At 42.5% G+C, this 245,676-nt stretch overlaps 5 protein-coding genes, 1 non-coding gene and 2 pseudogenes across 8 annotated transcripts; 4 read left to right on the top strand and 4 right to left on the bottom strand.

Annotated features, from left to right (window-relative positions):
* The first annotated feature begins 5,150 nt into the window (after positions 1 to 5,150).
* On the top strand, positions 5,151 to 92,371 carry prickle2b (prickle homolog 2b). 2 transcript variants are annotated; one of them, XM_076751174.1, is made up of 9 exons: positions 5,151 to 5,358; positions 5,829 to 5,914; positions 79,758 to 79,941; positions 84,687 to 84,800; positions 85,816 to 85,953; positions 87,680 to 87,883; positions 88,403 to 88,589; positions 89,656 to 90,546; positions 90,791 to 92,371. In XM_076751174.1, exons 1-9 carry the CDS (start codon positions 5,317 to 5,319, stop codon positions 91,741 to 91,743), a joined length of 2,799 nt encoding a protein of 932 aa, XP_076607289.1. In that variant the 5' UTR covers positions 5,151 to 5,316; the 3' UTR covers positions 91,744 to 92,371. The 2 variants fall into 2 exon arrangements, with proteins under 2 accessions (XP_076607289.1, XP_076607295.1); XM_076751180.1 differs by lacking the exons at positions 5,151 to 5,358; positions 5,829 to 5,914 and adding an exon at positions 71,840 to 72,329.
* Positions 92,372 to 102,119: 9,748 nt separating this feature from the next.
* On the bottom strand, positions 102,120 to 108,038 carry slc2a9l1 (solute carrier family 2 member 9, like 1). The gene is made up of 12 exons (XM_076740692.1): positions 107,982 to 108,038; positions 106,708 to 106,803; positions 106,411 to 106,571; positions 106,209 to 106,333; positions 106,003 to 106,132; positions 105,617 to 105,765; positions 105,282 to 105,469; positions 105,074 to 105,184; positions 104,426 to 104,527; positions 103,753 to 103,828; positions 103,506 to 103,633; positions 102,120 to 102,305 (listed from the first exon to the last, which is right to left on the bottom strand). Exons 1-12 carry the CDS (start codon positions 108,036 to 108,038, stop codon positions 102,120 to 102,122), a joined length of 1,509 nt encoding a protein of 502 aa, XP_076596807.1.
* Positions 108,039 to 110,406: 2,368 nt separating this feature from the next.
* psmd6 (proteasome 26S subunit, non-ATPase 6) lies at positions 110,407 to 114,496 on the top strand. The gene is made up of 8 exons (XM_076751162.1): positions 110,407 to 110,660; positions 111,046 to 111,251; positions 112,056 to 112,201; positions 112,282 to 112,501; positions 112,731 to 112,839; positions 112,971 to 113,139; positions 114,089 to 114,166; positions 114,263 to 114,496. The coding sequence occupies exons 1-8, from the start codon at positions 110,516 to 110,518 to the stop codon at positions 114,357 to 114,359; spliced, it is 1,170 nt and encodes a 389-aa protein (XP_076607277.1). The 5' UTR covers positions 110,407 to 110,515; the 3' UTR covers positions 114,360 to 114,496.
* Positions 114,497 to 115,767: 1,271 nt separating this feature from the next.
* On the bottom strand, positions 115,768 to 143,870 carry atxn7 (ataxin 7). Its single transcript, XM_076751151.1, has 13 exons — positions 143,710 to 143,870; positions 141,298 to 141,396; positions 137,238 to 137,450; positions 136,975 to 137,043; positions 131,152 to 131,256; positions 126,169 to 126,460; positions 123,036 to 123,364; positions 122,694 to 122,776; positions 120,918 to 121,198; positions 120,543 to 120,732; positions 120,238 to 120,359; positions 118,998 to 120,150; positions 115,768 to 117,747 (listed from the first exon to the last, which is right to left on the bottom strand). Exons 3-13 carry the CDS (start codon positions 137,440 to 137,442, stop codon positions 117,730 to 117,732), a joined length of 2,847 nt encoding a protein of 948 aa, XP_076607266.1. The 5' UTR covers positions 137,443 to 137,450; positions 141,298 to 141,396; positions 143,710 to 143,870; the 3' UTR covers positions 115,768 to 117,729.
* A 1,090-nt stretch (positions 143,871 to 144,960) lies between these two features.
* thoc7 (THO complex 7) lies at positions 144,961 to 147,129 on the top strand. Its single transcript, XM_076748551.1, has 8 exons — positions 144,961 to 145,015; positions 145,269 to 145,392; positions 145,503 to 145,630; positions 145,873 to 145,959; positions 146,283 to 146,340; positions 146,459 to 146,525; positions 146,624 to 146,693; positions 146,954 to 147,129. Exons 1-8 carry the CDS (start codon positions 144,997 to 144,999, stop codon positions 147,013 to 147,015), a joined length of 615 nt encoding a protein of 204 aa, XP_076604666.1. The 5' UTR covers positions 144,961 to 144,996; the 3' UTR covers positions 147,016 to 147,129.
* Positions 147,130 to 149,058: 1,929 nt separating this feature from the next.
* Positions 149,059 to 149,141, top strand: trnal-cag (transfer RNA leucine (anticodon CAG)). Its single transcript has one exon. It is a non-coding gene; the product is annotated as a tRNA-Leu (tRNA).
* Positions 149,142 to 167,487: 18,346 nt separating this feature from the next.
* Positions 167,488 to 176,966, bottom strand: LOC143326698 (BOS complex subunit NOMO3-like; annotated as a pseudogene). The gene is made up of 15 exons (XR_013077700.1): positions 176,874 to 176,966; positions 176,460 to 176,566; positions 174,714 to 174,741; positions 174,486 to 174,584; positions 174,020 to 174,126; positions 173,842 to 173,908; positions 173,074 to 173,163; positions 172,835 to 172,939; positions 172,548 to 172,698; positions 172,235 to 172,412; positions 171,808 to 171,946; positions 171,574 to 171,705; positions 170,614 to 170,887; positions 170,090 to 170,167; positions 167,488 to 169,924 (listed from the first exon to the last, which is right to left on the bottom strand). The product of XR_013077700.1 is annotated as a BOS complex subunit NOMO3-like (transcript).
* Positions 176,967 to 177,702: 736 nt separating this feature from the next.
* On the bottom strand, positions 177,703 to 179,975 carry LOC143326680 (transmembrane channel-like protein 7; annotated as a pseudogene).
* Positions 179,976 to 245,676: the final 65,701 nt, after the last annotated feature.

The raw sequence follows: 245,676 nt of genomic DNA, 5'->3' as shown, positions 1-245,676 counted from the left end.
GTTATGCTGTTTCCCAGTATCCTATAATTGTCAGAAGGGGCTACAGCAGCTACTGTTCAACAACCACACGCTGCAGGTTCACTTTAAAGTTAAGCTTTAGTTGTACAATGTTGTTGGCTTGAGTGCACAAATTTTAAGTACAGAATAAAATGCTACAATGCTTGACTGAAGGGCAGATTGAGTATTGTGTGCCCTGACTAATTTCCACAAGCTCACATGATTTTTTTCATGCTGTTTTGATAATCTCAGGTGAGCCGTAGCAATAGGAGCTAACACATCATCACTGATTCCTCAAACGTCTGTCAGCAGTTTGAGTACACTGCTGTTTGAGAGCGGCTGTAATACAAGGGGGATGAGCACAAGTGTGAAAAGGAAAGAGAGGGAAGGAGGCTCGCAGAGGTAGGAGCTTTCAACAGCTCCAGAGAGCTTGTCTAAACAGAAGAACGTGATTCAAAAGTAGATTAGCAAACATCCCAGGGGTCAGTTTGTAGAAAAACTCCCTCCCTGCCTTTGTCTTTCTTGCTCGCACATGAAAACAGTGAGACATCCCCTCTGTCGGTGTGGATAGATGACTGCAGCTTGTCAGCAGGTTTGCGTTACATCAGATTTTCCTGAAAAAGAGATGACAGACTTACAGGGAAATCTTTCCTAAGCAGATATGGCAAAAAGTAATCCAAAGAGCTCTGCCTCGCCGTTCATCAATAGCTGCATCACTATTGAAAGTTGCTGAATTCCTCCAAGCTGCTGAATGTTGGTTTAACATTACAAAGACGAGTGTCCTCTAGCTGTGATATCTACCCCTCACTCCAGGTTGTCAGCGACATATCTCATCAAAACAGACATTGACACTCATACTTCAAAGTCTCACATGCAAACACTGAAGTTGGAAAAACTGCTTTTCCTTTTTGTGCTCCACACACTTTCAAACTTGGTACCTTTAGATCAATGTAAAAGCAGGATTACAAACTACAAGGATGAATGTAACTGTTTCTCACTGCACTCTGTGTTGTTTGTTTGTCTTCTCATTAATCATTTTTGCATGTATTTACTCTCTTTTAACTGTACTCTTGAAAGAAAATTGAAAATGAGGGCATACCTTCAATGATTTGTCGAGATTTTAAATAATGAATGAATGAATGAATGCTTACTCTATGCACAGGTGAACCAGACCCTGAAGGATATATTCCAGTAATTTCATGTTTCCCATCACAGGAGATAATACAGTATGTCATGGTCAGCGGTGAGGAAATAATGTGATTTATTGTGCAGGTATTGATGCTGACTTTGAGGGTGAGATGGTGCACTGTGTCTACTATGATTGAAACAATGAGTGACAGTCAAGCAGAAAAGGACCTGACTTACTTTGGTTGATTTTTCAAGTTAAAAATCATTAGATGGACCTTTGCACCTTTGATGTCCATTTAATATCCATATGATGTGTGTGGTCGTGTGTTTATGTGAGTGTGTGCAGCTTGTTGAGGACTTGCATCTCTATGGAGAGCTCACAGGGACGTGTTTGACAGCAGCTATCAGCACATGCATGCAGACTGGGCAGGTGGTTGAAAGCAGACACAAAAATCCAATACTCATCATTCTTTATATTTCCATAACTACATTCAGGTGAGTACAGTATGCAGTCTTTCCATGCTAGCCTCACAGACCTTCCCACAAGGATTAGACCGGTGGCCTGAACAGCCACAGCCTTCAGCCTGCACTAGACATTCCCAGCACCTCTGAACGTCATGACCACCACCTCGCAAGCAACTGCCCATTGAAGCCAAATCAGCCCTGACAGACGTCTGCAGGTCTAAAGTTCACTGGCAAGAAATTTGAGATAATGCTAGGTAAAATGCGCGGCATTACAAATCCTGGATCAAGCTTTTATGAAGACTGTGTTCTTCCACAATGACAGCAGCAAAAAATCCCAGTTTCAGCTCACTACACTGCCACTCACTGCACGCCGCTGACTGTAAACCAAAAAAGGAGCTTTTCTTGACTTCTTCTCGCGTTGCTCCTAGGAATAGCATGCAAGCTGGTTTCAATTCTGCCAACAATTTTTAGACTCTTAACTTAAGACTTAATGAGGGGAGTTTCAAAGTTCAGAGTCCCCAGGGTCAGCTCCCCCTACCATCATTATCATCATCATTCCTTGAGGTAATCTAGGATGACTTTGAACTGAGTCTTGGTCGTAAGCCTCAGGCCCACGTGCACACACACAAATAACGTGGATGCACAGATACAGTGCGTGTTTATCCGAGGGTGGAAGGGCTGCATTTGTGTGTGACTACATGTCTGTTTTACATATATGTGAAGATTTGTGCATTTGCCCTCTATCTCTTTCTCTCTGTGTCTCACTGCCATCACTTGACTACAGACTGTTGATGTGTAACAAGAATATTTGTTTTGTTTTTTTCCTTTTATCCACTGGTTCAACTGAGTGTCTCAAGGTTACCGGTTTATCCTTGAGAAACAGGAGAGATCTCACTGTTTCTCTGACTCAGTTCAGTTCAGTGCAGAATCATTTTGTTTTGACGCAGCAACACCTGCACTGCCATGTTTATCTCACTGCAGAAAAGTAAAAGAAAATGAAAGAGCAAAGCGAAATGTTGTGCATGTGGTAGCTTTCCTAATTTTCCCTTCTTTTAAAGTCATTTTTCCTGCAGAAACATCTCATCGTCCCTTCATAAATACATAATTTTGACGTTTGGACTGTTGGTTGGGTAAAACAAGCATTGTGGAGGTGTCACTTTGGGCTCTGGGTCATTGTGACGGCATTTCTCACTAATTTCAGAATTTATACAAATCAAACAATCCATAATGAAAATAATCATTAGTTGCTGTTGTATACAAAAGAATTAAAAACAAGAAAATCATGCTTCAACATGCAGGAGTAATGATAATTACTATTACTACTGCTTGCTCACTGATTACACACCTGAGAGGTCCCTCAGATCATCAAACAAAGGGCTCCTCACACTACCAAGAATACACCTCAAAGCAACTGATGGTGCCTTCAGCTATTATGGTCTCACTCTTTGGAACTCTCTTCCTCATGAAATTCGGTCAGCTCCAACGGTGTCTTCGTTTCAAACCAAACTAAAGACTTTCTTTTTTAAACAAGCTTTTAATTAAGGTTCCCCTGTGAGAGTACTTACAGTTGATTTGCCAAAATGAGACACTGTATCTTGTTTGTCTCCTTTCAAGACGCCTTATTCTAATCTAATCTGTGTTTTTACTGTGTCAGGATCCAGTATTGTATGTGTTTTATTGTGTCCTTTGTGTTCCTGTATCATGTAAAGCACATTGAGTCTACGCCTGGCGTATGAAATGTGCTATATAATATTATTATATTATATAATATATAATATTACTTACTTACTTACTGCATAGAATTGAATAACTGCAGATGTTAAAATTTCAGCTTTTCTGAGCACTTCTGCTCCATATTGGCTTTATAGCAGCTGTTATCAATATTTTCATGTTAACAATCAACCACATGACTACATGGATGGGAAAGTGGTCGCTCATGGTGGTGATCATTATCACTATCACCAGACCCTGTAGTTCCCCTCAGCTCTGTGGAGCTTTATAGCATCTCTCAGCTCACTGTTTTAGTTTTCCAGCCTGCAACTTGACTGCTTTGGTTCACTCTCACTGCTCTCATAGGAGTGTTATTGACCACAGCAGGCAGCTGTTTTCAGCGACAAACTGAGCACAGTGAAACATTTAGCAGCTGAGGAGCCAGACTCCCCTCAAGGAGGCCAAAACAGAGCTAAAAGAGAGAGATTATTGGACTTACATCCACCAGGTGGACACAAACACTACTCCAAAAAATTATGCTGAATGTGAAAGTTGCTGTGTCCATTGGATGCGTAAACAGGCTGCTGTTTGCTGACAAGTTCTCCAACTTATAGTACGTGATAATGCTTCAGGGTTTAGGCTACAGCTTATTTCTGCTGGCTCCAAGTGGCCATAAAATCAGTGAATGCAGGTTTAACATTTGGAAATTGTAAAACACAACTGAAAGCTTTGGAGCAGCTAGTGAATGGATCTTGTGATGAGATTGTTTTGACCATGATTTAATAAGTTGTTGTGCAATGAATTCCACTCGCACACATACCTCAGCATTGCCACCTGTCCATCTGACCCTGATTATTGACTAAAACACATGACTGTGATGTCCTTGTGTAATAGGTGGAAGGTACTATAGAACCACATTTGTTCCTTGCACCCACTCAACACAATTCACTTCACAATCCAACATTAAAGCAGGAGAGTGTCTCAAAGGTCTCGACTGTCTATAGGCAGCTTTTACATCCATGCGAACTTACTGCTACTCCATTTAAAAATAGCAAGAAAAGAAAACAGGTAGCTGGATACCATCCACTGCTGTGCATGGCAACCATCCCACAGCACTGTGCATACCTGAACTTTAGAGAGGCTGACAGAGCTGCATAATGGCTATAGAGCCTATCCTTGAACAGAATGTGCGTCCAGAAATAACATAGTTTAAGCATATCTTAGTGAAGAGTGCCTGAGTCAGAGTGAGTCACACTGAGGCTCTGCTGCTGATGCTCGAAAGCCTTTTCTCTGGTGATAAAGAGCGGGCACTTTCTTGAGAGAGGCAGCGCTGTCAGGCCACCGAGAAGGAAAAAAAAATGCTCCATGGGACACAAGAGTTGAGTAGAGGTTAGAAATTGAACTTTTCTTAACAGATGTGAATTAGTAGATGGTCAGAGACGGAGAGGGAGGAGAATATTAGCATGAATGTTGAACTGTGAGAGGGAAGGAATATTCTGCTATCAAAATGTCAAGGTTGCATTATATTATGTTGTGACTCAGCAGTGGCATCAATGGTCTTGCAACTCATAAAGTCAACAATAGGAAGCTGGTTATGTTAAGAAAAGGTGTTTGAAGGAGAATCCAATCAAAACATTTATTTCCTCCATGATTACAGCCTCTGCTGTTTGCCTTGAGGTGCTGTCAGACTGGACGTCAGAGCCCATCCACACTGTCATTTTCCGCAGCATCACAGCTTTTATCGAAGTGTAATTACAGTTTGTTCCTTTATTTTAAAAGTATTCTCCAGTATTACATTGGTTGTGAGCAAACAGGGAGGAGCTGCCATCCGGAACGGCGCAGCCCCGTTCATTAATGAGGGGGTTTACTAGGAGAGCGCTGCAGCCAGGGCTCGGTGCGTTTGGAGAAGTCGTGAGGGATATTTGAACAAATACGCTCTGACCACCTGGATCCTCTGCGCGTCATTTGTCTCGGTACTACCCGACTGTGCCTTTGCTGTCCTGGGATCAGCCTGTCATGTTCAGTCGCAGCAACAAGAGGAGGGATTCCAGCAGATCGGTAGGTAGGCAAGATAAAGTTCGAGCTTTGGTGGTTTCCATATAGTGCATGTCTCCACTTGCTTTTGCGCCCTAATTAGAAAATACGCATGTCATATATTCTTGTTTGATGTGAAGTTTGTTTTCTGGTTGTGATCTGTCCTGTTGCTACGGGGATCACGTTGCACGCTGGCACAAGTCTCACTATCGACACAGCATGAAACATGATCAAAGATGTGTTTTCTCTAGCTTTTGTTGTTAAATATAGGGCATGAGTTCTGTGGCACACATTCTGCTTACCTGGTGATGAGCCGCACAGTGTGTTGTGGGGCTCTGAAAACCACAGTCACAAGTGTTGTAGGGATACAGCAGGTGAAGTAACTCAAATGAGTCACCAGTTAGACAATGGCACTCTGACATTGCTGTTTGAACGGACAAAACTACAGTAGTGCAAACTGTGACCCATCATCTCCTGTTCCTGTTTGTCCCAAGCTTAACCCTGCCGACGAGCCACAGAGAGGACAGCCCTGTGTCACCTGTGGAGAGCAGTGTCCTGGCTTTGCCCTGCACAAATGGAGGTACCAGCATCACTTCACTGCATGCACCAAAGTCACTCTGGTGCCCACACTGTCAGTGTCCTTTCTGATGTGCAGATAATTCGTTCAAACTACTCTTTTGGTCTGATATCAGCTGAAGCATCCATTAAGGAATCAATACACAATGAGCATTTAAGCCATGAAGTGTTTACTGCCCTGCGATAGTGACATGTGACCGGGCGATTAATCCACCAGCGACTTGGCCTGTTCTTCATTGTGATAAACAGCACAAAAATAACTTCTTCCTCGTGTAGGGTTGCATTCAGGAGGAACCATTTCAGGTCTCTGGTACTTTGAAAAGAATCAGCCACCCATACTCCTGTGAAGAAACCATTGTTCAGCCGTTGCATGCTCTAAGATAATAGTTTTTACTGGACAGACCATTCATGCAGCAGGGAGGATTCAAGCCTGCTGCCTCTGCGGTCACTCTGTCACCAGTATGGGACAACTGGGAAATGCATTTATGCAGTGAAACAAACTGTATATTGTGGAAAAAAAAAAGTGATCCGGCTATTAAGTGCAGGTGGTTTGGGTTAGTGTGTGGACGAGTGTGACTAATGTGCGCAACTCTGTTTTTAGGAATGCAATACAAATAGCATCACGCATGTTCACACTGAACATGGTTAGTTGATCAGTGTCAGCTGGTTCTTGTAGCACTTCAGCAACAGAGACGCTTTATTAGCAGTGCGGACTAAATAGAGATGTTGTGAGTTATATTAGTGTTTCGCTCGTGTTTCAGTTTGTGGAAACAATAAAGCCCAAAGGCACGTTATGTACTGATTACAGATCCTACATTGTAATGGTGCAACACAATAAGCTGCTTGACTTGGAAGATTATTTGGGGAGAAGAGGTCCAAAGTTATAAGCTCAATAAAACTGAGCAGTGTGGAGAAAAAAGAATTCAGTTTAAATTTAATTCAGCTGCACACTTTAATATATCGCACAAGAGAATACAATACATCGCACAAAACTACAGTATTCTGGCAAAAAGAAGTCAACCAGGATGGAGCCAGTTTATTTGAAGTTGACATGGCAGCCATGGATTTGTCAGGCATTTTCTTTCTTAATGGGAACCCACAATGGAAGGGGAGGGTCAGAACCCTAAACACCATCCAGCCTGCGTTGCTGCAAAGTAAACTATTACAGGGGCAACAGTGGGCTCAGGAATGCAGCCTTTAATTGCCCGTCTTTGCAGTCTCACAATAAAAAGTCAACTTTTTCCCCTCCGACAAGCTGGAATAAAGCGCTGTCACTGGACACGGACTTAAAGAGCTGGAGTTTGTGTACAGAGGCAAAAGGCTGTTTTATAGGTCCAGCAAGTCTTTGTTCCCGTGGTGAAAACTTGCCAATTTCACAAAGAATTTCCTGTCTTCTCCTAAAGTAAAAATAAATGTGTGTTCATGCTAATTTAGCAAGGTATGGTAGTAAAAGTGTGTTCTGGAATGTGCTGGACTTTCTGTGACCCTGAGGTTAGAGATAGAGAGGTGGAGGATGCAGGTGTTCACATACTCTTTCCTCTGGTTACATACCAGATGCTGTTTGTCTGTTGCTAAGATGACTGAAGGCAAAGCACCAGTTTCAAATAAATTTGGTTTTCTAATGTAAATATAATGTTATTTTTCAGCATTGTTGTATTCTCCAACTCACATGTACTCTACCAGGCATGATTTATCTGATGTCTTTCAAAGTTGGCAGTTAGTGGTTTGGCTCTAGGGATGGCAGTGTCACTCCATCTCAATCTGTGGTGCAGAGAGAATGGATCCCAATGACTTTTCCTCTGGAGTCACAGATTTACATTTGTGGTTTCGAGTGAAATGTCTCAGTAACTATGGGATGGATTGCCATGAAATTTGGTTTAGACATTCCTGATTTCCCCAGGATGAGTTCTAATAAACTTGATTATGCCTTAACTTTTTATCTAGCGCCATCATCAGGAGAAAAGATGATTGTGTCCAGTACTTGGTTTATGACCTAATAGCCTACCAACTACACTATAAAATAAAAATAAAATTCTCATCAGCCCGAGCTGCACTTTATATTCAGTGATAATCAGCAAATGTTACCATGCTAACACACTAAACTAAGATAGTGAACATGGTAAACATTATACCTGTTAAACGTCAGCATGTTAGCATTGTCACTGTGCGCATGTTGCCATGTTAGTGTTAGCATTTAGCTCAAAGCACCGCTGTATCTGAGTGTGCACATCACAGAGCTTGAAATTCCAGCAATCTAGACAACCATTTACCCACATTCAAATTTCAGCTAGCATGTTGTATGTTAAATGTTGCAGCTGGTAATTTTTAAGAAATTTAAAGAACACCAGCTGCTGTCATACATGAGGGTAAAGCAGTGGTTCCCAGTGTGGCCCCCAACAAATCGGTTTAGTTTTGTCACCTTGTCACAGGTTAAGGCTGCAGTGTGGGCATGAGTCATTAGCAGTTTGACCAAAGTTTACTTTTTCTTTAACTGATGTTTCTCATTTGAAGGGTTTTTGGAGACTTTATAAGATAAAAGTATTTAGTGAGAAAAATGCAAAAATGAAAGAAAATCCTAGAAATAATGGGACCCCTTCATTAATCTTGGACCTCTCGGACTGTCCTGATCCCTGCACAACACTAACATTTGATGAGTGGAGTTCATGTGCATAATCAAGTCTGTAAGTATGTTCTGGCGGGTCGCCAATGCATTTTCATGCCATATTTCCTGTAAAGCAAGCTTTGCATTGACATTGTTTGATTTCTAAAAGGATTATTTTCAGAGCACCACTGTGAATTTTCCTTTTGCATGTAATTCATGTGTATTCATGTGTTGTTTGTCAAGGCATAGCCAGGAGAAGTGAAGTCCTCGACAATACTGTAAATTACAGTGAATAGTGCTAGACTATGCTACACACTCACCACGCCTTTAACGTGTTTGTGTCAGAATCCATTAAAATATTGATACGTTCTCTAAATATTCCATAGGTGCGTATACAGTGCAGGCACTGTTTTTCTCCCTTTTCTTTCTTCCTCTTCCTCTCCTCTTCCGTACTGCCTCTATGTACGATGTTTCCACTAAGCTAAACTCCTGGGGGTGTTTCATCCTGGTCCTTTATAGTAAGTTGACTGAGTGTGTTGAAGCATTTCCCATTTAGAGTCAAGAGAGGAGCGTTGGGCATTTAAAATCACCCAGGCCTACCAAAACATTGCTCTCAAGAATTTGCTGTAGATGTTATTAAACTCAAATACGATGGTTAAATCGAATCGCCCACGTCTGCAAACTTTAAAGAACAAACATTTCTCAGTGATCTAAAAAAAATGTGATTGCAGACACAAGTGGCTGAAATCAGGATTCTCTCATGCTGTGCAGTCTCATTCTGTGTGATGGAAGTTTGCTGCAGAGCTGCTACTTCTTGATAATGACAGAAGCAAGGTCACGGTTCACAAGTCTAGATGGGTGCCCATTGGCTAACAATGTGTGGTCCACCTAGCGTGGAGAGGCATGTTTAAAGGCCTGGCAGAAGATTTGGGACACCGTTCTTCTCTCAGTTTCCCTTGAGACCTCTTGGGATAAGGTGGCGGAAGTTACTGTGGAAAAAGACACCTCTGCTCACCCTGTTGTGGGTAAAAAAAAATGGATAGATGAAAGAGGAGCCTCTGTCACCTGGCTGCTTGTGTGTCAGTGTGCCTGTGTAAACTGAGTGGCCCTCTCTGAGCAGGTTCGGAATAGGAGTAGATTCTCCTTACACAACATGCTCCTTCTGAATTATTAATAGTTGCCTGTGGCTTGATTGATTTTCTTTGTGCTAATGAGACTCATTACCAGGCTTATTAACATGTGCCCTGAGTGTGAATGTGCTACCTGATCGGGCTGATCACATGACCCTCTTCTGCACGGTGCCGATGCATTTTAGAGCTGCGTCTAATGTGCGCTTAAAAGGCTACACTTGACCTGTTGGAAGGTTTAGGTCAGTCCAGACATGAGTCAGACTACAAAGGAGGATTTATGCCATTAGATCTTGCCATTTGCTAGTCCTTCATTTCCTCTAGCCAAGAGCACAGCGTAAATAAAACTTCATTTAAAGCAGCAGGTTTAGTTCAGGTTGCCAGAGCTGACTGCCGCTGGACAGAGCCCGTCCTTGTATGCAGCAGGGCCTTAGCTGAAACTTAAGCTGGCTAAGCGCAGCAGTGAGGGGCCAAAAGAGGAGGAGAAAAGAGGATGGTTGCAGTAGAATAAGAGGGATTGGGGTTGAGTTTTAACCCGGCCCTGAATGGCTTGGTGACGTCTGTCCCCTCGGTAACCCAGTCTGATCTGCATAACACAGGCCGGTCCCGCTATTCACTGTGTTAACAAGATGGCCTGGCAAATAAAACTGTCAGGGCGCCCAGGCATATGAATGGGCTCTGACTATTCTGGCAGAGAAGAAGAAGACTCAGTATGAGGTGAGGGGAAGAGAGAAAAGGAGAAGCCATTGGTGGTCGCTGCTACACAATAGAAGCTCAGCAGATTTATCACTAAAGCTATGTCTGTGTATTTGCATGGAGATGCTAAGCCTCCTCGCTCAGTAGTTTCCAGGGTTGAAAACACTCTCCGCCCCGCTGCTCTCTCTCCCTTCCTGGGCTTGTTTTGGAGCAAAAAGCAGCAGCAACTGTGGTAGCACTCGTGTGGGTCAGGACGCAAATGACTTGTTAAGCTGGGCTTTTTATTGTGTAAATGGTGTTTTGTCTTTGTCATTTAGAGGAGATTTGTTTTGAAGGGGTTAGATTTTGACAGGCCTGCGGGGTCATGTGATGTATGACTGATGTTCACAGATAATGTGAACCTGGAGAGCCGTGGAGCCCTGATATAAATCATAGTGTGACCTTTGGCTTCTCAGACAGTGCTGGGCTGAACTTGTCACTTCCCATCCCTCTTCTTTCACTCTCTTGGTCGTCCTTCTGCTGCTGTTTTCTCTCTTGTTCTCTCTGCCTCCTTCTTCCTGTTTCTTTTCCCCTCATTTCCCCCCCATTCTATCTCATTCAGCCCCCAACTACACTCAGGTAAATACACAAAACACAGTGTTTGATTGGTCTGTACTGGCACAGTCTCATTGAAGATTATGCATGGCGGCCACGGAAACAAAGATGGTCTACGCACGCAGTCGGTTGATATCCTGAGGGGCCTGATGGTCAGCTGCTGAATTCCAGTGAAATCCCGGCATCAAAACGCTGACATGACACCAAAACACATACAGAGGTCACAGCTAGAGAATGCATTCACGGCTGAATTCCTGTAATATTCCTAATTTCCTGTCTCCCTGGGGTTAAGATCGGCTGGGGTTTTAATAACGAGTGCCGGTAAAGAAGCATTTGTTTTTCAGCAAGCATACAGTCCTGAAATACTAAATTAGAAAATTGAGATGTTGTCATTTTGAATGCTCACAATGTTTCACTGCCCTTGGCACGAAAGCACCCTGTGATTCCTCGATATAATTGTATTAGCTACTCTGAATGTATGCTCAAGCATTGATAACAACCCATTTTATTGCTTTTTCTCAGAATACTTCACGCCTCTTCTGTTTGATTTGTTGCGACACAGCGGCATTGTGTCAGATCCTATCAACAGAGAGGAAATGATCCCTCTCATCTGGTTTAGACACAGCTTACAATTATGCACATGACACCTCAGCCAGAGACAAAGAGAGTGTACGAGTGTGTGACTGTGTTTCTGTTCTGTGTGTGTCCTGCGGTGGTTTTAGGTAAGCATATTTGGTGCATGCGTTTTATGTGTTAAAGAAAGATGGATGTGTCATCTCGTGCACCAGGTGGGCTCCTTACGGGTAACAGGAGATCCTGAAAGGTGTTGGGTTGCTCCTGGGCTCTATACTTGTAGTTGCTTTGGTAACTTATCTAACTCCTGTGTTGTTAGTACTGCATGATGTGTTTGACAGCCTGTGCGCTGCAGACAGCAGTGTGTGTATTTTCATTTGTCACTAAAGCTGCATGTGAAACTACAGTAACAAGAATGCAGTGCTGTTGTGCAGTCAGAGCGAGAGCCCATTTCTCCCCTCAGTACCTCAGACAGGCATGTTGACTGCACCCTCACCACTGTGATGCCTCTTTTTTTAGTTCTACTCAAGCTGAGCTATTCAAAGGTCAGTGTGTCAGCCCTGCATTAGAATTATTGCTGTCATTTAGACTGTGGCAGCTCTGTTTGTATTAGCTTGTTGTCTCTCCAGACATCATATTTTCTATCAAATCTTATCATGTTTGTAGATGTCTTGTTTGTAGATTTTCTTTCTACCTATAGCATCAAAGTAACAAACAAACAAACAAACAAACAAACTCTGAGTGAGTAAGATTCTCTCCCAAGCTGTTTAAAGGAATCTCTACTGTTCAGCACTCAGCTGTTTTCCTCTGGGTTGGTGAAGTACCCCAAACTGACCAGCAGGAGGCAAACATATCCAACTTAGGCACACTGAACGCCAATAGCCTCTTTGTTTGCAACAAGGTCAACACTGTTGTTCCAAGCTCAAAACAAGATCAAAACTGAAATTTAATTTGATTTGCCTTGATTTGATTCCATTTTTGGTGGGTGTGGAGTCTTAGGTGGTACAGTCTAGGAAAAAGGGAAATGCCAGGCTCTGTTGGCATAGTAAATCAGTCCATCCTCACTTTTATTTCCTTTTTCCAATGTAGGAATGATAAACCATAATACTGGATTACTACATCATATGACTACTTAGCAGCCAAAAGACAAAAATAAACGTCCACATTATGATCGATATGAAGAGAATCTTAAACTGCACAAAGTGCACTCAGCACTGTTGAATAATGCTGTAATCTAATCAAACCCAACATACTCTTTTCCGTACAGTCTCAATGGAGCTTTATTGTTTTGGACAGCTGTGTAAGTCTGTGTAATATTTTCTAGCAGCTTCTGCAGTAAAGCCAGTAGCTTTACTCTGATCCACATCTCCAATATTTTTCCCTGCTTCTGTTATCAAGGTCATCTCTAACAGGTGCTCATGCATTTGGATTAAGACTGATAGGCATCAGAAAAGTCCTCTTAGTCCCTCACAGAAGATGGTATGCGTGTGTGTTTGGATGTGTGTGTTTTAAGCATAAGTGAGTTTTACTTAATCTCTCCCCTTTACTGACTATCTATGAAATCACTCTTATGTCTCACTCTTAATTCAAACTTGTACTTCATAGAAAAAATGTAAGTGTGTAGGTCAGTATCATCGTTAAATGTTATTTTTCCTGAATGATTAACTGTTTCTGTTCATATCTGTCATTTTGCATGGATGAGAGGTACCCGTGATGATGAAGTAAGTTACTGCTTGTTGAAGAGAGTTCAGTCAGAGCTGGAATAAGTGATGAAGCAGAGACACAAAGCGTACGTACATAATTCCCAGTGTTCTGCAGCAAAACTATTGGGCTAGAAACTCTGTCCTCAGTGAAATGATGAAAAGTAGTGCTGCCTTACAAATTACTCATAATCATAAATGCATCAAAGGATGTAATTGACATTCGGTGTAAGCACTGTTTGTAGCCTTGTATCACTTGTAGCTAGTTTTCACCCTTCTCAAATCAGTCAACCTCTGTAATTCCCCCTGACCTGTGCACTAGCGATGCTAATTCTCCCTGATTTTTGCCCTGGTGCTGATCCGTGCCTTAATGAAGGCTTAGCTTGCTAAGCTGCCTTTGAACTGTCACTGGAAATAAAGGGAGGCAGGCTCAGTAACGTCATATACACAGCAAGTTAGCATTTACTGTGATCAGGCCTACAATTCCAACCCGCCCACCCCGGTAGAGAGTTAATTCATGTCATCCTGACTGTTTCCGTTCGAGTTACTCCATGCACTTTCGCTGGTGGAGTGTTCAGCTTTTGACTTCTTGCTAGCTGATATCATTGCTCTCTAAAGCTTCAGATGAGTTTTGCTCTTTGTGCTTTGAACAAAAGCATATCTACTTGGTGTTGATGTACTCTGCGTTACTTAATGAATTTGGTGCAGCCAATGGTAACACACACCATTGCTTTTCCACCTTCCTATCTCTGTCACTCTCACACACACATAATGACTAAGAAAGTTTTCATTTTATGTTAGAATGCACACACCTGCTCACCTGCTTAATTCTCATTCAGAGTCTGCATTCCCATCCTGTTGTGTAAGCTCCATGGTCTCCCATGGGTTGCACTCAGCTCTCAGCAGTCTTAACAGCTGCACGCTAACTCATGGGGTGCTTGAAAACACTTACTGGATTAGATTTGTCTTGGAATCATTAAAGCCTCTCTCACATCAAACTCTGATTTCCTTATCGGCTAAATGAATAACTGGATTTGGTTTAGCTCTGGACACATGCAGGTGTGTCTCTTCATAGAAGTGATGGTATAAAGTTGGAGGAGATGGATGAAAGACTGCAACTAACAGTTAGTTTAATTATTGATTAAAAAGGTCATGTCTTCAATTTGATTATTTTGAGCAGCAAACTCTCCCAAAAAATAATTTTTATATCATTTACAGTGATAAGCAATGCTAACCCTTAAATTCCACCAGGTGCGTGACACCCATGTTCTGTCCATGACGTGTCTGACAGGGCTGCCATTATAATCAATGTGTGCAACTCCACTGGGAATGTTCTGTCTCTGTATTTTAGAAGCGTCCCAGAAGCAGCTATTTTTGATGGACAGTAAATTTTCAGAATAAAACACCATGTGCAGACCCCTGACCATACATCAACAATAAATGCTAGTAGAACTGAGCAAAAAAAAAAATCATTTAACTGCAAAGCCTGCTTACCCGTTGTAGAAGCACAAATATCAAGGGAAATGACCAGATTTCACTAACTTAACAAAATCAGGCAGGAAAAACGTTAAGGTGCTTCTGAAACACACCAGGTGGGGATTGTAGCTGTGTGGAGGATGGAACAAAAACGTGTTGCAGATGTGATGTTACGGAGATGCACTGTTGTAATCCCGGGGTAAGAGCATGGCAGAGCTTTGAGCATGCATGGTGTGGTACTTTAGTGTGTTAGCATACTGACATTTAGTAATTAGCACTGAACACAATGTACACCTGAAAGTCCAACTATTTCATTAGATAAACAACAAATCAAAATATTGGATAAGCAGACATTTTGACCTGATGATGGTGCTAGAAGAAAGATCAAGGTATCTGCTGAGGCATTTCAGCAAAATCCAAAAAAGTCAAAACCTGCTGGTTGCACAAAAGGAAAAGTTACCAATTGGTAATCATCAACATGTCTAGAATACATCATCTGGGAACCATGAACATCTATACAAAATTTGTGGTCAATGAAGTAGATAGTGAGATATAATTGGAACTTGAGATGTTACAATTTACCCTTGCGGGGGTTATTAAAATCTTAAGCAAATTCTGTGGCCATCAATCCAACCTCATGGTGGTGTTAAGGGACAAATTGGGGAATTACCAAAGTGGTTGTGAGATTCACCATCGGGGAACCATTTAAGCCTGTACAAAACGTCATGGCAATCCATCCAATAGTTCCGATGCTGCTGTCCCTCGAGACGCACTGATAGCATACTGAAAAAAAACGGGACACAACAAATACTTACATTTGAGAAAAAGGAAATCAGCAAATGTGGATTTTTGCTTCATAAATGACTTAAACCTTTCATTTGTTATCAAAATTGTCAGTAATTAATTCTGATGACTAATCTATTAACTAGCAAATTGCTTCAGCAATAGATGGACAGTGCAGGGAAGACAGGATTGATGGAAAAATGAAAGTGTAACCAATGGATAAAATAAGTATTTCTTCTTATTATGTGCTTTCTTCTTACTTGTAGTCTGATTCTGACATGCCCTCTGCATCACCACATCCACCTCAGCTCACTTACCCCTCATCCCAGTGGGCCCCTCTCGCTTTCCTCCCTGCATTTATCCATCCGTGCATCTCCTCATCTATCCAGCGTCAAGGCTGCCAGCATAGTGCAGCAAGGTTTAAGCAGTGCACCACTTCAAAGACCTCTTTGATTATCTCCTCCTCATGTTTTATCCCCCCCCGTTCTCTCTGTCCAGCCACCTGTTCCCATCCGGGGGCTGTGTGAAAGAGAAAACCCTTGATCATACCAACAGTGTGGTTTGAACACACAGTCCTCAATGGATTTCATGTATTTGGAAGACTTCCTCAGTGGTGGGGATTTTGGGAATAGAGTGTTTTATGTCGAAGGTTGTAACAGCCAATAGAGGTCAGCATTGTACAACAGCACAGTAGTGCATTATCCCAGTTGTCATCTTTGTATCATGGACAGATGTATTAAGCTGAGGTATCAAAATGACCAGGAATGAATACTGTAAATTAATGATAACAGATACTACAGTACAACACTGGACAAAGATCATTACTTTGTTTATTAGGGTGACCTCATAAGTTCATTAGATGCTGACAGTTTCTCTTTGATTCCCATTACTTTAATGACTTGGCCTATTTCCATTACAGACCCCAAATCCCAGTGGAGCCCAAAGCCTCATTCGTCCAAACTGCAAAAGAGGAGCTTGATGACTCTGCAGTGTTAAATTATTTGATTGGCTTATTGATTCAGTGAGCGTACTGATTATTGGTTGTCTTAAGTAGCATATAGACCCAAGAGAATTGACTGTTGCTGTCTAATATTGGAGAAAGGGCCCAGACAGCCACTCCATCAAACAGGATGGAGGGGAAAACACACCTCCTGTGTGCTGTACTAATGGACATTTTTGATACCGCGTTTTCAAAAGACCATACGTGTGTGTATTGAATTTTGTTTGCGTGTTTTGCTAAAGTCCAAGTGCTCTTCTTACCTACCTTATTTTTCTTACCTAGTTAAACTGTCAATGTTGACCCTTGTACATTCCTCTTATCCCCTGTCTCTCTCCATCTCTTCTCTCTCTTCCTCCCTCTGTCTGTCTCTGTCTCTGTGTGATTTGTCATCATCTGAGGAGTGGGCGAGGTGTCGTCTTAGTTCTGCTCACAGTTCTGCATGAGTCAAGGCTGAATCTAATAGGTTGGATGAGCTGTGATGCTGTTCCTGCTTCTGCTCAGGTGGTTCACCGACGCTTTTTCTCTGCAGTGTATTTGCTGTTCATCAGCCCATGTGGCTGTGTATACGTGTTTGTGTGTGTGTGTGTGTGTGTGTGTGTGTGTGTGTGTGTTTGTGTGTATTAATAGCAAAGAGGCTCTTAAGTGAAGCTTCATGGATGAGAGAGTAGAATGGCTCTCAGTGCCAAACTGTACAGGTATCTATCAACTGATCTGGGTGCAGAGGGAATGGAGGGGGGCAGGAAGCAGGAGATGAAAAAAGGCTCTGAAGCATGGCCAGCTTCCTCTGATAGAGACCTGAGAGAAGTTACACACTGCTTCACTGAGACATCAGGTCAGCACACACACACACACACACACACACACACACACACACACACACACACACACACACACCATGGAGAAAACATGGAGACTATTGTAATGATTGTGCTTGTGTTGGCTGATGCAGAGGTGTTCATCTGAAACAATTCAGAAACATTTTTGAGATAGATAAATAGGCTACAGTTCTGCCCCTTTATGGATTTTGCTACAGCCCAACAGATTTTGAGGCCATTGCCTATATCACCATTTGAGTTTTAAAAATTGGCTGATGATATATTGCCAGATTTTTAGCTGTAATTGTGGTGTGGTGTTTGGAATGTTGGTCGGTCAGTTGAAATATCTCTTGGATGGATAGTCATGAAATTTTGCACAGATATCCATGCTGCCCATTGGATGGATCCTGATTTGATGATCCCCTGACTTTTGTTGTATTGCCACCACCCAACCAAAGTTTTCTCTTATCCAGTCAAATATCTACTTGAGATGGATTGCCACAGAATTTGGACAGAAATTCATGTTCTCCGAAGGATGAACTGTTGTAACTTTGGTGATCCCTCAACTTTTCTTGTAATGCAAGTCAAGATTTAATTTGTCCAGTACGTTGGTTTATGACAAATTAATAAAAAACAACATCCTCATCAGCCTCAGTGATTTGTGTTTGGTGCTAATTAGCAAATGTTACCATCCTAACATGCTACACTAAGATGTTGATCATGGCAAACATTAGCTTCTAAACATCAGCATGTCAGCTTCTTTACTGGGATGTTTGCATGCCATCATTAGCAATAAGCTCAAAGCAGCACTGTGGATACATACAGCCTCACAGAGCCGCTAGCATTGGTGTCGACTCTGATAAGGATCCCTTAAAATAGTTTTTTAAAAGAGTTGTGACCAAGATATGTGCAGAGAGACATTTTTACAGCTGAAGAATAAACTTCTCAGTGCTGCCTCGTGGGCAAGCTATATTCCTGAACAACCTCAATCATACTTTTGACATTTCTGCAAAGCAATTTCTTACTGCGCTAAGCTATTAGCTGATATGTCAGCTTGGTTGATTTATCAGTCCAGCTCTCTGCATTCCCAGAGTTAACTTTTTAAGACGGTATTTCTGTACTCCTGTACAGTTTAGATTGAAGAGACAGACGGATAGATGGATGGCATAACGTGGCAAAGGCTGAATTCAAACACACGCAACACATTTTCGCCCTGCATGCTGTAGCCAGTTCAGACAGGAGGAAGTGAAGTTGACATGTACTTTTAAGGCCTGCGTGTTGCAAAGAGACAGCGTGGGCACAGACATTGAGTCATTTGGATTAAGATGGATGGAAATAGGAGCCAGTAATGCCGACACCTGACAGCGTTACCTAGCAATCAGATTGAAGCCATCATCACCCTCATTGCACAAAGTGGTGTCTCTGTTGCTTCAGTGTAACAACTTAAAGCTCTGCGCATTTCAATGTTGCACTCATCGTCTCTCTTCTCTTTCTTTCTTTATTACTCACTGGTTCAGGTTTATTTGTGCAGGTTGACTAGTTGCCAAGGCGATAAGTTTGCTGTAGGTTTTCTGGTGCCTTGACAACAGGCCAGACAAGCACTGTAATATCAGTGTGACAATAGGAGCAGAACAAATAAGGATAGACAGTGAACTATAGAAGTCAGAACTAAGGAACAAACAGGCTGGTGTTGCTCACTTGATGTCAGACTTCGCTGAGTGTTGTTTTCTCTCCTTGTGGTCACTCATACTGAGTAGCTAAGGCCTGTAGAGGCAGAGTTGATACCCAGAGAGAGTTCAAATTGTTTTTGAGGTTGGTATTGGTGGGGGTTCAATCAAATGTTTGGAAGTTGCTTCAAAAGCTTTTTGACCCCCACTAAGAGTCCAACTCTGTGGGAAACACTGCACGCTTTTTTTTTTCTGATGAAAAGTATCAAAAGATCAGGATTCAGTTGCTAAACTGAACTTGAGGCTCACTCCCTAACCTGGATTTGATACAGTTATCGAAGTTATTTGACATTATCAGCTCAGAATCGAGCACTCATTTGTTTCCGTGTCTTCACTCGAATGGATGCTCTCATCAGCAGCATAATCTAGTGCTTTGCTAGATTCCAAATTGTTTGAATTTTTGCCAGTGACATTTGATTGACTTCCTTCTGTGAAACATAAAACAGACACACAGACACACAGACACACACACACACACACACACACACAAAAGAATCGAAACCAGACTTTTGTGGAGTGCAATGCTTCGATATATATGTAAAGGAATGTCCCTGATCCATCTTTACCGAGTTGTGCGGCCCCGAGAGTGCTTCAGTTGTGGAGGTATGCCTTCCATTTGTAAAGTTTGACAATCTTGTGAAACCAGAGAGCAGAGTAGCTAACCAGCAAGGTAGCCTTTCATTGTAAACCCCCTCTGTGATGCATTTCTCAACCTGATACTCTTGTAGTTTGGCCAGCAGACAGACTGTAACAATTCTTGAAATTGATGTTGAAAGGGCTCAAATTAGCTTTGACTACAATTATGATACCTAACACTGGAGACATATATGGCCTGGGAAGTTAGAGTTGAAAAAAATAAATAAATGTGCACCTGGAAATGTAATCAGAGTCAGAGCCTGCAGTCTCACCTCTGACTTGGTCCAGTTTATTGGAGGATGATTCACATCAACAGTGTGGCTGTGTCACACGTTGGTCTCAGGGGCTGACGTAAAGCCAGCAATATGTGATCACACTTTCTGTGCTTCAGGCAGTGTTCCAGCCTGCTGCATCAACCTTCCCATTGGTCTTCTGTCACGTAACGGACCCACATTTAAGCCTGTGTTATCCTGTCCAGCCATGACGGTGAATGTGACTTCATAAGTGACAGCATGACTGCATAGTCCAGAGGCGGACAGCAGAATGAGCTGATCTGTTGAATCAAAAGGCTGTTGTATGCATGTCAGAGGTCAGCTTTTAACCAGTAAATCCCCTTTTCTCCTGTCTAATCCTCTACCCATGGGTTTTCCCACACCACAGGGCTCATCTCGGACCAATCAGAGGCCAGACAGACAGGCGTGATGGCTCCCGATGGCTTCCACAAGCCTCAGACAAGATAAACAAGTAGTCTGATGTCCAGCAAAGATCCAACTCATGTTTATACAAGCGTTACAGTAAATTCATCATTTTATTATGTCAGATAATTGATGTTAAACCAAATTTGTGTCCATCTATTGTAGTAAAAGGGGCTGTTGTATTAAAACAACACAACATGTTTTGGAAGATTGACGATGTTAACCATGAGTTGATGTCATCCCTGTGCCCCAGGTAAAACATTCTAGCTATTCGAGCAAGTTTTCTGGTGTGTTTAGAAGGTTAGCACTTGAAGTAACCATGGTACAATAATATGTGAATAATCCAGAGCCTGAATAACAAGATGTTTCTCAGTTCTTCCCATCCTGCCAAGATTGTGTGAATGCAGCATATTCTTAAACATGCACAAGAAAAACATTTTCTGCAGCAATCAGTTTACTGAAATTTTGCTATAAATGTTACACGTGGCTAGATTTTCCAACAGGGACAAAGTGGGCATCTGGTTTGGGGGTTATCTCTAGGAACCCCAAAAACCCCAATTTCACTATGGGTCACGTAATTTTAAGTACAATTTTGTACATGAATGTAGGATTTAAGATGAGCACTGCATTATTATCTAATCTCTGTGTCAAAATAAAAGTTTAAGATAATTAGTTCAAGTTCTTCTCATGTGGCACATCAAGCTAACTGACACACAGAAACCATCAGGTAGTATTCCAGCATGGAGTTGAAAGCAGGGGGGTTAGTAGGGGCCCAGCAACAAGTTTATGCTTCAGGAGCCTCTTACACCTTACACATCATCAGTCTGCATTTGGTCTCACAGAGTTTCAGCAGTCGGGCCAGTAAAGCTGACTGGACTTGCTTAATCAGGCTTGTGATCGGCACTGTGTATTTCTGCATTCTTTAACGGTGAGCTTAGCTTTGCCTCAATTCACCCCCTCTGTAAAATAATGTGGCCTGGGGCCGACACAGTCCACAACACACACACACACACACACACACACACACACACACACACACACACACACACACAGGCTCAACATTTCCCCCACAGCCCGAATTGCTCATTTGGTGTGGAGATCAAAGACTTCAATATTTATAAGTGGTCTTGGGGTGTAATTTGTTTCTCGTTTTATTCTGACGAGACCATTCCCAGTCTTCCCTTTTATTTATCTATATGTTTATTTATTTATCTGTTAAAGCCAAGCTTCTTCCTCCTCATTAGAGCCGCTTTAATGTCCTCGCTGTGCTGAAACTAATTGATATATAATGAACGCTGTGCGAGCACATTTGGAGTGAAATGTAAATTGTTTGCCCGGCAGCTCTGATGATGAAACAGGAGGAAGACAGATTGGATAACCCGCAGTGTATGGAAAGTCCTGAGTCCTGTCATGTGGGACCGTGGAGCTCACACTGCCTGTATATTTTTTATGGCACATTTTAACTCCCATCTGGTTGGCTTATGAGACTCTTGGCTTTGTTTGTTTGTTTATCTTCTAATGTGTTTTAAGGCCGTTTTCATCTTCTCAGCCCTTTATAAGCCGACGTTTGATCCGCATCTGTCACGGCCGCGAGTAATGACGCCCCAGTTGTTTCCTGATCTGGTTTACAGGCAGCGAGCTTGAGCCTCTTGTCTCTGATTGACATGTGAGAGTAACTGTCTTGTAATGACAATGGGGTCAGATAGATAATAGTTGCTATATTGTGTGTGTTTGGGGGATGTGGAGGTAAAGTTTTGCCTCACTCTCCTCCTGTTTTTGCTTTTTTAATTAGCATTGGTGTCAGCACACAGGAGGGATATGGAGTGTGTGTGTGTGTGTGCGTGCATGTGGGAGGTGACAGGTACGGGCTAACATGTGTGACAGCAGGTGCTAAATGCTGGAGACTCTTTGTTTAACTAAGGGATGTCCTGAGGCAGGTGTAGCCCACGCAACACCATGTGCACCTGTGTGTGCGTGTGGCACACATGTCTGGCTGTGCTTGGCGGCATACGCAGAATGGCCTCAGCAGAGTTATAATATTTAATAGCTTGACACCTGAGCCAGAACGCGTGCCTCAGTTTATGTCCCATTGTCAGATGGCGCTTAGCCCAAAAATCCAATCTCATGTTCCAATCTGAAGACAATGCAAGATGGTGTGGACAGCAGTGGGACGTCCAGCGTGTGAGAGTGTGTGTTGCTTAAATGACCTTTTGGATTATCCTGACATGACACACTGACCTTGTTGTTCTCTTAATTGTGACCTTTTATCATAAAGTCTGGAAAAAAAAACTCATTTCCATTAGTCACCGCTCGAGGGTCCTTCCTTTCCCTCTGTGTGTGTGTGTGTGTGTGTGTGTGTGTGTGTGTTTGTGTTGCTTGTTGTGTGTGAACACTCATTCATTCAGAAGACACACACACACACACACACATACACACACACACACACACACACACACACACACACATACACAGATGTCAAACTGATAAAATTTTAATTGAACTGTTTCACTGTTTTTTACCTCTCTGTCTCTGTTTCTCACCAGGTAAGCCTGTCACGTCTTGGTGTGTGTGTGTGTGTGTGTGTGTGTGTGTGTGTGTGAAGGTGGTGTTGAAGGTACTTTCAATGGGGCTGCTCACTGAGTCCCAGCTCCACCTCTGGCCTGTTTGAATTGCAGATGCTCTAACTCAGACAAGCTGTGCTCCAAGTCCCTGAATAATGAATCTCGAGCACAAGGGGAATGGTTGATGGGAGCATGTGTGTGTCTATATCTGCTGTTTGTGGGTTTCTGTTTGTTTCTGTGTGTGTGTGTGTGTGTGTGTGTGTGTGTGTGTGTGTGTGTGTGTGTGTGCGCGCGCACCAGCCTTCTTTAGTATGCCGTGCAGTGTTTGTTATGTTGTTGCTGTGGCTGGTGGTGGGGGCAGAAGATACCGGTTCTCTGCTGATGTTTCTTTTCAAACTCTTGAGTGTGTGACAGTTGATTTATAAGAAAGGTTAGAAAGATTTGATACTTACTGTGATCACAGTAATTTACCATCTATTCATCACTGATTCTCAACAAATGTAATGATTAACAATTACAACTATATAATTTCCTATTCAGTCAGTAAATCCCATGAAAAGACTGAAACAAACAACAAATTCATATACAGATGAGATATCTGCTAGATTATTCCTCTCTGCCAGAGACCTCCATTGTTGTTTAAAGGAGACACACTTATTTTCTTTCTTGCTGGATTTTAGATGAGAAGATTGATACCGCTGTCATACTTCTGTCAGAAGTATGAAGCAAAAAGCAGCAGCCAGTTAGCTTAGCTTAGCACAAAGACTGGAAACCGGTGGAAACAGCCAGCCTGTCCAAAGACAGAGCAGTAAGATTCTAGGATATAATCGCTCCTGAGACAAATAGTCCAGCACATAACCCTCAGTAAAACAACAACCTGCTGATTTTACTACTGCATTTTTGCACAGATTAAACATTGAGATATAATGTGTTCATTTGTGAATTTAGAGTTTTGTTACCTTTGAACAGAGTCAAGCTAGCTGTTTCTGCTGCCTTCCATGTTCTAAGCTAAGCTAACCAGCCATCAATTTTCTCATCTCACTTTCTATAGGAAGCGAACAAGCATGTCCCAAAGTACTGAACCACTCCTTTAAACAGACCAATTAAAAATACTCAATTTGCCTCCATGCTAATAACATGGGTGCTATAGGTTGCTTTGAGTCAATCACACATACGCCATTCTGCTGCTTTAAATATTCACCATGGCACCAAATGTAGCAGAACAGTCCCCAGCAAATTCACTTCACTAGCTTTGGTCTGATGAATGATGATGTGGGACAATAGAAGGGAGAGTGGATGGGTCTGCTTTACACACACACACACACACACACACACACACACACACACACACACACACACACACACACACAGATCAGTTGGTCTTGCCTCACTGCCTGCCTGCCTGATGCAATTGGACTTTGGTTAGTCGACACCTGTGTGCTCCAGCAGGTTATAATGGGGAGAGAGTGATAAAAATACAATGTGTGTGAGAGAGAGAGATTGTGTGTGTGTGTGTGTGTGTGTGTGTGTGTGTGTGTTTTCTTCCAACTGAGAGACCAAGAGGCAGGGGGACACTCTAACGCATGCATACGGCTGCAGATGTAGACATCTAGTCCTGAGAAGTCTCTGTACTAAACTGGAAATTCACCCCAGAAGGGACAGAATCATAATTTCGGTCGACATCAGGCTTCACGAGTCCCTGTGGAAGCGACTGTGATGATAACTGTCTGACAGCTGCGAAGCATCCACAGAGCACTTGGTGGATTTGGCAGAGCTGCCGGAGCGTGAGCGTGCTTGGCCTAAAAAGTTTATAGTCTCAGTTGCACAACGGAGGAGAAACATCAATGCCTACACACGCTCATGTCGAGCATCGCTTGTGTTGTAAGGAGATTCTGACCCTGCTGTTGCCTGGAAGTGTCAGTTTCATAACCGAAATGGTGTTTTTATAATAACTGCCATTACTGCGCTGGCTTGTTCTTTTAGTGCTCAGCTTTATAGTTGCACAATACCTATGAAGCAATTTATTAGAATAGCTGTCACATCAGCTTACTTTCCCAGAAGGCTTTGTGACAGATAAATTCTAATGATCTTCCTTCTGACATCATTTTATGTGGACAGTTTTTAGAGGCCTAAACTATCCAAAATTTCAACAATGACAGGCAGTAATTCAAGAGACATTAGGAAAAAAATAAACATTGTCATCTTGTGATGTATCAGATTTTCTATTGAACCTTTGGGGGTTTCCGCATCCAGTTTGTGAACCATCAAGCAGGGAGTGATAACATGTGTGAGTGTAAGGACAATCCAGCCATTGCGGCTATTATAAGTTCTTTTAGTGAGCTAAAGTGTGACATCATGCATGGGCGTTGTAGGTGAAACTGAACAATATTAGAAAATATAATGTAGGAGAAGTAACAATGACTTCATAACTCTGTAATACAACAGTGTTTGTGTGTGTTTCTGTTGTGTTTAAGTAAAAGTTGACTGAGTTGCATTAATCCTCTGGCTGCCATCTGTTGTTTGACCTCCCCCTTATCACACAACCAGCCTCCACTGGTCTTTTGTGTGTGTGTGTCCATGCCCAATGATGTGATGTTTGTTTGTGTGTGCAGACCATGGCTGTCAGTCAGCCATCATGGAACAGACGAGGGAGGCCGGGGGTGTCATTAGCAAAGCCCAGCATAGGCCTTGTTTAGGGTTAATAGGGTCGTGCTCCTGCCAAATGTGCACATGTGGGACTTATTTCAGTCCAGAGGTTAGCCTGGCAGAGGGGGGCGGCTAGTTTTGGGGTTCACTTGCTAAGTGGGCATCCGTCATGATCATATTTCAGAGTGCTTTCATTCATTGATTCAGGGCAAGTATCTAAGCCATTACAATTCAGGAAGCTGATTGAAATTCAGCCCATGAACCTGAAAAACCAGTGTGAGGGAATAATGAACAATCGACTTTGAGAGATGAATCGCTCGTCCGGGCTGCACCCAAGTTTACTGAATGGAAAAGCAACTCTTTAAGATTTTTGGCTTTGTTTGCTGTTTGGCCAGGTGTTGATTGAGCCTCATAACACTTTTGTGTTCCACTGACTTCCACTAAAACAAAGGTGGGGAAATCCTCATCTGTCTGTATAGAATTTGTCTCTTTGTTCTGTACTGGAATCAAAACTTGGTGAACTTTGGTGCATTTGGGGAATGCAGCAGTCTTGGCCGACAACAGGAGTCTGTAATCCTCACACCATTTGCTGCTTGTTATTTTTATTGTTATTTGTAGGTCTACTGTATGACTTTTGATAACACACAAACCAAAGAGGAACTGCTGCAGGAAACTGAGATTGTGCAACATTTTGGGAAATATGTTTATGCTTTCTTGCATGTCTGTATACAAAATATGAAGCTATCACCAGTAGCCACTTAGCATAGTTATCATGAAGACTCAAAAACTGGGAAACAGCTAGTGTGGCTTGCTCCAAAAGTAGTAAAATCAACCCATGAGCACCTCTACAGCTCACACATTAACATATTATATCATATTTGCAAAAACAAAGCTTTGGTGTTTATGGGGGGATATGTCACAATTTCATGGCTGGGTACAACTACTTCCTGGAATCATGTTGTCAATTTGAGACTTTCAGACAACCAGCGAAGACTCCAAGAATTCATGGGGACCAGAGAGCGGTATCAATCTTCTCATCTAACCGTCAGCAACAAAGTGAAGACATGTGTTTCTGCTACTCCTTTAAAGGAGAAACCCGACTAAATGAGTGGAGAAACAGTGAATGCAAATTCTTCCATAGAAGGCACAAGGGGCCATGAAAGAGTAGGAAGATGATGTGAATCATATGCTGTGGTCTTGACTTTCAGTGGATCTCAACCTGGTTGGACACCTATGGAGGATTTTGGAGCGACATGATGCCCTTTCTAACACCATCATCAGAACACCAAATGGTGCTCGTCCCTCCAGGGGAGTTCAGAGACTCTATTCCAAGAATCTCTGAGGCTGCTCTCTTACTACAACACTCAAATGTTGTGTTTTGTTCAGGACAGACACTGCAGTTTATTTGGGCTTTATATGTAGTTTATTTTGACAAAAAGAAAGCTCTGGTGGGGTCTGATCTGCGGCCAGTAACAGACACTAAACCATACAAACACCTCTGGCCAGTGGGCACACAACTCGAAAGCACTCGTTTCTGTGTTCTGGCTTTCAGCATGATTTTGACTTTAGGCAGTTTGCCCAGAACTTGCAGTGTTTAATCACAGTGCTGTGAGTGGGCAAGCTAGCCTGACTACTAGAGTCCATAGTTGGTAACATTTTTATATCGTCTCATGGTCAATGTGCGTATTTAGAGCAATGAGCCCCCTCAGTCCAGTCAGTGGCTAATCAGAGTCATTCATCTGAAAAGCCCTCGCAGAGTTCAGTCAGAGTCTGTAGGTGCTCAGCTTTTACAGTATGTAGATTGAGGTCAGTAGTCTTAATGAGGCATGTTTATTCTCTCCCCTGTCATCACGCTGAATGTGATTTCTTCAGTTCAAGCCACCGTCTTTTCACACCCACTCCGCTACTGCTGCTGTTCACTCTTTTTCCACTCTTGCGTCACTGCTGCTTGTTCTTCAACTGTTCTCAGTGATATTTCTGAAGGTCTTTGTGGCATGAGTCATCCCATTTCGCTGCAATTTTGTCCTGAAATAGGTTTGAATTGCGACAGCATCAACTTATTCCTTCTGGGAGACAGTTTTTAAGCTCCTTAATGGAATAAGGTTGAGGCAGAGTTGTGGTAGTCTGGAGGCGTCCATAATATGAGATCCTGTCCTGCGCTGCTGTGTGGGATGTGTACTGTTTGCTGTTGACAGCTTTGCTTTCACACGTTCTTGTTTTTTTAACGTTTTAAACACTTTCAAGGAGAGGACGTGGCTGCTGTAGAACTCATGAAATACCTGTAGAAGAAGACAGCCAAACACCACTTTTTCACGCTTTGTTTTGAACACATTTCACTTCAAGGCACAATATGTAATTTCTGCGGCCAATCATCCCTCAGTCAGAACAATAATGACACCGTGAAGTGGGATTATGGGAGTTGTGAATGAAAATCTATCTGATGAGCATTATTGGAAACATTTGGGATAATATCAGTATACAGCTCAGAATACATCACATAGGTCTCGTCATTTTCAAACATTTTAATGCAGAAACGTTAGATATAACTTTAACAAGTTTCAAAGATGGAGGTGAAAGTAAAGACATGTTCTTTTCCATTTTCAGAACACTATGCAGAACATCCGGCCTTGACACAATAGCATTACAGTCCTGGCAGGTATGGACAGTCCTGCTCTGCAGTGTTCAAATCCCACAGCTGCACAGGCATCCAAGGCCAGTCCTGCTCAACACACCAGTGATTTGTGTGGTGTCTAATTTGTTGTCCATATGGGGCATACGCACACAAGCATTGGCTAATACTCCATACACACTGACTCACACACACAGAGACTTGGCAAAACCCTCCTGACCTTTATTCTGTCTTTGTTCTGCAAATATAGCTTCAAACATAAACTGGGCCACATGCACTCTACATCTGCCTGTTAGAGTGCAGTTTCTAAAGAAAGGTGCAGGTTGGCTGTCCCCATCAACTAGAATTAATCTGTTAGATTGGATTTAATGAGCCAAATGGGATTCATCTGGCACTCGCGTCTGGCTGTAGCTCTGCACAGCGTACATTTTCCTGGTTTAAGTAGGGAACAGGGAGGGCCTGAGATGTAGGTGGGAAACAAAACAGGGTTTCTGTGGATGCCTGCTCACAGTGTGTTGGCTTTATTAGAGCGTCACCTCCGATTAAGCCACCTCAGAGGAGCGCTGGATTGTCTGGCCAGACCACCTCACAGGGGTGGGGCTTTGATGTAGAGGAAATGAGGCTTGACTGGGAGACACCAGAGAGGAGAGGACTGGATGAGTTTGAGAAGAGGCAGAGGCAGAGGCAGGGCGTCTCGCCATGCTAAACTTTAGAGAGTTGCAGCTTCCCACGAGAAAGGAGAGAGAATGAGATGGTGAGGAAAAGTGTGTCTGTGTGTCGGGGCATCTGCCGGGTTTCCAGGTGGTGTAAATTGGCTGCTAAGAGATGCTGACCTGTTGCACCACCACCACCACCACCAGAAGGAATGATTATTCGTCCACACAGCAACACTTTGAAGTCTCTCTTCCTCTGTCTTCCTCCATCTTTTTTCTCTTGATCTCCCGTTTTCACTTTCGCATTGATTTACATCTTCATGTTTCCGCCCTTTGTAGTGCAAAAGACAACTTCACTTTAATTCCAGCTAATGAGTGCTGAATTTTAGAAAGGGATATTTTTTTGGGATGAGGCAACCTTTTTCAGGTGGAAATTTGCAATGCAAGTGGTGTGGATAGTATCATTTGGAAAAATAGGGCAGCAAGGCACAGTTAGAAGATTATTTTTGGTTTGAAGAAGCTCCTCTACAATAACAGTGCGCAGAAAGAGGAGAAGTTTGAGACTTGGCAAAGATGATACCAATTAGAAAGTTATTGTAGTCTGACTTTACAATGAGCACACGATCAAAGGACTGTAAAGTGAAGAGCGAGGAGCCATGGCAGCAGAGACTTTGTGAATGATGATTTAGGGGGAGAGTGAGATAATGCTAAACTAAAGAAGTGTAAGATGAAACTTGTGAAGTCACTTTGCTGCAGTTTTTAAACTTTCAGCGTAGAATAACACAGTGTGTAATTAATAACTTTAAGTCTGTTCCTTTTAGGTGTGCGAGTTCCAAGATCCTGATAAATACCTGGAGCCGTATTCACAAAGTGCCTTTACTATTAGGAGTCCGGCAAGATGGCAACAAATGTCCATAGCAGAGTTTCCTCTTCAGCAACTTTTACTGAAGGACTGAGAGAACTCCTAGGCCAAGAGAAAGGGCGAGGTTTACCCTGTTGTTATGGATGACATCGTGTGTCTGAATCAGTTTGCTCGTCTACAGTGATTGATCAACATGTGATTGATCAACATGTGACCAATCTTTGTCAATTTATTAGAATATTCATCGATACACAACATTATGGAAAAAGAATTAGAGCAGATTAGATAATTTGATTAGATTAAAGAATTTAATTAAAAAAGAGATGTAAAACTAAATAAAAAATTCAGTTAATTAAGTATTTAATTGAAAGTTGTATTGAAAAAATGATTTTAATTTGACTAAATTGAATTATTAATTAGGATACATTTGATTTAATTTAGATACATTTTAAACTATGAAATTACATTTTGTTATTTAGTAATTTAATTTAAATAAAAGATGCGTTATACCATGAAAAGGGCTTAAATCAAGCATTTGTTGGAAAAGGATCATTTCTCTGCTTTCCTTCATTTAGTAACGATGTAAATTTAGTAGCTTTCTTTTTTCAACTTGATCAATAAATGTAAAAAAAATAATTAGTAGATTAATCGATAAAGAAAACACTCATTTGCAGGCCTAATACAATTACTGCGCCCCTCTCCTCGCTGTTGTAATATGCAGCTTCTCATGAGATCTAATCAAGCACCCAATTACTAGCAGTGCCTCAAATCAAGAAATTAATTGAAGCTTCACTACTTCACTCACAGAAAAAAAAAAATATATATATTCTTCAGCTCAGCAAAGTAAAGTTTGTGTCTGCTGGCTTGTAGTGGTTCAGACTGAAGTTCATTCCAGTGCTCATGCAGGCTTTTCCATGGCTTGATGCAGCTCTCATTTCATTTTTGTAAGTGCCCCCAGTGTATTTTATTACATCTGAAGTAACAACAACAAAAAAAAACAACATTGATGGCCGTTATTTCCATCAGCAGATTTTCATATGTTCCATTCTTTTGAGGTTTCCCAGTCTGCCTTGTTTAATAAACTATGCCGTCCAATATACAGCCAACACAAAGCAGTGTGCAGCATGGCAGCACTCCAAATGACTAGTGGGTCTTTCTGGCCATTTGTATTTTCTCTGCGTCCGAGCTCGGCTGGGGCCGGGCCGATAGTTGACAGCAGATGATCCCTTCTATAATGAGATTTTTTTTTTTCCTCCCTCCTCTGTCTCGCTTCATGGCACCACAAGGGAATCATCTTAGGCAGATAGAAGCCATGAACCATGAACAAAAAGAGCCTGGACACAGATAGGACACCAGCACAGACACAGACAGGGAGGGAGGATGAGAGGGGAGGAGAGGAAGATGAAAGGAGGGATGGAGGAGAGAAAGTGAGAAATTATGGTCATTTTCATACACTGGCAGATGCCTAACTCTGCTCTCAGCTAAGTAGTTGTTATTCAAAGTCCTGATGCTCGTTTCAGATGTGAATATCGACGTGCAGTGATACACTCTGCAGATGGCTGTTTATGAGTGTTGTTGTGTTAGATGTCACACTGAGTGAGACAATATATTTTTCATGATATTCCAGTATATAGATGTGCACGATAACGGCTCGTGACTGTACATAATTGACGTGTTTTGTTTCAGCACTTTTTAATAAAAAAGTGTAATACATGTACGTTTCAGCTCCGTGGGTTGTCAAGGTGATGTTCAGAATTCATCCGCAGGATCTTAGATTTATAACACATGTCACGCGCCCATCCATCCATTATTCATCCAGCATATCAGATTCGGTCTAGAACTTATGTAGTTGGACCATATTTACCTTCATCCCACCATCCATTAACTGCTGTTCAGGTTGATGGAAGGCTAGAGCCAATCACAGCAAGCGTTAGGTAGAGATTCAGGCAGACTGACAGGAACAGATGAACACATTCACACTTAGAGGTAAGTGTAGATTAGATACTACTCACTGAACATTTCTTTTGACTGCAGGAGGAAATGGAAGCATCTGCATAGCTGCTATACACACTGAAATTTGATTCAACCTTACTCTGCTAAAGTGGATCATTGCTGGTCTTTCTTGCTCTGCATCCTTGAGATATTTTAAGCTATTCTATTTTTATATTAATTTTTTTTTTTTTTATCTTATTTTGTGTGGCAGGAGTGACCCTCTTACCCACGCTAGCAGCATGGCTCTTATGGATGGCAGTGTCACTTATTTGGTCAGGTCACCTCTTTGGTCCAGACTCAAATATCTCAGCAGCTATGAGATGGACTGCCACGGAATGTTGTCCAGACATTCTTGATCCTCAGACAATGTACCTTAATGACTTCCATGAGCCCCTGAGGTTTGATTTATCATCAGGTCAAATGTTACATTTGTGCAACATGTATGACCAAATATCAGCAAACATGTTAATCCAATATGATGAACATGTTACACATTATACCGGCTTAACATCAGCATTTTAGCGTTGTTATTGTGAGCATGAGCATGCTGACGTTAGCATTTATTTCAAAGGACCACTGTGCTACAGCCTCACAGTGTTGCTATGGCTGTAGGCCTACTCTGTAGACTCTTACTCTTTGTATGTATATTTGACACAATGCACATATACACTTTAAATTTTCACTGAATATTTCCCATTTCATCTCCGACTACATCACATGCTTGAATATGATCTTGAATTTGGATTTCATGTCTTTTCCACTTTAACGGAGTGGAAGAATCAATCTAATTAGAAACTAATTACCCTGAATTCAAGTTAACACCAGATGTATAGGGGTTATTTATCTGTCCCGTTAATCTACCCATCTATCTAACCACCATTGAGCCATACAGCCAACCAACCCCCTCCACTGTGACAGATGACTTCTGCTCAGCACCAACATATCATAATTAGCCCATCTGACAGCCTTTCTGGTGTCTTTTAGTCAGAAAGAAAAGCACAATGGGAAGTCTCTTAATGGAAAAGTGCGTAAATTCACTGTAAATTACTTCATTTATTGTTTACCAGAGAAAGTCTGCACACATTGGTGAGATGGGAAGATGGAAAGGCATAGTAGGCAGGGGTAAGAAGAAGATAATTTACAGGTAGTTGGGAAGCTGCATAATTGTGTGTTAACAACAACCTCAACCATTGTCACAGTCCCACTGTGTGTGTTTGTGTGTGTGCTTGCATTATAGCTTGTGGGGTCTGACTTCTGCCTCTCAAAAGCCTCCCTGATCATTCCTTTGTTCCTCCTCCTTTCCTCCCCTCTCCCCTGTCCCTCCCTTCCTCTCTCTCTCTCTCTCGTGTAGCGTGGCTTCCTCGGAGAGAGGTTGATATATGACATCTGTTTGAGTAGAATTGGATTGTGGACATCCCTAGTGGCACATGGAAATGCATCTCCGGTATTTTCTTCATGCGTTGTGCATCTGGATTGAGGGATGGGGCTGTAAAGAGGGAGGAAGGAGTAGGCTTGGGTTAAAAAAGAAACAACTAAAACTCACTCATTCACCACTGGAATGGCTCCCTGAACTACCAGCAATCCCAGCCAGAGACAGAAGGAGAGAACGGAGAGAAGGAGGAAAGCAGAGAAATGTGGAAACAGAGAGTGTGAGAGAATCACTCCTTGAGAAATGGAGGGAAAGTGAGGCTATAAAGAAAGAGGAAGGCCCAACATCAAGCCTTGTTAAACTGACAAGCAGCTGCCAGAAAGCTCATTGCCTTCTTTCCATCTGAGTGATAGACCGTCTTAAACTCTTGTCTACCTCCAGTATCCACTTTGACTCTGTTTCCTGTCTAAATGTACATCCCCTGATAAAGCAGAGGAATTAGGCACTTTAGCAGCTTTCTGTTAAAGCCGCTAAAGAGAAGGGATTTCCTTTGTCGCAGTGAAGTTATTGACCCCCTTTTACTCGCAGTCTTCTGTTAAATGTTAAGTCAGAACACAGAGGATGTTCAGACCATATGCCTTGAAAGCCTTACTGATGGGACAAGTGGCTTGGCTTCCTCACAGAGAGGCTGATATACGACATCTGTTGAACTGGAACTGGATCATGCGCATAAGGGGAATTCAAGGAAGAAGAACATTAGCTACAGCTCGGGGAATTTCTCTGTTTTTCTGTGCAGTAATGTGTTTCACCGCCCCCTAATAAAGGATAATTCCATTTTATTGCAACTTGGATCTTAATTTCGTAGTTTCGGTCATAATTTTCTCTCAGTTATGACAACAGTGTCAGCATTTAAGTAACTCTAAGTAAGCAGTGTGTGTAGGTCAAAGCTGAACCAGCAGGTCCGTTAACTTTCAGTTTCTATTGTAATTTTACTATTTTCCATTTGCAAACCACATAAATTTAGCTAACATGAAGATTTGCTTTTCTTGCCCCTTCTGACTTCTTTTTATTGATGCCAAATTTTCAGATCTCAGCATTTAACGCACAGAGTATAATTCTGTTATTATTAAGAATAATTGCAAAACTTTGGCACAGTGCCAGGATTTCAATTTTGGGTGGGCCACAGATACTTTGGGTGGGCCTCTGAATTACAAAAGTTAACACTGTTTCCAACTGATAGTCTCACTTAAACAAAAAAGACTGGTATCGTGCTGTGGAGGGCGACTAGTACGTCTAGCTGATTATGACATGTTCAAAATCTTTTTAAAAAACATTTTCAATGCCGTAGCTTATTATTTCACCGCCACAGTTTGTATTAATTACAAGTGGCACACGCAGCTTATCTCCTTATCTATATTTTCGCTATGGATCAAGTAAATCAATACATCAATTCATTATGAAAACAGACATTTTATTGCCTGTCGATTCATTTTTGTTTGATCTGACTGGATTACTCTTTAAATTGATTGCAAGGAGAGGGAGAAACAGAGCGATCAGAGTACTGGGTGACCTACAAGGACTTTTAGCTGCACTGTTCATGACCTTAACTGTCTGTGAAGGTAATCTGAAGACAGTCAAGTCAGGCAGGAGTATTTAGCTCCACCTCCCGTATTGTTTGCATTCTCTAGAAGTTCTAGTTTCGATGGGAAATGCATTTGCGAATATATAAAAAAACCAATCATATGATTTCCTAAATACACCACTTCTACATAGTTGGAAAATGACGTGTTACTGTATTCAACATAAAACAGAGGGCGAAAGCCTGACTAAAAACGCACAAAATATCCTTGAACTACAGGTGAATGCTGATTTTAATTATCAAAAATAAATGTTAAGAAAATTCTCCAAGTCATTTAGGGTGGGCCAGTTGTACGAGTGGGTGGACCCAGGCCCGTCAGGCCCACCCCTAACACCGCGCCTGCTTCAGTTGAGGCTGAATATTTCACTACATTAAGCCTGTAAACCAACAGTTGGAATGCTGCAGCTACCAGCATCTAAACAAAATCTGCAAATTGGAGCAGTGATTATTGCAGGAATCAGTGACCCCTTCCAATTTTCCACTGAGTAGAGATACACATGATGGTCCACTTAACACATCTTGTACAACACATGTGAAGTCTCTTCTGGATTAAAATGAAATGAGTGGCTTAGAGGCAAACTTTGAGCATGGACGACGGGTGTTTGTGTGCAGACCCGCTGTGTTCAAATTATGGAGTGATGGGCTGTTATCGGGTGCCATCTCATTTTCCATTTAATTTCCACAATTTAAATCCTCCCGTGCCCCCCAATGCTCATCCTTAAACAGTGTCTGCATTATGCATGGACCAGAAAGTGTATCATTGTAGATATGCAATATGCATGAGCCCTTGTGCTTTGACTCGTCTCCCCATCCCCTCACTCCTTCCCCCCCAAAGGAAGGAATCGTTTTGTGTTGTCTGATTGTGTTAGGATCAATGAATCGCTCTTGTGGGTGTGTGCGTGCGTGCCTGTCTGGGTGGTTATGTGTAGTACTTTCTTCAAATGGCAACGGAAATGAAAATAGAACGATAGGTCTGCAAAGTGGATGTTGGTGACAGAGAGAAGTACAGGATGAAAGAGTGGAAAGAAAATGGATTTGGACCTAAAGGTCGGTGTAGGATTGAAAGAAGGACGAAGGAACCGAAGAGCAAAGAGTGAAGTAAGAGAGAGAGGGCGAGAGAGACAAGGGCAACGGATCATCAGACAGAAGGAGACTCTTCTGTGGACTGTCAATAGAAGCAATATCCACTGATTGATTGTGTCACTGTGGCACACAGAGCCGATCCCTGGAGACCCTGTGTATGTTTTTGTGTGTGGTGGGCTTGGGTGGGGGTGCTCAGGGCCTCAGCTGTTGTCAGAACAGGGGGCCACGCGCCTGTTTTGGACACACTCCAGCAATCCCATATTGTGAAGCCACAGTCACCACAAAGGGAGCGCCTCCATTTTGTGGGAATTTTTTGTTCCTCCACCCTGTTCTCAATTTACGATTGTATTTGTTTCGGCGCACGAGAGAGCGAGGTGATGGCTTTTTAATGAGACTGGAGAGCAAAGCATGTGTTGTGTGTATGGTGAGAGGTTTAGCTTTGGAGAGTTATGCTTGGAACCGGTTATTGAGGGAGGTTTCCACCAGTTTTTCTCCCTCTGAGTTTGAGGTGGGAGAGGACTCGTTGTTAGGATTTGCATGGCATGAGGCTTTCAGCCACAGTTCATCAATGTGGCTGCGGTGATAAACAAAGGCAGCATCTCGCCCACGCAGACCCACAGCTGTGCACACACACACATACACGATTAACCAGACACTGATGAACACACACTGTACACAGATGACACAAGTACAACCCTTTAATTGAGAAATTTGGAAAGAAAAATCTGTTTAGAAATTTGTGGCTAGATCATAAATTACAGCTTGAGCGAGAGATGCCTACGTCACTCAGGGATAATTCAGAAAGTGGTGACTGTGTGTTGCACACTCGCACAAATATGACCCCACACACAGATAATCCAAACAGGTCAGGGTTCACTCAGGTCATGGCCTAATCAGACGTGGCTGGGTTAGTGTGTGTCTGATTTCATGATACCCTCTTTGTCCCTGATGAGACTGTGTGTTTAATTCCTAACTTGAAAAGCTACTGCAGATGGACTGTCTGCAATCACAGCCAGCGGGCGATTACTCAGCTGAGTGTGTGTGCACCTATGTGAGAGTGTATGTGTGGGAGACTTTCTGTGTGTGTGTGTGTGTGTGTGTGTGTGTGTGTGTGTGTGTGTGTGTGTGTGTCTCTGTCAGACTCCCGCTGAGGAGTGGTGATGTGATGACCCTGACTGGAATCTGATTCAGTTGGCAACTGACTTTTTAGACATTTTGCGGACTTGTCAAAAAACAACAAAAATACAATGGAAATCAAACATAAAAATGAAAATGAAATTTAAAAAGAAATCATAAAACCAATATTAAAGTATTTTTTTCTGTATCTGATTGGAAGTATATTATTTGGAAAATATTAATATAATATGTTTTAAGAGGGTGATTTTCTACAAATAGAGAATCTGAGGTGGAGTTGCAGTTCTCACCAAACCTTATGGAAGGGAATTCTGTAGGTTGTGGAATATGTGCAGTACTCGCTGGTTTCAGGATGGGAAGTAAGAATACATTAAAGAATAATAAATGATGAAGACATTATCCACAGAATAACTCAACTAAGTTAGTATCTCATCAATTAGTTCAAATTTGAGTGGAAACAAACCATTGATGTGTCACCAGCAAACATCAAGGGAGCAGCTATTCTGGACACATTTAGTAAATCATTTATATAAACAAGAAAGAATAGAAGACCAAGAATGGACCCCTGAGGCACACCACATTGTAGTAGTGCTTTGTGAGAATGACAAGCATCCTGTCTCTGCAGCATTTGTGCTTTCAATGAGACAACAAGAAAAGGACCCTGTAATGATGGAAACAGGACAATGCAAGCTTCTGTAAGGGTTTGAGCCTTGGCCAGAGGTATAACGTGGTTTTAGAGATAGAGATCTTAAAGTCGTAGCTCACAATGTCCCAAATATCATCTTTGGTGATCTTTGCAGTGGCGCTTTTCTTTTGCACTAATCAGTCCTGTCCTGTGTCGTGACCCTTTATCCTTGTGTACCAGGGAAGCAGTAACTGTGTTGTAATTAGTAGACTGAGTGTTTAAGTCTCAATCAGCATAACTTTACATTTATTCATATAAAAAGGTGACAGATAACTACTTGTTTCCTCTTTTTAAATTGTACTGTATATTTAACTGTATTTCTTGTTGCATCCCCCTACACCTGTATCAAACATAACAAACTGAAATCCATTTTCATTAATTCCTCATTATAAAATCTGCACACAAGCTATTTACTTTCACCTCTCACACTCTTTATGCCTCATCCACATTAAAAAAAAGTTATTATAACATGCTCATTGTCTTTCACATTAAGCAGTCAGCTGGTGTTTGCTGTATTTGAATGTGCTCTCTCCCTGTTCGGTTTGATTGACAGCACTGACAGCCACTGTGTACAGGTTATTTGCTGCTGTGTACTCTGGAGGTGGAAGGGACAGTTAATAATGACACAGTGACTAACTGCGGAGACTACGGAAGTGCGTGTGGGAGTATGTGTGTGTGTGTTTGTGTGAATGTCCTGTGAATAAATGTGTGTGTCCTCTCTTCCCCAGAGATTTGAGATCTATTGAGGGAATGAGAGGGGAGCAGACTGAAAGACGAGACAGAAGGAGAGAAGAAGGGATTAAAAGATACAGAGGAAACAAGAGCCCTTATGAACTTAATGACTTGATCTTCTGCTGCCTTGAGCTCATTCCCCTGTAAACTGGAGGGGTGTGTGCGTGTGTGTGCGTGTGTGTGTTTGTGTGTGTGCAGTGATGCCTCTTCACTGTAAGCAGGAATTTTAATGGGCTTTACTTGTGCAAGTGAAACAGCTGGCCATTGTGAAATCCAAGCCTTCGTATAAGTGGAAGGATTGGCCCTCTGGAGCTCACTGAGCAGTTGTGAAGGACTCTGTGTTTTTGTGTGTGTGTGCACGTGTGTGTGTGTGTGTGTGTGTGTGTGTGTGTGTGTGTGTGTGTGTGTGTGTGAAATGGTGATTGACTGTTGACTGTTATTGTCAAAGTGGCAGACAGTTTCTCATCTCTTTTGCCCGTGCGTCTCTCCTTCCTTCCTTCCTTTAGTTTCCTCTCTTTTCCACTCCTCTCCCCTCCATTCCGCCTCTCCGTCCACGTGAAGCACAAACGGATCGGAAACAGCTGTGAAAATTATTCCAGCTAGTAAGGCCCAATCTTGGCTTCTCAGTTAGTTGCGGTGCGATGCCTCAGACTTTTTTGTTTTTCATAAAAAAACCAACCTGCCTCAAAAATCCCCTCAAAGTGTGCAGTGTTGCTTTTACTTTGCTCCTTTTGTGTGTCTGCAGGGTTACCCATATGAACTGGATACCGCAGGTTCAGCCAAAAGGCTGACTGCCAGGCCAGAGAGAAGAGAAGAACGGGTGCAAGCTCCTTCTTCTCATCCCTCTCTATTTCAGTCCTCTGCCGGCCACACACTCCATTTATTCTCCTCGCTCCCTCCTCACTCTTCTTTGTTTTTGTTCTCCTTCGAACAAACAGTTCAGTCTATCTCTCCTTCTTCTTCTCTTCCTCCTTTTTTTATCCTCCTCCATCATTTTTTTCTCTTTCCATGTCGTTCTTGGCTTAAGCTCAGCTTGTGGTCCTCGGCCTCGACACCCCTCACATCAGCCATCACACTGTCCGAAGGAGAAATGCAGCCAAGCTAATAAGCTGAGGGAGCTGACAGCCAGAAACCGTGAGATGATGAGTTCACTGGAGAGCTGTGTGGACATCCTGGGTCATAAGACAAATTCCAGGCCCTTTCGTGGCTGCATGTGATAAGCATGGCCTTGGAGAGTGTCTAGACGACGCGCACACGCAGGCTTCATTGATTTCATGAAGCAGAGATTTCAGAAGGAAGCCTGGATTTAAATGTTTTCGTTATTGCAATGTTGCCTTTATCTTTTCATCCAAAGAGAATCCATTTCTATTTGAGGATTTGAGGGAAGGGAGCGGTTTGTCTTACAACATGGACCGTCAGTCTGATCCTGATCATTCTCTATTCTGTAATCAGCCAGAGCCCATTCTCAGCGTCACACAATGACTTCACTGACAAAGCTGCATCTCAAAGACTTACTCACTGTGCGCAGCCCGTTCTTTGTTGCTCGGTAAGACTGCCAAAGGAAGCTGTGTTTACACAGGTAGGCATGGCAACTGATGATTTTGTCCCTCTTTTACTCATTTCTCTACATTTGCACAGATTCCATCAAATCAATGCTCTAACCAGCGTCTGGCTGTTCAGGAAAATTTCGTTTTTAAAAACAAATCCCTGAAGAGCCAGATGTATATTTACAGTATATATTTTTTACACTGTTCAGAAAAGTGCGACATATATAAGGTTTGTTATTATTGTTATTATTATAGCTACGCTTAATTTTTCTGCTCTGAAAGCTGTATCATCTTTAATGTGTCTTCATGGTATGCAGCACGTTATGTCATAATGGTGATGTCTGACTCTTTACACCGGCATACAATCACTAAAACAATAATTTAAGAGCCATAATAGTTCTCATTAGATTTTGGAGCAACTTGCAGCACATATGTCTACATATATTTTTGCTAATAAATGACCTCCAGCAACATTACCATTCATTTGGAGTCATGTTTGTGTCTGTCTGATGAACGTAAATCCAATATTCAGTCTTCTTTTAACTCTTTTTTTGTCTTCACTAACTCCTGATGCAAATATCTGGCTAATATTTTGCTGCTAAAGATATACTGTGTGTGGCATGGTTACATACACGGATTTTCTAATTAATGACTCCACTGTCACTTAAAGTGCGAATTAGCAATATATATATATTTAAATATATTAATATGTGACTTAAATGTAGTCACAGCAGTGTCTCATACTGTGATTTACATGCACATACATACAAATGAATGCAAATATAAACTTGATGTGTAAGCTCAGAATCAGCTGTCTGCTGCTGTGCTTTAATGGCGCTTCCTCCAAACAGTCAGCTTGTATTCTTGCAGTGTTTTTGTCCGCTCTCTGTTTGCCTCTGGCCCTCTCTTCCCTGGGACTGTGGGATTGATTGATAACTTCATTTGTTCCTGAAGGGAAGAAGGGGATGAATACATGACTTATCCTTTCTGTGGTGCGATGGGGGGGCGAGGGGGCGTTTGTTTTTTTCTTTCTTCCCTCTTCCTGGACACACCTCGGGCCCTCTTCACGCACGCCTTGTTTTTAACAGTGACAAATGATCTAATTTTTTGAAAAGCATTAGGTCGGTCATTAGGAGGGTGAGGTGTGAGGGCTTTTTTGTCGCAAGAGAGCTCTTGCATGTCGGTGAGGTGGTGCCTTTTTTCCTGGTCATTTCTGCTATTTTCTACAGTACAAATGGGACCAATTGTGCCTGGCACAGCGGGGTGATTCTCAGTATATTTGGGGCGTGATGCTAAGCTTTTGTACCAGATTTGAGTGATGTGGACTGTAGCAGTTCAGTTTCCATAGTAGCAGGAGGGGAAATATGAGATGTTGTGGCTTGTTGCCTGTGACTGATTTAATTTACATGAATGTTGTGAGACGCTGTGTTTCATTTAGGCTGGCGACTGGCATTGTGTAAGCATCCTTTTCTTCTCTTTTTGTTTTTCCTGGTATGTGCCTCGCTTCATTTGTGTGTGCTTGTGTCTGCACTTGTGAAATGCAAATGCTGTGTGGATACCTGTGCATATCCTCAGTAGACACAACACAGGTCTTTGTTGTCAGGTGTGGAGAGGAGCCTCCCCTCTTGGCTGCTGCCCTGCTTGTTCTCCAGAAATCCCTCAAGATTTACAGCTGTGGGTCTGGCTATCCCACACTCCCGAGAACAGTAGGTGCACAGTGTGAGCGCCACAGAAGAAGTGATGACATTCTGCCCACATCACAGTCTCTGACAGTGCCAGAAACCTCAACCTCGGAGATAGATCACTCTTTCCTGTGCTCACTCCCTCTCTCACCGTTTCTCTTCCTGTATTTATTTGACATATGACTGGCAGGGAGGGATGGGGGAAACCTTCCTTCAGAGTCGGCCATTTTGGGCTATGGTTAGTTTAGGATTTGGCATCCGGAGAGCCATCACAAGGTCACAGTCAGCTTGGGCTGATTTAAGTTATCCGCTGCTCACTGAATGTACATCAGTCCAAGTTTTACAGAGGCAAGCTTTTGGAAAGTGCTCTAGCAGATGTTTCCATAGACTGCTGTCCCTGTGGATTTACAGGAGGGAGAGTAGACTGATTGACTGCTGAAGAGGGAACATTACACTAGTACTTTCTATAAATGTAAATATCTGTGATTATACAGTTCAAGACACCTAATTTGCATTCAGATTTAATCCAGTGTAACAGTTTTTGCTCACACACACAGCATACTTTGAGTGTAATATTCATGCCTTCAGGCTCAAATACTGAGCTGCTGTGAAGAAAAGACAGGATGCAGCATCAATCACTGTCTCGCACAATGCTAAGACTTCCAAAGTCTGCTGGATCCATGCATTCAAGTGTTACCACATAAATTAGGAAAGTGAGGAAGTTACCCAGACTAATTTTATAGTCTGTTAATGCAATAATATATTAAAGTTAAATTAATCCTTATGGTTTCTCCTCTGTATTTATTTTTTCTGTATTTAGCTTGAGAAAAAAGTAGGGGGAAAAAAATGACTCTTGGTTTCCCAAAGCCAAAGCTGATGCTAGCCAACAATCCTAAAGCCAAACATTGTCTGTTTACTGTCACATGAGACTGAGAAAAACAGCAAATTCTCATATTTGAGAGGCTACAACAAGAGACTGTTGGCTGTCAGTCAATTAATCAGCTAACTGTTGCAACTCTAATCCAGCTGAGGCAAGATTTACCAGAGCTTTCAACCGGATCACGTGGTCTTCATAATGATGGAGTTTTCTCAGTTGTTACTGAGATGGATCTATTGATATCCAGGCTGTGGGATGGCTGTGACTGAAATACTGGGTGTACGTACAACTCTGTCTCCTTCAAATTACCTTTATATACAACTAATTTGTAGTCACATTTACGTTGTGGTGACAAACATAATCGCTGCCTGGATTGTGTTCAGAGACTAGATGTCTTTGAGTGACTGAAACACTAGACTTTACATACCATGCTGGAGCCACATGGAGCTGGTCCAGGTGGATGGCAGGCGTGCAAAGTACAGGACGTGACACCAGAATCCAGCGTTCATGTACAGACTGTTTTCAGATTTAGACAACAGAAACACATTGATTAAGGTTAGGGAAACATTAGGATTTTGGTTAGATTTTGATAAAAAGAAGCCCTGCTGACTTACTGTATTAAACAGACCATAATCATTCCCTAAGTGCTGCCAGTGTCTAAACACAACCATAACATTTTTCCAACTTGCCAGGTACGTTAATTAACAACATTTCCTCATTATGTTAATAGAAGACGTCATTTGGTCAGCGTTATGTTTCCCTCAAAGTGTGTTTGCTGTTGCTGATTAGCTGAGGATAAATGTAATTTCTTGGAGATAAGGCCATGGTGTGTTCCAGCTGAAGGCTCAAGAAAATACACGTGGACCTGAGTCAGGATCGCTCTATCAACTGCTATTTCCGAGGCTAAGAATGAACTTTAATGCTTTTCAGCCAGCACAGACCAGAAGTCAGTAAAGGCTAATGGATGAAATCACAACAGCTACTGAGCTCACATTTCGACAGACTCACCTTGATGACAACTAAACAGACTCAATGATGAGGACCCTGTTAAAAGCTCAGGAAAAAGCTAATAAGTGGATTTTGAGTTGGGATTGTTTTATCCAATGAAATCTCTTCTCTTGCTGTGCATATCATCACATCACAGAACTCCCACAGCTCACTTTCAAGTCTTGGATGTCAGAGCTCCCTGCTGCTCGATCTGAACCTGTTGCATCTCTTGGGCTTTCTTGCAATCTAAAGAAATGTGATATGTAAGAATTTCTTCAATGTTTGCACCAGAATTGTGGTGTAATGTTTGTGAAAGTTTTGCTTGGTCCGAAAGTTCCTGTTCCCACATGATGTCAGAGCAGACAACAGCCAGAACATTTATGGGTTAAGTGCATGTGGGGAAGGGGCTAAGGAAAAACGCTGACTGCTGTTTGCAGGCTGTGGGAGGGGTTAATGTTGTGGACTGTTTGCCCTCTCAGCAACCAGCTTGGTGGTCACTCCTGATTGCGTTCATCTGTTGAAAAACTCTGTCGTTCTCTTGCTTCCTCTTGATCTTTTCCTCACCCTGCACTCGCCCATCTGCATGCGGGACCGCTCTTCTCCTCCTCATCACCTCAGCTCAAGGCAATCATTTCTTTTCCCTCTCCTCTCTCGCACTCGCTCATCTGAGAGAGATGAAAACAGATTTTTTCAATTAGGGGGAGCCGTTGAAAGTGTTCGGTTCAGGCTGCCGCACTGCTGCTGCTCTCTCTCTGCCCCCTCTGAGATCCTCCTGTCGTTTAGTGGGTCCCCTCCCACCCACCCCCCAGCCCCTCCAAACCTCATTCCCAGCACAAGCCAGGGGGGAACCGGGAAGTGGTGAGTAACTTTTAAACATTTTCATCCTTTTCATTCAGCTGCTGATTTGTTCAAGCCGGCTTCTGAGGTGCTGATTGGTGGAGAAGAGTTGTCTTTGGCAGGGAGTCAAGACTTGTCCCCTGGGTGGTGTAAATTCAGCATTTTGACACCTTTGTTCTGGATATTTAATCCCCTCAGTGATTGGTTAGTTTTCTTAAGGACACTGTTGACTTATCTTGATGATTTAGACATCATGGAATGTTTTAATTTGGGAAGGCATGCATACGGTGGTGCGTGTGTCTTTTTATGTCTGGCTGCGTCTGTGCGTGAGTGTAATTTTAAGCCACTGTGCAGAGTGCAAACCTGTCTCTCTGATTTTCACAGTGAATTACGACTGACTAGTGACATCTGAGTAAAAGCGTCACTTGAATCTTGTCTTTCCGTTCCCTCGGGTGCTGTTTTGTTGGGCTGCCAACGTAGTTGTCAGGAGTGGGTGGCATTATCTTTAGACAAGGGGAAAAAAGATGGAAGTGAGAAAATATGTGTCAGGGGAGAAAGAAGGGGGAAGAGAAATGGCTAAAGGTGTAGTGATGGGTTGAGATAGAGGGAGAGGGGAATAAAAAGCAAGTGAATGGCAGAAAGGAGAAGAGGAAAAGGCAGTTGAGAGGCAGTGCCTTGTCATCTCAGCTGTTGTGATTTAAGTAGGCTGACAGCACACAAATCTTCCAGCATCTCACAGCTGTGCGACATGCCTTCCCCTTTTTATTTTTAACCCTGACACTTACGTATATTAGGCTACTGGGTCCAGGCAGCGTCCAGACTATTGTCTCCCAAGCTCTGTATGTGTTTGGGTCTGCATGTGCCAGGGGGGTTGTGCTTGGCTCTGTGTCTTTGTGTGACTGCATCAGCGCATGCCTACATATGTCAGTGCCACCAGTTTCGCTGCCAGACCGGTCAAGGGCTCCTTTCCCAAAAGCCTCCGGTGTGTTCTGCCTCAAGTCATGTCAAATGTGACAAGTTTAAGAACAGTTTACATGTGTGCGGTCCAGCGCTGGCTCAACAGTATTTATTGACCGTGTGAGTGTGTCCGGAGATTGCCAGAGTGCATTCCACATGGACATGCTGCCAGCTCTGTTGATGGCACCCTTGTGTGAGAGTCTGGTAACAAACAGGGGGAGGGAAAAAAAAGATGGATTTAGAACACAGCGAGTCCTGCAGTTTCCTGCTCTTCCTGAGCCCCATGCAGCTCGCACTCTGCACCTGGGCTGCGATCACCCACCCACAGCAACTACACCTACAAAAAAAAAAAAAGGCCTCTGCGATGACTGATTTAAAGAAGTTGCTAGGAAACATGCTGTGTATTTTTGTGTGCGTGGAGGGAAATCATGTCATCAGTGGAATTAGCAGATAAAATGGATTTGTGAACAGTTGTGGAAAGACCTGCCCTCTCATCCTGTTACCGCTTCCTTCCAGACCTCAAGACAAACATCCCTCACTTAAAAGTTTCTCAGGCTAAAAAGGAAGACAAAAAAATCTGCTGAGCTTGCTAAAGCAGGAGGAAGATGAACGTTTGGAGTCGGGGGGAGGGGGGCAGAGGGATGAATGAATTAGATTCTGCAAGTGGATCTTTAGTTGCCCCTCAGGCGCAGCGTGTAGCAATTGATTTGGTAAGCGAGTGGTCGCTTCAGCCACCCACAACCCCCCCCCATCCTTCCTCCTGCTGCCAGACCTACTGCCTGCGTTTGTGTGTGTCAACCAATCGATGCCAAGGAGCTGGCTCACAGCGGTGCATCATCTCAGAGCTGCATTGATCAGTCCCATTGATTTCAATCCTAATTATGTTTTCACCATCTGAATCTCTAAAAAGGCCTGTGATTGTCATTCACGTTCTGCTGTTGCTCCACTATCAATCACCATTGCACCATTATTTCTTTCCCGTTGTGCCATCATTTCTTGAATCATGCCTCCTCTCTTTTGATCAGTATCAAATGTATTAAATGACAGAGTGCGGGATCTGTTATTATGAAGATTCAACTTAATAACACTTCACATTTTAGCTGTGAATTTTCACCTCCCACAATATTCTTCACATATTCAGAATGAGACGTCATCTCCTGGCAGTGTGGTGTTCCAGCCTGAATGCAAGGACCATTTTAAATAACAAGAGTAAGAATCCACGGCTATGCTAGAGCACATCTGAGGCTGTTGGGATTGTCATTCGTTTTGAATTTAGTGATAATAAAATGAATAAATTAAACATTTAATGTGACAATGGCTCTAGATAAAAAGTTATGGGATCATCAAAGATATTACAATTCATCCTGATGGGGACATGAATGTCAGCACCAAATTTCATGCCGTTGTCGAGACATTTTACTCCAACTGCAAATTTCAACCTTATTATGGCACTAGACCTTAAGTCAGGGATCACTACAGTCAGTGGGATACATCGTCTGAAAGTTAACCATGAGTGTCTGGAAAAAATGTTGTTCCAGTGAAGTGAAAAATTTATCGTGCTAGTGATGCTTTAGAAGAAGTAGGAGCATCACCAGAATCAGCTGGATTCATCCATTGTCTGGACCAAAGTTGTGGACCGAGCCACCTATGGGCCGAACGGTAAACTGACATTGCCATCCCTGGAGCCATGTCGTTAGCATCATTAAAATTGGATTTCAATCATCAAGCTTTTGTTCTTGAAACATTTGGACTGTAATGTGAGAGCAGACAATATTGCAGTGATTGTAAGATTATGGGTAAATTTGGAAGATGACTTTGGAAAGAAAAAACAGAGTCCTCTTGTGTAGATTTTCCTCATATTGCTTTCTGTTTTCTATCTGAGGATCGTGGGATAGTACAGAATCTGTACTTCATCTCCATCCAGTGCCAGACAACATCAGTCTTGGGACATTTAGACAGAAGTAGGCTCTCAAGCCATCGGTCTGAGGGATCAGACAGGATGAAACCTGAATGAAATAACAGAGAAACTGGGTAATTGGGTTGTGTCACAGTTATGATAGACTCCATGGGGGTGCTTAAACTGAAACAAAAGCTCTTTCAGCCCCTCTGAAGTCACTGAATGACATCTGAAGGTCATTTCTAATAAAGAAAATAATATATCAGCACCGGCCTAATTTGAATTAACAACAGATTGCAATTATAGTCCTTTGTGTACTTAGACATTTTTATCAGACTGGCCTGTTCTCAAAATACACACACACACACACACACACACACACACACACACACACAGTGAGAGAGAGAGAGAGAGAGAGAGAGAGAGCGCTCTGGAGACTACCAAAGGTGCAAAGCGTAGCCAGAAAAAGCAAGCTGCCACTCAACTCTGCCAAGCTTGGCCACTGATAAGGTCGACCACGGGGAGATGTCTGCGCTCAGGACCTGTCCGTCAAACAGAAGAGCCTGCTTCCCCCACCTCTTCACAAGAGAGTGATGGGAGTGATTAGGGGGGAGGAGTGTGAGAGAGAGAGATGGAGAAGCAGGGAGACAGATATAGAGTGGCTTGGGAATAAGAGGATTCAGGCAGATGAGATGGAAGAGGGTCAGAGAGAGAAAAATGGACCAGGACGGAATCCATGAAACCATAAAAGATTGGTAAAATGAGGAAGAAGTGGGAAAAAAAGAAGGAAAAGAGAGGTGGGGGTGTCAAAAGGAATGTGAGCCTCTTGCCGTGTGGCAGCCAAACCGCCCATCTTAAACAACACTCTTTACTGTAGCGACATGTCAAAATGATGTCAGTTAAGCCAGCCAGAACAGCATTCTCCATTTCCCTCCATTTCAACCACAACGTCACCCGCTGTTCTCATTTTCTTGCTGTTTACTGCCTAAAACCTCGATTAGGTTACAGAGATTAACTCAATTACCATAAAAATCTCATGGAAGTCAAGTCATTGTCATGCTGAGACTCGACGCAACAACAGCACTTTGTTCAGGGTTCACAATGGAAGACATTTTTTGTAAACACCACCCGGATTCAGGCATGTAAAAAAAAAAGGCCTAATAGCAGCAATTTGTGAGGGGTTGCAGGCTGGATGTGTCATAGAGAGGTGACTGGGTGAGGAGCTGAAGCTGAACTTTTTCGGTCTGACCTTTTCTGATGACTTCGGAGGAAATGAGTTTTCGCCTATGTCGTATTTTCAACAGCGGATGACCGCGTCACTCTGAGTCATTTGTATCCTTGATAACACAAACACAAAGAGAGAAATATGTTCGGACTCGCTCTGTCTTTTTTCATTTTCTTTCCTCGTTCCTTTTCTCTCCCACGTAGAGTCATCAGTGATCAAAGAGGCCCCAGATGTTGTCCTTCACCTATCTCCTTTCACCATCTCTTGACATTGTTGTGAAAGTGGCTCTGAGTAGCGTTCGTTTAGATGAGGGCTTGCACATTACACAGGAGGAGATGGATTGGAGTTTCATGGGATGCGGAGCGGCCTTACATCAATTGCGGGGGTTAATAAGGAGATGAGGCACACAGCTGAGCCGCGGCATTAGCAACGAGCTAATTTGATTTTGTTCCACACTTTGCTTGTGTTTCCGTCATGTTTGGTCAAGAACACAGAGCCCTGTAACAGCGCGACACACCACCTCTGTCTGTGGAAAAAGTTTCATGGTGGAAAAATTTGGCAGTGGAAATTCTTTGTTTTTGATCCATCTGCTGCATGCACCACACAAAACAGAGCTATTTTTGGTTTCACAGCGAGCACAGGAAGTGCCAGCTCTCACACAGTTCATTAAAGTCCTGATGGAGGATAATTATGAACTGCATTACAGCAAGATCAATTCTTCTTTTCATGCTCTTAGCTAAGTCTTTGCATTTCCTCCATGTTTGCCATTTCTCTGACCGTTTGTTCTTCTTTTACTGTGCGTGGTTCTCGCCTGGAAGGTCTAGTAAAGCATCTTCATTATTCAGTCTGTTATGAGGGCAGCTTCCCCGCACTGACCTCAGCCAGTGAGCTCAGGGTCATGTGTTAATGTTTCAGTGTCATATGTCTTCTGCTCAGGTCACTCTGAGCTAGTTCCAGAGGTATGACTGCTATGTGGGATAAGCATAGAGTGGAAACGGCTGGAGAGGGGCGCTTTACAGCTATCACTGTCAGCTTGATCAGTGTCATAGATGGCAAGACCAAGGTAGGAAGAGGCACTTCAGGTGGTCTGAAGAGTGTTTAGATTCTTTAGATTCTGACATTAGATTTTTTGTGATTAACTTCTTTGAGGTCCGCATGACCAGACGTCAACGAAAAGATAATTAAAGGTGAAATCCAAGCAGCGTACGTGACAGTGATACTATTTACGGTCACAACGTGGGCATGCGAGCTGGTATAGCTGGTTAGCTGCTGTGTTGCCTGGGAACTTTTCCTCTGTCTCTATGGTGACGTGCAGAGAAATCAGACTCGTCTCTGCTCTCCTTTTATCCTTGTTTATAATGCCAAGTTGCCATAAATACAGGACTTGAGGGAGCACTTATGGTAATACACCCAGTTTGTGGGGCAACAAAGGCTTTAATTAGGCTGAATGCCAACCATATGGGACAGCAGGTAGGCTTCCCACTCGTGTGGTCCAAACACATATACACATGCACAGATTCAGAGGGTTAGGAAAAGTACTGTAAAGAGCCAAGCACCAGATTCTCTGCTGTAGGCTTCTCTTTGTGTTTTCTTTGCCATGAAAAAGATTTAGGCCTCTCCAGGTGATAATATATGAAAGGCAAACAACTACCTCTTAAAGGAATAGCTCAATTTTATGGGAAATAGGCCCATTAGCGTTTCTTTCTACAACAGGTATGTGAAGCTACACACCGAAGCCAATTAGCCTAGCTTAGCATCATTACTGAAGGCAGAGGGAACTGGCTCACCTGGCTCTTCCAAAAGGTAACAAACACCTCTAAATCTCACTCATTAGCACATTGTATCTCATTGTTTGATCCATACACAAACGGAAGTATAGTAACAACAATTTGGGGTTTCAGAGGAAGTGGTGTAACTATTTCTCGACGAACAACAGTTTATTCATGCATCCAGTTCTTCTGTGCAGCATCTTTTCTGTGGCTCGCCGCTCTGGGAAGTCGCTTTGCTCGCCAAGAAACACTTTAACAGCAGGAGCAACTTCCTGTACAACCACAAATTGTCATTTTAGCCAACTAGAGCAGACTGTTGCTCAAAGCATAGAGACTGGTTAGCAATATGACACATTAATACAGCAGGTTTAGCTTAATAGTATTATAAACATTGTTGTGTTTATTGGCACAGACTGGGTCATCAAACTTCGGAGCTGATGTTGCTCAACAAGCATTTTTGTTAACTGATACTTATGTTTGTTCACTGCTGGTGAGGAGGTGTATAATTCAGGGAGCTTGGATACAAATAGAATTAGCCCTGCTATCATTTCTATCTTAGTGGTTTCTGTGGTTGCCGTGGTTACATTGCATGCAATGGCGCCAAGTACAACAAAGTTCAAATATCAAACAGCTCTGAACAGAAACCACTTGTTGTCTTAGCGAGGCTAATCACCTCCTGGCTCTAACTCTTAATGTACTTAATGTGCAGGAAAAACCTAAAACCCTTGCAAATAAAGTGCGTTTCTCAAAATATCAAACTATTTCTTTAACACCATCTCTTTACATTGTTGTGGTGATGCTCCAAATCTCCCCATACTGACATACATGCCCAGTGAAAGCAGGTGAGAGAGCAGCGGATGCCAAAACTTCACTAATTCAGCAGATTAGGCAGCAGTTGTAGGAGGCGAAGCAGGAGGATTAACAGGAGCGAAAAATGAGTCGAATTTATAAGGAGAAGCACAGAAAAGTGAGTTAATGGAAGCCTGGGAGGATGGGTCAAGACAAAGGGACACTGAGGATTAGACAGAGTTAATTAAAAAAAGAGAAATGGAGGTAAAGTGAGACAGAGGAAACACTGGAGCGGAGAGGGAAGCATCTGACCAGAGGAAAGAAGAGTAACAACCAGAGGTGCGCTGAGGGAGGGAGATGAGGGCAAAGAGGTAGAGGAGATGCTGAGTTGTAAGCAGAGAGCGAGGGACGAGGTTGGGGGGGGAGGGGGGGGGTAGAGCCATGCCAAGCTGTCCCAGGGGTGATGAATGAGGCCATAATGAAGTATCTGTGCTCCTCTGCCTCCGCCGCTGGCTGGAGAATAACCGCAGCCTTGGCAGGGCTGCAAGACCCGCTCAATCATGCCAAGGAGAACACACACACACACACACACACACACACACACACACACACACACACACACACACACATACACACACAGTGAAGTCTAGATGGTCCACGCACACAAAGGAGTTTATGACAAGCTCCTGCACTGCAAAGCACACACAAAGCATATTTACACACAGTAACTTATGACAGACGATATGTCTCTTCCTACCACCCACCATATCCCCAACACACACACACACACACACACACACACTAATGCACGCATTTTTACCTTCATCCTGTTTCTGTCTCTCCACTCAGACCAAGACCAAGGGTGGCAGGAGTGTGGAGTGTGGGTTTTGTAAAACAACCTATTGTTCAGTATGACAGGCTGGTAATACACAAGACACTGTGGTTCTCCACAGACACACACACACACACACACATACACACACACACACACACACACACACACACAGTGACTGATGGATGTCGAGACAAATGGTAAATTCCTCCTCTGCAGTAAACAAGTCGTGCTGTCCTGCGGTTTCCGCTGCTGTCACCAGTACACCGGAATGCCAGCCTGCCAGTTTGTCACTGACACACCAACAGGACATCTTCAGTGTGCAAACAAGACAATGGATAACAGTACATGTGTCTCCCCTCCCCCACGTGCATATGCCCATGCATTTATCTACGTGCTCATTGTGTTCAACACCAAGCACATCAGCAAAGACTCACCGTGAACATCTCCCTGTTTGTGGTGTATTTCAGCCACAAATATCTGCATGTAGGTTAATGAAAATAAAGTGTAGATGTGCTTCAGAGCAATCTGAAAGCAATCGTTTCTACCAGTGTTTCTGCCTGTTTTTGCCTATCTCCTTGATTGTGCAACACCCGCATCTAAATGTCGACAGATGAAGCCTCTCATTCACCCCTAAAACGTAACCATAACACACACCTTTGTGGAGAAAACAAACTTCTGTTGAACTAAACTGTTGATGCAGTCTGGTGTTCTTCATCTGTGATCTGATCAGTTTCTGTAAGTGTCTGTGGTGGATGTATGTGCTGATTTGTACAATTGTGTGTGCAATTATTAATAGATGCAGTTTTTCTTTTGTGCCGGGCTGAGTCCTGTGAGTTGGTATCTGCAGTAAAAAGTGAATCTCTGCTCCCCTCCATGGATAGTGTTGCAAGGGGGAAGCTTTGAATTAGGAGGCAGCAGCACTGGATGTACAGTATAGCCTGAACTTTGCTGACAAGCTGTTTTTTACTGATCCCTCCCAAAAGACTGGAGCTGGGAGAGCAAGAGGGAGAACTGTGGTGGAAAGTAGGACAGGGACGATGGATCTCTCTCTTACTCTCCTCTCTTTGTATGAATATCCACAGTATCTCTCTCTACGTTTTTCTGTCTATCCATGTGCGTGTTTTTTTCATGAGCTTCTGTATGCAGCATGGACAGCGTATGTTGAAGTGTTGCATAAAGTTCTTATGTCTCCAAACATATCTGGGTCAACAGTGTGAATACCTGACAGTAACAGTCAGGTGTGTTGGATGCTGGATCGTGTTGGGATGGCAACCTGCCTAATGTGTCCTACATGTGGCCCATAAACATTTACCCTGTGAGGGTCATGCCAGGTTTCAGCCAGCCAGTTATTGTTTAATACAATCAGGAGTGTGTACGTGCATGTCTGGACAATATGCTGGATCTGACTAAAAATGAAATTATGAAATTTGCACGTATCAACCAGCATGTAGCTGGCAGTGCAAGAAAATTATTTCGAAATTCATGTAGCCTAGAAATTGTGTTTTCTTAATCAGGGTATGGGATCGAGAGAGCACAGGCAGATTTCTTGCCTCTGTATATCTCTAACTAGTTCCCTCGATTGTATTAGAATGCGATGGCAAATGTCCAATTATGACTTAAGTTTGCTTCGCACCTCTTGTGGAAATATGACTGATGTTCAATTTAAGTTCAACATTTATTATTCTTTTGAACTCTTTTTTGGTCTCCACCAGCTCCTGGTGGAACTAGCTGGCTGCTAAATGCTCCCCTAGCTAGTTAGCTAGTAGCTAACTTTGTCTGCTGTCTGGTGCAGGGCAAGCTTGGCTTATCATGTTCAGGGTGGTGTAGGTCAGTGGAGTGGTGCTGGTGTGTACGTATGTGTGTGCGCACGCGTGTGTGCGTGTGTGTGTGCGTGTACTTTGGCTCAGCTTCATACAGACAGACAGCCTGTAGATTGGTCCTTTTCCAAGTCATCTTTCCAGCAAACCAGCCTACATATTGCTCTCTGTAACTTGCTTCTCCGCCACTGCTGCGAGCTGTTCTTTTCTCTGTTACATATCTTCACCTTCAGGATTTTTGCCTTCTTTCTTTCTTGCCGGCTTTGTTTCTGTCTCTGTGTAATTTGGCCACTAACGGTTTAGAGATCAGTTCCCTGCAGTCTGTGATCTGTGTCTCCTCCTGCTGTGTTTTTGCAAAATCTATACAGAAAGGAATTCCGCAAAGCAACCCCCCCACCCACCCACCCACACACACACACACACACACACACACACACACACACACATAAACATAGCATGCGCTGTTGTCACAGTGAATTGTTGAGGTTTTGTCATGTCTCTTTTGCAAGGAGAGTTTGCATGTTGGGTTGTGTTTGATTTGTAAAGAGAGATAAACATCAGCAGTGATCAAATACAAAGGAATGTAGAGCAGAGAACAGGGTGAAGAGAGGAAATGATCAGGTTTAGTGGAAAAGTCTGTGTATGTGTGTGTGTGTTTGTGTGTGTGCATGTGTGTTTTAACAGTAATACTGTGTCTGTAACCTCCTGTGAGATTACAGAGAGTTCTGACTTCAAATTGTGTTTTAATGGAATGTAACAGAGAGACATGGTAAGTCACATTCCTTATTGCTCACAGAATCTGGCCACCAGTCTAGTGTTATTAGTTTATCTGTGACACACAAATGCAACACTATCGCTTCCTTTCCATTTCCTTTTTCAGTTTCTGTCCCTTATTAAGAATTCCCAGTCAGACTCCCAAATGGCAAAATCTGAGAAATCAGTCTGGAAGCCTACTTAATAATGAGTGAATAGTGCTGCCACTGTTGTTTTGGAGGACAGACTTTTCCTATGTGTATATTTGTGTGTGTGTGTGTGTGTGTGTGTGTGTGTGTGTGTGTGTGTGTGTGTGTGTGTGTGTGTGTGTGTGTGTGTGTGTGTGTGCGTAACCCCAGCGGAGCGTGTAACATTAATGAGAGGGCCGGAGACAGGCCTTATCACCAGCTTTCCAGTCCTGGCCAGACCTTAATTAGCTCATAAATGCTTAGTGCAGACCTTGCTGCGATACTGCAGGGCCATGCAAGTCACACTTCACACACACACACACACACACACACACACACAGCAGACAATGGACGTGAATGCTGATAGACAAAAAGATGTCCAAAAAAAAAAATTCATGAGCTCACCAGCATGTAGAGGGTGATATTTGGATGACTTTTAAACCAAATGTGTGTGTGGTTGGGGGGTGGTGGGGGTGTGGGGGTGGGTGGGTGCACATGTGTGTGTTTATTTAACGGCACTATATATGAAGTAGCTTCCTGCAGCCTAGTCTGCCAGTGAGCTGTAGCCCTACACATTACATTTTTAGCCCCCTTATTTCGTCTCACACATTAGATTTTCTTTTTTTTCTTCAGAAAAGGCAGATTTTCAGACCACCCCTGAATGTTCCCACAGTCTCTAACAGAGACCATGCTGCAGATAAGATAGGCCAGTCCTTGCTTCGGAAGGTTCTTATCTTCATACGCCCACTGCTGTGTGACAAAACTGTCTGATTTCCTTTTAAAATAAAACTCATAATGTTTGCCTTTCTATCAGCTCTGTCCCTTTCCTCCTCGTTCTCTGTCTGCATTTTCTTACAGTTCCTTCATAGTTGTACTGCTGTCCTTCACACAGACAGACACACACACACACACACACACACCTACACATGCACACAAGAATGCTGGTGACATCAAGGTGTAAAAGCAGTCACTACAGTTAACCCCCAGCCCCAACCAAGATCCCCGCTGTCTGCCTCAGGTCAATGTTAGTTACTGAAGAAAGTTGTTTTTGCTGTCCTCCTCTGCCCATCCATCCCTCCATCCCTCCATCCATCCATCCATCCATCCATCCATCCATCCATCCATCCATCCATCCACCCCAACCAAGAGGAGACCTTTGCCCTGAAGCATACACACTGTCAGAAAACTCAGAACCGTCTGTCTGCCTTTGCATCGTAAAACAGCACATAAAGTTAGAGGAGATTTGGGGGGTGGGTGGATCCTTTGAAGCTGGACATTGACCTCCAACTTGTTGCTCTCTGACAACCCTCTTCCTCTATATTCATACACACACTTCCACAACATCCCACTCCCACAAAACACCCCAGAAGCAGACACTTCCTGGATGCACTTTCTGTGTTTGACTGGCCCAGAGAAAGATGGATCTATGTGTGCGGTTATGAGAAACAGTCCTCGTGTTTTCAACTTATTTTTACTTTGCAGCCTGCTGTTGCTGCAGGCAATAGGGGCATCATGGAGATATGTGTTTGAGATTTATTTTTTTGGTCATTAAAACGATCCCTTGTGGCCTTGGTTCTGATGTAATCAGAGCAGACCGCACCCCCCACACAGCGCAGCATGTGGCTGAAGACCCCCATCTACAAGCATACAGAGATAATAGAGAACAGATTCAGGCTATTAATTAATCTGTATAATACAGTTAGATGCTCTGGTATGTGGCACACTGAGTTCCTCCCCTCCTCCAGACACACACAGAAAAATACAATTGTGAATACTCAGTTCCCTTGTTCCTCATTGAATCTGTCAGTTATCTGTCCCCAAGTCACTGGAGGAATATTGCAGTGGGCTGCGTGGCTCCAACAGAGAAAATTGATGTTATAAGGAACAAACACGACACACTGCTTGAACCCCCTGCAGGACTCCCACAGAACACGGCTTTCATGTTTGGCTTGGAGTCGATATATTGGAAGTACACTTGTCGCTTCTCTGATTGGAGCCGCTGGAGTGTTTTGTGACAGAAAGGCTTTCTCCATTTGCCAGCGATTATGTTCTACCTCCCTGTTTCTTCAGCTCTACTTGTGTACAGACATGTGTTTATCTGTGCGTGTGTGTGTGTGTGCATGTATGCTGCTGTGTGGAAGGCGGGTGGTCTTTGGTAATGAAAGATGTTGAGGTGGAGCCGCAGGGATGTGAATCCTCACTTCTCGGCCCTGTCCTGTATTTATCTCCACTGCGCTCTCTGTCTCTCTTCCTTTGCAATTATCACAGAGCCACTCACAAGCACACTAAAGCCATTTCTCTCACGTGCACCTGCAGGCACGAACATACACTCCACTGGCGTCTTTCTCTCCTCCGAGCATCTTATTGAACCTGAATCTGTCACATTCCACACTAAACAAAGATGCAGCCACCTGGAGCTTTTTTAGATCAGCCTCACGCTTCAAAGTCAAAAACAAGAAGCAGAACCAACGTTATTGCCAGCCGATACCCGCTGTGACAACACATTCTTCACTGCAGCCTGGGGGAGCTTTGTCCTTCAGCACCACCGCTTTGCATCCTTCCTATTAATTGTTTGAATTCAGGACATGCCATACTTTGCTTATGTATCTTCCGATGCCAGATTTGATGTCTGCCTCGATATGACACATTAGCGACCACCTGCTTCCCGGCTTAATTGTTCACAATCTGTGCAATGACAGAGTCCAATTCTGGATGCTGCATCGCTGTCACTCTAAAAATATCCTTTTATTTCACAAAGTAATCCTGGCCTTTAGCCTGCTGTTCTCTACACTTTGTTTCCGTGTTGTTGTTTTTCCAGCCCACCTCAGGTAAGGGAAACATGCCAGTACAGTGCAGTTCAGATGTGTGTATATGCTGAGTGGCAGACAAATGTACTGCAGCACAGTTCCTTTAAAGAGGACTGCTGACATACAGGAGCAGATATGACTTGCTCAAACAAATAACATACTCACCTCTTCATTTATGTAATTGTCTTCTTACAGATATTTGTCACCACCATGCAGGTGACTGAAGGCTGCACACTTGCTGCAAAACTTTGTTGTTGTTGTTGTTGTTGTTGTTGTTGTTGTTTTGCCAGAATTGGGAATTTCTTTCATTTAAAAAAATAGGCGGCTGAATACTGTATGTATTATTTTATTAAGCTAATGTTTTTTCATCAATATGCCTGCCTAGCTAGAATTATTATAAATACCATATTATTCATGACCTTCTCTTGGTTACACTGTCGTCCAGCACAACTGCAGAGCAACTGAACTTCAGGCCAGCATTCCTAGTCTCGCATTCTAGCTTCAAGACTCGTGTTTTGCAGTACTTTTAATCATCCTTTGTGCTGTGAAAACATCAGATTTATACACAGTCAAAGACGTGAAAAGTGTGTGATCACGGGTTTCCTGTGTTCCGCTATGGTCAATGATGTGCAACTGATTATTTTTTACATCGAAGCTTAAGGGACAGCCCTCGTCATTTTGCTGGGTTGCCATGTATTTTGTTTCCCTCAGTGTGAATTGTACGAAAGCAATGAAACTGACCTCACAATGGCTATACACAATTGTAATCAGTCACGTAATGCTTTAAATTCTGTCAATAGAGGCTTGTTAGTCCAATGGTGACAGGAACAGGGTAGGGACAAATCCTGCCTTTGTCATCACCATGATGTCATCATCCTCCTCCCATAGCTATGCTTGTGTCATACAGGACCAGATCATGTGTGAGTCACTTGAACACACAGACACAACCACACACCGTAATTACCATCAGAAACCATCAGAGCCAGCATCTGATTGAAGCTGCAGGTTTTTATTGCACTTGTGACGGCCTCTTTATCATAATTTTCACATTTGAGTGCGTCATATGAAGCTATTGCTTGCTGGTTTCTTTCATTACAGCAGATGTATGACATCATGTGCTGGCGGTTGCACTGTGACAAAGTGGTTCGAGGTGAAAGAGCTCAAGGACAGAACCTTTAATATTTCACCTTGATGAGGACGACAGTCCTATTTAGCTCCGGTTCTGCATCAGTGCCTGCCTGCTCCCTCGTATTCTCCTTTACGTAAACCCAGCCCACATAAATCCAAGTCAAAAGGGGGAGAAGTGGCAGGCATTTAAATAAATAGATTATATTTGTTTAGGGCAGAGCACAACTGCTTTAAATTTACATCCAACTCCTATTTTTGTCAGATATATGGCACGGTTAGGGCATATGTATGTATATATATATATGCACACGAACACACACATATATATATATATCTATACATACATACACACACACACACACACACACGTTCCCTGGTTGTGTCCCTGACCCTTGAGGTTTGGCTGAACAGTAGACCATGGTGGAGCTCTAAGTGGGTGCAGGCAGACCAGATGTGGTTGTCTAACCCCACAGACCTAACGAGCGGCTGCTTGGCCAGTAGCCGGCTGCTCAGCACTCTGCACAGAAAGCCAGTGGACATGGTAGTGGGCCACCAGTCGGGTGCTGACTCTAAACAGAGGCTGACTGAGGTTTTGCTCTGAGGTTTAGACTGGGGCTGGGCAGGCCATCTTAAAGCTTCATGTTAGCTAGGTTTATTAAAGCCATGTCCTCATGTCTTTGTTGGTTTCTGTGCTGCCTATTAGGATTTAATGTGGCTATGGGTCAGTGGTAGAGTCTGGCAGCATTGGATTCATACTGTTTGTGCTGATTATTAACAGTATTAAGTCGTAATGTACTCCATGATGTTTGACAGTGCAGTGGTACAGCAATCAATCATTGATGCAGTTTTATTCCAAAATATCTCACTGGATTCTCACATTGACATCATTTTACTATACGACCCTTTTTTTGTCTGAGGTGTATTTCTTACTTTTATTCATCACAGATGAAAAGTAACAACAGAAACAACCAATTGGAAACATTCCTATTACTTTACTTTATTCACTAAGAAAAACTGAACTTCAGATTTTCATGGTCACTCAGCAAAAGGAACCTTTCAAAAGTTTGAGGAGGCTTAAATGTAAGAGTGGGTACAATTTTGATGGCGTAATGGAAAAGTAATATCATATCACTGTAGTATTACAAGAAAGGAATTCTATTCTCTACATACACAATAAGTAATATAAACTGTAAAATTCTTTTTCTTTAAAAAATAGTTTGACGTTTTGGGAAATACAGTTATACGTTTTCTAGCCGTGGATTGGCTGAGACTTGTGTTGATTGTAAAATATGAATCCTGAGCTTGGAGAAGGTTAGCTTGGTTTAATACAATCAGGGGGACAGTCAGCCTGCCTGTCCATGTGCTGGTAGGTGGAGTTTTTTTAACTTCACACAGAGCTGCTTCTGGTTTTTGCACTAAGCTAAGCTAAGCTCACATCATGTCATCTTCACCGTATAGGTGGTATCAATCTCCTCTAACTCTTCTCAGAAAGTGAATACGCACATTTCCCAGAAGGTCAAGCTCTTCCTTTAAATGCCCAACACTAGAGTTATTAACTGTCAGTGTTACCTTTCAGCACCCTCAACTCTCATTGTCCTCCCGTTGAAGGTCACTGCAGTACCAAGTCAGCCAGGACTCCTCAAGTTGACGATCAGAGTTTGCAAGTCTACACAGGATCTTAAAAGTTTACCCAGCCTGGCGACCAGGAGGGTGACAAATTTCACCCCTTTGCTCTAAAACAGTCATTCTCAGCTGAGAATTCTGGGAGTGAGAAGAGCCTGGCATTGAAAAGAGCTGCATTGACTTTTATTCTTAGTTTTGCAGTTTTTTCAATTCTCTCCACTCCATCTGACTTTCTCCGTTCTCAAACCTCTGTTTTCTTTATCCAGCTTCCCCTTCTCCCCTCCTCCATCACCCCTCAGTCATTCTCTGTCAGCTCCTCTCACAAAAACTTTGCTTACCACGCTGAAGTCACAACAGACCAAACCATGAACAACGGGAATAAACTCCCATCAACAGATTACAGACTCGAGCGTGGCTTCGTTTCCAGAAATATGTAATACATTGCACATGGGTGCTAAATGTGTCCCAGATGCGAGGGGTTCATGTGTTGTTCAGGCTGTGCTGTCTGCACCCCAAGATCTGTGCTATGTCATCAAAAAATTGTGCTCTCTCATATCCGTTTCCCTACATGGGAGACATTTTTATAACCTATTGTTTATGCCTACACATCTATCTATTCATTTTCCAATTAAAATGCGGGGAAGCTTGGGATTATTCTCGCTTAGACTTGCTGACTCATCCAGTGTATTGATCAGATATTGTTTGAGAGAAGCCTGTCCCAAAAGGATCCGCTGTAATACTCTACCTTACTTTTTTATGTGTAATCAATAGAGTTCACGATGCATGGCGAAGCAGTGCTCTGATCTGTGGCCTTTGGAGAATCGGATGGACGAGCAGGGTCAGCCACAGCAGTTCAATGCAAAATAGCTCATGATCAATAGGGATCATGTGGCAGGTTTTCTCTCGGTCTCTGTGTTATGTCGGCTTTGAGGCTGGAAGCTCACTATTGGCCATATTGACTGAGGACTGAGGATTGACTGTTTAATACCAGGTCACACCAGGAAGCTGCAGAGCAAAGTTCTGCGTGTAGGGACTACTCACAAGACTAGTAGGTGAACTACACTGGAGCTAATGAGCTAACATAGTAGGCAGTGTCACTATGTAATGCACGATATTCACTAACCGCCATTTTATTTGAGCATCTGAATTCTGTGCATCTAAATGTAGGCACTAAGCAGTGCCCTCAAAACACAGCCAACGTCTCTCAGAGCTAGCTAGCTTGGCAACTTTCATTTGATTGCTAATAGGACAATAAAAGACTATTCAAGAGGTGCATTGTACCACAAGCTCCCATCTCATAAACATCTTCAAACCATGCTTCTTTTGCAGAGCAGTTCATATTTCGGCAAAGGAAGGCAAATAAAAGTGGAGGAACGCAGATAAAGAGCTGTGGTAGCTTATTCTGTCTTGGACTCTCTGGCTCTCTGTTACCTCAAAGATAAGCATTGTTAAGGTGGTTTGTTATTGGTCAATGGTGTGGAAGTTCACCAAAGCTGAACTCAAACATTTGCACTTCACTCCCACAGGTGAATCCACTGTTTGCAGCCAGTCCATTGAGATAGATTTTTCCATGTTTGCTGGTGTGACCAGCTGTTAACTGATGACCACAAGCAACTGATTGGACTACCGTGAATGTCTCGAAATTCTGCCTGTTTATTGGCTGATACTATCGCAGTAGCCTTGCAACAGAGTGTATGATGGATCTGACCAGCAATCTGTCAAAACAGTATTCTTCTCATATACCACTGAAAGGTGTATATACAATGAGGGGGTAAACCAGCAAATAGACAATCCATAGGTCAAATCCAGAGAATGCATGATTGTATTGGCATGTAGCTTGGCTGCAGATGGATGAGCTTGGTGATACCATGTGCTCTCCCACCCTGTCACATTTTTTTTTCTTCCTCATTGTGTTTCCCTCTTGAGCTTTGTCTCCCAAGCCCTCCTACTTTTCACACTCCCTTTTATGTTTCCCTCTCTCGCTCGGTCTATCACCCATTGATGTTGCTTTTATGATCTGTTTTTATGATCTCTCTCTCTCCCTCTCTGTCTTTCTCTCTCTGCTAACCTCTTGGTATGCTGCAGGGAAGGAATAGCAGACTGACTGTGATTCATTCTGACGCCAGCATCAGTCTTGTGGCTGGCACAGTCTTGGCATGCAGATACACACACGCTGACACACACACACACACACACACACAAAGCAGCCTTTCCTGTCCAGAGTTTACTGTACTGGCTGTTGCGCTGCCCCAGATACCACATACTTGAGCTGCAATGCTGTGATGTGATTAGACACGGAGGATATCGACTTTGCCTTTTCACAGATTAGTGTGTCACTCTGCCCATAGCTGATGGGTTTGCATGAATTTTAGAGAAAGCAGTAGCTTGTAAAGACACCGATATGATTGTTTGCATGGCTTTGTGTGTGAGGGAATGCGTCGTACGTGTGCTTTTTGGTGCAGGAGTGCCCAGTGCGTGACTGCGCAGCATCATGTGTTTGCGCCGTCTCTCTGTTTCTGTCTGGTTAAAATGAGTGTTTATGTGGAGACATGTGGAGCCCAGCAACAGAGGCGAGAAGAATGATACACAGTGATTAGCTGTTCCACGCTTCAGGGAGCAGCCGCAAAGTTTTTTTTTTCTCTTTTTGTCCATAAAAAAGCTTCAAGTCAGTGATTTACAGGTTATTTGCTGATCATTCTTGCTCATGTGTGAATATTCCTCAGGGAACTGATCCTGATGATCACTTATTTATCATCCTTTTTAACTCAAACCAGGCTCTGGCTGTGCCTTTTCTTCCTGTCTCCTGTGGTCTTCTACATGTTCATGCCTCACACAAGTTGGAATCCGATTAAAAAAAAATCGATGTTGTATCATCTGTATAGTCAGTTTGATCACAAGAATGAATGGCGTGTTTATGGCCAGTGACGCCTGTGATGCTAATTCAGAGCCACCCACACATAAACGGAGCTGAAAGAGCAGCAGCTTGTCTCCACCAATAGGTAAAGTCTTTCAGCACATTCAATGAGATAACCCAGTTCTGTATGCACACATGTTGGTATGTTTGTGTATGTAGTGTGTTCTTATTTCATGTGTGTGCGTGTCTCCTCAGTGTGTGTCCTTGTTCCTGTGTCTGAATACTTGGCAGCCTTTCATATTCCTCGTTGCTCTCCCGGTCAGTCTGTGCCTTTTGAACAGTGCCTTCATTGATGCTCAGGTCTTCCTTTCCTGTGCTCTTACAGTTTTAACCAATCCCACACTAACCTGACTGTTCCCCAGGTTGTGTGTGTGTATGTGTGTGTGTGTGTGTCACCGTAGAGTTCCATGTATACAAAATAAGCATACAATTGCATGCATTCTTGCTCACATATGTGCGTGTGTGTGTGTGTGTGTGTGTGTGTGTGTGTGTGTGTGAGCACCAGGCTGTGATGTCATATGTGTGGGTCAGTAGAAGGACATGATTGTGTCTGGAGCTCGACGGGGGGTGTCAGTGGTCTGTTTTCAGCTTACTTGTTGCCTCAATGGTGCAGCACAGAGGCCCGTCTGTGGCCTGGAGAACCTGAGGAGCGCCAGGAGCCCACGGGGCAAATGAATACGCTGTGAAAAGTGTGTTAAGAGAGGTGTGAAAGAAATCGGAGGGCGAGACACTGGGTTTTGTGTAGGACCGTTTCCTCCCCCTCGCCTCTGCAGTACACATGCTCTCTCTTTCTTTCTCTCCCTCTCTCTCTCTCACACACACACACTTACAGTTTTCCTTTCACACACACCTTACACGGAGGTTCACAGTTCAAATAAACAGCGGCTCAAGCAGTGGGCCGGTCTGGTGTAAACAGCAGCGGGCCGGGGTGATTTAGTTTCTCTCAGGGCACCGCTCTCTCTCACTGCTTCCTAATGGGCCGTGCCTTAAATGGGGTTACGTAGGGGAGCGGCAGTAAGTGGGGAACAAAGTGGGTGAAGAAAAAGCTAGTGACAGACAGAGACTTCAATGTGACTACCTTGCAAGCAGTTATCTAGACCTGATATTCACACATTCAAAAGCCCACAGCGCATTTTAAAAGGCATGAGAAGCGATGGATTGGAGGTCTGTCTGTGCTCTGAGATGTGTTCACACTGAAAGTTTGACCTCAGTTTGGTAAAAGTTGTTTAATGGGATCTGTCTGTGAGTGGATCGCTCAGTATGACTCATTCCTCCTCCCATTCCTTCTCCACAGTCTTGTCTGTCCTTGCTGCCTACAGTCTCAGCTTTCGGCAGCTATCAGTCAATAATGCCTCGGGTTCACTGTCTCTATAGGCCCGTGATGAAGCGCATCGCGAGGTTGTCACGTTCTGGAAATTGCAATTTCTCCTCCAATCCATACCCTGCACAGGCCTCTGAGACCCTGCAGGGAGAGGGTTGTGGTAGCCTTATTGACATGGACATGGTGTGTTGTGTGTGTTCGTGAGATCTGCTCACCATCAGTCCCCCTTTGTTAGGGTAAACACTGTAACAAGATAAAATAGGGGGGAATTAAATTGCCTGAACTGACAGAGAGGAATCAGTTCAAGATGAAATGCTGCTATTGGATCAAAAGCGACCTTTGGAGAATCTCTGTAGGATTTCAGAATATGTTCTTTGGTGTTTTACTAGTCTATCATCTTAAGGGACTCCGTTTAATCTCCTTATTTCTTCTTTCAGATTCATCTGTTCATTATTTAGACTTCCAAATGACCTCATCCAGAAATTTTCTCGTACTTTGTTTCTCCAATACACTGCTGTGTATAAACAGGATAAAATGTATATCTAGGGAAACGTTCTGCACTGGATTATTGGGGTGAGATGGGAGAATTTCAACAGGGAGAGAAGACTGTTCCCTTCCACCTGCCTGTTTCCACATGCCGCTGATGGGTTCGTATGTGATTTAGCATTTATTGAATATTGAGTATTTAGCGTTACAGAGAAATACTTAAGATCTGAGAGGCAGTTTTCAGGGATAATCAGTATTTTTGAACCAACAAAACATTAAAAATGTTTAGACAAAATGCATACTTTATATTTCTATATTTTCCTATGTCATCACAGTTACTGTATCCACACCCTCAACACCACTTGTGCTGATTCATTGAACAGACTGTGTGTCTGAGTGCGGCTATGCCTGTGTCTGTGATCATAGATGAGTCTGAATGTGCACTGATGTGAACCAAATCATCCTTCCCGTTTAAGATGCTAATTAAATGCTATTCACGGAAAGACTAAATGCTTTGAACAATGCCACAATGCCAGTGCTGCTCCTCCCTTCGCAAACACGCTGCTACTTGTAGGCAGTCTTTAGGTACAGTATAAATACTGCAAATTAAACCTGAAGGTGTATTCATAAGTGACTATTATGACTCATGTCCGAGTATTTTTGTTGTTGTCATTAATTATTTTACCCAAAGCCACACGGATAAACACAGACTGGGGACACAGACGTTCCGGTTAGTGTCTCTCTTTTTTCCATCCAGTTGAATTGGGTTGATAACAAATTGCAAACCAAACTCATGCTGTAGTTTTGCCTGAGCACAGTGCCCTGTTCATGTACCTTTTTCTAGTTCGTTCCAGAGTGGATGACTGCCCTCAGGCCAAACTCTGCTTGATGGACTGATCCCCTTTGTTGCTGCTCTACCCACAAGGCCTCTGAAGCTAAATATTTAAACGTGGCAGAGCAGAGTGTTGGGGTTTATTTAACTAAAAGTTTAAGCTTAAACCATTACTGGAGAGCTCTGGAGAATGCGGAGTTCAAACGCCTCCTTGTCATGAAATGTTTTTGCAAATTAAAACTATGTTTGGATCACCAGGGCAAAGACTTTTTGCACTCTCTTCATTCTTCACCTTCTGTCACTCTTCCATTCCGTGCTTTTCTGCTCTGCACTGACAGAACCTCTGTTTACTTTTTGTTTATTTTTATCACATATTACCTCTAGATTTAAAATTCATGGAAGTACTGGAAACCGGCTGAGCCTCAGGCCCACTCCAGAGGCTTACCGGCCAAGTACACATTCAACATGTGTTTACTTTTGTTGCACTTTCCCACCCCAACTGGATGTATTGGTTTGACCTTGCTTCTTTATAAAGAACAGTGCATACAAACCCTCCAACTACACATAAAGGCTTTTGTGCTGGCTTGGCCTTATGCAGCCTTCTGAAAATAAGTGGTAAGATCATATATCAAGACTGCGGCGGCACTCCCACAACTGTGGTCCAACTAATGAGTATGCTAATATCCATTATTAATGATGGAACATCTGGTCAGTCGGCATGTGATTCTGGCCACGGGCGAGGGCTGCAAGGTGATTTGTTTCGGCAAGAACACCAGAAATATAAGTCAGAAGAGGTTTAGTTGAGGGAGCAATGTAGTGAATGAAACAAAAACCCACACAAGAGAGATAGAGAGAGTCAGCAGATCTGTACTGACACCCACACCACTCATCTGGGTCATGATGACAAGGTGAGGAAGAGGAACATCAGTGGAGGTTGAATGAGAGAGTTGAGTCAGAGAAATGGCTGCAGGGTGCTGAATGTGGGAGGTTCATAGGTGGGTGGTTCATTCATGGAGCCGCACGATCGTTCCTGCATCAGAGCTGTGGTGGGAGAGTAATGAGAGATTCTTGTGCATGACTTTACAACATTTTTGTGAAGGAGATAACTTTCCAGCACAGATGGGAAGGTTGAGCACTCAGTGAGCTAAAACTCCTCTCCCAGACGTCTCTCTATTTCTAAGGCACGGACACAGAAATAATAATAATAATAATAACGTCAAAACTCATTTTTCATTCTCTCTTGTTTGCCATTCCTCAGATCCCACTGCGTCCACTACAGTATTTCTTTACTTCCTACGACTGTTCCTCCTCCTTCCTTATTTTCAAACCAGAGCATGACCTAGTTATGTTTTGAATCAGAATCCACATGTAGAGTATGGCTGAGAAAAGCTCATTGAAAAACCGCTGTTGTTGGGCACAGCACGCTGGAAATTGAGCTGTGCAGTGCTGGAGAGTGCTGTCTACTTTGGAGATGGATAGTCTAATGGAGAGATGAAGGTGGAGGGCTTGGAGTGTGTTTTTCCCTCTGTGCTGAAGAGCCCTTGTGTAAGTGGGCCAGGAGGGGCAAAAAATAGCTCCAGTCCCCTTGAGGTGTCACTCCACAAGGTCACCTCCTTGCCCTGGGCCTTGAAGCGTGAAACTAAGTGTCCGTACTCTTTATCCCCCCCTCTTCTTTTTCTTTCTCTCTGTCTCTCTCTGTTTTCCCCTCCATGGCTTAATGGCTTACCCAGACCTCTGTTATTGCATGGCCTCTGCAGCAAGAGTTGAGTTTGTGTGCTAACGAACCCCCAAGCTAATTACAGTTTCAGCCAAGATGGCTACTCTCCTCATTTCCTCGCCATTTCCCTCCCTTTGAACAAATACAATTTCACCCCTCAACCCAGGCAGAATTAATCCAGTTAATGTTCAACATGGGGTGAATAATGGCCACTTATCTGCTGGGGAACATGGGTACAGAGGGTCTCTTGGGTGGAGGACCAATAGTGAGCCCCTGATCTTGATGTCACACTAAATCTGCTTTCTGGGCAGAATAGTTGGCCAAAGTGCTGCTAGTTCAGGGTAAGAGGGAGGACAGTGTGTTTTCAGAATGACTGCTCTCACTGAATGTCAGCATTGTTCACCAACACAGTGACCAGAGCTGGGTTGGGAAACCTGTGAACCTTTAGTGTAACTGGCAGCCATTTCCTCTTCCTTGCAACTGGATACAAGTGCTCACATGAATCATTGCACCCTTAATGTAGCGGAACAGCAGTTATTCAACAGTAGGTAAGCAAACAAACTTACCAGGATAATCTGCAGTGGTTGACAACAACTTCTCACATCATCTCACAGGTTCAGATATTGTTAAGGAATATTTATAGCTGTGAATTAAGGGGTTACACAGTACAAGCTTGGTAGCCACACTGTACAGGCGATGTACATCCCTTCAGAAATGTAAGAGCAGGACCGTAGAGATACTGTGTGAAAACCACAAGAACCATCAGCGGTCAGCTTGTGTTTTCTCCTACAAGTTTCCAATGTGAAGATTGTTGAAAGTGAAAACAACATTGGAAGTCGAACAAAAGCCTCGGTCATCTCCCCCTCACAGTAACACACATCTAACAAAGTCATTACACTGCAAATCTGCTCAGCACGGTCGCTGCTCTGTATCAGCAAATGAATGAATGTAAACACCACTACAACACTCTGCAGTAACAGCAGATGATGAAATAGAAGTTTCCTCATGCATAGCCCACCTTCAGTGTGAACGCAGTTGCTTTGGGGAATATAATTAAAGCATGTTATGGTCTGATGACATGTGATATACCTGTCTAGTGTCATTATATAAGAACCTACACCCTAGATATCCACAGCAGGACTTCCGTTGAGCCTCTGCATCAACCATGAATCCAGTTCAGAAAGGCACTGTTGGCATTGTTATTCCTCAACTTGTTAACAATGTGTTATGTGTTTCTGGAGACCCAGTCTCGATCCATGTTTACACTTGGTACTTCTGATTTCTTTGAGATCCAGGAACTCTAGTTGCAATTTTACAATTAATTTTCATATTTTTTCTCCAGTCAAACCACAAAACATTCCTGCTTACTACCCTTCTCGTTGCTGAGGACAGGTTTATGATTGCCTCAGTTCCACACCAGTTGGTTTGAGAGGCTACAACACAGTGAAGTATCCAGTTGGGGATCAAATTCTGGTCGGCTTAAATGCTTTGTGTTGTTAGAAATTAATTTCTTTAACAAACCTACTGCAGCAGTGAGAAGAAAAGCTACAAGCTGGTTCACTCCTTCCCTCCCAACATGTCTGAGCTATCAGCTGTTGGGGTGAGTCCCAGCTGCCTCGAGTGTTGACTCCAGAGTGATAGCCATCAGCATTTGCCACATGAAAGGAGAGGAGACTGGTGTTCCTAAAAAAGCAGATGAGAAATAAAGATGAGGAGGCCATGTTGGGATTTTGGCTGCATTTCAAATGAAGATAAAGGCATTGATTTATCAGGAGTGTTTTCCTGACCATGTCAGACAGTATATATTGTAAATCAGTTCCTTCCCTGGTAGGACGTGAATAATGTTCTTGTGGGATAAGATCCTTTGAGGCAATACAACTTTCTTGCATACTTCCTTGTAGATAGGGCTCCCAGCCGCGGGGGAACATGTATTTATGATATCGCTCATCCTGTGCTTTGATAGAGACAAAAGCCTCAATATGCTTATGCATGCTTTGGAAGGGAGTAAACCTGTTTGGCTCACTGTCTAAAATTATCATCTCCGTGCATGCCAGGAGTCCATGCAATGCTATCTGTGGTATGTCCCCCAAGCTGGCCTCTATGCTTTTATTCAGTCCTCTCGTGGCATTTAAAACAGCTCATGGCAGGTCGGCGAACGGTTTACTGGGGAAAAGGGAATGAGTTATTGGGGAAAATGGCTGGCCCCAAACCAGTTTACCCATTCTGTGGTCACTCCGAGCAGAGGACACTGTCACTTAGGGCTCCTTGTAAAATCTTGTGGATAGGCCATAAGTACAGCCTAAGCTGTAATTGATATTCTTGTGTTTGTAAAAGGGCCGCGATTATATGTTCTAATGTATGAAACCAGGACATAGTGAGAGTCACTCCGCCACGTGTGACAGGAGAATCCAGGACAGAAAGACGGCTTTCATTAAACAGAAAAGCAGAGTTTTAGTCTGAGTGCAGGGCAGCCAGAGGAACAGTTCCTGAAAGGAGAAAAGTGACTGCGGCACTGTCCTCAGAAACAGCGCAGGTCATTCAGAGCTGCCGCCTGTTTTCAGCAGCAAAATTCTTCTTGGTTATTTCAAAGCAAGCTTTTTTAAATTTTCCTTTCTGCATTTCTTCTTGTTATTTTTTTATTATTTTTTTTTAACTTGTGTTTGGCCCGCAGACAGCAGTAGGGCACTTTGGGAAAAATATACACAAATCTTGATTTAATTACTCTCTAACCCACTTCCATGCTATTCTTCCTCCAAGTTGCCTTTTGAAATCTTCCACAAATCTGTTAAGCTTTGATTGCCAGAAATCTTCTGGGCGTTTTTCCTTTTTCTTGACACATTTTGCGTTACACAAATAAGCAAATGAGGAGGCGCAGTGGGATATTGTTTAACACTCCTACCACTCATTGTAGGAACAAGAGAAGAGAGATAGCATTGTCGAGTTTATTGCCATGTGAGTGCTTGAGAGATTAAGAAGGAACCAAAATAGCTGTGATGGTGGCAATCTGTTGGGGAACAATGGTGCTGTTAATGTTGTGGCTGAAGCTGATCTAAATAAGTCCATGTGTTCATCCAATAAATCAGTCCCCTGCTTTAAATTCCTTGTGGTTGACTGTATTTTGGTTAGTTTTGATAATCATATCAAAGTGGGACTCACAATTAAGAAAGCACACTGTATTTAAACAGTGCTTTTCATAGCAGAAGTGACACAAGTGACTACTAACCAGAGCATTTTCTACATGTAATAACATAATAATAAGTAATATGTGGTACCAAATGTATATATGATAGTAATATAATTATAGTCTTCTCTGTCCTCTGTTAATTAATCTGTGGCAAATAAGTCAGCCTAAAATAGCAAAGGACACAGTCGGTGCACATGAGTTTTAAGATCCTATGAAAGTGGCTTTACATTTGTTTTTGATTGAGTGGATTTTCAATGGTCTGTAAGACTTTCAAGCTTTCTTTTGTTAATGTACACTTCTTATGTTAAACAGCAGTGTTTTGTTTACAGGGGCTCACCTCCCCACTTCCCCCTGCAGGTCAGCAACTTGCAGGTCCTCTCTCTGCTCCCTCTCTCTCTGTCTCTTTTCTCATCCCAGGCCAGTTGATTCAGGAAAGTGGTTTCATTCACATGCAAATCCTGCCATGAACACCACTCATTCAGGCTGCTAATTACACCAATGTTGGGACGCTGACTTGCTGACATCACACCGCCATATTAGCATGGAGGGAGGAGAGAGAAGTGTGTGTGTGTGTGTGTGTGTGTGTAGCGAGAGAGAGGGCGTGTGTGTGTGTGTGTGTGTGTGTGTGTGTGTGTGTGTGTGTGTGTGTGTGTGAGAGAGAGAGAGAGAGAGGGCGTGTGTGTGTGTGTGTGTGTGTGTGTGTGTGTGTGTGTGTGTGTGTGTGTGCGCGCGCGCGCGTCTGTCAAGTCATCCAAAGAGGGCTCATCAGACAGGAAGTTAGCGACTTTGCCTTGAAACAAAAGCTTTGAAACATGATTTGATTTTCACTTTGTACAGAAGTTGATAGAAGCCTGTGGTGTCTGGAAGTTCAGAACATCTCCCTCCTGTGTCATCTATGAAGTTTTTTCTTATTTTTGTATAAATGTATAACATCTATAAAGGATGTTGCCAGGTTTTCATGCATCAGTAAGATATTCAATAGAAGATGATTAATTTTAAAAAAAACAATAAAACTTGAGGTCCATTTAATAGCTTTTCTCATCATCGTCTCATGGTCTTCCTTCATGGTCTGTCTAGCTGTTTCCTCAAATTTCAAAAAAACAAAACAAAAAAATCTTACCCAAATTATTTATACATGACTAACGTTACAAAACCTAAATGCTTACGTGGGTGTATGAGGTGGAAAATAAAATCGCAATGTATAGATTTCGTAGATGAAATTATAAAACAAACTAATATATTCACCTAAACTTTTGACAGTGGTGCGTTTATTTTGAAAGTGCAAACCGGAAGTGTGGGTGTTATTTATTGCACTTGACATCGGTTCAGGATTAAAGCGCTGCCTTTCAGTGAGTGGGTTAGCAGCGAGCGGAGCAGCTCAAGCGCTCCGTGCATGTACGCACCGAAAGTCCGCTCGGATCGTCACTCTGGCTCGACGGCAGTAACTCCGCGTCAAAGGGAGATTCCTGTTTTATTCGTTTGGATTCCACGGTGTTTCGGCGGAGTCTGCGCCCTCCTTTGGATCTGTAAAGTGGGATCTGATTTCACGCACTTTTAAGTTGTCTCCCCGTCTTCGCTCTCTCGTTTGCCGAACTCCTGAGTGTGTCCGCGGAGGGCAGGGGGCTGACAAAAGGCTTTTAAACGGAGGGGGTTCATGTAGCAGAGGGGCGCAGGCAGCGCACGCAGCGGGTGAGAGTGGGCTGTTTCCGTGGCAAAGCTGCGTTGCTGGAGTTGTGTGACAAATTCTGCAATGAGCAAGACGCATTTTAACACCCGCACCAGCACAACCAGCGCCGAGGTCGGGGCTATGGCTTCCATCCGCCGCAGTTTGTAAGAAGGTAAGCAGCTGATGATGTTTATTTTGTGTTTGGAGCCGATATGTGGCGCAACCGATCACCAAGGATGGGACTTTCAATACGTAACGGAATTGAGATGTGTCTAAGAAATGATGATCGTTTCTGACTTTACCCTGGTTGTTCTCTCATGTGTGCGTTAAGTAGTCGCAGGACTAAAATAACAGAACACTGTTTAGTTTGAAGTCAGTGGGCCTTTTAACTAAGTTTTCGCATTCTTCAAGGTTCTCCAAGTAGGCTCAAATCGTATCTTTACGCATTCGTGAATTAGACCGGGCTGTTTTTTGTTTTTTTTTTTTGGAGAAACCATCAACATCCAGAGTTGCTGGACTCGCACTGTCGCGCTCTCCCTCTCCAGACGTGTTCTCACCGGTTTCTATCCCCCTCCCCACCCCCTGGAGCGCACTGGTCAAGCTACTGTGCGCTCTCCAGCCACACTGTCTTTGTTGTGCAGCCTCTGTACCATATGGATTGTTGGTTGCTTGGTAAATAACCAGATCAAAAGGGCATCAGTGAGATATTCAATCATTTCCACTTCGGATCGACTCTTTCAGTGATGTCTCTCCAGTCAAGTGTTATATTGTTGTCCCCTTTTGAGTCTCCCACGTCAAAAGACTGTATTTATTTCCTGGAGTTTGGTGCAAAGTGCGTTAGAAACAAGTGGCATAATCACAGCTCCGTGGCAGTTGTTTTGAGGGAAACATTTTAGACTCAATGCAGACTAATTGACCCATTTAGATGGCAACTTTTTAGCAGTGTGAAGGGTCACTGGATTAGCACATGAATGGACTGACGGGGAGTCATGAATAATGTGGCTTGAGCAGCTGGCCGAAGTGTCACCGGCTCCTCAGCACCGAGAGCAGTCCAAACATTAACTGAAGTGACAGGAGCCTGAACGGCAGATCAGCATTATTTCAGACGTAGGTAACTGTCCTTTCCCACTGACACACCAAAAGAAAAGTCATAATATTCCAGTAAAAAATCCGAGAAGGGCTGATGGACATTTCCCCTTAAATGTATCATAACATGTAGACTAAAGCCTTTTCATTTTTGTTGTTGATTAACAGATTTGCTAACGACCTGGCACTGTTACCAGTGTCTTAGCCTGGTCTGAAGTCTGTACTGAGGCTGTCCAGGAAGCCAGTCTCTCCCATGACTCTGTGTGTCCCCCATCCCATTTCATGCAACGAGTCAACACTGAATAAATAAGTTATGCGATGCAGTCTCGAGTATGCCGTGGCCGCAGATGACAAGTGTCTCAGTCGGATGTTACATACATATCTCTCTCTCCTTTTTGCTTATCGCCTCCCACACAAGTCCTGTACCATTGATTCTTGGAGAGAGAGAGAGAGAGAGAGAGAGAGAGAGAGAGAGAGAATATGAGACATTTTGACACTCTTGGCATACTCTTGGAGGTTACCTTCCTGGAGCAGGAAGAAAAGGGCCCAGTCTTTTACAAATCTAACTTAAAGGATCAAATCATATCAAAGGAGCAGGGCCTGAGATATGCCAGCTTTTTGAGATAATATGGACCAAGCTCCATAAAAACACTAACTCCTACATATCCCATAATGCAACTCAAGAGCATCTACGATTAAACCCACAGCTCCAGTTTGTAACCCAGGCTCTCTGTTGAAAAGTATGTTTCCAGCCCAGTCCAAGTCAACCCTGATGACATCATCAGGCGCTTTCAGGGTTTAATTTTTCAAACTTCGGAAATTTTTGCCCAGAGCCACACAGTACTATTTGGTGGAGTGTCATGGGAGCTGTCTTTGATGAATGCTCACATGAAATATTTGTATTTTGATAGACATGCAAATATGTGTATATGTTACTGTCCATTCCAGTAGAAGAAAGTCATCATCAGGCTGAGGCTAGTGGACCAGAGTCTAGTGTGAGAGAGGGCAGGACTTTGCTTCTATAATTTGTTATGACAGGTGGATGCAGGCCTAATCTCAGTCCTGGGGAACATGCTGCATCTGGTTCTTACTAATTGGCCACTAATGGAAAACGTCTTTGTCGAGCCTGATTCTTGTCGGGAACACCTCCAGTCATGTTTAACTGTGATTAACTCCTAATGGCTCTGAAGTCAACATGCAGCCGTGTGAAGGTACAAAGTCTTTGTTTGCTTGTATGTTGGTAATTTGTGAAAGTGGGGCTTTTTGTGAAAGCCCCTAAAAATTACAACAATGGCTTCAAAACGCGGAACGGAAATGTTGTGTTTGCCAAACAAAAGGCCGTTACAGAGAAAGGAGCCTGTCCTCCTCTTCCTCCTCTTCTTCCAGAGAAAATAAAAGCAGAGGCAGGGAAAAAGAAGGCAAGACTTGGCTGCAGTGTGTGCACCCAGCTGTTCTCTCCTCTGCGCTGTCCTCTCTTGTCATTCAACCTTTGCTTTTGTGCAGAGCTTCCATTCAAAGATGGGATTTTAATCTGACCATCTAGAGTGATGCCATGGAAAAGCTGCAGTGGTTTTGGGAGCTGCTCAGGAATGAGAGTGGAATGAGACTTCAAACTCTCCAAGGCTATACTCCCTCGACTGGCTCTTGGATACAGTTGAGTCAGATGGTTTTCTAAAGCTTGAGCTGAATAGTCTCCTTACGTTATCCCCTACCCTGGAGTCAGGGTTACAACCCTAGCCCTGCTTTTTGCCTTGCAAAGATCATTTCTGAGTCAACTTTAGCTTTGCTTTGAAGCACATTTAGTCAGTTGGTAAATTTGATCAGTGTTTTAATACCACTTCTTTTCGGACAATCTTGAGACCTTCCTTGCTCTTGTGGCAGTGACCTAGACCAACAGAACCAAGTGTATGTAGCTGTCAGAGGGGCCTATCAGACCTTGGTTATGTATTAACGCCATCTGGTACCTATGGTTACTGGTCTAATCTAGAGGAGCAGGGTATTGATAATTAACCCAAAATGGTGAATCATTGCCCGCTGACATTGTGGCCCAGGGATTACTATTCAACAACATACCCCCCAGGTCTTGAACAAATGTCAGACCCCGACTGACCAATGATACAGCAGCATTTACATCTCCCAGACGATGAAAGGCCCGTCACATTTACAGAACAAGCCTTTTAACTTCCCTTTCTTTACCTCTGAGTCATTTATGAGGCGTCAGTGATGTACTCAACTTGTATTACCAAAGTCCCCAAATCTCTCCTAATTGAAATCATGTATATTACGAGGGGAAGCTCAGGGATTAAGTTTCAGCAAAGGGAAATCCCGGGCATGTGCATGAAGCATGTTGTAAATCACGACTATAGAAGGGGAGGGAAGGAGCAACGGGCTCCTGTAGGCCTTCAGTATCTCTGCCAGCACTGCGGAGCGATCAGATGTTTGCACAGTGAATCACGGAGGAGGATCACCCTCACACATCTGGACTGAGAGAGTGGGTCAAAGAGGTGCCTTTCTCCAAAGTTCACAGGCTTCTGTGGCTCCACATTGAACTCCACAGAGACGGTATAGGCAGAGTGTGGGACATTTCAGTGCGTCCTCTCAGGAGGAATGTGGTGTGAAGTGCTTTCCCTCAGCTCCAACTATTTGTGCACTCTTATCTCCAAGCGTCTCCCCCAGGGCAGAAATAACTGCTAACCACCTGGCAGCATGACAGAAGAATGGAAGGTGTCCATACGTGCTTAAGCCGTTTGGTCTTCACTTTGCGATGCCCTTGCCTTTCACTTTCTATCATCATCCTCGCTATGAGTGTGTGTTCCTGTAGATGGACAGATTTTTTTGCATGTGTCAACCAGTTAGTCGATGTTGTGATGATGGTGAAGGTGCCATAATGAGGCAAGCTGCGTCGCCCTTGGCTATAGTGCCTTTGGGACAGGGATTTGCCAAACACCCGTCTGCCAATCTGTCTGCTCGACAACAACTTGATGACTTTGTCTCCTTGAGCTGCATCACAACTCTGTTTATCATACCCATCGATATTCATGACACTGATATCTGGCCACTTGCTTTGTTAATATTTATGGAGTCAGTTTGTAAAGCCTTTGGCTTCCCCTACACGTGACAGCAGACGCTGCAGAGGTCTGCCTCTCTGCTCAGGGCGCTGTTGAAAGCTGGAGCTGACAGTAATAGGCTGTTAGGCTCCTGGCGGATGGCGGGGAGTCTCAAGTGGTGACAGAGAATTTGTTCAGTGTTAGACCTTTATATTTGTATGCTTTCTTTTTAAGGATTACATGTCACATGACCAGTTGTGGCATGTCAGCGGGATGTTTTACTGAGAAAGCTACATGCAGATTCAAAGTATGTCCGGTGTCTGTTCTATCATCAAAATCCATCATTGCTAAGCCAGATAGACTGAAGTGCTTTGTTAACCAAGACTCAACACTTGGACAAGAAGTGCTCCTTTGAGCCAGAGACAAGGTGAGACTTGGCCAGTTCTCCACATGGTGCTGTGTATGCTCCAAGCACTTAACGCTAACGGATCCTCGGCCAGCCAAGCTGTCAGTCTGTCAAACAGTGTCCTGAGTGTCCTTAAGCTCCTCCATAGGGCTGTCTGTCAGACATGCAGGCGACCGTCTGGGAAGGTAATGGGATTGTCTCCAGGGTTCTAAATTAACACCCGCCAACCCGCCAAATGCGGGTTAAAATTCATATTGGCGGGTGTAAATAAAAACTTACTAGCCAATTTGGCCGGTAATGCATTAGGCAATCATGTCAGTCAGAGCCGCTCTACAGTTCTTGGTCATTTGTCTCCCGGACAGTCCGTCCTACATTTCCCATGAACACGGTCGTAATGCTACGTGATGACGTACAAGACGCCCATTGGCTGTGCGCAGGCACACTACAGTCTGTAGTGCAACCGGCGCGAGAAACCACGGAAACACAAAGAAGAAGAAGAAGAATGAACGGCGGCGTGTAATAGGAGACTGAGCTAGCTAAAAGTAAAAAGTAAAGTTAAACTAAATGCGTGGTTGGGACAGACGTCTGGGGGGAGAAGAGGAAGGAGGCAGGGGATGAGAATGTCGACAAAGCGTGCGAAACGAAGAAAAGAAAGTTTAACGCTAAATGGCTGACAGGTCGTGAATGACTTGTGTTTGATCACGAAAATGCCGTCATGTTTTGTAACGATTGCCGCATGTACACGAAAGAAAAAAACAAGACGAATAATTTTGTGGTGGGGACTAATAATTTTAAAGTCGAGGCAGTAAAGGACCATGAGTGCCCGAAGTCATCAGGAGAGCCTAAGGAGTCTGCAATACTGACTGCTGCACTATTTGTGTTTTCTAGTTGTACATACATATATCAATTTATTACCAATGCAATTTTTTTGCAAGTGTTTAAGTCATGGCTGTTACTTATATATATTATTAAAGAAGGAAAGCAAAAACACTTTAAGTTGAAAGGAAAAATACATTTTATTAGGAATGTAATGATACTAAATACTTACTGGAAAAATGTCTTTTATAAAATAATAAATCTGACAGCATTTTTTATTTGTATAAATTAAATGTTTGCACTTTCTGTGTATATTTTGTTTCATGTGTTGTACTTTCTGTGCATTTTTCAAAAATGATCAAATGCATTCAGTGGCACTCATAATCTCTCTTATTTTCACCGGGAAAAAATTTGGCTAGTGGAAATTCTGATTGGCTGGTAACTTTAGAAGGTCACCAGCCACATTGGCTGGTGATCAAAAAAGTTAATTTAGAACCCTGATTGTCTCCCTGGTTTGGCCGCCTGAGGGGCAGCAAGGGTTATGGGATGCAGCCTTCTGGCCACACAGAGTTTCTTCTTCATGCAGGGACTTGGAGCTGTCAAGGACAGGGACTTTGTGTGCATTGTCGTCTCCCTTTGGATCCAAGTGCATATATGTCAAAGGTGGCCTATATTTTTGTTTAAACGTCCAATATTGTGTTCATTTTCAGGATCATGCTTTTATTTTGGGTGTCTGCTAGAATAGGTTTACATGTTTTAAAGTTCAAATTATTTTTCCTCATTCTGATCATGGCTGCAGTACCTCTATTCACCCTCTATCTGAAACGCTCCGTTTTAGTGAGTGTCTCTTTAAGGCCCCCTTCTCAACAAGCCCAGCCTCCTCTGATTGGTCAGCTCTCACAGGCCTGAGGAGGCACCACGCATCGTGTTTTCGCATCAGCTCTGCTGATGTTTTAGCGACCACAGCCACGCTGGGGGTGTGGCTGAGGCCAGTGACATAATTATGACATCACAACGATATAGAATACCTGATGGCTTGTTGAAAGGCATAGTTTCTGAATGTGGGCTGCGTGTATTTCTCAGAGCGTTTTCATGCTTTCACCTTGTTTATGTAGCACCTACACTTGCTTTATTTTCAAAAAAGATATTTAAATTTCACTTTTTACAGTATGAGAGCTTTAAATCTGTTCACTCAGGTATAAACTTACATCCTGCTCCATGTCACACTTGTTCTGTCATTTTTACGGGGAGTAATTTGTGGCTGTTAATCCCAATATTTTGTAAGACAACAGCGTTTGAGTCTGTGAAGCATAACAGCTCTCTTTATTTCTCTCTGGACACTACTTGAGATGAAAGAGCAGCCAGCAGGAGGAGTGTCAGCATCAAACACTCCCAACCATCTTTTTTGTGGAAACTCACACATGGATACTTTCAATTTTACAGCTGGGTGGGTCTGCTTGACTGCGTGACAGTGGAACACTGTCCTGGCTAAGCATCTGATAATGTTTCACGCTAACCTTGCACATAGGGACGTGTGTTTGTGCAGCACTGCTGTCCATCACTCTCATTGGCTGCACTCTGCTAATTTCAATACCCGGTTTGTGATTGTGTCGTTGTGACCGGTACCCCAGAGGATTGTTGAACGCTGTTGTGGTGGCACCCACATTTTACTGTGAGAGCTGCGGTGGGAAGCCTTGACCTTTGTACCGTGTCAACTTCACATCCTTCATGGGTAGAAGGTCTGCAAACATGACCAGGCTCCATGAGGGTTTGAGCAAAAGTCAACACTTTCACAGAATATTTCAGGAGCTTTACTACAAGCAACTAGGATGGATGACAGATTTTATTTTTTTACAGGTTGTCTGAGGTTACCTTTGGAAAAAAAAAAGCAATTTGGGTTATTTTTATTTTCTGTGATTAATGGCTGGCTTCAGAGGCCCAAACAGCAACCTCAGTATGACGTCTTGTTTCTGCTGAAACCCTATAGCCCCAAATGTAGTTCTCTATACATCATGATTTATTAAACTGAGTAGTTGTGTTCACCCTAATGGTGGTGTATTCTGAGTTAAAACGTACAGAGCTTATTTTCAAACCACAAATCAAACTTTTCAACAGCATAATTGAGAAGATCATTTGACTGCTGCTTTCATTTCTGATCTGACTCTCTTGTTCCATTAAATCTTTACCACAGACGTGCAGTCTACATTCATCGGCTTGACAGATGTTCTTTGTCTTGTGTGTGCAGGAAGATCTGTGTGCACTGTAAGTGTCGTCGTGAGGAGCATGCAGTGACAGCCATGCCTGTAGAGATGGAGAAGACGGTCACAAAGCTGATGTACGACTTTCAGAGGAACTCTACCTCAGACGACGACTCAGGCTGTGCCCTGGAGGAGTACGCCTGGGTACCACCAGGACTCAAACCTGAGCAGGTATTAGCATCTGACACTCATCGGGCCACATAGCATTCACCCTGGACAGAACCACTGAGTAGATCTGTAAAACTGTGCAGTTTTGTTACTCATCTCCCATTGTAGACACCACATTGTGATGCTTGGGCCTCATCCACTGTGGTGTGAGTAAATCTGAAGATGCAGTTTGCGTCCACACCAGAAACACTGACTGTCCACAATGAAATGCCACAACTGTCAAAAAATGGTTCAGTTTAATCATTTGAGCCCACAGCTTTCTGCTCTTCTCTGACAGCATCTTTCCTCTATTCTCACAGTATTGTTTGTTGTCCAGAAGCAGACGTTAAGAATAGAGTGCTTTGGCGTGTCAGGACTCTTAAAAATAGATCAAATGATGATGAGAGTCCTGGGATGATGTTACCATCACACTCAAAAAGCTCACCATACACACTACAATGTGAGATTTCAGATTTATACACTTGGGGAAATGTTTTCAAAAAAAAATACCTGCCAGTATGGTGTGAACCTAATAAAAGTTCCCAGAACCACACAGTTAGCGTTGCAGAAAATAAGCATGGGGTGTAACTGTTCAGTTATATCTCACTCACTATATGATAGCTCACCAGTTATGCTGACAGCTGCTTCTGTAGGCTAATGGATAACAAGGATTGTGTGGCTCCAGCAGTCAAATTAATCTCCCATTCATTCCGCCTGCAAACATGTTAACAGTAGCTTCCACCGCCCTCCCGACGACTTAGCTAAGCCGGCATAATACACGAAGGCATTAAAAGGTTCCATGCATGTTGAAGGAAATCCTCTTCTACAGTACTCATTGAAGCCTAGGTGTGCACATGAGGGAGAGTTTGCCGTTTTATAGGACAATAGAACCGTTTATGGGAGCTGGTTTCATTTTGTTGATGAACTGAGAGCAATGAACTGGTCAATACAGTGTTGGCACAGCCCCCTGTTTTCACCCCTGAGGACTGAGCACAGCTATTTTTCATCCCCCTCCAGGGTCACCCATCTAACCCCGAAGTCAATTAGGTTCTCGTCTAGTGGTGATATGACCTTAGGAACAGTCAGGCCATAATGGAAACAGGACTGCGCTGTATTGCACAAGCACAATATTAAACAACAGAAAAATAACTGTGGCTTGTTTTTTTGTGTCACCAGTTTTTGGATTTAGTGGAACAATTGTGACAATTAAGAGCACTTGTAGGACCCTAGATGAAGAGTGTCCACAACTATAATAATTCTTTTTTCCTAAACTCACGTCCAAGTCATTCAAGCTGTGGAAACATGTTGTGCGACCTCTCGCAGAGGAGCGGAAGTACACCCGATGTGGGGCTTTTCAACACCCGGCCTTCCTCAGTGCAAGGTAAAGATAGAGTGAGAATAGAGGGAGATGGTAAACACAGCTAATCTCCAGGATCTGAACGGTGGGTTTAGGTTTCTCCCGTAGGGAGGCAGTGCTGTGTGTGAGTGGGCTAAAGTCACCACCCTGTAACAAGAGACTTGGACTGTGTATTCAGTCAGCTATATCTCAGGATTATGAGGGATAACTCAGCTCTTAGTTAGGACTTTTCAACTCCTCTGTCTTTGTATTTCTCTCAACAATTGGTGAAATACAGCCCCGGTGAAGGAATATGAATTTTCATCACCAAACAGAGCCATTACTGAGTGTTGGAGATGTTACTGAGCTGCAGTGTGAAGGAGGACCTTCCAGTATCCTCTCTCCCACTGTCTCTTCTTGCTCTCTTCTCTCCATCCTTCTCAAATAAATTCTTGAATGTTGCCAAGTTACAGCTTGTCAAGGCCAAGTATGTTACTCAGCAGTGGCCTGAAACTGGTCTTTTCATTTTTTTTTTTTTTTTTTTTGCCATCATGTAGCAAGAGCTGCAGGCTAATGTGCAGACTCTGCTCAGCATCTACAGGGATCTGATTTTAATTTGCAGTCATATATGAAATATGCTGTTTCAGACCACTGTTTGAATAGAAATTAGGGTTATTCATGCAGCTCTGATGTGGATAAATTAGCTTTCAAAAAACAAAGAACTAGTCTGAAAGGGACCTGAGGCTAATTTGACCTGTTCCAAAATGGACCTGAGGACAATCAGACCAGGACCTGTTTGAGTTCAAGGACTATGAAAACTGTCAGCCCTTGAGCTGAATCCAGCCAGCAGCTGTGAATGAGAGATAAGTGATAAATCCATAAAAAGAGATTGTGAGATACACCAGGTTGTTGGATGTTGGACGTGAACGTTTGTAGAGACATTCATGGTCCTCAGAGGATGATTCTTCTAACGTCGCCATGAGGTTGTTTGATGCTAATTAGCATCAATTGCCATGCTAACACATCATACTAAGATGGTGCCAATGGGAAACATTATATCTGCTGAACACCTTCACGATTACGATGTAACTGTGAGCATGTTAGCGTGCTAATGTGAGCACACAGTTTGAGGCAAACACAAACTCACAGAGCCGCTAGCTTGGCTGTGGGCTCTTAGTCTCGTTAAAATGGCAGCTGCATTTTAATACATTCGGAATAGCTTATATTCCGTGCTTAATTAACCCAGCTCGGGCCTTTTAACATTCAGCCGCATTGGATGTGTTCCCACAGCTGTGCTGACTGCAGTGTTGGGCCATGGGCACTCGGACATCTCAGCAAAGACGTGAGAAGAACAGGACAGAGAACGAAAACACAGCCATTAAATCTGCTCACTTTGCTATGAAAACACCATCCTTCCCATCATGTTTGGCTGTAACTAGCAGTGTTTTCCCAACAATATAATATCTGTGTCCACTAACCACTGTAAAGTGGCTTGTTGAGAGAATGTCAGGAGTGGTGCCTGGTGGTGTCTTTGCCTCTGGCTGTCTGGCCATTAACAGCAATAGAAACCAGCTGTGTGAAGTGATCACTCTTGTCACTCAGTTGCAAAGTCCTGCCATTTGCTTTAGCTTTTAAAAACAATCCTTCCAGTACAGTTCGAAATTCCGCCCTGTCTTTAGTTTCATCTGCTTTCGATTACAGTTATTATCACAAGCTGCTCCTCCTGGCCCTCACTGCAACTGTGTCCATTCTCTGAACGTGTGTGTGTGTCTGTGTCTGTCTTTAGATCTTTTCCTGGGGGCAATGTGCCTTTCACCTCCAGATTGTAACCCTGTTGTTGTTGGAAGCATGTTTTGTAATTTATCATTAGGGGTGTGTATGTGTGCGTGCGTGCATGTGTGTGTGCGTGCGTGCATCTGGCAGCGTGTGCGTATAGGCGCTGTGTGATTTATCAGTGCTTGACCACAGTCAGTCTTTCATGGACTATCCTGAGATCCCCCCCCGGTGTCCTGAGCCGTGCTGCTGGACACGGATCCTGCGTCCCTCGCCAACACGGGTGGAAGCCAACAAAAGCAGAGCAGAAGGAATTAGGTTACACTTACAACAAGAGGCTCCTGCTATAAATTCATCCCAACAGCAAACATGCTCGTCTAAGGCGTTAAGGAAGTTCTTTTGATACAGATTGTGACACCACAACTTCAGGGCAGTTCAACTTCAGGATATGAGAGTTTTACAAAGCGATTTTCATTTAGGTCTCTGTTTACTGATGCGTGTCTGCGTTATTCATGTTAATCTGTTTTTGTGTGACAGACTCTGTGTTATTGCCAAGGACAAAGCTGATGGCTCCTAGTCAGTAGATCCATTCAGTAGACAAATGTGTCATTAGGATTGACCTAGTCAGCAGGTATCGATCATGCTGCCTGTCTTTACATTCCACGTCTTCGTGATGTGCTCTGCGGTATTGTTTTTGCTTCACTGTGCCTTGTTCCTTCTTTCGCTCTTTCCTCATCCATCTAACATGTTCATTTTGTCTTTATTTCCCTCCGTCCTCAAATCTCTGTTTAAACCCTGCGGCTTTCGTGGTTTGCTCCCCCTCCGGTCACATTCATATACATCTGCCTGACCTCTATTATACCCCGGCCCCCTGTTACAGTGTAATAAAAAAGACCACAATAAATAACACAGAGATGACACTCATTGTCTGCTGCTGCAGTGAAAAGAATGTCCAAGCAATTTGGAATGGCCAGATTAGCATTATTCCTGCTGTGGCACACATATCTGTATGCACACACACTGTTACATGCAAGTGTTAATCACTTGCTTGTGTGTGTGTGAGTGTGTGTGCGTGCATGCATGTGTGAATGTGTGCACATTTGACAGGGCAGTAATACATTCCCACGTCAATGTGCAAAGATGGAGAGGTGAGGTTCCATTAAGTCTCTGCTGGTGGGCCATAAATCAAAGTGATTTTAAGTGTGTGTGTGTGTGTGTGTGTGTGTGTGTGTGTGTGTGTGTGTGTGTGTGTGTGTGTGTGTGTGTGTGTGTTGGTCACTCTCAGTTGTAGATCCTGTTCATTTTGTCTTTGGACCGTGTACCTTTTATTGCTGAAATGATTCATCCACAATGTTTTAATAGTAGTTTAATCACTTTGGGTAATTAATCAAATAAAGAGGATTTGTAGTGTATTATAAACTGTATCCATTTAGGTGTAACTATTGTACAGGCAGAATAAGCAAATGGAGAGTATGGGAGCTCTTGATGGACATTTTTCCTTGTTTGGTGACATTTTATTGATAAAACAATGAACTGATCATAAAAGTATGATGGGCCGCAACCCAAGTGTATTTTTAGTTTGTTAACTACCTGACATGTAGCGGGTATGTTGTTACTCTTCATCACTCTCATCCTCTTTGTGTCTCTGTGTCTCGATCAGGTTCATCAGTACTACAGCTCCCTGCCTGAGGACAAGGTGCCCTATGTGAACAGCCCAGGAGAGAAATACCGCATCAAACAGCTGCTCCATCAGCTCCCGCCCCACGACAATGAGGTGAGAGACCAAACTGACCCCCTCCCCCTCCACCTATCTCCATCTATCTCTCACTCCCTTCCCTCCTTCAGGGCAATGTGGAGATAAAAGGGGATAAGGGAGGACACAGACACAGGAAGAAATGGAGTCTGTCCTCTTAATAGGTGGAAATGAGAAAGTGAGGTGTTGATATGTCTACTTGCCTATTTAAGTTTTTACATCAGTAAATCATTACCACAATGAATCTGGAGGTATTCGTATGATTATCAGCAACAAGCTGTAACATCGTATAAGAGGACTGGCACCCTGTAGCGCCTCTACACTAGCCTGATAATCAGCTGGCATCATTTTTTGGTGTAACGCCATGTTCGTTTCTGCCAATTTCTGCTTATGAGATGTCTTATTTTATTTTGTAGGGAAGACATCATAGAAGTTGCAGCAGTGCTTGCAAAGATCAGTTAATGTAATGGTTTTGGGCACATTTTTGTTTTTTGCAGCTATTTTTCATGAATGGAACTGGGATCTAGCTAGCTATGTAGCTAGGTCCTGCGTACAAAATTGGTTCTCCAACTGGAGAAACAGCTGTCAATGAGCCCAGATGTATTTGAATTGATGTGAACAGTGACTGATGAGCTATGTTTAAGATGTCTTTTACTGAAATCATTGGTTTTATTTTCCAGGAAGTTTGATGGATTGTTTCTTCTTGTCCTTCTATCCTGCAGCACAGATAGAGCTTATCTCAGTTTCTTGGAATGGAAAATGATGGAAATAATGAAATACTGATAGAAAAATGACTTTCAGCACATTCATCCTCCTCCGTAAAGCCACTGAGGAAAACCCCCGGCTGAAATAACATCTTTCCATTTGCGACAGAGAGCACAGTCTTAATCAGCAGATGCTAACACAGACAGTCCTATAGACTTGAGATAAATGTTGCTCACAATGCGTCATTATGGCAACAGTGCTGAGGTTTGATATATTGATTTAAAAAAAGATCTAACTTTATACATGTATGTTGGTGTGTGTGTGTGTCTAGGTACGCTACTGCAACAGTCTGGATGATGAGGAGAAGCGAGAACTGAAGCTCTTCAGTAACCAACGGAAACGGGAGAACCTGGGCCGCGGCAATGTCCGACCATTTCCTGTGACGATGACGGGGGCAATCTGCGAACAGGTAGCTGACAGGAAACACCAAAAAAACAGCATTTTTCTATCATTTCCTTGGAAGTCGAGAGATATGAGGAGGTCAAAGATGGTCTGAAAGTGGTCCATCATTTCATTTCTAAATGCCATGTCTGCATGGCATCTCGTGACAAGAGTGAATTAAGTGTGACAGGATCAAAGGTGCGTCGCGTAGCCAGCGGAATGAAAGCAGCGAGTTGTGTGACAGACATATTGAACAGGCTGCTGGCATTTCAGGTCTTTGTTATGATGTACGAGAGGTGCTTTACGTTGACACATAAAGGGCAGAGACGCAATAGAAGTCTGCTTTTATAACAGCCTTGTGACCTTGTCAATCTCACCTCAAAGCCTTGCTCTGAAGAAGATCTTGAGGTGGCGTGCATGTGTGTTTGTGTTGTGTCTCATTTTCCCTGCCATAGCAGCTGTCACACTCAATCAGTGTTTGTTTGTCTTTCAACAGCCTTACATTATACCTCAGGGAACCAAGTTACAGTTAAAGCAGCTTTCCTGAAAACACACCCCATGTCACATCAAATATTCAATGGATTGTCTCCGTGTATTGTTACAGTAGCCTTATGGGACTACAGAGTGCAGTAGCGAGTGTTCTTTTAACAGCAAACTAGCGCACTTCAGCATCCGCTAGCCATTTGCTACCGAGCGTACAACAAGCAAAATGGAGCGACTCTCTGTTGTGTTGGTGCCTCAGGTGTATCGCTGCTTTACAGCTTGTGTTTTCCTGCGTAACACCGGCACATGAGGGAGCAGATTGTTGGGAGAGTGTGTATTGATTGAATTCCCCACCCCCCCCTTTGGCCTCCTTGCAGCAGTCGGCTTTGTGCCAGTTAGATAACCTGATTGGAACTCCCTCTGTCTCCATCATCCCACCCCTCTAAATCTAGTTTTCCTACCCGACCTTTCCCCCTGTCTCCTTAGCGCTCCCTCTCGTTTATCTTTGCGGCTTCTCCACCTTTACACCTCCACGCCAATCTCACTCTCCTTTTTATCCTCCCACACATCACTCAGTTTTTATGTCTCCCCTTTGACCCTGCGATGTCCTTCTGTAGTCATTCAGCTTTATCTGTGTGTCTGCGTTTGCCCTCCCTGGCCACACACGCCTTCATTCTGTCAGTTTAGCCCAGTTTTCATGCAAAATTGTGTTAAAGACATCTGATACACTGAATCACTGTCAGCACCGACACTGAGCTTATTAAAGATCCCATGAAATGAGCACTTGAACTTCTTGGAAAACCACTCAAGATTTTCACTGGTGATCTCCTATAGAGATGAAACCATTCATTTATATGGTCATTGGTTGCTGGTGTTATCTTCTTCTGTACTATTAGGTGTGACTAAAAGGTCCAACCAATTAGGTCTTCACAGATTTTCCAGCAGTCGTGCCATTCTGCCCTTTCTTTGAAATCACGCTGCTTGTCTCCATAAGTGGTAACCCATTGGTGTAATCCTTCAGTGTCTTATGTCCTGCCCCAACAACCCGAGTTAATTCATATTAAAGAAGTAATGATAGCATGCAGTGTTTAAAGATGGCGCCCCATCCATCCATTCTGATTAACATTCCTCACAGGGTGACCCGCATGCTAAAAGGTTTTGTAAAGTTCCTCAGTCTCTTGTTGCTCGTGTGATTTGGAAGAAAATAATTTAATGATCCAGCTCTTCATAGCCTCAATAAATCATTTTCTTCTTCCTCCACCTCTTTTTAGTGCGGAGGCCAGATAAACGGTGGAGACATTGCTGTATTTGCATCACGGGCAGGTCACAGTGTGTGCTGGCATCCAGCCTGCTTCGTGTGCAGCATGTGCAACGAGCTCCTGGTGGACCTCATCTACTTCTACCAGGATGGGAAGATCTACTGTGGCCGGCACCACGCCGAGAGGCTGAAGCCACGCTGCACCGCCTGTGATGAGGTAGGTGCCTGTCACATCTCACAAACACATGCCTGCACATGGATGATCATGTGTTAAGACGCACATGTAACATACTGATCTCACATTTGCAACAAAATCTCATATGATGGTCACAGGCTTCCCAACACACACTGTCACAGTTGAACACATGCAAGGGCTTTTCCAGCCTAATGGGGTCAGCTCTCAATATCCTGATCTCCCAGCTATTAGCACCGACTTACTCTTTCTGCAAATGGGCACAAGGACAATGTTCGTACCCCAGTGTTTTAGCAGCGGCGTAATTAAAAGCAAATACACCAGCTCGATTTCACCAGGTCCCCACACACATTAGCCTCCTACACATCAGTGACAAAGAGGATGATCTAAGAATACTAAGAAAGAGAAAGTGGTGTGTGTGCAGGGAGAGGGGAGGGCGAGACGAGCCTTTGTCCTGTCATTCAGCACACAGTAATAACCCAACTGAGGTTTTACCTCCGAGGACCTGATAAATGATACTCTTTCTTATCTCTTTTTTCTTAGATCATCCTTGCGGATGAGTGCACTGAGGCAGAGGGTCGTCACTGGCACATGAAGCACTTCTGCTGTTTTGAGTGCGAGACTGTGCTGGGGGGCCAACGCTACATCATGAAGGAGGGACGGCCCTACTGCTGCTCCTGCTTCGAGTCCCTCTACGCCGAGTACTGCGACTCCTGCGGGGAACATATTGGTACGCTGCACCACCATCCGGCATCGCTTTTAATTCAAATAGCATTAATCACCAGCAGGTCATGCAAAGAAGCCCTTACAGAAAAAAATATAATAATGCTGGATATGTGGAGGAAAGTTTAGTTTTTTTCAAGAAAGGTGAAAGAGTGACCTCATTTTTTCATAGCAAGTAACAGAGGAGAAAAGAGCTACAGTAGAAGATGTGTGGCCTGGTTTTTAGCAGTTTGTCACTGAATGATGTCATCCATGGTCATGCATTGAGGCAAGGGCACATAGCAGAGGGCCACTGAGGCCTCAGTTTACAGAGCACAGGATTATGTACAGTATATGTCATGCAGCGTGAAACCAACCTGGAGCAAAGGCATGACTGTATGTGTCTGTTTTTATCACAGCATTAAGTGTCAGTTAAATACACATTTTACATCCCACACACTGTAGTGTCACCAACTGAAAGGAAACTAGGGTATTTTCCAGCAGGGAACCTTCATATTAGCGGCTCTTGGCCCCACGCCACCTTTTTTTAAAACTCTGTGTGTGTGGTTGTGTGTGTGTGTGTGTGTGTGTGTGTGTGTGTGTGTGTGTGTGTGTGTATCCTCCAACAGGACGCCCAGGTGTGATCTTGGCACATGCCTCTCAACAAATTTGCTCTGTAATTATTTGTCAGACAGGATATAGAAAAATATTTGGCCAAAAAAAACACAACTGATTATAAATTGAAACCATCAGAAAACACGCTAGAACCAGATGGCAGCCATTAGCAAATAGCTGGTTTTCTTTCCCCTGCAACAACTGCAAGCATACGCAAAATGCAGTGTGTTTATACAATGCTGGGCAAGTTCCATAATGAGTGTTTCCCCCACAAGCTGTTCAGTTACAGCCTCCAGCTCTGTTTTCTCACTCAACAAGCAACTATGTAACATGCTACTATTTTCACATTAAACAGCATTTTTAATAAAGACGATAAGAGTTTTAATTTCTGGCTCTTTGATAAAAACATGGTGCTCTGTAGTTTCTAGTCATTTTACATTAACCCTGTGGATTCATTTGTTTTTTTATCTTTCCTGCAGGCATTGACCAAGGCCAGATGACATATGATGGGCAGCACTGGCATGCCACAGAAGGCTGCTTTTGTTGTGCCCGCTGTAAACGCTCTCTGCTGGGTCGGCCTTTCCTTCCCAAGCAGGGACAAATCTTCTGCTCACGGTCATGCAGTCTTGGGGAGGAGCCCAATGGATCAGACTCCTCTGATTCAGCCTTCCAAAGCGCTCGTTCCACCAGAGAGTCCAGACGCAGCTCCAAGACAGGAAAGAGTGGTGGAGGAGGGGGTGGAATGCAGACCGAGAGATTTTCAGGGGAGGTGGACCCACTGTCTTTACAAATGGATCTTCTGAGTCTCTCCAGCCAAATGCCCAGTTTGACTCGTGAGCCACCTACCTGGCAGAGCCAAGAGCAAGCAGGTGACGGCTATAATTATGATCCCCAGTCAGAACCAACTGTCAATCCCACCCCGCTCCAGCTCCTCAGCCAGTGCAATGTCAGGACTGCCTATAACCCCACCTGCTCTGGACAGAACAATCAACAGCAGGATCACAGGATCAAGGAGAATGGAGGTTTGAAGAGACCACCCATCTCGGCTATGAAGGGCCACTCACTCAATGAGACGTGGTTCCAGCAGCCAGCTCCAGAGGAGTACTATCCACCCAAACTAAGGAGCCAGAAGAGCTTCACAGAGGTGTCCCATTGTTCTCAGCACCACAGCGGCTTCTCCTCTGACAAGCGTTCAATCAGTTTGCACGGCTTTCAGAGAGACAGGGACAGAGATGTGGGGCCTCCAGCAGCAAACCAGGTGGCAAGAAGCAGAAACCCCATCAATGCACTTAACTTCCCTGAGCAACTGACCCCTCTAGAGCAGACCCCAAGAGGATCCATGGAGTCCCTGGCCCTCTCCAATGCTACAGGTGGGTATTGTAGTAGTCATTAGACCTCTGCTTGGCCTAGTTGCAGTTTTGGCCCTTGTTAATATGGCTAAGGGAGGTTGTGTGTTTTTACTGCAATAGTTCTAGTATTTTTGGCAGTATACATCACAACTTGATGCTCATGTAATCCAAAATTCAGCCTGACAAAAGTACCTGCTAAAATTGAATGGGTTGACAATCAATTAAAGGCAAAGTTAACATTGAATTCAACTCTATTTCCCTCCAGGCCACTCAGCAGAGGGAGGAGGAAAGCGTCAGGAGCACCTTTCTCGTTTCTCCATGCCGGACCTCAGCAAAGACTCTGGAATGAACGTGTCAGAGAAAAGTAATATGGGCACCCTCAATTCCTCAGTGCAGTTTCGTAGCACTGAGTCTGTTCACAGCCTCACGGCCAGTCAGCCCTACATGGAAATGGATCCTCCCAGGTCCTCCCAGTATCAAGTGCAGTACCTCAACCCTCCTGGCATGGGTGTGGGCATGGGTATGACTCATTTACCACCTGGCTTCACCTTCCAGGAGGAGGATAGGGTGAGTTTGGTGAGCAGCGCCAACGCTGCCCGCCTTCCACCCATTAGTGAGCGTAGGATGGGTGGCGTCAGTGGAGGGGGTGGAAGGGGAGCAAGCATCCGGATAGATGCTCCAGAGGAGACTCCTCAAAGGCGCCGGCATCACCACCACCGCTCCCGGAGATCCCGTCGGTCTCGTTCAGAAAACGCTCTCAACTTGGTGGCAGAGCGGAGGGTGAGACCTCAAGAAAGACCACAGCTGCGTGTCCATGAGGACTATGACCGCTTCCCTCCACCAAGGAGCGCCAGGGACCAGTTCGGAATAGGAGGAGGAGGGGGAAGGTACCAGCCCCAACTCTTCAGGCAGTGCCCCAGGACCACATCAGACCTGACTCTTCAGAACCCCGGCGCTAGCCGACGCACCGGCTTGAACCAATACTCCTGGGATGATTATGATGACGATGACTGGTGTTCAACCTGCTCGTCGTCCTCCGAATCAGAGGATGAAGGTTACTTTCTGGGTGAGCCAATCCCCAGACCCATCCAGCTGCGCTACCTCAGCAACCAGGAGCTTGTCCATAAGTACAACAACACAGGTATGGGAGGACCCAACCGCAGCGGGCAGCTACACACCCGCAAACGCAGAAAAAGCAAGAACTGCATAATCTCTTAACATCTTGACACTTGGCACAGTAAAAGCTTGTGTACACTAACATCCTCCATCTGGAACAATAAATAAATAAAACTCAGTCCATTTATTCAGTATTGTTGGGTGTTGAATATCATGTAATTGAAAGTCAGTGATGAATTACAGTCAGTAAACAGTGAAAAAGCAACAGTGTTTGCATGTTTGTTCATTTTAATGTTTCGGACTATCTCCTGAGTATTAAGGCTAACAGTTACATGTGCAGTTCTATCAAGTCACAACATTTATCAAAAGCTGATGTGCAATTTCTTCGTAACTTCATTTCCATGCAGCAAACACGTGTACAAGATAGTCGGTTTGGTACAGTTTAGCTTTTTCATGCAATGTGATTTAGATATAGGATATACTGTACTATTGTATTCAGTTCATAGTATGTACATAGATAAATGAATTAATAATTTCACTTAAGTTAAGGAAGTCTGTGTAAATATGGTTGTAAATGGGGCCTCACATATTTTTATATTTTGTATGGATAGAATCATTTATGTATTAAATATCTATAATGTAGAGATAGAAAATGGCAAAAACAACTTATGCATGTTTTATTTGGCTGACCTGGTCCTGCATTTGGAATAAAGGAGTATTTCAGTGAGTATTTTGATTGACAGCTGGTGTTTCTCTCCAGAGAATGGCAACATGTGTGCACAAGTGTTGCATAACAGTGACTTTTTGCCTACCAGTCACCTTCTCCATCTGTTTAATGCATAAATGAATGACAGTGTGGGGAAGAGGTTGATTAAAGAGTCACCCTCCACTGGATTGACCGTAATGGGTGCCGTCACATTCAAACACACAGAGCTCCATTGTCCTGGAAACAGATGCCACTGAAGTTCTGGTTTATTGCATCAGCCTATACAAGTTTGAAACTGCTGACAAAGGTCTGGAGATTTAATTACTGAAATCTGGTGATGCTTTGTCTAAGTATTTTTTCACCCATGCTAACAGTGTGGCAGTGTTAGTTTGTGGGTCCACCACTTCAGTCCAGACTGATAAATCTCAACAACTACTTGATGAATTGCTATGAAATTTGTGAGTGGCTTGAGTGTGAGTGGAGTTCCCCTCCTTTTTTATTTTAGTGTCATCATCATGTCACATATTTAGTTTGTCCAACACTATTATATGACCAAATACATGCAAAACCATTGACATTCCCATCAGCCTTAGCTGTACTTTTAGAGCTAATTGGCAAATGTTAGCATGCTAACAAGCTGAAATCAGATATTGAATATTTATGGTAACCATTACACCAGCTAATTGCCTGCATGTTAGCATCATCATTGTGAGCATGCCATGCTGACATTAGCATTTATAGCTCCAAACACTGCTGTTCCCAAATACAACCTCAGTTAGCAGCTAGCATGGTTGTAGCCTTTTGGTCTTGTCTACTTGTAAGAAACAAATCCAGGTTGAGCTCTATTGTTTAAATATTGGCATGAACAGACAGTATAACAGGTTGTATCTGTAAGTGTTAAGCAGTGTCATACTGTAAATTGGATTGCCTCTGACGTCCATGTGGTCTGGGGATTACTGCCGCTAGCCCCCATAATCCACGCACAAACACACATATGTTTGGAACAAGGTGTGTGAACGCCAATCTCTTGATTAGAGGCGATGAAGCACTAATGCTGTTGACATGCTTGGCACATTAGTGCGTTTACTTCACCTAACCTCAGCTTCTAAGGCGTGTGCTTCAGCTTTCATGTTTACTCTGGGACACTCTGGGATAACTCCCAGACGGGGTGGAAAGGACTCCTCATTTAGTCAGGCATGATATGACAAAACCAGCTGCAAAAACATGTGAAATACATTATGTCAGACTGCTGATGGCCCGGTTCATAGATGTTGACTTTGCCCTGGTTTTAGCAAGTCTTCAAACTATGGCTGCGGACTGTTAGTCACATCGGCTGTAAGTTTGGATGAATATCACTGCAATCATTGTCTCCAAGTGTGATGAGACGTAGAACAAACACAGACTTCTGTCTTTAGTCATATGGATATTATTGTCCCTGACACATGAGCTTTCTTGACATGATCATTAACTTAGCTCAAATTGGTTTGTTTCTTTATTAGTCTCTTGCCAGGACTTTATCCAATTCTGGTGTGTCTCCATGTGTTTAATTAAAACCTGATGGAAGACATACAGTGAGGGGTGGCACAGATTGTGGCCATATGCTTCGCAGGCCGTGCCATATTCAAGGTAGCGGATGGTGGGGAGATAATCCTCAAGTTGCGTGGATGCATCCAGTTGTGACGGTCATGTTGTCAGCCAAGCTGTGACTGCCAGTAAATGAGATCCACCAGTGGTTAGGTAGTTTTACTGCAAAACAGTTTACAGTCTAACGACACTGTTGAAATATTGTTGGCAGTTTTATTTTTTTCTGATCATATGATCATCACTGATGACAAAGCTGCTTCTGTGTTCAATTCCAAAGTCCCAAATGAGTGACATGTTTCTTTCTGACATGAGTGAATCCACCATTTGAGGAGTGTGACACCCAGTCTGACTGAATGAATGTGTAATTCACTGCCAGTATTATCGGTTTGGATTCCCCTATTTGAACAACATTTTCCAGAGCTTGCAACATTCATTTTTACCTGCTCATCTTGTTTTAAGATGAAATCTATTATATATTAATCAAGTACAATAGTCAGAAAATAGCACAGCAATCAGAACATTTAACATCTGGCACTAACATATTTTGGAATGAGTTCAAGTCTCAGCCTTATTCCTGCTTTTACCGTCTCTATGTTTTATTGTTCTTTAGCTCTTTGCCAGTCGAAAAGTATGCTTACAGTGTCCTTAATTTAAACCGACAATTGCATGAAAGGTTTGTATAAAACTTATGAAACAGTGTATTTTCATGAAAAATAGGGGAGCTGTCTAAAATCTAAATGTGTACATTTTAATCACAGGTATTAATTACCCCTAAAATAACTACTGAGCAGCAGAACTGAGGCCTAATTAGAGAATCAATGCAACATTCTGAGCAGAATAAAACAACTTGCATGGAAATTGGTGTTATTTAGTGCAGGTTCATGTTAAGTAAGTTTGAGAATTTCAAGAAAAGTAGCTGTCAGATTAGACTGTCAGCATTTCTCAGGGTTAATTCAGGATCCAGCAAAGTAAAAACTCTCAATTAGGTTTTGAGGCGTAAAATGGTCACAGCACATCCAGTCACATAACTACCATCAAGACGAAGTTTTCATGTGAACACACTGTGCTGTAGATTGTTGTATCACATAAACCAGCTGAGGAATTTAAGATTTTTTTTTTTTTTTAAACTCTGACCATAATCACCCATTGAATGACATTTACTGCACTCTGGTGCACGCTTTATTAAAGCCTGACAGCAGACAGTGTCAGGAGAGTCAACAGGCATCCTTTCATTAACGATGAGATACGTGTCTGCACTGGAGAAACAACGAGCAAATCAGGTGACAGAGTGAAAACAGACAGGTCCTTAAATGGCCTGGAATGCATATAAAACATTAGAACATGGGGACAAAAATGATGATCTGCCTTTCTATCTGCTCAGCAAACTCCCTTTAATCTGGCTTAAATAGATTGGCATTTTGTTTAAGTGTGTGATTTAGCCATCAAAGTGTTGTAAAATCAGACATCTGTGACATAATCAGACAGAATTTCATTAAAAACACTGAAAAAAGAATCATAGCTTTACTGTTTTGTGAAGTTCAACAGCCTTTATCATAAATATTGTATATTAAGGGTTAGGGTCAAAAAATAAACTAAAAGCTCCATTCATTCATAAACCTACAAAGCGGACTACTCGTGTGTACAACTTGTGTATTGAAGTCCACTTCAGTTTGAAAATGTACTACTTAATTAAGAGCCACATATATGCTGGCGCTTGTATATATGAGTGTGCATGTGTGTGCGTGTGTGTGTGTGTGTGTGTGTTAAGGCCCAGATGTACAGCTGTCATGAGTTGAAGCTGTTTGAGTTGTTTTGGGAGACTCTTAAAGCCATAATTACCGGTCCTTAAGAGCAGAACGGCTGCAAATTACAGCTGCGCTCTGAGCAAACTAAAATAGCCTGATTCAATTATTTACAAATGAAGAATGCCAATGGTGTGTTATCGCACACACAACCATCTTACTTTCATGGGCATGCAAGTACGCACAAACTCTCCCACCACACGCATACACACTCTGGGCTGGTGAGGAGGAGATGCGTGACAGGACTGACCGAGGTCTTACCAGCAGTCTCCCCTCCTTCAGCCTCCTCATGTGTGTTCAATTACCACAGCAAGACTGCACCAGAACAATGCCAGGAGGCGCACAAATACAGTCATCACAGTATCCTACAATCTGACATTTAGAGAGTTCTTCAAGGTGACATGTAGCATGGAGTCTTTGTCTCTTCCCCAGAGTGTGAAATCCCCATAGTCCAACACTACATCCGGATATGTCTGGGATAATTTGCTCTATACGGCCCATAATCCACATGACAGGCAGCAGGGAACTTCCCTCCCTGATAGCCCACTCACAGGATCCCCTCTGTGTCATGATTTAGTCTCACTGTCATGTCTGAGAGGCTCACTTCTCCTGAGGTGGATGTGTTAATATTGTGTGACAGTAACCCTGCCGTCCATCTGCTACTTCTCTTCTCTTCTCTTCTCTTCTCTTCTCTTCTCTTCTCTTCTCTCTTGCTTTCTTAACTTCCTACTTTCTTACTGCAAACCACCACACCCAAAATATAATCAGCTCCAACAACTTCCCTGCTGTTTACATTCAAGCAACTCCCCATTGCCTGCAAAAAAAAGAGAGGATATTGAATGATAGTTAAGTAGTCAAGCACTGTTTTAGACTTGTAGACTCTTACTAAACCCACTAATCCCAAAATGCTTTCTCACCCACTTAAGCATGACCTTTGCCCTTCCACTTGCCTCAGTTATGACCGGTCAACACTTTGTATCCGACTCAGCTTCACTACTTAAACTAATTTTTTTTTTCCGTAGACTTGACCTCAGGTTTTTGCAAAGTTTTAAAAAATAAATTAAACACTGTAAATAATCATCACACACACTCTGCACCGTTAATTAGAGCTCAGAAGTCTCTATGGGGTTCCTCATTAGGCCTGATTGTTGTCTTCCAGCCACAGTGAGAGAAAATAATGACTCATTTCCACTGTGTGCTCAGTTTGACACGTGGCACGGCAGAGTGCTGCCAGGTTCGGGTTAATCCACAGCTCCAACGGCCCGAGGGGCACCTCGCCATAATGGGGAATGGCATGCTGGGTACCTCGATGTTTCGCTGCCAGAGGGCCGTCTGGTTCGTGATATCAGCCCGTTCCACCCCTCCTCACTGTGACTCATTAACAAGCTCAGGTCTCAGGAGGGGTCCCATCTGTGTGCCACCTGTACGAAATCACCACCGAGCAACATTTAATGCAAGACACCATTCGTTTCAACGTTTCCCTCATGCGTATCAGTTCAGTGACTGTTGTGTCTGTTCACGTCTTTCCTGCCTTTTCTTCTTTCTTTTTCTCTGCCCCTACCTCTCTCTGTCTCTGTCCGTCCGCTTGGCAGAGCTGATGGATGGACTGATTAGTCCTCCAGTCGTAAATGAGGCAGAGAGGATCTTTGATGTTGACTTTACAGCAACACATTTTTCCAAGACTTTCCAAGACCTACAAATAATAATTAGACTGTGATTTATATAACGGCAAATGGGCCTTTTTGCCGTAAACTATGTTTAGTTTTAATAGATTGCATGTGTTTGAGGAAAGTTGTTATGAAATTTAATTTTATGAAAATGTTGGTTTGATGGTTATTGAGCAAACATTTCATTCAATAAAACAAAGGTGTTTAAGTTATAAACCTTAAGACCTTCATGACATCAAACCTCATTTTTGATGCGTTCTGTGGCTCCAGTTTTCTCAGCAATGCCCAAAAACAGCACTTGAATTCTTTAATGGACTCACTATATGACTGTCTTCTTGAGTCTTTTTTATTAAAATGTGTCAAGATGAATCATGTCATCTCATGGCATCTTTGGCTGCACTGTTAACAGATCACTTTTCTTCTGTTACAGTGTAGCTGCTCAGATGTGTTTGCTGTCCTCAGCAGCTGATACATGAGTTTTGGACTATTAGAACCTGACACACGCTGTAATGTTTGTATTATAATTTAGCTACCTCCTGTTACATCTGGTAACGAGTCTTGTTCCCATGCCAGCACCCATTTTGCCGGACATGGGGTCAGCTTTTATCAGACTGTGGGTGGGTTTTTGCCACAATCAAGCCATTTGAGGAAGGAGAAGGGGAGACCACACACAAAAGTTGTAGCTAAAACGGTTTATTTGAACTAACTAAAAGAGAAAAGAGAGAACCTCAATTAAACAAAACTGAACAATAGAGTAGAGTGAACAAAACCCAAATGTAACCAAACCCAAACAAATAGTGGAAGCCAGTGTAGAGAGAGAAAAGCCCCTTTCAGACATGGAATCTGAAACATTCTTGGCTTCATCCAAACATTGGACCTAACAGGCAGTCAGACCAGGTGAAGGGAATTCTACCTGACGATCTGACTCCACCCTCCAGACTCCTGCGAGGTAACACCATGGAGGGGAGTCATGTCCACAGAGGCTCCGACTAAAGAGGCGGTTGCCCACATATTGTGATGTACATATGGTAGTAAGAAAATGGCCCTTTTGGCTGAATATAAGGTGTCTAATGTGTTAGCTCTTTAATGGTTTACAGTGAGGACCCCCACACAGTAACAATGCCATGTTCACAGAACATTGAAATGCTTTTTACACATAACTTCAAGACAAGGTTTCATTGGCACAGACACATTGAGCTCCTTCAGCGAGACCACAGACTAGTGTCAGTGTGACCTCCTAATTCCCCTGACATCTGCTACTCATCTTCTCCCACTTAGACAAAGTAGATAATCTTCAGAGACAATGGACAGTGTAATCAAGTGGAATTCTGTGCATCCTGTGCACTAACTTGACATTCTTTCATTTGATAATCATATTCACATGGCTTACACAGAACAGCATGTGTAGGCCTGTTCACCGGGGAAATCAGCACAGTTATTGCATGTCCAGAAACCATCCAAGTATACCGATGTACAACTTGAGACTTATGAAACGGTGAGTCATTTAATCTGTAATGCATCCAACTGTGTTCGCTCTTCTCTGATTTGTAGCGCTGCTTGTGAGCTCAGTGTTGCCAGGCGGAGAGACAGAAGAATAATGGCCCTCATTTCACCTTTTCTTTTCTATGCATGGGTTCACCACTGGAGGAGGATTTTACTTTCTGCTGGAGTCTCAGTGGAAGCTATAAAAGGCCTAAAAAGACCATTAGGCACTATAAAAATGCTGCTCCTAAAGCAGAGCAGAGTCTTCTGCTGTCAGTGTCTTGTGTTTTGCCATCATGCAAAAGTTAAAATAATATGAAGACAAATGTTAAGGGATGGTATTGAATATCTTTTGCAAATGTGTAGGGTACTAACATATTCTTAGGCAGAGGTAAAAATGCTGATGAATAAACCTTAGAGGTACTGCATTTAACATGTATCCAAAGGTCTTGAAGTCTGCTGAGTCATATGTGGCTACAGTGCAATTTCCATATATAGTGGCAGATTGAAAGAGATTGCTTTAGTAATAAAAAAAAAAACCAAAACACAAAAGGTGCTCAATCTGATGCAATATTGGATGGAAAGACACCAAGTTCACATTCTGTAACACAAGCAGGCTACACATTTTAAGTTGGAACATGAAAAATGTTCAAAGTTAAATTATACTGTTATACTATAAAACCAAATACAACTGGTGTTTCTCCACCTTCATATCAGAGTGAAATGAGATAACAGCACCTGTCAGCCATGACGCTGAATTTAAATTCTTTTGCCTTTGTTGCTATGGGCTACAGTTAGTGGTTTTGTGCTAAGGTGCACACTGTGGAGGCTTGACCATATCTCGTGCATGTCTGCAGAGGATTAACATCGCCATCTGTTGATAGATCACAGCCATTACAGCAGTAAAGCCACTAGACCCACACACACACACACACATTATTAGCACCATGCCTTGCTAAATCCTTATTCGGTGCGTTTCTCAAAAATGATAATTACGTCCATGTGATTATCTTTGGGCTTGTTTTAAATTCGGACCAGAGTCACTTTGTTTTTAACTTTTCTGCGTATCATCTGTGCCATTATTTTTGCATCTCTCCACCAGCTGGATACAGAGGTCTGCAAGAGTGAACCATTCATGATGGTTTCAAGAGCAATAAAATGCATCACTGATCAGTGTGACACTTTCAGGGGTTTTACTGCTACAGCCTTACTCACTCTGGTATGACCGTTAGGTTATTGTGGCTAATGTTTGCAAGTGTTGGCAAACTTTAGGTAAATATTACGAGACAACACACATAACTAAATCAGTTGGCTGCCTCTATGACTCTTCTCCCCGTGTGCCACTGTTAAAGTACTTAAGCATGTTAGCTACACTCTAAATAGTTATAGTTAAGCTTTAAGCACAATGGTCACCAGTAACCACTGTTCAGCAAAAGTTACAGAGTCTCATTAAAAGGATATAAGTTGAATTTCAGCGTGATGGTGATTAACACCAAGGTTGCTAACATGTCTCCAAAAAAAACAGCCACCACCTCAGTGTGACCTCAATCAACTGGCCGTGAGAGAGACAAAGGAAGAGAAAAGACACAATGTTGTGGGACAGTTTCCATTTATTTCACTCCCTGCAGTGGTCAAAGAACAGACAGAAGAGCCCAGAGGGAGCAGTGAATGATTTATTGCTGGGAGCTGAAGGAAGCAAACTACTGACCTCTTAGTGACAAACACATTGCAGCTGCAGGTGCAGTTTAACCAGGTATGGGTAAGCTACCTGACGGCACAGTTCCAGTGATCTAAACTGGTTGCTCTCTTTTTGCAGGTGTAAATACGAATTACAGAAATATCAATACTGTTGAGTACAATTACTTCCATTTAACTGAGTAGACTCTGTGCTATTTTTTTCACTTTCAAGTATAGTTAAGTGTACTCAAGTCGTCTTTTAGTTCCACTTGAGTAATACTTAAATATACTTGAAGTGTGAATAGTATGCTAAATTGGCATTATTTTGACACTAAGTTTACAGAAGTACACCAGTGAAAATCAGGATTCACACACTTGCTGTACAATTGTGTTGAATCACCAATGTGTTGAAAATATACTTAAATATACTTAAAATGAAGCAAAATTAAACACAGGACTTGAAAGGGACTTTACATGTACACTTTATTACTATTAAAAGTATTTGTCATTTAGTACACTTTTTAAAATTACAGTCAAGTACAATTTATAAAATTATACGAGGAGCCTTTGTTCTTTCTGTGACTTAGATCATATGGAGCAGGACAAATTAGCAAAGAATGAACACTGGACACCTGTGATGGACCCCAGCAGCTCAGAGACATGCAGGTAAGGTATGAACAGTCATGAGGACACAATTCACACAATATATTAACCAAACAATTTAACCCTTTCATCAATATTTTTATTCAAATGTGGGTGGGAAAGGTAAATCTAGCTTCCTGTTACATCATGGAACTAAACTGATGCCTAATTCTTAATCTCTTGAGTCAACATTGCAATGAAAACAAAAGCATTTTCCATCACACTGAATACTAGGCTGTAAGACTTGAGTGGTTTTTCCTGAATGGATATAAAACATCTTGTAACGACAACCCTTTTTTTTCTGTACACTCTTACATGTTGAGGACAGACAGTAGAGTTCTGACCTTCCTGTAAAGGAAAATCAAAGTCCTCTTTTGTCAGCCCTGTGACATCAGAGGCATGTGTTACAGAACTCAAGTAAGCCATTTCAATCTGAAAGGGTGCTGAAGTATCGCGTTTCAGCACATGACATGTGACATGAGTGTAATGAGTGTAAAAGTATAGCTGCTTATTTTCCAAGTCATTTGCTGTTTTAGGTGTTAAAGTTGGTGTTAGCAAATGTGGGGTGTCTCCAAAATCTCACAGAAAAAATCAAAGTGACAGAAATAACAGAATAACGTGGTCTTGATATCAAAAGTGACATCTGTCTATGAACAATGATAAGCAAGAAAATACTACAGTTCATTAGTGTTTACAGGTTTGTCTCAGTAATTTAGCTCCAGTTCTTCTTCCACTGAAAGCCTTCTGTTTCCCCTCCTGTAATATATAGTGTTTATTGACTATTGCCTTTGCAGTTGATTAAAATACTTCAGAAAGCATAAATATTGTCCTTTTAGCCACACATTATTCCTCTAGTAGCTAGTTTATTCCACTAGCTAGTGTGAAGCAACAATCTGTAGCAACTCTGTCTGGACTGCCTTAAAACTTGGTCTCCATTCTCTCTTCCTCTGAGAAGGATTTTCCACAGATAGTGATGGCTTCAAACTCCTTAGAGATCTCCAGCAGGGTCTTCCCTTTAGTCTCAGGCAGGACGAAGAAGGTATAAAGACAACCCAGCAGGCACACACAGGCAAACAGCACAAAGCTGTATGAGTCCAGGGCATTCTGAGACGGAGGAGAAGGAGGACAGAGCATCAGAATGAGCTTCATGTGTTCATGTTTCATGAAAGCGCTGAGATGGTGTTTGTCTTTCGCCACAATATGACACATAAATAATGTTTCCAATGATATTTAAATACCTACTGCATACTACTTTCTATCACATAAGCGATCGTCATTGCATCATTTTTTTTTAAGGAGGATACCCCAGGGGAACACGGAGAAAACATGCAAACTCCAAAGAGGAAAAAAGGTGTGGAGTTTGCATGTTCTCTCCGTAAAAAAAAAAAAAAAAAAAACCCCACTAAAAACATGCAAGAAGATCACCACCTGACCAATGGTGACAAAGGAAACTGGGTCCCCGGGCGCCGGTTGGATGGCAGCCCACCGCTCCTGGTCTGCAGCGGAGGAAGGATGACCAAGATGGGTTAAATGCGGAGGACAAATTTCACTGATTGCATGGCGTGTTCACATGTATGTTGTCTGACAAATAAAGGGGATTGTCCCTCTGACTCTTCTTCTTCTTCTTCATATTCAACTCGCTACCTCAGGCTGTGGCCAACAGTACGCATGGCCTATTATTTGATCATGAGCATCTTTATATTAATTTGGGGATAATGACGTTGCTGGATAGCTAACTAGTCTTGTTGTTAAACATACAGTTAATTTTTATATATTGAGTGTTGACTGTATGCAGTGTCATGGACTCTGGATCTTGCTAGCATTCTGACTCATAGCTGAGTCAACGAATGATCTGAGCGGACAACAGATTCCTCCCATTGCCAAGTCGTATCTAAGGTTTGTCCTATTTACTGGAACCCTCAACAACATTTCCATTACATATGAACCTTTTGAAATGGAAATGATTGCTCCAGGTATTAGTCATACCCTCATGTGGTTCCAGGAAAGTCATAGCTTGTGAAAAACTTCAGATTTTGATTGCAAATGTAATTAATAGTTTTTTTTTTTCCTTTGGCAAGTGACCATAATACTGTTAAAGGAGTCTATTATCAGGAATGAATGGACTCCGCTGAGGCAACCATCAGATGTTCTGGTCTACTCATCCATTATTTCCTGATAATGGACATTAGCCCTTGCATAATCCGTACTGTTAATAAAATTCATGTTTGTCTTCAAAAGAAAGTTTTCTGCTACTTTTGCAGAGTAAACTTTAGCATGTTGCTTTTTCATGTTTGTTGTACTCACAATAAGGAATGGAAAGGTTAGGCCCATTACTGCGAACATCAACCAGCGAAGGAACCCCACGAGGACAGATGCTGCCAGTCGATTGGACTGGATGAAGACCTCACTGTTGAGAGTAGGTAAAGCTCCCCCTGATGACACGGGGGAGTCAGTTCATCGTCTTTATATAAAAACACCTTTTCTATGGTGCAGTGTGTAATAGGCTGAATTTCTTTTTTCTCTCCACCACTCAGGTGAGTGAAGCACATACCAGGTCCTCCACAGAAGAGGATGATGAAGAGGATGATCAAACAAGTGGTCATGTATGGAGCCCAGTCACTGGAATTCTGCATGAAGACAGCTGTGCTTATGAATGGATTCTGCTGTATAGACTATTTTTAGTGCAATTACTTAATTTCTTCCTTTGTTCTTTGTTCAAAGCTAATACACATTTTGTCTAGTATTTTTTCATATTTATGTTAATGACATTAAAGGGTCCATTCACTCAAATTCCAAAACCACATTTTCTGACCCACCCTGAGTGTCAAGCCATGCGGACAGTTTTGGTTTTATCTGCTCTGGTTTTGAGATACCTATCTCATCTGTGGTGTTCACAGGGACTATTACTTTAACAATTTGCACTGTGGATTATCAAGAGGTACATTGTTTGTGGGAAGAAATATTGCTTTTGAGTTTGCCATGAGCACCTCAAACAAAATCTCCATTCACTTGCATTGTACTTGGGTAGAGTAAGAAACCTCTGAGACAGATGTCTAAAACCTGTACAAAAAAACCCAAAACTCACCGTTTGAAAGTACTAGGGGCACAGAAACATAGGAAAATATGCTCTCTTTGTAATATGGGTGACCTAACCCCCTTTAAAATAAATATCTCACCTCACAAATGCCTTTATCTGTGTCAGTATTCAAAGGTAACAGGTTTACCTTCAGGTTGAGTGTGACAGTGATCAACACCCAGCAGACAGACATGAGACCATAAGACCCCCAGAACAGTGGCCTCCTCCCTATACGATCAATCAGCAGTCCCTGAGAGAGAAAGAAGTCAAAAACAATGGTAGAATTTAAAAAATATGCCATATTTGCTGCAGCCTCAGACACCACAGGTGGATGCTGGGATGGACATGAGGTTTTTGAAATGCTATATGAACAGCATGTTACTGCAGTAACCACTAGAAGGTACACCAGAGAACTCGGACCATGGAGAATTTAGGAATTTGCATGAAGTAAACACTCAACACAGCGACATTTGAGGTGACCATTTTGTTAATTCTGAAATCACGGCAGAAGAAGGCGACAGCGGCGAATGGCAAGTGTGTTTCTCTCATTCTGCCAATGTGACAAATTTACCACAACACACACAATAAGCCAGTCAGTTCAGCAGAGCGGCTTGCTGTCACCCTCCCTGCAGGCATCTGCTACCATCCCCATACTGCCCCTACTGTTCATATACGGATTGCATCTTGCATGTGTCTTGCATTAATTTCTGAGGACATGCTCAGTGGATCAGTAGAGGTGATGGCCTGTACATTGACTGCAGTGTAGAAGAGACACTAAAGAGAGGCAGTTACTCACAGAGGAGATGTAGGTGAGGATTTCAGTTATCCCAAGACCAAGAGTGACATAGCGGATCTTGTCTTCTGGTATACCTGTCGCCAGGAAGATGTCAAAAGTGAAGGTACTGATCTGGGAAGGAGAGAAGCATTGGTTTGATTCTGACAGGCTCTAATCTTCATTGTTTGGATGCTAAAACAAGCAAGAAATAAGGCGTTTCCATCCTCACAACAGACATGCCCGACAGCTGGTTGGAAATGTAGGCGATGCACATGGTCACAAGCTGCCAGCGGATAGTCTTGTCCCTCAGGAGCTGCAGAGTGCCTGTTGGTGGAGCTGCCTCAAAGGCCGCCTGCTCAGCCAACATCTCCTCCATCTCCTCTTTGTATTCACCTTGACCCCACAGACTCTGGAGAGCTGGGATGAGAAGGACCAGAGACAAAGACACAAGACTCTGAGAAATACACTGCAGAGTGATAAAAATCCAACAGAATCTGTGCTGGACCACAACCTACACTGTCACAGGTACTCCACAACATACACAATATGAGGAAGTATACCAACCTTTTTTGCAAGCCTTGGCATCACCTTTCTCTATGAATAAGTATCGGGGAGCCTCAGGAAGAAAAGGCAAGACTATAATCTGAAGCACTGCGAAAAACACAGGGACACAGAGGACAATGTTCCACAGCTCCTCACGACCAAGGATCTCACTGAAAAAAAAAAAAAGAAATCTTTATTTACACTTCCTAATGTTGAGTTGAAGCTCTTTTTGCGAAATTGTCAAATCTTAAAAAAACCTCCTCTAACTCGCCTGCCTGCCTTGAGCCAAATCACCTTTTTGTAAAAATGAAAGACTTGTCATTAATATTTTGTATGCTCAGTGTACACTGACCTTATCTTCTGAAGTAATCAAAACAACTGTTGTCTCCTCATATATAAGTACATACCTCAGTCCAAAAAACTGTCCTGACAGTTTGCCCAGTGATGCGAAGATCGCAAAACTCAGGGTCACTATGCCTCTTAGCTTCCTGGGTGAAATCTCCGCCAGGTAGATTAAATGGGTGCTCATAGCCAAGCCTGCAGGCCACGAGACGATGTTAACCAGCCAGGTAAAAAACAACGTGCATTATGCCTGTTGCAGAATACGGCTTACCTGCCGAGCAACCGAACAGGAACCTTGCCACAATGATCATTTCATATGATTCGGCACTTTTACTTGTCAGCACGATCCCTGCTGCAGCAATGACAATAAAGCTGTGGCAGATCATCATCTTTTTTCTGATGAAAGAACACAAATCACTTCAAGTCTCTTTAGGCTCTTGGATTCAATGCTGCATGAACTCTCTCTCACTCACCTTCCCAGCAAGACTGAGACAAATCTGACACTGATGGTACCAAATAGTCCCCCGACAGCATATGAGGAAACAATAAGGGACCAGATCATCGTGATCGTCTGTGCTGGTGGAAGCTCTTCATATCTGTTGTACCAGCTGCTGTTGATGAAGCGCTGTATATACTGCAGAGAAAATGCAACATCATCAAAAATGATGGTCCTTTTTCTTTTTTCACATTTAAACAGACAACCGCACTCTCACTCAGCCTCTACCAGTGAGTTTGAAGAGGGAAAGAGGATGGAAGGTGATGCATCTCACCGGTGAGGGAGAGCTCAGTTCAGAAAGGTGGTAACCACACTGAAAGCTTCCGCCAAGTCCCAAAATAATGATGAGAAGCAGAACGTTTCCGCGGGTCTACAAGGCAGAGCGACAAACAGAAATAGGAGTCAGGGGTGGTTAGACACAGAGAGATCTAACAGAAGTCTTTTTAACCTCCTTCATTCCTCTAACTGTATGGTCTTTTTGGTTTGAAGATGCCACATGTTGGAAAAAGCTCTGCAGAGCCACTCAAAGACACTAACAATACTTCTGGATATTAGGCTCTTTTTAAGATATGCAACCTCAGCTGTGTATTTTAATGATTCATGTGCAGAGCCAAATCTGTTAGAGTAACATAAGCTGTATACCAGATCAGAGTAACCTCCAGCAAATATAGCGGAAGACCATTACAATAACAATCAAGATAAGACTTTATTAATCCCACACAGGGGGAATGTAGTCGTTACAGCCAGCGCGCTGTCATAAAGAGGTCAAAATAAAAAAGTGTACACAGAATAGGAAAACAGCTATGCATATGTACACTCGTACAGGTTATAAAAATAGTTAATGCTAAATGTTGTATTGCACTTTAGAAATACTAGAACTTTGTATATGCACAGTCCCATTCCTCCCGTTCTTCTTTGGCTGATGCTGAAACACCGGTTCATGCGATTGTCTCATCTAATGAAACAGACTTTCCTTTGGCTCGCCTAAATCAACTATTAGCAAACTACAACTTACGTACAAAATACTACTGCTAGAATACTAACCCAAACTAGAAAATTTGATCATATGTGTCAAATATTGTTTGTTATGCTTTGTATATAGTTTATCTCATTTCTTTACATCTTTGTGTTACTGAAACTCAAACTAAATTTGATCTTTATAAGATTCGTCAGCTCTTTATGTGATGAGTGTTTTTTTTTTTTTTTTTTTTTATTGAATGACAGGTTAAAACTATAACTTAGAAACTGGCAACATAGAATGACTCAGCTGAAATCAGACTCTGAGCTCTGACCAACTCGAAAACAACCTGCTTGCCTAAAGCTACATTGTTATTGTGTTATTCTTCCATTTTCCCTGTTGGTAAAAGTTTGTTGGAGCTAAACAATAACATAGATTTACACAGGAAAAATAACAACGTTTATATATTTAAATAATATGTTAACATATATTTCTTACTCAATCAACTGTGAACATTTATATATATATACATACATACAAATTCAACGTCTCCTATTAAACAAATTGAGCAGAACTCAGTAAAAGCCTACCAGCTGTTGCAGCAAAGTCTCCATTCTGTGCAGACTGACATGGACCTTACATTGCATGTGCCCAGATGGCTCTACTGAAGTACTTAAGTATTTCAGGTTGCTTATCATTAACTTTTCAGACTTCGTGGCTAGAAATACAGTAACCAAACATCATCCCATGACAGACAATGACTTCATCTGTCTGAGTAACTCGTCTGCCTGCTGGAGGGGGCAGATGTTACTGTGCTATCCATCTGATCAGTCTGGTTGTAGTTTTAGACTATGATAATGGGTTGTGCAGGGTTACAAAAAAAAAAAACAAAACAAAACACATTACACGCATTCACACAGCTACCTTTAGAAATGTACAACTGAAACTAGTTTATAGGTCTGTGGCTGCTTTTATCTGATAAAAGTCATGATTTGGGTAAAATGTAATTGAAAATGCAATAATCCAACAAGCATTTTCATTTTCACATACTCATATGGGTGTTTGATGACCAGACATTGTATTCTCTCTCAATATCTAAGAAAGACCAAGACACAGGTGTAGTATGTAGAGCATTACCATGGTAACCATGTTCCTGGGCACTTGGCTAATTTCAGACCCGTTAGAGCCAACAGTAAAACCCAGGCCTGTCAACCCTCCCATTTATCCCGGGATTCTCCCCTTCTTACCCCTCTCTCCAGCTGTCCTCCTTTTTAAATATTTGCCGTAAATCTCCCGTAGTTTTAACTTTACTTAACTTTACAGAACTTTACTCCCAGCTGTAAATCCCAGTGGTCCCCCCAGTGAACAGCAGCACAGAGGGCAAGCAGAAGTGGCACAAACCAAGAACTTTGGCAAATCTGAGAAAAATGTAACAGTGATTCAGATGCTACAGGTACACACACATCATGTCACATGCACTCTTCATCCCATCATCTCTTTATTTAACTCACCTGTACCTGGGTCACCTGTTTCCGAATGTGAAAACCCCTGCTAAAGGCAAAGTGTACTGCTTCACTGGAGTATGAACTACGACTAGTTTTTGTGTTAAATATTGGCTAGTTTGTTATGACTACTCACTTGTGTTGACTGGGTAAATCAAAGCCATTTTACCATAACCTGCAGCTTTGGTAAACTTAATTGTACTCATTTTGTTAAAGTATTAAAGATCACTGAACGTGAAAAACCTATTTGTCTTGATCAGGGTGTTAGTCTTTTACAAATAACAACTTTGCTTTATTAATCTGTATCTCATTGCGCTGAATAACTACAGTGAATTAAGAAACACCCGACAAACTGCCCAACATTCACTGTCTGTTGACATTAAGTGTAATACGTCAATAGACATCACAGGCACCTTTGCAAGAGGGTCGACAAAAAAAGACAAGGTCTGTTGCCTTATCACTTTGATCACATCACTGTGCCTGTGCAAGTGTTGCATCAGTGCATCTCCCTCCACCACTGCAGCCCTGTAATGAGTATCTGACCTTGCACCTGTCAGTACTACACATGCTGTTGCTTTAACTCCAGTTTGTCATTTTCCATTTGTGTGGGTAGCCAACATAGATCTTTTAGGAAATTTGAGTTCAACAAGACAAAACTGGGGATTCTCTGATAACCTCATCTGGAGATGAGCCAAGCCATGACACATCAGGGTGGATTGCAAACCTGCAAGGAAAGTAGCCGACCCTCTTGGTCTATCCCTCCTAGTTGCACCCTCAATGCCCACTAGTTCCACCTTGCATGTGGCAGTTCTGGTACTAAAACAGTTGTGAAATCCTTGTAAATTTCTAGCACTTTGAGACAGATCCAGCAACTCTCCACTGACGCCTTGGCATAGTGTGCCAGGCCATCAGGATGCTGAACTCCCAGCAATTCTGTTAATGTCCTGTAGCAGCACTGACAATAAAGTTGACTTGATTCGACTAATTAGCCAAAAAGTGAGGTTATTTGTCTTTCAAATTTCATTCCAGAGAGTTATATTTTAAAGATAATATTTCACCCAATCCTCTTTAGCAGTTGAAATACTTGAGGGTAAAAAAATAAAAGGGCCAATAAACCCATAAAGTTCAGTTTCACACTTGCCAAAAAAGTGATTGCAGCTCCTGCCTTGTGGTCTTGATAGTTATATTTGACAGGTTATAGAAAGTTTTTGACGGGTGATCACTTTTTGGAGGAACAAATCTCAAGAAGCAGACAGGGCCGGGCTGTTAAAACGTCATGGATGTTTTGAAGGCCCACCGATGGCTGGTGGCTCACGGAGGTTTGTCTCGGTGCTCCTGCTGGCCTGTGCGACACTGTGCTGTGTGCTATTCTGCAGTATGGAATGGGGAACCAGGTGTTGCTCACACCAATGTCCAGCAGGGGGCAGTAAATAATAACTGGCCTCAGTGTCAGGCTGTCCTCCGCTCTTGACTCCCCTCGTTGACTGACGCTCCACCGGAAGCAACACTGTTCAGTGTTTTCCGTAGTCATCGTTGACTAGCTGGTAACGGAGAGTAGTGGACTCTGTCTGCACAAAGAAAGCCTTCAGTTTGTGTGTTTGCTGCTGTATTTAGGACTAAAAATGCCGTTAGAGAATCTAGAGGAAGAGGGTCTGCCCAAGAACCCCGATCTGAGGATAGCACAACTGAAGTTTCTGCTCACGATGGACGGTCATCGCCAGGATGCTAAAGTGAAGACTGAGCTCATGGACGCTATCAAAGCTAACAGTGAGTTAGCATATCACCGTACTATGTGACATGAACCCTTAATAGTCTGATCGTTATGTACGTCAATGTACGCACACACACATTTGATTGAGCGGATACTTGTCTCATAACTGCAGATAAATGTAAAAACGTATTCTACGTGAACATAACGACCATCACGTCGGAATTAGCATGCTGGCTAACTATTAGCAAACGTCAGTTGGCAAGTCAACAGGGAATCAGATGAAGGGTTGTTTGAGTTAAGTGTATTTTTATGTTCTTTACTTAACGTTTTCCTCGAGTGGAATGTAGGGGCACAAAATAAAGAGGCTCAAAATAAACGTAAAACCTGTCTGGATCGTAAATATAAGACGTGTTACACAAACTTGGTTTCTCTCTGCTTCAGATATGGCGCCGTATTATGAAGGTCTGTGCAAGGACCTGAAGTGGCAGCTGGACGCGGACCTGCTGAGTAAAATGAAGAAGGCCAACGAGGAGGAGCTGAAGCGCCTGGATGATGTACTGGAGGATGCGGAGAAGAACCTGGGAGAGAGCGAGATACGAGACGCCATGATGGCCAAGGCTGAATATCTGATCAGAATTGGAGACAAGGTAGCTCAATGTCCTGAACGGTGTGACAAGTAAAACGGGTCACTTGTGGGTGTTTTTGTTGAGCCAATGTGGTAAATGTTTTCCATCTATCACTGTTTCATTGCAGTACCTGGGGAAATAGAAACAGGCACGTGGCAGATCTCTACATATATGCAACTTCTATCATCAGCTGCACTATCTGTAAAAATGTGTTCCTGAAGCAGTGATCACAGTGATCTTAGAAAGGGAAGACGTGACGCCATTAAAACCCATTTGCAAATCCAGGCTGAACTCTGTGGCCATATTGATAGAAGTGATCCGCGGTGCTTCCCATTTAGCAGAGAATCATCTGTTAACCTGCACATGTAAGGTCATTCAGTTTCAAGACAAACTCATGTCAGGTGTCTCCTTTGCACAAGCACATTCCTGCTTTTGTTCACAACACATACTGTGATCCACTGAAAGCTGCTCACTTCAGATGTTGGTGAAGTCACTTTTCAGAGTGCGTGTTTGTTTAATGTTGGTGTTTGAACCAGTTAATATCACCAACACTTGATCACGCTTATGCTTTGTATAGAAAATATCACTCACTGATGTCTTTCTTACTCAGCAACACTGTTTTGTATCTGAGCCAAAATCCTAAGCGCTACTGAAGCGCTCTCCAGCATGTTGACTTTTAGTCTCGATTCCACATGATGTCAGCTTCTCAGTATTCAGGATGTCAGATCATCTACAGTGGCTGCTACATCCCTCCTAAAACGGCTCTTTTCCCTTTATGTTTTTGAATGGCAGCGGATTCATTGACATTGTCTTGTACGTCCACAGGAGGGCGCTCTGACAGCCTTCAGGAAGACCTATGACAAGACAGTGGCTCTGGGTCACAGACTAGACATCGTCTTCTACCTGCTGAGGATCGGCCTCTTCTACATGGACAGCGACCTCATCACACGCAACTCGGAGAAAGCGAAGAGGTAAAGGCTCCGACTTCCTCATTCTGAAACGTTTCCCACACTTCCAGTACTCATCTACCTATGCATGTCCGTCCCCACAGCCTCATTGAGGAGGGGGGAGACTGGGACAGGAGGAATCGTCTGAAGGTCTACCAGGGCCTGTACTGTGTGGCCATCAGGGACTTCAAACAAGCTGCTGAGCTCTTCCTCGACACAGTCTCTACCTTCACCTCCTACGAGCTCATGGACTACAAGACCTTTGTCACCTACACCGTCTACGTCTGCATGATCGCCCTCAAACGGCCTGACCTCCGTGAAAAGGTAGGCGACAGAGTGTGTGTACTCATGAAAGCCTGTTGGGGAAGTTTGTCTGTGTGTCTTTTTTTATAAGAGTGTAAGCAGTGAAAAGGTGATGAGTTCGACTGACTGCTTCATTTCTATATGCAGTATGTAAACTAGATGTGTGAAATGGCTTCACCCAGGTTATGGGCAGGGACACGTATGTGTGTAAGTTGGCACTATGGCTGTAATGAAATGTGTTCCTCTTCAGGTAATAAAGGGAGCAGAGATCTTGGAGGTGCTCCACAGTTTGCCGTCTGTCCGCCAGTATCTGTTCTCCCTGTACGAGTGCCGTTACTCTGTCTTCTTCCAGTCTCTGGGTGAGAAAGCCTGGTCTTTATTTTGCCATTTATCCCTGCAAACTCATAAAGTTCCCTCTGTGTTCCTTGCTACTGTATTTTGCCTGTTAGACCACATTGTGGCACTTCAATAATGACTCTTTGTGCCACAGCCATGGTGGAGCAGGAGATGAAGAAGGACTGGCTCTTTGCGCCACACTACCGCTACTATGTGAGGGAGATGAGGATCCAGGCCTACAGCCAGCTGCTAGAGTCCTACCGCTCCCTCACCCTGGGCTACATGGCTGAGGCCTTTGGCGTCAGCACGGAGTTCATTGACCAGTGAGTGCCTGTACACCCCGTTCATATGCCACATCCTCTGGAGACATAAAAGAAAATTAATCTTGTGCACCAGCTGAGCCTTAATGTGACCACACAAGTCCTCGCTGTAGTTCTCTCTAGTGTTCTCTGGATTTTAGAGCCGGGTGGCATTTGAGTGCTCACTTCTGTCAGATAAGCTTTAGTGATGCATTTTTAGATGCATGATGGATCAGCGTTTTTTCATCCTTTTTCAAGCATCCGGTTGAAAACTCACATCTGGAGTTACAGGCCCAAATTCTATGGAAGGACAGACGAAACAACACAGACACAATAAACTGAGAACAAATGACCTGAATCCTGTTCCCAGTAAGCTTTACATGTGCAGTCCTTTATCCATCAGTGGGCATTAGTGTTGAGTCACCATGAAATAGCCTTTAATTAAGGCTTTCTGGGAACATTAAAGGAATATTTCAACGTTTTGGGAAATTGTATAGATGAGAGGATTGATACCTCTCGTCTGGAAAATAAGGAGCTACCGCCGCCGGCCAGTTTGTACGGTGGTTCTTACCGTCATCGAGAGTTACTGCACCAGGCCGAGAACTAGTCAAGCCCTTATCCCTACACATCTGCAACATGTTTTTGTAGAGATGAAGCAAAAAAGATAGAACCTGCTATTTGGTGAGCTTTGTTACCTTTAAATAGAGCCTGGGCAGTTTACCTTGTTACTATTCTTTATGCTAAGCTAATCAGCTGCTGGCTGTAGCTCAACGTTCACCCAACAGACACAAGCGGTATCAATCATCTCATCTAACTCTTGGCAGGAAACAATATAAACGCATTTCCCAAAACTATTCCTTTAACTGTAGGTATTCCTTTTTTCCACACCATGCTGAGGTTAAGGTTTTAGGGAAGCGTCACGTTGTCGCTGGTTTCTGTTCTGGCTAACTGAACCAAATCTCTCCTTCCTCAGGGAACTGTCCCGATTCATTGCTGCTGGCCGCCTCCACTGTAAAATTGATAAAGTGAATGAGATTGTGGAAACCAATAGGTAATGTCACTTTTCTTGAAACCTCAATACTTCAGAGATATTCCAGTAACCGAAGGCAGAACTCTCAATCTTTTCTTTTCCTGATCTTCTTTACAGACCCGATAGCAAAAACTGGCAGTACCAGGAAACCATAAAGAAGGGTGACTTGCTGCTCAACAGAGTCCAGAAGTTGTCCAGAGTGATCAACATGTAACTGCAGAGGCCATATTTTTTTTTTTTCTCATGACAGCATAGGGGGACTTGCTCCTTCTGACTGGTATATCCAAACCTGTAGTTTGTCTGACAAAGTGACTCTTATATTGTGTATATAATAAAATTTGTTTAACTGTTGGAATTACAAGGCTTTTTTTTTTCGTTCTTTTAGGAAAGAGACAGAGACATCATTTCATATAAATAGCAGTATAAATTATTTTATTTACAGAAACTTGTTACAAAACAAATATACTATACAATCTTTTTTCTTTAAATATTAATTCTAACCTATGTTTTGTTCATGAATTACATAGCAGCCAATACATAAGTCCAGCTGAAAATGATTTTGATAATGTATACAAAAAATCTATACACGCTTTTACATAGTATGAATGGTGGATTTATTTTTTCCTCCCAAACACGAGCTGTATTCTCTCTCACTTTCACATTCCAAGTCTATGGTGCTAATAAAAAAAAACATCCTCGCGGTGTTTCCGTCTTCTGGGAAACAATGCCAAGATGTCAGTCGAGTTTGAGGGTAAACAAAACACTTGATTGAAGGTTTTTACGTACAAATCCCAGTAAACCAGAGGGGGCTTAAGCCGCACAGGCTGAGGCCAACACAAAATCTCAACGTCTTGTCTGGAAAACTTGGATAAACCTCCCCCCTCCCCAAAGAAAAACACACAATACTAAAGTGTTTCATAATGGGCAGCTGACATGCTCAGGTTTTACCACATTTAGGGTTCATAGGCAGATTTAAAAGCAAACTCCTAAACACTTCGAACATTCAAGTAAGGTAAAACAACCTAAAGAATACTGTCCTCAAACAGTCAGGGTGAAACAAATTCAGGCACTTTCTTAATTTGATATTTCTTTTAAAAGCTGCAAACTACTACTTTAAAAGCTGTGATTCAAATTACTTGTTTGGCAACGATAATGCAAGCAGTTGGACTGTTTGAAGTGTTCCTCTTCCTTGCAGTGATTGCTTACGTCCCTTCAGCCTTTTATAAAAAAGAGTTTCAATCATGAAATGTGTTTAAGGTCTAAAAGCGCGTGACTGAAGAGTCCGTGGAAACTGGTGAGACAACGGGCACAGCTTCAAGCCTGCAGGACAGTTCAAAATCACAGGCTAATGGGGTCACGTAGTAACTTTTGTTGTAGTTGTGTTGATTCATAGGCAACATAAAATGTCTTGTAAAAGCACATGTGATTGAGACCTTGAAAAGTGAATAAAGGTATCCTCTGTCAGACAGACACATGCTACAGTGGCAACACTTCATCTTTGTTCCTTAAAGGTTCTCAGTACATGATTCACGAGATGCTTCAGCTTCTACATATAGGCGTATTGCATTATATAGACTTGGCAGTGAACCACTCTAGCTTTTCATCTTTTTTTTTTTATTTTTACTAAATAAATAATGACTTTTTTTTTTTTTTGAAAATTGTACCAAAAATTCAGCGTGTACGAAAAATGCCTGTGCAAAAATACATATTTCACTATGTACAATTTCTTAACAAAATATGTATTCTCAAATAGGGATACTTCAATACTTGTTTGATACATAGGCTACAAGAAAAAAGCTAAATTAAGAATCTTTCTTTAAAAAAATGTCTCTCCTACTTTTCCACACTATCTGACATCAGTGGAGGTTCCATAAATCAACAGGTGTTGCCAAAAGTTTGAATATGTCCCCTGAAGCCATCTCAATGAATCTCGCACCATAAAACCCACTCGAGACTACTCAAAATAAGCAAATCTCCCAACGAGATGGGCAACTATTGCCTGATTTAAGACTCCACTTTGACAAAGGAACAGAGTATAATGCCTGGCTATCCGTTGTACTGTGACAAATCTCTCGACACACACTGATGTAGTGTTACGGCGAGGCATTGAATCTTGAACACCCAGAGCTTGGGTAGTGGTTACACTTTGGAGGGACAATCAAACCCACAGAAGACAGGTGACGTGCATAAAGTTTGCTCCAGTTAAGACGTACCATACCTGATTCCCTATGTAGGAAAAATAAACATTACAATTCACATCTGCCCACGACAGCTGTTGATTTCACACAGCCGTATGGGTAAAAAGTAGGTAAGATGTGGCAATAATACGGTTTGCACAGATTTTCTTCATATCCACACAGGCAATGCACCATCACCGCTTCATGAGCAAGACTGCCTACCTTTTAGTTAACAAAAAAAAAAAAAAGTAGTTGGCAAAGCTGACAGCAGCTTTTGGCTAGCTTTGTGGACAAGTAAGCAGTGCCTGTGGAGAAAGTAGTTATTTAGTGCTGTTCACAGTTGGGGGTAGGTCTACTGTGGCGATCATTTTGCACAATGAAAAGATTCAGAAAATTAACAGGTGTCCTCAACAACAAGCTATCTCTGTGACAAAAGATTCAATCGAATGGGCACATCAGGCGTCCTTTTCACATTTGAAAGCATAACTGTCTCCACCAGGTCTACAAAGACTCTTTGTAGTTCAGTGTAAAAAGCTCATAAGAAATCATAAAAAGGTAACACTTGCATAATTATTCTGGATAATAAAAGAACTGACCAGATCGTCTCTAGGGCTCCTCTCAGGCTACGGCGCGCAACCCGAGGTTACTCAACGTGTCGCCAGAGAGAGTCAGACTAATGGAAAGTGAAACAACAAGGTGATTGTGTGTTGTTTAAGGTGTTGCAAGTAACAGTTTGCTGCTCCTCCTGCTCTCCTTCCAAGGCTTCTGAGATCAGGCGCTGGGGGTGTAATTAAGTTGGAAATTCCAGTAGTCCAGCAGAATCTGACATGAGAAAAATACTCGTGCACGCACGCACATTCACGCACTCATTCTAACAAACAAGGAAGAGATCAGCTTGTTGTCTCCCCAGTTGCTCAGCGTCATGACGGCTTGTCGCTGCAGCCCTTAACCTGAACCCAATGAGCTCTGAACCGCAGCTCAAGGGACCCATGGCTGTTGCTATTGTTCCAACCAGACAGGAAGACCTCTCAGAATACTGGGACAACACTTGCATGGGGGGTCCTTGGCTCGCTCACTGGACCCCTGGCACTCCATGCTATTCTCATACAGTGCCACCCCCCCCACCCCCATTTACACACACACACACAAATGCGTGCAAGCACACACTCCCACCCACCCACACACACGCACACGCCCACACACACACATGGCTTTGGGAGAAATAGTAAGGACCACATTGACTTCACTGGGCAGTCCAGATCATCTCCACCCTGAGGATTGTGGGAAGCTGAGAGTAATGTGGGTTTGATTTTAGAAGGCCTCGTGCAGCCCAGAGCAGCATGCAGACCGCTCCGGACTATTCCCCGTCCGCCTGCCGGTTCCATACACAGAAGCCGGACACCACTGTCAGGGACGAGCCTTTGGCTGGAGTAGAGGGACAGAAAAAAAAAGAGAGAGAGAGTTAAGTAATCTGTCTGGAGACTCGTTCTGGTGTTACTTCACTGTCTCACAAGTTATCCTGGGAGAAAAATCTTGACCTCATTCAATGAAGGTGTAAAAAAAAAAAAAAAAATCAAAAAACGTGTTCTGTTTGCTATCAGGCTAGACTGCTTCAGGGTAAACGTGAAGCTCAAACAGTGTAAAGTTTAGCTCCATCAGTTTTTTCAATTCATTCAGCTGACACGCTGTATCCATGTAAAAGCTAAAAGCTATAATTCCTATTTAATTTCCCCTCTTATAGAGAGCCAAAGTGAAAAGCCACAACCACGGAAGTGAGAGAACCTCATTTAAAATCCCACTGACATTTGTAACCACCCTGAGCCTCAGAACAGAGCCTCTCAGCAGTAAGCAATGTGGCTCGCCTCATATATTTAGATGCGGACAGAAGTTTTTTTTTTTTTTTTTAAAACAATCAATCTTGTTTAGTACTTATGGTTTTAAGTGACCTCTGACAAACACCGTTTCCCATAAGCCCTACGTCACAGCTCAACTTGAAGTGGTGAGTTGAGGGGTCATACCAGACTCAGACATGTCTGTAATATCTGTGGTACAGAGACCACTTTCAAGACAATGGAGAAGACGGCTTTAACAAATTGACTTCAGGAGAGTTTGGGTGAATTTTATGCATATGAATGAAGCGAACAATGACACAAGTAATCTTGAATGTTAGCTTTTTTCTTGATATATTTAATCATTTGAATGACACATGCACCTGTAATCTGGGCCTAGATGATTCGGCCTCTTTGGAGCCATTTCTCTTCCCACATACACACGTTCAGTTTGTGATTAAGTGACTGAAACGTTTCTTAAAACCTCTTTTCATTGTCTTTGTCTTTTCAATGTCTTTGACATTTCACAGTGGAAAAATACCAGGTGTAAACAACAAAATGAATGTCAACTGAATTCCATTAACTGCTTCAGTTCCAGGTTTGGCTTTTTGTCCAAATACAAACACAGTTTTAGGTCACACACTGTTATCTCCTTTGAGTACATGAGGGGACTTTGTCCAATGGTGGACGTGACCAAAATAGTACTGGTGCTAATCTTGCTAACAGGATTTTTTGCGTGTTTACACATAAATGTACAATTTTTCCCCACTTTTCTTGGGGAACACAAGTGTCAGAATGCGCTAAAGGCCACTGCTACAAAATCCAACACATCCCTCCGCTGCTCACCTGATGTAAATGGGAGTTGTTTGGTAGCCCTGGTGTCCCTGGAATGCTCCGCCCATGCTTCCCATGGATGTTGTTGATGGCAGGTGACTTGGCCACTTTGGGTCTACCTGGTCCTGGTCCCCCTCCTCCTCCGAGCCCCCCTACCCCACCTCCACTATTAATGCTGCTGGAGGCAGGAGAACTTTTGCGCTTCTTGCCCTCCAGGCGCCCGTCTGAGGAGTGGTGGCTGAAGCTGGTGTGGTGGTCGGATGAAGACTGGTGGTGGACAAAGGGCCCCAGGGAAAGGGTGGAGTCACTGCTGTTCATCATCACACTCATGCGCTTGATGGACTCTGCAGGGCTGCCCGAGGGAGGACCTCGTGCTGGCGGCCCTGAGGAGCCGCCTGCTGAACCTCCAGAAGGCTCGGCCTTGAGGCTAAGTGAGTTGGTCCGCACAGTGGGGCCACAGTTGAGCCCCACGCTGTGGACTCCACTGTGGGAGGAGGACAATGACGATGAGGATGAAGGACCTAATGAGCCGTGGTGGTAGGTGCTCCCTGAGCTGCCGACATTTGCACAGTTCTTCTTGAAAGAGGAGGAGGAGGAAGAGTAGTTGGCATTAGAAGAGGATGATTCAGAGGGGCCGTGGGATGAAGAAAGGATAGAGCTGTTCTTCCTCTTCTTCCCCAAGCCTAAGCTAGTGCTGCTACTGTTACTATTGGCTCCAATGCTGCCCCCACCAGTTGAGTTGGGGATGACAGGTGTGGAGGAGCCAGAGGAGATCTCCTTGGGCCTGAAGGACGATGACGACTTGGTAGTGCTGCTGCTGGAGGAACGGGACTTAAGCGCCCGGCCTGAGGCTAGGGAAGGAGCTGAAGAAGAAGAGGATGAGGACGAGTGGGCTGAAGGCATCTGCGGCGACGAAGACACTTGTCGGGCCTGCGTAATGCCGTAGGCCGGGTGCTCAGCCCCGCCCTGTGGGGAGCTGCGGGCATTTAAGGTGGTCCCATAGGAGAGCACGGACTTGCCCTCATAGGATTGGCTATAAGGAGTCTGGGGCAAGGTGGCAGGGGGGCCCAGAAAGCCTGAAGAAGGAGTGCTACCATGGGAATTTGTGCTTGTCCTATGGGTAGGTGCAACAGAGGAGGAGTTCTCCAAGGCCAAGGGGATTTTCCTGCAACAAGAATATCACTCATTAGCTATGACTATTAATAAGTCAAGCATGCTCACCATCAATAAAATCCAAGCTAGACAGACTTACTTCCACATCTGAGAGTTGACGTGCTTGTCCATCATTGTGGTAAGGGCACATCGCACTCTATCCCATCGCCGGTCAAAGGAGTAACAGCCTCTCCCAAACAGTCGACTTCCAAATGTACAGTACTGGGAAAAGATACGGGGCACTGATTACCATTTTGGTACTGTAAAAGCAGGCACATTCATCATAAATTTTGAACTCTGAAATTCTGAAACAAATAAAGGATTTAGTTTAGTTTAGCTACAGTAACAATAAAGAACGTTCAGTCTCTGACTGATCAAAGACCAGCGACATTGGAGCGCACTTACAGCTGCCGGTCGAGGGTGATAACCTGAATAGTGACAGTCCAGCTTGTCAGTGTTGTCCTCCCGCTCCTCATTCTCTCCCTCGTCACTGGAGGGTCGGGAAAACCCATCGGGGGTTGTTTGGGGATGGTGTGGTGACTCGTGGACTCCTGCTGGGTCTCCGGGGGTACCACCTCCATGACTGCTGTTTAGTCTGATGGACAGATAGAGTGGCTGGTAATTATCAGAAAAACTATTTAAAGAGCCATACAAAAAGTGTCAAATGCTAAATTGTAACTCTGTTTGTTTCACCTCTCAGTGATGAAGGCTAGTTTGTCTGGTGTTGCTCCGCATAACACATACACACAAGACAAAACTAAAAATTGGAGCGGGACATACCGTGGAAGACCAGGGCTGTGAAATTTGGGCTTGCCGAGTGGCAAAGGCTTCGAGGCGTCTGGGGCAGGGCCGTTGCCATGAGCGACCTGGTGGGCGTCATGGGCAGCAGCGAGGTGGGAGGAGGGGTGTGGGTCCCTGAGAGAGGGGTTTTGCTGGGAATGGGGTTGGTGGAGTTCTCTCTCCCTCTCCCGCTCCCTTGCTCTGTTCTTGTGCTCTGCCAGCAGCGTGTCAAAGCGCTTCCTCCGCCCTGGCACCGCCCTCCGCTGGCTTAAGGAATGTGTCTGGTGGGACATTGGAAAGGTCAGAGGTCAGAAATGTTATCTATTTGCTTGGGTTTATGTGTGACTTTGCTGAAAATCAACACAACAATCTTAAAAATATTTAAAGAATAAGTCTGGTGACATTGTACATGTTTATTATTGTCACCAAATTCCAAGCACGACAGCAACTTGATGACTTGAGCTTACTGAAGAACACTGTCTCAATCTACAGCTCATCCCTGTGTGCCACAGAGCTCCAACGCTTCCCAAAAACTTCATAGAACACAGATAATGTAGTTTATTTAGTCTTAATCTGTCTTGCTGGCAGAAACTACCAAACCTGCAGCGGAAAAAGTCACAGACAAGTAAATAATTGACTTCTCTTTGAGTAACATTTCTTAAAAACTGCAGAGATGTTTTAGCAAATGATTTAGTCAGAACAGACGCTAAAATTTATTCTTATAATGAAATCAATATGCAGATGCTTGGTGTATGTTTTGCCTTGTGTAATTATTTGGCCAAAATTGTAACCACCAAATAGAAAAAAATCCAGTTTATGATGGCGCCCCCTACATTAGTGTTCTCCATGGGCTGTGAATATTTGCTTCTGACTCAAAAAAATTGATAGTGGTAATTTGTGTGTGGGTGGGCACTGAAAAGCAAGAAGTTCTTAGCCATTGCTTAGAGCCATCGGTGATGTGAGCCCTCAGATTCCTCCACACATTACTCTATACTTGGTAACATATGAAGTGATGAGGTTACCATCAGTTGCAGTGATTACTGATCAGTCTGGTCATCACCACAACTGAATCAGTGAAAGTGAAACAGTTAAAACCAGCTGGAAGCCTTCTTTCTATAATGCAGGGTAACAACACTGAGCCGGGAGCTGCGGCTGTGCAGGAGCTGCTGATGACTCAGCAGGTGTTGAAATGAAAGAAAACCAAAATCTAGTGGAAACCATTTCTAACATTAACCAGCTAGGCTAACTGATTTCCATTTTCAGAGTGAGCAATAGTAAACGTAGCTAGCTAGCCTCCATGTTCTGAGAGGAATGCACAATTAACAGCATCACGGTTTTTCCCATATGTTGAACATTGTAAAGAGGCTGATTAAACTGCTAATGGTACATAAACAAAACTAAAACAGGGGGGAAAACCTCTGTATGAAAGTTTGCAGGCAGTATTGTGCAGTCAGTACCACATCACAAAAGTTGACAGCACGAGTCCAACAAATGCTGACTCTCAAATGTCAGTCAGCCCCTGCTCTGGGAAACACCCACGACACTAGCTTGCTTCCACAAGTATGTCCAAAAACTGTCTTATCCTCTTTTCAAAATGGAAAAATATACAACAGCTGCAGCATCCCATAGTTTTTAGTTTGTCACACAAACAGGGAGGAAAATTAGAAATAAATAATTCCACATCAAGGATTTGGTCCTTTAATGGGATCTGTGTGGAACACTGCCAGCTTAACAACTTGAATGATACAGTTTAAACAATGCAGATACACTGGTTACCTTGCATGTTAGGGATCTTGTGCATGGTTTCCGAGCTGTCATATCCACAACGCCACAGTGGATATCTGGATTGAACTCGCGTTCTGAAGGCACAGGAGAGGAGTGAGGGAGAGGAAGACTGTTATTTACATGCATTGTGACAAATTACCTGCCCTGTTAGCTTTAAGTTGTGTTATGTAAAATATTAGCCTCAGATGACAGAATATGTTTGGATGTTTGAGACAGCATCAAAACACTGTAGGTCATACTCTAAACTGAATTCATGAATCAGAGCTGACAATACAAAATATTGAGAGCACAAAACCGAACAGTAGTTTCCCTCCATTCCTGCCTCCAACTGACCTGTCACTTTCTTGTTAAGGTGGCGTCTGCTACTGGCACTGCTGCTGCTGTCCTGCTTCTTGTCCGAGAGGACTGAGAGATGGCCCTTGCCGTTGGGAATCTGACCCGGGGCCAGTAATGGGGGCTTTGGTATGGAGGGACAGTTAAGGCCTGGTTTAAGGGCTGATGAAGAGGAGGAGGAGGTGGTGATGGTGGTAGTGTTGGAGCTCACAGTGGTGCTAGAGGAGGATGTAGAGGAGGATGAGGTGGTGGCGGGGGCAGATGGGGCCTGCACCAGCTTAGCTGACGAGTCCAGATGCATCTTCTCCACCTTGACAGCCGGGGTGAGGCTGGAAGAGAAGGTTACAGAGATGAAGAGGGCAGCAAGGAGGAAGCTGAGAGTTAGAAACACGGAGCCAGTGAGAAACGCATGGTAAGAGACAGATGTGTACGTATGGATGGGGCTGGGAGGACAAAACATAAATCTAATATGATCCATCATTCATCAAAGTTAAAAGAAACAAAAACAAAATACAAAATACACGACTGTTCTCAGACAGTTCCTGAACACAAATCCTGGTTGAAATAGAGATTTTGATAATGAATGAACACACACTGCACATACAGCTCGTCTCTTTCATTTAGACTGCAGCTTGTTCAATGACTAGACGAGCCAGAGTTGAGGAAATATGATTAAAAGAGAACTGAAATCAGAACAGGACTCTATGAGGTGATGTGAACACTAGCTTTAAGAGCTGGGAGCATTCAGTATATGTAAACGATACTTGTACTGTCTGTGATTATACCATTTTGTTCACTACTAACTGGCTAATCCAGCAAATTTAAAAAAAAAAAGATACTTCATCACCTAAATGGCCTAATACAACCAGATAAAGGTATAGCAATCTTAGTAGAAACAGAAGCAAAACCTCTACTGGTAGAAAAACTTCTGACTGATGAATACTGTGTTTTAAATTGTGACAGTTTTGTATAAACTGATGTACAGGTCTGTATTTGTGGTCTCCACAAGATATGATCGTACCAAGGATGATCCCAAAATCAAGTCATTTCTACATTATGCAAATTAGGTAAAAAGCCAACTTCTCAGTAAACTGGCCCGGTTTTATACTGAAACACATGACAAATTTAGGGCGCGTTTTTAAGATATAACATTAGTGTTAATCTTAGCTATTATTCATCAATATTCAAGTCTATGTATGACATTTACAGTTAGAGCATTGCTATACTTGATTGATAACAGCCAGACATAGTTGGACAGTTACTGTAACAATTACACACTGCTGGTGTCACATCTGATAATGTTTTCTTATGAGACTGAAGACCCCTGATAATACTACTGAGAGCTCTGCCCTGTAGCTCTGAATCGTGGAACTTTTAAAAGGGATGAGCGTAAAATGATAATATAATGTGTTTAAAAGTTCATATTGGAGATTAAGACAAATCTGTTCACCAGCAGTCTGTTGTTCTCTCTCCCTGCTGCCAACTACAATGGATGGGAGTCAATCACACATCAGCATTCAGCAGATAACTATTAAATATTAAACATCTGGGGTCTGGACTGGGGCTAAAAACTTAAATGAGGTACCCCTACCCTAGACCTGGGCATTTCACAGCCCACGGGCCACATCTGGCCCTTGGGGCATCCCTGTCCGGCCCCCGTGAGGTCAATCGTAAATTAGAACATAAATGAAAAAGTATTTACGCCGTGCACACAATACAACTGTGTTGCTTTTACTTTGAAAAGCGAAACTTTTTGTTTTTTTGTTTTTTAAATTGACGTAAAGACGCACATGCATGGGTATACTGCTACAAGTGATGCTGGCCAGCTAGCCCCCAAAATGTCAGCTGACGCCAAACAAAGAAAACTTGATACCGAATGTCGCATTTTCAACAAGACATGGAGGCTAAATATTTCTGTACAGAAGTGAAAGTTAAAGCCGTGAGCTCAGTTTGTGGTACACGGGTCGCTGTGTTCAAGGATTACAGTTTGAATCGCCACTACAACCAAACATGAGGCGAAATACAAGAAGCTGTCTGATCCAGAGCGCGCGAGGGAGTCGGATGCTTTGCTAGCTAAGCTGCAAAATCAACAAGGACTTTTTACTAAACTTTGCTCATCCGGAGATGCAGCAGTCAAGGCAAGTTATGTCATACCCCACAAAATGGCTGGAAAAAGTGAACTGTTTTTTGAAGAGAACGCAGACATTCAGCCAGATTTCAATGCACTTGTTCAAGTCCAAGACAGACTGGATTTTTCCACTGAACAAGTAAAAGTGAAAAACATTAAAAGCACATTTTGCTTTTTGTATAAAGTTGATCAGCTGCTGATCTTTAACACACTGCAAAATACCTTTTCAGTATTTGGGAAAATTAACATGTTAACAACAAAATGAAACACTGATGTAATGATTGTTTTTGTTTTTACTCTTCATTACTTCTATAGGAGTATTTTCCTATTTGACCAACACCACAATTTCTTATATTTATAGAAACATTTACAGAATATCCTTTTACTTCTGATTACCAGTAGCAGCTAATCGAAATATATAATTTACTGCTTTTTAAAACGGGAAAAAATTAATATTGAGCAGAATTAAGTTCAAGTTATTGTTGGTTCGGCCCTCAAACACAGCTCAGGTTTCTCATGCGGCCCCTTGTAAAAATGAATCACCCACTCCTGCCCTACCCGGTCACTGAGATGACTAACTTGCTACTCAACTTATGAACAGTAAAAGGACACAGCCCACTCCTTATTTTTTTTCAAATGGCAAAAATGATACCAAGTGGTATTTCTTCTTCCACAAAACCATCTTTAGGCGAGTGTAAACAGACACCAGAGAGCATGTTAACCAGGCAACAGCCAAGATTTCTTTTTTGTTGCTAGGCCAACTCACCGAATTAGCATTAATTAACTACAGCTGAATAAATTCACAGAGAGCAGTTATCATTACAGCCAATGAAATCAACAGTCCCTGACTTTAACTTACATTTGTTACATTTCACTTTTTTAAACCGCCACTTTGATATAAAAGTCCTTAACTGCTCAGCCCTCGTCTTGATATATACTGTATATCGGCAGAGTGCACAATCTTTGCAACACACAACACTGCAAATATCACACAGTGACACTTACATCTTGTCCGGCTGGATCACCCTGAAGGGTGGAAAGGGGGGTCGTCGTTGAATGCCTGGCAGCTTCTCTTTGGCTGGTTTGAGGAGTTTGGGATTGGAGGAGGAGGACGTCGAAGAGGAGGATAAGCCGGATCCAGCGGTGGAAGGACGACCGAGGATGCCTCCACTTGCCACTCCAGCTATAGACCCCGAGCCCAGCCCGGGCCCAAGTCCGCTGCCGCTGCTCCGGTTCCTGCCCGACACTGGAAAGGGCGAGGTTGAGGCTGGCTTGCTGGCCGAACTGTGTCTTCTCTCTGGGGTGACAGTATAAACCAGGCTGGCATCAAAACATTATAGTTAACTCAATAAGATGATCACAATTAAGCACGGCAAAGCTTTGATTAAACGCTATAACAGACTAGCCTATGTGGGTAAACGTGGCAATAATTGGGCCATGAGTCAGGAGCAAAGGCAAGACACATGTGGGCGGCTGGAGCTCAGGATGTAGAACGGTCATCTGCCAATCAGGAGGTCGATCCCTGGCCTCAGCAGTCCACACGCCAAAGTATCCTTGGGCAAGATACTGAACCCCTAAACTGCCCCCAATGCTGCGCCATCGGCGTTGGATAAAAGTGTCTGCCAAATCTAACTAACATGGGAACATACAAATCTTCCTCTGACAGTGGTGAGGAGGTTACCTCGACAACAAATAAGCAGCATTTGTGATTCATGCCAACTCAGCCTAAAATAGAACTGGCCAACAGGTCAAGAGCTTCATTTCCTGCCTGAGCTTCTTAGAACAGCGACAGTGCAAACTGATAAAAGGCAGTATGACAGCAGAAAAGGTTAGGAGGAGTTGTGGAAGGAAAGACAAAAATAGATGAAAGACAAAAAAAAAAAAGTTCACAAAGCGCTTGTATCCAAAACTAAATAGCTTCTCCTCTGAGGAAAATTTAAGTGCGCCATGGTTTCCAAACATCATCACACGCTGGTCTCTTACGTGTGCTCCCACAATAAGCACTAAAGGGTCTGAGTTTTCAAAGGAGGCTCTCATCACTTGCTATTTTTAGTGACAGCATACAACAATGAAACAGCAAACTCAAAATAATTTCATTGACATTTCCACTGCTGTTCCACAGCATATACCCATTTCATTACAACAAAGACTCATTTCAGAGAGTCTAGAGTTAATCATTTGCCAAAGAAGAAAGTATCAAAAGAATAAAGGCATATTTTTAAAGCAAGTTTTCTGCAACTCAGGCAGAAGCTCCCTGATACATACACTGGAACACAGGTGTGGGCCTGGTTAGCTCCCCTTTAACTGGGCTAACGCCGTGGTGTAGCTGGGAACTGGGCTGTAGGCCAAAGCTCAGTCTCAGCTGGTGATCTGCAAACAAGCTTGTTGCTGCAGAAACAGTGGAGGAGATACTGACACACATGCACGCACAGGGCTGCCACTCCCTCAGCCTCCAACACACACAAAAACACACACCTTCAAGATGTACAGCTTTCTTCCAATTTCCCTTTTAAGGAAGAAGAAAAAAAAAGCTTTTAAGAGTGCCCTCTTCTCACCTAAGGGTCTCTCTCCCTCTACACACCCATTCACGCCACCCTCCCGATATCTTCCCTCCCTCTCCTGAGCAGCCTTTCTTTCCCCCCTTTCCTCCCTCCTTCCCCTGCTGTCTTATCCTGTCCCAGTCACAGTCAACAGCACACCCTGCACACAAACTCATACCAGGCAACCCCAGCGTGACACTGACAACACTAACACTCAGAAAAGAGAGCCAACACCAGCGGCAGTGGAAGAGGAATAAAAGAGGAGAGTCAAGAAGGTGGGGTGGGTGGGGCAGACAACAGACACAAGGAATAGGAGGAGTCCTAATATCCTATTTCACACTGTCAAACAGTTGGCTCAGTGCTAAGGGGAATCCCTGACTGTGGGAGTGAGAGAAAAAAAACAACGAACAAGCGCGATGGCCTTACTACCATCTCCACAAGCTCCATGTTCAAGCCGGAGCTTGGCCCCTGTACAGTAGCTGTATAACAATAATCACCTTGTTCTTTTACTAAAACTAATAAATACACTATGCTCAGTCTTCCTTGCTATCTGGGCTCAAGGCGAATCATCCAAATATGTGTATTTGTGTGTTTGCTCAGCCGAGGCAGTGCATGAAAGTCTTTGTTCGACAGGTTCATAAATGGATGCATAAAACGGCAGGCGAGCTTACAGCTTCCCGTTCTGCGGTGAGTGTCACCCCTGCTGGGACAAGCCTCAGCCGAGAAGCACAAACACCTAACGGGAGACAGATGGGCTCAAAGAGGCACGCTAAAATCATATTGAGATCATCTCGATGGTGCCGAGATCAGTGCCTTCGCCTGTGTTAACGCCACATGGGGTCTTCCTGTAATGACATCAGAGGGAGGAAGCCGGGAGGAAAAATCACAGCAAGAGCTCTCTACTCTGTGTGACCACATATAGTAGCACAGCCACAGAATTTCACTTAGATTTGGACTTTTCTGGCATGGAGCTGAAATGATTATTCAATCAACAGAAAATGAAGCGGCAATGACTAATAATCTATTAATTAAGTCATTAAAAATGCCAAACTGATTCTCTGGTTCCAGCTTCTCAAATGTAAAGAACTGCAACTTTTTCCGTTTTATTTCTCTGTTTTATATCACAATAAATGGAAAATCTTTGGGTTTTAAACTGCTAGTGAGACAAAACAATACATCTGAAGACATCACATCAAGCTATGGGAAACTATGATCAGCATTTTCTGCTATTTCCTGACAATGACACCACTAAAGGATTAAGCGATGCATCAAAAACATTATCGTCAGATTCATCGATGATGAAAACAATCATTAGTGTCAGCCCTATTCAGCCCTTACAACTCTCACTTGAATGGAAGTAAAAGGAGGCACCATTAGCTGCTCATTAAGCAATCTGTATAAATTAGTCAAAACAAGAATTCAGTAGCATGTGATGGTGAACAATTAGTTATTCTATGTGCATCAATCTGATGCGTGAAGTCAGAATCAGTGGCGATGGTGACCTTACTGAGAAGACTGGGTATCGGCCAAATGTGACAGATCCACAACATAATTCCATCACCAGTGTCAATATTAGATTTAGTGTTTCCACTGTCATTTACATGCATTCAATTATGGCGGGCTGCTGGCTAAATCTTAGTGCCACATCGATCTCTGGACCACAACATCGCAAGGTATCAGATTGTTACTCTGCATTGTCAGATACTGCATGTTTAAAATCTGGCACCTGGTCGCTGTGTTTTTACGCACACCCTGAGTGCTGGTATTGGCTGGGAGCTACACATTGTCCCGAAACATCCCAAGCACCACACAGTAAGAAAATATGGGCAGAGGGCAAAGTCGCTGGAGGCGCAGACACCGCACACACTTCTCGCGGGTCATAAGTGGTGACTGAGAGGGATTACTTTGGATGAGTCTGTATCTCTTTTTTTAAGGAAATTCTCCTCATTCTGCTTTTCCGCATCAGAATATTACAGACATTGTGCTCACATAACAGAATGACTCATCAATACATGTTTGAAGGAACAGCTATAACCAGCCTGAAACCACTGTTCACTTTGGATACTTGTGGTCCATGTATCAGATTATGCACAGTACCACCATGTTAAAGCCGTACCATGGCCACAGGCTGGGATGTTGTCGGTACTGTTTTACCTCATAGACTCTGTAATTCCCTCCAGTGTTTGTCTAGTTATCATTCAAAATCCTCAGACAGGTATAACAACTCAACTAGATGCTGCAGTTCATAAGCAAGAGTCTGGTCTAGACAGGCTTGTATCAGTCTATAATGTTTAACAGCGTGGGAGGAGGCCGTCCTTTCACTGTCGTTGACACAGTAGCAAAGGCAGTTCCTCTCAGAGCCATGTGCTGTTATACCTCCCTCTTGTGGCTCCTTTAACAACTGTGACTGCTGTCACGCCTCATGGGGAACGCACACCACTGAAAAAGAATTCAGTGACTACAACTCAATACACATTTAGGACAAAAAAGACCCAAGTTATAAGAAGAAATTTCAGATTCCGAGAGTGAAGGATGGGACAAAAACTGATGCTACTAAGTCTGTATTGGCCATCAGATTTCCACAGAGGCCCCGTGAACCAACTTTTAACAATTCCTGGCACCTTAAATTGACTTGACTTACAAAGACTAATATAAAATTTGACTTTAAACAGCCCTGCACGACAGGATATGGTAGGTGTCACTCTAACAGACAGCCTTCTTTACCATTTCAAGGAAATGAGTTCGGGAGTGAACAGACAGCTTATTTCTTTCAGCAATTGAGGGTGTTTGTGAACTCGCCGTGAACACTGTCAAGTTTAACGAGATCCACGGTGATGCAGTGTCACTATTTTCACAGATCTATAATTCATCCATTTACTTAAGCACTCTAGTCAGAGATCCAGCTTAACTACCAAGCAGTGAAAATCCGTGCTCTGAAAAAAAACACACACACACACATCCCTCAAGTGTTAACAGAACCAGAAATCTGATACGAACGTGTTAAAAAAAGTCCATTACTGCGAAGACCCAAAGAGCCACATCAAATATTAACAGGGGAATTGTAAACACACACAGTGAGTTAAATAAATAAATAAATCAAAGTCTGTGGCGTCCCTTCTCAGGTTACCGTGCGGACAAGAAAAAGTGGTGGGGGAATACAAAGGCGGAGGGAGAAGTAATACCACAGAGTGTTCAAGTGTTAAGCTTCAGCACCAGCCTTGAAGTGGTATATGGTTCCTGTTGGTGAAAACTAATTTGTGACTTCCTTCTTCACTAATCTACCGTCTCACCTTTCTTCTTGTGAGGGGTTATTTATAAAATTCAGAAACTCATGAAACTAACTGCATGGTCTTAGTGTGAAAGATCAGTCAGAATACATGCATGCACACTGGCGTATATGTGTGTGTGTGTGTGTGTGTGTGTTTGTGTGCATGAGCATAACACTTACCGTAGTGTGCTTGGAAGGCTTGGGGCTTGACTACCTGACCGCAGTGGCTGCACATCACCAGGTAGAAGTCGTCCTGTGCGGGACACTGGCCAAATATGGGCATGTCTGTACACAGGGGAAGAATCAACCACACAGGGCACAAGTCAAGGGAGTGAAATGAAACAGGCCTGCGTTCACCTGCTGCCCCTGTTAGCAGTGCACTGTGAATCTACAGCAAAATATCCATCATTTGTTTGCTGTCACAACAACAGTGATAGCCTTTTTTGTGCACAGCACCAAGAGGGAAATTTGGTCATGTACCTGAGTAAAATTCAGACATCATTGCATTGCAAAACACGTAACCATATTAAGAATATTAAAAATCTGAGGAGTTCACTCAAGGCAATCTGATGAGCACTGTTTGCACATGCTAACACTGATCTCTCCCAGGTACCGGTCCCCATTCATCATAGAGAACACGTCCTACTAATAAGAGGCAGGAAAAGGGCAAAGCTGGCAATCCAGAGGCAACCTGCTGTCAAAGAATTAACGTCTCTCCAAGATCTAAAAAAAACACAGTACATACAAGATCTATGAGCGTGGATGATCTGTGACTTTAAATCAGGTTAGACCTCTCACCATGAAATAATGTTCAGTATGGCTTTCCCCTCATGTTTCCTGTGTTGTTCTTCTACTGGATAACTTAATTCAATGATTGAAAGGATTTATTTTAGAGCTGCAACACTGCTTAAAAGAAAAATAACCTGCAACATTTGGTAATTGATTAACCTTTGTAGTGAAAAATAAAGTGTTCTCTGGTTTCAGCTTCTCACTTGTGAAGATTTGCTGCTTTTCTCACTTTATGTGATAGTAAACTGAATATCTTTGGGTTTTTGGACTGCTGGTCAGACTAAACAAGCAATTTGAGGTCAGCAGCTTCAGCTTCAGAAATTGAGGTGGACATTTTTTAAAAACCTTTTCTGACATTTTATCGACACAATGATAAACTGATTGAGGGCAAAATTAAGAAAACACATGAACTGACAGTGAAAATAATCAATTAGCAGGCCTACAATCAAAACAGTGTGTTGCTGGATTTCTTGACAGTCTGTCAAGTTTGAGACGTGGCATGTCACAGTGAGATGTACAGAAATGTTTAAAATTCCTAACATTAAAATATTCCAATCGAGTAATGCTGGTCACGTTCTCATGAGTCAGGATTGATCTGAAACCTCCTCCTCTAAAGCCAGCTCATGCTTAACACAAGAAGACGTTGTGGAGTAATGGAGTAAATTTATAGCAGTACAGTGCCTCTATCGAGGGTTAACTGAAACGTAGAAAAAAGAAGAAACGGCTGATTTCAGTGGTTCTTTTTTTCCCCTCTGGTCAATGTACATGTTCCTGCAGTGCCACTAATGCAGCGCAACGTTCAGGTGCACAATCATAAAAAACACCAGAAGCATGAACGCCAAGGTACGCGAGCACAGCACGGTCTGCAGCTCCAGCATCTCTAGCCACCAAATAGCATGAACCAAGCCTCACGCTTCATAAGCCACTCTGAGGCAAATCAGAGGGAAGTGCCGCTCCTCACCAGAATGTGATCAAAATTTACCCTGGCGCAGAAAACCAGAACCCACCTAATTAAGGAGGCTAATTAAGAGATTGCCTGGGGCGTTATGATGAGATGAGCAGAGGATAGCATACAAGAGGAGAGAGCTGGAGCCCCTCTCCAATATGTACTCCACCAGGGCCGTCAAGGGTTCTCCAAACATCACCGGCTGAGTCTGCAAAGGATGAGGGCCATTAAGCAAAGACCCTATAAAAAGGGCCTACCTGGCCGGTTCCCTCTCAGAGAGGTCAGTGGCAGTTTTGTGTGGATGAATTGACAGGCCTGATGCTACTTAGTGTGTGTCAATTGTCTGAAACCACTCTCCTAAGTGTCTCCTTCAACAGCAGTGGAGCGAAAAGACGCGCTTTCACAGTGGCTGAGGTCTGCCTCAGAGAAAAGGCAAATGTCTTCACTTAATGGACAAAGGCGTGTAAATTATATAGAACTTGCTAGTTGGGTAGCACGCTGCTGATGTGCACAAGCAAGGGTCTGACTACTCTGCAACGATGACAAGTGCTAAAATGGGATGTGGAGGGTAGTACTCACTGGTTGCCACTTGGAGGAGCGTAAGCCATTAAAGCAGTGGTTGGAAGCTGGCCTGGAAGTTCTGGGTAACCTTTCGGTTCTGCAATGTCTGTTTTCATCCAGTTCTCTCTATGAGCCAGTCTCCTGTACCACTAGCAAACTGAAGTTATAATGAGAGAGCACACGTGTTTGCTAAATCAATAACTTCCCATGCATTCTCCATTAAAACTCCACTTTCTCTCGGATCCTTTATTGAAACAGGCTAACCACATTTCCTTGCTGGATCAATAGCAAGGTCAAACGGGACTCATTCCCAAACTGCTGCTGTTGTTCACTCGGAGCGTTCTCCAAACGGGTTGTTCAACTATAAAAGCAGCTCTGCTAGATCGCCTTGCCACCCTGCATTCAACGCTTTGGCACCAACTGAACTGTACAGCTAAAATGGCCCGACTTGAAATGTGGTCTAACACCACTGTGTCTGCCCTGTTCTCAATCTCCATTTTCTTCTTGTGCGAACAGGAGATGAAAAGGATAGAGAGAGAGAAGGAGAGAGAGAAAGGAAGTCACGGTGGAGGAGAACGAAGAGACAGAGCAACCGAGCAAAGCCAAGAAAGGAGCGCGACAGAGGAAAAAAACACGGCGAGAAAGAGAGCAGAGAAGCGGGCCGAGGCCTCAGCGAGACAAAGAGAGTGTGAGCAGAGGACCTGCACTGGAGGAGGAGGAAGAGAGCCTATGAGCACGAGACAGAGGAAGAGAATGAGAGTCCAGTTAATTTCAGCATCCTCATCCGTGGCAGTGATGAATGATCTAGGTGGAATAGTAGCAGCTCTGGCTGCCTCTGAGCAGCACACACGCTGGCTGAATCTGACCTGTGGCTGACACTGGCTCTACATTTCCCAGCTTCCCGAACTGTGACAGTGCCACACTAAAATCTATAAAAAGCCAGACAGATGATGAGTGAATACATCAGTCATTAATTGCCATACATTTTTACAATGTGTTAATCATCTATGAGCGCTACAATGGCGTTTACACCACAGGAGGAATCTGGTCATGAGTCATGGCGGAAAGGTGTAGTCATCCACTTGTAATACCTCTACTAGACACACACACACAGAATAACATTCTGGTATGAACACACACTTCTGCCACGAGCAGCATGTGTTGATCAGCCCCATGACACAAACAACAGTCACTGACAGACGCTGCGATATGACGGAGACGTGTTTCAACCCAGTTTCATGTCAAATGACCTCACAGCCTTGAATTTTCAAAGATCATTTTGTCTCTCTGTCTTCTTCTGAAAATGCTTTTCTTGACCTGGAGATAGGATAATCTCTTTGTTTTTCTAACGGCCTTTCGTCCTCACAAAGCAGACAACAGTCCTGTAGGTCAGCCACCACCCCAATGCGTGCAGTATAATGTACCCTACAGCATTTGCATGAAATCGGAAAGCTCTATTTTTCTTGTCATCGGGAGCTTCATTTGCCTGTGACATTGTGCAATGGTCTTAGGGTATGCACACAGGCCACATTGTTGACCAATGCAAATTCAACATCAGATAAGTGCCCTGTGAAGTAGCCTGCAATTAACCCTTTCCCTCACAGCAACATGTGGAGGGGGAAAAAAAAAGAAACCAAAGCTGGACACACACTGATGACATCAGAAGTGCACACCAAAATCGTGTGACTGAAGTGAAATGTGCCATCTTTCCTGATGATGACTCCTCATTGAAGACAGATGCCCTGTTCTATACAAAATACAGAAATCACTTCTTCCAACAAACGCCTGCCTCCACAATGTTGGACGGACCAGTGTCCAAAGGTGTTCTATATCAGGAGTCACATAAGTCTGTCAAATTCTGGGACAATTATTCACACCACAGTGATCGCTTTGTTGTTGGCTATGCAATTAATGATGATGTTGAGGGTCTGAATATGATCCTGGTGGTTTTTGCTTAATTAGTGCCATTTTTCTCTGCCAAATCATACCCACAGACAGAATTTCAGAACAGAAAACAACAGAGAATACATTTATTTTCACTATGCACTCATCGCTACAATACACCTAACAGAAAAGGACACATCTTGATCTTGGTGTCCTGGTAGCTGCGAATGAACGTACTGTAACAGCAAGGTCACATTTGACATGCCCTGCTTATGTGTCCTTGGGCAAGAAATAAACAAATCTTTTCTTAAGTGTTTGAGAGTAGCTTTGATTGTGTTGCAGAAATGCATAAAATGCAAAATAAACATAGCGTTTCTGTGAATATGACCTTTCAAGAGGGTTGTCAAATTGACTACTTGAGACAGTGCACAATATTGGTGATGCATGAAACCTTTAAACAAGCTAGACTTCAAACTACGATCACTGCATAGCTGTGGTTGAAAGCTGACTCATCATTCATTCATTTAATTCTGGCTTAAATAAACAGGTTAGTCTTCAACTCTCCGTGTCAACTTGCTCATTCTGCTGTCAGTCTTACAGCCTGGTGAGGCCGGATAGCCCACGACTGCGGATTCGTAATTAAACAAGATGCCATTTACTTGTAACAATTTACCTATGTGGTGAGGCTCATTCTAAATCCAGGCCTGCCAGCAGGACAAATCAGCTAGCGCTAATCGAGGTGTTTCCAAAAATAAAATTCAAGTACAAACTGCTCTGAAACATCACTCCGTGGCTCAGAAGCCAGATGATGTGTGCCTCTGACACTGTGGGTTTTATCACGCTTTTATCAGATGATGTTTCTCTTTATTCTGTCATGACTGAACCGTTCTCTGTTAGTGCCTATTACAGAATGATTAAACATCAGCCTTGAAAAACACAATTAGGAAAACCTACGAGATGTTTAGCGAGAAAAGTCGCAGGAACACAATCATCCAATCATCTGGTTATCGCAGCAGTCGGGTTGTTATTTGTAATCCACAGTGATGGCAGACTTTCAGAATTTACATGTCAGGCCTGAATAAATCAGAAATGCATATGACATGCTGGTTGGCGGGAAAGCACTAAAAAGTTATCTTACATTTAGCATTTCCATCAGTTTCAATGAAATGAAATATTTATTTAAATGTGTGGTGCCAAAAACATTCGTGTTGGTCATATTTGTGTGTGTGTGACACAGAAGCAAGCTCCACTGCAACCTCAGATCATTTGAATAACTATGACTAAGAAGGGACTTTTAGAAAAAGTCCCAACTGATGTTTGAACACCATCATTTTCCTTTGGGGTTCTCGTTCTGAGAAATCACAAGTTTTTACTAAAATTGTGGCTACCTTAACATTCCTAAGGCAAAACACCTTGTTGTTGTCTTAAGATGTAAGTGTTGACAAGAAATATGGTGAAAGGTTTTATATGTAAAATGGCAGAAATGTGGCTGTTGAACAATAAAATCCAATAAATGCACCCTCCAAGCAGAATATGACATTGTTATTACTATGTTTGGGCCTATACCCAACTACAGCGAGTCTAAGTTGTTCACCGTTAAGTTATTTTAGGGGCATATGCAAATGTTAACTACCACACACATGTTTAACTTATTATATCCGGTTGTCCTGTAAATTCCTAATGCGCATGATTTACAGTAGCTTTACATTCTGGCCGAACGACGGGTGTAAAGTGTTTGAATCCATGTGTGTGTGAGTGTGTGTGTGCAAACCTCCAGAACCAAAATACACCTTTGGCCCTAGTGAGAAAAAAAACACACTCACCTTCTCTGCACAAACGCATGGCTTCTCGATTTTTCCCGAAGTCTTTGAAACTTTCCTCCGATTCAGCACCTGAAAATGAGGCGATCCGACACACAGACAAATAAATAGTTGCACTTGCTTGCCTGCCCGTGCTGTTGCTACCAGTAGCGTTTCTTCATATTCCACCAAAAACTGCATGCAATCGGCCAAAAAAAGGACAGGACTGGCAACTGTCGCGCTCCACCTCGCCTCGTCGCGCACATTCGGGACGCTGGGGAACTCACCGTCGTTGCCGTGGAGTTTGGCGGCGTCGACCCAGTTGCTCCAAGGCTGCCCCAGCATTATTTCTGGACTAGGCAATGATCGCCGCTCCGCAACCGTCGCCATTGCTGTGGAGCCTTCTCCCCGCTGGATCTGCTGCTGCTTCAGCTGCTGCCTGGCTGCTCGGCGCTGCTCCCCCCTGACGTCATCCTCGGCCCTTTCCGACATTCTTTCCGCTACAATGTAACAACACAAGAGTCAGCGTTGGTCGCGCTCGGGATAGGAGGACTTTTTCACTGATTGACACGGGCAAGCGCGTGTTGTTTCACGGCACCCGCCCCTCAAAAAAAAAAAAAAAAAAAAAAAAAAAAGTGTGTGTGGCCACTTGACAAGCAACAAGTACAAAGCTTATACAACATACGACAAACAGCGACTTGACTGGCAGTTTATCTGAAGGTTTGTGGGTAGTTTATGGCTTTTTTTTTTTTTTTTTTTTTTTTAACATGTAATGCTCATCTACTTGGCTTGGTGGTTAATTAAACCTTGCTTATTAACATACAATACATAAGCTCAGGTTCACTCTGGTTACACTGCATGAGTAGGAGTATTATTATTATTATTATTATTATTATACATGATATATAGTGTTACATACTATATAGCTGTGAAAGTTCACTGTCCGTTTCAATATCCAATCAATTACTGACAGGATGAGGCACATTTGTGATATTGGACTATAGACAAATTAAATAACTGACTCCATTGTATGTGTTGGTCAATAAATAAGGACTTGACTCTGAGATTTTCCTCAATATATTTACAGTGTAAGCCTACTAAGCCGTCATGCATACACAATTTCTGAATTAACAAATAAATATTCAATTTTTTGCTTACTTTCCATGCAAAAAAAAAAAGCATTTAAATCTAAAACATATGAGCCACGAGAAGATGCAACCATAGGCACATCAAAATGACAGAAGTACAAAAAAAAAAACTGTGTGTGTCTTGAGTCACAGGAGATGTAACCAAAACACTGTTGGAAAAGTGTTCATAACAACATTTTTAAGATTTACTGATCATTACGTAGAACTGTGGTACCACAGTGTGTATTATGCTTTGTTTGTTGTGGATATTAACTTCAATGTAGGCTCTCACACACGAGTCAAGGAGCAACATATTTACAAATAAGTCGATCTGGTCTTCATTGATGGTGGATCAGTGGCTGTTATTGTAAATTGTATAGCTCACATTACTGGTAATTCAACAAACTGTCTACAACAGGATGATGTAACACTTGTGAGACTTAGGACTGGCTCGAATAGATTCCCCTGTGGTTGCTAAACCTTTTAGATGTGTATAGACTGTTATCCACGGCCAACTTTCACTTTCAAAATGAAATGTCTGTGATCGACTCCAGTGGTGCACATATTCAACTGACAAGCAAGAAGAGAAGAAATGGAAGCTCTTTATGTTGTCTTGCTACAGAGAACGTTTGGTGAATTCTTGTAAACAGACAAAGAAATACACTGGCTGACTGACATACAAATGGTGTAAACATTTCTTGATGCTGTCTATCCTATCTTATATGACTAATGTAGTGATTGCTTCTAGGTAACATTTTTTTTCCATCACAAATAAACATTTTTTAAGACAGTTTGACAGAAAACAAGGACAGTTTAAGAAGCCTTCTGTGCTCAAATGGAGGGTATCTGAAAAAACTCAATAGCAAAAAATGTTGAATGCATTGCCATTTGCCAAGTATCCTGAGGAGCTCTGAGCAAAAATGACCTCAGCCCTCTTGCTCGTTTTAAGTGTACAGTTCAGAAACTTGGCTTTGTCTTTAGACCAACACTAAATTTAGAAATACAAATTAGGAAGCTTGTCCTGAGGATGCTGCCAGTGTCTCAAAGAAAAAACTTATGTTTTATGTCCTTCTAGTCTTTGTTCATTGTACATACATACACTTCACGAATTGATCTATTGTATCAAAGTGTTCCAAAAGATATGATCATCTTTGACATCACTCATAGGTGATGTCAAAGGATAGCGCCAAAGCTTGGATTGGCGTCATTTACTGGGGGCAATAAGTCTAAAACTGGCACCCAGGGTTGAACCTGACAAGAATGCAGTACATCACATTCAGGTTCCCTGGTTGGTCCAAGACACTTCGCTATTTTAATATTATATATGGATATCTACATCATGATGTTAGACGCTGTTGCTGTAGTTTGAGGGTGACAACACATGAAAAATTATATAGATGGACTTTCCTGCCTTGTTATTTTAGTTAGTTGTAGTTGTATGTGTCAACACACACAACCCCCACAGGAGTTTGAAATGGCTAAATCAGTGGTATACACAACAGTGCAACATATCAATTATTTGGCAAATGGGCCAAACAGAGGCAGAGTTCCCACAATAACACAAAACACTCAGTGTTTTTCAAGAGGCACGCAGAGCAAATCTTTTTTCACTATAATGTGTAACTTGCACATTTAATTAGAATTTAATTAAAGCTAGCTGTGCCTTTCTTCATTACCAGTTCATTAATAACCTACACTAGCAAATCATTTACATTATGACATATTGATCCCTTAATATTTGTTCATCTTGAGAAGCAGTGACTTTTGGTCTGGAATGGGAAAGAAGTGCAGTCATTTTTTAAAAGGCATCACAAATTTTGAGTATTTAATAGATAGAAAGCACAGGTTTTCCTCTATAGCCCCTTTTAATTATGCACTGTTACCAGCTGGTATTTTGTTTGAAAAGAAATTTGTTATTTTTCTACAAAAATCCCTTTTTTCATAGCTCAAGTATGATTAAACATGAAATTACCTGTAAAGTCAAACACAAGTGTGTGACTTTTTAACACATGGCATTTCTGTGTGCAGTGTACAAACCAATCTCTAGAAACTGAACATGACAGACTGATAACGAGCAGAAGAATCTTATAATAACGAATAGGAGAGTCTTATAATGACATACTGCCTATGTGAACCTTATAGTGCTGGACATTTGCTGAGGTGTTTGTGTTATATTGGATGACATAGCCTTAAAAAGTCAATATATGTAACCCAGTATAGCACCAGTGCAAACTAAATCCTCAATTGCTGCAGCCTCAATAAGCAACACCTCCTGTTTTTTACTTACCTAAATTAGCAGAAATAGTATTTATTGCAGAACTACACTGCAAACGTCACGTCAGTGTCACACACAGACGTGTGTGTGCGTGCATAGTGAGTGTGTGGTTGAGAGAGAGAGAGAGAGAGAGAGAGAGAGAGAGAGAGACTGGCTGCACTCGGGGCAGACAGATGATGGTGACTGGAAAACAGGTACAGGCTAGCAGTGAGTAAATGCACAGTGTAGGTTCCAGTTTGGCCATGAATAAACACTGTAACTCCTCAATAACCAAGAAGTTCCTGTGTCCTCTCAGCTGCTGGGCAAAAGTGAAGGGAGAGTCTGTGGAATTACAAACCGGAGCACTACGCTCCATCTAGGTTGCAAAATGTAGATGTATATATACACATATGCATATATCTCAGTCTCACATATCCCTACATTTTTTGTCAAATAAATAGACCTGAAGCATAAATAAATGCTTTAGATCGTAGTTACGCCCAGGAAATGCAGCTGAGACGTGTGCCTGCACAGAGCTGGAGCAGACAGGTGCATAGATGAAAATGACAGCGACTCTTCTGCGTGAGATGTTCAAGTGAGAAACACATCTGATACATTTGTAGCCTAAAAACAGAATAAGAGGGAGAGGATTTTTCTTTTTGCTAAATACTAACTACCTTTTCCAGGCAAAACATGTTTACAATAACTTCAAGAAAATATGAAGTAAGTTAACAGAAAACATCACAGGTAAACCTGGGAACCAATACAAGAGTCTGTGTGGAAAATTACAGGGTTGTGTGCTCACTGAAAAGTAATTACTATAAAAGTGCTGTACTGAACTCTGTGTCTCTAAGTAAATCACAGCTGTAACCATCTGCAAGCACTGTACAACTACTTATGATTATTTTGCAGTTGGAGAATACAGTAACTATCAATAGAGTGTAATGAGCAGCTGTGAGATCTTACCTTGGCAAAATAAGAAAAAAGGAATTTATTTTTAACTCAATCAGCCGATCCTCATCAGTTTGGGTGATCGCTGGCTGCCACGCACACTGGAGAGGAAGTCTGGAGACACCCACAAGCCCATGCACACATAGACAAATATTGAGAGAAGACAAGTCAGTAGCAGGTTCTTGCTGTTTCTTGAAAGAGTTAATCAGTGAATATGGAATCATAAGACTATATCTGGAGGGTAACACTGTCATGGAGTTCTCCACTATGATGCAGAAATCCAATCCATTAAGCACCATCCCTAAACAGCCTCTCCAGCCCCACAGTAATCCCTGTTAAAGACTGAGATCATACCAGGCTATCGTTGTTTTTGTTTTCTTAACTGATGCATACACTTATATTCATAGAGGTAGAATATGACTTTTAACAAAACACAAAAGCATAAATGATAACTGCTGTGTATGAGTTACAACAACTTAAGATTTTTTTACATTTTCAAAACAAATCAAAAAGGTATTTGTCAAAAGTTTTTGCTGTTGCCAATTAAAACACAGGCACAAATGAACCAACTTTAAACTCAGCTGCATTTCTTAAATGTAAGGTAGGAAAGATTTTTCATGTGTGAGCACAACCAACCAGCTACAGACAGCACACACTTTGACTGAAAGCTCAGGTGTAACTAATAACATTAAAGGTGGCTCTGTTCCATGCAGGTGTGCCAGTAAGCTATGAGAGTGAGCCAGCCCAATATCAAGGCCCTGGCAGCGGCAAAGCTAAGATGAATGTAGCCATTAATCATGGCTTTCACTACCTAAGGTGCTGTGCTTCTGAGTAAGGCATTTTTTTTATGTAAATACGTAATAAGCAAGATAATGATATATTATGGCATACAAAAACTGCAACTGTGTATCAGTGTATCTTGCTTCAGCCAGTGCACCTTTGCTCTCAGTGAAGTTTGAGAAGTGTAGATCAAAATCAGGTGGAAGGTCTGACATTTCCTCTACTTCCACTAACAAGTAATCATGCTTAATCAACCACTTCCACAAATTCTTTTCAGGTCCACCTCTACCTTTCTCATTGGTCAAATATCCCGCTCAGTCATTGCTCTTTCTGACTACCATGAGGTTACATTATGTAGCCAAATGGTAACTAACAGACCTATGTGATAGTAGACATGCATAAAAATGGCTACAGTTGCCAAAATTTTCACAAAACACTGATATGAACATCGTCAAACACCCTTGGAGCCAAAACTGTTAACTATAATACAATAGCTACTCTCATTTGGAAACATTTGTTGCTGACAAAAACATGTAACCATCCAAATACTTACAAACAGCATGACCCACATGAGAGTAAGCCACAAGATCAAGATTTGATCACTTTACAACCAGAAGCCAATAACAAAAAAGAAAAATATGCATGGCCTTCTGGCATATTCTCTCTTTTAATTATAAAAGAAGGGTGATATTGTTGTAAGCAGTGTCACAATATTATGAACTGTTAAAATACTTTTACAATCTTAATATACTATTACATAATATGGCACATATATGCAAAAAACACATCAAATAATCGAGTGACATTTAATGTGATGACCTCTGGTCTGCTGTTCACTGATTAAATCAAACAAAATGCCTGGAGAAACTGCCTGCAATGAGGAATGGACGACAGAATTTTGTACAGCATGAACATGAGGTGATGATATATCAGGATATGATTCTACTGAAAGTCAAAGAACGGTCATACTGAACTGTCACCCAGCCCCTACACATGTCTGCATGCACTGACTATAACTAGGATTTCAGAATGAATGTACTGTACACACTGTAAAAATGTTCCTCCCAACAGTCTGCTATCTTGTTGAATTTAAACGTGTCTGTACTCGAAGCTTAGGCTGAATTAAATCGTGGTTTACCCTCTTGGAAGACAGTATGTCAAAGGTCATGACTGGCAAAAGATGACATTTTCTTCAGAAACGAAGCACTTGTCATTGACAAGTGAGTTCACAACATAACAGGACAACTCAGTTAGCTAGCTAGCAGCAGCTAGCAGAGACCATCCACAGCCAGCAGTTTGGCGTTAGTTGGCTGTCGGTGCTCGTGCCTCTACTGTTTACACACTAACGTACATAAACATTTCTTTCTCTTTTTCAAAAAGTACAAAAGACAAAGTAAATGTTAATCTGAAATACGATATGCGAAAGACATGATGCCTATCCGGAGTTATGTTATGAATACAGGCTCCATCCAGTGTGGGGCTGTGACTGGTACAACCGTTACTAGAGAGCAGTGGCGGCTCCATTAGCCTGCTAGCTGAAGCTTGTAGCCAGCCATGACTAGCGTTAGCGAGGAAGCTGGCAGGAGCCTGACAGCACAGCAGAAGTCATTAGCAGTCGTCACAGATCGACAACAACTTCACTCTTACCAAGGCTCTGGATGCCGTAGACGTAAACTTGACACCAGGCAGATGTATATCAACTGGATGCACTGGGCGAAGGAGACAGAAGACGGTGGGAAAGAGCGAGTGCAGTGCTCAGCCTCTGTGGAGGTCTTCACCTGGTGCTTCCATGTCTGTTTACCAGACTGCATTCTGGGACAGAGACGTCACTGCGCCAGGACGCACGCACACTGATGAGTTAAAGCAGCTTCTCCATCATCGATGGCATAAACCTTGGGAAATTAGTGATGACCACTGTATTACAAACAAGTTCAAGGAGGTGTCACAGAAATAAATATACAGATTATTTCCTGTGAAAGGTGTACTTGAAAGATTTTAAATTGATGTAGGTTATAAGTGAGATTTTGTGGCCTTCTCAGGGGTTACTTGTTGTAAAAATGCAGTCAGGATTTAAAACATTTGAACTGATTGTCATGCAAAATCACTGGCATTGTAAACAGTTGATTATGTTCTCACGGCTTCAGGTTTTGCCTTTTATGTTGTTCTTTTAACGGCTGAAAAATTGGCATTCCTTTTTTTCTACAGAGATTGTGCAAATTTCTGTAAAGTAAAACAAATCCAGAAACACCTTAAAATAACCAATAACAGTACTCTCATTATGTGGAACAACACAAGTTTAATTTGAAAGATACTCACGTTAAGATTAGATAAGATTTTTATTATTATTATTATTATTATTATTATTATTATTATTATTATTATTATTATTATTATTTTATCTCTGCCTTTTGTCTCTGCCGTTTGTTATGAAGCTTTGGGCTATCTTTTAAAATAGACAATATCCCTATTTTTGACTGGCAGAATACATAAATAAATGGGTAAATACCATAACCACCACAAACCGAATAGGACAAATTTGACACACTTACTCATTAATAACACTGTACTATATTTTACGTTCTTTTCAAAGTATTAAACAAAAATGCACACAACATTAAACATTGCTTCATGTCTCTGTTGCTATTATTTTGATGAATAACCTATGTTAAATGTTTCATCTGTGCCTTGTTATCCACGTGTATGTCCTTTACCTTTCTTTTCTTGTGCCTCTGAATCTTCTAGTGAGTAATATATTCAGTTGTTACTGTCGCATACAAATTTTAACTGAGAAACGCATCTTGAATAAAGCTTTTAAAAAAAACTCAAACCGTGCTCGTTGCTGTTGCCAATCACCGTCGACTGTCTTCGGAGGCGGGACGAACTGCTTTGTTCACTTCCTGTTGTTCAATAAAGTTTATCCAGCTATCTACAGACATGGGCGCTGTTACAGATGGTAAGTAACTTTTAAATTAATTGATTTCAACTTTATGGTAAAATCTACGGGTAGAAATGTGTGCTGCAGCTCTTAACGTATCCATATGTACCAGTCATGCTGCCCAAAACGAACCATTTTTTCACGTAGCAGCAGCTCGCTTTCAAAATAGCTAATATACAGTAGCCAGCTAGCTAGCAAACAGTTAGCTCAGCGGTAATTTATCTCCTGTATCTGAAAGGGTGTTTGATTTCCGCTTTCGCCACTGTTCTAGATGAAGTTATTCGGAAGCGTCTTCTTATTGACGGGGATGGAGCCGGTGATGACCGCCGAATCAATGTACTTTTGAAGAGTTTCACCAAATGGTGCAACTCGCCTCAGGGGACCCCAGAGGAAGGGTAAGGGACTTCAGTCGACCCCAGCCATAGACTTTGCCACCAAGAGTTTCCATGCAAGTGTCGTGAAGAACTTGCTTTGAGACATAAACCGTCTTGTGATTTGTTTTCAGGTTCACGCAGTATCAGAGGATGTTGGGCACACTCGCCCAGTGTGAATTCTCCATGGGGAAGACGTTGATGGTTTATGACATGAACCTACGGGAAATGGAGAATTATGAGAAGATCTACACTAATATAGGTAGGAAACTTTCTGGGATTTCTGACACTGACCTTGAAAATTTACAACCCCAACCCCTGGCAGATAAGTTGTTGACAACCCATCGTCTGTCTGTTCTTATACACAACAGAAATACTAATGTTTTTACATTTCATGCTTAATGTGTGGTGACTAGAAGAACTGGACCACCAGAGTCACCAAGAAACGGTGGATGTTTTTGTTTGTTACGAAAGTGTTAAAGTAACCTTAACTCCACGTTGCAGAACAAAACATCACGTCTGCACACGAGAAGATAGCGGAATGCAAAAAAGAAATTCAGAGGGCAAAGAGAATACGAAAAAATCGCCAAGGTAAGAATATTTTCAGTGCCTCAGATCAATTTAGGCAGTTGTTCACAGGAGAATATATGTCTTCTGTTTTTCTATGTAAACTAAGAAAGACCAATGGCAATATTGGAGGTGGAGTCCCACCATTTTGAAGTAAAACCAATACCACGTTGTTATTAACTAACCAATTGATTGATTAATCAAAGAAAATATTAATCAGTACATGACATAATCTTAAATTAGGGCCAATATTTGTTGTCAAACTAATGTAAAAACATTTGTGGTCAGTTTTATCTCATCTGAATTTCTGCTTTTGTCACATTTCCATATTTTTTCTTTCCCTCCAGAGTATGATGCTTTAGCAAAGGTTATCCAGCAACACCCAGACCGACATGAAACACTAAAGTAAGTCATTCTCATGTGTTTCAGTGGCTATTAAGTGCTTCTGCTACATGTCCAAGAGCGGTTTTGGCTTTCACGATAATCAGATGTTGTGCTTAATTTTTAACTTCATTACTTACAGACAGTTGGAGGCGCTTGATAAAGAACTCCAGCAACTGTCACACATCAAGGAGAATGTTGATGCTAAGGTACACATACAATTATCTCTTCTATTCTAATCTGTAATATCTTCACTCATTCATACGTATGTTTGTTTTTTCCTAACTGTCCATTTTGTCCCATGCAGTTGGAGTTAAGGAAGAAGCAGTTCCACGTGCTGCTCAGTACCATACAGGAGCTACAGCAGACGCTTGAGAGTGAGTAAACATTTTGGGGTGCCATTTTTGGCAGTGTTTGTGTTTTTCAATGTTCATGAATGAATGAATGAAGGCTTTATTTCAAACATGTAAAAGCAATACAAAACAGCAGAATCAATTCAATACAGAATTCTTTATTCTCAGCAGCTGTTGATCTGTACATTGTTTAAAAAAAAAACCCAATGTTAATCTATTTAACCTGGAAAGTTTAGAAAAACTGGACATACGTATGCCTTGCAAATCATTTTTATCTTTCCTAGATGATGAAAAATCAGACAATGATGACAACAATCAGGGGAGCCCTTCAGAGAATGGCGAATGAACGTGTGGAGATCCTGATTGAACTAAATTAAGTGAACCACTTTTAAATCTTTGGAGGTTTTTTGTCTAAGAATACCTTTTGTATGTATTTTTGAATAAAGCTGACTTCTCCGCATCTGTCTTGTTCATTTTATATGCCAAACTAGATGATTTTTTATATGCCTATCTTTCCATTGATATCAAATTCTGTTTACCTCACCTTATTTGGAAGAATTAACAGGTTTCCAGGCTGACAAGGATTTGATAGTGGGAATGCACTGTACATAAGAGAGATACATTAGACTGATATAAATAGTTAAGATTCGATTGTATTCACTGATTGAAAAGCATTGGCTAATCTGAAAAAATATTTTCATCATGAGGGATTACTGGACTGAAAGTTGGGATTGAGTCAACTTTGTGTTCACATCACTGATGGAACCCTCTTGTTGCTGAGGTTGAAAGACCACATTTGCTTGTTGATGAAATGTAAAAAGTTATGTTTATGTAGTTGGTTAGAATATATGTAGCACATTAATGCAATCATTTGTAATTAATGATTACATTATAAGTACTGTGTTTGGCTGTCGAGATGGATAGCCTTTTCACTATTTCCTCTGTAAATCCACAAGGTGGAGCAAAAGTGCACAATTTCCATTACGGTAGATTGATTGAAGATCAATACGGATAAAGTCTTATGAGGAGGCGTTAATGGAACCCACCTCTGCCATCAGCCCTTTTCAGTGGAGCAATACCTGCAGTGGTGATGAGCATCAGCCTCTGTCTGACATGAAGTTACATACATGGTACCTGTGCATCTGTCACACATATGTACCCATAAAATCGTATATAAGACAAGAGGATACTAAATTCTTGGCGGGCTTGTTGACACAATCTGGTGCAAAGAAAGTCCACGAAAGGGCAGGAAACACCATCGTACAAGTCAGAGTATTTACTGTGGGGGTTAATGGTATACTGAGAAAATCCCACACATACAGGTAATCAGGTCAAATTTGATAGTGACACACAGTGAGATTATCAAATATCCAAGCTTCTTCTGGACACAAGGCTGCTTTTCATCCCAGTGCTGAATTCCTTTTAGCATTAAGGGAAGTTGCACTGAGATTTGAAGTCGGATGGTTGGATTCAAAGTCCGAAGTGCTAAACATCACAAGATGGAACCACCACACAGATTAGGCAGACAGCTGTGGAACAGTCTCATGTGATATCACGGTGGTCTGTCAGCGCTAGGTGCTTTGTCTTTCACAAAACTAAGATCATTTATATAAACAGTATTTAAGGGACATCGATTCCGACACAAACCAGACATAGCTAGCTAATGCTGGGTTCACAAACAGGAAAAGCAGTAACTACAAAGGATTCATAACTAAGAAATATGGCAGTTGTACACTGTGGGAAAACCACCTACCTTCATCTGATGTTGTCAGAGTCTGGAATCACTGATGTGAGTGACTTCTTATTTGCAAACAGCTGCTTCTGCTTACTGCTTTTCTTGTCTGTGAACGCAGCATTAGACAGCTGTTTTGGGTTTGCGTGTGCTCACCTGAGGCCACTCGGTCATGATGTTTTCCAGTTCAGGTTCTAATCAAGGCTTGGACTTAAAACTGCTGGGAAGATCAGAAATCACCTCCCACTTAAAATTGTCTGCCTTTGACCCCCCTGCACTATAAATCCGAAACACCAGATGACACTAAATGATATTTATTTAAGACACCACATATTTTATCCTCACAAAATATTTTGACTTTAGTCAACTGTTTCTATGTGGCAACGTTTTAAAAAAGACGACATGATACAGTGGTTCCATGGTGGAGGTTAATCGTTAGCACTCTTGACACAAAATCCAGCGATCCGAGAATCTCAATGGGACCTGATTTTGAGGGAGATGAAACAATACCTAACAATATTATTATACGGGCTTTCTAGCTATAGAAAAATTGCGAGTGAGAATCAACAATCAGGCAGCATTCAAAGCTGAAGCTCCAGAATAAGAAATTATATTATTATTAATTATAATATTTATTATGGTCTCATTTTCATAGAAGTCAGGATGGCCGAGCGGTCTAAGGCGCTGCGTTCAGGTCGCAGTCTCCCCTGGAGGCGTGGGTTCGAATTCCACTTCTGACAGAGATTATTTTCCTACCCTCTCAAGGCTACATTAAGATGTGGTAGTAACAAACGGCAACCCCAATCTAACAAGAAGTAAAGCATACCACCCTACGCTGCTGTCACGCAAACATTACAAAACTGTAGAAAAATCAGTAAATTAAAGCAAATGCAAGAATTTTGTTTGGCTCGGATTGCCTGTTGACACAATTTTTACTAGGAAATTCCACTAGAGGGCAGGAAAGACTGATGTCAAAGTCCATTTAATGTGAGGCCTGCTGAGTTGAAGGTATGCTGAATTTACCCCCTAACAACAGCCAAAGCCCTGAAAGCCTGACTTGTATGCCTCCGCCAAGCAAACAACTTACTACAAACAACTAGATGACATTACTGTATTGGCTGAAGGCCTTCAGCTGCAGCGCTACACTTTTATAAGCATCTGGAACACAGTATAATATATTAAAACACCATAAATGACTACATTTATTCGTAATTTTGCAACACAAGGATTCACAGGAATATCCTCCTCAGAAGGAGGAATTAGAAAAAACAGATGGTGAACCTAAAGATGCTGGTCCCCAAAAACATGCAACTGCCTGATCAGGGCAGCATGGATTGGCTGTACTTTAAATTTAATGTATTTCTACTGGATTGTGGCTACAGACAAACAGTTTTTTAATTTCATTCTGTTTGATTGACAGATGTCTGAGAGTTAATGTCATGTCCCTTTTTTTTTGTTTTTCTTTTTTGTATTTGCACTGAAGTTTTATATTTGTTGTTAATAGATGTTTTTATCTTGATAACATTTGCGATTCTGTTTCAGATGTTGTTCAGAGAATGTTCACCTACAGGTTATGACAGTGGACGCACTCTGTATTTTGAAAGTAAATGATCAGTCATGCAGTGCAATGCAGTTGATGATGGAAAGGTGGCTAAGAGCCGGGAGGAGTTGAGTTTGGTCTCTGTTTCCTCCACACTGACCAAGAAGGCCATAGATGGTGGGGTGATGAAACAATGGGATTTGCCTTTGAAGAAAGCTCTTGCAAATTGTGTCTTTTCTGAATTGCTGCACATCTTCATTTTTTATTCTGCATCTCTGGAAAGTTACTGTTGCAGTGAACACTGGGTAATGTAGGAAGGCTGGGGAAAAAAACTTTTTTTTCTTGGCTTGGATTTGGATATACAAATTGTTTTTCACTTTTTTTACACTGTGAGAGAGGGCATTGGGCCTTGGCAGAATAAATGCTGTACATCCAAACATCCAGTAGATGGTAGTAAAGCTGAACAGTGACAAAAAGCTAGATAAAGATACAATGACTTCATACCACAATCCACATTCACAGGTACCAGTAATCCTCTGGAGTAGCCAACACATGGAGCTGCTCAACCTTCATACAGAAAGCAGTCCAGGACCAGTACAATTGATATCATGCAACGAATTACACTCTTATTCACATCCAAATGTTAAATTCTCATTGTTTTGGAAATATATCCAGACATATATAGTGGCTGCTCTTGCAGATTTGCATGTCATAGAAGAGTGGACTATTGGTCTTAGCAGAGGTCGGCCCTGCTTCTTAGGTTGAGTTGTATTTTGTTATGGGTCAGCAATTAATGCTATTAGTACTCTTGCAAAACTGTTGAGGAAGCAGCCACACTTGTGTTAGGATCAGTTGTTCACTTTTCTAAATGCTGCTTCAACACCAGTAACAGAAGACGCACAGCACTGCTGTTCTGCTGCTCTCATCCTCGCAGCAATTTAACAGACAAAATATCACTCTGTCAGTGTTCAGTCTGCTTTGAGGCACAAAATGACTTTGAATATTGTGTTGCTCAAGAGACAGCTTTTTGTGTGCCCAGTGGAAGTGTAAAAGCTTCAGAACTGTTGTGTTAACTTCATGTTCAGATTTGTCTTAGCAACACAGTGTTTGTGCCTCTCTAAAGGATGCACCTACATAGAATATTCTTCCTTCATCAGGCATCCTTCACGTTTGTGTCCACATCAATAAATCAGATGAGTTGGTTTAATGAGCAAATAACTACTGCTTTTTAGCAACAATTGTGTTTTTACTACAAACTTCAAATGTAAATCAGTAAAAAAAAAAAAAACAACTAAAAATAGGTCTGAAAATAGGTCTTATTTTCATTATCAATCACTCTGCTGATTTTGTTTATTATTAATCAATTCTTTACTCTGTGAAACTTAAAAAAATGTCAATTTCTTGGGTTTGACCAAAAACTCAAAAATATTCCATTTTCAACGATAACGGGAAATGGTAAATGGACTGTATTTGCATAGCGCTTCTGACAATTACTCAAAGCGCTTTTACAAGTCTGCATTCACCCATTCACACACGCTCATTATGAGCATATCCATTCACACACACTCACACACTGATGGCACAGCATCGGGGGCAATTTTGGGTTCAGCATCTTGCTCAAGGATACTTCGACATGTAGGCTGCTGAGGCCAGAGCTCGAACCCCCAACCTTCTCATAGCTGGACGACTTCTATAACCTCCTGAGCTGTACAAAGAAAAATAGCAAGTCATCTCATTAAGATGCTTCAATCAGAGAGTGTTTTTCATTTTTTTAAGGATTTTTGCTTAACTGAAATGTAATCAATTATCAATATTATATATATAATATAATTCTTGAATTTCCCCTCGCGGGACAAATTAAGGAATATTGATCTTGATCTTGATCTTGATATAGATGCCAATTATTTTTCTGTCAATCGACTCGTCATTTTAGCTCTAACTAAAACTGATGTCAACACCAACTCAAATTATGTGTCATGCAATATGAGTGTAAAGGGTGATGCTACCTTTGCAAGCCTTTTCCCTCAGTCTTTGTAACACATTGAAGCAGCAGTAATGATTATGTAACCAGGGCTATTGAGCCATTAATTGAAACCAGTCTCTCCTTGTGTCTTGTAGGTACCTGGTGGGTGGCTACCTGTCTTCAGAGGCTGTTGGGAACATGTTTAATAAGGCTGCCCTGGAAACTACAAACTAGCTGTTCACCAACAGCACTGTGGTGCTGTTTTCAATGTTGAGATTCAGTTACGAATGAAATGCTTGGTTTTCATGAGTTAACACCACAATTAAATGTTACAATTTGAAGAGGTGACGACAATTATTGAATAGTTGCTGATGCTGTGATTAACTGATGTAAAAAGTTCATTTGACAATCCCAAACATTCTAAAACTGGTCACATTTGATTGGTAAGCTGCTATTCATCTGGAAGAACAATACTGTCAACTTACCTGTTGTCCTTTTATCTGCTGCGAGATGCGGTCCCTGAGGTGTAACAGCCATCCCACATTATTGCATGTAAAGGAGCCCATACAATTGCTAATGTCACTTCTTATCTGCTGGAGTAGGCAACCAAGGGACCAAAAACACTGATTTAATACAGGTTGAAACGGGCTGTGTGATCTCAGCAATCAACCTGTGTGATGTTTGTGTGTTTGTCAAACTCTCCTAATGTTATCCCTAAGTCCTGGACATGAAAAAGAAGGGCACAGAGCAGAGATCAGCCCTGGTTCATCTCCATGTCGCAGGGGGGCATAGTTCCCTCACCCTAAGCGCCCAGCCTTAGCTCACCTGAGTTGGACTTATTTGATGAAAGTGTACATTTTATCATCCTGGAGGTTGAAGTGTGCAGTATTTTGTTTGTCTTGTTTAGTGTTGAGTTTGTTGCCAGTCTTATTTGGGTAAGTGATCTCTTTCAATTATGGCTGAAGTTTCCTAATAATTTAATTCACTTGCTTTCAGATACACTGAATGTTGTGGACATTTCTGCAGTTGTGTTTTCTTGCTGAGTGAAAGAAAATTGTGTTTCTGTGACTGAATGCTGAAACTACAAATAGAAATTAAAGCATTTTTTATACTCTCGCTCAGTTGCACTCTCACTCTTTCCTGCCTTGAATAAAATCAAGTGTCAAAGATCAGTCTCAGGATTTGCATGTGAAACGTTTTGATGCAACTGATGAACAGTTGCAGTGTTTAACACCCCCTAACAGTAACTGTGCAACTTTATCACATTAGAAACCAAACTTACTTAAACTGTAAACATATTTAAACACTGGAAATCATGTCATGTGAGAGCCAACTGATAATTGGTACTATCATCTGATAACCTAAACAACAGAAATGGATGACTAACATGTGATATGGACTTCTGCATGTAGTTATTTCAGTTAAAGTGTGTCTTAAAACATCACCAACATGCCCATATATAAACTGAAAGAGTTATTGATTTTTGTAATCATTCCTCCAGTCCTTACTAGCAAAGAGGAGATCCTTTTCTAAAGGGATTCAAATGTACGTGATGGGGATGGGCCAACATTTGCAGCCCAGTTCTATGAAAAAATACATTCTGAAACACAGCTGAGGTGGAAATGGAGCCTCAAATGGCTGAATTTGTCAAATTTGCCAGTGGGTGTTCTTAGTGTGGAATTTGTATTTCATCTGATAGTGTTTTCTTCATGAGCTGTGACAAAGCCTTCACCCGAACTTTGAAACTGGTATTTACACAGAACAGAAAATTAAAACCAGCCCATTCCTTGTATGTCCACACATACTAGATGAATGATAAGTATGGGTTGGGGAAGGGATCTGTTCAGGCAGTACAGTCAGCAATGGTTACAGTCAACAGTAATGTTTTCAGCATACCATGTGGACATTATGAGCATGGTTGTAAGGTGGACTTGAAAAAATGTGAACCAATCCTTTAATGTACTGAAACTTCTCAGGAAATATTAAACTTTGATAGATTTGTTTGTCTTTACGTTGCTGCCGCAGAGGAGTTTAATATTGTTTTGATTGTTGCTATGGAAATTAAGAAAATAAATAATAACCACGCTGAGCAGTGACGTCATCTGCGACGAACAATTCACATTTATGGAACGTAGAACATAGTGACGTTCAAAGGACTGGAACACTGGCTTTGATCGCTAGCCCATAAAAGGGTTGTCTTCGAGGGTTTAACGGATTCACTTTTAGGTTTTGGTGGATTCACGGGAACCGACCGACGCCGCAATTTCAGTCGACCGCCGGACGAGAGATAGGCGTCACCCGCACCCATGGAGGAGGAATTTAAAACAACGACGAAGTTAATTTATGGGATATGTTCCTGCCAATCATCCAAAATACTAAGCTACGAGAAACTACAAGATAAGTTAGGACAAACTTTGCCACAAAGGAGATCTGTGCTGAACTGATTTGGTCTGCTTGTTTTGATCAGCGATTGGGCGCAGACACTTTTTTTTACGCTTTTTTCTTTTCTTTTTCTTTTTTTTTTTTTTTTTTTTTTTTACGTTTTTTACGACGTCATGTATGGCAAGCCGTTCCTGCCAGAAATACGCCACATTCAGTCACGTTTCAACTTCATTACGGCGTAAAAAACGGCCTTTTTTCAGGTTTTACGCCGTTTTTTTACACCGTAATGCGCAAAAAGAACGCCGCTTTTTACGCCGTAATGAAGTCCTCCAAGCATTCTCAGTTACAATGGATTTCACCCTAAAAACTTCCCCCTTCGTCCTGTTTCCCTCAATGAATGCTCTTCCCACCTTAGTGATAAAAGGCCATAAAGACAATTTAACAATTTTTTACAATTTAGGCTGCTGTAATCGGCTGGCGACCGGTTCAGGTGTACCCCGCCTCTCGCCCATTGCTAGCTGGGATAGGCTCCAGCCCCCTTAGTGATAAAAGGCCATAAAGACAATTTAACAATTTTTTACAATTTAGGCTGCTGTAATCGGCTGGCGACCGGTTCAGGTGTACCCCGCCTCTCGCCCATTGCTAGCTGGGATAGGCTCCAGCCCCCTTAGTGATAAAAGGCCATAAAGACAATTTTACAATTTTTTACAATTTAGACTGCTGCAATCGGCTGGCGACCGGTTCAGGTGTACCCCGCCTCTCGCCCATTGCTAGCTGGGATAGGCTCCAGCCCCCCGCAACCCCGAAAGGGATATGCGGGTATAGAAGATGAATGAATGAATGAATGAAAGCTTCTCAGTTACAATGGATTGCACCCTAAAAACTTCCCCCTTCGTCCTCTTTCCCTCATTGAATGCTCTTCTCACCTTAGTGATAAAAGGCCATAAAGACAATTTTACAATTTTTTACAATTTAGGCTGCTGTAATCGGCTGGCGACCGGTTCAGGTGTACCCCGCCTCTCGCCCATTGCTAGCTGGGATAGGCTCCAGCCCCCTTAGTGATAAAAGGCCATAAAGACAATTTAACAATTTTTTACAATTTAGGCTGCTGTAATCGGCTGGCGACCGGTTCAGGTGTACCCCGCCTCTCGCCCATTGCTAGCTGGGATAGGCTCCAGCCCCCTTAGTGATAAAAGGCCATAAAGACAATTTAACAATTTTTTACAATTTAGACTGCTGCAATCGGCTGGCGACCGGTTCAGGTGTACCCCGCCTCTCGCCCATTGCTAGCTGGGATAGGCTCCAGCCCCCCGCAACCCCGAAAGGGATATGCGGGTATAGAAGATGATTGAATGAATGAATGAAAGCTTCTCAGTTACAATGGATTGCACCCTAAAAACTTCCCCCTTCGTCCTCTTTCCCTCATTGAATGCTCTTCTCACCTTAGTGATAAAAGGCCATAAAGACAATTTAACAATTTTTTACAATTTAGGCTGCTGTAATCGGCTGGCGACCGGTTCAGGTGTACCCCGCCTCTCGCCCATTGCTAGCTGGGATAGGCTCCAGCCCCCTTAGTGATAAAAGGCCATAAAGACAATTTAACAATTTTTTACAATTTAGGCTGCTGTAATCGGCTGGCGACCGGTTCAGGTGTACCCCGCCTCTCGCCCATTGCTAGCTGGGATAGGCTCCAGCCCCCTTAGTGATAAAAGGCCATAAAGACAATTTAACAATTTTTTACAATTTAGGCTGCTGTAATCGGCTGGCGACCGGTTCAGGTGTACCCCGCCTCTCGCCCATTGCTAGCTGGGATAGGCTCCAGCCCCCTTAGTGATAAAAGGCCATAAAGACAATTTAACAATTTTTTACAATTTAGACTGCTGCAATCAGCTGGCGACCGGTTCAGGTGTACCCCGCCTCTCGCCCATTGCTAGCTGGGATAGGCTCCAGCCCCCCGCAACCCCGAAAGGGATATGCGGGTATAGAAGATGAATGAATGAATGAATGAAAACTTCTCAGTTACAATGGATTGCACCCTAAAAACTTCCCCCTTCGTCCTCTTTCCCTCATTGAATGCTCTTCTCACCTTAGTGATAAAAGGCCATAAAGACAATTTAACAATTTTTGACAATTTAGGCTGCTGTAATCGGCTGGCGACCGGTTCAGGTGTACCCCGCCTCTCGCCCATTGCTAGCTGGGATAGGCTCCAGCCCCCTTAGTGATAAAAGGCCATAAAGACAATTTAACAATTTTTTACAATTTAGGCTGCTGTAATCGGCTGGCGACCGGTTCAGGTGTACCCCGCCTCTCGCCCATTGCTAGCTGGGATAGGCTCCAGCCCCCTTAGTGATAACAGGCCATAAAGACAATTTAACAATTTTTTACAATTTAGGCTGCTGTAATCGGCTGGCGACCGGTTCAGGTGTACCCCGCCTCTCGCCCATTGCTAGCTGGGATAGGCTCCAGCCCCCTTAGTGATAAAAGGCCATAAAGACAATTTAACAATTTTTTACAATTTAGACTGCTGCAATCGGCTGGCGACCGGTTCAGGTGTACCCCGCCTCTCGCCCATTGCTAGCTGGGATAGGCTCCAGCCCCCCGCAACCCCGAAAGGGATATGCGGGTATAGAAGATGAATGAATGAATGAATGAAAGCTTCTCAGTTACAATGGATTGCACCCTAAAAACTTCCCCCTTCGTCCTCTTTCCCTCATTGAATGCTCTTCTCACCTTAGTGATAAAAGGCCATAAAGACAATTTTACAATTTTTTACAATTTAGGCTGCTGTAATCGGCTGGCGACCGGTTCAGGTGTATGCTAGCTGGGATAGGCTCCAGCCCCCTTAGTGATAAAAGGCCATAAAGACAATTTAACAATTTTTTACAATTTAGGCTGCTGTAATCGGCTGGCGACCGGTTCAGGTGTACCCCGCCTCTCGCCCATTGCTAGCTGGGATAGGCTCCAGCCCCCTTAGTGATAAAAGGCCATAAAGACAATTTAACAATTTTTTACAATTTAGGCTGCTGTAATCGGCTGGCGACCGGTTCAGGTGTACCCCGCCTCTCGCCCATTGCTAGCTGGGATAGGCTCCAGCCCCCTTAGTGATAAAAGGCCATAAAGACAATTTTACAATTTTTTACAATTTAGACTGCTGCAATCGGCTGGCGACCGGTTCAGGTGTACCCCGCCTCTCGCCCATTGCTAGCTGGGTTAGGCTCCAGCCCCCCGCAACCCCGAAAGGGATATGCGGGTATAGAAGATGAATGAATGAATGAATGAAAGCTTCTCAGTTACAATGGATTGCACCCTAAAAACTTCCCCCTTCGTCCTCTTTCCCTCATTGAATGCTCTTCTCACCTTAGTGATAAAAGGCCATAAAGACAATTTAACAATTTTTGACAATTTAGGCTGCTGTAATCGGCTGGCGACCGGTTCAGGTGTACCCCGCCTCTCGCCCATTGCTAGCTGGGATAGGCTCCAGCCCCCTTAGTGATAAAAGGCCATAAAGACAATTTAACAATTTTTTACAATTTAGGCTGCTGTAATCGGCTGGCGACCGGTTCAGGTGTACCCCGCCTCTCGCCCATTGCTAGCTGGGATAGGCTCCAGCCCCCTTAGTGATAACAGGCCATAAAGACAATTTAACAATTTTTTACAATTTAGGCTGCTGTAATCGGCTGGCGACCGGTTCAGGTGTACCCCGCCTCTCGCCCATTGCTAGCTGGGATAGGCTCCAGCCCCCTTAGTGATAAAAGGCCATAAAGACAATTTAACAATTTTTTACAATTTAGACTGCTGCAATCGGCTGGCGACCGGTTCAGGTGTACCCCGCCTCTCGCCCATTGCTAGCTGGGATAGGCTCCAGCCCCCCGCAACCCCGAAAGGGATATGCGGGTATAGAAGATGAATGAATGAATGAATGAAAGCTTCTCAGTTACAATGGATTGCACCCTAAAAACTTCCCCCTTCGTCCTCTTTCCCTCATTGAATGCTCTTCTCACCTTAGTGATAAAAGGCCATAAAGACAATTTTACAATTTTTTACAATTTAGGCTGCTGTAATCGGCTGGCGACCGGTTCAGGTGTATGCTAGCTGGGATAGGCTCCAGCCCCCTTAGTGATAAAAGGCCATAAAGACAATTTAACAATTTTTTACAATTTAGGCTGCTGTAATCGGCTGGCGACCGGTTCAGGTGTACCCCGCCTCTCGCCCATTGCTAGCTGGGATAGGCTCCAGCCCCCTTAGTGATAAAAGGCCATAAAGACAATTTAACAATTTTTTACAATTTAGGCTGCTGTAATCGGCTGGCGACCGGTTCAGGTGTACCCCGCCTCTCGCCCATTGCTAGCTGGGATAGGCTCCAGCCCCCTTAGTGATAAAAGGCCATAAAGACAATTTTACAATTTTTTACAATTTAGACTGCTGCAATCGGCTGGCGACCGGTTCAGGTGTACCCCGCCTCTCGCCCATTGCTAGCTGGGTTAGGCTCCAGCCCCCCGCAACCCCGAAAGGGATATGCGGGTATAGAAGATGAATGAATGAATGAATGAAAGCTTCTCAGTTACAATGGATTGCACCCTAAAAACTTCCCCCTTCGTCCTCTTTCCCTCATTGAATGCTCTTCTCACCTTAGTGATAAAAGGCCATAAAGACAATTTTACAATTTTTTACAATTTAGGCTGCTGTAATCGGCTGGCGACCGGTTCAGGTGTACCCCGCCTCTCGCCCATTGCTAGCTGGGATAGGCTCCAGCCCCCTTAGTGATAAAAGGCCATAAAGACAATTTAACAATTTTTTACAATTTAGGCTGCTGTAATCGGCTGGCGACCGGTTCAGGTGTACCCCGCCTCTCGCCCATTGCTAGCTGGGATAGGCTCCAGCCCCCTTAGTGATAAAAGGCCATAAAGACAATTTAACAATTTTTTACAATTTAGGCTGCTGTAATCGGCTGGCGACCGGTTCAGGTGTACCCCGCCTCTCGCCCATTGCTAGCTGGGATAGGCTCCAGCCCCCTTAGTGATAAAAGGCCATAAAGACAATTTAACAATTTTTTACAATTTAGACTGCTGCAATCGGCTGGCGACCGGTTCAGGTGTACCCCGCCTCTCGCCCATTGCTAGCTGGGATAGGCTCCAGCCCCCCGCAACCCCGAAAGGGATATGCGGGTATAGAAGATGAATGAATGAATGAATGAAAACTTCTCAGTTACAATGGATTGCACCCTAAAAACTTCCCCCTTCGTCCTCTTTCCCTCATTGAATGCTCTTCTCACCTTAGTGATAAAAGGCCATAAAGACAATTTAACAATTTTTGACAATTTAGGCTGCTGTAATCGGCTGGCGACCGGTTCAGGTGTACCCCGCCTCTCGCCCATTGCTAGCTGGGATAGGCTCCAGCCCCCTTAGTGATAAAAGGCCATAAAGACAATTTAACAATTTTTTACAATTTAGGCTGCTGTAATCGGCTGGCGACCGGTTCAGGTGTACCCCGCCTCTCGCCCATTGCTAGCTGGGATAGGCTCCAGCCCCCTTAGTGATAACAGGCCATAAAGACAATTTAACAATTTTTTACAATTTAGGCTGCTGTAATCGGCTGGCGACCGGTTCAGGTGTACCCCGCCTCTCGCCCATTGCTAGCTGGGATAGGCTCCAGCCCCCTTAGTGATAAAAGGCCATAAAGACAATTTAACAATTTTTTACAATTTAGACTGCTGCAATCGGCTGGCGACCGGTTCAGGTGTACCCCGCCTCTCGCCCATTGCTAGCTGGGATAGGCTCCAGCCCCCCGCAACCCCGAAAGGGATATGCGGGTATAGAAGATGAATGAATGAATGAATGAAAGCTTCTCAGTTACAATGGATTGCACCCTAAAAACTTCCCCCTTCGTCCTCTTTCCCTCATTGAATGCTCTTCTCACCTTAGTGATAAAAGGCCATAAAGACAATTTTACAATTTTTTACAATTTAGGCTGCTGTAATCGGCTGGCGACCGGTTCAGGTGTATGCTAGCTGGGATAGGCTCCAGCCCCCTTAGTGATAAAAGGCCATAAAGACAATTTAACAATTTTTTACAATTTAGGCTGCTGTAATCGGCTGGCGACCGGTTCAGGTGTACCCCGCCTCTCGCCCATTGCTAGCTGGGATAGGCTCCAGCCCCCTTAGTGATAAAAGGCCATAAAGACAATTTAACAATTTTTTACAATTTAGGCTGCTGTAATCGGCTGGCGACCGGTTCAGGTGTACCCCGCCTCTCGCCCATTGCTAGCTGGGATAGGCTCCAGCCCCCTTAGTGATAAAAGGCCATAAAGACAATTTTACAATTTTTTACAATTTAGACTGCTGCAATCGGCTGGCGACCGGTTCAGGTGTACCCCGCCTCTCGCCCATTGCTAGCTGGGTTAGGCTCCAGCCCCCCGCAACCCCGAAAGGGATATGCGGGTATAGAAGATGAATGAATGAATGAATGAAAGCTTCTCAGTTACAATGGATTGCACCCTAAAAACTTCCCCCTTCGTCCTCTTTCCCTCATTGAATGCTCTTCTCACCTTAGTGATAAAAGGCCATAAAGACAATTTTACAATTTTTTACAATTTAGGCTGCTGTAATCGGCTGGCGACCGGTTCAGGTGTACCCCGCCTCTCGCCCATTGCTAGCTGGGATAGGCTCCAGCCCCCTTAGTGATAAAAGGCCATAAAGACAATTTAACAATTTTTTACAATTTAGGCTGCTGTAATCGGCTGGCGACCGGTTCAGGTGTACCCCGCCTCTCGCCCATTGCTAGCTGGGATAGGCTCCAGCCCCCTTAGTGATAAAAGGCCATAAAGACAATTTAACAATTTTTTACAATTTAGGCTGCTGTAATCGGCTGGCGACCGGTTCAGGTGTACCCCGCCTCTCGCCCATTGCTAGCTGGGATAGGCTCCAGCCCCCTTAGTGATAAAAGGCCATAAAGACAATTTAACAATTTTTTACAATTTAGACTGCTGCAATCGGCTGGCGACCGGTTCAGGTGTACCCCGCCTCTCGCCCATTGCTAGCTGGGATAGGCTCCAGCCCCCCGCAACCCCGAAAGGGATATGCGGGTATAGAAGATGAATGAATGAATGAATGAAAACTTCTCAGTTACAATGGATTGCACCCTAAAAACTTCCCCCTTCGTCCTCTTTCCCTCATTGAATGCTCTTCTCACCTTAGTGATAAAAGGCCATAAAGACAATTTAACAATTTTTGACAATTTAGGCTGCTGTAATCGGCTGGCGACCGGTTCAGGTGTACCCCGCCTCTCGCCCATTGCTAGCTGGGATAGGCTCCAGCCCCCTTAGTGATAAAAGGCCATAAAGACAATTTAACAATTTTTTACAATTTAGGCTGCTGTAATCGGCTGGCGACCGGTTCAGGTGTACCCCGCCTCTCGCCCATTGCTAGCTGGGATAGGCTCCAGCCCCCTTAGTGATAACAGGCCATAAAGACAATTTAACAATTTTTTACAATTTAGGCTGCTGTAATCGGCTGGCGACCGGTTCAGGTGTACCCCGCCTCTCGCCCATTGCTAGCTGGGATAGGCTCCAGCCCCCTTAGTGATAAAAGGCCATAAAGACAATTTAACAATTTTTTACAATTTAGACTGCTGCAATCGGCTGGCGACCGGTTCAGGTGTACCCCGCCTCTCGCCCATTGCTAGCTGGGATAGGCTCCAGCCCCCCGCAACCCCGAAAGGGATATGCGGGTATAGAAGATGAATGAATGAATGAATGAAAGCTTCTCAGTTACAATGGATTGCACCCTAAAAACTTCCCCCTTCGTCCTCTTTCCCTCATTGAATGCTCTTCTCACCTTAGTGATAAAAGGCCATAAAGACAATTTTACAATTTTTTACAATTTAGGCTGCTGTAATCGGCTGGCGACCGGTTCAGGTGTATGCTAGCTGGGATAGGCTCCAGCCCCCTTAGTGATAAAAGGCCATAAAGACAATTTAACAATTTTTTACAATTTAGGCTGCTGTAATCGGCTGGCGACCGGTTCAGGTGTACCCCGCCTCTCGCCCATTGCTAGCTGGGATAGGCTCCAGCCCCCTTAGTGATAAAAGGCCATAAAGACAATTTAACAATTTTTTACAATTTAGGCTGCTGTAATCGGCTGGCGACCGGTTCAGGTGTACCCCGCCTCTCGCCCATTGCTAGCTGGGATAGGCTCCAGCCCCCTTAGTGATAAAAGGCCATAAAGACAATTTTACAATTTTTTACAATTTAGACTGCTGCAATCGGCTGGCGACCGGTTCAGGTGTACCCCGCCTCTCGCCCATTGCTAGCTGGGTTAGGCTCCAGCCCCCCGCAACCCCGAAAGGGATATGCGGGTATAGAAGATGAATGAATGAATGAATGAAAGCTTCTCAGTTACAATGGATTGCACCCTAAAAACTTCCCCCTTCGTCCTCTTTCCCTCATTGAATGCTCTTCTCACCTTAGTGATAAAAGGCCATAAAGACAATTTAACAATTTTTGACAATTTAGGCTGCTGTAATCGGCTGGCGACCGGTTCAGGTGTACCCCGCCTCTCGCCCATTGCTAGCTGGGATAGGCTCCAGCCCCCTTAGTGATAAAAGGCCATAAAGACAATTTAACAATTTTTTACAATTTAGGCTGCTGTAATCGGCTGGCGACCGGTTCAGGTGTACCCCGCCTCTCGCCCATTGCTAGCTGGGATAGGCTCCAGCCCCCTTAGTGATAACAGGCCATAAAGACAATTTAACAATTTTTTACAATTTAGGCTGCTGTAATCGGCTGGCGACCGGTTCAGGTGTACCCCGCCTCTCGCCCATTGCTAGCTGGGATAGGCTCCAGCCCCCTTAGTGATAAAAGGCCATAAAGACAATTTAACAATTTTTTACAATTTAGACTGCTGCAATCGGCTGGCGACCGGTTCAGGTGTACCCCGCCTCTCGCCCATTGCTAGCTGGGATAGGCTCCAGCCCCCCGCAACCCCGAAAGGGATATGCGGGTATAGAAGATGAATGAATGAATGAATGAAAGCTTCTCAGTTACAATGGATTGCACCCTAAAAACTTCCCCCTTCGTCCTCTTTCCCTCATTGAATGCTCTTCTCACCTTAGTGATAAAAGGCCATAAAGACAATTTTACAATTTTTTACAATTTAGGCTGCTGTAATCGGCTGGCGACCGGTTCAGGTGTATGCTAGCTGGGATAGGCTCCAGCCCCCTTAGTGATAAAAGGCCATAAAGACAATTTAACAATTTTTTACAATTTAGGCTGCTGTAATCGGCTGGCGACCGGTTCAGGTGTACCCCGCCTCTCGCCCATTGCTAGCTGGGATAGGCTCCAGCCCCCTTAGTGATAAAAGGCCATAAAGACAATTTAACAATTTTTTACAATTTAGGCTGCTGTAATCGGCTGGCGACCGGTTCAGGTGTACCCCGCCTCTCGCCCATTGCTAGCTGGGATAGGCTCCAGCCCCCTTAGTGATAAAAGGCCATAAAGACAATTTTACAATTTTTTACAATTTAGACTGCTGCAATCGGCTGGCGACCGGTTCAGGTGTACCCCGCCTCTCGCCCATTGCTAGCTGGGTTAGGCTCCAGCCCCCCGCAACCCCGAAAGGGATATGCGGGTATAGAAGATGAATGAATGAATGAATGAAAGCTTCTCAGTTACAATGGATTGCACCCTAAAAACTTCCCCCTTCGTCCTCTTTCCCTCATTGAATGCTCTTCTCACCTTAGTGATAAAAGGCCATAAAGACAATTTTACAATTTTTTACAATTTAGGCTGCTGTAATCGGCTGGCGACCGGTTCAGGTGTACCCCGCCTCTCGCCCATTGCTAGCTGGGATAGGCTCCAGCCCCCTTAGTGATAAAAGGCCATAAAGACAATTTAACAATTTTTTACAATTTAGGCTGCTGTAATCGGCTGGCGACCGGTTCAGGTGTACCCCGCCTCTCGCCCATTGCTAGCTGGGATAGGCTCCAGCCCCCTTAGTGATAAAAGGCCATAAAGACAATTTAACAATTTTTTACAATTTAGGCTGCTGTAATCGGCTGGCGACCGGTTCAGGTGTACCCCGCCTCTCGCCCATTGCTAGCTGGGATAGGCTCCAGCCCCCTTAGTGATAAAAGGCCATAAAGACAATTTAACAATTTTTTACAATTTAGACTGCTGCAATCGGCTGGCGACCGGTTCAGGTGTACCCCGCCTCTCGCCCATTGCTAGCTGGGATAGGCTCCAGCCCCCCGCAACCCCGAAAGGGATATGCGGGTATAGAAGATGAATGAATGAATGAATGAAAGCTTCTCAGTTACAATGGATTGCACCCTAAAAACTTCCCCCTTCGTCCTCTTTCCCTCATTGAATGCTCTTCTCACCTTAGTGATAAAAGGCCATAAAGACAATTTTACAATTTTTTACAATTTAGGCTGCTGTAATCGGCTGGCGACCGGTTCAGGTGTACCCCGCCTCTCGCCCATTGCTAGCTGGGATAGGCTCCAGCCCCCTTAGTGATAAAAGGCCATAAAGACAATTTAACAATTTTTTACAATTTAGGCTGCTGTAATCGGCTGGCGACCGGTTCAGGTGTACCCCGCCTCTCGCCCATTGCTAGCTGGGATAGGCTCCAGCCCCCTTAGTGATAAAAGGCCATAAAGACAATTTAACAATTTTTTACAATTTAGGCTGCTGTAATCGGCTGGCGACCGGTTCAGGTGTACCCCGCCTCTCGCCCATTGCTAGCTGGGATAGGCTCCAGCCCCCTTAGTGATAAAAGGCCATAAAGACAATTTAACAATTTTTTACAATTTAGGCTGCTGTAATCGGCTGGCGACCGGTTCAGGTGTACCCCGCCTCTCGCCCATTGCTAGCTGGGATAGGCTCCAGCCCCCTTAGTGATAAAAGGCCATAAAGACAATTTAACAATTTTTTACAATTTAGGCTGCTGTAATCGGCTGGCGACCGGTTCAGGTGTACCCCGCCTCTTGCCCATTGCTAGCTGGGATAGGCTCCAGCCCCCCGCAACCCCGAAAGGGATATGCGGGTATAGAAGATGAATGAATGAATGAATGAAAGCTTCTCAGTTACAATGGATTGCACCCTAAAAACTTCCCCCTTCGTCCTCTTTCCCTCATTGAATGCTCTTCTCACCTTAGTGATAAAAGGCCATAAAGACAATTTTACAATTTTTTACAATTTAGGCTGCTGTAATCGGCTGGCGACCGGTTCAGGTGTACCCCGCCTCTCGCCCATTGCTAGCTGGGATAGGCTCCAGCCCCCTTAGTGATAAAAGGCCATAAAGACAATTTAACAATTTTTTACAATTTAGGCTGCTGTAATCGGCTGGCGACCGGTTCAGGTGTACCCCGCCTCTCGCCCATTGCTAGCTGGGATAGGCTCCAGCCCCCTTAGTGATAAAAGGCCATAAAGACAATTTTACAATTTTTTACAATTTAGGCTGCTGTAATCGGCTGGCGACCGGTTCAGGTGTACCCCGCCTCTCGCCCATTGCTAGCTGGGATAGGCTCCAGCCCCCTTAGTGATAAAAGGCCATAAAGACAATTTTACAATTTTTTACAATTTAGACTGCTGCAATCGGCTGGCGACCGGTTCAGGTGTACCCCGCCTCTCGCCCATTGCTAGCTGGGATAGGCTCCAGCCCCCCGCAACCCCGAAAGGGATATGCGGGTATAGAAGATGAATGAATGAATGAATGAAAACTTCTCAGTTACAATGGATTGCACCCTAAAAACTTCCCCCTTCGTCCTGTTTCCCTCATTGAATGCTCTTCTCACCTTAGTGATAAAAGGCCATAAAGACAATTTAACAATTTTTGACAATTTAGGCTGCTGTAATCGGCTGGCGACCGGTTCAGGTGTACCCCGCCTCTCGCCCATTGCTAGCTGGGATAGGCTCCAGCCCCCTTAGTGATAAAAGGCCATAAAGACAATTTTACAATTTTTTACAATTTAGGCTGCTGTAATCGGCTGGCGACCGGTTCAGGTGTACCCCGCCTCTCGCCCATTGCTAGCTGGGATAGGCTCCAGCCCCCTTAGTGATAAAAGGCCATAAAGACAATTTTACAATTTTTTACAATTTAGGCTGCTGCAATCGGCTGGCGACCGGTTCAGGTGTACCCCACCTCTCGCCCATTGCTAGCTGGGATAGGCTCCAGCCCCCCGCAACCCCGAAAGGGATACGCGGGTATAGAAGATGAATGAAAAAACTTCCCCCTTCGTCCTGTTTCCCTCATTGAATGATCTAGCAGTTTCGAAGTAGCTCGATTATTTTGTTTTAAAGTTGTATGTAAGTAGGAGAGTGTTGTAAACCCGAGTGAAGGGCAAATATATTATGAATCCAGTTGACCGTGGTGGGGAATCGATTTTAATGATTTTTTTTCTGTGTTCTAGAGGAGGCAATTGATGAAGAGAGCTTTGGCTACCTTGATCTTCCAACCATCACCACCTTGATTCCCTGAATAGGCGATATTCTCCGGTTAGGCCAGGACACCCAGTTTCTCCTGTAGATAATTCCTGCAATTGTTTTTAGATAGTTTTAATGTTTTTTGTTCTGAAAAGATTGTCACTTTTCTTTTTATACAATTACAGAAAGTTTGTAAATTAAAATATTTTTGTATTCTGTATATTTTAAATTTGATAATTATTCTTAAAAAAATGTTTCAAAATAGTTTTGAAAGTTTGTTACTTAAAATATTTTGTATTCTGTGAATTTTGAATTTTAATAAATATTTTTCTTAATTTTTTGTGTCAGAATATGTTTAATCAATAAATAATGACCATAGCAATATTATATAATTATAATCAAATATTAATAATTTGAAATTAGCAACCCAACTGATTGAGTAGAAAGAACCCAACAGTATAGTCAAATTGAGCCTATGGTTGGGTTATATGAACAACCCAACTGGGTTATATAAACAACCCAACTGTTGGTTTAAGGAAACCAATCCAACTTGTTGGGTCAAAATAACCCAGCATGTGTTCTGTCCAATATTTAACCAGTGTTGGGTTAAAAAATAACCCATATTGGGTTGTTTTTAACCCAACATTTTTAAGTGTGAAACAAACTAGGATTACACAAATTCATCATCTGATTCACTATAAGGGTTTCCTGGTGTCCATTCTGATGTAGAGTGAAAATCTGGTCCATCATTATTACTTGGCTAAAAGGGTATTTTAACATACAGTGACTTTCTTCCTCCTCCAACTACCCATTTATCCATTTATATATCAGGGCTTGCATACAAGTAAGCGCACACGTACAGAAGAATAGCATAATACCAAAAACAATGAAGACAGGAGTAAATACATGAATGACCATGGTACCCCAGGGGCCAAAGTGATCCGTTAACCATTTGTTGAAACTAAAACCCGCTCTTCTTTTCCTCCTGATCAACTGCTCTATTTTGGTTGTTTTAGTGTCATCTTCTTCTGGGGTCTCCTGACCCTGCGTTGGTGGCATGCCAATGCCACTTCTCCCCTCTGTGTCTTATAATAGTTCATCGCCATCCTCTCTGGAGTTCAGCTGGTTGTAAGAACAGCTATCATTTTGCTGCTCAGCTGGAAAGCAGTTGGACTATGCTAGTTGTGATGATCAACCACATGATGGAAACTGCAATCAGGATCCTTCACCTGGAACATTGCTTGTTGCACAACATTGCTTGTTGCACAAATTAAACATTTTTTACAAAAAATTTCAGCAAATGTTGCAAATCCTGGTGCATGCCATAGTCTATTTACAATATCCATCATCCCCCCTTTTGATAAATGGTCAGGACCAAGTATCAATTTTGTTAAGAAAGGGAAGATGGATTTTGGGAGAACTGGGAGGCCTTTAGAGTCCAACCAGACTCCAGTTGGGAGTTCATGACACCCTTTTCTGGTCCATAATGCCTTTTCTCCATTATCAGCTCCTGTTTGAAGCAGAGAGACATCATTCAAAGAAAAGAACATGTTGGACAGACAGGGGCATTTGCAAAATAGGGGAGACAGGTGAGAGAGCAGCCGCTTTTGCAGCAGTATCTGCTGCTGCATTACCCTGTGACACAGGGTCAATAGACCCTGTGTGAGCTTGACATTTGCATACTGCTACTGAGGCTGGTAGAAGTAATGCAGACAGGAGGTTAATAATGAGACTTCTATGGGCAGTTGGTTTGCCTGTAGAAGTAAAGAAACCACGATTTTTCCACAAAGCATGGAAATTGTGACAGACATTAAACACATATTGAGAATCTGTGTAGACTGTGATGGTTTGTCCTTTTCCTAGAATAAAAGCATGGGTTAGTGCAAACAACTCTGCTGCTTGAGCAGATAGATTATTAGGTAATCTGGCACTTTCAATGATATTATGTTCCGTACATATAGCAGAAGAAACACAAGGGGAACGACTAGAGGGGTTTCTCATGGCAGAACCATCTACAAAGAAAACACAGTCAGGGTTAGACAAGGGTGACTCAAACAACGCATCACGTGGTTTTGACACAATGTCAACAACCTCTAAACAAGAATGAGGTTATCCATCTTCAATTGTAGAAAGCAGAGTGGATGGGTTAAGGACAGTACAGCGTTTTAAGGTCACATGCAACATTGTTAGTAAAACGTTTTGCCAGTGCAATAGTCTTGCTGGTGTTAGGTGAGCAGTTTTTGCTTGAAGAATGAGGGAGTGAACAGCATGTGGAACATGCACAATTAGACACACATAGCAGCAATGTCAGCTGTGGCCATAACTGCTTCAGTAGCGGCTGCTACAGCCCTTAGACACACTATCATAGCCCTTTCTGTTGTGGAAAGTGTTTTGAGTGATAACTCAAAATAACTCTTCTTCTCCCTCTGCCTCTCTGGTAAGACCACTAACATCTTGGGCATAGTCTTTTGTGGATCAGGTAGCTTCATGTGCATGTGTCTCCCCACCCATTGGTCGTGGCTGGGGGTTGGGAAACATCATCATAGGCATCTAGGGGAACGCCTCCTTTGTCCCCTTGACTTCGCAACCAGTAGCCAAAAGATGCTGCTGTAGACAGAGACTTCTTGGGAGAATTAAGGTTAGATTGCTGTTTTTTTGGAGTCAAAAAGAGAGCAGACAGGTCAGGGTACAATGCTTTTTCTTTCTCCTCCTCTTCAGAGTCTTCCTGGTGGCTTTTAGCTGCAGGGGTGGCCCTTGCTGAGAAGTTGTCACTTGGGGAGGAGGGGCTGCAGGCATGGAGACAGCGTATGGAGGAGGCAAAGCCATTTCCCTATTTCTTGCCCTACATTTTTTTCTCCTTTCCTTCACACATACTCTCTTCTTTCATTTCTTGTTTAACATCACCACTTCATGTCACTTCATATTCCACTTAAACTACTTAATCAGTGAGAGTAGTAAATGTGTGCAAAGAGCTATAATTTTAAGACACTAAGTGTCGGCTAAATAGTAATATATAATAATAGCAGACGTTAAAGTGGCTGGTGATTACTGAGATGTAACTGGGATGTATGTAAGTGAGGCTGGTCACATGTACCTTGAAGGTGACACCAGCCAGAGCGAACGCCTTGAAATCTCCCTGAGTTCCCTCCACTGGACTCAGGACAAAGTCTTCTTTACTGGCACTGATGTCGTGCTGCTGGTCGCTGTGGAGGAGACTCACACTGACAGAGAGAGAGCAGCAAAAGGTGGTCAGGACTGCACATCTCCAGGGTGCAATAGCTTTAGCTTGATGTTGCAAGGAATGAAAGACTTAAGGAGTAGCTATAACAAAGAAGCAAACAGATAAAGAAGTGTTGATAGATGACAGTGTGTGTGAAGGAACTTACCTCCAGTGAAAGTGGCCTCTACCTCAGGAGGGTAGAACAGCAGTTCCTTACAGGAGGGTGTCACTGTAATCTTCTCTCCTGACAATAAAGTTGCAAAGTGAAAGGAGTTATTTGGGGTTCCGGTGTGCTGGGGGTAAAAGTCTTGTTCATTTTCTCCACAGATGAACTTCAGGTGACTCACAGCTGGATACTCTCCTAGTTAAATCCTCAGTACAAAAGATGAGCGAAAATATCTAGCTCTTTGATGAAAAGCCAAAAAGTTACATGCCCGTGGACATAAAACTTTAACAGAGAAGTTTACTTCAACTCCACAGGGGGCCTTTCATTCAGAAACGTCCAATCAGGAGCTTAACATTCTGCTATGTGTGCAGATTAAGTGGAAGTTAAAGAACACACTTCTCAAAAAACTGCTAAATTTGATTTTGAATTTTCAACATGCTACAGTTTCGTTTCAGCCCTAATGGGCACTGCTAAGAGCACAGAGCATGAAGTGAAAAATGCAGTGGACATGCAGTGGCACCAACTTGGTTCAGTAGGAGATCTCATAGTGGAAGGGGCCTGTTCTCTTGGATGGGAGAGCTGTCATCCCGTGGTCCGCCTTCCTCCTCAGCAGCGCGGTGCTCTCGTTCCTGACAGCACAACTGAATCTCTTGCAGCTGCTGCTCTTGCCTCTGCTCCTCCAGGCTCCACAGGGGGCCCAGCATCAGTGCCTGAACTCCACCCCCAAGACGTCGGAGTCCAGAACTTCCACTTCTACTGACTTATGCTTCCAGCACCAGTCCTCGCGAGAAATGCTCACTGACATGTGCAAAGATTGAGAAGAACAAATCATGAATAAACAGACTAAAAGCAACAGAGACAGAAATGTGAGCATTTGCACTGACAAGGCTTAAATGTGTCCCCCCAGCCAAGGTCAGGCATTCACACAGAAGACCTTCTAATTATCTCATCCATGAACAAATGCCTAAGAAAGTCATCTACTCGCATTGCTTGGGCCTGGGAACACTACAAGCTGAGTAAACACGCCTCAAAGACACTGTGTGTGCAGACTGCTCGCAGGCACACAAAACAGATTGTGTGTATTGAACAGTGAGTGAGATGGATGCAGCACCAGAAGGTAGAGGAACACTGGCTGAATAATGTGTGCTTCCTGAAAGCTGCTCACACCAATTATGATCCAAATCTGGTAATTACTAATTGATTTCCCCCACAATCGTTAGAGAGTAATTAGTGAGGTCTTTGAATAGAAATGTACACAGAATGGAGGAATCTGTTTATATACGATGGTTAGCTTGAGGTCGCCCGGTCAAAACTTGCATGCTGACTGCATTTGTTATCCTCTTAAAATAACTTTATCAAATAACAACCACCGAGTTCTAATTTGCAGCAGCTCAAAATTGACCACAAATGAATGAAAGAATAAATATCACAACTATCATTAGTACTATAATTATGAATGTAAGCTGTTGATGGTGAACCCTGACCTTTGTACTTCCCAGGTAAAACACTGTCAAAGGAGAAGCTGAGGGTGTCACTGTTGTCAGACAGCGCCATCGCCCTCCTCTCTCCCTGTCGACTCACTGGCTGCAGGGTTACTGACAGGTCATCATAAGAAGCTGGAGGCCAACCAGAGGACACTAGGTCAGTTTATGTGGAAATATGCACAAAGATGGAATGTTTCTGTGGGTTGAAGCCGTCTTGAAGTGTGTGTTACCTACACAATAGACTTTTTTCAGAGACAGAAACCATGAACTGGGTGAAAAGTACGTCTGTGAGGGGACGGTCCACAAGGGAGACCTCCAGGGCCTGAGGCTGCAGAGCCAGGCTTGCTTTCACCTCAGCCTCGGGGAGAGACACCTGGACACGTGAAGTACAACCAAAGTCATCTTGTAGAAAGCCAAGTTTTTAAACATACAACTATATAAGCACCAAAATCAGTTACATCTATGAAAACACATCTCAAAGCTGGCTGGTATAACATTATTGACTTATTTTTTGAATACTCTTATATGTTATGGTTTCAACAGACAAATATTGGAAATGTGAGAACAGTTGAAGGGAACCTTCATGTGCATTTAATTAGTGAGCCTGTGGGCAAACTACTATAATTCTAGTTAAATGGGTGAATGTGAATGTTAGACCAACCTGCACACTGTAATCTCCAGGTTTGGCCTGAAAGCAGAAGGCCCCCTGTGGATCAGATTCGATGGTCTTGCTGGAGGCCTTGCCTTGGTCCTGGTGTGTCAGAGTGACCTTGTAGCGGCCCTGCTGCTTCATGCCCTCAGGCAGGCGACTGATGGAGATCTGGCCACAGACACTGAACCTGTGTGGGGCCGACATGAGAACTCAGATCAAGCTGGTCAGCAGTGTGGTAATATGGAAAGCCAAGCTGAAGCTCAATATATCTCATTCATTTCAAAGCATGTATTATGTGAAAATGTATGTGAGCCGGATGAACCCTGCTGTGACGATGTCAGGGAGCTGGGGCGTGTTGGGGGCGATCTTCACTGTGATTGGCTCAAAGAACATGAGCTCCTTGTTGACACGGATGGTGTAGGTACCAGCCGTCATGTTCTCCAACCAGAAAGAACCATCCTCCTTGCTGATGACTGCGAGGGCAGAATAGCAAAGCAGGTGTGAGCATGTGTAAAGGCTTGAGAAGCACAAATGCAGAAATTGAGCATTCACACATTTGTTTGGTTGTTGGCACTGCAACTAAAGCGTGGAGTCCTCTGCTCTGGTTACCTTTGATCTGGTTGTTGAGAGACACTGAGGCATCAGGGACACCCTCCCCACCAACGCTGTTGAGAACTCGCCCGTCACAGAGAAGCCCATGACACAGAAGATGGGCTGCATGCAAAACAACAGGAACAGCATTACATGTCAAAATGTGGCATCATGCATGAAATGTATTCACATTTATAAGATAAACACAACATGTTCAAACTAATACTGAAAAACTGTGGTATGATTTGATGCTTTACCTCCCGTTTCAAACTATTGTGTTCTACCTTGAAATTCATCCTGCAGGGAGCGACGTCAAATGTGATCCTTTCTCCCCTGTAGAAAGGCACCTGAAGTGAAGGACGTCACAAACGCAGAATGAGAGGCAGAAATAATTAGATTTACTTTTTCAATGCACTGTGCGGGTTAAAGTTACAATGTCATGACATCAAACCCTATATAGTAGTTTTTAGAGGAAGTGGCGGAGTCACTCCAGCCTGGGATGGGTAAACTGAGGTGGTACTCTATAGGAAGATGGCAAAGGTCACCACACAAGCCGTGCTGAGGGCTGGACATCGTTTGTTCCAAACCAGCTAACCTGACAGGGAACCTCACCAGCTGAGCAAGTGGGTGAATCATTTTCTACACTCAGGTGATACCAAACTCCAAAGTGATACCAAACTCCAAATTTTTTTTGCCTGTTTGCCTTTCAGGACTTCCATACCTCCATTCTTACATAGATGCATACAGATGCAATACAGAGTTCATCCATGTTTTCCAGAATATGTTCCCAATATGGTCCCAAAAGCGACTTAAACTTTCTGTGTGTCACCTGGTGGATTTGTTTTTCAATTAATGAAACTTTGCTGGCTTATCACTCCACAGCTCCACTCCACTTCCAAGAAGAAGAACACCTGAACCCAAACCCTCCGTCAAAAAAGCCATGGGTGACATCACATCTGCCTCACTCATGTTTCTGTGTAGTCTGTGCTGAGGACATGGACCAATGGAAACTGAAGTGAACCTACCAACCTGCTCCAATGTCCAGCAGCCGTGATGTCATAACTTCCAGGGAGTACCTTTAAAAAGGTATACCTGGAGAAAAAAAAGGAAAACAACTTAAGACATGTTTAAATGATGTTTAAACACGTTTAATGCAGAGATGCTGGTGTAAAACTTCCAGCCTGAAACACACGAGCGGCTTACTTTCTCCCAGGCTGTGTGACGACGCTCTGGAGTTTCTCTTCTGTTCCCACTCGGCTGAGTTTGACTTCCACTCCAGCTGAACCCAGGAGATGGCCTTTACTCAGAACCTGAACAATGCAGAGTACATTACATAACCAGAGAGATATTTCAGAACATGAATTAATCCCGAGGCTGACACTCTTCCAAGAACACGCTCACAGAGGGCTGGATAATGCAGATGGTTTTTCTGGTCTTTTGTGCACAAATAAGAACTGGAAAGTCATCTGCGCACACACACACACACACACACACACACACACACACACACACAAAGCACTGATGTGTGAGGAACTGAACCTCATTGTACAGTTGAGCTCTAAAACCTTCTGATGTCATTCAGAATGTAACCTTTAACCCAATTTTAGATGCAGATAAGCTGTTAAGGTCTTCATGACAAAACAATTTGCTTTAAATCCTTCATTCTCACCGTTCCTGAGACTGAAAAGCCAGTGAAAACAAAGTTGATGTCTTCTTCTTTTGTACAGATGTCACTCACTCCATCCACATGGAGGTTGACACTGGTTGGCTTTAACGAGAGTTAAAAAAAAAGAAGAAGAAAAAAGTCAGATCAAAAGAAGCAGAAGCCAGTACAATAATGCAAACAATCTCTAATGCTGTCTTTGCATTTCCTGGACAAGCTGTCACACAATCTTACCAAAGCTCCAGCCAAGAGGAGGCTCGATCTTCAAAACAAAGTCTCCCTGAGCAAAAGAGACAAATACACAGATTACAATCGACATCAGTGAATTAACGGCTTAAAAGTATTGACAGGAGTGAGTCTGATACCTTGTCGTAGAGTGGGATCATGAAGAAGCCATTGACCGGAGCACAATCCATTTGATGTTTCAAGGAACCTTGTTTGGTGTACAGTTTAATCTGTGCATGAAGTAAGGCAGAAACTAGTCATTGTGTGTATTTTTAAGTGCTAAACATGGGCTGAGTCTCCTGATGATTAAACACTGAGCTGAATGGCAAATTGGCTGAGTCGTGTGTTTCAGCTGTCATCACCAAACAGACCACTCTATCTGGGCTTTAGTTCAATTAACCAGTTAGCCAAAAGGTTAAGACCCTGGAGCCTGTGAATGAGCAGGATCAGGACTGACGGTGAGCACTTCATCTGCTCCTCGTCAACAGGTTTTAGGTTTAAGAGACAGAGGTTACGACAAACAAATAAAGACACGCTCATGTGAGCTCACATATGGGTTTTCAGTCAACCCTGACTGCACTCTCATCTTGATCAGAGAGTAACTGATCTCAACGTCGGATTTCACAAATCCCCCGCATGCCACCACTGTGTCATCAGAGGATACGGTCAAGAACTGAGAATAGGTGATACACATTAACACCCTAAGAGCTCCCATGTCTGCCCGATGGTAATGCTCAACATCTTGCCTAACTGAGCTCTCGCTGAGCCGAACAACAGCACGCTGCCTCCGCTTCCGTACCAGCTGAGCTGCTGTCATCCAGCGAGCAAAGCGTGGGGAGCAGCGACCCCTGCTGGGCCGGAGGAGGTACGGCTTGATGTCAGTGACCGTTTTGAGGTCAAAACAGAAAAGAAAACCAAAATAAAAAAAAAGACTGCACAAAACAAAGAGTATTTGACACGATATTTATTCACCGTGTTAAGTTTAATACTAAAGGCAACCACCACAGTCATATAAAAGGCCTCATAATAAAGCAGAACAGCAGTTCCTCTCAGTATCTGACTGAAACATTAGTACAAACATACCCACCATCCAAAACTTTGAATAAGAATTAAGTAAATATCTTACATCAAAGATTTATGCAAATAACTTACTTAGAGGGGCACAGCACAGTGCTGCTTACTTTCCTTCGCTCGCTTTTTGAGTGTAGGATTGTTGCAATATTCAGAAGCTTTGTTTTGATACAGAACATTGGTTCTCAGAGGGATTGTTGGTGAAATCTAATTTCAGTTTGCATATTTCAAGACATATTATAGGATACAGTGCGCTATCCACACATATGGATTATGTGTTTTTCAACAATTGCACTTAAGAAACTTATAAACACTGGAAATCCACACACCCTCCTGGAAAAATAAATGTATTGTGTGTGTGTGTGTGTTTTGTTCTGTTTCCCTGTCTTGTTTTGGTCACTGATGCAGGAAGTGTATATGATGTAGACTGTATCTACTGAGATACTGGGAAATGAAATCTTAAAATAAAAAATGGAGTCACAGCAATGTTAAAAAGAGAAGAGGGTACCAGTTTAGTGTTTTGAAATGTATTAGTTCTTTGCATTATTATGCAACCTCAGAGTCATTAATTATGATAAACAGCAGATGTAAAAACACCTAAGATGAACACACTGTAAATGTAAAAGTTATTAAAGTAAGAAAACTGTAGTGTTAATACATTTAAAGTGCATCAAATTCAGAGACCTGCTTCTGCTGCTGTGTGGCTGGGATATGGACACCGAGGACTTGACAGCTGAGAGCTTCTGGGCCTGGCACAGCTTCTGGATCAGGAAACGCTTGTCATAGCCTTCCTGGGGAACAAAATAACACATGATGATGATCAAGCATGGTCATTGTATCACTTGGAAAAGAGATAGAAAAGAATAAAAGGTGAAATAAATGAAATGGAGACATGAATTTCTGAGTGACCCTACCATGACTAGCTGCTCCCTTAGCTGGTTAATAACTCTCTTGTGCCATCACATGAAACATGATCAAACTACAGGGGAGAAATGAAAATGTTTCAAATTACAACTAGAGGGAGACAGAGCACTTGTGTCACCAACAGTGAAAACATCATTTTTGCAATGATGATCAATGCTGGACAGAAACACGCACCACGTAACGACAAAAAAAGGAGACAGCAAAGACTTCCCATGACAGAGCGTAGAGGAGAGTCTGGACTTGACTGGGCGGCTGGGATACTGTCATTGGTAGCACCTCCCAGGAGGTGTTGTAATTAACAAATGGTCCCAGGCCTGGGAACTGTTTATTCTGTGCAACAAGGGATGTATGAATGAGTGTATATGGCAAGAGAAACATGGAGGCAGCAGCAATGAGCGATCAGTGCAAAGGACAGAAAAGACAAATATCCTGTCTCCATTTATGTTCAACAATAAAACTTGGGCTCTGATGTCAATTCAACAGTCAGGGTTCGATTAAAGCTGCAGAGGAGCAGATATGATATCACTTAATAGACTGAATCAACAGAGCATTACTCACTGTGCCACGCTAACAGTGATAGGCAGACAGGCCAGAGCCAGGCCTATCAGCAGCACCACCAGGAAGAAGAAGTTGGAGCTGGAGGCCCGGAACAGATGTGTGGCTGGAGCAGCTGTTTACCAATGAGACCTATCAACACGCAGCAGTGAGGTAACATGGGAAACCCTTCCTCTAATTTCGACCCATGTACATATGCCCACACATATATGTAAATACCTTTTTGATATAGAAGATAAAGAAGTATTTAATAGTGCAGGTGGCAGAGTAGTCCTCATAATTAATGATGTGGGGGGGGCAATTGTTGGCCAGCGTGATAACAATTGACGGTAAATACTCTTAGATGATGATCCATGATGAAATTCTCCTTCTAGTCGTGACAAGCTGTTACTCAGATAGAAGAGTAACCAGAAAAGACCTTCAAAGGACATCGTTATCATTTCTTTACCTACAGCCCTACAGAGTGAGCGCAGAAGGTGAGCGAGTAGAGCAAATGCAAACTCTTGTTTTCTTCCAGAGAGCATTAAACGATAAGTGCAAGGACTCATTCTGCCAGACAGCAGATCTGTGATTTGCTCGTGAAAGGTGACCAGACCGTGATGGGCGCTGCTTGGATACACACTGCACACACTTCCTGTGGGGAAAGACAGGAAAGTATAAGCTTCAGAACATTTCATGCTCAGTTGGACAAAACAAGCGAGCGTCCTCTCACCATCATTCTGTTTATAGGTGACACTTCCTGAGGTGTTGGGGGCAACGATGATGGGCAACATGACAAAGCTGAACATGAGCAGAAAGATGATAAAGTTCAGCAGCGCTTGGTAAACTTCCTCAGCGGAAATCAATAAACATCTCTGCGGCTGAGGATTTAGTTTTCACCTCTCACCCTCTATCAGGTGAATGTCTCCCCTCCACAGCTTCAGGGAGCTCAGCCACTCTTGACCATCATCCCTCAGCCTCCTCAGATACCTGCGGGTGCTTCACCTCAACTGGCTCCAACTGCTGAGCTCTCGAGCCTTCTCCAGGCGCTGCGTACTGACAAGTCAAATACACCAATTGCTGTGAACACACATAATATCATACCTTTTACATAGTGAACAGAAAACATAAATTAAACATTGGACATTTTGTACCCCATCTGTTTAACTTTTCTTTTCAAGAGGCTGGTAAGGATACGATAATGATGTCAATCCTACTTGTCTCTGTGTTTCTCAGCCATGCACTTGGCCAGCTCCTGGATGGGTCTCTGCTCCATCTGACCCTTCTGTTTCTCCTCCTGTTTGCTGATGGTGCTCGGACCCCATTTGCCACTGCTGGAGGAGCCGAGTCGACTTCTAGAGCTGCTTCTTCGCTTGGTGGCACCGGTTGACGACTTCCTGCGGTACACCAGGGACTGGTAGCTGGGGAGCTGGTCCAGCAGGGGGTTACTGGTGACTTTGCCGATCAGCGAAGAAGACTTTCAAAAAGATGGATTAATATGTTTGGTAAACTGGGACAGAAAGCCATTACTGTTTAATACAATACCAGCTTTTCAACTCCAACAGTTGCAAGATGGTTAAAACTCAAAATGTAGTAATCTTAACCTGTGGAGAATGAAATTGTTCTGTGACAGAGAACTGAGAACGACTAGAAAATTCATAGTTTTGAAATCTTTCCCCATCCACTATAAGTGTCATTGTTTGGTTGGATGCCTTGAAAAGACACTTTATCATTTTCTTGGCCTGTCATAAAATTCATACAAGTTTCCCAATAAAACACAGCTATGAATACAAACATAGTCACACATGTTTGGGTTGATGAGGTAGTTTGCCTATTCATTATTTCATGAGTCAATCTGAGAGGGAGTGAATGCATCTGTTAGCCAGTAATGAATGCTGGGTAACCTGACTGTCAGCTCGATCAAACACTGGATTGGATTTCTCTACTGTAGAAAGAGGAAGAAACTTCACAGCATGTAAAAGGCGAAGGGTCTGCTGTAAACTGATGGGAGCATGTGGATCCTGGACTGGACGGGATCTATTTGAGATCAGTTTCATTTCCTTCACTTTTTCCAGCCTTTCCAGTATCACTAGAAACCCTGGGTATGGGGATGGTTTATTTATGATTTACTAGTTTGACAGCCATCATCATGTCAGACTTTCAGAAAATGTCTAACCAAGAAGCAGAGCCAGCGGAAAAAAAAAAATAAAATGCCAACAGCAGAGTTTTGACACGGTAAAGACAAGGCTCACAAGTTTTGAACTGAGTTCAGAGTGAGATTTTGGCGGCGGGGGTGGGGGTTGGGGTGGGGACGGGGTCTGAAATGATAAATGACACATACATTCATACAAATAAAAATATTTGTTCAATTCAGCATTTCTTATTACAGGTGTGTGTGTGTGTGTGTGTGTGTGTGTGTGTGTGTGTGTGCTGTAACCTGCCCTTTCCTCTGCCTGTTCCACAGTTATAAAAAAGAAAAAAAAACTTGGTGGGTGTTATCCTGGTAATTTCTCTGTGTGAGAAATACAAGGTGTGGCGTGTGAGTGTGTGAACGAGTTGAGCTTTGTGACAACATTCTTGGGAACGTTGGACTGAGTATGATTGCATGTGACAATAAAGAGTGTTCTTCCTCTCTGGTCCACCCCTCTGCTCACCTGGAATGAGGATGCCATGTCCTGTGTCCAGGACTGTAACGAGAAGATCGGTGTTGCAGTTACCAAGGTTGGCGTGGTGATGGATCATGCCTTACTGGCTAATGGCACCAGTGGCCAGTAATATTCCATCCCCCTCTTTTGACAAGGTTAAAGTGAGCCTCATCAATACAAACATAAACGTGCTGAATTACAGCAGCAACCAAGACTCTCTGGCACAGACATGTCAATATGAGAATACATACATGCATGCAGTACTGATATGGCAGTAAATTCACAATATGATACTTGCACATTATTTGTAATGCTGTTCTTTAACCCCCTGAGTTTCACTCAAATGGCACACTATACATCTGTTTCATCTGGATTTGGTTGTGCTGTAGAACAGAGTCCAAAAGCTGTAGAAAAGCCCATCTGGTGGACGTTTTTTGTCTACTGTGGTTCTGGATTTCTTCTAGTGTAATGGTATTATGTGCCTCTACCACCATGTTTACAGTAGCGGTCTCAACAGGCCTTGGCCAACAATCACAGAGTAACATAGACCTACTGACACGTGTCTGGCTGCAGGATACTACAGTAGACATACCTAAAGAGCATTAGCATCATGTAGATAGTCGGTAACTTACCAGTTCTGAATGTAAGCTGCAAACATGCAGCAGCTCAGGTTGGGCTGAACTCTCTGCCAAGCCTCCTCCATACTCTTGTTGAACACATGGTCTACCAATGTGGTCATGATCTCATCTGAGACAACTGTCCTTCCTCATCCTCATCCTCCTCTTACTCTCATTCCTTTACCTCCATTTTCCTCCAAAACAGGAGAGCTCATCCGGAGCCTTAAGTAGTGCTAAAGCTCTGATTTCTAAGAGAACAGTAAAGCAAATATTGTTGACACCTTGGTCAGTAAAACTTGCCGTTGTGATTGCTGTTGCTTTCCAAAGGAACACAGGAGGTTTGAATTGTGAATGGTAAGCTGAATGTAAAGAGCTGTGTGTAGTGTTAAAAAGTGTGTAGGCACTTGTGACAAACTGCACAGCTGTCTACTGCTCTCAGCCAGCTCTGACCACAAGATGTCACTCTTGTCTAATAGTCCAGTTATACTCATTAGAGTGTGCATGATTTTGCATCAACACATATTTTGGGTATGTTGCACTGGACATTGAGCTGATGAGTGTATATGGTTGAGATGGTACATTTGAATTCAGGACAGAAGTTCAACAGACCTTCCAATGACTTGTTCCTCTTGAAGTCTTTCGTGTCATTAAGCTTGATCCCCTTACACCTGTTTGTTCGACAAAAAGTGACCATCCAAACGTTCCCTAAGTGTTTGTATTTTATTTATATTATTTTAACTTTTGATTTAGAACAGTTGACTGATGCTAATGCTAATGCTTTTCAGACTACACACACACATACTATACAGAGTCCCCTCAGGGCACCTCTTCAGTGCATAAATCAGCTACGTCAGGAGTGAGCCTGAGACCAGCAGAGGGGTGGTCCAGAAGACATTTATCACCTCAGAAACAAAAACATCATTATGAAGGGACAGAGTCATTAAACACTCAAACATATGAAATGAGGAAATCTTCCTCTCAGACCAAACTACCCGACAACATTGTTCGTCTCTGGCGTTGTTGTGAACTTGCGTCTGAATGTGTGCATGTGTGCCCTCTGGCACTGCTACGCCACAGAGATTTATCACGGGGCATACCAACGGTTTACCTGGATTTATCCTTCAACTACAGGAGAGCACTCTCCCTTGAAATAATATCCTGCCAAGAACAACTTCTGCTGAATGCTGCAGACAACAGCCAGACCTGCTGCTCCATATGCACTGCAGCATAAAGGAAAAACACACATATAGGAAGCTTGGCAGTCAACAATCTAACTTTTTTCTGTGCTTTACTACTCTCTGTTAGCATTTAATATAACATACCAGTTATTCGGCCCAAACCGTGGTCATGAAATCTTTTACAATTACTGTCATAAACCCCCAGAGTTCAAAAGTGAGGTAGAAAATCCGAAAGATGTGATTTGTCTCATGTAGCACACAGTCATTAAAAAAACCCCAGACAAACTTGGTAGTTAGGAAGGCATCATGGCTGTCAGCACAGCCTGCCACCCGGAGAAAATCCAAGGTGAAAGACGTCACAGCACTGACCACGCTGTTTGACTGACAAGCGATTTCTGGGAACAGCGAAGCACAAACAGCCACAGTAATGACTGAACCATACTTACCAACCAGTCACAGGAAAAAGGTGGTGCAGGTGCAACGAGCGCCTGCTCAAAGTTACAGTTGTGGACAAAAAATATACTTAGTTATCTTAGTAGAGATATTATGAGTTTAAAGCTCAAAGAGTCAGCTCATCTGCTTCATCAGGACTGTGTGGGTGTAGACTGATCAGATTTGACACTGATCTGGCAGCACAAGCAAACAACCCACCAACTGTCATCACATATTCATTCAAATATTGCTAAATTTCAATTGGTGCATGGAAATATGTGACATCACCTTTTTCCAATTTCCAATCACAAACAGAGCAGAGACTGCATGATCATGTAGAAACCCATCACTCATTAATAAGCTGACGGGGGAATAGATTTCCAACGCCTTTAACAACTTTTCACAAGATTCTTAGGAAACAAATTACTGAATACAAAAATGTAATTGTTTAAAATGTCTTTTTTGTTCAGAAAAAGATCTTGATTATTCATGACCTTTACATGTTAGGTCAAAGGTGACCATAATATTGGTCTGAAAATGAGATCAATGTTTACAGTTCAAATGCTAATTCTCTTTGAAATAAGACTGGCTAAAATGGGAGTTTCTTTCAAGCTTGTCTCATCCTCTGTTCATCTTTTTTTTTGACTTCTGCTTGCTGTGTTCCCTGTACACAGCGATTAACTTGTTGAGTACAATATTATTATTAAAGACAGGAATAATGGCCAAAACTAGAAAAATAAGATTTAAATTTTAATGAACCAGAATTGTTCTTTAATTTGGCCAACATGTCTTGTACTTTGTGCGATGTATAACTGACCTGGGCCATATATCCCACAAGAATCTTAAGGCTCAGATCATCTTAATCGCATTGTAAAAGCCCCTTTACACTGTGTGGCAGTCGGAGATGAAAGACAGTCATGAGAGAAAAGTGTAAAAAGACAAGTGCACCAACGGCCGATTCAGAGCTTAGCTGACTAAAAACAACCAATCAGAACATGATGTGAAGTGAAGCAGAATGCAACATTGGCGTGAATTAACCAACATGACAATGGCCAAGAAGATAGCTGAGAGGTTTTTGGCTGCCAGTGGCGACCTATTACTCTTTTCTCTTTTAAAGGTCGCCATCAGAAGCCAGATGTTGAGCAGAGGGAAGGAGTCGCAGACAGAGGAAGAAAAGAGATGAAAAGGTTAAGAAGTAAGGGAAGAGAAGATGGACAGATGGTTAAAGTTTTATAGAGTGGCAGAGAGGTCTGGGGAGGGGAGGGATGAGGTGTGGAGAGACGGGCCAAGGAGACGGCAGCGGCACAAGTGTGTGTTAGGAGCCTTGTTCTTCTAAATTAAACTCTCTCTCCAGGGGGAAGCGCAGCTCTGACTGCTCTTTCACACCAGCGGCCCTGAACACACAAACTCACCACAACCTCCTAACCCTGCTCGCCAGTCCACTGCCAAAAAACACACACACATACACAGTACGCACACACGTAAGCGCGGTGTGTACAAATCCCCATAGACATGCACATAAGCATACACACAAAGTCTTTCAGGACTAAAAATAAACGACCATGGTGACTGTGCCTAAAATAACTGGACACACAAACACATGCATAAACATATACTCACTGTACACACACACACACACACGCACACAAAAGCCTTTACGATTGTACACACACTCGGACACGAACATGCGAACACACTCTCTTGCTCTCTTCACACCTGAACCCCAATAGACCTGCAGCCGCCAAAGCAAACAGCAAGCGGCAACCAGCAAAAAAAAAAAAAAAAAAAAAAAAGAGATATTGACAGGATATGACCTGACAAGCAGGGGTCAGTGTGAGTGATGCAGCACACACATATGCACACACATACACAAAGGCATCATGGCATACACACTCTGAACCCTGTCAGCCTATATTTGAGGTTTCATTTTGAAAGTCAGGAAAGGTTTTCAGATTTTCTGCCTTCTTAACACCACTCTGCTTGTCTCTGCTATAGTTACATGTCGCTGCCTGGTACTATGGTCCCCATGGATGAGTGTCTTGTTCATGGGCACCACAATGGTATCTACTGAGATGTGTGGTGAGGGGATGGAAGAAACCACATTCTGAAACTTAATGAAAAACAGTAAAATAAAGAGGATGTGGCTGCTATTGAGAGCAAACACCCCAACAAGTGTTCAATGAACAGTGACATGTAGAGAGTTTAAGGCAAGTCACAAGTCCCGGTGATCAACCACAAGTAAAGTCCTTGAGGCCTACACCAAGTCATGCCACAAGTCTGTCAGAGCAAGTCTCATGTCATGTCTTGAGGTCAAGGCCAAATAAAGTCTCAAGTCTGTCGGAGGCAATTTCAAGTCTCACATCCTGGATGCCAAATCCAAGTAAACACCTTGATGTTAAGACCAAATCAAGTGTATCAGAACAAGTCTTAGGTCCCTGATATCAAGTCCAAGTAAACTGCTTGAAGTCTTGTCCAAATTAAGTCTCAAGTCTGTCTGAGTAAATCTCAAGTCGTGTCGTAAATCCTTGTAGGCAAGTCCAAGTAAACTCTTTGAGGTCTAGCCTCAAGTCTGTTAGATTCAATCTCTGGTCAAGTCTGAAGTCCTTGACTTTAAGTCAAATATGAATTCTGTCAGATCAAATCCAGTCAAGTCTCAAGTCCTTGAGGTCAAGTCCAAGTCTCTTTGTAAGAAAATTATAAGTCAGTCTTTCAGACCGACAGTAAATACTGTGATTTGAACATTTTCATTTCATAGACCTTCCTGTGTAAAGGCTGAATTCAGTATTCAAGAACCTGGCTGGCACTGTCTTACCTTTCTTTGCTCCGGGATTTCACAAGACTTTGAGGATTGAACTCTGAAGTCAGCTAATTATCACTGCAGTCAAGGCCAAGTCAAGTCTCAAGTCCTCAGTTTTGCAAGTTAAGTCGAGTACGTGTCCGAGTTTCAACTTTCAACTCCACAACTCAGGCCAAGTCATCAGGCATCAACAGTGTGACATTCTTCAGTATATTGATTTGAAAACTGCTTGAAATGATATGAGAAAGATTTCAGCATTGAGTGAAGTGGTGAGCATGCAGGTGTTAATGATGATTCGGAGGTTGCTGGCAATTTCCTGTGAAACAGAAGCAGTGCTGTGGTGCATTGCATGATCCACCTCCACCTTCTCAGAGACAACAGCGACTCCTTGCTAGCATTCAGGGGAAGTCCTAATGTCTACCAAATCCAAAAACATCTGTATTCAACAACCGACAGCAGCCCGCCCTCCTCCCAGAATCAGGATCCTCTTGGAGTCTGAGGGACTTTAGACCTTAATCTCCTGTCTCCTCTTCCAGTGTCTCATATAGCAAAACAGACTCCCTCTGGGATGTGTTGTGTTGTAAGTGCTCTGATGTGCATGTACACATGTTGTATAGAAATTGGTGTCTCCTTTGAGAGGTAAAAAGATACTGAATAACAGGCAGTATACTGCATGTTACCCTGTGGACCTCTGGTCTTAATGTCAGTGTCTTCTTAAAGTGGATTTGACAAGACAAATTCATGTTCTAGTGTCCATCACAAACCTTATACACTCATTTGTTTTACATGTTTACAGTAGGTGAGTGGAGAGCAGTAATACAGTGAAGTGAATGACTGCATGTACATACTGAAATGCTTCTATCACCGAGGTAAAATCATGTAATTAATTCTTCTTGTATATTTTGAAGTAAATAATCCACAAGCTTTTACTCTTTTCTGCAAACACTGTTGGGTAAAAAATAATAATAACTTTATATATAATTGCATCCATTTTCTCTAGGGCAATTATTTTCATCATTGATTGCAATTACTTTACAATGAATCACATAATCGAGGTCAGTCGTTTTCACAGATGTGAACCAGGTAGACAGAATGATCAGGCAGCCAAACAGAAATGGACAGCAATGAGGAGCTAAAGCAGAGCAGGTGTGCAGGCAGGTGACTGAGTCAGGTGATGAGTAGGCATGTTTGGCATGACAGGGACTGAAGGGACAGCATTATGGTACACACACATTCATGGACAGACCAGGGAGAGATAGAACCATATATAGATCAGAAGACAGAAAAAGACAGACAGACAGACAGACAGACAGACAGACAGACACAGAAGAGCAAGGAAATGGATGTTGACAAGGTGTCTCCATAGCTCTTGCTGTGTGACATATGCCATCAACAGAATAAACGCTTAAAGTATGGACAAACTGAGCACTGGTGTCTCTACTTCTATCTATAAATTTTAGTCCCACTAAATATCCGCTAACTGTGAATAAATAGATGTTTATAAGCATACAAGTATGAAGTTTAAACACATTGATTTTATCAGCAAAACGTACTTTAAGTATTAGAAGTAAAAATACTCAATCAGCGGAAACACGGCCTCTGTGACTTCATCAACTCAATCAGCCACCACAACAACTCTATTTATCAACTTGTAAATATGTGTGTAAAAAAAGGCTGTGAGGTGCTGAGTCTGTCTGGGTAAGTCAGTCAGTTCAAAATGAAACCTGTGTAAGTCTCCTGTACACTCATTATGCTCTCTGCATCTCCTTTCACTCCACCCACAGCTGCTGAGCGAACGCTCCTACGGACCAACTTGTTCAGCATAACTGCCCTGTGTTTCCCACACACAGTTACAAATGTCCTTCTAATTGCCATCACTCAGCTCGTACAGCCCCCCTCTTCCCCCTATCACCCCCTTCACCCTCACACCTCAGCGGTGAATAGAGGGGTGAGAGTCGGGGACAGGAAGGAGTGCGGAGGAGTGAGAGGGGTGAGGTTGAAGAAGGTGATGGTTCGTGCCATAGGACAGAGGGGAACAGTGTATCCTTTAAGTCCATGTGAGAGAGACAGCGGGGTCAGTGTGTTTGGCCTGGCCGGGTCTCCTCCATCTCTCTCTCACTCACTTTCTCGCTCTCTGTCCCAGGAGCTGCTTCTCATTAAGCTTGTTTGTTTTGGCCGGCACACAGTGGCACTTAGCAGCAACACGCTCGCCCACATGTGCGTGTGCAGACACACATGCATCACAGACACACACACATACACAGTTTTGTTTGTTTTGGCAGCGGCCAGGTGCCACTTAGTAGAGCCTTTAAACGCCAGCGATCAGCCGAACACACCATGGTGTTTGCCTTCGCCCTTTCAATCGTGCACATCGCCTAACCAAGCTGAAGCGTGGTGAATTTCAACACGTGACCAGGAAAGAATATTTTACCCATTCTCACCCCAGCAACCACAGGTGTTACTGACATTAATCGTTCCATGTAATTTTGAAATAATTTGAGATGAATTTTTTGTTTTTGAGTCACTACTGTAAGACCTTCTATGAACAGTATTTGTGGTTTGTCAGATGAAACATCAAAAACTTTTCATTCCAGCACAATTATACTGATGGATGTATTAGTAGCTCTGTTTGTAAAATTATGCTAAAATCACATAACAACTATGTCAAAATCCTGTGGTTGGTTTGTTTGCTTTCACACAAACAAACTGGAGTGAAACTCTGCAGGGTTTGATTGAACCGAACAGGTCAGCCTGAAAACATCCAGAGCGCTCGAGTGGGTCGTAAAGAGGACAATTGAGATAATGAGGGGTGTGAGGAGATAGAAATACATGTAATTCCAATGCCACAATCTGCAGGGATAAAAACAACACTGACAGTTTTTGACAAAGGACACATCACCAACTAACTGAGGCTCAGAATCAACAAGGTGTACTGAGAAAACAGAGTAGTCTTCAAGACCCATGCACAGTTCATGGAAAGGTGCTGATCACATGGTATGCTGTCATTTTCTTGCTTCTGTCATTCATGCAAAACGCAGTACTTTGCTTGCAAAATATTTATTTGTAGTCAACGTTGAGCAAATGAAGATTTCCAGTTCACGAACAACAGCTTCCCCAAATGTTGTAGATATGATTGCAGCAGGACAGAATCACACAGTCATCACTGGTGATGGGAGGTTCTGTTGCCAACAAAGGAAAATGTCTTTATCCTCCAGTCTGATATCAGGCAATATGTTAGCAATACTTTTAGTTTTACTACAAGCTGCTCTCATAAATGGCACCTAAACTTCCTAGAGATGAGGCTGATCACACAACACCTTGATGCACATTCAGTCTGAAAGCATCTTCAACAACATGGATATTGGATACGGGGTTATGCTTATCTTTACATTCAGGTACTCAAGTTAACCAGATGGTCACCTGGGGGCATGAAGGTGGTGACTCTAGGTCAACTTGCAGTTAGTGAAGAAGGGGGTCTTTGTTTTTGCAGAGAGTTTCAAGTGGACCTCTTTGTGCCTCATCCTAATTTGCATTACTGAGTTAGATTAAAACTACTACTGCATAGATTTGTGTTATATTTAACGTATAATGTTCTGCACTTCTCTCACAGATTGCACACACACACACACACACACACACACACACACACACACACACACACAGTGCCAGTGTTTCTTGCAGTTATGTTCTGCTGAACACTGACACCAGTTTAGTTTAGATAGAGTCGATAATACCTCTTAAAGAGCCTGTCATGCTGAGGCTGCTCTCGCCCACAGAGGGCCAAGCCAGAGAAAAACATATGCCACACAACCATTACACTCCATAACAGACAGCCTGTCAGTGTACACACGCTGAACACGCAGGGCAGAAAACAAACGCAGCGTTCTCTTCTCTCACCAAGTGTAATTTGGACCCCTACCCTCCCAATTTTCTGTCTGGGACGGCCTGTGGACGGGTTGTGGAGAGCAACAAGTCTACAGCCCTGTTCGGTTTAGGTTTCCCTGCCTGTTTCCCTACGCACACCGGGAATGTGATAAACAATACATGCATTCTTAGGATCTGGCACATGCACACACAGACACGTGCACATGCAGACATGCATGCAGTACGACACGCATGTACATACACACATGCAGACGGCTCTGACTGTGCCCTCCATAGTAATAAAAACTATTGTACATAGGTTAAAACCCCACGCTCCCTTTTACACATAAACACACACACACATACACGGCAGGACTGTGAACACACACTCAATTCAGTGAACATTCTCCAGAGCAGAGTGTTTCCCAACAGGGTCCAGGCACACTGCAGCCCTGTGGTCAAAATGTTACAGAATGATGTTGAATCATAACCAACAATCACTCTTTTCTTTGGAAAAATGGGGAACCTTTATACAATGTGAAGACTGAAAACAATGCACTGTTGGCAAAAAATGACCTTTTTCCAAGATGGGCATATAGCAACATTCCCAACTTGACATCAATATGAATCATGTAACACTACTGTGTGAAAAAGAGAAATACCCAATATTACACCAAATCTGTGTTTACAGTTTATCCAAGAACAATTGACCTACTGGTCAACTCATATGGTCCCACAGAGTTGCAAAGTGAAATTATTAATTTTGGGTATTCAGGGTTCCTAAAGTAAAAGACCTGTTCAAACTAGAAACTGTCTTTTTTTAAGGAATGAATGGAAATGTCGAAGTCAACAATGACACCCAATGAGGAACGTGATATTACAGATCTAAAAATTCTGTTGCATGCAATGCTCACAGTAATCTAAAGCTAATGAAAGCTGATGGTACATTCTGCACTTTAAGTCAATACAATTTTCAATTCAATTCTATAATTGCAAAATTGCAAAAGCACAATTTTTCTGACTCATGCCTTTGGTTAGCAACTCATCCATAGAGAACCAAAGTTCTGGCATGCAAACTCTCATAAAGAGCTTCCTTTAATGATTACAGATCCTGGAATTTAATACCCATAATCGAAGATAAATGAGTGTCTATTACAAAACTTAGAAAACATACATTGCTCTTCTTTAATAACTTGACGATATTTATCTTTTTTTCTTCTCTTTCACATATGGTTTTGTGTCAGAGTGATGTTATTATGGGACTGTTTGAATTGTCTGGTGAATGCTGCTGGTTGAGCTTCTCAGAATAAAGTCAGCTGTTACAGGTGATAATGTGTTAGTAAAACTTGAATGCTGTGTGCTCATAACACACCCAATGTGAAGGTTAACACAGGGTGTTAACGGGAGATTCCATTACCAGCTGAGTGGAACCAGAAGATTTTCATCACTGGTTAATAGAGACCTGGAACTTGAGACGTCTGTCAATTTACCATTCATATGATTGCAAACACTTTTTTGGGGTTGTTATTCCTTATCCGAATGGAGGGTTAAATCTGCAACTTGTGGTACATACAGAATTTTTTGGGGGCTTCACTTGACCACAGCAGATAATTCCTGCAGCGCTCCCATGGTGACATTTTACCATGAATGCTCAGTGATGGCACACCTCTCAAATCCAGCTCTTGTTGTTCAGTGTCTAATAACAGCCTTTGCCTGAACACGACTCTGGTATTGAGTAAATGTAGCTGCGGCTGAACTGAGCTGCAGTGTGAACTTGGTGGCATGTGGTGGCGACTGAGCTGCTAGGTCAAAGGGTTAAGGTTTCTTTGGGACGTCTGAGGACACTGTGCAGCCTGGTTAGACCCAGCTGTCAAAACACACCCACACACAAAGAAACATGCACTCCAAGACAACCAGGTGTCTTTGTATGAATGAACGTAGTGTATACCACCTGTACATACACACATGGTCACACTAATTCAACATATAACCACAGCTCAGACAGATGAGGCTGATGACCTCAGCCGTGTATCAGTATTGTGTATGCACAGAGACCTCCAGAGGGGGCACTGCCTGTATTGAAGTAGCAAACTCCAGGGTAGGCCTATTACAGATGTCAGCAAATTGTGTGTACAATTATGGGTGTGTGTGTGTGTGTGTGTGTGTGTGTGTGTGTGTGTGTGTGTGTGTCTGTCTGACTCATTTTGTGGGGCAGTCAGGGTACTGTATGTATGCATGTGTTGACTCAGTGAGATTGGCGGCTTGGTCTCGAGGGAGCCGTGGCTTAGCTGACGCCGGTGCACTGTTAAAGCTAAACATTCCTAATTGAGGAAGACGCTTACAGGCCCTCCTCTGTGTGTGTGTGTGTGTGTGTGTGTGTGTAGGTGTGTATGTGCGTGTGTTGGAGAGAGTGGCAGAAACTATGTGTTAGACAAGAATGTATGGAATGAGGAGAACACAGCAGACTTGCTGTGGTAAATAAAATGGGATCAGTGGCTCTTTATGCCGTTTTGAGACAATTCACTGATGTCTACGAGCCAAATGAAGAGAATGCCTTCACTGCTCCCTGTGATATCCTCCATATGAAAGTCTATTGGAGTTTGAATGTCATGCAGTATCTGCTATATATGGTGCTGCTCTGTAACTTTTGCACATTTCTGCTCATAATGTGTCCAAACTGTATGTGAGTGCTCCTTCATATATTTCAGTCTTAAAGGCACAATTCATCCAAACAAACAAACAAACAAACAAACAAACAAACAAACAAACAAACAAACAACCCCCCCCCCCCACACACACACACACACACAGTGTAGCAAAGTAGTCTTAACTCAAAGGTCCAATTACAATAGCTTTTCCTGTGCTGTCAGTCACATCTCAGGATCTTCAACTCTTTTTTAAGCTACTCGGAAACTTTCCCATGATCAAGAATGACCTTCCAAGCTCAAGTTGAAGAACATACTACCTCATTGCGAGACTCGCAATGAAGATAGCTTTTGTTTTATGTAACGAATTATTGAAAGATTCGTCTGTGAGATTTCTGCCTGCACCCAAATTCAAATGAGATTAATAGAATTTCATTCAAGATGCTCAAAGCAATGAAAAATGGAGTTAAAAAGAAATCAACAATAATGCGTGTTCCCATGAGTAATGTCCTGATTCGTCAGGATAATCCGCAGACTTCGCTACTTTCTGCAATAGAAATACTCTGTATGAAAACAGTTGAAAGCATATTAACAGCTGAGTAAAAAGTCTTCCTATATTGAAAGTCTTGAAGCTTGCTCTATATATTGTAATGATGAATAGCACAGAGATTTCTGGTGTGGGATATGAAACACTATTATGTTTTATTTGTCTTTCATTTGTAAAATCAGAGAGATTGTGGTATATTGCCAAACCCAACTTGCAATAGTTACCGCCTGAGTTCAAAGATATTTCTTGGCTGAAATCTGATGTGAACGGCTTCTTCAAGGAAGAATCTCATATCTGCCGTCTCCCCCACATCATGTGAACGCAGCATTAAATGGGGCAGGTGTTGCAGGTGTTGCAGATCTGCTCTGAGCCGCCTCGCTTGCTGAGCCTCGCTCAATGCGGGCACTGTTAAGTGAGTGCGTGATTCCAGTGTTTCAGCAACTCCTCTGGCTGCTTCCCTCGGACGATTACGCCAGCAGGGTTTACTTAAGGATGGGAGCGTGACAGCTGCTGGAATGCCTCTGCTCTGCCCACAGAGAACGGGACATGGGTCACACCAACACTGTCGTTACACAGGCCTGGGCAGCACGGCTCCACCAGGCAGCTCAAATGGGCCGTGGATCAGAGGGGCTCGTACCCAACTTGGCTGCAGATGCTGCCATAGATTGTATATTGTAAATGTCCTGCAGAACGTTTACAACCGTATTTAACTTTTACACATTTTTTTTTGTAAAATGTATAAATATACAGTAATTCTGCAGTGAAATGCAAAGGGGTAATTAACTGAGCCTCAGCTGCTCTTTTGTACACTGTAGGGAAAAATGAGCAGTAATGCTTTAGTATTATTATGTCAGTTGTTTTTGGGAGTAAAGATTAACAGATACATACTGAAAGAGTGATGCAGGCGTTAAACACCGGCCACATCAACACCAAAACCAAAGATCACCACAATTCCCTAAAATAGGTAGTGCTGTGAAAAACAGATTTAGGCTAAATTTCAACTAAATCCGACTCTTTGTGCTACTAGAGCATGACCCACCCCGGTCCTGCTAAGGTCCCATGATAAGTTTGGCAACAGACATAATGTTTGAGGGCATTAGGTACAGGAATTAAAAATGCCAAAGAAATGCCAATATAGCATTTAGAAATGCCAAACCTTAGCTTAACTGAATTGTATCAGCTAAACTTTGAATGGCACCATGTGGGTTTCTGTCCACTTGTTTTCTAAATTTGTGCTAAAAAAAACTGAGTAGAAAGGCTAGATAATGTGAAATATCACAAAAGAAAGTCTTTTGCTCGGCTGAGTTGGAACATTTGTTGTAGCACTAAATCAAATTGCCACAAAGTGTGTTGGGAGCAGACTTAATCATGACGTACATGAAGCCTTAAATGTCCACTGAATCTTCCACTGGGGGACGAAAGGCTCTGTTCAGTCAGAAACTGCCATTTGACTGATTACATGTGTCCACTGTTAAACAGACAAATCATGTGTTTATTTAGCTTTCACGTGTCCTTTCACAACACAATTATTTTTATAGTTAACATATAGTCACTGAGTGACATAATGTGTTTGAGGTGTCATAGGTTTGTGTGTCTATCTGCTAGCTCCCTGTCCTGTGCAGGCTCACCTGGGACCAAACATAACTGGAAGGCCTGTTGGTCCACAGTCTTCTCCAGCTGTATTTATTTCCTGGCTGGCAGCTCAGTGATGGTGGCGGTGGTTCATGTTAGTCACGGCCTGGCTTCAGAGCAGCCACAGAGAGTTACTCTTGGCCCGGCTTCAGACTGGACCAGAGACCTGAGTGTATGTTGAGGACACCAGCCGGATATCAAGTCTTTGGACATGCATTCACAAAGCTGATGGTTTATTTGCCTCTGCTTGTCTATGGACATATTTACTTGTTTGGACTATGGAGGAATAGCACAGTATAGGTATAAGTTCACGCTGTGAGAAATGGTTTATACTGGTTTATACATACATTTATTTTATTTGGTTTATACATAATGGTTTATACATACACATGTACATACATAACTATGAATACAACTGTGATATAAAGATGGAAAGATGGAAGCTTATCAGTGTTCCCAGAGCTTTTCTAAGCAGTTTACATGTGGTGTTTCTGCTGACTGTCTGTTTCTCTGGGCCATGGAAGAGCAGAACTGGCTGGACAAGAGCCAGATAAACAGCTCAACATGAAAGGTGAGGAGGTCCATTAAGCAAATTGACTGACAAAGTGAATTGACGTTGGAATGGGCCTTAGCGTGAAACTGGCACTCAGAGGTCCTTCGTGCGAGACAGGCATGCCACTCATTCAATCTGAAATTTATAAACACATGCATACTCATACAGGTTCAGAGAGTTGAGAAAAGAGAACGCGACTTGGCATGGACCTGTGCCCTTAGCCCCTAGTGTCATGCTCCAGCTGCAAGAGATGAGCTCTCAGATCTCCAAAAATCATAGGTGACTGCAACATGGAGCCATGGCTGCTTGGCTTACAGTAGGGGATGCCAGTCACTTACTCAACAGCTTATACAAGCATACTTGTCTATTCTGAAGCACACAAAACTCTACATCCAAAAGATACATAGAAAGCCAGCCTTGAATAGTCTAATACCTAGTTTACATGTCCAAGGATATTTGTTAAAATTGAGGTTTTCCTCCTTGGTTAGCACTGTTTAAAAAAAAAATCTCTGTTCACATGCAGCTGAACGGAACACCAGTTTTCAGTGACCTAAAATTGTGTTTGTGTGGACAAAAGGCCAAAACACAAAGCTATCTACGCATACGTGTGGACGAGGCATTAGTTTGCCCCTTGAGCTAGCTAATGTGCTACATAGGGTTTGATGAGCACAGTTTGTTTCAGAGGATGATAATGTCACTCCAAAAGCACAAAACTCAAGTACTCTGGTCTTAGTGAACTTTTTTTTTTTTTTTTTGGCAAACCAAAACCAGATTGTTGAGAGACTCTGTCCCTGCTATGTGAATGCTGCTTTTGCAGTAGCTATGTTTTCATCAGAGCATCCTTAACTCAGCAATCCACTCCTGACTTGTCTGCCAAAAACGTTTTGGATGAAACATGACTGTTGCCTGAATTATGTTCTCTGTCAATGTTTTTTTTCCAACCTAAGAAGTATGACATCCATCAACTCCTGAGAAAATTAAAAGGCTCTTTTACCACTACATGCTCCACTATGCTCACTTGCTAGCTCCTACCTTGTCATTTGGTGATGAACAGGTAGCATACAGTGGCTTTATCACAACTATTTCCAAACAGTAAAGGTGTGGGCTGTACACCAAAACAAAATGTTAAAAAACACTAAAATGCAATATAGAGCTAAGGGAAACTGCAGTCGGAGGATAATGCTTGCCTCTTTTCACATGAAACTGTTTGCAGCTAACACATTTTTTATATAAAAATGTTGATTTGTGAAGCTTTAACTAAGAACATGATCCTTCCCACACCTTTCTGGGATGTTTCTGTCCATCTGGTTGATATAAGCCCAAAATGTATTCGATTTTAGCTCTGTTTTTGGTCTCTACCAACTCTTGATGGAAATATGTGGCTCTTTAGTTGCTAAATGCTCAGCAGCTAGTCTCTAACAGTGTCAGTCTGCCATTTGGTGCTGAGCAGGTAGTGTTCAGTGGGTTTTCAGAACTTTTTCTCTGAACAGCTGCCTGCTGCAGCCAAAAACGACGCTATGAGAGAGGTGAGAGTGAACCAAAACTGTAAAGTTGCAGTCGGTATCCCCCATACAGACAGATTTAAAAACAGGCTCTCAAAGGTTTGTACGAGCTTGATAAGGAAGTACTCGACAAGTACGGCAAGTCTTTGGATTAACTTTATTTTATTTACATGCTGATGCAGTTTCTGCTTGTTAGTCATTACCTGTAACCACCTGAGTGACAGTAAGGTGAAGCTGCTTGCTGTCTCAAGAAACAACTGCAGTACAGATTTGACTGTCTGTCCTGCAGGGCTTGAGGATCTGCTGGATGGACTCTGAGACTGAGCATCATAAAAGACAGAAAAAGGCAGACAGACAATCATGTCAAATCTGAGATTTCAGGAGAAAGTGAGTGTGTGCATGTGTGTTGGCGCAAGCACACTCCCACAGCTGCTTGTCATTTCAGCCTTAGCACGAAGGGCCACCTGTTCTGAATATAGTGGTGCTTCCCCCCTCCCCTCTGCTCTCCTGTGCATTTATCATGTAGTTTACAGTAAAGTGATATCCAGCATGAGGGCTCCGTTCTTCATGTGCTGCTCCACTACAAATCATAGAGCATCTGATAAGTGTGATAATGCACAGAGCTGCAGGGTCTTTTCACCTCACCTTTCACTAGTCATTTCCTCACAGATTAGGTTAAGAGCAGCACATTCACGTGAGACATTGACATGCTCACAGCTCTGTCCGTCCACTCTTTACAACAGCGATGAAGGAACGACAGCTTGATGCAGTTTCTCCAGTGTTCCCTGGAATTTGATTCACTTTTCCATCTATAATCCCCATACTTTCCCTGTCTGGGGGACATCTCTCAATTCAATGACCAATGGGAATCTTACATTGTCACTGTTCTTACACCATGCTGTCCCTGTAGCAACAAATTAGATCTCCTCACAGAAGGAAAGTCATTGGGTTTAGACCTGTCCCCTCTTGCCTCTAAGATTACCTGCTGTCTCTGTGCTATAATATTTACACTGTTAGATGGCAATGACACAGCCGTCGCCCTCAGTTTGGCAAAGATGTGTAGCTACTGTCATGTGTGGAAGGTGCATTCAAGAGCAGGGGAGTCACTACAGCAATGATGAGGGTGTATGTGTGTGCCATACGATAATGACAATGAAACAGGTAGAAGATCCTTACACTGTCAACATCAACAAGAAAACATCTTACAGTGATGCTTATTAGTTATTGTGGCTTTAAAGTTTTTTCAATGTCTTCAATGTTTTTTCTCCTTTGTATTGTACAGTATGCAGCACTCTGGTGTTGATGACAAACACTTTTCTCCAAGTACACTATGTGAATGGAAGTGGGAGAACTATGTAATAAATAGGTAACAGATTACTTAATAAGGGCACTATGGGCAGCTTGTGCATGGCTTGTGCACCAGCTTGTCCATGTTCTTGGAAATAAGCATCCTGTCATCCATGTGTTACATTGTGGCAATATTTATTGGTCAATGGGCACTGCACTCTTGCTTTATTATATTTCTAAGGTGCCTTTTTAATCATACAAGCAGCATGGCTCTAGGGATGGCATTGTCTGTCTGTCTGTCCACCATTTGGATTAAGATGAAAGTTTGTACAAACATTCTTGGTCCACAGAACGTGAAGCCTTGGGACCATGGATGACTTTGGTCTTCCGGGACATTCTCAAGCACCACCAGTTGGTTGACTTTTTTGTTTTTCACTAAAATATCTCAACATCTACTGAATGGACTGTTCACAAAAAGTTGTGCCAACAGTGACGGTCCTCAGAGGACGAATCTTAATGACTTTAGTGATCCCCTGACTTTCCATTAGTGCCACCATGAGGTTAACGTTTGTGGATTTGTTGTCTCAACAACCATTGGATGGATTGCCATAAAATTTGGTTCAGTAACTCACGGTCCCATCAGCATGAACTGGCAGACTTTTCCTCCAGCGTCATGATCACGTCAAAGTTTGAAATTGTTCAATACTTTGGTTTATGACCACCTGCAAAATTAACGATTTTCACAACTTGTTCTGTTGATCAATCAGCACAGTCTACAGGATCAAACAGGTTTCATTTTAGTTCTGACAGGTACTACTAGTGGTGCAGGAATTGTAGCTTGTAATTCATACAACATAAAAATACACTCTGGGATGGATTTTGATGGATGTTGTGTGTATGCAAGTCTTCAACAAGTCCTAATACCAAAAACCTTGTAAACCAAATAGTGGTTTCCAATGTCAAACATGCTTTCCTCACCCAACCATGAACCATGACTCTTTTCCCTCAGATATAAAAAGTCATGTTAATTCCTCCTCTGCCTTTAAGTAAGCACAGTCATTATGTGCAAGACCACAGGAGGTCACTCCTCAAGAAAACATAAACATAGGTCGCTGTGAGTGTTTGAAGAGGGTAACTTAACAGGATAGGTGACTCTACAATAATTCAGAGTCACTAAATGTGACCTTAGCTTCAGAAAAACAACTGGAAATAGAAGCCAAACAAGGAAAAAAAGACTAATACAAACAAGTTAGTGGAGGGTTGAAGGTGTGCATAGGGCAAATTTACAGACTGTCTGGATCCAGGTGACCCCAAACATAGAGTAACAGAGGGGCCAGCAGACAGACAGTGGTGGAACGGAATCAGCTATATAACTGAAAACTCTGTGTGGGTGTATATATATATATAATATACTTCATTACATTTCACCATTGAATTTGCATGTAGTCAAGGTATGTATCTTACTTGATCTTTGCTTTCCATTTTCGAAAAAACATCAGAAAAGAACAATCATATCCATTTTAGTGTTTGGTAAATTTGTCCCGATGGGCTTAAGTTTGGTAAGGAGACATTCTTTGCCACTCACATACCAGGATTCCTCACCACCTGTGTGTCGTTGGCATGTCTGCTGCTGGCAGGACTATCAGAGAAAGCACAGCACCATCAGATAACAGGGGTGCTGGAGCGTGCACATTTATACACAGGTGGTGTGTGTGTATCTCAGGTGTAGTGAAGCGTGATGAGAGCAGAGCAGCACATTAGATGACCCAGATAAGAGGATTATTAGTTTATAAAACATCTCACCGACACAGCTGGGCCAGGATCAAGAAGAGCCCTCCGTGGCCTGCAGTCAGCAGCACTGGGGGTAATGTGATGGATCATCACCCTACAGCAGTATAAAAGCAATGATTAGAACAGTTTTGATATAAAGTATTGATTGGTGCAGTTTTAAAGCCATTATATGAAGAGTTATGTGGCATCCTCCAGTGGTAGTATCAGAAATGACACTGTGGTAGACAGCAATGCACACCACTACCTGGAATATATATAAAATCTTGCAAATAAACTGGTGTTCATGACCGTGATCATGTTGCATCAGCTCACATGTTGCAAATTTGATGAAACAGCCTCAGTGTAGTGATAAACTTGAGTGTCACACAGCCAAAATTACGAGCCATTACAGCTCAGTCACTTCATGCTGGTCTCATGCTAAATGGCTGTTAATATTGACTGACCTAATTAAATGACAATGGCATTGACTTCCACCCAATTAACTGATGCTTCATCACGAGTAGTGTGTGTGTGTGTGTGTGTGTGTGTGTGTGTGTGTGTGTGTGCGTGTGTGTGCACAGCATGTCATTATGTGTGTATGTGCGATTTGTCGTCTGGGATTATTTATCCTTACTGTGGCTTCTCTTGTCATCACTGAAGGCAGCAGAAACCCTGGATGAATAACAAATCACTGAGACTAACTGGGAACACTCATGCGGATGGGAGGAAACTGGTTCCAGTGAGGTTTTGCAGATCTCACGCCACCACACTCATTTGAAAATGTTCTCATGCTAATGACCTTCCGGAGAACTTCCTGGTCTCTGTCCAATCATGCAGCGCCATCCATGGTGATAGTAGGTCACGCTGTGGAGAGAAAGAATACACAGATCAGACAGATCAATGTGATGTGATAACAAGTTTAGTGTCACACACATGCACAAACACGCACTGAGAAGAGGTCCTACACTGGTTTTAAACATGCACACATAGTCTCCCAGGTACAAATGTCTTTCAAACTCTTCATTTCAGCTCTGTAAACCCTCGGATGTGCACAGTAGTTTGTTTTTGTCTCTAAGTTGATGTCTTGTTTGCAACATCTGGCTCTGTTGCTTCACAGTCAAACTGAAGCCAGAGTTTGGTTTCCCTGCTGGGTTAAATTCACCACGCTTTGGGACCACGACACGCAAACGGTGTCTTTCATGATGCTGTCCAACATCCATCCTTTCATCACTTGTTATTTCATCTCAATTTCCATGCCTCTTTCTTCCCATTTGCTTCTCAGTGCCTGGAAAACATACTGACACAGCTTTATGGTTTCTCTGACACTGTTTTCTTTCTCTTACACTGATTTCTTTTTCATATTGTGCAGCTGGTAATTTCCTTATCAAGCCAAAGTTCTTAAGAAATGATATTCCATTAACAGTCAGGAGCAGGCTACACCTGCAGCATTGCGAGCCACCATGCCTAAATATCTGTGTCTGGATGATCTTTGTGCAGCGCCATGTGTCTGAAAGCTCACAGTGGAAAATGTGTCGCACTGCTAAAAGCTGCAGACGGGTGATAATTCTGAGCGGGTTGGATAATTTGAGTGACATCTTTCACATTGCGTATCTTTTTTATCCATTTGTAATATCAATTTACTGATACTGATTACTTTCTATCGCTGTTTTCTGCTTGAACATCGCTGCTACAGAAACTAAACATTCAATTTGTATTAAAAAGTCGATTTTCTATATATTTCTCTATGCTAATTATTTTCAAGAACCTTTAATCATCTCTGTATTGTCCTTTATGTGTGATTTACTGACCGTCGTCATTCACAGTCCACAGGCCTTGAACTTCAAATGAAGTCATGAAGTCCAGGCAGAACGTTCAGGACAGCTGAAACATCGCAGAGGTGGTTTGGAAGGAAAATTTGATGTCTGCATGCTGATTATTCATCACGGAGCCGCTTCTATTTGCTTTTTTTAACCAGAATAGCTGAACATTCCTGCATAATCCATCACGGGACATGAGTGCTTGCTGCTCCCAAACATCTTTATTAGCATAAAGCCCAGTCTCCTGAACTCTCCTCGTCCCCCTCATCTCCTCACTGCTTCTCTTCAGCCTGGAATGCCTTATCTCCTTTACACAATGCTAATAAACTTACTCTAAGTATGTGTGTGTGTGTGTGTGTGTGTGTGTGTGTGTGTGCATGTGTGTGTGTAGTCATAAGGATGGTGTGTGTGGTGTAGCACACATTGCCTCTTTAAGACAGGATATTGGAGAGGTCTGGAACACCTCAAAATGTATTAGCGCAGCAGGAAGTGGACGCAGCAGCAGTGATGGTGTTTGTTTGAACAATGAGTGAGAGGCGATGGAGAGAGCAGCGTGCTCAGGTCTGCTTTAAAGGCTTCTGTCAGAGCTCCAACCCTCTTACTCACTCACCTTCTTTTCTTTCCTCTCTCTTTGTTCTCTTTGTTGTCATCTTCTCTCATCCTCTCTCTTTCTTTCCCTGTTTGTCTCTTCTCTTGAGTTTTTTTTGACCCCCCCTCTTTCTTTTCCTCTTGTTCTGTTGCTTCCTCTGCTTCTCTGTCCTCTTCTTTTGCCTCCTTTGTCCTCATCTTGTCTCCTCTTCTGTCAGTTCAATTCAATAGGCTGCAATTACATATTATTTATATCTTTTTCTTTTTCTTATCTCCTCTCCTCTTTTGTCATCCCCCCGTTCTCCCTCTTCTTTCCTTTCCTCTCCTCTCCTCTCCTCTCCCCTACTCTCACCCCTCTTCTTTCTTGTTTTCTTTCTCACACTTCCTCTCCTCTTCTTAAGTTTCTTATCGTCTTCTCTCCACTCCTATCCCATCGGTCTTTTATCTTATCATATTTTCCTTTCTCCTTAACTTTCCCCTTTTCCTATCATGTCATCTTTCCTTTCTCACCCTCCTGTGTGCTTTCCTTTCCACTCCTTGTTCTATTTCTTCATCTCTTCTCATCTTCGTTCCTCCCTTTCCTTTATCACTCCTTTTCCTCATTCCTCTCATTTCCTTCATTGTCTCCTCTCTTCTTGTCCTGTCCTCTCCTCTTCTGTCTAGATTTTTATTACTTGTGTTGTTTCTCCATTTGTCTCATTCTTTCTTCTATTCACCATCTATCTCCTCTCCTTCTTCTCCTTCCCCTTTTTCTTCCTTCTCCTCAATTTCAGCATGTCTCCTCTATTTCTCTCTTCTTTACTTTTGCCTCCCCTTGTCCTGTCCTTTCCTCCTTTATCTCTCCTATCTTTTTCATCTCTTCCTTTCTGCTTTATCTCTTCCCCTGTTTTCCTCTCTATCTCCTTTTCTCTTTCTTCCAATTTCCTCTGTTGTCTTCATCTTCTGCCCTTTCCAGTCATGTCTGTCTTGTCCCCTGTTAACCAATTCTGTCTTCTCTCATCTTCTCTGCATCCCTTTATTCCCATCTTTGATATTCTCCTCTCATCTCTTCTTCTTTCCACTCCTTTGTCCCCTTGCTTCCTCCCCTTTCCTCCTTTCTTCTTCTTTCATCCCTTCCTCTTTTATGTCCTCCCATCCCCCTTTCTCTTCTTATCTCCTTTTCTGTCCTCTTCCTGCATTTCCTCCCCTTCTCTCGTCTCTTCTTCTTCTATCTCTCTCCTCTCATCCCCTTGTCTTTCCTCTTATCCCGTCACTTCCTCCCCTCCCCTGTCTTCTGGAATGCTGTGTTGTTTTGTTTTGACCTGTTCATCAGTGTGATGGATGGAAACACATTCCCCGGTTGTCAGCCAGCTCTCTCAGTCTCACCTCTTCTCTTCTCCCGTCTCTTTATCACAGCCAGTCATCTTTAACAAGGCCTCTCTCAGAGTCTCACAGCCTGCCAAGACTTACCTCTTCTCTGGCAGGACAAATCTAATCCGTTAAAAATACTAAGAGACATTTCGTTTTGCAAGATATGCACAGAAGTGAGTGGGGTCATATTGGTTTGCTCACATACTGCTACATTTTCTGTAAAACTGAATTAATATAATGAAACACTTAAAATGATTCAATATTTTTATATATATTAGATAACAGCTATAGCTTGACTAAAAGATGTCAGTGTGGCTATTACAGTAAAAAATAAATAAATAAATAAATAAATAATTGGAATTTTTTTAAAGAAACTTTCTCTAAGTCTCCATTCGTGTGGCACAGCATTAATTCATGCCAGTGAGGTTATGCAGCAGGTTTTGTCCATTTTGTCTTTGTGTTGTCTTACTGGAATCATCCGTCTCAAGCCTGTGTTTTTTGCTTGTAAACTGTTTTCAGAGTAACAAGTAGCTCATAGAAAATATAAAGGATACTTCAGACACAGCAGTTAATCAGCCTTTTGTCCATGGTCCATATATCAGTTATAAGTTTGGCATGTACGTAACATTTAAACCCCTTTCTTGCGCTGTATGTAATGCTGTAACCATCATCAGCAGCCAAAATGACTTCAGCTGCCCTCAGATGTATACTGATGATAATGGCTGGCAGGAGAAACACTGTGAGACTTTGGCTGTGAGTCGTTTTCTTCTCTCCAGCTTCGTTGGGCATCACTACAGCCGAGTCACCCATCAGAATTAAAAAGAATGCAAACCAGAATGTCTTCCAAGGATATAGATGACATGATGAAGTGCGAGCGGATTTATGTTGAGCAGTGGGACAATCCCACCCAGAGGCGAGATGCCTTTAAATCGGCCTAAGTAATAGCCTGGTTGTGAGAATGAAAACAGTACAAAGAGAGTAATCAGATTAATCTGTCTGTATGACAACAACAGGTATGTAAATTGTGTTATTCATCCAGTTATGTTCCACATTACGAGGCTCTGAGCCAGTGGTCTATGTGATTGTGAAATATCAATCAAATGAAAGGAAATATCATTAGAGCACTGGCAAGAGCAGCTTTCTCTTCATGCTGGTGATATTTCGTATAGACTCTATGACATGAAGTGGATTTCTTGGCTGCACAAGTTTGCAAAAAGCACAACAAGAAGTGGAAAATGTGATTTTGTTCACAACAGGTAGCACTGTGTTGCATTGCCTTGGTACAGTCAATATAAATTCATTTGTATATTGTGCACAGATAGTAGGCAATACTTCATATGTTAGCAGCATGGCTCTTGGTTTGGCAATGTCCATTTGTCTGTCAGTGGCTGGTCTGTCCAACACTTTCATTACCATGAAATATGATGCAGACATTCATAGTCCCCAGCAGATCAACCAAATAACTTTGATGATCACCTGGCATTTCCTACAGCGTCACCGTGTGGTTGAACTTTGTGGTTTGGAATGAAATGCGTCAACAACTTAAAGCCATGAAATTTGGTTCAGACATTCACGTGTGCATGTGCCAACTGTGCGTGTAGCCTGTTGCAGTCGCTCCTGTTTATTTCTTAGTTTTCCAATATAAGGAGCACCTGTAACAAAAACAATTTCCCCTCAGGGATCAATAAAGTATTTCTGATTCTGATTCTGATTCTGTCCTCCTCAGGATGAATCATAATAATGCTTTTGATCCCCTGAAATTACTTTAAGGCCCAGGCAGAGGACTATAAACTTGAGAGTCAGCATTGGTTGGGGTTGAAGACCTCAAGTTTCAAAATGGAAAAAATCTGGGGTTGCAGAAAGAAGTGATCTTATTCGACCTCCGTAGCCTGCTCCTCATAGTGGCTTGAGGCTGGCCACTGCTCGCATAACAAACCTGACCTGTTGCCGTTAAGTTGCTTTGTGATACATGTGGCAGATCTGAGTAAGGAAGAATGTATGGAATAATATAAACAGTATTTCTGGTTCTGCTGCATCAGTTTTGATACTCCATCATGAGTTGCTTCAGATCTGGTTTAAAGTTGAGTAAATGAAATATTAACATTATTTGTATTAATAATGGACATTACTGACTTTAAAAACATTGACAGATTTGCAAGTATGCAGAAGGCAATTTCTTTAGAGCAGTTACTTCCAACCATTGTGTATAATCTTTCTTTGATAAAGCTTCAGATCCATGGACAAACATCTCTTTACTATCTCAACAGTCCTGATGACTGTGATCATTCCTGTCTGTGGAGACAAATGGAGGCTGGGTGGGAAAAAAGACCCCTCTCCAAAAATACTCACCTATCCCTGTGATCAGATCAGGGAGATATGCTAAGCCTTCACACACACACACACACACACACACACACACACACACACACACACACACACACGCACACACACGCGCGCACACACACACACACACACACACACACACACACACACACACACACACACACACACAATGTTTTCATCACTTGTGGGGACATTACATAGACTTACATTAATTTCCTAACCTAACCATAACCACTGTTTGCCTATTCCTAACCCTATACCTAACCTAACCTCAGTCTTTACCCTAAAATGTCATGATTTAAATTGTGGGGACCTGTATTTTGTCCCAACAAGTAAGGTGAGTCCCCACATGAGACTGTGTAAACAGGTTTTTGTCCCCACAATGTGAGTAATACATGGGCACACACACACACACACACACGCATGCACACACAAACACACACACACACACACACACATGCATGCACACACACACACACACACACACACACACACTGATGGTTGGAAATACTTTGTCCTCTATCGGGAATCGTAACTTTGGATGCTTCCATGATTAAGGCCAGACCAGGAGAAGTGAAAGACAGGAAACAATGAAGCAAGAAAGAAAGAAAGAAAGAAAGAAAGAAAGAAAGAAAGAAAGAAAGAAAGAAAGAGTTAATCAGATTTTATATTTAGGTTTCATGCTATTTGAGTTGAGGATCAGGGGAATTCATTTGTGCCATACACAGAATGTTTAAGTACATGTAGACAGAGTGTGTTCATGACAATATGGTACTGTGCATGTTTTGTGTGTGAATACATGTGAATATTACTGTGTGTACGGAGAATGTGTGTGTGACAGCACAGAGGCCATTTGTGTTTAATTTACGTTGGGAGGGAAGGGGACCCAGACTGAGAGGCCTGTCATCACTGGGAGAGGACTGGTCCGCTCTGTTCAGCACCCTCATCTCCATAATGGCTTCCAGTTGCTCGTAAAAACACTGAACCATGGGAAACCAGGACAGGCCAGCAGCCATCAGAACCTCCTCAAATGGCTCTGCTGGCTGGCTGGACATAGCTGCTAGAGCTGGTGTGTGCTGTGGTGTCAGGGGGGCTAATGCCCCTTATGACAACCACAAGCCGTGGAGGGAATACTTCCTCTGACATGTGTTGGCATTGTGTAGCATCCAAATAGCAGTGTTTGAGATTCACCAGGATCATATTTTGCATTGATGATAGATGCTATAATACTGCGGGTTCTGATTATTTAAATAAAAAGGCCTATAGATTTCTGGGACAAAGTTGCTATTTACCACACTCTACCAGTGAATGTAAATACTGTTTGTGCTGCTGCTGCTGAGGTCAAATGAGAAGACAATTATACTCTTTATACAATGAAATGTCTAGAAAAAAAGAGGGCTTAGTTAAGGCAGCTACCAAGAACAGCAGAGATAAGTTGGTTGTTGATGTGACGAGGAGGACAGGCACACTTTCACTTTCAAGCTGATTATGATCACATGTAGTGCTTTTAGTGGTTATATTTGTACAACATGTTGCAGAAAGGGGATTTTTTTTTTGTAGTTTTTGCAATTTGCAAAGGAATTCATTGGACATAAATGCAGTGCTTACCTTTGCTTTCACTTTCAGTTAAGTAGGAAAGCAGATGAATTTAAATCTGTTGACATCTGTGGTCATATGATGGGTCTTTCTTTCCCTGCTGCACTTTGATACCTCTGCATGTCTGCAATTAACACAGTCAGTAATATGTTTTCATAAACAACAGGAATGTGTGAAAAGAAAAAAAAAAAAAAGCACATTGTTATGGTATCAAAAACATCCAATCACCCTGTTCAGACATTCAGACTCAAACGCTGGAGGACTGACAGCGGCACCCTGGTGAAGTTGAGAAAAGTTTTATGAAATTTTATGAAACCTCCACAACCCCGAGACACACAAACATGCTTGTTTTGTCTCCCTTGTGAAATGGAAGAACAGCTGTCTTCTGCTTTAACCATTTTAATTACAGAAACTGCTTGGAACACATCAGTCAGTAAATGACCTTCACTGTTCACAGGTTATGGCAATGAATCAGAATCAAAGCTGTGTAAATGATGTGCTCAACACTAAACATGCCACTCACTATTAATTCAATCCCATTAGCTCAAGTCTCAGCTCATCATTTTGACATCAAAGTCTTATGAATAATAATATAGAAGCAATTAAAAAAAGACATGAAATAATCACATGAATAAGTTAAGTGCAAAATATACCAATTAAAAACCAACAACCTATGAAAGAATTGAAGAAATTATTTAAACTCATCATGAAATCTCATTTCGTTTTTCTTAGTTTCATAATAACATTATTTGTTATTGGAGTCCTTTTTTGATTACAGACATTTTATTTCCAAAAATTAAAATGTCTGTTTAGTTTCATAAAATTTATTTCATGTAAATTTTTATTTCCTATTGTCACTTGTCATGACAGCGTACAGTTCTGTTAGCCTATTATTATTTGAGGGGCCTAAATACACAAAGGTATTAAAGACGCCTCAAATTTCTCATATTAGTCTCTCTGTAGAGTTCATGTCTGTTTCAGGGGAGCTGAGCTCTCCTGCACGGTCTCCTGTAGGATACTGCATTAGCACTGTGACGTTAACTCTGGAATGTTTCGCTGTGGGTGCTGTTGGAAAAATTATCTTGCTCTGCTGTCTGTAAGACATTTGAGGCTGTGGGCATGTGCATAATCATCATAGTAAGCAATGTAGGTCTGTTAAAAAGTTACCCAAACCATTGCCATCCAGTCTACTGTGTGGTCCCAGGCTATATATTCTCTGTATGAGCTGGAATGTAGTGATAATATATTTTTGCATGTATCCACATGTGTGGGCAGTACCCCCCAACTCCCATTTCATAAAACATACTTATTGATTAAATTTTAACATTTTGAGGATAAATACATGATTACAGGTTATTACAGTGTATATATATTACAGGTTAATATATATACACTGAACAAAAATATATGCCTGCCCATACCATAACCCCACCGCCACCATGGGCCACTCGATCCACGTTGACATCAGCAAACCACTCACCCACACGACAGCACACACGCTGTCTGCCATCTGCCCTGAACAGTGACAACCGGAATTCATCCGCGAAGACACCACCTTGGTTACGACGACGAACTGCAGTCAGGTCGAGACCCCGATGAGGACGACGAGCATGCAGATGAGCTGCCCTGAGATGGTTTCTGACAGTTTGTGCAGAAATTCTTTGGTTACGCAAAGCGATTGTTGCAGCAGCTGTCCGGGTGGCTGGTCTCTGGTGAACATGCTGGATGTGGAGGTCCTGGGCTGGTGTGGTTACACGTGGTCTGCAGTTGAGAGGCCGGTTGGATGTACTGCCGAATTGTCTGAAACGCCTTTGGAGACGGCTTATGGTAGAGAAATGAACATTCAGTTCACAGGCAACAGCTCTGGTTGACATTCCTGCAGTCAGCATGCCGACTGCACGCTCCCTCAAAACTTGCGACATCTGTAGCATTGTGCTGTGTGATAAAACTGAACATTTCAGAGTGGCCTTTTATTGTGGCCGGCCTAAGGCACACCTGTGCAATAATCATGCTGTCTAATCAGCACCTTGATATGCCACACCTGTGAGGTAGGATGGATTATCTCGGCAAAGGAGAAGTGCTCACTAACACAGATTTAGACAGATTTGTGAACAATGTTTGAGAGAAATATTTTTTTTTGTGTGCATACAGAAAATGTTTTAAATCTTTGAGTTCAGTTCATGAAAAATGGGAGCACAAACAAAAGTGTTGCATTTATATTTTTGTTCAGTGTATATATGAATAAAGAATCATATATACACACACATACATAAATACACTGTATAGTATGTCTGTATGCATTCCATTTGGGCACTTAAGTCCTGATCCATGTCAACAGATTTGTGTTTTATTGGGTGGAGAAACAGAAGTAAGGGTCTGTGGCCGTGCGGGCACCAATCATGCCAGCATAAACACCTCTGACGTGAACAAGCAGTTGCAATTTTCTCAGGGTGAATGCTTATATCTGTGTGTGCATGATTACCTGCGTGTGTGCATAAATATGTGTGTTTCTGAGTGTGTGTTGGCGTTGGATTGGGTAATCACAGCAGTACTTTGATGTTAGGGGTTTCTCTCAACTGATGCAACATGATCGGATTTACTGATAATCTGCTTTTCAAAAACAAGTTATGATGTGCTCAAGATTTCAGACTTGATCAGGCAATAAAATACTGTCATCATCATGAAGAAAGGATGAAGGCAAAAAAAAAAGACATAAAAAATGTTAATGGTAACTTAATGGTAACTAAAGTCCAAATATTTTATGATCTGATGCCAAAACTGACATGACAACATCACTGTTTGTTTGTGTGATGAATGAACAGCTATGCTAATAGTTGGATTACTGGCTCTAATTAGTCAGTTAGTTAGCAGTCTTCTAACCCTAACCCAACAATAATTAGACAATAATTGCATGTGATGATAAGAATGGAATTACAACACCTAGTAATAAACTAGGCAACAAGCCAACGGCAACATTAAGCTCCTTGTTTTTGTGCCCAGACAGGAGAGATGAGCAGCGCTTCAGACACAGACAACACAGATTGTACTGTCAGCCTGGTCACTACCAGACTGACCTTATCTGTGCGCTGTTATTGGTTGGAGGCTACCCATCCACTGCCTGAAGGTTGCTGCCCAGAAACATCCTGAACACAGAAAAATAAGAAGAAAATAAAAAAAAAAATACGGGCAGAGGACTTTTCACTTCACTTCACTTCACTGTACACACACACACAGCACTGCTTTTACCGTCTTGTTTATTAGACCAACTTGGGCATCTTTTCTGCTTCTTGTCATCACCAGAATCCACTTGGTCCATTCCTTGTTGATTGGCTGCAAGTCCACATATCCTAGCTTGAACTCTCTGACCTGTGCAAACCTATGCAGAGACACGCGTCATGGACGGTGATAGGTAGCACAGGCTCACAGAGGATTGATGCACACACACCCCAAATCTCAAACTTACTGGCTAATCAAACTTCTGTCAAGGGGGACGTTCAAAACAGACAAGGAAAAAAATCCTAAATGGTGCATAAGTTGTATGTACAAGTCTAGAAGAAACAGCCAATATGTCGACCCATGCACATTTTCCTGTGTGACTGTCTCAGCCTTCAGTCCTGGGAGCTCATTTCTCACCTCTGTCTTTGGCAAAATCTGTTGCAGCAGTGAAAAGTGATTGAAACCTCATTCTTAATTCTTCACTCTCTTAGAACCAGTTAAAACAATAAAACCAGTCATAAAAACAATGTGCGTCAGACACATTTTCAGTTTGTGTCATCTGGGTCAGACTGACCCACAACATTATCAGATAGCCCACAGCACATCAGTGTGGCCACAGACCATGACATGAAAAGAGAGGCTAACCAGTATTTCAGACAACTCAAAAGCAGAAATTGGACAAATTGACCCGAAACATAATAGAAGGGTTAACTGTTAGTTGCTGGCGATGTGGTTCAGGCCTGAATGTATTTCCTTGGGATATTGTCACATTCCTGTGAGTCTCTGGCCAACAGAATCTGTGGTCAGCCGCACATACAGTTTTATTGTGGGAGAGTATGTTACAGTGTAAGAATGCCAATGAAGTGACTGATATCATCTACGCTCAGGACTGTGGTGTGTGTTTGTGTGGGTGTGTGTGTGTGTGTGTGAGGTGCCTTGTTCTCTGCTGTGCTTTGTGTAAAGGACACATGTTTGATAGATTACTTGATTTGGACCGCAGACGTTTGCGTGTGGCAGACAAAGATCAGAACTCTGTCAAATAACATCATCAGTACCTTCGCCAACAGCACATTTGTGAGTGTTGTGTGTGTGTGTGTGTGTCTGTGTCTGTGTGTGTGAGGGTGGGTGGATGGATGGGTGGAACAGGACGAAGAGGGTTGATGCGTGACAGAATGATAGTGTGATTTAGCGACAGAGTTATGAGGAATTTGTAATCATATGCCTTTGAGTGTGTGTGTGTGTGTATGTGTGTGTGTGTGTGTGTGTGTGTGTGCGTGTGTGTGCGCACATTCTTCAGGAATCTCATCATTGACACCAAAAGGACAGAGCTTCACTGTATCGAAACATTGTGTCTGTGCTGCATTCAGGTTATCTAATTGGCTCCAGATGGAACAATGAACACTGGTGCTGAAAATAGATCTGAGGGCTTTGACTGACCGAACTGACACACACACACACACACACACACACACACACACACACACACACACACTCATGCATGCAATCACATATGCAAATCATGTGGTCAAACACATGAACACTGTTTACATAAAAGTAAAGACACATGAGCACATCTACATTGTCATTGATCAGTTCTGTGCTTGATATCAAATTCTTGTGATAAGAAACACACAAACTATGCTCGTGGTTCCCCTTTTGAAATGATTAACAAATTAGGGAAGAAAAAAAGTAATATACATACAATAGTTTTTCTGAATGTGTGTTTTTTAGTGGGAGCTCAGCAGTTTTACCTCCTCAGGGCTCTAAACATATTCATTTTTTTCTGCTACAGCACGCATAGAGAACTGTTTATGTTTTGGAATCCCGTTTCTGTCTGTGTAGATGGGGACTTTGTTTCAGTACAGCCAATCAAATCTTACATAAAGCAGTAGTGTCAGTGTTCTGTCATGGTCTGACTGCTACACTGAGCCACACAGCAGCCTGCTACTCAACACAAGAGCCACAGACCCTGAACTACTGCACTGTCTTTTCTGCTAAAGTCTCCATTTTACCGAACTTACAAACATGAACATGCATTCTTGTTCTGCACCTTAACGCTAGCTGTTGTTGAACAAGCCACCAAATAATTCAGCTAACATCAGTTTGTACAGCCGGGTCTCATTCCCAGAGTGTCAAATACTGCTGCTTTGTCACAACCCCTGACGTCTCTTATACAGATGCACAAGGCACCCTTCAACTAACTCACGTGTTGGACAGCTGGAGCAGTTGCTCTGGGATTCCAATATTGATGTGAATGGGTTAGAGTTAGTTGAAACCTGGTGAATCTCATGTAGAGGGTATGTGGCCATGTCTGAGACACCGGGGGACGTGACAGTAAGCGGTGGTATTTGATGCTCTGGGAATAAGAACAGGTTGGTTTGCGTGGCTTAAAATTAGCTGCTCAGCTGCAGCACATTAAACAGCATGTAAACACACCTGCTATTGTCCCTTGGGTCAGGTTAGAAGCTGGTGTGGTTCTTAATCTTCAATACCAAAGCCATGAGCAGACATGGCTTGTGTTCCACAGAGCAAGTTTGTTTGCATTTTCTCTCATATCCCTGACAACCACAGTCAGCCTGTCTGTGGTTGTCAATCAAACACAGACACCAGCATGCTACTCCAGCCCGTGACCTGTGCTACCTTCTTGAGTCCATCCTAAACCTCTCTTAGACCCGGACAGAAGACAAATACCAACTAGTGGTGTGCAACAGGTGTCAACAAAACAAAGTGGATGATGTCCAGCAGACCGTTGATCAGTCATTACGTGATTGGCATAGCAGAGGTGCAGTTTTGAGAGGGAGTAAATCAGACACGATATATTACCGGTGGATGTGTCGTGAAGTTTACTTTGAAGGCAACTTTGCTCCAACTGAAAACTAAAAAACTGAAGAAAAATGTGACACTGTTTGTTACAAACCTATAATATAATTTTTTGTAACTCATTCAGCCCGAGGTGTGCCTCTCGTAAGAGCTCTGATCATGACAGCATGTCACTTTGATGAGCCGCAGTAGACATCTGACGAGACGATCAACACTCAAGACACAAACATCCACAATCGGAGCAATCTCTTAATGGGAGAGTTAACTGGTTCCAGCCTCCAGATGACATGTTGCTGTGGCAACCCCAGTCTCCACCCTTAAGTGGACAGCACTGGGAAACTCCTAATGAGTTTCCATAGCCAGAGACACTATATCACTTACACGCACACACGCACACACACACGCCCACACACAGTAATCTGTAGAGCCAGAGAGTGAATGGGATTTATTGTTATTGTGATAACCTGGGAGTCCAGCAGTGGTTGAATGTGGCTGACACAAGGCTGTTTTAATAAGGCCTGATTTAAAGTGGGACTCCTGGAGGAGTTACACACATGCACACACATTTAATCTTGGAACGGTTGAATCTCGCCGTCTTTCTCGCTCTCCCTCACTTTCAATAAGTTTCACCTTGTCAGGCTCTGGGTGTGTGTGCGCAGGGAAGAGCACAGAGGTATTTATGAGGATCATTTCAAATCATCTGTCTTGAGTTGCATGCAAACCATGCCATCTCAGCTAAGATATGAATGTGTGCAAGCATGTGTGTGCCTGTGTGTAACTTCACTGTTAGGTCCCAGGGGGATCAGGTCTCTGTATGTCTAAACTAAGCAGGCAGCCATGACAAACATTAGGCTATTGAATTATGACCTGCCTGCTAGCTGCAGTGTGTGTATCTGCTGTGCATGTGTGTGTGAGCGCGTCTGTGTGTGGCTGTGTGCAAAAATATTATTTTAGGTAAAGTCTATCCAAGGGTTTAATAGTGCAGTGTAATACCACCAGATATACGTTTTGAGTTTCACATCAAAAATCTAAAACTTCTGCTGTTAGTGGCAGTAGCAGCAGGGCTGGAGCTAGGAATTATGGGCCTTTTGCAGGAGCTGAGTCTGGGCTCAAAATGACTCCATCTTTTACAAACATTTGCTTTCCTATTCAAACACATGTTCAGTGAAGCAAAGCTTTATTGTACGTTTTTTTTTGCACATTTTGAGATAGTAGTAAAATTAGTCAAAACAAATGACATCATCACTGACATGACAGCACGCCAGGTGAGATTTTGTTGGGATTTAGTGAACTAGACTTGGATTTAGACTTAGACTTGACTATATTGATCCCAATTTGGGAATTTCTTTTGTTGCAGCAGCAGGTTAAACAATACACATAAACATAGAACAAAATAAAGAAGAGAAAAGAGTGTTCTTCAAAAATATAACTAAGTATATAAACATAGAAAAGCAGCAATTCTAACTACACAAATATGGAATAAGGCTTCGCTCTTCTGAGTAAACCTCTGAATTTTGGGGGAATATTTTTGGGCGGAAAGAGTGAAAAACTCACATTTGAAATTTTTCATTTCCTAATTGTTTATACATATCTGTATATAAATAGATAGAGAATAATGTTATGATCTGCCTCAAAAACATATCAGAGACAGTTTTCTCAAAAACTGCACGTATACAAAAATTTCACTGGAAGTTTCCTACTTGATACTTTTTACTGGCCAGTCTCGCAGCGTGACTCTATGGATGGAAATGTTGGTGTGTCAGTCTGTTTGTCTCATGGTTGCTCAGTTAGTCTGCCACTTTGGAGGTTATCTCAACAATTATTGGATGGATAGCCATGAATTCTTTTTGTACATACATTAATGTCCCGCTGGTGATAAATCTTCATCACTCTGTTGACTTATCCTCCAGTACCACAATGAGTTTCGCAATTGTGTGTTTTTTTTTTTTTTTTTTTTTGTGAAATGTCTCAATAACTATTGAATAGACTGCACACATTCATGTCTCCCTCCGAATATAATGTGATTACTTTTACTATGCCTTGACTTTCCGTAAATTTCAATGTGTGCAATACTTTCGCTCATCGCAAACTGATCACATTCCCATCGGTCTCAGTTTTTAGTTTGTTTCAAGGACCAATTAACATAATATGTTAACATGCTAACACGCTAAACTAACGTGATGAGGGGTTGTTGAGAAATCTTACTCTGGACCACATGTTGAACAGATGGATAAACTGACTTTCTGGCTGATTAAAATCAGCATCCTCTGGCCCCACTGATAGAAGAGCATAAAGTAAATATGACACAGTTCATCTAATGCTGATTCTAACTTCGCCATGTGATGTTAGACAGCATCATTTGGCTTGACCTAAATCTGTGCTGGCATCTGTATAAACCAGCATAAAAATCTTAAAATTGGGCTGATGTGGTTCCTGCATGTGGCACTGGTTAAATGTTTTTCTGTACATGATGAAGACATGGGAAAGGTTTTTACTGACTGCAGAGAGCTGCTGTAGCATAAATTTAACCACATGAAGACATGACCTCATGGGATGAAAAATGGTTGATGGTAAACATACAACTACTTTATTCTAAATTAGATCAGAAATTTTACTTGATTGAATTAAAAAATTAGACATCTGTCTTTTGACATCTTTAAGGCATCGGACTTCTCACTGGACTCAATATGTGCAGTGGACTAGTGCTGAATTTACAGAATTTTAGACATGCTAGCAACAGGGTAATTTTGCACAAATATTCATGGTTCCCAGGGAATGAATCCTACGGTTGATCTACCTACGGTGATCATCTGAATTTTCCTCTGCTGCCAGTAGCAGGTCAAAGTTTTCACTTATCCTGTGAAATATCTTGGCATCTGTTAGATGGATTTGCACACACTTTGGTTCAGACATTCATGGTTTCCACATGATGGATCCCTTACCTTTTCACATTTGTGTTTTTAGTGAAATATATTGACAGCAGTTGAATGAAATTTGCAACGCAGTCATTTTCCCCTTCTCATGAATTGTGTTGTACTTTGTACTTTGTGTTTAGTGCTAATTGCTACTATTCTAAACTAAGATGGTGAATGTGGTAAACAAATAGCAGCATGTTAACATTATTATTGCGAGCATGTTAGCATGCTTATGTTAGCACAGCACCTATCCTGTTACACCGTTTTTCTGCATGAGATGAAGATGTATTGACAGCTGTGACAGATGATGGGATGAGTTTTTGAGATCATCTTCCAGTCTGGTTAAACAGTGATTTGCATGATCAAAGTCAGACATTGCCCAATGAGCTTATCCACAAAGATGCTAAACATGTGCCAGATTGTTTTAAACAGTTTTTACACATAAACAGATGATGGAAATTCTCGATTTTGTTCTCACACTTTTAATGTTCTCACACTTTTAATTGTCTTTTGGGCTGAGTCAGTCCATCTCTCCTCTCCAACTCCTCCCTTGACTCCCATGCGTGATTTAGAAGCAGCATGATAGGATCATGATCATAGTGTCTTACAGCCTTGTTAATGGTGATAACCTGACATATTACAACCTTGAATATTATACTGACCTCATCCAAAGTTATAAAAGAGTCATCGTTATCATCTCTGTTTGCTGAAGATATACACAGTGTGTGGTTTGCAAGCTCATCAAGCTCGAGGACTCCTGTAAAAGTAATTAAAGTCTGTCTGAGTCAGACAGTAAGTCATATGTTTGTGTGATGTCATTGGGGCAGTTGTACCTGGCAGAGACACTGAGTAGAAAATGTATGAGGGGGGCTGCACATAAAGAACATGTCCTGGAATAGATAAAGGAAATAATGCCTTAATGATTGGCATGCATTTTATTACCTTTCTAAACCAAGGCCACTCAGCTAGGAATGGACTGGGCCTTTTAATGAACATGTTACCAGGAAAGGGGCCAATGATATTGTTTTTACAGTGCTTAGTCTCAGTATTAGCTACAGTGTTAAAAGCTTTATAGTGAATGAAAGAATAGCACTGTGCATTCAAGCAGCTGAAATAAGTTTCCTTCCCAGTTTGTCAGGTTGAGAAGCTCAGACGTAGAGGAGGAGCTTGGAATTTGACAGCCAAGAAGAAAAGTCGAAAAAGTCGGAGATTGTCTTCTGCGAACACGGTGCACATTACCCTCAGAGCCCTGCGTATGGGGTGGGTGGGGTCGATTTCATGTTGAGGAAGATGAAGATGAACAGTGAACTCAGCCATGTCTTGTTTCAGTCGTAGTTTCACTTTGATTTTTTTTTTTTTTTTTTTTAACTCTATTTGTTCTTTTACTGCCAAGTTGCCTTGTATTACTACTGAGTGTTTGAAGCAAAGTTTGATAAACTGATTTACAATTGACTTTTTTTGTCCAGGTTTTGTCTTTCAGGCCAAGTACCACCTGCCTCACCATATTGCTGGAGGGGCTTGTATATATAGACATAGGACTTGTAAGTGTTGGACCGTAATGTAAGAATGACGCATCTTTGCTGTGGTTGCAGCACATTTCTGCTGTAGCATAGCATGTGTTACAGTATAATGTCAGTAGGGGGCGCTCAGCTTAAACACAGGTCTGCACAGGCAGAGAACGGAGTGACTGCGAACCTGTGGCTTGGGATGCGATATCACATCAGGGGTCCAAAAATTAGTGTGAACCCTAAACGACCAAAAACTACTCAGAACCAAACCAGTCCTGTCTGTTATTTGAAAGCTGGAACCCAGCCAGAAGACACAGACCTGATCGGCACAGATTTCACAGCTGATTGCTATTAACGTTAATGTAAATTTGCAAGTCGTCAAAATGAAAGGTTGTGATGTTAGTAGCTTTGTCCCTGGTGCCTGGCTGTGATGCATAATCCATCTTTCTTTTTCAAGAAAGTTGCTTGGCCAGATCTTCCGTGATTCACTCGGGTATTACTAATAATGTTAAACAGACCTGGCACCTGTGGTAATGGAATGGGACCCAATCTGGACCCATCTGGACATATAAAACACTTACTGAACCTGTACCAGTGCCAGGTCGGGTCTAGGGTCCTTGGGTTTGGGTGTACCTATGAGGACCTCTGCCGCTTGCAATAGGAGGGGGAGGAAGAGGAGAGTCAGCAGACTCTCAGACTCAGAGTTTTGTGTTCGGTGTGAAACAGTCACCAGTTTACCAGGAAAATTAAAAGCAGTACAAAAGAGTCCAAGCTAAAAGGAAACCTTCTCTGATTGGTGTGCGGTCACTCCAGACTGTGATTGATTGCTTACTTCAACACTAAAATGGGCGGTTTAAATGTCCTAAATTGGCTGTATTTGGCGTCCAGAAATCTGATGCAAAAGTCAGGGAAATATTAAAACATTGTTTATTCATGGGAAACAGCGAGTCTGTGCTGGCACCATTGGAGACAATTCACACATATAGCCTGTCTTTTGCATTGGAAACGTTAACTGCAGCCTTTAAGGAAGGTCTGGGGGATAGTTTGAGGAATGACTTCACTTTATCCAGAGCTCATACCTTCTGTATTTTCACAGATCCAGTTTTTCCTCTGGTACGTATGTGCTCATGATGTGCTGTGGTGCACTTCTCTGTGAATCTTTTCTGCTATCACACAGTGCAGCTGTTGTCATTAATTTATAGACATAGAACTGACAGATGTCTTGGTCAGCAGTGCAGGAGTTTAGATCGTTACAAAAATGACCTGAAAACTTGTTTTGCACATTTGCACATTTTTATTATTACTAATTTTTTTTTAGCTTTAACCAGTTCACGTTGGCCAAAATTCAGCAGTGCCAAACCCATCAGACTGTAACAACATGTCCTATTGTTCTGCTAATGGCCCATGAATGGACCCTCACAGGTAGCAGAGGAAATTAGACACACACACTGAAATCCTCAACAATGGACTGATGATGAAACACATTTTAAGCAGTTTATTTACAACAAAGTTAAATAAATGACTGAGAAACCATTTCCATTCTGTGTAAAACATTCCAACTCACTAAATTGTACAGTGTATGCCTACACTAGAGGTGTAGAGGTCCTTAAAAATGAAAACTCCAGGCCTTGATAGAATTCTTCAGGCATCTCAGAATCAGTCCAGCAGTAGTTACTGACAGCTTGCTGCTGAGCTTCTGCAAAACATTATTTTATAATTCCTGAAGATGTCTGACAAAATCAGCATAAACACAGGTTAATGGCAGTGGTTGTGTGATTGGCTATATCAACATTAGAAAAGAGTGAGCGCAGATAAAGTTAGGTCGTCTTCTTTACTCCAGGCAAAAGTCTCCTCAGTGTTTTCAATGGATGTTCAGTGTTTCCTCCTGCTCAGACAAACTTGTTGGCAGGAGATCACAGACCTCAGACTTCTCCAAAATCCAGCGCTCTTTATGCACAGCTGGCAGCGTGGATGCCTTGATTTATTATCTAAATCTTTCAAAAGACACCAGGATTTAGTGGTTACTGACCTTGTGTGCTTCTCTGAACCCCATTTTGGATTTGTTTAATAATAAAAAGGACAGTTGAAGGACTTAATGAGGACTGATTTTTTGCATATGGACTGATTTTATTTTCTGAACTTTCAAGACTTCTTAGAATGTGAACAGGAGGAGTAGAACCACAGAGTTTCTATGTATTCATTAGCATATATTCATTTTTATAAATATAAAGATCAAATAGGTGTGGCAAACAGCATGGCAAGTACCAAAAACAAATCTTGGTAAATGGTCAGGATGATGTACTTTATGGAGAGATACCTTTCAATGATTATTAACTTGATCTGTAAAAGCATGTCAGTTGTGTTTCTCTCTCATGTTATGCCTCACATAGGAAAGCTGAACTAAAATGTAAATCCAGGATGAGAAAAAAGTGAGACTTTGCTCTCACAGAAAAGTCAATATGTGTTTACCCTTTACAAGGACCTAACCTTACCCTCACCCCAACCACAGAGGGGAGTGCTGCGGGAAACCCCATTCTAACAGGAGAGAAACACTACCTGGAGGTGGAACAGACTTGACATCAGGCCTATACTGTAATGCACATCAGGCTGTTAAACCCCCGTCCTGTCCCTCCTGCCGCCTCTGTAGTCACCTAGTTCCCAGTTTAGTTGATGGTATTTACATGTTTTTCTTTTCCTTTATCAGACAACAAAGAGAAGAAGAAACACATGGAAATATATTTGGTCAGGGCTCATGAATACATGCTAACTGGCTGCTGATCAAATCTATGTTTTACAACCATGACACGTTCTGACAAAGTCAACATGGATAATCAGCTGTGTGATATATCGACATTTAAAATGGATGTTCACAGAGAAGTTGACCTCTTAACTTTACATCATGTTTACATTTCTGTGACTTCTGTGTCATTGCAAATAGTTAGTTCTGGAATTCCGATTATTTAACCAGCGCAGCCCTTGTATGATATGAAATCCAGCAAGACACAAGCATTGATACTGTATTAGGACAGTCTACAGACAGAAAAGTGACGAGGGTGCCGCGTTGTGACTCCTGGTGGCAGAACAGAAAACAGCATGTTGGATTTTATGAGGCTGGAGGATACTGTATGCTTACCACAACAACTCTGCAGGGGAGTTGCAATCAAACCTCGGTGGAAAATTAGGACCCTTTCAAGTGCTACCACTGTAGCCTGAGAGAAAGACTGCAGACCCTGCACAGGGTTTAATAAAGCCAAGGAGAGAAGGTGTTTTGGGTTCAAAATAATTCATTGACATTTGTATTTACAGTCTCCTAAAAGATGCTAAAATTGAACATCAATCAAAGTGAGGCAATAAAACAGACAATGCTTGTTTTAGTCCAGCTGCAAAGGGAATATATGCTTCATAGTCCATCAGATCTCTATCAACAAAAGTTTAAGGTTAGTCCATTAATAATAAATTCTATTAAAGAATTACTAAAGTATTACTGTATTTCTTCACTTAGGTTTCCCAGTTTGGTTCAATAACAAGTCAGCTCTCTCTCTCTCTCTCTCTCTCTCTCTCTCTCTCTCTCTCTCTCTCTTTTCCATGGTGATATGTTGAGAGCTCTGATGGATGGGTGGTATGTATGAATGACTGTCTCTATTTATTGAGGGTGGAGGACACAGACACTGTGTTGTTGGGACAGGACTCAGACCGTGACCTTGTGACCCTGCATCTCATACACACAATTTCAGGTCGTTCCATAATGAGTGTGTGCCGGTCACAGCGAGCCCTTTCACCTGACCACTCACACACATGTAGACACAAACACGTGCTGATCAGTCATCATGTCTCTGCTCCCCATAATGACTCAGAGTGACTTTGATAAGTAAGCTGTAATGACCGCAGGCTGTAGTGAACTAGTGTTAATCTGTGTACCAAGAAAAAAAGAATTTCTCATTAGCGGGCTAAGCACCAAGGATGCTGTGACACCCAATTTATATGCTGTCTTTGTCTTGTATTTGTTTTTCTCAGTGTAGAGCCAAAAGGTCAATTCTGACACATTGATTTAGATCAGTCCAAGAAAAACAGATATTTTAGGGTCAACACAACAGTTCCATTTACTCAATATATGAATTAATATGAATATGGTAAACACTGGCTGTTTAACGTCAGCATGTTAGTATTGTCGCTGTGAGCATGCTAGTATGCCGCCATTAGCATTTAGCTGAAAACACTGCTGAGTGTAGCCTCAAGAGAGTTGCTAGCATGGCTGTGGACCATTTTACTGTGATGAAGTTCAATGTAAGTTGATATTTGTTCAGTGATTTAAAAAACATGATGAAAAATTTCAAGATAGCAGGTTATAAGTAATGAAATAATGATGGCGTAATCACATAGATCTATATATACATTTCTGCCAGTCATGATGGTATAATGGGATTTATTTATTTATTTATCCAAAGAGTTTAGAGCATTGAGGACACATGCATTGCTTATGTTGTTGCTATTCAGAATATAGGTCTCATTACAGTGAAATATACACCGAATTAACATTGCATGCATTGCAGTATGTAGACTAATTGACTTGTTCATGAGTGGCAATATAAGACAGCTACAGTAAAAAGGTTTATCAATCATAGTATAGCAGTGGCTGAGGAGTTTTAACATTCACTCAGTTCTCTCAGAAACACTTACAAAAGTTATTGCAGAACATTTGGCAGTCAACAAGTTGGCAGTTGTGACACAAACAAGAAGTTGGCCCCATCCCTGCAAAGCTTTCAATCATGATCAGCATTGCTCACTGGCTAGACAAGACCTCATTGTACCTGCGTGCAATGTACTTAGCTTGATGCACTTGTCTAAAATTGTTGGACTACTTTAATAACTACTTTACCAATTACTCCTTTGCTTAAGAGATTTATCAGAAAGGCTTGTTGTATCAGTCATTCTGTCTGACGTTCAAAAATCTGGATGAGCCAGTTCACAAGGAAACAAAATGATATTGTTGATGGTGTAAAATTCTGAATATAAAGTAAACATTTCTACCCAGGAAAGGTTACCTTTATCTTATGTCTCATCTTAGTCCTCTGCCTTAAACCGAGTTGAAGCAATTTATCACAACGACATTCTGCTGATGTTTCATGTTCACATGAAATTTTTCTCAAGCTCCATTATCTCCTGCTCACAGTCACAAATCAAAAATGCTGCTAAAAAATGTGTCAGCAACTTTGCGTGCACTGCAATAAAGCTAAATTATCAGCAGTCCAAGACAGTTAAAATCAAACTTGTCAGTTATATAAATAATTATATAATCACCTCATCATAGAAAACCCAAATATTGGTTTAGAATAGAACAGCATTTTTTTTCTAGACACTATTCTTAAAAAAACATTTCAGGTTCTGGTTTTTGTGTGATATATAGAGTTGAGGCACAGAGATAGACACAACATGCAAGACAGGTCATGTGCTGTCAGCAGAGGGTGAGACCGGCTGCAGGTCACTCTATAAACCCTCCTTTATAAGGAAGCGGGGCACCAGGTATCTCCCCCAGGACCTCCTCATGAATGAACCTCTCAGCTTTCCCCTCAGTCTGGTTTGGTGTGTGTGTGGATGTGTGTGTTGAGGGAATCACTCTAGTTTGAGCTCCTGGATCTGTGTCGGTGGGTTTTGCAAAGGTCAGGTTATTATGAATATCTAATTTGACATCCTTGACATAAAGTCAGACGTTGACACATTGTAATAACCAGTTTCTGTTTCTTTGCTGGTAGTGTATGTCTCCCAGACACACACACTCATACAAACACTCGTCCCCCTGCCAAACAAACAACCTTGGTCAACCGTGGTATGCCGAGGTATTTACGCTAAACGGTGGGAATGAGATTCCATCGCACCGCCTCATGTTCAGCAACACATTCCACCGACACCCTCAGACTGACTCCCTTCAGCTCTTCATCAGTGAAATGTGATTTTGTTCCCTCATATGAACTAAGATGTTAAATTTAAAGGCAAAGCAGTGTTATTTCTATTGCACATTTGAATTCAAAGGAGCAGAATCAAAAGTTTTAATCATCTTATGGTCTGTACCAGGAGTCCTTTCCAGACATCCAACATTGCTTTTCTAGATTTATCTCTGAGAACAATTGCGACAGCCTTGAGCCACTTCCAGCATGTTTCTTTTTTTTTTTCAGACCACTCCCCGTGCAGCTGACCCAAAGATTCAGGTTTAGGATCAGTTCAGCTTTTCAGACACCTATCAATATGTGAGTTAGATGAACATGGCAGTTTCATCTCTGTTTTGAGACACAGATTGGTCTGTGGTCAGGAAGAAGACAATGATGCATTGGTCAGGTGAGGTTTGCGTCAATCAAAGGGCTGTGGTGGGCATCGCTGACATCACAATACAGATACAAGATGAACCCAGACACGCTCAGCAAGGTGTGGGAGGAGAAGTTTAAAAAGTTCAGAAGTTTGGAAGGCTCCTTCAAATCAGATTTACTGCACCTGATACTGTTTGATATTCAATTACAATTACAATTGTATATATTATAGTATAGATATTCTTCAACAACATTAATTATACCAGTCAAAGAAGGAGGAACTTTTCCTTCAAGTCTCCATTTTCACCTTGTGGAAGATGAACGTGAACCAGGCTAGTAGACATCCCTCAGAGCTCTGGGCTGACGTCAGGTCGTTTGTCTCTGTGAGTCAGGAAATAAGAAAGCCAGGCTCAGGATCCATGCACGCTCACACAAACACACACAGAGCCAACAGCAATCCTGAAATGAGATAAATAAATCACCTCTTACTGTCATTTGTACTAGCAAGGGACCTTCCATTCATCATGAGCTAGTGACAGGAAGTGCACTGAGCAGCCAACATAATACAATACATCCATAATGTAATAATGGCTAACATAATAAAACAAAGTGTAAATATAGATGCAGCAGGTGGCTGTCTGGGATCTTGAGAATAAATGCGCAATGAATTTTAATGAGTCATTTCATATTGGGTCTTTAATTTTATTTTCTTATTTATTTATTTCTTATTCAAAAGAAAAAATTGCTGTGAATGATTTAGGTTTAATTTGTTGCAAACATTTTACAGCAGATGAATCAATCATCGATTATTCTGCAGGGTCTGAAAAACTGTGAATGGACAACAATTTAACTTGCTAAGGTGATGTCAGACCACATTTAACAAGGCAAACTACACAGTACATGTACATGCAGCAAAGAGGAGGTTGCACTGGAAATGATGTTGGCAGGACGGAAGCTTAAGCTGCTGGATCTAACCTGGCTGGCTTGTCTAACATGACACACCTTACTGTCATTACTCTTTATCTCCGTCTCTATTCTCAAACAAACCATGTAGCAGCTCTCCTCCTCTGCTGCCTGTACTCCTTCACCATTAAGACGAGGTTAGAAAAGGTCAGTATATCCCGATTCGCAGGGCCTGTCCTTCTCGCCGTCTAAATATCTGGATTTTAGAGAAACATGCATTCTTAAATTCATCTGTCTCAAGGGCTTCGATGGAAACTTCAGTTCAGTGTAGGTGGAGGGAAAATCTGCAATGATTGGGTTTGTCACTAAGCCCTCAGAAAAGCTCTACTCACAGCAAATTCTGATGGAAAAACAGCTTCAACTCCAGTATCATTAGCCTTCACAACTAGCATGAATATGTGACGGACGTCAGTGGCCTTTAGATTAGGAACTCTGACCAAGAGTGTCTTGACTTTCTCAAAGTCACTTGAGAGATATTAGACCATGCTAATTGAACTTCAGGGATATTTAAAGAAGCAGTAATTATGGTGAGCTTTTTGCTGAAACTTTTTTTCGCCTGCCATAAGAGCTCTGGTTGAGTTGAAGGGATGGGGAAATTCACTATAGCTGCTACTTTAGCTGATAAAGGCCAAACTATGGACAGTTAAGTGTCCCACATTCATCACATTCATATTTAGCAAGGATCACTGTCAAGGTTACTTCCCCATACTACTCAAATGGACCCTTAAATTGGGAGACATGTTGAGTCCAGCTTAAACAGTGGATAACCACATTATTGTATGTAAGTCTCACAAGATTAAACCCCTTCCAACACATATTCAGAGAGATCACACTGTAGTAATGGGCAGACCACAAAAAATCAAACCATCTTCAATCTTAACCAAGACAAAGCCATTTTCATTACCCCCAGCCTTGCGCAACCCAAAGCTTCTTGCCAGACATATCTTAAACCAAACCCAATCTTTTATTTAGGTGGCTGTACTCAAAATCACATAGATTCTTCTTGGCATATGGTGTTAATATGTGCAATTTTTCCAACAACAGAAGTGTTCAAAAGTTGCTTTTTCTGCTCAGAATTAGCTTTGAGACACATGCAAGCTAATTTAGAGAGTATTGAGGGTTTGGTTGAGCCAGATTCTCCAGGTCCTCCCTAACTGTGATGAAACAGGCAAGTCTCCAAGGTCGATTTCATATGCTGATACTGTGGTAGCAGCTGCTGCACCACATATAAAAAAACAGAGGCTTGGCTGACTGTAGCCACATTTTATGCCTCTCACACATAGCTGCTGGTAACATTAGCATCAGCAAGCCTGATAAACAACAAAATCAATGTTGTACATGGATGAGAATTATTTCTCTGCAGTGGCAAAGTCACACCGATAACCATGCTGCATTCAGAGCTTAATAAGATATTTAGTCACATTTAACAACATGGTTACTGCTCCTCAGACGAATAACACACAACGCTATGTACAGCACCAGCATGCCAACATAGTGACTCTCTCAAAGGGCCATAAATGTGCTTCTGGAGTGTGACCATTTGGAACAGATATACCAACATTTACCTTCAGATGTGGTTGGATGAAAGTATGAGCAAGTTCACTTGAAGCATAAAACAGCTTTAAGAAGGAGATAAAGAATGAGTCGTCATGTATTCATGAAACATTACTTTATTGTTTGTCCTGTCTTCTCTTTATCAACATGTCACCATAGACATATGTATGCTTGAGCAATATTTAGGTGTTTTTCTTTTCACTGTTGCAATAATGCCAGTCTGTTAAGGAATTGTCATTCCATTTTGGCTGTCAGGGTATAGCTTGAGAAGTTTACTATGATCAAGAATTATGCCATTGGTTTATTACTGTATGAAATAATTACATTATGACTCAAGCATTTACTTGTACAATGTCCTGGGCAGGTTTTATTGCGCATGATAGACAGCAAGGTTGGTGGTCAACCCGAATCCATTTCAGACACAAGGCACAAGTCACTGAAATGTTTTACTGCTTTGAGAAATGGTGCTGTTTAGAACCTCAAATACACACACACACACACACACACACACACACACACACACTGAGAAAGTGCTATGTGCTGACTTTATGTGTTTCCAGTCAAAATTATCCAGGAATGAAGATTGACACCCCAGGATTAAAACCGACATGAAATTACAGTTAACCAGCAGTGGAACACATATGGTTACACACACACACGCTCATGCACGCACACACACACCGCTGCTTTGAAACTAGAAGGCCAGATTCTGACAGCGACATTATATTAACAGGATACTGAGCATAACCAAAGTTTGGTGTGTGTGTGTACGTGTGTGTACGTGACTGTGTCTGTTATTTTAGCATCACTGACAAACCAAACTGATGATTTAAGTGCATGTAAGTAGATTTCCAATGAGAGTTGTTTTTTGTATTTGGGACTAAGGATATCCACCACCATCTCTCTCACCCACACACACACACACACGCACAAACACACACACACACACACTGACCACAAGTACCACATTGTCAGAACAGCATCAGTCAAATTAACGCTGAGCTGCTGAAAACCAATCCATGTTTTCACACTCACTCACTTTCTCTCTCTCTCACTCTCATTCACCCTCTTACACACACACACACACACACACACACACACACACACACACACAAACTTATAATCATGATCCTTTTCCATTATTTCTGGTGTTTTCCAGGACAGACTCCTGATGGTCTTTCTGGTTGTTATTGGTCATCGCAGACGTCAGCAGAGGCCAGTCTCAAGTCATACCAGGAGATCTGGTGTGGATCCTCCCGGAGTTTCCCCATATGCCTGCTACATTACAAAGTTATCAATTCTCTCCATTTTACTGTGTGCTGACAGCAGAGATGGCCAAATAGGTTAGCATTGGCTTGAATGACAGTACATGGGGCCAACAAAAATACTAAATAGATGATATGATTTGTTTCGCAGATTATCCACAAATATGCAGTTTGGATGGGACTCTATGAAATTGCTGTATACCCTGCTGACACAGGTTTCCCTCTTAATCCCACCTCACTCTGTGTATGGAGCAAGAAAATTGTGTTTGACTGATTGATTGATCAATAAACCTGTCATAAGTCACTCTCAGGTTTGACGTGCTGCATAGAAGAGAGCTGAAATTCACCAGATGGACACACTTGTTTCACTGTGTTATATCATTAATTTGACGCACTGAACGTATTCCCAGAGATGGTTGAGAATTCCTGTAATTTATGTTTTCGCTTCAGCCATGTCCTTAAACCTGCTTTGACATCATCCATCTCCATTTTTCATTTCCTACATTTCCCAGATGCATCAGATGCACGTGTGGACAGCTTCAGACACGGAAGTCTGACACACACTGTTCACCGCACATAATATGCTCAATTTAATTTGAACGCAGCCCTCATAAGCTATCGTAAAATAATTTCTAGAATGAATGTGTTCACATTCATTCTAGAAAATTGAGAGTATTGAGGATTGCTCATATTACTTCTCATCATGTCATGTACTTGTTATCCATTCAGCATGGCTTACTAGTTTCCTCTATGTTGCATTAGCAAAGAGAACAGCAGTGTGGTTACTGCAGGGTCTGATGAGAGCTATGAAAAGTTGTGAGTTGGAAAATATAAATAATGAGATAAAAGATGCTGAAAGGGGAATTGCTCTGTCCGGTGATAATTCATCCCATCCCTTATCCCTTTCACATATCAGCCATGTCATTCTTTGTTAACAAACACTGATTATGGCCACTTTCGGGGACCATGTAGAATACGAAACATACATGTCGCCATTTCATGTACTGTACCATAATTAGCTTGCAGATAATTAATGAAAAAAACATTTACTGTTGATTTTGTATCTACCTCTGTGATGTCAGGGTGCTACACCCACCTGCACCACCAGCACCAAGGAACACAGGACACATTTTTAACAGTGTCAAATTGTTTTAGGGTGAATTTATCCTTTAAGTGGAGGCTAAAGCATTCTCAGTCCTCAATTAGCTGTGCACCAATTGTTAGTTTAGTCACTCATCATAGGTTTACTGCTGACATGAACTTGACTTTTTAGTACTCTCTCACAGCTACAGCCTGTTCCCCATTACTCAAATGTTGATTGACCTGAATGATACAGCTCTGTGTCTGTGTGAGTGTGTGTGTTTATGTGTGTGTGTCCAGAGGTTAACAGCCTGTGGTCTCACTTGCATGCAGGGCCAAATCTTTTGGTTTTGGCTCTAACATTGTTAAACAGAGGATATGCAACAGAGTTGCTGTGTAATGTGTGTGGGTGTGCGTGCGCGTGTGTGGGTGTGCATGTGGTCGGCTCCATAGCAGTACAGAGTAAACAGCAGCTATGCTAATATCATCCATACGAGCATCCTACCGAGCTACATATGAGCAGTGTTTTCTCAGGTGCTGTGGGCTGTCGTGGTTCTGAACGTTACTCACAATGCTGCCACTGAATATGGGCCTGTAGCTGCACAACAAAGGCCAGCTTGAATGCAGACTCACTGCTCTGTAGTTGGTCTAGTTCTTAAACAAATCTTTGACTAAAACTATTCAATATACAACTGATAGGTCATCATTTTAGCCAGTTGCAAACTGCAAATACATTTAGATTTATTTTTTCCCATGTATTTTCTCTTCAATTCTCTCAATGTGCCTCTTAATCCAATGTCCACATCATACTAGAATACATGTCGTACCTGATTATAAGTTTGTATCCACACGTGTTGTAACAACCTGGAGACTCTGCAGCTGGCCAAACAGAAATCGTAAACATGTACATGTGCAGACATCCAAAGTAATACAAAGAGAAATGCATGCACGTCAACTGTCTGTGTCCATTTTGAATGATTCTGGCCTTTTACAGAAACACTTTTCCTTTAGATTTTCTGTTTCCAAACATCTCTGAACATGGCAATCTTTGTGTATGTTCTAGTTACTGTGATTGTCAGTGTTCATGAACTGTCCAGTTCTTTCTAATGTAAACAAGAAATGCAGCACAATCACGTTCATATCTAACAGATGATCACTCCCTGGAAGGAGAGACCAGACACTGGGTGCTTGGAAGAGCAAACCTCCTTGAATCAGATTAAGATTTAATCACTGTTATCCTAGTTGTTTGCTAAATTTATGGGCTTAAGACATCCAAAATCGAGCTCTCAAACACACCTAGGTCAAACCTTCACATCACAGACCTTTATGACTCCAACCACCAATGACCCTGTAACGCGAGTCAGTAGGATGGAGGGAATTTCCACGTCAGAGTGTTTCTTGAAGATTCAGCCTTGTCTGCAGCTTGCCTCTGTAATTGAATTAGGAAGTGGTGGGAATCTAAAGAGCTGCAGAGAGGGTTGTAAGTAAACAGACATGGCCTTTTAATCCCCGCCTCTGTTTGAAGTGCATAAACCCCCTCAAGTGCTTTTATGAGGTGTACTTCTCCCGGTGTTGTGCTGTGGAGGATTGAGTTTCACAAGGGGGGTTAGTTAGTTTATTTTAGAACAGGCAACGAAGGTGGAGGCTGATGAGAAGTGGAGAAAATAGTTAAGAGAGATGAAAGCAGGAGGAGAAAATTGAGAAGAACATAGAGTTACAGAGAGAGGAAGAGAGATAGGGAGTCAGGCAAAGTTGAAGTCAAAGTGGGTAGAAACGGTTTGTTTAGGTGGTGAAAGGCTCCCCTGGGTCAGGGTCAGATCTGATGCTGGGAATATGGCAATAATGTTGGGAAAACACTCCAACTGTTATTTAATACCTACAGTCTGTTTCACAAGAACACAACATCTCGGTTACACCCCCATGTTAGGTCTCTTAAGCTGATACTGTACTCAGTTTACCCAAATATTTGATTGATTGGTAATGAAGATAAAATAGCTGCAAATACAACATCACTAAACCAAGGTTTGAGCCAGAGCGTGGCACTGTGACCCCCCCCCCCCCCCCCCCCGAAAGGTCCTGTCACTGCAACCTTTTTAAAGTTAAGAGCGGGATCAATGTTAGTAGCAAGCGTCTTGTTTGTAGATTTCATAAACTGTATAAACATATACTTCAAGAATTGGCCAAAGTACAAAATTTGATTGTTGGCACCTCAGAAATGTGCATGTATTAGTACACTCAGTCAAAAGGATGATTTGCTGCAGAGAAAAGTCACTCTGTAGTCTTTATATCTAAAGAATCAAAGAGGACTGAGGACTAAGTCATTCAGTCAATAAACAATCAAATGTCATTTCCAAGCCACATACGTTGTAGCTACACAAAAGAGTATTAATTGACAGCTAATGCTAGCTGATGGAAATAACCCCTCAGTTCTACCTTTAAGCACATCACATCAACATCTTTATCACCTCACCTGGGTTCACTCTGCTGCTAGTTTTCAGTATTTACTGATAGTTTGAAATACCCTCATCAGCCGCTCAGGCAGACCGCTACTTCTTTAGATATAAACCCAAAATTTCTAACAAAAAAAGAGCTCTCAACACGTCGGATGGAGATGGAGAGATGGAGAGTTGTGAGAGGTCCAATGCCCAGTGGTACTTAACATAGACAGATCTACACGGATGAGAAACTGAGAGAAAAAACCAGCAAAGAGTATAATATGCTTGTGATCACAATGTAAGAAGAAGCAAAATTTAAAGCACCAATTTATCGCTGCTTTGCTCATTCTGGGAACAAATGAGAGATGAATGACTGGATCGCTTTCGTTATTCCTTTTCTTGTATAAACATGTATATCTTGAAAATTGGTTGAGACTTATGTTGATTTGTGGGTGCAGATTCGCTGGAGTTCATTGTGGAAAACGTGTTTGGTTAATATCAATAATTACACTGCACCAATAGACATTTCTCGCTCCCTAGAGCAACCAAAAGCTATGTTTCCATTTTGTTCAAATAATTTATCTCTAGATTATAGCTTGGCAAAATATGGCATCTATTTCAGGGATATCCAGGTCTCTCTTTCTCTGCTCTTACACCCTCCTTAGTGTGAGGTCCTGAAGCTCACCAAGCCACATGGAGAATTTATGACAGAGGACTTGAGCTGCATACCTTAGATTTCTCTTCAAACAGATCCATCTTGACGTGAGTACAGGCGCCCTATAAATCAGCCTGATGAGGGGAGAAAAAAAATCAAAAAAGAGATAGAAATACTGTGTGCAGGTCTTTGCAGGGCTGGTGTCTCTTCTGTAAACCTGAATCAAGGATTTCAGTTGCCAGGGCAGTCCTGCATATATACACACATACATTCTGTGCCCGGCAACCACACATTACGATGTATTGACCCCAAGTTGCAGCTCCGGTGCGTGAGGCTAGATGGCGTAGTGCATTCAGAAGCTAATCTGAACACAACAGGGCTTTGTGCCAAGCCACTGATAACAGCAGCGAGGCTTCTCAGGTAGCAACACAAGCTGTTTTCATTCCCACTGCACAGGGAACTGCATCAGTCTGAGAAAATGCATATTAAAGCATGATTCCTGGAGAAATCTGTATTTCCCAAACAACATTAGGAGATAGACCACCAGATAGACTACCACATGGAAAATGTTTCCATTTGTCACAGCGGATCATCTAATTCCCTCATTGCTGTGTAATTATGGTGAAATAAAGAGATACAGCAGATTGACAAAGCATTACAGTATGTCTTTCTGACAAGAGGGAAAAGATTATGCAAGAGAAGGGGCCTGAATTCAGGGTAGACCAGGTCACTGTTTAGGCTCTGGGAGGTTTCAGGGCCAGTCAGCAGCAGGGCATGGAGAGTCAGCCGGTGCACATTCAGCCTGTGTGGTTGTGAGGTCGGCCTTGCCGTCTTGCTTGGCTACCATGCTGTATAGAGTGGCTGCAGCCAAACCAAACAGCCTCGTACTCTACCATCACACACACACACACACACACACACACACACACACACACACACACTCACACACACACTTACTTACACACACACACACGTGGTGTTTTCAACACTTGAGGGGACATTACATAGACTTACATTCATTTCCTGGAGACTTACCCTAACCATAAGCACTATTTGCCTATTCCTAACCCTATACCTAACCTAACCTTACCTAACCCGAAACCCTATCCTCAGTCTTTACCCTAAAGTGTAATGATTCAAATTGTGGGGACCTGTATTTTGTCCCCACAAGTAAGGTGAGTCCCCACAATTTGACTGTGTAAACAGGTTTTTGTCCCCACAACGTGAGTAATACATGGGCACACATACACACACACACACACACACACACACACACACACACACACACACACACACTGCTCAGAGTCTTAATTTAGATGTTATTTTGATTTCTTCTCAATCTGTGGGTGTTGGAGTCTACTGCAGCTCTTTGACACAAACCAGCTCAGCTATTCCGCTCACCTTGTTCTGTCTCATTACTCTGCTGGTCTATCTGACCATCTGTCTGTGTGTGTCTAGTTCCCAAATTCTCTACCAGCCAAATATTATTTCTGTTGGTGCTGAAATACTGGAATTGCTTTGCATTAGTCACTTATGTTGCTGTAACTGAAATACTTACCGTAAATGCAATTCTGATTCTGATTACTCAAAATATGACACTCGCCCTATATGATTGTCTTGTTGCACTTTTTTTGCGTGCTGTATCCAAATTGCCTGCACTTTCACCCATCAATGAAATGCACCGCCACTCCAAGAAATAGCTTTTTCTTCATTGTGTAATGTTTTTTTTTTTTTTCTTGTATGAAAAATGCCACCTACTGTAGCATTTAGATGGTGTGGAGCTTAAAGTGAATCGGTCCCTTAAGTGTTACTGCAAGTGTCAGCCAAAGGAGAGGGGTGAAACTCAAGGAGGTGCTTGAGCGAAATCACATAAATGCTGGTGATAAGCTAAGACACACACACACAAATACACACATACACACACAGACACACACACACACACACACACACACACACACACACACAGAGACACAGGGGAGAGAGACTCATTAAGGAGGTCATAAATCACAGGGAGCAGTGCCAGAGAGCGATCACTCTCCCTCTGTCTAAACACTGCTCTCACTCAGCCTTATTAGCAGGAGTCCAGCTCTCACCCAGACTGGAGATATTAGCCTCCTCACAAAAGATAATCACAAAGATTACATTACGGTTGCCAGAGATACCAGGACAAGGGATGCACTCCACAAGATGTTGAGTCAATGGGAAGCAAGTCTCATACACAGGATAACTTACCGACTATCTGCTCTTGCTCATATTCATGTTCTGCATCTTCATTCTCATATAAGAACAGTAATGTAATGTGCCAAACTAATGATTTTGCTGTCATGGTACTGTTGACTGGGTTGCAGCAGCTGTTCATAAAGCCATTACAAAGTTTATATGTTAAGTTCAGTTTACTTGTTAGCAACTACTGGCATTTTTCAGACTTGTGATTTACTAAATGATGCTGCACCATCAACGCTGAGCCCAGAGTAATCTGGAAATCGGTTGCTGAACATATGTAGCACCATCCAATCAAAAGTCATCAACGATGTAAACAGAAATTCACTCTAGAATCAGCTGTACATTAAACTGAAGTAAGTAAGATTGACTCAAAATAAACTACAGTACCCATGATCATCATCATCATCAAAGGAATATGTCACCTAGTGCAAAGGTGTGACTTGCTGATGTGTTTTCAATGAAACAATGAAGCTCTGGGGCACAGATATGTCACAGTACTTGTGAGAAAGACCAATTCGTTGATGGTGTGGGTCCTGTCATGGGATTGGGTGACAATAAATAAAACACAGAATATAATCAGATGTATCTTTAGGGTGTTGCATGTGAGGTGGAACGATGGCAATTAATGCATATCTCTGTGACACAACTGCAGCGTCCCCTGTTTGTTCTGGCCAGGAACCACTCTCGCATGTCACTCCTCTTTCCTCCTCTCTATATTTCTAACCATTTTCCACATTGAAATGAAGAGAAAAAATATAATAATACAAATGAGTATGATTTTTAGGTTTTTTTTATACTGCTGAATGACCATAATGTATCTGTAGGGGATTGACTAGGTTCAAGATCAATACCACTGACTATATTTCTTTGCCAGATGCTGAGATTTCTGGCTTTCAGAACTAACTTTCCAGCCCATAATCTTTTAAAGAACAAAAGCCTCACTGTTAAATTTTGACTTAATTATGTCAGTGACCTTTTTCTAAGTAGGTGAGGCCACTGCTATTAAAAATCCTTTTCTCGAGAGAGTTTTAGGCAAAGCAGACGCATTAAAACAAACATAAAGTTGCAGACAAACAACCTACTATAAACTACATAGTGGTGTGATTAGTGCTGAGCCCCCCTTAATGGACACATATGGATTGGAACCAGAGCTGAGTTTTTACACTAAAGTATTCAAATATTAAACAGGGAGTGTGTAACACGTTCACAAAAAGTGCGCCGACATGTATGTGTGTAGCTGCTGTGTGCTGTTAGTGCGTGATCACTACCACTGTACAACCCAGTGACAGTTTTATTGATAGTTATGTCATCTTGTTTCCTCTTCTCTATCACCCGCCGTTGTTGGCCCTCGGTTGCCATGGATACGCTGCTTCACTTCTGAATCTTGACATCATGGAAGTCATAGGTCGGGGGGCGTAGCTTGAAGACCTTCCATGAACTTTCCCAAGAGCAGACAAGCCCTCATCTGAGAATTTCACTGTCTTCACACACTGCAAGGTAACCACACACACTCAGAGTAAAATATTAACACTCAGTAATCCTGTATGTAGCATTAATATGTTTCTCATTACCTTGACAATCGGTAGAGAGGATGCAGTTCTCTCTCTGCAGACCATTCTTGTGGAATTATATTCAACGTTTGTGACAATTATTCATTAGATCAAAACAAAGTGAAATATCAAAAAGATTGTGCTGAGCTCAAATCTGGAATTTAGAATCGTTTAAACTCTGGAGTATTGCCAAAGTTACTGTTTTGGGTTTAGTGATGTTATTATTGGGAAAAATAATATTACAGTAACATCCTGAGGAAGCTAAATGGATTAGCTGATAGTGTCTGAACCTCTAAGCTACTGAGGCCTGAGATGTGAAACATTTTGAAAACAGATTCAGGCATTTTTAAAGCAGAAATGCCAAACATTCTTTGGTTGCAGCTTCTCCAGTGTGAGGGTTTGCTGTTCCTTCATCCAAATCCAATAAATTAGTTTCCTTCTAAAATTTAATGCAAATTTTAAAAGAATTTTCAGAAAGCCAGCAAAAGAAAATGGGAATTAATGCACATTTGCATCCGTCACTGTTGTGAATATTAGTAGCTGGATACAGATGATGATGATGGAGTTAAAGAGTGAGTCAAACTTCAATCAGTGGATGCTTTCGACACTTGTTTCATGCACACCATGATTTGTTCACTAAGTCTGTTTCCAATGTACTTTGTTCCATTTCTTTCACTGCTACACCTCAGCAATGTGCAATGCATTTGTGATATTTCAGCTGTTTTAATTTCCAATATTTCATTTATTACACACCAATTGAAAAGTCTGAAAACTGAGAATCAATCCACACCTATACGAGACTGGAGAAGTGACATGCATTAACGGCACCACAGAAACATGCTCTATCCTCATGGACACACAACTTCAGAACAGTCCAGCAAGCAGCCCGTGCTCAGAGCCTGGGAATGGGACTGTCAGAGGCTGTATAAATAGCCTCAGAGTGGCTTAGAGGCAACACCCAGAGCCACCCAACACAATGATAACATGCACACATGCACACCGGCTCCTATGGGAAACGATTACGGTTTAGTGCATACTGTAAAACAGTCAACACTATCAGGGTGGAAATCAGTCTGCATCTGTCGGGGGTTCTGAAAGTTTTTGGAAACTGTGGCTATTTGTGTGTGTGTGTGTGTGTGTGTGTGTGTGAGTGTGTTGCATATATACAGTGCAAGCCTGCAGTGCACGTCCCCTACTTATTCACACACACACGCACACACACACACACACACACACACACACACACACTACTGTTATCTCTGATGTGAGGGAGTACCTCCTTAAAGTTCTGCCTGGTCATTTCCGTGTGGTCGCCCAGGATATTAATCACTATATAGACAGTAATGTGTGTGTGTGTGTGTTTGTGTGTGTGTATGTGTGTGTTTTATTAAGGACCTGCTGGAGTGGCTTCCCTGCAAGGAAGTGACGTGTTAGACGGAAAGTGTGTGACCTCAGAGGGATTTCCATGTGTCTGTGTGTTCAGTGTGTGTGTTTGTGGATGTTTTTCTTCTCCAGGGTGTCACTTACTGAGAACCAAACCTGTGTTATCAGTGAATCAGTGTGAAAGTTAGCTTGCAGAACAAACAGAACAGGACATTGTCACCCACAACAAGGGAGAGATTTAACACAACCATTAGTGAGTGAAGCTTTCAACCACTCTGCATGTGAATCAGTCTTCGAGGCTGTATTTTGGAGCAATGCACATACTATTAAAATATTGTGTTCTCCCTTTAGCTAACAGTGAACAGTTGTGCATTTGGGAATGCGAGATGAAGAGGCAAAAATACAAAGAGTGACATGAAAATGACTCTCAGTTCATCATAAAGCAGAGAAAGGAGTGAAGGAGTTAAAGGAGACAGAGAATTGCGAAGGAATGGAAAAATGCAGGTAGAAGGAACTCAGTCCAAAATTCCTTAAATGCTGTCAATAGTTTGGAGCATGTAGAAACTAGACGACTGAGGCAAGACTCCATTCCATCACAGATTATAATAGTTATAGAGACATTCATGAAGAGGCAAACAGGGAAATACTTTAAGAGTGTCAAATGAACATGGCCGGAGGTGAAAGAGTCAGGCAGGACTTTATGACATATTAAACTGTAAATGACTGCTTGTCCTCAGCCATGGGAAGGCAAACTGCACTGGGTAACACACACACACACAAACATACACAGCCATGAATGCAGAGTCAGAATTCCAGCACCACGGACAACCACACCGTCAAGTAAAGGCATTTCATGTCATTGTATTTATGAACTGTGACTTATTTCTGTAAAAAACAACTAATGCTTGGCCTGTGACAACAGAACTAACAACTATATGGAAAATATTGCATTATGAAAATCTTTTTTGTGTGTGTGTGTGTGTGTGTGTGAGAGAGAGAGAGAAAGAGAGAGGGAGAGAGAGGGGGGCATAACATTTGATGTTTATATTCATGTATCATCATGCACTTTTAGCAAAACTTAGGTAGCTTCCCCAAAAGTTAAATTACCAAAGGGCCCTTGGCTGTAATCTGTGTGGTCACTTTGTGTGTTCTGTAACTGAGAAATTCACACTTGAGATGTGGATAGAGGTAAATGTAAATGTCAAATATAAATCAGGTACCCAGGTGAATAGCAGGAGATGGTGTTTGCCACTCAAATGGTCTTAATAGACACAGACAATAAACATCATGGGAGATGATGAAGACCCGTCTCCTTGTCCCTGATCAGCTGTCTCCATCTACAGATCAACATCTGGAGTCTCTGAAGTTGCAAGGGGGTTTGTGTGATGTCCTCTGACCCGTCAAAGAGCAGCCTGCAAAATTCAGCTGCAGCTGTCCTCTGAACTCCCCGCTGATAGTTTGTGCAATGCTCTGCATTGTCCATGTCCCCCTTCATGTGAATAATAAACACCTCTGACATTCACACCTAGCCGCTTCAATAAAGCAAAACTGTCAGCACAGGAAGACATAAGACGTGTGTGTTTAGCCTGATGAAAGAGAGAAGCATTACACAGAGCCAGCCATTGTTCCTCATTTAACTTGTTTCGCCATTTATCAAGCAGGTGACTGGACTTTTTGGCTTGACTTGCTTGTTTGTTAGCATTGGCTTGTTCAACACTCATATTCAATTCAGTTCAATCAAATAATGGATGGTTGAAATTCTTGCAGTCTGTATGAAATACACCTGTTATGTCTCCAGGATGTGGATGTGAATGACATATCTTTCGCACATTTCGCTGCATTCATCATTGGCTTCAAATCACAACACATCTCAAGAGATTGCTTTTATTGTCATTGAGCATGGACATGTCAATGAAATGACAATGGGGTGTAGATGTGCGTGTGTGACTGACGTGTGTGAATCTTGTAGACTTTCAGGTAAAAACTTTTTCCTCTGCGTAAGTTCGGTTTGATGTTTCTTTGTGGGTGGCAGAACTCTAAAGTGGTCACTTAATGCCTGTTGTTTTTGGACATCTGTCACAGTAGCTTAACTCTTGGTAAAAGGATGTTAAAAAGAAACACATAGGAACAAGAAATGTGTATTGATGACCAATTGCAGCTGCTGCTCTTCTTATTCTGTAGGTTTTTATAGTGGTTGGCATCCAAGTGTTGCATAACTGCCACCTGCTAGATTGCAACAGCTTCACAGTCCAAATTATTTACAGTGTCTACCCAAAGTGATCCCAGTTATGACATTGCCCATTTGATAACCCAGTCCCATTCAGTTGCTGCCTGGTACACAAGGGCACAACAACTGGACATGATATATATCTGATACCAGTTATGTGCATGTCTGCGTATAGGTAGATCACCAGATTCAATTCTCTGTCTTTCTAACTCCTTTTCACACATGCCACCAAGATGTATGAAGACTTCTGTCTTCCAACCCTTCATTTGGCATCAAGCATCAGAGAGGTTAGAATAAGTGTCCTGTCTGTAATTTACTGACATCATGTTGCAGCATTTCTGTCATAAAAGCCATAAAATGTCAAACTGTTTTGGAGCCACAAACATCCAAAGTTGCCACGTGCAGCTTTAAACAGGAAAATCAAACTAAGAACAAACAGATGGTTTTGCTAGATTCAAACAATAAAATATCTGTTGTTTATCATGGGTTAACATATGTGTGAAATTCCGCACATAATTCAGCATCAGCACTGGATGAGCGTGAAGCAGGCTGCAGCCTGGTATGTGTTCTGTCCTGGTGCTGTTGGGAGTCAGTGTGTTCTGGTGCGGGTCAAGGAGGATACTGAGGAGCTTTAAGTGCTTTCACTCTTCCTTTCTCTGCTCTCACCTCCTCTGTCTCTGTCTGACCGCCTTCTCCCCACTGACTCTTTGAGACAATAGGATCCAGCTGTGAGGTTGTAAAACTCTCTGGAACGTCACTAAAGTGGCAGCACGGCCTGCAAATGGCTTCAATTAGCCTCTCACATGCTAATAAAGCTAGTTAAAAAGAGGGACACCCAGCCAAGTCACACACATGCGCACACACTCGCTTGTAAATGCCAAGAGAAAGCATCACGTAGGGATGAGAGCTCCAGTCCGAGGATACACACAGTATATGTGAGCCTTTAGGTGTGTGTTCATGTGTGTGTGTTGTAACACAAAACTGCACAGTAACACACAAGCAAACAGAAACACATACATGCAAAGTTTTAAATACTTGAAACACTTTTGAATTGTGCCTACATATTATATGATTTCGAAGCACATACACATGCACAATTGCACACGCGAAACCGCACACACACATTCACTTAAAGCCACATAAAATCATAGACACACAGCTGCACTCACCCTAGGGAGACAGACAAAACTCACAGGCTGAAAATCCTCCACACACACATACCCACACCACTCTTACTTAAACGTGTTAATACACAGAAACTGAGCACACATAAATACATACACACATATGTGGAGAATTACTGTGCAAAAACACAGTGACAGTGCCAAGTGTCTCGTGTCAGTGGGATGTCCCAGTTCCTGTTTTCACTCTGTAACACTCTGAGACACTGAGACACACTCAACATCCATGTCCATGTTGTCTGCAGTCTGAAACACACGAGACTGACGGCTCTCAATGACACACCCAGAGCCCAAATTCCATCTTCATCATCTTCAGACACAAATTACACACACATATCCTGATCTTCTTCCACGTGTGGGACACATGTGGAAATAGGACTGTGTGTGCTTGTGTCCGGGTGAACTTATGAGGAAGAGGGTTATTTTAGTTTCAAAGCCCTCTATTAGCTCAGTTCTTATAACTTTAACACATGCATGACTACACATTGCCATATCTTAAGCAGAATCTTTAAATAAATATATATATATATGTATATTATATATATATATTTTTTTTTTTCAAAGTGTGAGCACAAGCTTCATGAGGTTCACAGCTCTTTCTAACAGAACCTGACAGTGCTCATTGGCTAGCAACAGCTTTGGCAATGACACATTGATTAACACACACATGTTGAATTCAGATGCATGTGCACAGTTTCAGTTACAAGAATTAATTAACTCGGGACACCCAACTTGAAACCAGCCGACAGTGAGTTCAAGCTGGCAAGTTGCCAACATAAACAAACTTTTCAGAGCTTTTCACACTCTAAAGTTTTTAGTAGAGTATCCATCTAAGAACACATTTCAGACTGATGCTTATCTTTTTGAATCAGCCTGGATTTACAACTGTAAAATCCTTCTGATGTAATCTCATGTAAGAGAAAGGTAATGCCTTTTGTCTGTTACTCTGGGACAGAGCATCCTCTATCAAATAAGTCTGGGGAAGCAGAGACAGTTTAATAATCTTTTTCTCTCCTTTGTTTTGCCCTGCCCTGTCTGACAGGAAACAGGAAGTAGGGAGTGTCCTGCTGTCTTTCCACCACGAATTGGTTCCCATTGTCATGACTGATGTCACCAGGAGTTTCTGCAAAAGTGTCTGCTGTGCTGAAATGCAGCAACTTGCTCCTACTGCAATGTTACCAATGCAATGTTGGGTCATAGTGGGCAAAGAAAAATGTATAACCAGTTTGTACATGACCCATAGAGGGACAATGGCCACATTTATGAGTAACATGGAAGGCTGAAATGGACCAGAATTTTCCTTTTAACGACTGACAATCACAAAGTGAATTTCTGATTCACCATTTCCCTTAAATGTGTTCAGAAAAGGTCCAGAACTTTGACATGGCATGAGATCCATGAATGGCTACAGTATTGGTATAAATCAGTCGCTTTAGTTTGCATGTGAACATGAGCCTATTACAACATATATTCAATAAAACTATCAAAAATGTATTTTAATCCAAACAACAAAGAAATAACAAGTAATAGATATAGAACTATTAGACGCATCTTGCAGGAATGACCTGTAGATTTGCAGATGAAAGGTTGTGGGGAAGTGTGCAATTTGTTCGGATCAGGGAGACACACATCCCTTGGAAGCAATAAGATAATCAGGAGTAGGCAACCATTTATACATGTCACTGAGATAGAGGCGTCATTATGTTTTACTGCCCCATCTCTCATGCTCATACTCACACTCTTCCTCTCTCAAGCCTCGACCTGTCTGTCGATATGTTGCTTGGCGAGTGCCGGTGTGTAGATAGACTGATTGCAGAATCCAGCTATGATAAATAACACTAATGGACTGAGAGGTTACAGAGAACACAACCTGAAGAAAGCAGAGGAGACACAAAGACAGGGGAAATGAAGAGAACAGGATATGTTTATTTATTATTGAGTGTCAGAAATAGGTTGACTTTTTAAACAGATACATCTTTTCAATTCTGATGCTAATTGATGCTGATTAATAATTCTACCTTCAGTATATCCAGTTCATAAGAAAACTGAGGAAAAAAAATCTCTCTACAGAAAGTGAAGCATTTTATGTTTCCAGTTAGACTTGCAGGATAATTCGCATTTGTGAGGAAAATGAAAGAATGAGAGAGGCTTTTGTTTATTGTTCCTGTATGTGGACTAGTCTGCATCAGTCTGAAAATCTGACTGAAATTCTGCTTCATTTCACTTCTTTCTTTCACTTTGACATTGAGCTCACGTTATTTGATTTTTTGATTGTCATAAGCAATCAGTAAAGAGTGATGTAATGTTCCCATTGACGTCATTTTCAGCCAGCACAGTAGCTGCAGTAGCAGTTGCCAGGAGCAGTCAGGTTTGTATTTTATACACTGATTAAAGATTGATTTATGAGTTATCATTTCTGTAAGTTGACTTACAACAACTCGTACATCTGTGTTGATTTTATCCAGACTTATTGCCATTTTCTGTCGCAATTTTTCATGAATGTGGCCGGGTAGAGCAAACTTGTTTTGTAGTAAAATGATGTCCACATAGAATTGTGAGGTTAGAGGAGCTATTTTGGACTCCCCTGGTTTTGGAAGTAAAAATCTCATTCATTTTTCCCATAGACAATGTTGCTTTACTCACAGTTGAAGTCATCCTGCATATTCAATCTGCATGAAAATGCAGAGCTAAAAATGATGTTGCTGAAAAAATATATTTCATGATCTGTTTCTCAAATCAATGAACTTTGAATTTTTTGGCCCATTTTTGGGTACCTATGGTACCATGTTTTGTTTATGACTCTTCTAACAGTTCAAAGTCTCTACTACTCTGATGCGATGCAGATCTATCTACCTGCACTCAAACCTGTAGAGGATCACAGTGTTTATACCCACAAATTTGACTGACGATGTGTCTGGGAAATATAGTGCAAGAACCTTTGATGCAGTGTTCAGCTGCAGTTTAAAGATTACGTGTGTATATGAAACGTGGATTGAAATTGATGGGCTACTGTATGTGGAGCAAATGCTGTTGCCTGAATTGATCCCATTCCACAGCATATTATTATTCTTCTGTTTCTTCTTCTTGGCACCTGTGGACATCTGTTGATTCATTGCAAAGCTAAAAGAGGATTTGGTGGGTTACTTTAGAGTCCATATTGCCATTTCCAACCAATTACAGTGAACCACTGACTCTCAATCATTAATGGGTGGCAGCAGCTGACAGTAGCATGTGCACAGTGTGTGTTTACCTGGCAACCACAGGAGGTCTGTGTCGGCAGTGACGGCACATATGACACAGACCTATGGCTTGGGAAACACACACACACAAACAAACATGAGCACATGCACATTTCTTACACAAATGCTTTGCCCTGGGACTCCAGGGAGATTTGGGAACCATTCAGAGTTTTGTTCACAAGGCAGCAGTAGCCTTTATCCTCCTGTGTTTGTCGAGATCCTTTTAAACAAATCCATTAGGAAGAGGCGCCACAGGATTTGACTGCCCGGCATGGGCACACAGATGGCCAGGCCAGTTTTCAGACACACATGCACGCACACATGCACGCACACACATTATGATTGGCTTATACAGGTACTGATGATCCAGACCCAGCAGGGGTCTTGGGCTGTTTGGGCAGGATGACTGCTCAGAGTGGACCAAGCAGGTCAGAGGGGGAAGATCAATGGAGAGGAACTGCCAGGAGAGGAGACTTTCTCATGGGGGGGAGAAACACCACAAGACAGACTGACTCATGCAACCAAAAGAAATCCAAAATACCACAGAGTCAGGGAAATGAAGGCCAGCTTATATGTAATGCTCTTTTCATAAAACGTCTGGTCTCAGCATTAATCCATACAATTTGGTAAAATCTAATAAATCATGTCAGTGACCTGATACAGAGTAGTTGGATTTTATTAAAGTTGTGGGCAAAATAAACACCGTAGGTCCTTCTGCACCTTGGACAAATTGATGAACACAAGATTTTTTCCTTACATGCTGAGTAATGATGCCATCCACGAACTGGTTACAGCTGCTGTTTAGTTTCATCTTAGCATAGCTCCCAACCTTGGGTTTGAGACCCTGTTAAGGGTTACATAAATCTGAGGGGACAGGACTTGACTTAAAAACATTTGAAATGAGCAAATAAACATATTCTGCTGCAATTGTTTTTTATAGAGTTTTCTCTAATATTGACCGTCTAATTATGAAAAACTAGATGATTTTTCATGGCATGCCTTTATGCAACAGCCAATAGTGAAGAGAGGTACCTCAACTACTAGGCCACCAGGACCCACATCTGACCTTGCTCTAAGAGGTTGTTTACACCTGGTATTAAAATGCATCCAGGTTGATCCAATCACATGAGGACAGCTCTAAGTATGTTGGGTCACACCTGGTATTACAATGTGTCTTCACATGCATCAACTTCACTGCACTATATGCAAATAAACATTGACATCTTTGTGTTTGCAAAGACAAAAAGCTTTGTGGTTTTTAACCGGCGGACCAACAATGGCAGAAAACATGCTTGGACTGAAGAACACTTTTTTTTTTACAGAAAGATAATGATAACTAAGTGTATACCATTTGCTGAATTTGCAATGACATATGACATGTTTACCATCCATAAAAAGTTGTGTAGTACAAAAGTTGTGTGTACAAAGTTGTAGCTGTTTTTAAAGAATTTTAGGGGGGCTGGGGGTATTACAGTTGCTAGTTCAATGGTGAAATCTGTTGAAACACACTCGTGAACACAGTGTGCTCCTTATCTTGGCAGGTAAGAGAACCCAGACATGTAATTTGCATTACAGTTACGCCAGTTGAGCAGTTGGCCCTTCAATGTGGCACAGGAAACATTTACATACACATAGCTAAAAGAATGTGGTGCTTGCCAGACCACCACCGAATGTGGCCTGAGAGATCGGATCGCAATGTGTCCTCAGTGCATCTTGTGGGCATTCACATCTGTACTTAGAACTGTCCACTTGTGATTGGATCACCCAAGAAAGATGTTAATGCCAAGTGTAAACAGCCTCCCCATGTTGATCAATCATGATGGAAATGGACAGGTTTCCAGGCAACGTCACCATCACACATCAGGATGGTAGAAAACAAACCAAAATGACTGAGAGCTTGTGAGTAGATTAACATGACAGATTGCTTTTGTGCCTTAAACTTCACAACTGACAAACATGGTTGGTTTGGTGGTGTACCCGATCCATATCCAGGAAAGAAACCAAAACATTATTCCTTTTAATCTCCAAACTGTTGATGGAAGTGAAAAGCAGTTGTCGCCATCGGTTACCTCGGTTCCAAAGGACGATATGTTTTTTGAAAGGGACAACAGAGACCAGTGTAAAGAGAACTTCACTCATATAAAACACATCTGTCCTAATGGCTGCTAGAGCAGGTTACCTGGCTACAGCAGTGGGAATTCTGCAGGACAATGGCAGTATACTACGGGTGTGTGTGAGAGACTGATGGTTTGTTTAGTGAGGGCAAGGCTTTCCTCAATGGCCTATAGTGTCCACTCTACACCAGACTTTTATGACCTTGTCGTGTGGGGTTCAACAGTGTTTCCTTTTATATTCACATAAAATTTATAGCTCTAACACACATGGACAGCTGGGATTGACACTGTGGTCACACAAGGCCAAAAAGAAGACCCAGGCCCATTCACAAAAATTCCATTCAGGATTTCCCTATCATGCCATTTATGGTCAACTGGGAGAACATGATCTCGCCATGCAAGACCAAAGCATTCCAGGTCAGACTGAAGCAAACCAGCACAATCCAGAGCCCACTCACACAAACACAGCAAACATTGTGATATGGAACAGCTCTGAACAGCAGTTTGCTTTTAAATATATTTAATATATTACGTAGTTCACTTAAAGCCACAAGAAGTTATTTAACACAAAATCCTTTGTGGCTCTCTCTGCTGCTGGTGCCTTCAGGCTCACTACACTCTGATGATAAACAGTTAATGGTGGTAAATGTGAT

The sequence above is a fragment of the Chaetodon auriga genome, chromosome 2 (genome assembly GCF_051107435.1).
Source record: "Chaetodon auriga isolate fChaAug3 chromosome 2, fChaAug3.hap1, whole genome shotgun sequence".
In the NCBI taxonomy this organism is placed as follows: domain Eukaryota; kingdom Metazoa; phylum Chordata; class Actinopteri; order Chaetodontiformes; family Chaetodontidae; genus Chaetodon; species Chaetodon auriga.
This window is presented reverse-complemented; position numbering and strand designations above follow the sequence as displayed.

Excerpts from the sequence above, each read along its gene's own strand:
- prickle2b (XM_076751174.1), top strand. The coding sequence starts at position 5,317 with ATGTTCAGTCGCAGCAACAAGAGGAGGGATTCCAGCAGATCG. Across the intron at positions 5,359-5,828 it reads GGAGGGATTCCAGCAGATCG|CTTAACCCTGCCGACGAGCC; the intron begins GTAGGTAGGCAA and ends GTTTGTCCCAAG. Across the intron at positions 84,801-85,815 it reads TCCCGCCCCACGACAATGAG|GTACGCTACTGCAACAGTCT; the intron begins GTGAGAGACCAA and ends GTGTGTGTCTAG.
- atxn7 (XM_076751151.1), bottom strand. The coding sequence starts at position 137,442 with ATGTCGGAAAGGGCCGAGGATGACGTCAGGGGGGAGCAGCGCCGAGCA. Across the intron at positions 137,044-137,237 it reads CAAACTCCACGGCAACGACG|GTGCTGAATCGGAGGAAAGT; the intron begins GTGAGTTCCCCA and ends CCTCATTTTCAG. Across the intron at positions 126,461-131,151 it reads AGCCTTCCAAGCACACTACG|AGAGAAGACACAGTTCGGCC; the intron begins GTAAGTGTTATG and ends CTGTCACCCCAG.
- slc2a9l1 (XM_076740692.1), bottom strand. The coding sequence starts at position 108,038 with ATGCAATGTAAGGTCCATGTCAGTCTGCACAGAATGGAGACTTTGCTG. Across the intron at positions 105,185-105,281 it reads AGCTGTCGGGCATGTCTGTT|ATCAGTACCTTCACTTTTGA; the intron begins GTGAGGATGGAA and ends TCTCCTTCCCAG. Across the intron at positions 103,829-104,425 it reads CTGTCACACTCAACCTGAAG|AATTCCAGTGACTGGGCTCC; the intron begins GTAAACCTGTTA and ends GTCTTCATGCAG.
- thoc7 (XM_076748551.1), top strand. Across the intron at positions 145,393-145,502 it reads CAGGGGACCCCAGAGGAAGG|GTTCACGCAGTATCAGAGGA; the intron begins GTAAGGGACTTC and ends ATTTGTTTTCAG. Across the intron at positions 146,341-146,458 it reads GACCGACATGAAACACTAAA|ACAGTTGGAGGCGCTTGATA; the intron begins GTAAGTCATTCT and ends CATTACTTACAG.
- psmd6 (XM_076751162.1), top strand. The coding sequence starts at position 110,516 with ATGCCGTTAGAGAATCTAGAGGAAGAGGGTCTGCCCAAGAACCCCGAT. Across the intron at positions 110,661-111,045 it reads GGACGCTATCAAAGCTAACA|ATATGGCGCCGTATTATGAA; the intron begins GTGAGTTAGCAT and ends TCTCTGCTTCAG. Across the intron at positions 111,252-112,055 it reads TGATCAGAATTGGAGACAAG|GAGGGCGCTCTGACAGCCTT; the intron begins GTAGCTCAATGT and ends GTACGTCCACAG.